The following is a 288,358-nucleotide window of genomic DNA, read 5'->3' as shown; positions in this document are numbered from 1 at the left end:
ATTTCGCACCTCTGAATACTACCGCATGGTTGACTAGAAAGAAATCATTAATTAAATAAATATTTGTTAATAAATAAACGAATTTTTGAGAATTTTTAAGGATTATTGATCACATAGGTTAAGAACTCCTGTCATTGAAAATAATCCTAACAGAAATAATTTATATTTTGGATATATTTTTTTAATATCCAAATGGATATGCATAATGAGTTTATTATCGAGTGGTAGTGAACTCTCCCGATTATTAACTATCTCTGTCAACATTATACTTACCTAAAGTATCTATTGTATCATATAATTACATTAAAAATTCATCACGAAATTAAATATTCAATTCTGTAGTCTAAATTTATATGTTTATAATATTACATATTATAAAAATTTAATTTAAACGTATATTCATTTAATTTTTACTTTATAAGTATAGTATAAGTAAGTATCTTGACTATGATTATGCAAAATATATTGATTTGTTATTTATTATAATTTATATATTTCACTTTTTTTTAAAAATTTGTATATTCACATAATTATTAACATCAATTTATAATGATATAGTTACAATGTACAAATTAGTACAAAGTTATTATTAATAATTACCTTGTGTTAAAAATTTACCCCGTTTAATATACCTATATTTAAATAAAAACACAATTAATGCCAAAATTCTAAAACAACATAACTTTCACATACCATTTCAAGAAAATTATTGGTATGATTAATGGTAATCGTTATAAACATATTAACTACCCGTGACGTAGGTACATTTTTTATAAGATAATATATTCCAAAGTTGCATATTATTATTTATATTTCTAGGTAACATTGTAAATAATAATAATAGTAGTTGTTGTAGCTCGATAAACAGTTATTGGATTTAAATAAAATGTTACTTGTTATATAATGACTGAATAACATAATATCACGTGTACCCGATAGTATAGTCGCTGGATCATGTCGTGTACATACTGAATGGTGTGATAATGCTTATTATTCGCCACGTGACTGGAGTAATAATTAGGAGACGAACATATTAAATTAACAGAAATAGTTAAATATAGAGTATATATTTAGGTATATTGTATTGTTTTTAATGCGTTACACAGTTTCATAATCGAGTAGAATCCTTTCACACACACACACATAACAAAAGCATATTGGAGGTGTAAAGTCAACACACAGATTAGATGCATATAAGGTTGTGAAACGTGAGTGGTTATAGGTCCTCACGTTGTAAAAGGTACCTACGTGCGTTTTAAATGTTAATATATTGAATTGACGGAACACTATAATATTATATACCTATAGTCTATACGTTACAAGTTACAACCAATGTCTTTGGGTCGATTTCCCGATATCGCATAATATTGCAGTGACATTATTAGTGGCTTATGTTATATTAGGCTTTGCATCCGAATCATTTATTCGGGTTTCGGGTGCTAGGTGTGTTCGGGTGTTCAAACACCGGAATAATAAATTTAAACAAACGTTTGGATGTTATTAACCGTTATTATTCGGGTTAATGATGGCTAATACGGGTGTTTAAAAGTCTAGAAAAACCACAACTTTTTATTAAAGGCCGACCCTCTGCCCCCCCCCCCCAAAAAAAAAAAAAAAAACATTCTTAAGTCCAAAATAAAATTTTTTTGAATGATTTATGTTATTTTTAATATAACATAACACGAATACACAACATGTTTTGTTTTAGACCTAACTCGGTTTAATTATTGAATTTTAGTTTCAAGAAAATATTTATTAAATTTACCTATAATTTATTGTAAAATTATTCCTGTAAATATTATTATTAATGTTAATAATCATCTACAAAACTGAACTAACCACAAGAAATACATATGAAATGATATTATATCACATGAAGATTGTAAAAACATAATTATTCATGTTTCGGGTTACCAACATTTTTATTCGGGTTCGGGTTAATTCGGGTGTTAAGTCCTGGATTTATTGCTAAGTATCTTTTTTTATCATAATTGTAAACAAAGGTGTTGTCTGAAGATATATATAAAAATAAATATTGATAATACCGGTAAAGTCGCTCTTCAAAGTCTTTTTTAATTGAGTAAATCAGTGTAGAAATAGATGTATTAAATTTGAGTTAAATAAAAAATAACTCTATACGAAGTACGATTTTGACCGGAGACAGTGTTAGCTTCTATTTCTAAGATCATAATATAATTTATTTATACCTATTAATTACTGGTAATTTATATTAGATTCTCAGCGAAGCGATGAATGTATTGATTTTACAATTATATGTGTCTAATTTTGTTTATAATTACTTTTTGAGGGAGTAAAAATATTTTAATTTTCAACTTTGGTGGGTGGTTTCTGGTAAAAAAAAAATCTAATAAATATATTATCAACATAACTATTTTAATAGATATTTTAAGTTTAAATTTTAATGAAATTAATTATTTAAACTACGCTATAAATAACGATGTTCATTATTTTGATTTAATTTTAAAACATTATTATTGGGAACTTATTTCATTTCAACATATATTATAAACTTAAATTTACACAATGATATTTTCAAAATTTGTAAGTTCATTTTTGAGAAGTTATCTATTTATACCATGAACCTACTAAAATTTTTACAGTATTTATGGTAAGGTTTTATTAACTCAAACGTTAAGACTGTCTCTGCATAGAATCTTATTTATGTACAGTGATATACGATTGAATTCAAATTTAATAAAATCATTACAGTGATCCACTAACGCCTAATGTACAGTGTTACCTAATTTTTTTTTATATTTGTAATACGGTACACTGATAAAATTATCGAATATTAAATAAATATTATTATTATTAAATTAAAATAATGCTAATTAATAATTATAGTATACATCAACCTTGTGTACCTTTGGTGTTAATAGAATCATGGTAGATTTCTTTAGGAGAATTAAAATATTTTAAAATTTGTATTGTTTTAAAAAAAATAATAATATATAATAATAATAATAATGACGAGTCACTATAAAAAATAATCAATATTTTTTAAATTAGAGTAAAATGAAAAAAATTACTATGGGAAAAATCATTTAAACTTCCAATTCCGTCAAAATTTTAACTTTCAAAAAAATCATGGCTATGTATTTTCAATATTTTTAAATTATATTAAGAATGATTTATAAGAAACTTTGAAATACATTTTCAAGTATTCTGACTGAGAAACACAAATTTTCCTTATATCAACGAACATCTCAAAAAGATAACTAAAAAAATCGATATAAAAAAGCTACAAAACAGCTAAAATGTTTTGAAAATTATGATATTTCTATAAGTTTATTTAACATAAATATTTGATGAAAATTGCAAGTATTTAAATTGATTTATTTTAGAATAGTATAAAAAATAAAATCGGTTTTAAGCTAATGCTGTATAAGCCATAAATAAATTAGTTTTCTATTTAGTTTTTTCTAATTATTTTTATTGGAGATTTTCTATTTTTGACTACCAAAGTTTCAATTACGTTAAATTTATTAACAAGAACTTACTTAAATATTTAAGATTGAAATATTTTTTTTTTACTAAAATTTGATTATAGATAATATTTACATAGCAATGAAAAAAAAGAACATTGTAAAACTATAAATCAATGCTCCAATTGTTTTAATTCTGGTACATATTACTGTACTTATATTAATTCTTAATTTAAAATTATTATTCTGTGTTATATTTTCCTACTTATTGAACTATGAAACACATTATTTTTAATTTAAAAATAAACGGTATTCAGGTTTACTTGTCACTTACTTTAATAATAGGTTAATTTAGATAATAAAAAAAGCATTATTTATTATCTATATTACATAAATCTAAATCCATAAAACCAAAATTGTGGTCAAAGATTAATTTTATAGAGAATTTAGGCCATGCTATTGATTAGAAATTGGAGAAAAGTTCGTGGATCTTTTATTGAGCTATTGGGTATTAAAGGTATAAATGTATTATTTTTTTAGGATTGTATTAATTTAAATACCACTTTAAACTTAAAATATAAATATAATTTAAAAAATATAACTTTATGTATGTTTAGTATTATATTTGTTATCACAAATAATACTTATCAACGTTTCTTGTTATTGTTAATTATTTGTTTCATATTGTTAAATTATTTTAAATAATAATAATAACAAAAGTCATTCCGAACATAAAATCCAATTTTCAATTTAAGTTCTAAACTAATAGTTAATATGAATTCCTATGATGTAAAAATTATTCAATATATTTTGAGATATACGAAATACGACATACGTATTGCAGTTTTGTTTTGTAACTGCCTATATTTTTACTTTAATATTTACTAATTTAAAAATTAATTCAATTAATGTTATTCAATTTTTGTGGTTTATATACACATTAATATTATATTCAAAATACAACTAAATTATGTAGTTAGCAGTAAAAAAATCTAGAGATAATAAAGAATAACAACATTAATTTTAAATTATTAAATTGTCATTTAATAGAATCTAAATGGCTAACTTTTAATATTACAAACAAATATTTTAGCATTATTTTCAATTGCACGTGATAGATAACTTATATTTTATTTTGGTTATTGATTAAATTTAATTTGTTTGAATTATACGCGTACATATAAAAACATATTATTTTGATTAACAATTGGTACACACTAGAATACTAGATAGAATTAACATTAAAAAGTAGTTCAACGAGAAATTAGAGATTGCTGGCACGCTGAGAGGTGTTTCTTTAAATTTAATATCAATAACTTAAAGTTATACCAAAAGAGGTGAACTTCTAAGACTATTTTTAGCGGAACTTTGTTTATAAAAAATATATTATTCGTCTTATAGGTGTAGATACTGTGTACTGCAGTGGTGACGAGGTTTATTTAAAGTTGTGTTGCAAAATTATAATTTTTATGTAAACTCCGTCATTGATTTTTTCCTTCACAAAATTATTAGTTCTATTAATTAAATTAGGCAGATTTATAAAAAGCAAACTAAAAATGTAGATCTTTGGATTTTATGGTTAAGGTATAGATTTTTACATGCATGATGTTGTCTATTGTCAACAATTTTTTTTTTTTTTGTAAATCATGTACTCATTATTTAAATAATTTAAAATAATTTTCCAGCTTTTCATGACAGAAATAAGATCAGGGTGGCAAACTTCACGTGTAGCCCTCCTTTTGAAATTTTGACTTCAATCTTATTTTTTTTTATAACAGACTGGATAAGGGATAAAGATTTGTAAGATTTTAGGGACATTTTAAAGCCTATACCTCAAAATTGAGTGGGTACGCGACAGAAACTGGAACCGTACCAAAAAGAACAGATTTTGGAACCGGAATCTCATCGAAACCCTAATTTAAATTAATTTAAAAACCGGAACCGTTACTTTTTTGTAAAGGTTTTTTACGATTAATTTCGGTTTTGTAATATATTAAGTAGTATAGTATAGATATATTATGTGGTAATAATAAATAAAAAGTAGGTGATATTTTAAAATTTAAAATACCAAATACTTATATAATAAGTGTTAATACAATATAACAATTAAAGTAGATATAAAATTACTAGATTATAGAATACTAGATATAAAAATTAAAAAAAAAGCAAAAAGGGTTATTTAAAACGGGGTTATGTGCATTAATTGATAGTGTTAAGTAATTATTTTACTTATTTTGTATTTTCCTTTGTCCTAAACAATTGGTAGGATATCTGGTTGAAAATTGGTATTAAACTGTCATAATTAATGCCAATTGACATTACTAATATTTTATAATATTTTTTAAAAAATTGTAACACAACCAAATTTTTTTACAAAAATATAAAACCAAAACAGGAAATGTATTTTTCATTTTTCATGAACCAAAAAGAAACCGAAACCAAAATTTAAAAATCGAAAATAGACCAGAAATGAAAAATTAGTTTTTTTAAAAACCGTAAAGAAACCAAAACCGAAATTTTAGTTCTTTTAGGAACCTAACCGAAACCGGAACCGTAAAAATCATTAAGGTTCCAGTCCCTGGTAGGCGAGAGACATAGTTGCGTGAACTCTCCTCACCGATATTATTTCTTTTGCACTAAACTAAAAAATGATTTGCAAAATGTTGGTACTATTTTTAAATAACTGGTAATATACGATGAGAAGGGCTGAATGAAGTTATTGTTTTTAATCTTATTATTATTATTTTTTATTTAGAAGATCATTTGCCAAGTGAGTAGATATTTTATTTTCAAATCGGTCGTATAAAGGACCCAATTTTACGGCCGTTAAATTTTGGTGCAATAAACCATTTATATAAGTATGATGTATTAATATATACAAATGTACCTCATAAACATCGAAACGCAATCCGAATATTTATTTAGTTTTGATAACCACTTAAATAGTATTTCCTACCTATTATGTACGGGCCGCAATTGGAATAGGTAAAAAGGTAAAAAGTTTACTTTGGGCCGCAATCGGGATAGGTGAAAAGGTAAAAAGTTTACTTTAGGCCGCAATCGGGTGACGTCCTTTACTTCAAGTGACAAATACTATGGCATTTATATTAAAAATGTATTTACTATTAAGGTGGGAGTCTCAAGTCAGGGGTGTATTTAAGGGGGATATGCGGCCTGTGCCCCCCCCCATTCACCGTAATAATTCATTGAGATGAAAATATGAGATATTTTATAACTTTACGACCCACGTACGCTAATTTGAACTTTTTTTAAATTTGATTGTAATGAACGCAAATTTGATTTATTATGGTGTACGTTTTGAGACAAAGTTAGGAAACAACACAGCGGGAGTGGTGTTAAGTAACGGGCAAAAAGAAAAATGTCAATCTTAGCTATTTTTTGATTATTTTGTTTTATAGGTAGTTAAGAAATAAGTCTGCATACATTTTTTAATTTTTATCAGATACAAAAATAAAAATGATTTTCTCCATTTTCAAAAATTAGTGGTTATTGATTTATTTGTTCATCAACATATTATATATTTTTGTATCAATGAACTATTATTTTATAGTTACTATACTATTATAACATAGTGGAAAATTAAACGCTTATTCTATATATATATATATATTATAATATATATATATATTATAATATATACACGTTTGAGATTTGTTAAAAACATATTTTGCATATCAAACGATATTAATTTCCTTATTTCTATAACATCCGTTAGTGTTATTGGTTTTATTTTAAATCAAAAATTATCGCTCATAATGAAAAATAGTTTATTACAAGTTGCAGTAAATAATATTCACTAAAAAAATTACAGATTTACACACAGACATTAAAATATTGGTTGAAGAAATTTGTACATAATTTGTAGTTGAATGTGTTGAGTAAAATAAATCAAAAGATTAACAGCAGTTTATTGGATTTATTTTAAAATGTATATTTTCAGTAATTCAGGACAATCAATTATATTATTTAGTAAAATAGTAATTAATATAAAAATTACAATTTGATTTGCGTGAATTGCTGTTTTAATGACTATATATATAATTATAACATTAATAAATTTAATAATTTAACACATTTAATAATGTGCTCTACAAACAAAACATTAATATTATCTATAAAAATATATTACCATTATTTTGAATTTTTTTTAAATCTTGAATTTGTGTTAATATACAGGGTGATTCATTTATCATAAAACACTCAATATTTCAAAAAGCATTCATGTTTTTGAGAACATTTTTTATATAGTTTCAAGTTGCTAAAAAGGTTACGTTTTTATTAAAAAATTATATTTTTAAATAATTTTTATCCTTATATATTTTTAAGGTTTTTACTTTTTTGAATGACAACATAGTTTAATTTCATATTCCAAAGTAGGTTAGGTTAAGTACTAACATTTCACGGGGTAACCCCGTACCACTCCACTCCGCTTGTCTAAACTTTAAATACGTATAACTCATAATCTACACACCCTAAATTCGATTTTTATGTATCAAAATACTCAGAAAATTATTCTACTTTGGTATATGAAATTAAAACTGTGTTGTTATTCAAAAAAGTAAAAACCTTAAAAATATATATGGCTAAAAAGTATGTAAAAATATAATTTTTTAATAAAAACGTAATCTTTTTAACAACTTGAAACTATGTAAAAAAATGTTTTCAAAAACATAAATAGTTTTTTGAAATAATGAGTGTTTTATGATAAATGAATCGCGCTAGATTCCAGACATTAAGAGGACATAATCAAAATGTAAACAGATTAACGAGATATATATAATATAATATTTTTAATACAGATTCATTTCTACAATGTCGACATATGTATTAAAAAAAAAACCTTTTCAGACGCTTTATTTATAATAATAAGTAGATGGTGATTGAAAGATAATTTGGAGTCAAATTTCATCCCAAGATCGTGTACTGTAGAAACTCTTTATATCCTGCAAGAATAAATTAAATTGTCTTTGCAGTCTTTTTAAGAAAAAGTGATTTAGCAATATAGGTTTTATACATTTTGAAAATTAGTGTACTGAGTGTATTAAGTATAGTACTTATAACTGCGTTCACGACGATAATAGTTGACAATTAATATTCCGAATAGTTAACCTGTATAGACACGAAGGTTTTTTTTTACTGGACCATTTTACGGCCAATTTTTATTTTTATTTTTTACAATAATAAATTCCAGAGAAAAGTAGAGAATAAGGTTTTTTACTTAGTGTTTAAATTATTAAATATTATTGAGTATTACGGTTAATACATATAATACAATAATACGTTATTTTTCAAACCTCAGCGGACGCATTGTCACCTGATGGGTCGGCGACTCTGAGAAAGCGTATTAGACGTCGTTGACGGCTTTTGGTCGAAAAATTGTAATCATTACATAAGATAACGATTTCGAGTTATTGAGAAACATCTGTAATAATAACGGTGTACATTCAAATAGGTAACATAAATAATTATATAATAATATTATGACGTGTACAACAGTGAGCCATAACAATACAGCTACAGGTTACACTGCCAAACCGTCAATAGGACGGTGTTTGTTATTAACATCTGAACGGTAAAGGCTGCAATACAACATTACATTATATTATCGCACCTAAATAATCATACACAGCACAAACGGTTGTTGTTGAAAGGTCCGATCGGAAATCGGTGCCGTTTTTTGGCGGGGTGGATTGGAGATAAGAGTCCGTCGCGGTCCGTAACAGCGGTGGTGGTGGCGGCGGCGGCGGCGGAAGCTATGGTGGTGGTATCGTCGTTATCTGTGGTTCTGACCGATGACGACGACTATATCTACAACGACACGTTCAGTCGACGCTTCGTAGCACAACGCAACGCCTGCAAGTTCACAACGACTGTTGAGACTCGCCAAAAAAAAAAAAAAAATCTGACGACCGTCCGCCATGGTTCGGTTAATCAGTGTTCGATGCATAATAGTTGCACATCTGTGATTGATTTATTTTTTTGTTCATTGATCTCGTTTAAATAATATTATACAATTCTGTAAAACGCAACACTTTTCCGTCAAACAAAATAAACTAGATTCACTTGTTTGTTTTTTTTCGATTTCGAATCCAAAACTCACAAGCGCATCACGAGAGAGTTATCCAAATCAACGTTGTTATTTTAATTATTATCGAGCATTCTGATGAAAACAGAAACGCTACTGTAACCCACGGATATAATATAATATACTACGCTATATTAGGTATATTATTATTACTGCTGTCGTTTGAACTTGCGCGTCCAAAAATCATTCAAACTGTATTGCAATCAGAAGCACCACACGCCGACCGAAGAAACGGAGACCATACCGCAGTAAGTATTTTTTTTAAATATATATTTTTTTTTTTTTATCGAAGTCGTTCATTAAAACGCAATGTTATGATATGTTACTCGTTATTGCGCGCGTTTCGTTTTCGGGAGGACTCGTCGCAAACGGCAGCGAGCAGGTAATCCCACCGTTTCGTTGGCACGAGATTATTTCAGTAAGGGAAAAATGATTTAATTTTAGAAATCGATTCCACGGATTCATGCATAATATCGATTTTAATCTTCAGCGCGTCTGTAGATTAGGTCATTCGGCCGTGTGTATAGAGGTACCCGACGATTATCATACCCACCCGAATGCGTAGTTTTATCGCATCGTTCGGTTCGCGCGGGCGACGAATCGTAATATTGTAATAATGACATCAATTTAATGTAATTAAATTATATGTATATTTTTATCGTAATTATTATAGTTATTGTCATATCTCGTAGTGTGTGTGTGTGCCCTTCTCGCCGAGACCGCCGAAATACCTCACGTAGGCGACTGTTCGATAAACGCGCGTCATCTTTCGACCTTATAATATATACATACTGTCTGGCACTGGTCCGAGTTTATTTTCGGCCGTGATCTTTTGGCGAAGGGCAAAATTATAGGGGGACTTTTTACTCTGTTTTCCCCCCCGACTTGCAGACGATATAATTTTTGTAGTGTGAGTGGGAGCTATAATATGAGAGAATCTCGTTTTTGATGCTTTTGGCACATTAAACTTGTGTGTACGTGATTTCGTGACTGGCCAATATTAATAATTCGAGCGTTTTTTTTTTTTTTTTTTTATCTTTGCGTTTCGAGTCTCGGAAACAACGAGAGATAACGGGCCTCGTGCCGTCGAAGTAAAAAACCGCCTCTGCCCTGATGTACATATAGGGACGCATAATTGTGCAGATATGTATTTTCGTTGTTTTAAATGTTCGTGGTCGGTTTTCAACAGGTCATCTGGTTAGTGGTCATCTGGTATCGGTTATAGTGATAGAGTAGAATGAACGCGCACCATCGGAGATCCATGATACGTGTCAGGTACCGGGTGTCGGTTCCGGACGTGACGGTTCTCCACAAAAGGAAGCAGACTCCACTCTTAAGCATTAGACAGCTATATATCATTGCAATTAAAAAAAAATTATAATACCACACATTTTCCAGTTATCTAGTTTTATCTAGAAAGCATCATCTTCACCTGGTAATCATATCACTATTGATTGTTTTACTTAAAATATTGCAAGTACCTACTATATAATATAATATTATTATACCTATGTCATGTCCATTGCATGCCCATTTTAACGGATATATCGTTTGCTTTTTGACACAAACATCTTGTGATATTTCAACTTGTGTCACTTGTGATGGCTCATACCTATATTGATGCAAATAATATTTTATTCCCGAATATAAATCTTTTGGTTTTTGATTTTTATAAATGATTTTTTATAACTTACGAAAACACATTAAAAATAAACAAATTTAAATAGATACATAATATTATTTGAGCAAATATCTTTTCACTTACGATATAAATATATAGATTCTTAGCTGCAGGCCCTTATTGAAATATAATAAATGCGTCATAATTTAAAGCATCTTTTATTTAATATTTTTTTAACAAAATAAAAATAACATGTTTAAAATATGTTTTAAATGTGTATAATCAAGTTGATTACCTACATATGTTGGCACGAAAAAAAAACGTGTATCTATTGTAATCATGCATATGACTTATTATTTATAATATGTTGCATCAATAAGCCATCAGCTTTACAAAGCTAGCGTAGGTCGTGCATTTTCAAGACGGAGGTTTATGTGCCTTTATCTGGACACCCTTTAACCCAAAATAATGAATATTCTATACATAGATTAAAATGTTATAATAATAATGATAAATAATAATTAAATGTGTTCACAATGTATGAACACAAGTTTCTTATACTATTAGATAAAAATATTTTATACATAATACATTCAAAAGGTACTTAAAAAAAACCATATTTTAAAATCATATTTTTTAGCGACTTAAAATGTCTTGTTCTATGTAGGAAATTGTTTTTTTTTTTTTTAGTAACAATAATATAATTGTGTTATTATAGTTGTAAAATATTTAAATAATATTTTTATTGTATCTATTCTAGTTAACTTTTTATAAATATCGTGACAGGAGAGTATAATTATTAATTATTATTATATATTACATATTGTACTTAGCAGATAGATAGGTACTTATTTGGTAAAAATCTTCAAAATTTGATACGTTTTCCTGAAAAAATTAAACCAATTGAATATAAGTAAGTTAAATATATATCCATATAAAGTTATCTATAATTTAAGTGGTTATCAGCGTGTTTTATTATATCAGCCACACAAATGAACTTGCTTCGTATTGATAATAGTTTCTTATTTTTGACCTTTGAGTCGTTCGAAGAACATTCACTCGGATGTATGCACAAGATATATTATGTGTTATCATTAAGTTATTACCTGCTAGAAAAAGGCAATATGTATATAAATAACATTAGTATTATTTTTAGATTAACTCAACAAATTAAACACAATACTGATAACTTTTTGCGCAATAATTATTTTTTATTGGTGCTAATTAAAATTAAGTATAAATGTAAATAGTGCATGGCCTATGTTGGATTGATGGAACAGAAGTGAATAACATTTTTGTATTTTATACATAATTTATTTTGCTTATTAGTCATGTATTTACGATAAATTAAAGGCAAAACATTTCATGTGGATGTTTGGTATGGCAATGAGTGGTAGTTTAATGAGCTACTTCCTTTCATATATTTTTATTTTTTGAAATATTTCACTGAAAAATAAGATTTTTGTTTGCTATTAGAAATGCTTTAAGATGCTATTCAAACTTGTGGTGTCTCTATCATAGTCGATTATTTTTGAGCTTTTGTATCCGTCGTCGGGTTGAAAAGTTGCACGAGATGTTTGAACGTGCGGCTTTCGCATGCTCCAATTAGGGTAACTTTTTTTCGGGCTTACAGTATTGTTGAACGTCATTGTGTCGATGTAATCAATATTGTTGTTATCGCTAATTATTGGTGTTGCTAACATTACTGTATTTGTGAAAATATTATTGATTATTTATTTTTTTTTTTAATTTTCTGTTTGCTAGAATTGCCAGGACTCTATAGGTGTAACAAATTAACATTTTAGCGGTCGTAAATTGCAGCAGCGCCTGCCCGCCACCGATGCGTGGCCTCTATGTACTTTAAGGTCTCCGCACACGATATAGAACATATATTACTATATATGAGTATAGAGGGTGTTTGGTCGTGTGTCACTTGTGCTCACATGTTCGATATGTGGTACCTTCGACTGATATGTCACTGTGTATCTTAATACATGTAAAAATAATTGTATTACGCCTGTCGTAATAAATTAAAATATATTATTGTTTACGATATTATGATGACATATTATAGTTTACATTATTTACCCGTGTTTTCTGTGTATTATAAGATCGTCAATAAAATGTGTTCGCCGCTGTTGTTTTTGTTCGCTTATAGGTACCAAAGTCCACGTAGATCGCCCTCAGCCATCAACACAACAGCCACCAACATGTTAACCGAGTGTTGTGACGTCATAGTGGCGCACAGCCCGCCGATCTACAGCGGGCCGCCACAGGATCAACTATCTGTGCTCTACCAGAACTTCCGGTTGGTCGTGAACCAGAAGCAACAGTCACCGTTGGCGGTTCGCCGATCGTCTTTTTCACCAACTCGGTCGGACGACAGACAGTCGCTGGTCATCAACTTGCCGAGCTCCAGCAAACCTCACAGACCGTGTCTTGTCATCAGGGCCGATTCGGAGAGCAGCATAGGATCGTCGTCGTCGAGTTCGTCATCTGACGAGAACGAACCGTCCAGTCCGATCCGGAGAAAGAAGAAAGTCGTATTCGCCGACGACCGAGGTCTGTCTTTGACTCAAGTAAGTGACATTCATCCGTAGTTTTATAACATTATAGTTGAGTCGTGACACGTGAAACGTATATAATATAGTACTTTTACAATTTTTCCCCAAATAAATAAACTTAAGTATATAAACTGGATACATTTTGAAAGTGACTTTTCTTGTATTACTCGACGAGCCAATAGTTATATATAATTTCATCATTATTATAAACTTAATAATACAACATTACGATTGCTTTGTATATTGTAATAAATTATTAAGTTGTAACTTGTAGGTTATCACCTATCGATATATTTCGGATGTTGCGTGTCGTCGAATACGATGACCCGAAACTCGTGTGGTAGAGTAATCAGTACGATATATATAATCATGTACGAGACGTGATTTTCTTTAAATAGCGTAATCGTCTTGTCGTTTCATCAAACATAATAATTTATACTCTACAAAACAGTCGACGGTTATCAGCTAATAATGTATAATATTCTCATTATTTTAACAGTTCGAGGTGATTAGGGTATTGAATAATGTTTAATAGACATAAATTATTACCTCGGTAAGCTGAACAGGTACCTACCGTACTACGACTGTTATGTAATTTTATCTCAATTGCTTGATAGGTTTGTAACTTATAACGTGTGACTCAGCGGAAGTTACTCGTTAAGTTAACGTTGTTCCTCTATATGTAATATATGGGATAGTAATTCCACGAAACAACGTTTTTTTCAATATTTTAATAACACAACGTGAAACTGGAAAAATATTCATTATATTGATTTGAGAATTCCCTAGTTCAATATTTATTAAGTTTACAAACAAGTTCTTATTTTTCGGTAATTTTAGCAAATTTAGTGTGTGTTGCTCAAAATTTTCAACAAACGTTATCTGTTAAAATCATAATGTTTACACGAAAATACCGCAAACACTCACCCATACACGACCTTAACTTAGCTTAATAATAATAATAAAAAAACGATAGACATTAAAAATCACTGAAGACTAACGCATGCCTATGATGTTATTTGATCAGGTGCGATTGATGAACGAACCATCGAACCAGCCGCCGAAACTGATGACCGCCAAACCGTATTTTCAGAGCTTAACGCAGTCGGCCGCATCGTCCTCGTCGTTCCTTCAAGCGGACGCCGCGACCAAACTGACGGGAGCGGCTGCGGACAATTTGCCGCCGCAGTGGAACCTGAGGTTCTCGCAGCCGGCTTCTAGCTATGTGGACTTCCGGAAGCGGTTGGACACGGACAACGTGTCACTGGAGAACGTGATCGTGCGGTCGCCGGACCGGCGGATAGTGGGCACGGTCAAGGTGCGCAACCTGTCCTACGACAAGAAAGTGTTCATCCGGTCCACGCAGGACCGGTGGGCCGAGCACTTGGACACGCCGTGCACGTACGTGCAGAACAACGCCATGCTGGGCGCGGCCACCAGCGGTCCCGCGCCGAGCGTCGCGGCCATCTACGACACGTTCTCGTTCCAGTTGCCGCTGCCCGTGCACGCCGCGTCCATGGAGTTCGCCGTGTGCTACAAGAGTCCCGAGTTCGAGTGTTGGGACAACAACGACGGCCTCAACTATTGCGTGTCCGTGGGCGGCCAGTCCAACGGCGGCCCGCTGCCGCCACAACAGCAGCTGCTCCAGTCCGCGCTGTCGCCCGTCCTGGTCTCCGACTTCGACCTCCACCCGAAGCAGCCCGTCCACTATTTCGGCGCCCAGTCCAGGCAGAACTCGTGGTCCGCGTGGCGCGACCAGAAAACCGACGCTTCCGCGTACTGGTGAACGTTCCATCCGCCGCCCGTCAGCCAAAGTCCGCCAGTCTAAAATGTGAGTTCACGTTATTATTATTATTATTATTATCGTCGTCATCGACAATATATCCGTAGTAGATATCACCTTATCATCCCGCGCCGATTAGCTTATAGTTACGCGGTCCGATTTTGTCTGTCAACTTAAACCCGCTCGCATATCCCCCCCACACCCCCACCCAGCAGTATTTCGTACACCAGTGGTCTTCAACCTTTTTGGACTCGCGACTCGTATAAGCTTTGTAAAAAAGCAAAAATTGATTAATGTTTTGCAGCAGTACAATTAAAACAATTTTAAACTGTCTTTTCATTTATTCATTTTCTAAGTTTAATAATTAAAAATATATTTTTTTATCTTATACAATTTTATGAATTTAATTTTTATTTTAAAAAGAAGACTTTTCGGACCCAATTTTAAAGCTTACGCTACCCACCAAGTTGAAGACCTCTGTCGCACACGACGGGTTACGAACAGGTTAATACCTATATAATATTTCGTTTTTTCGTTAAGTTTTTGTCTTACGAGATTTTTATAATACTATTGTAGTGTTAAAAAATCGCTCTGTATAATATTTATGCATAGATGTGATATTATTATCATTTTGGGTTCTCGATAGCGTAGTTTATATACGCACCCAACTACGGACATGAGTTTTCAGCACACTTACCTATTCGTTCGAAAAACACATAATAATATAACAACACGTAGTATAACAGTCTTAATACCGAACATTAATTTTTATTTATAGTCCCGTGGTAAAATAAATAATCATAAAAATGGCGCTTGATTATACCTATAACGAACTAATGTGTAATATTATTATAATACGAAAGGAAATATATATAGGCAATAACAGCGATATCGGAAACGAGAGTGTGTGTGTGTGTGGATGATTTATATTCCGATTGTGCGTGCAATTTAGTGTACGTATATTTAGTGTTTACGACGCTGTAATTACTCGCTAGTATAAGTGTTTTGACATCTGCACTGCTTTGGTATTTCAAATCTGGGCCAACTTGGAAGGAACCATATTTTTAATAACTATTTCACTCGTTTTTGTTTTTTTTGTTTTTGGCGTCATAATTCACATGCGTGTATACATGTAATGACGAAAGAAAAATTAAAAGTCGATTAAAAATAAACTGTTTAACATACATTTTACATGTTCATATTATATGTGACTATGTATAACAAAGTTATAAAGTAACAAAGTTCATGGTTATGAGCCATTTGATAGTATTTGACTTAGGTATTATATTTACCAATAATAAAACGCGTAGGTATTTCTCAACGTTTCGACGAATTTAGTTCATTTTTTTTCTGAAGGTTTTAATAAATTGCGATTATAATTTTGGTAATATTCAGAATAAAAATAATTATATTAATCATCATTAAACGAGCCAAAAAGAGTTAATTATATTTTGTTTCAATCGATTAATTTACTAGGTAATAGCTTATTTTATGAAAAAAAGTTAAAACCTATTCGATTTCTAATATATTATTATATTATCGGATGCACATACATTATTGTAACTTAAACATTTGATTGAATTATCGGAATAAACTGTTTGTGTCATCTCAAAATAAATAATTATAGCTACAATTATTGTATGGCAATTTTATCATTATACCGTGTGAAGTGATCATATTCATATAATAAAGTTAATAGCGTTCATTTAAATATCACATGTGTGTTATAATTGGTTCATAAGACATCAACATATTGAGTCCATTTTACTGTAATAACAACAATTTTTTAATTAACTTTGCGAACCATTGGGATGAATAAACGTACATAAATAGGTATTAGTAACCGATTTAAAAATATTTGCGAGAAAAAATTATGTAGCGAAACGTTGGTAAATTAGTAATATCAATCGCACTCGTGTAAGCTGCTAATCGGGTCTCAAAGTTCAAGGTACATATTATTATGATTATTATATTAAATATAATAACATATAAATAATATATATATATATTTTCACGTATACCATTTATCAAGGTTAGCGTATAGATGAATACATTTTGTTGGGATATTCATTTTTTAGCTTTCGTGTTCTTATCAATGCACCATAGCCAATGCACTTTCCGGTAGCACGATTCTCGAAGTTCGAACTAACCTTGGCTGTCTATTTTTGTCCCGTCCCGTCCACTCGTCTGCGTGTAGGTCAAGCTAAGCGAACCATTTCATTAGCGCCCACCGACCCGTGTGACATTTTTTTAAATATAACACAGTGCATGAATTATATGTTTTTGTATTTCTGTTTGCAGATTATGGGATTTTTTTTTTAATTTCGAAAAAAAAGCTGCAACTTTGACAAAGTTAAGCAGTGAGAACTGTACGTTGCTCATCCAAAATATCATTATTAGTCGACGTGCATGACCGCGTGTAAATAACAGATTAATGTTAAGTAAAACGAAATGTATACGTTTGTTTTTATACAATTTTTGAATTTTTATATAGGTACCTCTATTTATTGTTTTAGATTAAGCATATTTGAAAAAATTTTATTCATCATCACATTTTATTTAAATAGAATATTATATCAACGAACTGACAATTTTTTTTTTATTTAATAAAAAAAAAATAAATAAACAGTTATAGTTATAAATCAAATACTGTAATCTAGTGAAATCGTTGATTTGATGTTTTAACTTATTTCCTGTTTTAATGTATCGAAGTATAAAAAGAAAAAATGTTAATCTTAAAACTAATTTATTCTTATTCTTATTATTATTATTATTATACACTTATTATATAAACATTTTTTACGTTTTATGAATTTTACTTGTGTTGAATATCATTGTATTTTTTTGTTTTTAATAGAAAGTGATATTGTGTAAATTAAAGACTAAATGGCCATCTCATAAGACTGATCTGTACATATATATTATAATATTCGTATTTTACTTTTCTTGTTGTCGCGGAAGACCCGAAAACTTCTGTTTATTATTTTCATTTTGTACAATTATTTGTTATTTATTTTTATTACTACTATTTTTACTTTTATTTATTATTACCCACTATTATTGTGTTCTCTCCAATCATTTACCAACCCCCATTTTAAGTTTATAATAATCCTAGTGTTGTCCGTTTTCGCGGAACTACCCTTCTTCAAGTACACTGTAATATTTTTTTTGAGATGGCCAAAACCAATATTTTAATTTAAATAATTGAATTGCTACAAAAAAAAAACTCGCGTTTATTTTTATTTCATAAAAAATTGTTTAAATCTCACCCTTACCACTATTCTGCCCCAGCTCCTTCTACAACTCACGTAATAAATATACAACTCGTTATATATTTGTCCACACACACTTATATATTTATAGCGTTTAGTTTTTACTATTATTATTATTATTATTATTATTTTTTTTTTACAATATTTATGTTTAAACTAACATTTGTTGTACAGATACAGCGCATTGTATCAATGTAGGTAACCTATACCTAATAATAACGGTTCATAACGCAGCAGTGCATAGTATATATTATCATAGCTTTTATACGCGTAAGTCTTGTTTATTGTTATTACTCATACGAACCGCATAATCATTACCTATTACTATTCCCTTAAAACAAGATCATGATGTTTAGTCGTTTCGATCGCTTGTAAATATCGCCTCATCGAAGTTGAAATAAAAAAACGAAAATATAATTAGAAACTAAATCTAGTCATTAGCTTATAATGCTCGATTAAAAACGCGTTCCCCCGTATATATGCGAACTAAGACATTCTGTAAAACGCATTGCTGCTTTATGTTACCGTTTTAGACCGAAATATTGTTTATGTAATTGCAAATACGTACTTTTTTTTTTTATATATAAAACAATATATAATTTGTGAAAAATCATATTGGTTTAGTCTTTATTGAATTTAATTTTACATCAATATTGTTTAGTTAAAATATTATGTATAGTATATTATATTAATAACCATTGTTAAATATATCATAATCATATCCATATAGTATAATATTATTTATTGTTTAGTGATGTATAGTTGAACTCATTAGTTGGATGTTTCCATAAGTAGTCGCTCGAGAACTGTGTAAATAGCATATTATTGTAATATCAGATAGTAATAAATAACTAACATTATAATGGTATAATGTTGTATATTATTGTAAAAAAAATCACAACCATTAATTTTTAACTATTGTGATTTGTATATAAAGTATAATCATCATCATTGTAAGATTATCTCTATATTATTATTATTATTATTATTATTGTTATTAAATATTTATTTTATTTTAGTTTAATTATTATATAATAAGATATATCAATCAATCGATACGCTAATCGATTTTTAAACGCCGATTAATGTACAATATCCATTTTTATGTATTGTGCAAAGTGAATTGTAAAAATAAACACTGTTATTTTGGATATAATATATTTTTGTGTAATAGTATAGAATTTGACCTATGTTAAATACCTGCGGCGGTCTCCTAATAACATCACCCGCTCCATCATCATTGCATTCAATATCAGTAATAATTATTATCATCACTGAGTTCAGAGTTGTAGTCGTCGGACCGAACGTGCTTCGTGTGTTGTAGTTTTGTTTCGCTGCACGTCAGTGGTGTATAGTGTATACACATCAATAATAATATAGTGTCCATCATGCTATTGATTGCAATTAATTGGACTTCAATAATTGCCATTGCGATTAATCGTTTTTCGTTTTGGCGGATCGACAAAACTAATACAGATATACGCCCACGCGCGATTCTGTATATATAATTAGGTATGCAACGTGTAATAATACATAATATTATGCTTTCTGGGTCGACGACGGTCGTATAATATGCACATCGTTTATGTTTACTTATTGCAATGGTATTTAACGGTATAGGTATGCGTATTATACGTATAGTCTTATTCGTTTCACCATACGTTTAAGTACCCGTGAGTCCGCGTGACGCTAACCGATTTTCCAAAATATATGATATTATACTGTCGTAGTCAGACCGACATTTATGACCGTATACGGTTGCTGTATCTATCTATACAAAATACATACATGAATGCATAATTATTGACCACCTAATGATTTATTCGCTACTCGTTCGGAATTATACATCATGCCAGTATAATTGTTAAAGCTATTAGGCACCTATTTAATATTTTTCATTTTTTTTATTGTATTAATTTTGGGCCCCGGAGTTTTGTGTGTGTGTGTGTGTGGGGGGGGGGGTTAAGTCTCTAACTTTAACCTTTAACCACTTTAACCTGCGACCTATGAAGAGCTAAAAGAGCTTTATTTTTCGTCTTCTGTTTTTATAAGGTATCATAAGCACTGACAATTATTATGAAATATTCTAGTTCTATTAAGTAATTTTAGAAATCGACCGACAACAAACTTTGTACAAACATATTTTTAGTATCGTATAAAAGTAATATAAAACCATAAAAACGTGAAACTATACGTATTGTAAATTATAGCTGTATATTATAGGTGCAGCCAGATGGAATCGTGATAATGTTTCTATGATTCATTAATCTAGTTGCCAAGCTGTTTTAAATCAAATATTAATGTTAGTAGGCAGTCTTGTAAAAGATATTTTTTAAAAGCATTCAAGTATAAATACAGATTCTTATATTGAAAAGTATTTAAGATATGTATTTAAATACACGGTAAAAAAAAATGATTTAAGTATTATTGTATGAATACAGATAATCCAAATAAGTATTTATAGATACTTTAAAATACATTAAAATTACATTTGAAATTTAAAAATAACAGTTTTTGGTATCTTATTAATCAACAAAAATATGTTAATTATTTACAAATAAAAATAAAACTTTCACCAATTTCATATTATTTTATATTTTTATATAAAATATGGATTATATTTTCTAACTTAAATTTCAATTTTTTTTAACATAATTTCATTGACAATACAAAATATGTGAATTAAAAAAAAAAAATATTAATAAAAATTACTATTTGATTTTAAATATAAACAGATACTTTGAGAAAATAACTGAAATACTTATAATGTTAATACTTTTACTCAAATACTTATTATAGTACGTAGGGAATGCTGTCACTTATATCTTGGTAATTATAGCGGGACGGGAAATATCCACAAAGCGATACTGCACGTTTCCCTGATATTTTCATATTGTTGTAGTGGATGATGAAAGTCTAAAATGACGGGCACAAGAATTATTTTCACATTTTCATTCACGTCGTCCCGTCCCGAGATCTGCCCTATTTCGAGGTTAATTATTATTTAACGTATAATTTTACTAATTCTAATTAATTGATTACAACAATTTTTTTTCCCCAATTTATGTTATTTTTTTTAATTTCATAATAATTACATTTCAAGACTTTTTTCTACCTATTCTGATTGAAGGATGTACTCAAAGTTCACTAATTAAGAACAAGTTTGGATATGATAAGTTTATATTACAATGAAGAATTAATACTGCTTCTGTGCTTTAGATTTTAGTAATAGTAAATTATTAAAGTCTTTGACAGTAATTGAATGGTAACTCAATAGTTTTTTATTAGAATAGGTACTTAAAAATAATTGATACGACTTCTGTAGGTATTTTCATGATTTGTTTTTTTCGCGATAGATGCTAAAAGATTGGTTTGGCTAAAGAAATATTTGTGTACTGTTATCATGTTATATTAGTTACTTCATAATTTATATTTTTTTTCTGATTAAAATCGGGCTGATTTCCAAACACTTGTAAGTTGGTTTTCATCGAAGTGTTATGTTTAACTGTTCTTGATAAAAGTATACTATATCTGCTTTTACAGAATTAGATTTATCGCTTAACTTTATATTTAATGGGGGACCTTTAAGATTTATATCCAGAGTTATAATGTGTGAGGTTATTTGTAAAGTATTATTTAGTGTACTCCGTAATTCAGCGATTTTATGTATGCATTAATGTATTATGTCAATTAATTTAATTAATAAGTTTTGTATATCATAAAGATCGGATTTAATTGCATTAATAATATACAAAAATTGAATGTTAAAATTGTATGATTGTATCAAAAAATACTTAAAAATTGCTATAAAAAAATAATATTAAATAATAAAAAACTAGATAAATATTACTTTTTTGAATTAAAATTGACAATTAAATACATTTACAAATTAATTAATTAAAATTAAATCTTCTATCACTTAAAATATGTTTTTCTTTGAAAAACTACGTTCTATGTCTACACTATTGGTGCATGTTTAACACAGTTCAATAATATAGACGTTATAATTCACAAACAATTAACATCTGCTTTACCTAGCATGACTCCATAGTGAGATTTAATAATTTTATACCCTTCATTTTTTGTAATTACATACATACATTTATCTTTAATTTTATCTTTAGTGTGGTTTTATGAATGCTAAACCACATTTGACTGAATTATTTTGTACAATCTGTTTCAGCTTTACTTTATAAAGTTTATTTTATTTTAGGCATGCTTTTTACGTAGGTATTTAAAAACGTACGGTGACACGTACAATTCGTAGTAGATAATACAAATAATACCGCCACAGATGCACCGGTGTCGCCGCTGACTGGCTTATATAACTGCGATAGTGTAACTGTAACAGAATATTCGAGGCCGGGGAAGGAAAGCTCTCGAACATTCTAGTAAACTAAAACTATCGATATCGGATAACACCGACGATAAAAAAATAATCTATATATATCGAACAATAATGGATAAAAATAAAATTCTTAATAATGGTTTTATAGTACAACCACAGGTTATCTGCTCGTAAAGAAAGTTGGGTATGTCATAGAGCGTTTTTATAATATAATAAAATTAGCCAAATTAGATATTTTGTTAATTTAAACACACGCAATTGTAAAATATTGTATCATACAATTAAATAAATAGACAGAATACATTAGATATACATCGACTAAATATTTGATCAGATTTGATTTATCTTAACTAAAAAAAAAAAGTTGCAATTAAATCCGGTCTTAACCTAATAATGCGTATGACTTATCTATACATATTTATACTGTGGTCATCGGGTGGATTTTACTAATCAATATGAATTAATGGATAAATCATGATTGACAATTAAAATACTTAGTATATAGAGCGGCAGATGGTAAGATAAAATACGCGCGGGCTGTAGCACATAAATTTACCATACCTCTTTTAAAATTTAGGACTATTGATCACGTAAGAATTTTGTTTGTTATTTGTTTGACGTTTATGTGGGCAATGTTCAGATTGTTTCTCCGGTCACATGCACGATATTTCGATTAACTAAATTCAAGCGTGGTTCGCTCTTTGGCAACTTAAATAGGTTAAATAGTAAATTAAAAATAACCTCCGAGTCCCGATAGGAATCTATCGATATAACTTTTATCGAGAACGGTCAAGTAGTTCAAAAGTTAGACGATCATAAAAAAATGGGCGGAAGAATTAAATATATACGAAGAAGATAATATTATACGTACTTGTATATGCACATATAAATATTGCCATAATATCAGCATAATATAATCAACGTTGTTTTTTAATAACTACAACATTATTCTCTTTATATACTTATAAAATGGATTAATTTTAAACTCTTTTTTTGTTAGGTCAAATGTTAATTGTTAACATCACTTCCTCGATTGGCAGCAGAAGTGGGCGCATACTCTACAACAATCTACATAATATTATAATTATAATTCAGGTAGGTAGATGGGTACAAATAATCCTGTGTATGACATCGAACACATTTATTTAAGTAGGTATTGGCCGTATGGCGTGTACACGAGATCTCGTACAGTCCTTTGATATTAATTATCATTTCCTGAATAAAATTTAGCAGTTGCGCAGTTTTGTGATTCAATTTTTATCGCTCAAATATGTTGCAATGGACCATACATGTTCCATCGTACCTTCTTTATTATTGTCTTCGTTTATATTTCGCGATAGAAGTAGTTTGGTATATCATCTTATCGATAGATTCTTTATTTTTTTGTGTAGATTTTATCAATAGATTAGTGTTGTTTTAGAATCGGGTTTCTAACCACTATTTTTTGGATACTAAATATTTCCGCCCGTCCGTCTACGACGGTAGTTAGTAGTTACACCAGTACACAGTTACAATTATTATTTTTGATATTAACATATTTATTTATTGCCCTCAATTACTTACACAGTTAGGTAGACGGAATATCTATTACGTTTAATACGTTTAGAAATCGATAATTAAGCGCATTCGTAAAGTGAGCTTTCCTAACTTTTTTTTTAATTTAATGATTCGATGTACTTTTATGATATAAAAATAATCGGGAAAATTTTTATTAGATTAACAGAAATAAATAATAAAATGTCTGATATTAATATTGTACGGTCGATTTTAATGTACTTACTCCGTGGTAATATTATATTATTATACAACTGCCTAATAAAATAAAATCGAAATACTTTTCCATCCAAAACTATAAAATGTTTAAGTACATACTTCATAAAATATTGAATGTTACGCTAATATTATAGAATAGATTACTTATAATAATATAAAAAAAACATAATGTGCCTACCTAATATGAAAAAAAAATATGTCAAGCGCAATAAACACGAAGAAAGTATTTTTCGTAATGTTATGAAATGTGTCGATGATCATTATAGTTATGATCGCAAATTGGCTAAAATGAGTAGGTACCGATTATACGTATACATGATATATCACAGGGTTCGTAACAATATATTATAAATATATATACAGGATGATTCTTTTATCAAACAATACTCATTATTTCAAAAAGTATTAATGTTTTTGAAAATATTTTTTACATAGTTTCAAGTTGTTAAAAAAACAACGTTTTTATTAAAAATTTATATTTTTTATCTTTATAATTTTTTAAGTTTTTTACTTTTTTGAATGACAACATAGTGTTTTAATTTCATATTCCAAAGCAGAATAATTTTCTGAGTATTTTGATACATAAAATTCGAATTTAGGGTGAGTAGTTTATGCGTTATACTTATTTAAAGTTTAAACAAGCGGAGTTGTGGACAAACATTTTGCGGGGTAACCCCGTACCACTCCACTCCGCGCAACTAAACTTTAAATACGTATAACTCATAAACTACTCGCCCAAAATTCGATTTTTATGTATCAAAATACTAAAAAAATGATTCTACTTTGGAATATGAAATTAAAAATCTATGTTGTCATTCAAAAAAGTAAAATACTTAAAAAATTATAAGGATAAAAAATATTTAAAAACGTTGTTTTTTTAACAATTTGAAACTATGTAAAAAAATATTCTGTATAATCTGTATATTTAATGAGCCGTTTATTATAGGTACCTACCTACTCGAGTTAATTTTAACTAAGTACATTAAACATTTTATTTTTGAAAACTTTTAAATAATATTGTTACGTTACCATATTTAAATTGTAATTGTATCACCTTGGTTTTTTTTCTGTTTGTGGATAACTATACATTATTATTATGTTATTGTCAAATAGGTATTATAATATAATATTCTTCAGCCATCTCTGAAAAATGGACCAACTCGAACTAGTCGGAGAATCAGCCATTATGAATCTAGAAATGCAACTAATGAACTTAATATTTTTGGTTGGGGTGTTCCTCACGCTGGTCATATTCATTGGATTTTACGTTTTTTTTTACGATCAGTTGGATTCGATTCAACGTTTGGATGAAAATGTTACGCAACCCGCGGCAGCTAATAGAATTTCCAATGACCCTTGCGGCCGCCGTCGTTGGTTCCAGCCGTTCTGCTATTTTAACAATTCAAACGATCCGACGACCGAGTGGATGGGAGATTGGGTTTCTGTAAGTAGTTCAGTTTCAGACTATGAGATGAGCCACGAAAGTTCAGATTGAGACGGTACACGAAGGTCGCCGGTACAGAGTGCACGCACCGCGCAGCGACCGATCAACGGGGCGACAACCTTGGTGTTACACCGTCGATTATCCCAGCGACGTCACAAAGGCCGAAGCCGGGACTGGTGAACACCCGTTCACCATCGAATAACTGGTGTTTACAGCCTCGTCGGACGCGGTGCCGCTGTTATGTGACAACTCCGATGTCTATGGGTCTGTAATAACGTAAAAAGTAGACATATGATAAAGATGTGAGATTGATTCTTATTTCAAATATGTGCTATACATATGTGATTTAGTAATTTATTAATATCATCTCCTTACGTTATTACATATGTATTATATATCTGCACCTTACCCGGTTTACTGGAACATCCGAGTACATGTATGTTGCATGAATATATACGGTATAATGACGTAATGAAGTGACACAGGTAGAATTAGATCATTAGACGTATATAGCCAAATAAAAAACAACACCGAGTCATTTATGTATAATAAGTACGGGTTTAATTGTCGCACGACGGGGACGGACTCTCGAGATGTTCGTGAAAACACGGGAGACGATTTGGTCAAGCCAGCCCGAGACGTGGGCGGCCCCGCCAAAGGCCTCCGCGTTTCCAAAGATCTGGATTTATCCTTGGTCGCAGAGACCCCCCTCATTCGGCCATCCCTTGTCTCTGTCGGCGTACGAGAAAAGTCGCACGCTCTGCGCTTTATTGTCACAGACACGTATGGTGTTTCCGTGTGACCTCGTAATATAAATCGTCCCCCCTTGATCGCCGATAAAAGATTTTATTGAGGTTTACCGTTATCCACGTGCGGCAACTCGACCGTTACTGATTTATTATTTAACTCTTTCTAAACATCTTTCTTACATTTATATAATATGAGCGCATATCGTTACAGGCCTCAGCTCGTGCCTGTGCCGAGTGTTACGCGCACTTCAGTAGTCGCCAGTCGGCGTTTTCCGTACGGTTGCAGTGACCTCGCTGGTCGTATCCGTCGGGTCGCCCGTAGTCGTTGGTCGTCGCTGAATACTGTTGCTGGATTGCTCGGTGTCTGTCGATTACTGTGATACGTGTTGCCGATCCACACGTAGTACGTATATTATGTTATTCAACAATTACTGTGACGCGTTGGCCCTGAAAAGGGCCGTTTTCGTGGGTGCGTGCTCCGTTACAATGGAGTCATCTGGTAGTTGCATTGGACCCTTCAATTCAAATATAAAAGATAGTATTATACAGTCAGATTCAAACAGTATTGTTATTTATTATGTAAGATTAAATATTATATATTCGTGTGTTTATTTTGACTTGCTTACTTCTTTCTTGAAGTAATTAGAACAGCCACCATCCCGCATCTGGAAGTTCAACTTATGAACTTGGTATTTCTGGTTGGAGTCTTCCTCACGCTGGTCATATACACTGGATTTTACGCTTTCATACACAAACAGTAGGATTGCTTTCGACGTTTAGACCAAAAAAAAAATGACTGAACTCGCGGCAAAGCTTACTAGGCTGCTTAGGTTGCTGCTTTGAGCATCACAATCTAATCCCAATTTGCTTAAGACCGCCGAAAGATGAATTATCCTTATTGATAGAAATAGCGATATAATTATAATTTTATAAATAAAACAAAATAAAAATCATATGTACTTAATTCAAAAATTTTAAATTTAAAACATCTCTTATTACCATAAGGCCATATATAGGTGTTGACTACAGTTTTTATCCTTAAGCAAGGGCTGATCTCAAAATTGATACAAAAAAAATTGGATTCAATATGTCTAAAACTAGTAGAATTGATATTTTTTTATAATTTTCTCACTATCTATAGGGGGCTAAACATTTCTCTATAGAAACGTTACGTAGTCCCAATTAATTTTTTTTTGTTTTATACTAACTATAAGTTTTTTTTTAATTATACCAATTATGTTACCTGAAGATGATATAATCTGAAACCAGAAGTATCAATTTTATGCGTAGTTAAATTCACGGTTACACATGAAATTGAAATTCATATATTTTTTTCACGTGCATTTTTTTATTAATATATTTGTTACATTTTGAATTTTATTTTTAATACATTGAGATGCATTTAGTATATTCAAATGGTTTCAAGTTTCAGAAATAAATTATTTATTTTGAACCCGAAGCATTTGATTCACTCGTCCTACCTTTTTACGTTAATTATACTACTTATTATGAAATATTTATTTTTAGAATAGTAGTAGGTATAGATATTTTTAGTTTTTTGGCAATTAGTAACATATATATTTTTATAATATTATAATATTTTATTTTAATGCGTTTAATAAATGTGTGTTTTAAATCCATGATATTTATAAATTCAATTTAAATACACGTGAACAATAATCACGTGATCGCGTGATCACGTGAATCATAAATCACGTACAAATCTGAGAGCTCTATCCGAAACCATTACCTTTTGTATTAACAAAACATGTTGACTGTTTGTAAATTTTTAATCTCATAATTTAGATTATGCTATTTTTTATATATCATATATAATATTATTATTTTTTATTTAAATACACCTAACAAACGTCAATTTAATTTGTACCTATATGATTATAATTTATAGTATATATTAGTTACTATACATTGCATACTTTATACAAGATATAACCGAATAATGTTTTTGGACACCAAACATTGCATGCAGTCATATAGATCGTTTATATTGTTGACGGTTTTGTGTAGCAATGGGAAGATCTTTCTCGTCAAAACTAATTTCATCATTTATTTAAACACACAGAAAGAGATCTCATTAAAAACCGCCCCTGATATTATGCAGACTTTTAGGCTTGAGATATCACAGAGATACACCGTACAAGACTTACTGTCTCATATTGTATTCAACTTTTACTATTAGTCATTACTACACCCAAGCAATGAGTATAATCGTATTATGCATATTATACAAAGATGGTATACATCTCGTGTACCTAATATATATTTTAATTAGTAAAACGTCATGATATTATTATCTATTGTCGATCTCGTTTTAAGCCCACAATGACTATTATTAAAACAGTACCAATTGTGTGTTGTACATTACCTTACGTATGTCAGTATATAAGTACATAGGTGTATTCGTCTGAAATTCGGTGCTTAAAAATATAATAATACGTTGCATAAAAAATATATAGATACTGTCTACGATACATTTACGTAGGTAAATTTGTTTTACATTAGGGTCCGTACACTAAATACTCGATCAGAAATCGGGATGATGGTGGAATTGTGTTTTTAAAAATATTTTTTTCGTTAGGCGTGATGTGTATAAATATGTTGTCTTCAATATTATACTAGGTAGTAGGTACCCATTGGTTAATGGTCATTTGTGTTCATTTTTTACCTGTCGTGATATGCATAAAAAGAGTGATTATCTAATGTTAATTTGATGAGTTGTCGGTGGCGATGTGCTTATTATTATTATATAGATTAGACTTGAACGGGTGTAACGTGTTATTGTATTATGTATTTGTTTATAAATAGTTTAGGATTCACGTGAGCGTTCGCGTTATATTATACACGTAGCTGATTTCACGACTGGATAAAAAAAATTGTCCGTCAGAGGATTGTAATATTTTTAAATTCGATTAGATCTGATGACGAGTTTTTGATTCGTCATCCTTATCTCTTGCCATTAATGTAATTAATAATTATTATTTTTATTTTTCATATACAACAACTTAATTACATTTACTTACAATATATTTAATAATAGCTTACATTTTAATTGTATATACTATTTACAAAAAAAAAATGCATTATCATTTCTCATACAATGCTGTTACCGTACTTTATGCTTATATGTACTTGAATATTTAATCATAATAATGCAAAGGTTAGTTATAACGAAATATAAAGATTTGTTTGGTGGTTGAATTTAATAATTTAATTTAAAATGTATTTGACGTACATTAAACCCAACCGCCCAATTTGAGATTTTCGAAAAAATTCTATGTTAAGATATTTATTATGTTATTTGTATGAGTTTGGACGACTATTTCTAGGATTTGTGTAATCACGTGTATAGGATAAGTGTCATTAAAAACGAGATAGTTTGTACTCAGCCATCAAAATTGCAGGGTTTCTATTTTATAGTGTAGTCTAATATGTAGTTCCATATTCTGTATGTAGTCTTTTAATTTAACTTGGATTGATAAATTAATTTTTTTGGGCTATGGTTTACGTGCAACTAATCCTTCGAGTTTCCAAATGATGATTGAAAAATTCAAAATTAGGTAATTCACGAATCACGCTTATAAAAATTTGAAGTTTTTGATAATTAATTCAAACTATGTTATAAGTTATAACTCTAATAATTCAAAAAAAAAAAAAAAAAATAGTTTTTGTCATTCATTTAATTCGGGAAAAGGACGATTATCAACGGTTTATGGGTACTGACCATGGGCGGATAGGCCCACAGGGAAATCGGGATTTTCCTGGTAGGCCCTCGACTATGTTTAATGTTGAGGCCCCTCCCTGACTTCAGTCCCATGATATACTATTTTATACAAATTACAAATATAACCTTTAGGCACTGTTAAATGTAACTACTATTTTAGTGTGTGTCTACTTTTTACAACTTTGTTCATAAAAAGTTTTATGATAGAAATTTTAACTACATACAAAGAATTTGACAATGAGTCAATGATCAATCACATTCTAAATCACCTGAAAATCAATTGAATGAACTCAATAGTGGAACAATTATTGTAGAAAATAAACACCATACTATAAACAGTAAGATATAAAACATTTTTACCTGCACAAATTAATGTATAATACTTGGAAAATTTTTAACTTTCAAAAGCATCTAAAAATCGGGTGCATATATTTAATGATGATTCAATATTTGAATCTCAAATAATAATTCATCAAAGTAGTAAACATCGTTTAATTAGATTTTCGCTAAATTAAATAACAGTTATCCAATCTTCCTATTTTATTTTCTTAGATATTTTAACCACAGACAAAGAAAATTATAGTGATGATTCACATTTTAAATGAGATGAAAATCAATTTAATGAACTCAATAGTGGTAAAATTTTTTATACACAATAGCTTAATGATAATAATTAATATTGTAACAAATGTTATTAAGTTTCTTATTTTTTTTTTAGCATTATTTGAAAACTATTTTAAAAAACCAACACTGTTAAATTTTTCAAAATTTTGGTCATTCCATCATATTTAACCGAAGATTAATGTTCCTTTTGCACCAACAAAAGCTTTTAATCGAAATGATGGTGGGAATCGTAAATGGATATCTTATAGTTTCAAACATAAAGCTTCATTTTGTTGTATTTGTATCTATTATAGTGATGGAATTGGTCCATTTTCCGAAGGGTTTATCAATTGGAAACATGTTTATAATCGTATAAGTGAGCATGAAAATTAAAAAAAAAAAACGAAAGAATAAAATGTTATTTGGACTACCTTAATGCTTAGGTAAAACATTGTACATTATAAATTCTGTAATATAATATTTTAATAGATTATTTGAAATTTATTTTCCAACAGAAGTAAAAAAGGATTGTTTGCTTAAAAAAAATACCTCCATATATATTTTTTTTCATTATGTATACTATATGAGGCCCTTACAAATATTTCCCGGTAGGCCAAAACTTGCCCATCCGCCCATGGGTACTGTTTCAAAAAATGATAACGAAAAAAGTTCTTCTGAGTTTTTTTTATAACTTATACGTAAGTACAACTGAAATATTATACAACACACCGTATAGGTGAGAAGTACTAATAATAAATAACAAGTAAATACAAACAACGGATGTGGTAGCTAAACGATAACCGATATGTAGGTGTGAGTGTTGTGAGTTTGTGACACGACGTCGTCCACAAATAAATTCCGTCTGACTTCGACCTCGAGTAGATTTAGCTATTTGACGTAGTATCATTGTTAAAACGAAGGAAAAAGACCGTGTTGCGGATCGTTTACGGTCTGGGCTGCCATCTGGAACTTCGCGCATTTTTGGACCGTTTCCAAGTGTGTTGTGGAGATGGCGCCTATTGTTGTGCAGTCGTACACGAGTGGTAAGTTAAAACATTGATTCATAACACATTAAAATAAATATAAAATACAATACTTAACAGACACGTTCTTCGTTTGTCGTAGTTATGAATATTTACTGTACTATTTTTTGAATAATATTATAGTTTTTTATGATAACGTAATACCGCGAATCTTAAAACAACAGATTTCCGCATATATCGTTATATCGCTTTATTTCGATATGAAGAATAATGAACGTCTTTCACGTTTAATTAACTGTCTGTATTGTATTATAAATAGATGCACGTTTTACCTACGTAGAATAGCATTTATATGATGATGTATTAATTAACACATTATTAATTATTTTCTTTATTTAATAATATAATATTCCGATATCGATGTACTCGTCTAATTAATGATTCTAAGTAGAATTCGTTAAAAAAAAAAAAATTGACTTTGTAGTGATATTTTAAATATAATTTAGCACATGAAGCTTTGATTTTGCAGTGGTGGGGTAAAGTGTTATACTATTATGTGGTAGTGCATGGTAACGTTGTCTACCTCTGGTAGGTACTATGAGAAGGTTTTGATGTTAATGATATTAGACAAGACACTTAGTTAAACTGAATAAAATTCAACGTTTATTGAAATGAAATATGAATTTGATATAATTTATTTTACTTTACCGATGAGCTGGTCAATACACGGAAGAGCAATCGATGAAACAATACTAATTTGGCACATGTGTGTGTACCAGTCTGAAGGGTTATTGTTGAAGATTTTGTTAATTAATCAAAATAGTTATACCTACAACATACATGATGGCTGTATAGTAGGACATAATGCGAGAATGAACGTGAGATGACACACGCGTCTATAGGATGATATACGGCTATACGAGTATATAATAATAAATATGAATTTGTAATGGCGTAGGTGTTTTACACCATCACAATACGTATCTTAAAATTAAATTTTATAATCATTAAACAATAATCATAGGTACATACATTCTTAAACAAAATAAATTAAAAACTTAAAATTATAGTTCAACTAATAACCAGTATGGTAAAATTGAGTTTTATTTATTATTTGATTAGATTTAAAATTCACATCATATAGAATATTTTTTTTTAAGATGAAAAGGTATCACGATAAAATTAGACAGACCGCAGACCTGAATAATTCAGAAAATGTTTTCCCGAAATTATTTTTATGTACCTAATAAGCTCTATTTCCACGTTTATAATAATATTATGTTTAAAATTAATTTTTAGATAATATATTTAATATGAAAAATTATTTATACAGCGACATTATTATTGGCTAAACTAAAAGGCCTTTATAATTGTGGTTAAAAACTGTGAAAGTCTTTTAAATCGTTTTTTTTTTGTGTAGACGAATTTTCGCTACACGATTTTGTTGAATTCCCATATTGCATTGTCTGCACAACCTCCCCATCTACGTAGTATTATACGTACATTATATACATTTTATACGGTTATGCGTAGAGTGAATAACGATGTACAATTAATTAATTAGACGTAATCAAATACGGACGGTTCAGAAACGTCTGCACCGACCACAGCAGTGCCTTCTGTAGTTCTGCGCGTTTATAATCGCTTAAATTTTAATCAAGACGGTCTTGGGGCCAATTTTTCTTTAAGTATTTTACGAGGAAGTGAAGAGTGCGAGCGTTTGGAATAATAGCAACGATATAGATTAAATAATCTCAGTGCAAGTGGATTTCTATTTCGAGCTGAGGAGTATCTTAATATACGCGCGTGTAATATTTATTTAGTGGTATTAAGACATTTCTTCGAGAGCTATTATTCGCAAAATAATGAATATTCATAAAAATGTTTATTGATTACTCGAAATCATTAGTTGATCAAAAGCAAAGTTGGTTAAACGGATATATATGGAGGGTTCCATCGCTGGATGACTTCCGCTTTCCACACTATGTGCTTCTTGTGTTATTTTATGCTAAAAATGATATATGTTTTTGGCTTGTTTTGGCCACATTTAGTGATTGCATTCAATAGATAATAATTTAAAACTGTTCACTTATCTCTCGATTAGTATAAAGGAAATGTAGTGTATAATATATCACCATCGTGATACGAGTATATACTAAGATATTGATCTAACCGCTGTTTTTTTAAAAGCATTTTAATTATAACGATATAAATTTAAATACACTTGTATATATATATATATATTTTAAGTAAATGACTTGATGTGTAATTATAACTTAGTGGCGGCTCGTGGCAAGGGACACTCGAACACGTGCTCGTCATAAAATATTGAAAATATAACAACACAATTATTTATTAAAACATAGCATTCTGTCTAGTCACAAGTGGATACAACGACAATTTTAATATCGAAAAAAAAAAACTGTTATCGGATATGTACTGAGTTGCGATTAAAAGATCGATAAATCGTTTACCTAATACGATCGTTTATTCGCTTAGGTGTACAATAATATAGTGATTTGACCAGCATAGCGTGGCGGGCACAAGTTTGCTGTGTCCTAATTAACTGCGATAATTGTATACGATTGTCCGCATACTTGTAAGCATGAATTATTATGGTAATGCGGAGAATAAACTAAAACAATTAAATTATGACCGAGTTATATGTATATTTTTTTTTGCGTTCTTATCGTCGTCGTAGTCCGAATAATAGTACTCATTACACAACAAAGTTGTTTAATCATTACAATTATTATGATGATGAGGGTAAACTACATTGCTCCGTCTACAACTGTGTACCACACGTTCCGCGACATAATTATTACAAAAAAAAACAATAATTAGGTATACTATATTAATTTAAAATGCATACTTTTATATGTTCATTATTGATGTCTATAATTTTGACAACAATTTCAATTAATATACAAATATTTTTTTTTTTGATTTAAAATAATTTAATCTTATTGAAATAAATAAAAAGCTTATTTAAAAGTAGGTAAATAAAATATCTTTATTATCAATGAAAAGTACTTTGACAAAAATGTATTGGTGAATTAATTATTTATGTTTTTGACCAAATGTCCTACATATGTGTCTGTATATCTGTAATAAAAATGCAAGCAACTAATTGGTTATTCGAACACAATATTATATAATTCTTATAATATATCATTTTAATTACTTTTGATGAATCTGTCTCTAATCTGTTACACTTTTATATTGTATTTTTTAGGTATCCAAAATTGTGAATAAAAAATTAAAGCAAATAATAGCTACATACCTTTATTTTTCCAAATATGTTGAATAATACATTTTCGTCATTTTTAATTTTTTTTTAATGAAATATCTTTATTTACTTCCTTTTTTGTATTACACAGTTTTCATTTTCCAAAAGCTGGTATTAAAATATTATTTAAAGACTAGATTTCTTAATTTTATAGTATATTTGTATATTAAACTTTTATTTAACTTATTGTATTTTGAGATATATATTCAATTATAATATAATTAATGTAAACTATGTAATGTATACTATACTATACTATACAAACTTTATTGTTAAAGAGATGTTCAATGTCTCTACTTTGTTGCTATAGTTTATGTAAATATGTATATTTAAATTTAATCTATGAATTAGTAGAATAATATTTTCAATCATAAATTTTGGTTTAAATGTGATTTATTAAAATAATAAATTAATAACCATATAACTTATGGATATTTGCCTTTGCAGTATTGAAGGTATGAGTATTTTTAGCTATTTTAATCTTAGGCTCAATGCTACGTACAGTCTGATGTGTTGAAAAATACGATTATTGATTATTAAAAGTAATTTAAAAATTAAAATTTGTTAAAATATTGTTTTATTGTATAATATTAAACATGCATATCCAAAATACTCTGCTGTACATTAGGTGGTTTGTGGGCAACTGTAATCGGTGTGTTAAATTTGAATCGAATGATTTATCATTTTATACGAAAAATGAGTCCGAGCGAGCGCAGACGATCTATCAACTTATATACAACTATCAGTATATTTTATGATATGTTTTTTACAGTATGAACATGGGTTTATAGTATACAACTTATACTGTAAAAGGATAATATTTAAAAACGAATCGAAATATTTTGTAAATGCCATTGCGTATTTTAATGTGTATTGTATACGTACATTTTCAAGTCCCCACGAATAATGATTTTGATTTAAAACAAAATAATTAACATCGTTAAAATACGCAATTCTGTCTAAATTTCGATTAAAAATATAAATAAAAAATAATTGTGTTTGTATAATTTTAAACTGCTATAAGAACAACTTATGTTATATCTTTTGTTAAATTATCAAGTATATGTTAAAAAAGCAAGTATTTTTTAATCGACATTTAAAAAAAAAAATTGTTGAAAATTGGATTTGCGTACAAATTCGCATTTTTCCTCAAATTGTTTTGTTTTTCTCAATTGTAAAAGCAGTACTATGCATTTTTAGTTTTACTTCCATTTAAATAAAAATAGATACAATTTTATATTTTAAACCCCCCTCAATGTTAAAAATCGAAACATTTAATTAATTACTCGTCGTATACACATAGGTATATACACTAAAAACGCATATTATTTTTTTAAATCTATGTATTTATCGCTTCGCGCCGCTCAGAATCTTAAATGTAGCAAAGTAATTAAATTTTATCATAGGTACATATTATGATGTACCAATATAAAGAGATTTTATCATAAATTCTAGTAGGTACTATAAATAGAAGGTATTTATAAATATAAATGGTCTTCACCTTATGGTACGAGAGAGACTGTTTTATCATTACTTGCTTAATAAAGTTTAAACGAATAATTAATAAATTTAATATATTCACTCATTATATATACAGACCAAATTCTTTTTTTTTTTTAGTAAAACTAAAATTATTAAAAAGTCTAATTTTTATTAGTGCTTTTATTCATATTATTATATTATATTGATTTTCTATTTTTAGAATTTGGATGGTTGTATTAAACATATTAAGTACAGATTTCTATAAAATCTATGACCTAAGAAGAATAGTAACACAAAACATTTTTAAATGTTATATATACCAAGTAATAATTATTATAAGAATATGTTAAGTTATTTTTTTACCACATAGACATATTCGAGAAGGCATATCAAAACTAATATTATTATATTCTTGACTAAACGAAAATTATATTTTCACAGTAAATTGTAATATTATTTTAGTAATTAATATTATTCATATTATAATAGTACCAGAGTTGGAACAATAATAAGTTTAAAAAAATAGTGTTTTATCATATTTAGAGTATTTGAATCATTAAAAAACGTAGTTACAAAAACAAACATGGATAAAAAAAAACAACTTAGGTAATACTATAACTACGAGTATAGTATATTTATGTCTTAAAAAGAAAAATAAATAACATTTTCATTTTAAACACTATTACGACTAAAATATGTGACAATGGTTAACGTATATTGCAAGAATAACAATAAAATAATAAAGCTTTTGCACATTACAGAATATAATATATAGTCGCTGTCCTGTATAGTAGATAAATGGTAGGATCAATGTATTTTACATTTTATGGCATTTAATAGGGAAGGAGAATCTTACAAATTTAATATTATAATTCTAAATTTATTTTTTATATTAGTAGAAGTAATTTATTTTATTATTAATATATAAATTTAAAATTTAAAATTTTATACAGCAAATAAAATAAAATAATTATTTATTTTTAAAAATATATGTGATGTTGAGTATTTTTAAGTTCTCATGGTATTTTTGATTAATTTTTATTACAACAAAATAACTAAAATTATTATGTTTTTAATACATCTTATTTCGTAAAACAAAACTTTAAAATACTATAAAAAAATATTATTCATAATTATTATGGATGTTTGAGATTTTTAGGTTTTTAAAGAACAACTTATGGAAAACTTTTATTTAATTTTCGAGTCTGAGCTAATTAATTTGAATATATAAACATTTTTACAACAAAGTATTTTACAAAATTTTGTTATATCACAATCCGAGTCCAAAACAGTTAGGAAAAATATAATATGTATTTTGTGGTTTTGAAATTGTTTTAAATCAACTCATAAAGTATTCGGTTGTAAATCATCAACGATCAAAAACGATCGAACATGAAATTTGTATTTAAATTCATAGAAAAAAAAAAAAAAACAAAACAAACTAAAACGTCTTGAAAACTGCTTTATGTCTATAACAAAATAATGATAGTTTAAGTAATAGTTAGAGAAAATAATTTATCACACTGTAACAGTATTGTGTATACTGTATGTTACGCGAAAAGCCCTGCTACAACGGTGCGATTGAAAGTTGGTCGGAGGAAACTAACATGGGAAAATAGCTGCGATATGTGATAACGAAATTGACCCGAGAAAATATTTCGCGTGTTATCCCACACCGCGAACGCCGTGAACGTTAATTATACGGTTTACGGTCAGACCGAGTGCGTTTAAAGTCTCATCGCGGATTTTTTTTTTGTACATTTTCAAGCGGGCCCGTCTACGATTAATTCGGTGAGATTTTGAAAAAAAAAAAAAACCGTAGTCCTCCGTGTGCCGACAACCGTGGTAATTCGTGCGGAATTTGGATACAACAGCCTTAGAATCACGAATTCACGAAAACAGATAATGTAGAAAGCTACATCGCTCGCACAACGCGTGAACGCCGGACAACCGTCGCTGTGACTATTTTTATTTTTTACCAACGCCTTTATTGTTTCCTTAGAATGTTCGACGCTCATCGATCGCCACTATACTATAGTATACACGGTAACACATCGATAAGACGGAACTTCGGAAAAACGGAAACCCCGGTAATACGGAACATTTCTTCGGTGCTTTCTTTCAAATTTCATTTGTTTGAACCCCGTAAAAACGGAAACCCGAGCGATTCCGTCCTGTCGAGGTCTTACTGTAGAATATAATATATTATAGTCTATCACGGGTATATTCTTGTGATTTTTCTCCGGATAAGTCATATCGCGATTAATCATTTTACACGGTGAAAATGTCGATTTGGCGCCCGTAATTATTGCGCTTGATATTCTCATTATTAGTATTATATACGTTATTCACTGCAGCGCGTAAAATTAACTTTGCTCGTAAATCGAAACGTTCGATGTTTATTTGATACGTTTTTCGGTCAACCTTCGTTACGTTCATAATGATATACGTATAATCACTGCTAATTTATCTCTAGGGTTCGGATATGTTTTAAGTTCTAAACGAGTCGCGGCGGTGGCCGATCTATACCGGCTGTGTGAAAATGTTTAGGCTGTAGGAAATTATGGAAATTAAAAGCCACCATTTTCCGGCGCCCCGGATTAATACCTTAATCGAAACCTTCAAAATACATATTACTATGATAGTCTGCACTACTCAAATGTTTTGAATAGTACTATCAATAAAAAATGATAACGTGTGTTTGGTCTTAGGCAGTCGGTACTTCGGTAGGTGTATCGATTTTAATTTGTTCTAAAGTGCAATGTGGTCTTAACATCTTATGCTGAATATTAAAAACAATAATGATGTTTACACATGTTTATAATGTAATATATCGTATAAACGTGTAATCGCTGTGGATGACACAACTAACCAAATGACCACCCTTTTATCTTTCATATTAATATGTTATTATAGTAAGTTGTTATACTTCCCAAGATTGATCGTTATATGTAAAGCTTTACGACAATATAAAAAATATATATACGGATATAATACAGTAACATTTTATTTTATCAATCTTTTATATTTTTCGTGAAAATTTTATTCGAAGTGTTTTATTCACTTAGGTATTGATAAGTGAAAATCACTACACGATAAGCATTGTGTATTACGTAATCGTAGAAAAAGGTTTTAACGACCTTATTTGTTGTATATATATATAGTTCAGATCCTTCGTATAAATGCGTTGTTACGTAAACAAGAAACCGAGAGTATTCTACATGTTATATCAAAGGATATGTATACAGATTTAATCCCGATACAATTCATTTTTCGTTATCGCACACCGTATAAATGCTTGAGGATTTTGAGTATTTCCATATGAAATGAAAAATTCACAGTTTTTGAAGAAATCGAATTTTACGAAGTATTTGACAATAGCATTTTAGATACATATTGTCTTACGGTAACATGTCTTACAGCAAGTTTAAAAATAAAATAAAATTTATTAATTTAATGTTATGATTTTAACTTTTATTTTTTACTATTTTTTTTTCATGGACAATTAAAAATGAATTAAATCAAACACCTATAAAATATATGATTTCCTATAAACTTTTATAAGGAAACCGTTCCCGGCAATGTGCATACATTTATGTATTATGTGTTACAATAATTTATTGTAAAAGAAAAATATTATTATTATTACTATAAAACACCTGAAGTTAAAAAAAAGTCGATGGTCGTAACCCGAAGCTTATCACATACATACTCGTGTTACACTTTACATTAGACGGAACATTATTTTAATTTTAGAGCTCACTACATTATGTACAATATATAACGTATATTATATTGTATACTGTATATATACCGGGTTAATGACTGAATAATTATGAGGTAGATTAATTTTTATGACTTGAACTTTCGTATTTTTGGGAACTCTGTGTCATTATAATATTTCAAGCATAAAAATATTACTTTATTATGGCCAGATACATGATATATTTTTTAATAGTACCTATGCAAAAACGAAAAAATTGTTATGTCATTGAGAATTTTATTCTATTTTTGATTTTGAGACTCACTTCTCTCTAAAAATGTAAAGTAATATTGTATATTGTAATTTTCCTAGTAAAATAGATTAGTAAATATTATTTCACTTATATTTTTATATGATTACCGACTAATTAAATTATGTGAAAAAACATATATTTAGATTGAATACTAATTAAGCTCTTAATGTTGCAATAACATGTACAGTATATTAATATATTTCTATAAAATAACATACAATATAATATTTATAGTTTGGACTTCTTTTTATAAAACATTTATTTAAGCATTTTTTTCTGTATTAAGCAAAATATATTTATTTTTATATTTATGTTCGATTAAATAAGTTTATTTCTAACCTAATAATATGTATATTATATTTTATAATAGTATAATCAATTAAAATAGTGTTCATTTAGTTACACTAGGTGAATCAATCGAACATAATTATAGTTTTAGTCATCTGTTGAGTACGTGATAAATATTTGAGAGATAGTGCACCGTATAAGTCAAGGATAAAGAAATAAGGGTGACCGATGATAACATTATGAAAAATAAATGTGGACGTTTTAAATACAGGTTTTTGTTGAAAAAAATTGAATTTTATTTAATATTTTAAATGTATCAATTTATTTAAGCCCATTCAATTTTAAGAATATTATTAGATTCTTCTTTCATTGAACCGTCACAGATGTAAATGTTGTCTGAATTAATATTCATATAATTATTGTTACAGCGAGGATTCTATTTTTTGCTGTTATTTATTATTGTATAATTCATAAGATAAGGTTTAAAAACCACATTAAACATGAAAATGTAAACTATCTATTAACTAAATAAGTACATTTTCGAAATACATAATAAGAATAATAATGATAATTGCTTAATAAAAATAACGTCTAATTAAAGATGTTATATTGGCACAGGTCAAGAAAACAAAACCGATTAAAAGTGTTTGCAATTAAAAATAATTACGGAGTAGGTAAAATAATCCTGATTTATTTTTGCTATCACGAGTATAATTATAAAACAGTGCGATGCTATAAAAGCATTATAGTTTTATATTAAATATTATTTATATTTGCATATGGGTACAACACGTGTTACACATATTATAACATGTGAATATATGATATTACGATAAATAAAACGTTTTTAAATTTTTAATAATATAAAAAAAAAAGTACTAATTCAGGAAGTATCATAATTAAATAATAAGCTGAATAATGAATATACATTTATAGCATATTGCACAACAGGATTTTTTTTTAAGACGACACCAGCATAGTAAACACAAGTCCAATAAGATTTGTCACAAATATTGTTGGAAAACGATTTCATAAATATTTTTATTGACTATGAATGACATACAAGTTTAAGATTGACGGTGTGAGGAGATTACGATAATATTGTAACTATCTATATAATATATTTTTTATTTTTTATGATAAAAACAATGACTGTTTGTATCAATAAATCACAAACTTGTTTGACGACGGGACATAATCTATGATACGCAAGATGTGTAATCGGTAATTTTTTTAAATTAATGTTTTTATTATTACTGTAATAATTTGAAGGACCTAATATATTTTAACTTCAAGTACTTTTTGATTAATTCTCATCTCCTCCCACGTGGACTTAAAAAATACAATTATTTTGTTTACGTGTTTCGTAAAAATCTCAGACGATTTCATTAAACGATAGTATACTTAGAAGAATATGAGTGTTATGAATTTTCAACTTCGAAATTCCTTGCAAATTTTCGCGATTTTGACATATTTCATTAACATTTGAACACTAAATGGTTATAAACGAAAATTGTGACTTACGTGACGACAGACACAATTATTAGTTCATTTTAACCAAGTGCACATTAAACATTTTATTTTTGAAAACTTTTAAATAATATCATCACGCTACCGTATTTAAACTGCAATTGTATCGCCTTCGCAAATCTGCTATTAGCGACGATGCGGAGAAAGAGAACGCGAATAGTGCGCTGATACTCGTACTCTCCAGAGAACTTTTCACCCGAACGAGACAACAAACGCGGACATGTCCGCAGCCCCACCCACTGAACTTTTCGCAATTTTTTCCCCCGCGTAATTAGTACGCCATTCCTATGGATTCCGATGACGCGCACGTACAATAAACGCGTGACAATGTGTACATATTCATCCGGCCGTTTCTCAGTTTCGTCAGTCGTGTTATGGTTGTATGGCCGATTTAGCTGTCGTTAGCTGACTCGGGCATAACACTAACAACGTTATATCTCGCTGTTTTTCGGAAGAGGTTTTCCGGTGTTTTAATTTTGGAGCGAATTCAGTAACTCGTCCGACTATATTGCGTCGTCGTACCTCTAACGCGGACGAGAACCGGTGAGAATGCAAATTTACCGCACTGTTATGAGCACTCCGAAGACCGCGGCGAATACGCAACGCAATACATAATATCATTACAACGATATTATGCGGGCGGGACGCGTAAGTCCTCTTGCAATAGTCACTGTTCGCATCGCATTATCATACGGTACAGTAATAAACGTTATATTGTCGAGAAAAACATAATAAATGACGTACAAAAAAAAAACCGATTCCGATGAAAATATAACCGCCGCGTGCGACAACAACAACAATAATAATAATAATAATAATAATCGACGTGTTATTGTTTCTATGATGATTGTTATTGTTATTAATAAACACGGATGGAAGACGAGAACGCCTGTCAGGTGTTAATAATATTGTTGTTGTTATTGTTGTACGCTCGAAATTTCCGGCGTTCCGTCGTATGGATGTGTCGCGAGGTCTGCTGATAATGGCGAAGACGGAAGACGGGTGGAAACCGACTACGGTTTACCGGTCGACGTATCGAAATCCGCGGCCGGCCGAGCGCGGTGGCCGCGGTCGGCCGCCGCCGTCGTCGGCCGACGCTCGGTTCGACCGGATGTTGGCCGGCCGGAACGCGATCGCGAACAGTGTGCCGCCGGAGATCGCGATCGCGTTGAGCGCGGACGCCGCGACCAGTACGTACGGCCGCGACTATTCGCTGCCGTCGCGCGCGTCCGCGGCGTCCGAGTGGTCGTCGCGGCGGCGTCGGCGGCGGCCGGAATCGACGGGCCCCGCCGAGGCCGCGAGCACGGCGGCGCGGCGGGCGGGTTGCGAACGGGCCACCGCCGCGCGGCGCACCGACGTCGCGTACTCGGGGCCCGCGCCCCCCGAACCGTACGTGGCGCCCCGCACCGAGTACTGGTGGACGCACGGACAGCTGGCGGGCCGCGCGATCGCCGACGGAGCCGTGCCCAAGCGGATCAAACGCTGTCAGCGGATAAACCCCACGCGTATATTTTGAAAACGACACTGCGCGGTGCACGTGCGGTATTATGACATACATTATCGTGTATTATGCGCTGCTAAATATTATAAGAGTGGCTACGCGTATTTTCATTAATGTCTTTATATTATTATTATTATTATTATTATTTTTATTATCATCGTCGTCGTCGTCGACGGACATGTTTCATCATTTTTACGATGCGCCTACGCCAGCCGCAGCATATTATTATGACGAACACGCAGTGACGCCCAAACTGTGTACATATCATATTATTATGTTTATTTTATTCGTCGCGACGAGTCAAGGTCTCGGATTCGACGCAAATCGTTAAATGAAAACGTAATGTAATTATTCTTCCACTCAGACCACAAGTGAATACGGTAATATTGATAAAACTGCAATGATCCGTATTATTGACGATATTCGACGACAACAAATCGCGAACATTTCACACATTTCTGAATAAAATCTACAGTAGATAACCCTAATTAATATAATGCAGTTTAAGACATTTTATATGAAAATTATTCAAAAATTAGCGAATAAGACTTATAAAAGTTTATTTAGAGGAAAAACAAAATCAAGTTTATGTAATAATTACAATCAGAACGGTATGAAATGAATTCATATAATAAATCTATAAGAATTACTTTTTATTAAATTCCCCGCCAAAGAAAGAGAGCTCTGCTACAAGATCTGAAAAAACAACATTTAAGATGAGACGTGAATAAATTGATGTTTCTTTTAAAAACAATGAATAGGAACTTAACTTAATGTTTGCCTTGCTTGGTAAAAAAAAAGTATTACCGTGAAAAGCCTAATAGTAAAAAAAAAAAAAAAAAAAAAAAAAAAAAACAAAAATATATAGTTAGGGAAGAAAACAATTAAGACGTTATTATAGTTGTCTTAAAAAATAATAATAGCGCAGGGGTTGCCCTTAACAGTGAATTATGTTCTGTAATTTGTTCGTTTATGTATAATATACATACTTATAATCGTATATTTTAAGTGAAATTATAATGTAATTATTATTATTGTTTTCCAGGCGCTTTAATTAGAATGCAATCAGCTAGTGTTCATAAAAAGTGTATATAATATTTCAATAACATATTATATACAGTCAGCATCATAAGCGCGTTCAAGATAAACATTTGGCTTGCTAAGTTAAATTGGATTTTAAATTTTATAACTTCGAATGTACATATTACGTAGGTTGTACAATTATATTACGACAACCACTTTCGAGTGGGCTTTTAAATATTTTAGATATGCGTCCTTTAATCTACCTAATTAGTGCCTATGGTCATCATAATAAATTCAACAATCTTCGTCAATCAAAAAACCTTGTTTGACTGTAAAAAAACAATAACATCAAACATAATATTATACAATATCATTTTTTTTTGTTTCCGTGTTTTATTGGTTTGATTACAAATTATTGTTGACCACTTATTGGAGTTATTTTAGCAAAGGATTGCCACAAAATTAAAAAAAGTGGAATGTAATATGAAATAAAATGTCTTTTTTAGAACGCTAAATTATAATGTTCAAATTTAAGAACAATTCTGTCTATGTTAAATAATAAAAAAAAACTTTCGAAAAGATTTTATACGTTTCAGTAGGTATATATTTTGGATGATTTATAGCAAATTTTATCACACGAATACACGATTAATTATACTAATAAATCATAATAATGTTACTGTACCAATGATATCCAATTTGGCTTTGAAATTTGAACTGTACAAATACGATGAAGTGTGTTAGTTTTACAAATGTCAACACTATCATTACAATAATGTTAGTATGTTTTTTTTTTTATTTATTGAAATGTGTGATTTTTGAGATTTAGACTTATCATTTCGATACAAGGTTTCAAGTTAATCAAATAATATTTACTATAACGGAATCACATTTTAAAAATATTTATAAATTCAATCCCTATAATGTTTATTTTAGTTTGTTTAGTATTGATTACAAAACAGTATTTTTCTAAACGTATACATTTATTTCCATATACATTACCAAAATCACTGACTTGATGATACACCGCGTACTTGCATTTATTATTATAAAATTACGATGAAACATTACAATAGACGTTTTTTTCTCGTTCGTCCATTGCACGAGCACACGTAGCAGTATCAAACAATATATTATACCTACTATATATACATACATATAATATGACTTTGCGTCCACTTTACATAAAAAAAAAAACACGCGTTTTGTAAAAAAAAATTCAATACCTACATGATCAAATATTGAAATATGCATAATAATATATAATATATAGGTTAAGCGATTTTTCCATTGTGTATTTGAATCCACCCTATTGTTTAAGTGTTGAGGTTTCGTATTACCGCATCAAGAGAAACGCAATTATAATACACAATGGAATACATAGATAACTGTATTTTTTTCGTCTCTTTTAAATTTAAATATATGCACACGCCTATATATATGTGTACAGTATAACGTATTTAATATATTATAGCCAAACATCTCGTCTAAATGCAATGGTGTGTACCAATAGAGTGTATGTTATTTTAACACAAATTCAAGTAAATTGTAAATTTACAACGTGCCTAGTGCTTGAGTGAATATTGGTTTGTAGTAATGTGAAATGAAAACAAAATGGTTTTTTTTTTTTTTTTTTACTGTTAATTATATTGTTTATTTGATTAAAACAACATGCGCGATCAAATATATTCTCTTTTAATATTTATTATTTATGTTTAAACACGTCGCATAGATTATGTTGCGCGTATGTATAATAAAATATAGTTATTACTATTCACAAGCTTATCTATCTTATTATACAGTATGTCCCGCGGGAATTTAATGACTAAAATTTGTAGGTTAGGTACAGTTTATTTTACTATTCCATAGTTTTAAGTTAGAATATCATCATGGGAAACTCTGTACATATTATTTTCGTGTTAAATTTGTTTAAATCAAAAAAGTTTTGAAATTATCGTTTGTAACGTATTGTGACTTAATTTTCTAAAGCATTATTTAATTTTTTTTAACTATCAAAATTAACTTTGTCGATTCACTCTAAACCCTTTTTGACATTTAACTCGTTTAGACAATCATCAAAAAAACATAATACCTACCTAACCTGACCACGTTCGTATGACATATTATACATAAATATTAAAAATTAATTATTGAATATAAAATAATTTATAAGCACAGCTGTAATTTGATATTTATTTGAGCGATTGTTTGATTTCATTGTAATTTATAATAGGTAATAATATATTACGATTAATGACAAATTATAATACTAAATATTTGTTTTGATATTTATTTTGCTACTTACCGGCATACGGTTTCTTTGTAGATTGTCTTAGTGATTATTCATTTGAAATTATGAAGTCTGTATTACAAAATAATATAATTATTATTTACTCTGTATTTGGCATTTGGCACTCGTACGTTAATTTGTATGCAATTTTAAATTTATCGTTTAATCTTCTGTAATTTAATGGGAAATGCACTAGAAGTCCATTGCGGTGGTGAATATTTGCAAGGACGTGAACAACATAATATATTATTATTACATTGTAGAGCCTGACCCTCTAAATGTCTCTAATAACTGCCGAATTAATATCATACATACGATATTATAGCGTTAAAATAAAATTCCTGTACGTTGATTGCAAATACACATCGAATGCAATAGTGTAAAATAAATATGTCCGTAACAGCATATCTATATACTGTTTAGTATTTTCCTCATGCATTTTTAATTTGTTTAACTCAAACCAAGCCATTTATTCCAATTTATTTTCCATTGTGTTTTATTATAAAGGTAGACATTTAATATCATGTATATATATTTTGGTTTTATTTCTAACGTTAAAAAAAATGTGACTATTTCTTTTGCGGAGTTAAGGTTTAAAGCATACAAACTCGTTTCTAGATGTAAATAAAAGTTATTTATGTGGAAACCTTAATATTTCCAAAAACATACAATGTATGTACATTGTACATTATACATGCATAATAACAATATAAAGCTACCGGATATTATAAAAAGTTATATGAAATTAATTAATAACAAGAATAAAAAAAAAATATATCGTTTTTTTGCATCACATGCTTATAATGCTTGATAATATTTCAATAATAATTTTTATTAAAATAAAATGTAATAATAATAATAATAATAATAATAATACTTTTTAATTCCACAAGCTTCCCCCAAATGAAAAGTAATGAGCAAGCAACGCGTATTAAGCAATGATTATAATGGTGTTGAAGGGAGGTAATAATCATTTCGACCAGTCATTGGGCAACCCTAAAAAAATAAATAAAGATAAGTATGTATGACATAATCAAAATTTATTGTTATCTAAATTTTTAATAATGATTTTATCCTTGTTTACATTTCGTTCGTAATTTATTGATGCTGTGGTTTATTAGTTTTATGTATTAATATATATATGTTTATTTAATAATAATAATAATAATAATAATGAAAAAATAATGTTTCGTTGGAGATGGAATGTTCGCAAGTGCATGCTCATAATTATACGTTTTTTTATATATTTATATATACTGGTTCAACATTATTATTATTTTTAGAAATGATTATTTAGCTCTTAATGAATTCCTTATCACACCTACCTCCCTATATCCTTATAATATATATAATATAAAATCTATCACAAATTACATTGAAAAAATCTGTCTACATTTTTCTGTTCGACTCGTTAAGATGAAGTCCTGTCCAAGACTCTGACACACCAGAAGTTAATTAACATACATTAACGATTTAAACGCGCTGTACATATATCTACACATTAAACTCGAACCTTTCTCCTTTACTAATTATTGTTCTCAATATAATATAATCTTTAAGAGATCGCTTAATTAATTACCGTGAAGATGGTTTTACATTTAACGTACTCGGCGTTTTAAGTAAGATAGTAAAAAACTAGTGAGTTGTTAAATTAGTTTATACGAAGTAGTTTTACATTGTTTTTGAATCTCATGCACGTGTTCTGAGAATTTATCTTTATTAAACATCTAAGTAGTAGGTATACCGTATACTTTTGTCGGTTTTCACTACTGTACCTACCTACCCATATATATACACATATATTTCGTCACCATTATGAAGGTAATTTATTCAATTTTAGTTAATACACCGCATATGACATGTACCTACTGGTAATAGAAGTTTATACGTTTTCATATATACAACATAAAAAACAGATATTTTTATTTGAAAAATTACAATTTGTACAAAAAATACAGTACTATATAAGAAATTTATGGTTGTTCAAATCGAAGAGAAAAATTGGTAAAATAATGCCATCATTAACAATATAGAAATTATATTTTACGAGTTTTAATATCACGATCGTTTGCATATATAACGGGCGTATAATATTTTAATATTAAGACACTCTTATTCGAAAAAAAATACCGAAACGAAGAATAGTATAAATCATGGTTTTTCCTTTTTCCTTCTCGTTCAAACGCAATATGAGTTATATCGGCTAACGAGTCGCGCGTATAGGTATAGCTAGGTACTCGCGAAAACACAAATCATAGATTTCCATCTCGTGTTTACTGCGCGGACACTATGATATAATATAAATCGCGGCGACCGACCCTTGGCCGACGCCGACCGCTTATTATACGTTCTGTCCATCGAGTAATGGCACGTTCACGTGAGTGTGTGGCAATGCGCGGGATGTGTATACGACGGGATCGTAAAAGCAAATAACCGACCGACGGCGGTAACACGACACCCTTTGGGCTTGACCTCACCGCCGCACGCCTTTGCAGCGGCCCAACGAACTCTTAGCGATCACTACGAAACAAGCCCTCGCCGGTGTACACGGCATATTATTTCCGATATATTCGGTCAATTTATTTTTATTATACTCCGAGGATGGCGGCGACCGACCGACTCAGGAAAAGCCAAGGAACCGGGTCAATTTGCGTGGGCCGGACGCCGGCGACGGGGCTTTATCAAAATCGAAAATAATATCGTTATTGCCGAACCGCGATTTCTCGAGGATAGGAAATAACTTAACATTAATAGTGATGTATATACTTCGGACTCGTCCGGTATTGCTGCTGTAGTAGCCGTCGGTCTCGTTGCGTGTGTATATAATTTGCAAATCCCCGGACGTTGTAGCCCGCGAGACCAGAGTATTATAATAATCTCATGTATCTCATGTTTTCTGTTTCCGATTTCATTTTTTTTTCTATACGCGTGCTGCTTTGAACAGCGCTCGAAAAAGTCCGTTTTAAATCTGCTTTAACGCCTATATATCGCGTCGAATAATTTTATCGTTATTATTATTATTATTACCTACGCGTTATCATTATTTCGATAGTCAACAAACTCTAATTATACAATATGCAACGTGTGCAACGTGCAGTTAATGTGATATGATCATTTGCAATTAAATATTGCATTATAAAGTTATTCATTAGGAAACGGTCACGTATGCGTGCGATATATACTGTACGCAGTGTCTCTTCTGTCATGTTATACCTACGTGAGTCACATTTTTAATGTAATCCTTTGCTTATATCGAACCGTGTGATTTTTTTTATTCTGAATATATTTTTATGATTTCTAGGCACATGACTATATTATTATAATTGCCTTTTAATAAAGTGGTTCAACAAGTTTTTGTCACGACTTCCAAATTTAAAAATGAGCTATTGCCATAATAATTATTACGTTACGAACAATAAAAAATAAAACCCATTAAAATATTAGAAGCCAAGCGAAAAATATTAGTATTCATATTATTATTACAAATAATGCGTACCTTATATAAGTTATATTATGGTGTATCGTTATGCACGAGTATTCGACAACCGATGGTTCTGAGTTTCTGATAAATTATAAAATTATTTTTTTATATTTGTGTACAAATCGTAATGAAAAATATAATAAAATACAAATAATTGATGTGGTGTATATAATATGGTATTGTGATTATTATTATACTAATATTGAAATGTAGTTTTAAGTTTTTTTTTAATTTCATGTATGATGGATGTTAATTAAGTTAATACGATTAAGCAAATAAATAAATGATTTTTATTGTTTGTTCAGACATTAATATTATGTGCGAGAAATAATAATATACCAACACTTATCTGAGTGTTTCTAAAGGAATAGCAATAAAAATAATGAAAACTAGATGGAAATTAAACTCATATTATCACCTTCATTATAGCTATTGTAAGTATACCGTATATATTATAGTCTTGACATTCATATAATAATTATTAAATTATATTATGAACATTATTATAATATTATAAGCAATTCATTTCTTCCCCGTATATTAAATATTCATTAAATAAAAATATAAAAGTACACGTATACTTTATCTACTTACTGACATATACGTATAGTTTATTATGTATATTATATACATGTGTACGAAGGTATATTATAACCTGATATGTGCATATTAATTTAGTGGTTTGCACAAATGAATACAATTTAGCGAAAATATTTTTAAAAAAAAATGTATATTATGTAAATTTTGGCGCACGCAAAAAATGAATAATAAATATTTTATATACAACTTAATGACACATGCTAAAAATATACGACATACTTCTCAAATTTTTGATATAATACGAGTATTTAATGTTGTATAGGTATATTTATACAAATGTAAGTATGAATTTTATGTATTTTTCATATTTTTAAAATAATAAATGTCAATTAATAAATCTGTTATTTTACGTATATACGAGTAATATCCGGAATACGACAAATTTTTATTAAAATGTAATATTTATTAATTTTTGTTTTATTTAATTATTATAAGTATTCAAGAATATTATAACTATTTATTTAAATATTGTATTTTAATTTAACCGATAGTATTTCTCTGTTTAATTAAATAAAATCAATAATAATTAATAGTTATTACGTGTTTAATACTTATAAAAAACTAGTTTTTAATATTTGAACTCATCAACATAATAGATTTAATTTAATATAATAATACCTAACATAAAATACGTGGTTTAACGTTATTTTCTTTTACGAATACAGGTCTGACAACATGAAAAGAGAATAAAACGAATTATAATAATTATAATCCACGCCAATACACGAATTAAAAATATTTTTAAATATGATTATTGATCTGATAATACAAATTCGTTAATGATATTCTATACTTAAAAAGTAAAAAGCAATTTGTGTATGTAGGACTTAGAAACATACAAAAAGACATCAAAGTATTAATACATGTAAAATGTAAATATATAATATATTCAAAGTTAAAAGTAGAGTTTTGACATTTTTAAAATTCTTTATACAGAGTAATGTTTTTAGTTTATTTGAATGGAATACATTTACTAATATATTTGATGCATTTAATTTAGTTTCACACAAGCAGGTTTCGTATTAATTAAAAATAAATATCAGTCTACCATCATAATATACTATAGGTATACAAAAAGTACACACACACAGATACATTTAAAGAGTGGATTTGATTCAAAATGTTAAGTGATGTCTATAAAAAAAAAATATTTAGTCAAATTTTCCATCAAAAATCTTACGTTATAGATGCTATAATTGTATTGATTATTTGTGGACAATTAATATTAACTCTAATTTTAATTAATAACACTCCCACCTAAATTTGAATTCATAATAATAATAATAATATAGATCATGCCTCATCGTTTCAATAATATTTTCTATTATGCGAAGGTTGATGCAGTAGAAAGTCTCTTGAGCGTAAACATATATAAATATTCCAGCGGGTTGTTTAATAACAACAGCTCCTTGACAATAGACACACACACACGCTGTACTATTGTTCCTGTTAATTTATCGGTGTGACTGTCGCGGTGAAATATTCAGACGGAAGGGCCCAAGCGCGTTCTCCCGTGGGTCGTCGGCGCGTACGGTCATCATCGATTAATTAAGCAGCGCTCATTTCAGAAATGTCCTGTGGGACGTTTCACGATCCAAAACTAAAAGAGTCCTTCCTAAATAACTAAACACATACCGGAAAGTAGTATATTATTCATCGGATTCGTTAATATTGAACGCTAAGATCCATGTATGTAATGTAAATTTCGACGTTGCATTACTCGCACTATTATCGTTATAATATTATATACACTGTTTGTCAACACTTTCGCGTCATCGTGTAAAAGACTCGAGTCGATTTATAATAATAATATATTATATTATGTATTATAGATGTATAATTAAAGTGATGGGTATACTACGACTAGTAAAGTTAATACACGGAACGTGTCGTGCGCATTGAACAATATTTTGTTGTGTTTTAACGATTTCACATACATTTTACATGATAAGTCTTTTGATATAAGCTTGAAATATTAGAATTTGATTTTTGAAGAACTTACTCCATACAAAGCTTTTAATTATTTTATAATCTCTTGGAACTATTTTATTTTTTAATAATATTGATGTTTAAATTATAACGAATAATATACAGCTCATATGAGTATTATATCATGGTTACTACCTATAAAGTTAAAAAAAAATTGTTTAATCTAAGGATAATCGGGAAGGATAATTCACAATTTACAAAATGGTTAACTACCCTACATAATCCATCTTGAGTCCACATACTATACATAAATGAATCATAATGTTTTATGTTCAAAGTATTAACTTTATTTCAGAGCTATTGAGAGCAATTAATATTTACATTTTAAACTATATTATGATAAACATATTTTTTTTATAATCGATAAAAGTAAATCATATTATATTCCTATAACTATTAAATATAATTAGTTTATAATCTATTATACCTATGTAAAATATGTTATAAGAACTTAATATGAAAAAAAAAGTTAAAATGTATAGTTGGTGATAATTTCTAGCGATTTGTTGTCAGTTTGTCACACATTACAAAGATTGGTACTAAGTAGATGGTTTTTAATTATAAATAGATGGAAAAATTATTTTTTATTAATCGACTTAATCAAAAATCGGGGTCCGTAAATTGTGTCACATTTTGATTAGGAATCTATTGCGAAAAATCGGAAATACCTACGTTGGGTATGATCCTGAGACTAAGCGATTACAGATATTATCTTGATCGATCTATTTATGTGATTTCAAACTATAACGATTATTAATTAAATAATTTATTTGGCTTCATAAAATTATTAAAATTATACCTTTTTTAAACAAAATTCCCGTTTAAATCTTAAATAATAATAATAACTACGCATGGTTATAAACTATATTAAAATAATAATGTTATCTCAAAGCCTAAGATTTATATTTATTTATAGTTCTTAAATTATAATAATCTCATAGGTACTAACTATATAAAATAATGAACTCGTGATAATTATTTTTATCAATGTAGTTTTTATTAGCTGTGTTATTGTTATACTTTGTTGAGAAATAATGAATGTTTTATTTAAATGATTGCAGTCTGTATCTAGTTTCCGGTAAATACATGATTAAAAAAAAAAAAAAAAATGAAGTATTATTTACAAACTAACCAAAACTACACGTTGTATTTACTAACAAAATAACTCTAAAAAACAATTGCACTGTAAATGCAATACATAAACCTATATTATCTTAATTTCACTTAACATCAAAAAAAAAAAATTGTCATATTTTCTGTGTTGTTTGCTAAGAATATATTTTATTAACAACGTTTACAAAGTTATTGTATGTACGTTACGCCTGCACGTTGTGCAACATACAATTTAATTTTTGGGTTCTTGTCGACCCTCTATTTAATCTTCTTTACCTTATGACGGGAATACCGGAAGGGTGTAGTAATAAGACCCCCGTACAAGATGAAAGCAGTACATAATAATTTAATCGTGGTATAAGTTACAACTTGTTCAAAACAATGTTTAATGTGTGTATTTTCTAATTAGTTACTCGGTTACGCATACACACCCGCTTGATTGATTTTAGATCAACGCGTACGACGTTTGCATGAACCTAATAATATTTTACGGTCCTTTTTTCGTTTATTAAGATATAGAGAATAATCGGAAGATTTTGTACCAACACCAATTATGCACAGTGTACGAAAAATATATTACTTATTACCCCCTATTGTTACGCCCGAAGATATTATACTTATAGTATAGTAATAACTTTAAGATTTTGATAGATTGGAGAACTAATAATAATTATTACTACCGAACTATTTTAATATCAATTGTATGATGAAATTGTTGGTTTAGAAAACCATTTAAAGCTTTTATGCCAAGTAACTATCAAATATTATATTTAAAAAATTAAAATAAACATAGTTTATTGAATTTATTCTATACATACATAATCTCTAAATGTAATTTCTATACCTTATTATTATCATACAGTTAAACAACATACACTGAATTTGTAGCTCAATGATTAATCTATTATTTTCAATTTATATAAGTATAATTTAAAATTAAAATTAAAAAGTACCTATGGATGTAATGGTAATTTTTTGTAATTTTTTGTAGTTTATTTGTTAATTATCCAATTATTACTAATTACTAATTAGTAAATCTATTAAAATAATAGTTTGACTGAGGTAATTAACTAATTTGTATGATAACTGATAAATAATAAATTATTCATATTGATGAATAATATGATAGCGATAGCATGTTACCATTTACTTATCATGTAATAAATCAATACTTTGAATGTTATACATTTATAACACTCGCACTTGTATTTATTAAAATAATTGTTATATTTTGTTTATAAAATGTTAAATTTTGTTCTTGGAAAAAGTAATTAATAAGTATTACCATCCATTTAAAACTACAATATTTTGGCAAATTGCATTATTACATATATCATATATACATACATATATCATATGAATAGGTTTGTCAGCGTTTAAAACTATTAAAATGGCAATTTTTAAGAATTGATATAGTTCATTATTATCAGAATTATTTTTATAATAAATTATGTTTAAAGTAAGAATTAGTAAGTCATTATAATTTGTTAATAATAATTTCCATGTGCAATATCCTTGTTTTACAATACATCGTTGGTTTTTACTTTAAAATTTGAATATTGCATTTGAAGTTGTGATGACGTATAGTGTTAGACATTTTTTTTTATATATACTTCTAGTGTTATAAACGTATATGCGATAAACCCATTACGTAAAAAATGAGTTATTTCGATTGTTTTTTTTTTATATTTTGACAACAAAGAAATACAATTACCTATTTTTTATATAATATATTAATTTTTTATCAGCATAATGGTATTTAAATAATCAAAAAAATATTAATTATAAAAAATTGATCATAAATACAGTATACTTTCATAAACCTAAAATATTATAAAAGTTAATAGTCAGACAGGATAATATAAATACCGGGTGTTCAGCGCTCATCTTACTTCAATTCCTCCCGGCACAAGATAAGAGTGTATAATAAAATAAATTCATACAATAAAATGTACATTATATGTATTATTATTTATTAGTATATTAAAAAAAAATATATATTGACATCAATTACAACTACACAGTGCACAAGCTATTCAGCCTTTAAAAATGTTCGTAACTTTTGTGTTATTAATATTACATTTCTTATTTCTAAAGTTTCAAAATTAAACTTTTGGTACTTGTTTATTACCTAAAAATGTGTCCACAAAAATAATAATAATAAAAATAAAAAAAATACTAAACACCGCACTGCTACATTTTATGCTTGGTTATATAATATATATCTAAAAAAAATGAACATAATAAACTTCTACATCGCTTATAGTAAAATGTAATCACGGAGAAATAATAAAAGTGGTAAATTGCTCAAGGGGGCAAAAATCTGGTTTTACATCGATACTTTATTTTACCGAAAGAGTGCACAATTTAAAAAAGTTCCTTCCGATGGTTCAATGATACTTTTCAAGTCAGTTTTTAATTTTTGAAAAGTTTTCAAAAAAACGAATAACAATAAAATACGATAAAACAATGTAGACATATGCTAAAAAAAAAATCCTGAACAATTATTAAAATAAATATACAATATACATGGATATAACGTTTAAATGTATGTAATGATTTATTATTGTTTTCATGTTTAAGGCGTTCACTCATATGACCCACCCAACGCCTGTATCACACTTCTGTTTTTTTATTTTATTATAATAACCAACAACTATATGTTAAAATAACGTTTTAAATTGATATTTAAAAAAAAATATAAACCCACATCAAATCATTGAATAAATCATAATAAGTTTTTACTTTTAAAATTATAATTTCGTAATAAAACGCTAAGATCAAAGAATAAAATAATAATTATTAAAACATTTAAAATAAATGTATTTTCAAAGTAAAATATTTTTTTAATAATGACGCTGCCAAAAATACCATAGCAGTTATTCATATCATTTATTTTGCTTTGAGAAATTATTTCAAAGTCTAACAACACTTAACTACCTTATATAATATATATTGTACCAAAAATTGCTTATTTTTATTAATACAAATTTAATATTTACCAAATAAAACTTTTTGAAAATATTTATCTATATCGTATAGCAAATTTTAGATTCCTACTTATGTGTAAATACATAGTATACAGTGTATATTATGGTGTATTAAAAATGTTCATTATACCTATATAGTATGTTTCATATAAATGTATTTTGTCGGAAATAGTAAATCAATAATTGGGCGTGAAAATGTCTATTATAAATTATAATACACCAGGTTGTTGTTTTGATCCAAGCTCGAAACCCAAAGACTGCCGACGTGCGTCTGTTTTGCATTTCAAACGCACCCTCGACCTCCCGCCCTTCTGCGGTGCCAGAGAGTGTTGTTAGTTATCTCGTATTCATCAAACCCGTATAAATATTCTGTAGAATTGGGCCACCCCGTTGAAGATGCGTGGGTGTTCGATGGGGTGTGGACTGTGGACGATAGAGAGAGAAAGAGAGAGAGAGAGAGAGAGAGAGAGAGAGTTAGATGGACGGACGCGGATTTAATCCTTGTGGATCGTGAACTGGCATAATCACAGAAAACGTGTGACTAATGTGCGACTTTAAACATCTGCTCTGAGTTTCTCACAATTCGACTAAAACGACAATTTTCAGTAGGTACGCGTAAGTGCATTACAATAATATCTTGTCGATAACATTACACATAATAGTTCAGCACAAAATTCAAGTCTACAATCTGGTTATTTTAATATTTTTTTTATAGTTTTTAAAATACTGTAACAGTTATTGTTTTTCCGTTTAATATTAGGACCACACAGCACACGCTTTACCTACTTCTCTCTTCTTAATGTTATTTACTTCTTTTTATTTTTTTATTTTTTTTTCAGACGATAACTCGGACAACGTATATTTTATTTATACACCTCTGTATAAAAAATTATAGGCTTTTTTTACGGATTACGCAACGCAATAAAGTGACCCTTCGCACTTCGTGACCGATTCATTGAGCCTCTGGCTTAATCTATCCAACATCAGGCCACCTGGTTACCGTTGTTCTTATACTATTAGTTTCTGAAACTTGTAATACTTTTACCAACCCTTGTAAGTTCGTCACGTACAATTTTTTTTCCTTGATCGTTATATTGTTAATACAATATGTATACCGCTAAAAACGAACAAATATTTGAATATATCGAACGCTGTTGCTAATAATAATTTACCTTCCTGATCATTATATTATTATTTGACTAAAAGCGTATTAGGCATTTAATATAATATATTTATATACCTGTATTATTATTTTTTATGAAGCGGAATTTTTTGACTAATAGTATAATTTGATTTTTGAACGTCACGGTACATTTCACAGTACATGTACATATTATTAAGTTTCTGGTCATAAAAATGTAATAAAAAAAAAAAATACATTTTTATGACTTAAAAAAATACAAATGGGTGTACGTATTATAATACTGTATAGAAACATTTACCTAACCTTAATAATTTGGCCTGAATACCTATATCTTATAAATAATATATACAGGGTGTCCTGCGAGGATTTACCCATTGCGATATCTCCTGAAATAATGGAGATATCATAATTCTGGTTTTTTAATAAGATTCACAGAAACAAGAGCTAAAAATATTTAATATTTTAATTTATTTTTATGTTTTGGTAAAAAAGGTAAAAAATGTATTTTTTGATTTAATTATTTAAAAAAAAATTGAAGATACCCATTTTGTAGAGTATTTTTTTCTGAAAATATTGACGTTTTAACATTTTAATTTCATCAATTTCCTGATTTTTAATATTTTTTTTAGTTTTAAAAAAAACTGCGAATTATTTAATAGGATATTGCCATAGTGGTATCGTGGGTCACATGTTTGATACAATGATATCACTATGGCACTATTCTATTAAATAATTCGCAGTTTTTTTTTGAAACTAAAAAAAATATTAAAAATCAGCAAATTGATGAAATTAAAATATTAAAACGTCAATATTTTCAAAAAAAAATACTCTACAAAATGGGTATCTTCAATTTTTTTTAAATAATTAAATAAAAAAATACTTTTTTTATCTTTTTTACCAAAACATAAAAATAAATTAAAATATGAAATATTTTTAGCTCCTGTTCCTATGATTCTTATTAAAAAACCAGAATTGTGATATCTCCATTATTTCAGGAAATATCGCAATGGGTAAATCCTCGTGGGACACCCTGTATATATATTTATATAATACATTTATATTTTAATAACTATTTTTATACTTAAATAAATTAATGCATATTAAAACACTAATCAATTATTCACTTCTTGATGCTACTTAAAATTAAGTATAATTTATTTATGTTTATGTTTCGAATTATATCAAATTAATTTTTTTAGTGTAATTAGTACATTATGCCACAACGACAACAACTAATTATTCATTGTTTATGCAGCATAAAACTGGTCTAACGGGTACTTGCACTTTATATAGATATTTATTGAAAATATATTAAAATTTAATATACAGATGTCAGAAAATAAAAATTGTTTTTATTTATTCGCTACCAAAAATAATTAAGTGTTCAGTGGGAATTTTCGATCGAGAAAACGAAACTTTTTGCGATACGTCAAGAGCCTGATGATTGATTTGACGGTTTACTTTTTAACGACCCCCTGTATAATAGGTGTGCTTCATAGAATTGACCCCCCTCCCCCGAAAAAATTCCACCAGGAGTTTCAAACAAAAACATGCGATCCATAAATAACTGAATGTGCTGATTGACGAGGTCCACACCGTCACCCATCTCCCACTCACGTTTCCACTGCAACATTTTAATGAATGGACTCCGGAGCGAAAAAAAAAATTAAAAACTTTTTCCATATTTTGATCTAACCCGGTGCAATCAGTAGCGTATATATTATAACATTATTGTGGTGCGCTATATCACGCGTGTTGTGTATATACTATATACCTACGTTCAATACCACTTGGTCCGTTCTGTATATATATATAATATATATGTTCACCCTTATTATTGTTTACCGATCACAGATGATTAATGGGAACCGTTTGCAATTAATACCCAAGCCGGCAAGCATCACTTGTGCAGCATACCGCGCGTCTCGAGCGATCACGAATTACTGGGTAGTCCGAATAGGTTAGGTATTACGCTCTACACAGTGTACATATATTATTATTATTGTTTGCCCTTGATGTCCTACTATTTATCTAAACAATGTTGGCACAAGTCAACCCCGAAAAGCTATTTTCGGAGTCAAACATTCTCAACAAATGAAGTATGCGTGTTTAGAATATATGATTAGCAAGAACATACTTATTACTATTTACCGATTAAAAAAAAAAAAAAAAAAAATAACTAAATGTTTATTTTATTACAGACAGAACTAAAAGGAAAAGGGAGCTTGGTATTAAACCCCTGACATAATTTTTAGTCACACCATTACAACTACTTATTTTGATTTAAATCAAAATTCAAAATTTCGTTTTTGAAAAAGAAAACTTTTAAATTTGTATTGCCAACAGCTTGGAAAAAAACTAGAAACTTTAATATCAATTCAATAAAAACATTATTAAAATTATGTTCACAAAATAAAAATAATTTAAATGTAAGCATTTGTATATTATATATATATATATATATTTTAATAATTACCTATATAATATATTTAATAATAGTATTATAGTATTAATATTAGTATAAATGTAATATAGACCCGTATTTATTTTTTTTATCATTGTCAACGAATACATTATTAATTTAATAATAAAAATATTATATATATATATTCAGCGTACCTAATTTAATTTATACAAAACATTAGTATGGTCGCCGGACATTGTTTAATGTATCTTCGCACTATAATATGTACACATTTTAATAAATCATAGCAGAGAAAATATTATTAGAAAGGTGACTGGGTTTAAAATAAATATATTTCATTATGTTTGAAAAGAATACAGATGGATTTTGTGAAATAAATATAGTTAGGTTATGTTACACTATTTATTATACACAATAACGTGCCCTTGATTACAACGCGTTAACAATTTAGGACGCATTGTAGTCAGAATACTATGAGCATGTTTCGTCTGCTGTATTATAAAATAATTTACAAAAGGAAATACATTTTGACTAATGCACTCGATTAATCATACAAAATCATATCACTTGTGCATACGGTTTCGTGTGATAAATAAACAAATGTTTGTTGTTGTATTGAATTATAGTAAAAATATATTATAATATAATATAAATCTTATTATACAATATTTCAGAAACAAGTGTGATGTTAAATAAATGTTGGTCAAAATATATTCGACATTTGTAATGTCACATTTTTCGCCCAAGTTAATGCATTAAAAATGTAAAGGTATTATAATTTATAAATAAAAAAAATCATAAACTGATAGTAATTTATAGACAAAAACATACCATGGTTTTATTAAACATTTCTTTATGTTGATACAATATACGCATATACAGTATAAATTAACAATAAATTGAAAAGCATTATAATATAACTGTATTATAGTTTCGTTTAAATGTGTGTGATTTCATTGTAGGTTAGGTTATGTTTAACTTTTACTACTTTTAGACTAATAAGTTGATCACTGTTCGGATATATATTTTTAATCGTGCCGATTTTTCATTGCCTATCTATATTTTACACAAGGATTGTCATGGATTTGAATCGTATTTTTCATAGGCTCTCAACTCGATGGTGGTAAAGCTGAACTTTCTGCGTTAATAACAATAGATAACCCCCTTCGTCTAATGCTACCGTTTAGATAGTTGTGCGTATCGCTGATAACAGCCGGACGTTGATTAATAAGGTCAAAGGCACCACTGCACGGTTGTCAGTCAAACCGGACAGATTTCCTCCACTACATTGCCGTCTCCACGTTCTGTGTTGAACAAAAGATCTCCTTTGCCCTGATGCCTTTACCGTAACGAAAGTAGACAAGCAATTTAAAAGACAAACGGTCGTTTGGCCCGTGTCCACGGAGGGTCGACAGAGAGAGAAAGAGATTGGTAGTGAGAGAGATAGAAAGAAAATGAGAGAGAAAAAGTATCGGGTTAAAAGCTTTTTCCCTATCCGGGCATCCGATTTCTCGCGGACGAACGGTTAATTTAAAACTTTCAATACACTTTTATGTTTTGGGCTAACTCACGTGTGTATCGGTGATTTAAATGAAAATGCAACAACACAGTTACCTATATCGGTTAAATTGTATATGTTATGTGTGTTCGCGACGAAGAAATGTTTACTAAATCGAAGATAAGTAGAAAAAAGCGATTCGATCAACGAATGGTAATAAATAGCTAGATATACAATTGACTTTAAATACTTGGAATAAACTCCACGCCCTATGGGTTTGTTTTCAGTTTTGGCACAGTTTCCAATCACTTAATTCAATTTATACTGAAACTGAATACCAAGTTTAAATCATTTAGACGAGAAACAACAATCGATAAGTATTGTTTAAAATGTATATTTGTACTGATAAATTATATGTTTGTACTTAATTAAATAGGTAGTTTGATTAGATATTCTAGTAATGATAAAAAGCTAATGAGAAATTTGCATGTTAAAAGCTACACTCAATAATTACAAGTAATATATTATTATTATACCATAGAACAATACAAATTAGCAATTAAATACTAAAATAAACTATTTTTATATTTTTATTACAAATAATTTGCTAAGTACAGTATCTAATTGTATTATTCATAATATATATATATATAAAAAAATTTAATAATATAGTATTAACAAATTATAATAAATATAATTAGTTCTGTGATTCAAATATATTTTATTAAAATAAAATTAATTAATGGAAACGATATGATTTGTCAAGTTACTAAAAATATTTAGAATATTAATATGCTTTTAAAATAAAAGCGGGTGTAGGTATTAAAATATATAGTAAGTATTTTAGGTACAGAATGGGGCTTTTTCCTTAAATAGAATAAAAAATCTTATTAATTTGTAAATATGAATTTTAAGTATAGGTATTTAGAAATTTCAAAAATAAGATTTTAAACAACTTAATTATTGAAAAAAAAAAATGATTATGCTTGGTTAATCACTTTATACAATATATTTAGCATTATCGTTGAAATAATTACAGTTTTATTTGTATAATAGAATTAATAATACACCTTTATAATAAATAAAAAAAAATGATATTTATAATACTTACCTAAAATAAATTTCTTATATCTGGGGTATTTTTTTTTTTATTTATTACAAACTAGACCTCTTAAATGATTTAGTTATAAGACACATAGTCATTAGTTACCATAGAAAAATATATTAAGATATAAAATGTTAATAAAGTACTTATTTTATAATTTGTTTTAATTAAGTGATAAAAAAAAATTGTATTTCCTATTATTTCTTGAAATATTTTATGGTTTACAATAAAATAATCACCATAAGTATACACGGAGCAGTAACCAAATAGGTACTATTTATGCATTTTATGTCAATATGGTATTCACTATCTAACATAAAATATATTATATTGCAATTTGCAGTTCTTATGGATTCCGCTTAAAGATGTATACTTAATAATTGTGAGTTAAATACTAATAAAATGTGTAGCTTTATATTTTATAAGACTTGAATAATAACTTTCATTTCTTGGTTAAAAATGTAAATCAAAAGGCTGGTCAGAAACGCGAAGGTTTATATAATAATTTTGAAAATAATACAGTGACTTATACTTTTATAGCTGTTCCATAATTGGAAATTCAGCTAATATTTTTTTCATATTTATTGGAAGACATAAAATTATCATAACCGATTACAACAGGATTTGCAGTAGACACACTAACGATGAAATATATCTGAAACTTCTAGTCTTTATCAATGCAGAATTTTTAATATAATATTTAGGTATATTGTATAAAAAATAAAATAAAATATACTTAAAAGGCATAAATATTGACTTATATTATGGTTTATATTGAACTATTTGAATTCATTTCCTTCTGGCCACTTTGAGCCTACAAATATATCACAATAAATATATTTAATTTCGTAGTATTACATATTATATTGAATAATGTGCTTTTATGAAACTAAAATAATTATACGCATAACTATTATAAATAAAATATTCATTTATTTTCTATAGCTAATATAAAATCAGACAATTTAAAACAGCTCTGATTCCGATATAAATATATTATATTTTTATATTAAACTATACATTTAATTATGGAGTTAAAAAAAATATACATATGTTTAAAAGATTGTGTAATACACAAAGACCGAGTAATGTTAGATTAATGAAAATTGTTTATTGTTTTGCAATTGTAGTATTTTTTATTTTTAATATTTTGTTATATTTATTACTGTTTGCGATATCAACACAAGATAATTTAATTGTTTAAACGCAATTAAGTAATGCGAACGAAATAAAAAATATGTTTCAAGTAATCAAGTGAACAATAATAACTACCGAAACACGAACTCAACAACGACGACGACACTCAGAATATCCATTTTCTAAAAATTCGGAGGGAAGATAAACACAAAGCGACCGGGGAAAAGAGAATAAATAAACGATAAAAAAAAGAAAAAAAAAGGTGCCTGAAATCCCTTACAGTGAAGTATCCGTGTTTCGTTCTATTTTTTCTCTTATTGTTATTTACATTTTCCAAAGGTCTATCGCGCGCACCCGAATCGAGGATTTTAATTTTAGACACGAATGTTTGCCGAAGACGATGGACTCGGCGACCCCGGAGGGCAACCGCCCCGTATTCGGTACCACGTGGATAGGAATATTGTTGGGGTGGGGGTGGAAGGAAAATGAAGGACACAAAAGAAAGCGAACTCGGGTGGTCCTCCTCGCCACACTGTGCACCAGGCCCGACAACCCGCCACCGGGTGCAGCGGCGTACAATATTTACTTTTGAGCGGCGTGTGTGCCGAGCAAGAACGAAACGCACCCGAACGCGATACCATCGCGTTTAAACGATTTGCGTCGAGCATGGACGATAATTCAAAAAGTAAAGCGTTATAAATTAAAATAATAATAACAGTAGATATCTATACACGAGATTTTGGAATCCTTCTGACTAACGTTGGTTATTATCATCGCAAGGCTTCAGAATATTCAGACACTATAAATCGTCGGTCTAAAATCATTATACGTTTACTTAAGAAAACTCAAGTTTTTAATTTTCCATAATAATCTTAATTTCCTAATACCAAATTCAGTATTTTACTCTTAAAATTAAATAGTAAACATATCAATTATAGAATCCACACGAACCTATTGTTATTATTTCCTATTATACCTAATATCCTGATACTTATTATCATTTTAAAAATTTAAACTACTACTGCGAGATTTGAAAATATTTAAAATAAATGTTGACTTAAAAATAAAAATAGTAAAATTATATTATTATTGCAAAATGTATTCGTCGTGTAAGTATATTTAATATATTATATTATATGTCACGCGTATAGGAATAACTTAAACGTCCATTATACTAAAATATTATATTATATAAAACATATGGTAAAAAAACGATTGGGAGTATTGGTTTGAAAATAAAAAAATAAATACTCTACAACTATTGCATAATACAATACCTATAATATAATATACCGGTCGATCGGCAGACGTTATATATTTATAGGCAATATATGTGTTGGTGCGTTGAGCACAGTTGTACACGTTTAATTCAGAGAACCGACGCCGAGAAAACCTTATTTCGACACCCCGCGGGCTATCGTCATCGGTGGCGAAGGCGGCTCGCGGCATTTCTCTTAGTTTCTCGTTTCTCACCCTCTGCGCGAGAGGAGACGCATCTGCCACCGCTGCACCAATAAACGGCCCGCTAATTTCCGCATTTAACGTCACGCCGCGTACGCAGAGTGTTTGCTCGCACGCCGCATGGACCGTACAAAAACCCGCGCCCGCAGCCTCGTACAGAGGATATAAATATGTTTTCGGCATATCGTCATCACACAGCATAGATACAATAATATTTGGATAGACGACCATGGTGACAAATGGGCGTAGCTAACTGAAGATATAGCCGTTTAGACGTCAACAAATATTAAAAATTAAGAAAAAAATGTAAAAAATTCAAAAATATTATAATTAAAATGTTATACAGAGTGATTCACTAAGTATGTTCACTTTAATTTTTTCATCTAACAATGTATTTATTCAAATTCTAATTTTTAGAACGTTTAAATTGTTTAAAATATTTTTAAGGATCATATTATCAAATTCTTGAGATTTTTTACTGGAGTGTCTTGTGGCGAAGCAAATTTCTGTTTTTCAAATTAAAATTTGACCTATAATTTAAACTAATATTTGATTAGTATACATAGAAATTTTTAGAAAAATATGTGAATAAATTCTAACATTTCAAAAATGAAAAATATAAGAATACAAAATATATTAATTTGCACAAATTATATTTAAAAATTCTTAAAAATTTGCGGAAAATGTATTATTAAAAAAAGTTTATATTTTTGAGATAATCAGTGTTCACTGTTGAAGAATCATTTGATATAATATATCATTTATTATCATACCATACAAATATATAATATACATACGATTGTTTGAATGTGTCAGTTTTAGACGGATATTAGCTATTATCACCCGTCCGCGCGTACAAAAAATATTATGTCATCGCTGTCCAACGATTACCAAACGCCAAAAGGTAACTATAAATGTGTATAATACAATAATTAACGAACGACCATAGTGCTATATTATATATTTTTATATTTATATTATTATTATATGATATTAGCTGTTCGCTCGAAATATTATCGAGCGCTTTGTAAGGCACTTTCATGATGTAGACAACCATCAAGCAATTACTGTTCCAATATTTGAATTTGACGTATTTAATGTCTGGTGAACGCATTTGTGGATACTTTTTGTTACTCTGTTGCGATCGCGCTGCATTTAAAACTTGTATATACGTCCAGTGTTTAAATTACAAAAATAATATTTGACCAACTGACTGACCGATTTTAGTAGAATGTACAAGGTACCACAAAAACAAACATAAACACTTATTTAATATTTATGTATTTTAATAGTGGCATTATGATTTTAGGGTTTGAACAAGTAAGTATATTGATTTAACAATAATTAATCGATCGACCCCATTTACACAGGTGGGAAAAGGAATAGCTAAAATGATGCGATGGGCATCAGTTTATGCCCATTACAATTCCAATGTTTTGAAATCAAATTGTTTTTATTTATTTAATTTTAGTTTACATTTTAAATTATTAAATTTAAATTTAAGTTTAATCATTATAATATCATTATAATTATGTAGCATGTTTTTTTTTTGTCTACGATTATAATATAATGGAGTTGTATTTGCGTGTTAGATGCGTAGAACAAGAACGACAAGAATAATAAGAATAATTTAATGAACACAATTCAATTACAATATTACAATGCAATATAGTGTATACCTATCAATTTCAATAAATATCAATAAATAAAAACACGACGTACAGACAATATACCCATCGACAGCTTTAAATTTACATGATAGAAGTTTATTTTTATTGGTTCTACATAGACTTATTATTAAGTATCTTCTAAAGTATAAACGAATTATGTTTTGTATAATATTTAATGATATATTTTTAAAGTTTTTAAGATATTGGATAGTTATACAGCTTAGTTATTGCGAATAACATATTTTAAAATTACAAATGGAACAATTACTTATAGGTTTTGCAATTATTCAAGATTCAACGATACAGTTATTACCAAATATATTTATTATATTTATTTTATATCAATAAAAAGTTGAATTTAACTATAATACTTTCTTATTAACTATTTATTACTATTCTGTGTATTATTTATTAATATATAAAATACGTAGGTATATAAAATATTCTTAATTTCGTGTCCTTTGTCACTATTGTTTTAAAACTTAAATTATAAATAAATATAGATAATTACTAATTAGGTGCGATAGAACGAATATAAAAAATGAACAAAAAGACTAAGTTATAACTACAATTTTTTATTAATTTTTAGTTATTACTTGTTGTTACATATTATTATTTGGTGAAATTTGCTGGAACATTTCACATTTTATTTTTTAAACAAAAATACCGACCGATTCACTTATAGTAATTATCTTTATTTATTTATATATTTAAATAATGTATAGTTTTTTTTTTTTTTTTAGAATAGTTAGCAATAAATAATTAATAAGAAAATATAGTTACATTTTTAAAATAATACAAAATGTTTCATTGTTATTATTTGCCTGACTTAAAATAATAATTTAAATTAATGTCTAGGCGAATAGTGAAATTGCGTAAAAATTTAATTCTTTGAATATTTGTCTAAGCATTTAGTAAAATTCCTGATTTGACTAGCTTAAGATACACACATATATATGTATATGTACATATATATGAATTATTTAAAAACTACTAATGCTATACAAAGGACTACTTTATTTTTTAAATTATAAAAATACAATATATAATTCAACAGTTTTTATAATTATAAAATATTAATAAGAAATTTAAATTTTTATTAACAAAATATGGTTCTTAAACTATTTAATTACGCATTGATCATTATTCATTACATTCATTACAGTCATTACACATACCGAGCGTATAACGGGTAAATCGATTAACATTTTATTTAGTCATTACCCATCTTAATATTGTGATAAAATAAATAATAATAATATAAAATAAAAATTATTAGAAAATAGTAAGTACTAAGTAATGATTAAATAAAGTATCTAAATATGACATTTATCAGTGTTTTGTAAGTATAGTATACTATATATAATAGTATAATTATGTATATATTATTTACAATTGATCATTGTACCTGTATGACTATTTTGATTTGTTACAAAACTGACAATGATTTTCTAGACCATTAAATTTATTAAAATATAAATCATTTACTTGTAAGTATTTATAAATATTTTGAATCACCAACTAGAGAGTACCTCGTCACGTTTTATTGTACAACTTAAATGATAAATGTTTCTTAAAATTATTAGTGCTCATAGTGATACAATATTGATGCAATACAGACATACTGTACTTTTTAACACGATATACCTACATATTGTATTCATGTATTAAAGTAATAAATTACATTAATTTAAATCCTACTATACGTCAGCCATTTCCAACATTGAATGATGTTGTTTTAATCAGTGCTACAACTATTGTCTCTGGTGACTGGTACAAGTGTTCCAATATGTGACTCAAATATATAACATGGCATGTAAACGTTTCGAATTATATCGTACATTTTAAAATATATATATAAAAAAAAAACAATTATTTCATTTTGATGTTCTAATAACATTATATAATTTAAAAATGAATACTACCAGAAAATAATTCCTGGAACATAAATATTGTTAAAAGTCAATACTCGTATTAACGTTTCCTGAGTACAAAGGGGTCCATAAAAAAAAAAATAATAATAAAATCAGATTGTATACGAATTTGTAGTAGAGAAATCGTCACTACTAGCTGATACCATGTTTTTCCGTCTTAGTCGAAGCAAATACAAATTTTAGATACACTCATTAAATTACGATTTGCTTCGCAGCCCGTTGCCTCCTCAGTGTTGTAACTCACCGAGTTTCTATATTATACAAACCTAAAAATTCAAGTGATATAAATCCATAATATATTATGTTATTGTAAGTGGTCCCTGTATTATATTAAAGTTTTATTCAATTAACCTATATAATGTATATATTAAATAAATATATATATATATATGAAAAATTAATGTTTCTTTTATTGTCTGCTGTAAATTAACTATTGGATTGTGTTCAATAAAAATTATATTAAAAGATTCCTCGATATTCTGATAAAAGAGTTTATATTTTTTGTAGCTTAATATTTCAATATATATGGGTTAGAATTGGGGCATACATTGTTTATAAATATTTTTTTTTTGTATAAAGGGTTTCCATTGGTTATAAATTATAAAATATTTATTATAAGTGGATCTAATTTTCTGTATTGTTGTATTACTTACATTTTGTTATTTAAGATAATAACTATTCTATATCTTTTACAAAATAAACCATATACATTATACACACAAAAAAATAATATGACAATATTTTGTTGAAAAAATTTCAATCACAAGTTAAAAAGTGTTTTCAAACAAAAAAACAATAAATTATTACTGATATTTTTGTCAAAAAATTAATAATTTAAATATACGTAATAATATTACTTATGTGAATTTTTAAATAAAAGTAAAAATTGTTCTTATTTAATTTTAACTCTTATAATATTATAAGATTTAAATATAGCTGTTTAATAATATAATTATTGAATTTTTGTTTCAATTTGAAATAAGTGGAATTCGCTTATCCGCGTATACCACGCCATCCTATTGCACGGATAATTGAGAGTACATTGTAGTATTTTATACAACAGTAAAAATGTATGGTTCCGGTTTTTATACTAAGAAAATTATGAGCTAGAAAAATATTACTTATTATTATCCATCGCACTGCAACTGATAAATTTCTCATTTCTATTTAATTTATCCCTAGGTAATTCAACAAGTAAATTATACAAATTACGAAAGAAATATTAAACAGCATCTGCTAATATAGTAGGTACAATACAGTAGATCCTGAACGATATTACAACAGTACAATCTTCGAATGTGGCCGACCGTTAGACTTTATAGCCACGCGTCACATATACTGCACCAGACCATCATCGACGCACGTTCCTTTATTCACTTCTTACCACTTTCCGTATTAATTCTTAACATATATTTAATTATAAGCCTGAGTTTTATTTATAGATGACTGGATGACTACTTTATCATGTTAATTAAAAAAATAAGTATGTACATTTTTTGTTTTATATCATTAAATTGTAAAAGAAATTCATAATATATAAACATACTGTTTTTAACATACAATATACTTTTTGTAGTAAATATTATATATATTTTATATAATAAATAAAGAAAAAAAAGTTTACTTATTGCACGGCCGCTCAAACAACTTTAATACTACGGTGTTGTACAATAGCTAAATTTAGTTAGATAAATTAACCACCATTTATTTTGACATCTGAGATAGAAATTATAGTCATCTAAATTTGGTTTATAATACTGTTGCATGATCATTTAAATTATTTGACATTTATTAATAATTATTAGCAATTTAAATTAAAATAATATAGTATGTAACTAAATTACGTTTTAATAATTAAGTGTAAAAATAAACTATATATTATATTTAATGTTTGTACTATCTATCCATATATAAATAATTTTTGATTTCATAATATATTTTATATATTCTATATTTATAATAATAAAAAGATATCTGATCACAGCACTGTTTGATTAGCTTAGATTTTGTAAGTTTAAATTGTATTATAACCAAACTGAATAGTTATGAACATTCAGAACATTTATGTGACCAACGTGTGTTTCACCTTGATGAGTCAACCCCGACAAATCTTTGGAAACGAGTGACGTGTTTCGATAGAATGTTAGACCGAAAGTGATGAAGATTCACCATCGTGCGTACATAACTTGAGATCTATTTTCACACCATTTTTGACCCTGTGTACATTTTTTGCTATAAACAAGTATTTGTGAAAAACAAATGTTTTAAATTCGTTATTACAGTGTAAAATGCTCGTTTCGCCGACACGTCGTCACTCTGCGCAACACTTGACGCACTCGCGAACAGAAATGCGAAAATGGTTTAATCGAGAATTAAACGGCGCATGACTGTTGTCGGGAAAACTGTTGGTGGCCACTGATTTCCTCGCTTATATCTGACAGATGGAAAATATCTCGAAAATCCACTCACAAGTATCTACAGTAAACCAAATGATGGACAGCGGTCGCCTGGTGTAACAAACGATAATTGAATCTACCGTGGTATAAACTCATTGAACGTGGTCTTAATAGGTTAGATTAGGTTATCCAATATAACGACTGGATTACCGCGGTAATTTTTATCGTCTCTCAGAAACACTATTGTCACTGTCATTCTTCTATAGGAAGTCGTTGTGTCGTCGATCAAACCGTCTTCACTCCGTCCCTCGCTAGTACGCACATCAATTTAGTCGTGGTGTTCAATGCGATGCAATTCCAGCGGAACGATTCTTGAACTTTATAGCGTGTCTCGTCATTTCCGGTCAGACGAAACGTATCACATTTTTCTCCAGGATTATACGGTCCAAGGGCACGTCAAGGTAAGAAACACACCATGTCACCTACATAATTATTATTTACTGACTCCTTGTAAAAATACTTGTTATACTGCTTGTTTAAAAGCTCCAACATAATTGGCATAATGGCGTGAATGCAAAAATTGTTATTCATCAAAATTACAGTTTTCTGTTTTTATTATTTTATCTCTTTTCAATAATCGGGCATAGTGTTACACAATAAGGTACGAACAGCTTTCTGAGGGGCCTCAAAATCAAATTCTTCATGGACACTATCCTTTGTATATCAGCAACGGTATTAAAAGATACATTTTTTTATTTTGATTTCGTAGGATTCACGTCTATTGAAATCAATTTCAGATTAAGTAAACAATGAATTTTTTTTAAATTAAAACTGTTAAATGTTACATATTTTATTTTGTTTAAATATTGCTAGATTTGAAGAAAATCGTAATTTTTTTTTAGTAAATTGTTTTTTCTATAATATTTTAAGCTATTATTTATTAGATCACCCAAATACATAATTTTTTTCGTCTTGATATGTAATTACAAAACATTATAGTAAATATTGAATATAAAGTATATCAATAAGCTGCTATCTGTGATAATGTATTCCCTAAATATTATTAATATAGGTACTTTTGTATAAACAACGCGCATTTTTTAAAAATTACAATATTATATTATTATTATTATTATTTATATTTTATACAACATTAAAATACAATAATTTAATGTCGGGATCATCATATTTAAAATAGTTAATCAGTGCCGACATTAATAGCTTGCAGTGCTGTTGTACCCAATTTCTATAATTTAATATATTATAATAATAATAAATAGTAATAACAATACTAAAAATGTATAATATATATTATATAGTTTCTGAAAAAATTCAAAGTTAAACAATGAATTCTCAGAATATTATGAACCGTGCACGCCTACTCGTTCTCAGTATTAGAGAAGTATGTTTTGTTCATAAAACTGTATGTTTGTGTAGTCGGTCTCCTTATAACCCTATTATAAGCTATGGTATTATAATTTAATCTTTTGAATAATATTATACTGCAATTTTTAATTTTTTGTATTAAAAAAAAAAAAATAATCACACTGCAGCAGTTGACTTTGATCAATACAAGAAAAATTCGTTTTAGTATAAAAAAAATTAAAATAATGAATTTAAAAACTGAAATGTTTTTAACACATCATACGTTTATCGAAATAGATGTGTTTGAGTTTCACTTCTGATTATTTGCTGTAAAACGAGTTTTAATGTAGGTAAATATAATATATAGTTCACAAATATAATATATTTTATATTATTTTACATAGCATATACTATAAAGAATCGTCTATGAATACAATTGTGAAAACAGCGATTAGATTTTGTATTCTGTATTGTTGTAGGTTATATAGTATACAGTATACACTATAGCAATCACTTGGTAAATCACTTAATTATGTAATCTACAAAAAAATGGATCACCATTACCCGATAAATCAACTTTCATATGTCTCCAGTAGAAGTGATCCGTATTGTTCCTCAACATTAGTCTTGTTATTCGTTCATGTCGACCATAGATATTTATTCCGAATCTGGTATAAAAAGAATATTACCCATGATTAAACATCCATTTAGGTGTGACTGATGAATATAAGTGGCCTAAGACTGAATGCTTACATAAGAATAATTAAAACATCCACTTGTTTATAATTTCATAAATATAATTTGCATTTGTTAATTATTACACAAAAATACGATTCCTAGAAATTAATTGTTTTACTAATAGGTTGAAATATACATATGAGTATACGTATAATATGATGCGTCAATATAATGAAATTGAATAATAGACTGTAAAAAATTAAACACTATAGACTAGTCTACTAAATTAAATACATTTGACTTTGTAACTGCTTTGTTTGGTAAAGTTATCACTATTAAATTTCAATAATATATTTTGGAGGTCGAATAAAGTCGAATAAAAATCTAAATTATTTATTTTTGTTAACATGACTCGATTACAAATAATAAAATAGCACGTTTCTTAGCTTTAATTCAGTTCATCGTGCTTCTTGAGATTTTAATTTAAGCGTCGTTTTCATCAGAGCTTAAGTTAAATAAATAAATGTACTTCTACTCTTTATTTGTGTTACTTGATTTAAAATGCTCTCAAATTGGCTTAATATACTTTGATTGTGATATACCTAACCTTTTAAATACGTAATTTATTTATTCAATATATATTAATATTATTTATACCTCATAATAATTAAAAATTATTTAAATATTTAAATTCATTCAACTTGATTTTTTTTAGAACTTTTATGTAATATTCTATTCTATTATTCGTTCCAGAACATTATGTTAAACAATATTATAAATAAAAAACTTAGACATTACGCGCATATTATCCCAATAATAAAAGTAAATAGTATCTATAGTTACATTAAATATTTACTTAATTACTAATTATTATATGTACTTTATATAAATTACTATTAACTTACTAAACTAATTATTAATTAGTAATGTATAGAATACCTATAACAATAGTACTTAATTATACTTATATATCCACAATATATGTATTACATATGCAGATATGCTACTCGTATATGTATACAACTAAACATTTGAATTGGTTTTTCCGATTTTATTTTATTCCGAAATTATTTAATAAAAGAATTATTTAATGTGAGCTTACGAAAATTCAATCCCAACTTTTACATTGAAAATAATTAGCTAAACGTAATAAGTTATTACTAATAACATAATGTAATCCAATGTCTATTACTAAAAACGAGTATAAGATTAATGTAATTCGTAAATACATTTAACTTTATTTGTTTGAATAATTTAAACACTCCTTTGTCTGTTGAAAAAATGTATAAACATGCCTTAACTTAACATTGTAACTAGATATAGATACTTATATTTTATTCAATTATATACATAAATTATTGTGATTTGTGGTTAACCATAACTTAGGATGATTCTTAAATCACTTACAACCGTTACAGTCTTTTACATTTTTCAGTAAAATATTTTCTCGTAAAGTATTTCTCCATTTGTTATTGGAATTTTTCAAACTTGATTTTATATATAAAAAAAGAATAATAAACAACAAGTTTGAAATAACTCTATCTTTGTAATTTGATATATAATAAACTTAATAAAAGATTTCACGATATCCTAGTAGCACGTGAGTCAAATTTCAAAAAAAAACCTTTGAAAATTAGATTTATTGAATAAACGTTTTGCTACTGCCTACTTGTATATATTATAATACAATTTAAAAAAAATAACATTATTACTCAATTCATTTTGTAAGTACATTATTGAAATGCATACCTACCTATTTACATACTTGTATAATGTAAACTCACCTGCCATAAACTTTTGTTGCATAACATAATATCTATAATTAGGTAACTAACTATACTTAAATTCACATTAAAAAAAATTTAAGAATGACTATTAGTTGGTTTTTGGTTTGGTGTACTGATAATAACCCGAGCATTGAACATTTAATTTATTTTCATAAGATTTTGTAAAGTGTTTTTTTTTATTATTTTTATTAAAAAATAGCAATTTGAAACCTAAAAAAAGAAATACGTATTTCTGTACATCGTTATTAAAATTATCACAGGTTTTAATTAATAAAACATAAAGTTTCTCTAAGCTTATTTATTTTTTAATTTGTTTATATTTTTATCTTGTCAGTAGTAGAACGAACGGAACTATAATAAAAAGGAATTTATAAACATGTTATGTGTCAAAAAAAAATATTACTATCGAGACAGTCTAACGAGTTAGGGGTACCAAAAAGCAGAAGTTGTTTAATATAATTTGTAGACATAATATAATATATTTAAATATACGTGTATACTTTTTAATGAGGCTTCTGGGGAGATGTACCTACTGGTGATAATAAAGAGAAACAGCTGTAGTATAACATTTGTTGGTCGGGTTTACGTAATATATCTATTTCGACTATTTCCAACCGAATTTCTATTATTCTATTTAGTCGTATAGAGTAGGTAATATTATAATTTTTTACAAACAAAAAAGGTTTTTTTAGGTATACCGTATAATTTTTTTATGAAATAAAAATAGAGAAATATGAGCACATATTGTAAATATGCTGATATATTTGTGTATAAATATGGAAATGGTACTACAGAATGTTTTTTATCCCGTATAGAGTCTCAAATGGAACAAACAAAACTATATACATTGAACATCTCTAGATCGAACCTCTGAATTCATACTTTTAACTTTTCTACTGACTGTTATTTTGTTTCTTTTGTATAGTTCAATATGTTATTCATGCAAAAATCCTGCCAAACATACGTGCCAGTTTCGATTTTTTTTTTTTATTTACAAATTCTGATTTACGTATAGAATTATTGTTTTCGTGACGTTTAAAGTTTCCCAAATCAATTTTATATTATATACAAAACAATTTATAATAAATTAGTCAATTATATACCTATAGAGTTAATACCATAATATTATATTGATCGGTGCAAAATATTCACACACACACACACACACACACACACATCTGTAGTTCAATTTAAAATATATAAAGACTATTGAAACAGCAACAAAACAATGATATAAAAGTGATTTCGATACGGGATTACAAAGTATTATATGATATGATATAAACAGTACAATAAATTAGAACTCATATTTCTCAGTTACTTTAAATTAACTCTCGTTTGTTGTTTTTATATTATAATTAAGTATATACATTGATATTATTTTGCACGATGGATCATAATATTTAATGGTACATATTGGAATTAACACGGAGTCAATATTAAACATAATTTTATGTATAAATTAAAATATCTATGCGTTATGCCATTGTTATAAGATTATTATATTAATAGTATACATTAAATATGCCACCAACGTTCGCTTTCGGTATTGTGTCATCGGTAAAATTATCTTTCTAATGCAAATTTATTGCACGAGTATCTACTTAATATTATACACCTTCGTACGAATTTATTTAATTTATTTAAATAATTTACGTCGACAACGAGATCGACGCTATGGATATTGAGAAACAAAATATACTTATATATTAGTTGAATTTTAGAATTGACTTACTTATTCATACATAAGCATATTGTAATTGAATAAACCGAAATGTTGATCTATGGACAAGAACTGTAAGCACATTTCATAAAAATAATACCGTTTGTTATCGGCTGCACGTATCTCAAGTGTAGAGAACTCGAAAAGAGGTATTTATATTATATTATAATTTATTTTTTCATATCTGATTAAATTCAAACCAGAATGCAAGCCGATTACGGAAAATAAAACGAGGGGACGCATGGCGGACATGGCGTTAAAAAGTACCTTAATACTTATCTATCCACTATAGTAGGAAAATAAGTATTTTTCTAGTTGAAGCAAAGTCTTGCTCAAATGATCCGTAACGGTGCAGAAGACGACAGTGGGCCACAGTGACAAAATTAAAAGAAAGAAAAAACGAAAACAAAAAACGTGTTTGGCAGGATCAAGGAAATCGAGTATACTCCTTTATTACGTTTGAGCAACGTCGGCGGTTGTGACCATGCACCGTCAGAGGTCGTTGTGTGCCAGACGTGTCGACCCCATCCGTTCGTCGACGGTCCAGTTCACCACGCGAGACGTGCCGTGTATAACGCGTATCGCACCCTCGTACGTCATCGTTTTTCGATCGCGATCTATTATAAACATAATATACACACACGCATACGGTCCTATTCATAATAATAATATAAGTACGCTCGGTGAGTGCGAAGATAACGATGCGGTTAATCACCACGCGATCAGGACCTTCGAGGCCAGTGTGATTGGACGTGGTTGTTACTATAACAATAATAATACATTTTTTTTTTTTTACTTGGTTTCGGTTTTTTCTTGACTTGAGTTAATACGAATTTGTGGACATGAAGGTGTTCGGTATCTTGTGTTTGTTGATCATGGCCCTGGACCCCGGGGTCTGGGGCGACGATCTTAATGATCTGGCTGATAATGCCAGATGCCCTTGGCTGTGTTCCTGTGATCAGACTACTGCCGATTGTTCCAGGAAAGGGCTGGATGAAGTTCCCAAGAATTTACCCTCCGATATCGAAAGACTGTAAGTGCTATAACTTCTATAGCAATAGTAGTAATAGTATAATTTAACAGATAAGTGTTATTGTGATAGGCATTAATTAGGCTAAATGGTAACACTTATTTATTTGGTAGAATTAAAAATTTGATCAGAACGAATTGTAAGTATGTCTTTATCATATAAGTAAACATTGTTAAAAATAATATCAATAGTGTACCATATTCAAAAGTGATTCGAATTAAATCTGAATATCATCCCTAAAGGACTATTGTAGCTCTGGTCATGACAGATATGTGACAAACCTTTTTGTTTGAAAACAACCGTTGATCTCGCTACCCCTTTATAAGACCTAGATAGAACTGGTTTTTATTTTAATAAAAACTAGCCACATCAATCATACATTCATTGTCGACCCCTTTTTAAAATTATTTCTGTGGTTGGTCTTATTGATGAAAGCAAAAATAGAGCTGCAATAATTCATTATTTAGTATATAACATAATTGTATTTAAAAATATTAATAGAAATAACTTGTTGGTTAAAAAAACCCATAGGTCATAATTGTAATAGTTGTGATTGAATTATAATTTTATATAAAAAATGAGGAGTAAAAAATTAGATAGGATCATCGTTATATCCTTTATTTTATGTATTTAATAGTTATAGCTACATTCGATGACCTACTGGAATGACATGGCTTTTTTCTTAACATGTAATTTTATTTTCTTATTTTTTTTTTCACGATCATCGTGTTCTTTTAAAAGACAAATAAGATTGACGCAAATTCTACACTTAAACTCATGGACAAAATACCCAGTCATCACAATCATAACACCTACATATATTATTTATATTAAATACAATTATATTTCAAAGTCTTTAGGTTCTAATTCTACATTATATATATTTATATACAAACTACACAAACAAAATATGAATAAATTCAAATTCCGTTCATAATTTCGTTGAGAATTTTCTGTAGGTAATAGAAAATTAATTATCGAAATCAAAATTCGTTGATCCGTTATCATTAGTTAACAGAACATCAGTTAGTTGAAGTGAAAAGAGAAAACAGTTAGAAAAATAACTATAACTGTGTAAATTATTACGTTTAATAGAAAAATACTTTTCTCTTAAAAATATTATTAAAATGATCCAATACAATAAAAGGAGTGCGCAGTGAAGCAATTAAAAAAAATTAAATATATTACCAATTGTGAAATTGTTCATAATTTTGATCTTTAATGTCAATGAATTAACTTATCTTAACCGCTTAGTATATAATAAAATAAAACAGTTTTTTAGATTTTATTTAGAATATTACGACCCACAGATCATTTTCGATTACTAAAATAGACATTATAATTCGTATAACGTGATTATAATTATTAAAAACATATCTTATTGTGTGTATTATAGAGGTGAACTAAAATGGCTTCAAGGTTTTGTACAAGTTGAATGCAATGTATGCATTAAATTGAATGGACTATTAAATATTAAAACTTAAAAATGGTTCTTTCGAGTAACTAGTGTGAAAACTTTTTGACTGGACAAGAGCCAATGTCCGTGTGTTATGATTGATATGACAAGAAACCCCTCTGTTGGCACACGAATAGAAAACCATTTTTTAAATACACATAGCAGCCCTGTAACGAACACTGTGGAGATTTGTTTTTTACGATATAATATTCGTCATCGTATATACATATAATATAATATATCACCAGAATAGAACGGTTAAAAGTCCTATTAAAATAAAACGGCCGTCGTGAGTGGATTCGGCCGTTAGCAGACGACTTACAGCTGGCGGTTAAAAACAAATGTGTATCGCCCCTTGGAATGTCAGTTTTTTATTTTTATTATTATTTTGGAAAACGGTAAATTTTTATACCCTTTTGGTCGTGACCACTTCTTATCTAGACATGATGTCGTCACGTCCTCAGTGCGTGTGTATCTCATCGTAACATCTTTAGTCAAGACAAAATTTATGAGTATTCATATATATATTATATATAGTTACCACGACATGAAGCTTGTATATTATTTCTCAATACCAACTTTTTTTCCTTTTATTTATGAACTGCGGTTCATAAATAGCAATAAGAAACCGTAAACAAGTTGTTTTGAAAGTAAATAGAAAATATTTGTATTTTATCATTATTATTTGTTTGTGAAAAACGGTAAGTATAGGTTTTATAGTTAGAATGGCTGGTCATTGATTCCCATATTTTAGGTATGATCGAATATAGACGAAATCAGTTTTGTTAAAATTCCATTTTCCATGGAGGGTGAAGCATATAGAAATCTATAGAGTGCATTGGACCAAAATGCGTATTTTATAAAAAAAAAAAAAAATGTTTTTGTAGAAGCTCACTATTAATTTACCTGCATGATTGTAATATTTTTAAATTAAATTCAAATATTAAACAAAAAATGCATCAATATATAATATAGCTTTTAGTGATTATTTATTTTACTACGTTATTATAAAATAATATAGGCGTCTTTGATTTTAAATTGTCAACATAATAAATACGATAATTTTCTTTAATTATTTTATGAACATAATATTTAGTAGGCAATTATGTATAATAATGTAATATGTTGAACAAACTATATTATATTTTTTTATAATTATATCATAGCACCGGCAATGTATGTAACTACTTATACTAATAATTGTATAGTATAATATTCATATTATGAAATTTATTATAACTATAAGAGGAAGTATGACATTTAATTTATATTATTTTTAATTTATTCGATGCAGACTAATGTACGATATTATAAATTGCATAAATATTTCCGTAGTAATAATTGTAATTTAATTATAAAAATGCATAATACATTCAATTGTAATTATTTCGTTGTAAATAATTGATACTACTTGTAATATGCATTTTATGAAATACAATTAAAAACTCTTTAGATAACATGTCAGATAAAATGTTTATGGTGATTTTTAAACATCTTGTTTAACACTAGTGGTCAATCACACGCATCATTTTAGCTGGACTTTAGACCGCAAAATCCATTTACCTACCTCTGAGTTTTTTCTCTAACATAAATTATACCATATTATTATGTATTATTACTATTATTGCTAATTATTTCAATATCTTCGTATATACAAAATATTTATATAGATTTCAACGCACACTACACCCCACTCTCGTTTGTCATTTATTTATTCAAATTAACATGCTCACACACCGAGGGTAATTGTAACGATATGTAGTTACCTTTGATAAAATCGTAACGTACTCCCAAATGTATATATAATATTTATGCACAGATTGCATTTGGGATAACGAATATGATTTCAGCGGCAATTTACATCACAAACAAGACTAGGTTTCATATCAAGTTTTAAGCGTAAAAAACATAAAGACACACGTTACATTAAAGTTATACCTTGAAATTTTTTTCATAATTATTTTTTAGTTTATATTTAATTATGTCATCGGTTTTCAACAAGTAAACCATATTAATTATTATTTTTTACTTAAAATTGTGTATACAGTATACACTAATGTATGTATTGTTTTTCAATTGATTTACAATAATATTGCAAACTAATCTTAAATTTACCAATATTTTTATTCTCAAGTATGGAACTGCATGTTGAAAACTATGGATAATAATTATTAATAACATAGAAAATTGTTTTATTATGAAGAAAAAAGTTAAGATAAAACTAATTTAATATTATAAAAATATATTATGTAAATAGTTCTATTATTTTTCTGTTATAGTTATAAAAAGATTTTTAGTACAAATAACCGTTTGCTTATAGTGAAAAATGTTTTAGCTAATGAAAAACCGATCGATTATAATTCATTGTGCTTGTAATTGAAAATAATATAATTTTTATTATTTTAAAATATAAAAATAAATTTTATTTATACCATCAATAAAAGTCAAACCGAAATATTTTAACTGTGGAATTTTTTTTCAATTGAACAGATATAATAATAATCATAATAAAATATGCCATGGCATAAAGAATAACATATGAACCCATACATTATGTTGCTGTATTTATTCTGAAACACTTAATCACGCGTTTATGGTAATCACGACGTTGTTGCCCTGTGCATTCAAGGGGCTTTCAGGTATATTACAAAATATGTCGGGGGATAATTTGAACGAAGCTCGATGTCTGAGGATGCATTAATATATGGTCGGGCGCGGATGGTCCACCGAATTGTGTTTATTGTGCGTGGCGCGTTTTACGGTCCGTACGTGATGATGCGGACATTGAAACGCTTAGGGTAATCTGGGTGTCCGTGATACGATGAATGTAAAAAAAAACACACACACACACACACACACACACACACACACCCACTGGCGACGGCCAGCTAAGACCCAGCTTAAGCTTCTGTGTAATTATTATTATCAAAAAGGGCGATAAAATAGTATATTATACATACATATATAACATATAGGTCTGTGAATTAAATTTAATCGCACAACTCGGGACATCGTTTATTATATAAGCGTATGACAAAACATTAATTTTTGAGATTAGTTACTGATTAATGTAGACTAAGAATAATTTCGAAATATGTCGTGTATTATCGATAAAGTATTTAACAAAGTTCGATGAACGAATAATGTTGCTTCAAAGAGGAAGGAAATGACATTTTAATGTATCATATTAGTATCGTATATACTACTTCGTTTAAACATAAATCAATAAGCTATTTTAGCGATTAAGTTTGATAAAACAACGTACACAATATTCACTCCTCTTTTTATATTTATTTTTATTAGTTCACGTTTATACGTTCATTTTTGTTATTTATATGACAAATATGTATCATCATTGAATTGAATATGCAAATCATGACATTTTTCCGTGTACCTACCTACTTTTTTTATTTTATTTTTAATTACCAAAAATAAAATAGCATAATTTTTATTCTATAATTTTCAATAAATTATTTGGCTTCCTCAAGGCCTTAATAATTGGGGAATTGATTTGGGTGGTGAAATTGTAACAAAATTATTTATCTCGAATAAATGACTATTTATATTTTTCATATTTTGACATCAACCACAATCACATACATTATAACATATTATATAAGGAAAATATTTATAGAATCTAATTTTAATACAACTATAACAAGTTTTAACTGATATATCTGTCAAAAAAATATGTCGAATCTGGTTTAAGAAGTATGTACTTAATATTCCCCTTTATTTGTTTGACCATACGCCTGTTTGACCAAACTTTTTACCCTCATAGACAACTGTCACACCATTTAAAATTTTAGCACCCTTAAAATATAAAAAATAAATTTTGAAAAAATAAGTACTTGGGAAAAGGTAGCCGTGTTAGAAACAAAGGGTAACCCGCGCTCTTTGAATCAGGCATTGCTCTCATTGTTTTCCGATCCCCCACGCGACCTTTGTGTAGGTTACATATTTTCCCAACTGAAAAATATAAATGGCATACAAATGGAAATGCAAAAGAGGGCCATATTATATTCCCAGCGGTCATGATGTGCAGCTTGTACGTTTTATGCGAGTTTCACACACGCGCGCGTACATGCATATATATACATATATATACACAATTTGTTCAGTCGAATCTCCCAAATCAATTTAGCTGTATGAGATAATTTTAGTAGTATCTTCTAGGGAGATACATTATGTATACAGTGCATTATGTCGAGTACCACTCGATCACCGAGTAAGTTGTTAATATATACTATACAATACACCGACTACATCCAAATATCAATTTTCACAATAAGTTCTTGTTACTGTCTTTAGAAATCTAATTAGTTTATGGTATATACAAGTTGTATAGTTTTTGTTCATTACAACATACAAAAAAATAGAATACAGTTTAAGAGAAAAATAAATATTTTAAAGATGATTTACATTCGAAAGGGTAAGGGTATGTTTACGGTCGGTCGGGTAATAATGTGAAGCGAATTTCAATCCCTAATCCATCTCCATTTCAATGGCAAACAATATGGGAAGGTTCGTGACAATCGGAGTGTACAGCTTTCGCTGGGTGGTCTGTATATTCTATTTGGAATTTCTTTCGATCACATTGGATATTTTTTCAATATTGCAGAAACACGTATATTTTTATTTAAATTTTGTTTATAACCCAGTGATAAAAATACTGTCTAGAGAGATGTCGATACGTGGGATTTCGACCCCCTTCTGTGTCCGGAATTGTAGACCACCTCCACACACATACACATACATACATACATACATGTATAATATTAGTACTTTTGAATTGTTATATTCACCATATTAGTACGAGTATATAGATAGATACTTATGTTTTATATCTACGGACAACAATACTAAATCGGTTTATATTTAATATTAAATAAAAAAAAAATGTTCGTAGATAGTCAAAGAACATAATATACGGGATATAATACAATAATAATAATAATATAGTTATGGCCATTCCAAAAAAATCATTTTAAAATATTGGAAACCACAATAATTTTAAAAATAAGTTCGTATAATAATATTATATATATAAAAAACTATAACTATATTTTCGTATATTACGTTTTCAAATATACTTATTATTATACTATTTTATTTTATTAGATTGTCAAGTTAAATATTTCTATAGTTTTGCTTACACAAATTATACATTTGTATATTAATTACTAATTATCAAACGCGTATTCCAAATCTCAAAGATTTTGAATCAGATTTTTACATATTAATGTAGTATGTAAATATTGAGGTTATAGGTAATACTTTATTTTTAGCCATTAATATAGTACACCATATTATATTGCAAATTTTTTAAAAGTAAATTATTAATGTAAATGTGTAAAGTATATTTTTATAAGTGCACATTTTAAATGCTAAATATTTAATAAAATAACTAACAACTATTTTAATTTATAGTTGGTAATATAATATTGTTTTATTTATAAAAACTAAATAGTGCTATTTTAATTATTATGCAATTCTCAAAATGTTAAAGATTTGTTTAGTTTTACGTATTATCTATATTGCTATTCAACACACTTATTATCGTAGATTGACAGTAGCCATGCACATTAAAATATTATGTATAACATAATATTAGTTAAATACCTAATTATTGTAAATTTGTAAACCAGGGATGGAAACTATCTTAGTTATAATATTGTGTCCTGTGTCTTGGGATGTTTTTAGGAGTATTTGTAGTATCTTGTATCCAAAGTCTGAATACTATTTTAAGTAGTTTTAATTTGTGTACTTTCTATACATAAGTAATATATTTATGAGTAAAAATAATGGATACGTTCAGTTGTAATATAATTTATCATATTTTATATTAAATATTTAAATATTGACATTTTGCCTCCGTAAACAAACAATCCGTGTGCACATGAAATCTCGAAAGCTATTCAATATAACATTGTAATAGACAACTGTCAAACAATAAGCCATTCAATATACATTAAATTACGTGGACTATGGAAGAGTTTTATTGTTTTCACGGTGACATGGTATGTGTATTGGGTATACTTTTTATTGACCAAACCCACTCATCAGCGTGTAAATCGCGCTCCGGGGGCCCATGTGCAGCCCTTGTCAGTGTTCTTCCGGCCTCCGTGACATTAACGACGTCTGTGTAATGCGCGGATTAATCATTAAAATTCTGTTTTTATTTGATGAAAAAAAAATTCTGAATGTACACATAACACAATAATATTATATGTTCCACCTATAGATAGTCGGTACCTATATATAATATTGATGTTCTATCCTGTCAGGTTGAGGTCGGAACTGCTTTAACCACTTGTGGAGAACATGCTCACGGGTATAATATAATATTATGTAGGTGTGTGTGCGTGCGTGCGTGTGTATAAAAAGTCCATTAACACAAATATTTTGATAACCACCTGTCAGGTGCACACGCGAGAGACGTTCTTGTCAACGGACCAAACATGAGTGTTTTCTTCTCGACAGACTCACGGGGTAGGGGGATGGATGATTGATGATACAATCAGACGGTGTTTGTACAGTAGAAGACCAACACGAGAATGTAGTAATTAATTTTCGGCCCTATGAATAGATTTCGTTAACCGGCGACGTGTATGTTGCTCGCTATATACTGTTTTGTATCTCTTGTTTTCGGATGTATAGTTTTGCACCCAGGCGATGTCGTATCATAAGCAGCGCGCGTTTTTTTTCATATGCAGTAAGCGCGAACGTTATATTATGTTTGTAATTTTATTCGCTTGTTATAATGTTTACTTTATGAATATCTAAACATCTTCTCCCCTAAATTTTACGTAAATTGCACATTGTCACGAACAATATGTCACAATTACACTCACAGACCTAACAGATCTCATTCTTTTGGTTTATTTTTGTTTCTCTTGTTACTTTTGTGGGATATTTTTTGTATTGAACCCACGCAACGAGTTTACTATTAGAATTATACTAGATAAATGTATTTTTGATGTTATTAGTTTATTTCTTTCATAAATATTATATTAATAAAAATAAAAAACATATACAACGGTAATGACTTACACCTTATTATTGCATGCACTGAAAATAAAAATTCCTTAGCAGGGGACTAACTTAAATATTAAAAATAAAAATACATAATATATAATAGTTGGAGGTCAAGTATAAAACTAGCTATAAACGATAAGATATTTAAAATTAAAACTATGATTTCCATAACAAAATAATTCAAATAGGAAGTTCTTTTAAAGAAATAGATACTGCTCATACTGATATTCTTTAATAATTCTATTTTACAACTACTTAAAGGATGTCGACGATCGCATTATTTTTATATTTACTATTTTAAGCAAGTTGATATATTATTCAAAAGTTGAACATTAGTATTAATTATTATCTAATATTTAATTTAAAGTGAATCTTTGGTTACGATGATTTAATTACTATTTATTTGTTATTTTAAATATGTTGGTATTAAATACGTAATAATAATATTACAAGTATAACAATTATTACACTTTTCAAAATGTATTCATTGTATAATCTAAGCTATTTGGTCTATGTTAAAGAAATTTAGTAAACGAGGCCACTGGCATCACTCACGATTTAAAAGCCTTTGTAGTATTTCTTCGTTGACTGCCTGTATTTGGATTTTAAAACGAACGACATAATATACACGCTCACCAGGCTTATTGACGTTCCAGATGAGGAAGTTATTCATTCACGGCTCTGCACGTTCATTTTTTTTTAAGTGGTCCGATTATGAATGACACCAGCCATAATGGGCGCATTTATTACCGTTTACACACATATAAACGGCAGATATTAATATTATGTCATTTGATAAATGGATTACTTAATAATAATATGTTTGTTATGAAAAATAAAATATATCATTATACTTGAATTTTTCATAACATTCATATAAAATAGTTTTATGTAAATCAGAATAAAACAAAATAAAATATAAAAACCACGTAGAATAATGTTTATTTGTCATATAATTTTAAATCTGTCCAAATTTGAATGAGTTAATTCTGAATTTCACCCCAGTATATTTAACAGAGTTAAATTGTGTATATATTATATAACAATAGTCAATACTATAATATGAAACTTTTATTATTATAAGATTTTTGGATCCTCATATATATATATATATATATGCATTATAATTGTAAAATAAACTGTGTGTCTAATAATCAAGTGTCTCTTGATGCAAATTATTTGTATGCATTTAAGAATACTGATTATTACTGCCTTAGTAAAATAAAATAATATTTTTTTTTTTATAAAATACTATATTAAAAATGTATCAATAAACTATGACTTTGTCTATTAAATATTCTGAACAGCTGCTAGAAATAAAATATGTTATACTCGAGAGCATATAGAATTATTTTAACTGTTGGTGACCCAATGAAAAGGATGTGTCAGATATCACACAGCCACGGGCTTATCGAATATCGGATTAAATAATATCGTGCATACACTGATGTTTGCCTTGTGTAACTACAATATAATAATAACATAATCGGATTATTATATACATCGACAAGACATTCAAACGGCCATAGGGATTATGGACCTAGGTTTTGATCAATACACCGGCGTAGGAAAAATCGGTGTACGTTTATAGAAATGAAATCAGTAGGTACCTATACATTTTTCCACCGCTGCACAATATGCAAATGAGAATTCAATTCTTCTTCATCAAACTCAAATCTGCTGTTATGTACGGACCGAAAACCATAAAATATTAAATATTTACGACATTTAATGAACCGTACCCAACAGGTAGGACGCTCCTATAGGTTATGAAAAATATCTACATAGTTACAAATATATTTTTTAAGAACTTTCTTTCTGTAGGAAAAAAGGGGTCGTTAATCAATTATAATGAATTCTGCTCAATTATTGTTGCTGATTTCCAATTAATATTCAACGTGCACATTGACTGATGATGTAGACTCTGGGTTCATGGATTCTGATAAAGTTTAGAAATATTCATTACAAAAAAAAGGTTTTTAATTAAATGTGCTTGTTTTACATTTGAAAGTTATCATAATGTATGTATTTGTGGTTACATTTTACACACTTTTGAATTATAAAAAATTGATTTTTTAAACTTAATAAATATGATATGGTAGTGTCTTAAATATTATTTTTTTAAAGAGGTATAAATTAAAAGTAAAATAAAAACTTAATTAACTAGACTTATGTTATTGAATCTTTTCTATTCTTTTCTCAGCCTTTTTTGTATTTTATGTATCTTCAAAAATGTTGCTATCACATGTAAAATTCTTGAAACAATTTATTGAACTTTGTAATAATAGTTTGTATTTGACATAAACATAATAAACATTAAACAAACAACAATAACTTGTTAAAATAGTCCTTCAAACTTTATAGACATAAGTAAACGAACTTTCTATACAGTGATATTAATAAAAAAAATATATTCTAAAACATCTAGCAGAAGACATTTTATTTAGTATTATTATTATTATCATTTTATTTTCTGAATAAACAAAAGTTTTTTTTTTGAATTTATGGAAATTGTTTAGATTTTATTGACATTATACAAAACAATTTTTGTAATAAACTGTACATAAAATAATATGTAATACTGGTAGCTAGACTTAGAGCTATAAAAATAGTCATAGCTTTAAACAGTTTTAATAAAAGAATTGAAAAATACATTTAGGAAAGAAAAAAACTGATAAATGTAGCATACATTATATGTATGAAAATGATATTATTCATTACATTAATATAAGTGTACACCTAATCTTATAAGTCGTAGTATTAAATGTATTATATTGTACTATATTAAATACGCAAATCAAATACAAGTTTTAGTTATCTAAGTTTATTCCTATATAATTTACTGTTCATTAACTGAGAATTGTATAGAAACAGGAAAATTATTTTTTACTTGCTTGTCAATTAATTACAAATTCCACTCACATTCTTTTATTTCATATAGCAATTTACGTCAGTATGAAGTTAAACAAATTAACTTAAATTAATATATTGTGCTGTAAAAATAATCGGTTTCATAATATTTTGAATATCAATTTAAATATGATTAAATATTTTGTCATCATTTATACACACACACACACACACACACACATATATATATATATATTATATTTAATGGAATTTATTACATATGGAAATTTATTGGTATGTTAATATTACTTAACATTTTGCTTACTTAAATACTAAAATTGTAAACGGATAATTAATATTTTGATAAAAAATGGCGTTTACATGTTCGATGTTAAGTAATATTATATTATACAGTTGTAGGCTTTGTAAATCTTTTATCAAATTATCATATTAATTTTTCGAAGAACTAACCTATATATTATTGTTTTTTGAAAGAGAAAAATGGCTATAGCATTGAAGAATTGTATAAAAAAAAATGCATTAGTGGGCACTTAAAAATTATAATATACCTAGTATAACATTATATATTTTATCATACTTTTATTGTTTATTTGTTTTTAAAATAAAATATACCCTCTGTTAGTATTTATGTGTACTCCTTATAAATTTTAATATTGAGCATTTTATTCAATTTAAAAAAAAATCTAAGTTTATATTTAATTTTAAATGTATAGTTTTGTAAATTATTTTTAATATAGCTACATATAACTCATTGTTATTTTCTTTTAAGTTGAATTCTATACACTGCTATAGAGGTCTTTGCATTACATTTCATGGATTTATAAACGTCTTATTATTCACCGAGTTAAAAGTGTAGCATATACTAAATATTCATTAAAATTAAAATAAATGTCTTTATCCCTAAAGTATTCTTAATAACCTTATACACCTTCAATATATTTTAGTATATGTGTCATATTTTAACTAATGGGACTTAATGGAATATGAAGTTTAAAAAAATATTCGCTATGAAGTTTTTGTTATATTAGAATAATATAATAAAATTTGTTACATAGAATAATATTTTTAACACACTAATTAAAATAAACTGAAATATATTAATAACTCATTTGTATAATTATAATGATTGTAACTTATATATTTACCCAATTATTATAGGGATGGATTGGTACTTATAATGATATAAATGATGCAATTATGAATTTTTACGTTTTACGTATTTGTGTCATTGAAATTTAGAAATAATTCAGTAATAATATTATTTTGTAGTATTTATTGTATACCTATATTTATGAATGATTTAATAAATCGCTTTTAATTAATAATGTTAAATAACTACTTACAATTATCATTAATTTTTTTATTAATACAACAGAAAATAATTAGTGATAATTAATAAATTAATGATCAATCATTTTTGTCTTCATTATTTCATTTTCTAAATGGAATTTCTATAGACAATTTTTAGTAATTTAAATTGTTCTTAAGAATTTTATTATAACCTACTATAGAGTAAAAAAGTCGATGAGAAAACACTGTTTCGTTTCTTGTTTGATCATGGTTACATTTCTGCTACGAAACGTATGTCAAAGACCTGTAATAATTCAGAAATAGTAAGAAAAATTTTCTTTTTCTCAAAGAGCTGATAAAAGATCAAAGTTTGCGAGAAATTATATTTCTTTTTGCTCGTTACCCAAGCAAATAGGACGAAATAAAAACGAGTAAAGAAAATAATAAACACGTTACTTGTGCATATAATATCGCACCCGCTTTTACTAACTTTTTATTTCTTAAAAAATGTTTTTTTTTCTGTTTATCAGATGGTAGAATGTATTTCGATCGGAGAAAATTGTACATTTTTCTTCTATTTTCATTTTCAATTTGTATTTTGTAGATATCATGAATTTTAAAAAAATTGAAAAATTCTTTTTTTATTTTAATTTAATCAAAATTCCAATAATACTTATTGAATAAGAATTCTCCGGAGAAAAAAATCAGGGATCGAGGGCAGTAAAATATCCGAATTTATAGGGGAGAAGATCGAAAACAGAATAGACGGTTCTTATTACACCTCATATGATATTGACCTTATGCAGTTCGACATCTTGACATATTTTTTCACTTCATTCATTCATTTAGTATAATATTACGGGACATAGTTTTTAAATAAAATACCACTTTCCACATCGTTACACTACAATATTTCAAGTAATTTTTTTAGTGTCTGATTTAATATTTTTCCTCTATATCTTTGATTTAATCAGGATAGCTCTGTAAGTCCCGTCAGATTATTTGTTTTTCATCCGCCACCTGTCTAAGTAATTGCTAAGAGATGCCGACGATAATAAACTGAACAGGCAATAACAACGAATACCGACTTGAAATCATCGACGCAGTGAGTGTGTGTGTATATTTTACTACCGTAAATAGTGCGTCTCCAGGTATAGAGTAAGGGTATGAAGACATATCGGTGAATACGTACACATGCTCAATGAAGAATCCAGATTGGCGTTCAGACATAAGAGGCATAATATGATATAATTAAACGAGTTTAATTAATCATATTATAGTTAGTTAAATTAATTTTAAAGCAATAATTAAAAGCATATATAATATGTTTTAAATTATAATATTGTAGGTACTTATACAAATATTAATATTCATAGTTCAAATTTCAATTGCAAAATAAAACATAATAATAATCTATTAAATTATATTAAGACGATTAGATTTTTAATTAATAATGAAAAACACATTATTATATTATGCATTATAACCAATAAAATTGTAATACATACCCATTTGAACATATTACATTTTTAACTTATATTATAAAATATAAATTGGTTTAATAGATTAATAACACGGTTAAAATATTTTTCTCAGTGAACTTGCTTTATACTTTCATTTTTATTTTTAAGAGATTATATATTTTTATTAATGTTTTTATTGATTTATAATATACATATTTTAATAACAGTTGATTGAAAAAATGGCCATAATTGGTATATTCTTAATCAATTCACATTATCTAAGATTAATAGAACAAGCAATTTATTTCGATACTAAACCACCTTTCTAAAATTAAATCTGATTAATAAATTTAAAATATAATATGTAATTATTTTAATATTCATATTAAAAAAAAATACATAGACTGTGTAAAAATATTCAACTCAAACTATATAATACCATATCATTTACTATACCAATCATTTACAAAAATCCAAGAATGATTACACGAAAAAAATAAATATTTGCGGATTAATCAAGCAGGGTTTTGAAAGTCAATAAACCATATTATATATAATGTATATATTTATGTATTATATATAATTATACTTAATAGACATTATGTATAATGTACTTAATCCGTTTAGTTAACTGTAGACATCGTTATTTGTTACAAATATGAAGTAATATATTGGTAGTGTACATCAATTACTAAGAAACATTATTTAATTTAAAAATAAGAATTCATATACTTTACTACATTCATATCCTAATAGTATCAAACTCTTAAATTGTATCAGCTCTCTGGCGCCTTACCACTAGTAAGTGATACAAACACGAACGTATTATATATTTGTTCGTGACCCATCGACTTTGCCACCACTTTGTCATGCCAAATAGTACAAAGAGCGCTTTTTTCTTTGTATTGTCCAAACCTCAACAATGGGTACCCTTCAATCGATTGGTCACAAAAAAAAAAATATTCTTTTGTTTCCATTTCGATTCACATATCATAATTTATGTAATAATTTGCCCGCCAAGCCAACGAAAGCGATTAATTCATATCGGTAATGCCAATGGGCTTTTTATTCGCACTGTGGGAATATTGAGGTCATAAGTGATCAGCCGTTGAATTAATTCTATGTTCAGAAACGTTAAATTTGATTTGGACAAAAAGCTCCCAAATGCTTTTTATTCTTTTTTTTAAATCGTAAAAAAAAATCATTGCGCCTGTTTGTGGCGCCAATCCCTTTAAGCCCAAATGTCCCATTATTTCTAACCCTCTTCCAATAGCCGCGACAAAAACAGAACTCTTATAATATATATATATAACTATGTACCGTAAAAAAGGCTTAACTTATATTTAAATTACGAGTCTTGTATACGCGTCCACTTAAAATTCTCTCACGCGTTATGTAGTTATTGCTTTTTTTCTTCGAATATCGATTACAGCATGACTATTCATAAATTTAGTCGATGAAGTGGGGTACGAAAAATTAATTATATTGTATTTTCGAATCAGAAATATTTCGTTAACGGACTCTGCAGGACCACCGCCTTTTGAAAATTAATTATTATTGTAGACGGTTGTAGACAACGTTTACACCGAAAGCAGAACTCGTCGAAATGCATTACCACGACCGTTCATATCATCTATAATAAGTGACATTGATCACCTTACTATTAATATATTACACATACAGCTCTATGTGTAGAGGAATGTTAACTTTACGAGTAACGTTTTCCCGTGACTAATATTATAGACTCTCGCTATAAAATCGTTTAATTTATCTAATCTATGTTATCCATAGAATATTTTATTTTGTTTTATATAGTCGGAATGGAAACACTTTGGTAACATGACTAAATACAAAAAAAAAACAGGTCTGTTTGGTAATGAATCGAGGTATTAAAATGCCAAAAATGTACTAGAAGTCTCGTGCGTAATAGTTTATATTATTAAATACATAAAACGTATAATATAGATACATGTACACCTATATTATATTATATATACGTGCGTGTGTATTCTCTAATATTTTTTCCGATAATACTCGTTGACTCAAAGATTATCAGTTATTTCCTACAGCCCACGTTCATTCATCTCATCGTATATTTTTTGATTGGGGTCTTAGTAGGTACTAGGTATCATTAAATTATAATATAAGCGCATATAGTAAGATATGTCAAATGCAATTATTGTAAATTATTATTTGTTCATAAGTATACACACCACACATAATATTATACCCTGTTCAGGTTAAGAGTAGTAGAAATAATACCCATACCAATAATACTGAAGTGACTATAAGTGATCAACAAAATATGCGAAAAATATTATTATATCTAAGATCAAAAATAAAAAACAAAATATGTTTCTCCAGTGTCGATATACTGGACATATTAAAATACAATCAAAGTTGAATGACGTTTATTTTTTTTATTCCCTTGAGTTGAATATATATCGTGAATACAAACATCGCTTTTTAACATCGATTTGAAGTACTTTACGTATGCAATAACGCACTATATTATAATATTATCATATTGAGTGGGGTTTCATCACCAGGTATCGATTTATTGAAATCCTATCCCACACATTTAATGTTTCTTATTATAATACACAGTTCGTGCGCAAATACATTCGGATGTTTAAATCTTTTTTATGTAACACTTGGTCATCAACCGGTCATCGACAAGTAGTCTGAAAAGTAGAACCGTGTAGGATTTTATTTTTTACACACCGATAGATTTAAATATAATTTCATACACTCTACTCTCAGACGAATGAGTGTTATACGTGTTTATTAATTGTGTTTTATATTAAAAAAGGATAAAATAAAAATCATTGTCTCACTTGGGCAACCTGACAAAGTTCACCGACAACGGTATAAAGGTAGATCGAAAGGGCGTCGATACACGGGACACTTGAAAGTATGCGTCTAATTAAAGTCAGCGACACAGTGAAGCTTTCAAACGCCCTCGTGATGCGGAATTAATTGCGATTCGCTTTGCCACGGTTTAAGGGACTATCGAGGGGTTACTTCGTGTGTACTGAAATATCCAAAGCACGCTACTTTTGTGAATGTCGAGATGAAACTTAGATTCCAATATATCCGATGTGGTTAAATAAGGTTTTAGAGTATATTCGTTTATTTTAAAATACTAAATTAATAAATAAAATAAAAACATCGTTTAATTAAGACTACCAAAATAAAATTATTAAAAAATGTGTTGAATTAGTTTGAATTAGCATAAGAAAAAAATATTTATAGAATTATTTACATACAATGTTAGATATACCGTATATGTCATATGTATCTATCTATATTCTCTGTAAATTATTTTTCTCTTAATAACCTTTTAAATATAAAATATCAATATCGAAAATATTTATTTACACTAAAGTAGTTCAAAATTACAGAGGAAACTTTATAATTGAATATCAATAAAACAAAAACATATTTGACAAAATTAATTAAGTTATAATTTTTTTTTTTTTATTAATTTCCATCTGTATTTTATGTATTTTTTTAATATTTTAACAAACATATATTTTATTTTGTATTCAGTTAAAAATAGTTATCAATACTAAAAATCCAATATCGTTAGGTATACGTTCAAAGAATTTTCGATATTTATTACATTCAATAAGATTTTAAACAATAAAAGAAGTATAAACTAAATATATGTATGTGTAAATTATAAAAAAAATATATACTCAGTGTCCTGATTGAATAATATTAATGTTCAGATGAAATGTCTTAGTCTAACTAAAGGGTAGACATATTTGAGAAGAGAGTCAAATTTGAGGGTGTAATATACTGTACTCAATTCTTCAGATCCTTCTCCCCGTAATCTTCTGGGAAACACACTTGAATCTACTTTTACAAGTGCTTTTGGCTGGTCTCTCACATAATCATCAACACTCTCACTGGCGGGGGTGTGTCGTGTCTTCGTCCCAAAGCATTGTGTGCTATCATATTAGTAGCACGACCCGCCTCATCTCACCCCAACAACAATGTGCATTCGTTTGCCCTCATTCGTACTGAATACAGACTAGGGGAAGTCGTAAAGGAAAACCGTGATTGCTTTCCAATGGTCCCTTGGTGCTCTAGTGCCGAAATAGGATTCACCAAGTCTATTGTTAAAACAGCAACAAAAGATATCGATTTGTGTAAAAAGTAAAACAGATTATTTTTTTACATACAATTTGAAAACAACGCAAATAAATTTTCAAAGAATTTTTTTTATCATTTTAATAACATATACATTTTATATTTTAATACAACAATATAAATATACAACATAGGTGCACCACTGTACCTGTATTAAGTACCAGAGAATTATTTTTATTTTTTTCCCAGATTTAATATTGTTAATTCGACTGCCTTTGAAAGCTTCCAATGAATTATACTGAATAATCATAAAAAAAAATAGCGTGTGTAATAATAAAAAAAAACATGAAATAAAATTATTCGTTCCAGTTATATATAAAATATTAAACGAAGTCCACAGTTTCCAACTCGAGTATGTCCCCACTAGTGCATTTAATGAAATTGAAAACACGCATTCCTAGACCGATATATTTCATGTTGCTATTGAATATTACAATAATAACGGTAATTTATCGTTGGGTCGCCCCATTGTAGAATAGGCGAACAGGCGACTTTCTATATTATACACGACCATTCTTGGGACAATAGGGGCTAGTTGTCGTCTAGTTCATATTATACACAATATTTTCTCCAATCGTCAATAATATGATTTTATGCTCAACCTATATTATAATAACACGAGCAGTGCGCTGTTTGATGATTTATCATCCACCATGGGACTACCCGTCCATGTTATGAATTTAATTACATTTTTTTTTAAATATACCCTCCGAATTACTATCTGCAATTCGTTATTATTATCAATTAACCGTAAGCCATCGTAAACGTTCGTTTATATGCATAAGAGAACATATTCGGGGGACACTAAGGTATAATATATTTTTTTTCATATAAACGTCGGTCGTCAGTATTGTAGTTTCTACCTAAATGATATTGTATTGGTTGACATAAATAAATAATAAATCTGTCGAAAAACTTTTTAAAAAAATAGACAGGTTCATTTATTTTATCTGAATGTCCACAGACGCTGATTTAATATGTTTGTTCTGACCTGCAGCATTTGGATCCAACGATATAGCTTACATGGTACATGTCGTGATAAATATTATTATCAAGCAATAATTATTATAAATACGTAAAATATTTCAAAGAATTTATTTGTGCATATTTTATTTTAAACATGAATAATATAATATCCTTTATTATTTTCACGTGCATAATATTACAATAAAATTAAACGTTCGGATAGAAAACATGTCTAAATCAAAAACCGTGAAAATAAAATGTTCATAACAATGATGATTGTTAGGTAGGTATAATAGTCGCCTGCTTATTATAATTTATGCATATTTTTCTTTAGAAGCACTAAATTAAAAATCCCTATCGATTTTTAAAATAGTTTTTTTCATTTTAATATGGTAAGAAATTCCTACTGTGAACCTATACAGAAGGATAATCACTGGAGTAGAACATACAGGGCTCTACAAATTAAAAATATAAATATTAAATACGTTAGCATTATTAGTACGATTATATGTGTAACAACTTTTTGTTGTTATTTTAATTTTCACTATTCATCAAATAATTAATAACACACAACTATATAATGTGTACCTATATATATTAGTTTTACAGTCAATTCGAATCGATACTTATAAATATGCGATAGTAGGTTTTAATGAGTTTTACAATATAAACAATGTACATATAAACTTGTATTGTTATTTTAAGAATATAAAAATTCACTTAATAAATCATGAGTTATTATGAAACAATAATAATTAAAGTTTGTTCCGTTAACTTGATCGATATTTTAACATTATTAAAATTTGTATACCTTGTTAATTTTTAAATATTTTCGACGTCCAATTTATTGTATTAGTAGGTATTGGTAGTAAGAATTGCGTAATATATTAAACACGAGTTATAAATAATTATAATTAACATTACATCGTATAATCGTATCATGTTGGTTATTTGTAATTAATTTTAATTGCCTAATTTTTTTTTTAAAAGCGATTACTACATCAATAATGTTACCGATAGTTTCTATTAATTAGTTTGTCAACACCACTTAAAAAAAAAACAACAAACAGAAATACGGGCTTAAAAATCATCACCGCGGTATAGTCACGAGTCTCACTAAAAAAGATCCACGATTGTTGACATAGAAGAAAAAACAAGGGTAAAAATGTGGCCGATTATCGGAAGCCATACGACCACACACGATCGGATAAAAAGAAAAAGTATAAGAAATACGCGCGTGTATATATTAAATATATATATATATGTGTGTGTGTGTGTTTGATTTAATTTCCATTATTATTATACAACTGCCTCTGAAAGACAAGTCGGAATAATTACACGGTGGCCGCCTGAAGGATTCGTGTTTTTTTCTCCGGCGACTTTGTTCCACTTCATTTAAATCATGCCTGTATTAGCGTCCCTCATAAACATTTAAGGACCAGTCGGCAAAAAAAAAGAAGAAAAGAATAAAAAAAAATGAAAATAAAACGATTTGGGTGTCCGGGATATCTCGACATTTTTATTCATTGTAAAACAGCCTGATGATTAAAACATAATATTATATATTATATACACCATATATGTATAGCGCATAAATATAACATATATTATTTAATATGTATTCCTCTGTAAAATAACAACCAATTGTATTTTTTCTGTTTCAGGTGAGTACTGATTTATCGAAAATACCCGATATATCTATGTGTATGCATACGGATGTACGTAGGTACAGGTTTTTCTGTGAAAACGAAACCGTTTTTCCGAAAAGGGTGATATAATATAGATATGCAACATATACATTAATACACCGTTATAATATAATAACAATAACAGCTTTCCCACTCCCCATTTTCCTGGTTGAACGTACGTGAAGGAAATTCGTGAGTATACCGAGTAGATCTTAAATTCACTAACAACGAAATTACGTATGCAACATTAAACGAAATTACGGACGAATACGTTTTTATTACGTATTTCTCGAACGTTAGTATATTATACTTATTCCAGACGAGTTTTTTTTTTTTGCTCAATAAAATTTCAAAATGTCATATAAGTAGGTAATTAATTTTTGACGAACATACATTCGAAAATTACGACTCAATTATTATTTTTAGTACGCAAATGAATCTTTAACAAGATATCAAGATAATTATCGACCCAACGTAACACACACTTATATAATTAGCATAGAATTTAATTATAATAATCCTAATTTTAAAAATTGCACATATTATAGCGTATATTCATGCCAGAAGATTATTATTAATATTATTTACGATGTATTAGTCAATTATTAATTAGTTGTGTTTGAAGTTAATTCTATTAACTTATTGTTCATAGCATTTAAATGTATTACTATTAATTTATTTATTCTATTTAAATTGAATAGTATATTTATATATATTTGGCATTTTATCATCCAATAATGATTATTTAAAAGTGAATTACGCGTATTTACTTTATTTTAAGATTATCCCTAAACTTTTTTATTCTAAGGTCAAATAAAAAATCAAAACTTTAATGGACTAAATATATTATATATTAATTTAAAATTATTATTTATACTAAAATGGAACGTTTATTGCGACATGCTATTCAGAGAAGTGTAAAGAAAACATTTAAATGTATTGTACTTCTTATTAGATATATTTTCCTATTTATAGATACTTACAATAATTTACTATAAAGTTTAAAATTAAATGGATAACTATAATATTTAAGTGCATTGCATTTCATAAAAAACAAGATAATATAAATAGTAAATTTTTAGATTAAAAGGTCCGCTTAAGTTAAGATTTTGCTTTACGTGCATAGGTATTATATGGAGTAGTTAGTGAATAACAATATCAGTTTAACAATTTATATCTACATGTCATATTTAAACTCTTAATAGTTTTATCAAAAATATAAATCAAATATTGTCATTATTTTATCTTCAAATATTTTCATATCTATCTATGTTTATTTATACTTTATAGGTAAGCATTTTAACCATGTAAGATTTTTTTGATTCGTCATAATGAGTATTGGTATAAATTAACCATATTCAATAAGCATAATCTGACTATTTTTAACCGTAATATAGCCGTTAACTATTTAGACTATACGTGTATTATAATAACGATATTCGTCATATTTTTGATTCTAAACTGGATACCAATAAAGTATATATATATACCTATATATTATTATTACTATTTATTTATTTGCTTTAATCAACTCGTATGCGCGTACTGTTAGTTACGTATTATAATATTATTTACACTGTACAAAGATGATCGAACAACGAATCACCCCAACGATTAAGATGTAACCTGTAATAAAAACGCCCCATAACATGCCGGCATAACCGTTATTTGTAAACACCCGAACAATTATGTCAGAAAATAACGTAAAAATATTTTAAATTATATTGTAAGCGCGATAAACATTGTGTAGGTCGATGGATCACCTACCGACGGTGCTCCAGGGCTGTGTCTATATAGAAGCCTATTATTATGATTGTTATCTGTTAACTTTCGATGTGCTCGAAATCAACGAGTTTGGAAACAATTGAGAAGGATAAGAATAAAGACTTAAAAGGTATCTATTAGCAGAATTTCTTTACTTGGGTTTGAAAAATGCCTCTAGGTTAATAATTGTGTAATCGTGTACATGTAATCATTGTGGTGCTTACTATAAATGTTACTGAAATACATCCCGAAAAAAATGTTGATTTAATTTCAACAAAAATATCGTTTTTGAGTGTAATCGTTTATTATGACATAATAATCTTCATACACGATGAAAACATTATCGCAGCAAAAGTGTGTTCGCTAATAATAATCACTAGATTAACACTCATTTACATGGATATCTAATTATATGTACAGAGCCGAGCCGAGGGGGCATGCGCCTCAGGCGCATGGTTTACAGGGGCGCCAAAAAAATTGAAATGCATAATGATAAATAAAAAAGGGGGGCGAATATTTTTAATTTTGCCCTGGGTGCCAAATCTTAACAGCACGGCTCTGAATATGTACAATGTACATTGTACATAGGTGATGGATATGTTATACGTCATCGCGTTACGTTATTTTAAATCTTTGAACGACACTCGACAAGTCTCTCAATATTAAATTAATCATTCCGTTATAATTCGTGCTAATAATCGACAATGCTCTTTTATATAGGTATACATTTCGATACGTGCTCGTTAAACGTCTCGCCACCATCAACCACTACTGCTGGTGCATACATACACACGTGGCTCTAATTTAGCGTTTGATTAACGACGTTTCAAAGAGTGTGCTTGCGCAAGTCTTCTCGTTCAAAACATAAAGGCACTGCTTGCGTATAAATCATTCTGCCACCGGAGACGGTATCAATGAGTTTCTTAGGGACGTCTAAATTAGATCGTGCCGTAACGCCGGACACTTCATTAGTAAATTCGGAAAATTAATATGGGTCCATAGATTACCATTAGTGCGCAGTGGCCAACGTGTCCTTCTCATTAGTGGCACACGTGTAATATTACTCCTGGAGCATCGGTTTCGGCGTGTGTGAAGTTATCTTAGGTACCTATATTATATTGTTTTACACGTTTTATTTTTTTATGACTACGCAGTGATCTCAAAAAAAACTTTCTAAAGTATCATTTTAAAAGAAAATAACATCTAGAAATAATAATAAAAATATCATAATATTTTTAGTAATTAATAAAATAATGGCTATTATTTTTCATATAAAACAGAGTTTTATTATGATTCATAAGAATTTTCGTTATTATTAAATTTTTATTAAAATACAGTTATTGCAGAACCTACATTTTTTTTAATAAATCAATTACAAGCAGTATCTATATTTTTAAATTTATATGTATATAATATAAGAACATCAGATTGTTACAACAGCTCTTTCTACAATTTATACATAGTTTTAACGTTTAAATTATCTTTCGCTGAATTAAAAATACATTAATTAGGAACACATAATTTATTGCATTTATCTCCAAGTTTTCAATCGATTTGGTAAGACACTTTTAGTGTAGGATTGGGGAAGAATTGTTTGGCGTCATTTGTATTTAATCCACGATTTGTTCTCGAAAACCCTGCTTTTAAATAGAATTTATTTGAATGTCACTGGGGCTCGTAAGATAAGCCTACAATTAACCTCAGCGTCTTAAACGCGTAGGCGTCTATCGTCTATAAGATTTCGTCATAATTCTACCTTTCGTTGTTCATTTTAAAATAGAAAAAGATGAAGGAAGAAAAAACTCAATGTCATTAGGTCTAAATAATGTTTGACTTTTACTATATACGAAACAGTTTCCTAATGGAGTTGCAAGAGTAACGAATATATTACACAGTCCATACAACTGCAACAGCGTGTCTTGGTTTTTTTTATCTCCACTTACGTGTTTTTTTTTTATTCTTTTGAAACAATATGGTATTTTTTAATTGAATTGAAATGAGACGTATCAATCATTTGAAAAATCTTTACACTAGTTAGATTCTTCATATAGGTAATCAATTAGGTTTTAATTTTTTTTCCGTTATATGTTTATCAACCAATGAGTATAATATAAAATATAAATCATTTTACCATCGTCTAATACCAACATATTCACTAGAGCTATATTTGTATTCTAATAGTTTAACATAAATTGTTTCTATTAAGAAAAAAACTATTTATACTATTTATTAACTATTTTATTGGATTTTTAAGTGTATTATATTATTATACTACAAATCGACAAAAAAACTTTCCAAATCTCTTCAATAATTTTGATTTTTGTCAATATATGAAAATTAAATGTACTTAATAAATTTATTTTATTAAATTATTAATTATCATATAACCACATGGGTTACTATTTTAATTATATTCTGTAAATAAAAAAAAGGTTTTCAAATATTCAAGATAAACGCGAGTGTAATATGTATACCTAAATGTATATATTTTACATTATACATAACACACATTAGTATATTTACGATTTTTATATCGCGTTAAACCTGTTATTGGGTAAATAGTTAATAAATCGTCTATTCTCACATGTAGAAAACGTGCCGTCATCATGTTGTTACGTGACTTAGCATGAACAAATTTAAAATTCACAAATTGATAAGTATAAATTATAAAAGAAAAAAACATTATTTATTTCCAGTTAAAATTCTCAAGGGAAATCACATGTTAGAAGTTTGTTTGTTAGTAAACTTTTATTTTATTTTAAAAAGTAATAGTTTACTCGAAAACACATAATTTTTAACCACTTTGGATATTAGGATTCTAAAGTTGAAAGTCCAGAAAGTCTCAAATATAGTATCATAATTTCAAACGGTCACTAACTTCTAAGTGTTCCGTATAAGCATAAATCTTTCGTTATTTTGACACGCTGACGAATAGCGACCATGCTATTAGGTATACGATGAAAAACTTTAACTCCCTTTGCTTATCAAACTCGACAGGCGGCGGAGGTAGTAAAATAAAGCTTTTCTTTGACGCATATGCGAATTTACTTTAAAAAACAACTTTTTTCCTCGTTAAAAAAGTACCTTTGAAATAAAAATAAAACTGAATGTATAAAAGAACATTGTATGTCGTGCAAACACCTGAGGGTATATTCGCCCAAACGCTACTCACCTCCTCTTCATTCGAGTTTTACGCGTTTTTAATGTTGACTGGGACACGAGAGTTAACACAGTTTTACTTTTAAGTTACTCCGACTAACCCTTACCAGGAACACGTCTAATAGCTATTTCCCTGCTAATAATACACCCTTAGGTCATAGGTTATATATTTATATACGTGCACGCTGATAAAGTCATTTTTATATTAATGGTTCATATTTTGATAGATTAGAATGATTAGATAAATAAAATATTTGTCATCAACATTTACTTGATTGTTTTATGTTATAATATTAAGTATTTATAGTTTAATAAACTTCATAAAATATTTATTATATTTTATATACGATAATAACAATATATATATATATGTATATATATTGAGTATAATTTAATAGTTTTACTATTTTTATTTTACTTTAGACCACCAAATTATAGTAATACATAGGTGTGCCTATATTTACTTAATACACTGTTATGCTGACTTTATGTATTACACAATGTAGAATGTATATAGCAATGGAAATTATACATAAAAAATTTAACCAAAATAAACTGTAACGCAAATGTATTTAAAAAAATTGTTTAGATATTATGAACTATTTGTACACAGAAAGGCAGTTTACACAACTAAAAACCTATAATAAGTAGCTATTAAGAGGTTAAACACATAATAATATATCGGAGATTGTCTAAAAGTTTTAAAAGTCAAAAAAAAATTAGAGAATTTTTGAAGTTAATTTGTCTTATTATAACCAACGGATTAGAGTCAAATTCATTTATAGTAAGAATAATAAAATATTAGTTAAAAAATAAAATATTAATAAACATATTTTATCAAAATAATAATACTTTCATAATTCCAAGTCTATGAAATATTATGAATCAAAATCGTTCATTAATAAACATTTAATTTATTCATTCGTTGTATTTATATAATCTACGTACATACTGTAAAAGAAATTCATTCAATTATTTATGTTACTGTTATAGCGTTACTAAACCATTTGGACCAAATTTCTAACATTATATTAAACAAAAAAAAAATGCATTATTTCTTGCTACCCCCGCAGATGTTAGATTGTAGATGTATCCCAAATGTCTAACATACAATTACATCGATTTTTTTTTTTTAATTTGGGTCAGCGTGTGGGCATTATAATAATGCATTTAGTATCTTGCGTGGGATTAAATAGTGTTCAACATCCAAGATGATGAGATAATACAAGAATAAAAAAAAAAATGTTAGCACAATTAAAAAAAAAAAAATTATAAGTTTAAATGTCCAATAAATATACATTAGGTGTTAATTTAAAATTTCTTAACGGGTTTGTGGCTTTAGACTACGAGGAAAAATATTTTAACGTTATATATTATAAAATATAGAACAATCATTATCTACGTATTGTTTTATGAATAACCGTATTTCGATTTTATTTTAACAAGCAGTTAAATTTATATATTATATACCTAATATTTAAAATTAAGATCTTGATTTTAATTGCGTATATTATGAACAATTAATTAATTATAACGTTGTGGTCATAAATAAAATATATTTGAAAACCAGTTACTGAACTATAGACCATTTATGATAGTGGAAATAAAGGGATAATCAAATTGTCCTGCAGGATGCTAATAAGACAACATTATTATTAGGTATACATTATCGGCTAAAAATATCTTAACAGGGTTCCTGCATATTATCTGATCCAAAGTCATGGTTATAAGAAGTTATTAACGATCGGACCGCATTTCTTTTGTTTTTCTACCTCCATACAGTTCAAACTTAAACCTGTTGAATCGTTTTATTAAAACATAACATGAGACAGATATTAAAAATTTAAATATTTGTTTAGGGGTATACCATAAACAAGCGTGATCTTTATACACCCCTGCTGATTTGTTTGAAACCAAAATGCATTTCGATTTACTATTTATTAATGTTATAATTATAATATGTATGTTCACTGTTGGGTATATATTTAAGTGAGTTGAATTTATTGATCGTTTTGTTTTGTATTCTGATAATAAAACTGATTACCACAACTGCTTGGAAATATATTAATACCTATGTTGAGTAAAACGATTTTGATGACTGATATAAGAACAAACATTACTATTATTAACGTAACAAATCTATAACCGCTTATGATAATATGTTATGTAAACATAAAAATGTATGTCTAATTTATTATATATATATATATGCGTGTGTGTGTGTGTGTGTGTGTGTGTGTGTATTTTTAATTCTATCATGGTTCATTTTACTTAAATTATTGAAGTTAAATAGCACATATTTTTACTTAAGTAGGTATATATTTTATTTAATACAACATTATAACAACAATAAAGAAAATAATGAGAATAAACATATAATATTAACTATTACAATAAATTACTATAAATTTTAATTATAAATACCATCAGTACAGTATATAGATGTAATAAATATTTATAAACGCTAAAAAATATTTTAATTCAAATTTTAAGATTATTAAAAGTGTTGTACAGCAGACTCATGGTTGTTGAAGGTATTGTAATGGTATTGTTTTATTTTTTTTTAATTTTATTGCATACCCTTCTCGGCTCTTCGCTTAAAACAGGTTATGATTTTTTCAAAACTCGGTACCAATCTTTATTACGTAGGTACCATACATACTGTAGGTACATATATATTATTATGCGTAAAGTATGTTTAAAGAACATTCCTTTCCATTTCTGTTTTCTAGTCATAAACGACCATAATTATTGCGTTATGCTAATAGAATTGCTTAATATTAGAGGGAGCGTCGACCCCCAATAAATCTATCATTTGTCACTACACCGATATGCGTTATCGTTTTAGATCATACGCGTATTGTTTAGTATTCGTATAAATATATATATATAGTGTATACTATATATTTACGCTTTTAGTCATATACTTTAATCGCATTGGATGTTACAATATTTGAACGTAATTTTATATAGTACGCCACGCTTGTCGAATGTTGATGATATAGTTTTGAGCGCTGTTCGTATAAAATGATATATGTATTTATGTAAAACAAACATGTACATAATATAATATAATGCATGTTATCGTATATGTATATTATGAATTATTTCTTAATAAGACTTTATGGGAAACCTTTTATTTATATATATATTTTTTTTTATATATATATATTACATTTTTGATAACTCTATATTTTTCAGTAATTGCTTACAAAGCATTTTACCGCGTGTAAACACGATGTTTTTTTCTCTTGTACGATGGAACACAATATTTCTTTTTTTCCGTTCCCTAATGTTACGGATCATTAAAACCGCCCCGCCGTGGCGCCGTCGTTTATCGATACCCGTTAGTAAGTGATTTTTTTTTCACCCCCACTAGAACTTTGTTCACTATCTTCGTCACATTGGAATTCGCTTCATACCATTGAAATGCGTTTCTTTGGCACGCATTGCCGTCGTCGTTACACTGATAAAAAGTTTCAATAGCCTTTAACCCAAATATCGGAATTATATGTAGGTACCTATTATAATAATATATTGAACAAACGAATAATTTTTTTGAACACAATCGTCAAAAAGTGTTTTAAAATCGATAGTTTTGAGAACAAACACAGAAAATAATCAACTATATAAAATTTTTTGACATAGATCTCCAAATGATGACAAATAATATTATCATATTCGACGGTATTAGTGAAAAATATTTTATTTTATTGACTTGAAAAATAAATGTTGTGGTTAAAAGTATAAATAAAATAAAGTGGTTAAAAGTATAAATAAATAAAGTAGTTCGATCAACTAGTACACATATGTGAGTGAAATTCGTTGTTTGCGTAATTGCGTGCATTGTTAAATTTGGCGTCTCTTTAGAACGGTCTTAAAGTGAAATTGAAAAATTCTACCTCATTTCTTCGGATATTTGTTGATAGTTATTTTCGTGATTTATCTCAACCCTCGTGTGTAGGAAATTCATAAAACTCGTATATTGTACAACAAACATTGATATCAACATCTAAAACTACAGCCAAAAATAAAAGCTCGATAAAAACCTTTGGGTACGGACAAGCTGGGGAGGTAGTAAAAACTACGCAAGGTAATAAAGCGAGCGCGTGGAGACGAGTGGTGTAGACAGGACACCGCAAATTTGTGGCCGGCTGTTAAAATCCAACAAAATGCGGTTTTCCAAACTTAAGTAGACAATTATTATTTTATAGCCTTTTGACGTTTCAACATTTCCAAGATTTACACGTACATACATTACATCATTACTATGACGTTTTATAATTAAAACTTATGTTTTATATGTTTAAACATAGCAGGGTGTATAATATAATTTAAACTGTAAATTATTTTCAAACCATAAAAAACCCGTCAGTTTATGATATTAAATTAAAGGAATGTGACTTTTAATTAAATTTCAGCCGATTTTATTAAGTATGATTTTGTGTTCTAAATTTAATAATCAAAATTGACTACATATTTCCACATCAACTTCAAATATGTATTCAATTAATGAATTTCATATTACATATAAAATTAGTAGTTTATTATTTTAGTTTTTACCGTTTTAATCTAGCCTTATCTAAACCAATATTGTTTTAAATATCGTTTAAATAATTACATCTAATCTTCATAAAATTTTGTCTCATATTGTAGAGTAAAAATATTATTTTAAATCCACATACAAAAAACGAGAATGCTCGCGGTTAGCGTGGGCACGTGTTGATTTATCATATTATAATAATAGTAGTTACGATAGTTTCATACTCGTATAATATTATCACGTTATGAATTATAGTACAGTACAAAATATAATACTTCAAGTCTTCAAATCGTTAGCGGTTAATATTACGTTGATATTATTTATAAAATGGATGACGATAATATTATTTTGGGAAATTTATGGCTGAATAGTTTTTCCAGTGTTAACAAAAATTTTGGGTGTTTCAAAATGAAAAATAAGTATACGAAGTTACCAAAACTTTGATTACTATAAACTTTCTATGTAATTGGGAAAAATGATGGGACTAGAGTACCAAGTAATTTGATTTGGATCTTTGTTTTGGCGCCTGCCATACAGACGCCTAGTTTTGTAAAAAAGAAAACACATAAGTATTTTCTATTTCAATAATAACTATTTAATGATATTTACGAATGTTGAATAATGAGTGTTTCATCACTTGAATTGTTGAGCTTCTTTTTTAAATTGAAAACATTAAATTCATCCCCCAACGCCAGACATCATTCTCATATTTAGTTCTTCATAATATATTTTTATTAGTGTCTTTAATTAAATTTGTTAATATTTTGAAATGGAATGTACTAACAAATATTTTATTATCCATAATACCTATTTTATACCTTTTTGAATATCGTTTAATTTATTTTAAAATATTTAACCATACGAGTGCGTACTGTGATTCAGTTAAGTCATTACACATTATTATTTTCCTACACTATCTATAATTTTTAAATTTTCACTAACACTTATCTAATATTTATTTTATAATTAAACAACAAATATATTTTATAGATTTTTTTTATATTTGTAATATAATACAGAACACGTCACGCTAACTTAGAGTGAGATAATAATTCAAGTTTACTCCGTCGGGAAAATCTGGGTCATGTCAACATTAATATAAAATTAATGAATTTGTTGACGAATGAACTATAATATAGTATGTGTATGTATGTATGTATATATATATATATATGTATAAATATATATATGGGGTTGATTACACATTTTATGTGGCTTTTTGGATATTTGAGCTATAACGCTTCGGTGTGGTATTTGCGAACGCCGCAGTTTTGACTACGTTCGTCGGCCACTTTTGTCGAGTGCGACTCGTGCGTTATCAACATCACAAGCGACTTTGAAAGCACGAAGGAACAGTGTTTCACATAAAACCTAGTCTCGACACAAACCGTCTGTAGATAAGTCTGATAGATAAATACCAAGTGGCAGAGTCTTTCTTTCGTTTTCAATATGACATTAGTGGGGAGAAGACTACAGACGAGACTACAAATTCACAGTAATCGTGCTGAAGTCACGATTCAATCGCAATCCTGGGCGAGAAAATTGGGTCTACATTACCGTGTCTGAACAGTTTTACTCATATTCATATCTTTTATATTCTACACTTCGTCCTGACGTGAAACCGTTGATTGGCGTTATACAATTGGCTGTCAATATTCACAATGGTTTGTCAGTAGACATAAGTATACATAACTCGAGGATTCTTAAACTTTCAGATTCATTTTAAATTCAAAATTATAAGTTTAATACCTTTTACAATAGGTTATTAGTACTTATTTGTAAGCTTAAGTTATATATACACTCATGAAATTATACTATAGCCATCGTGTGGTATTGATAAATTTGCCTATGCTTATAATAATGTGCTTAGAGGTATTCGAGATAATATATCACAAATCAAAAACCCCTGTAAAAAATGTTTAGAATTGCAATAAAATTATAGATACATAATTAATAGTCACACTATTAAATTATCTATATAAATTTAAATGAAAATAGTAAAATTATATCTTTTAAAATTGCAACAATACATAAAAAGAAAATTGCGATTCACAAATCACAATCATTCTAATTATAGTCTGTTAACTTTTTGTATGTCAATATATTTTATGTTGGTTTTCGTTAAACACAAATAGTGTAAACATATATATATATTGTCAATTTTTTAGTAAAGGATTTTCACCAACAGCAGGACGCCTTGAAAGAAACAATTATTGTTTCGATCGAGGTTGCGTGTTTGTGTCGCATCAATCGAGCCCTTCGTGTTTTCAGTCGATAAATCTAGTGGTTATTTTTCCCATAAGGAAAACATATATAAAGCATTTAGACCGCGTTCACATACACACTACCACCACGGGAACTAATAATAATGCAGTAATAATGATTTTATGACCGTTCTAACGATTATAACAATTTGCGCCTTGAAATGTGGAAGAAAGACGACGTTAAGTGTATTACTAATTTTTGTTTTAAAGAAATGTTCATTTGAAAAATCCTATCTGATGACTACCGTCAAGTTAGTATTACCGCTTCTACTTACTACCCACATTATTAATAATATCAAATTTAATTGATCAACAACAAGATCTTAATAAATTTAAAAAAAAATTAAAAATAGATGCATGTAGCGTATGTCGTATGTGTGTTATAACTTATAGGTTGGTGTTATTGTATGGTAAATAAATAATTTTAAATTGTCTGGATATAAAATGAATTACTTTTACTACGACGTACTACGATAATTTTTTTCAATATCAAACGTTTCATTCAATATTTATAAATTATAATAAAAGAGTAATATCTCGTAATATAGTATTTATTATTACATATCAATTGCTAATATATTGTCACGTACATTTACAATAAAAATTATTAAAATGTTAACAAAATTCCGACGTTTTAATAAAATAAAAATAAAAAGTTTTCTTGATTTTAACCGTCAACTTGGTAGTTTTCAATGGTTACACGAATATAATCACAAGGGACACAATCTTACATAGTTACGACCAAACTTTAAAAGTATACCTTAATTGATTATTATATTTAATCATATTTATGCAGAGTATAAAAATAATCTATAATATCATGTTATTAGACATTTGTATGTTAATTTAAGAACTATTTACACAAAATCATTATTTTTACATACGTTTTATTTCAATTAACGCAGTTTTTTCGCGTTTTTCTAGATTTTCACATATTTTTTCCAATATTTCTATACAGCCAGCATTTCGTATAAACAATAATAATAACCGTTCTAAACGGTGTATCGGTTTTAATATCATTATTGTTTACGTATACAATAACTTAATACAATTAAACCATAATGGCTTTTTTCTTTTTTTTATTGTAATTTATAAGTGGTATAATAATAATTGTTATTAGAATAAGTCACTGTGAATATGGTATGACTTCATACTCGTAAATTCAATTTTATATTTAATTTTATGGGCGTTAATCAAAATAAAACTTAGTTACAAAAGTCATGTTAGGTTTGTGGACTAGTTGATATATGTTAGTTCTTAGTAGGTGTGCTTACACAAGATGGGGTGATTTTTCTACTACGGTGGTCCGGGATTTTAATTGACCGTGTACGTCCGGAAGCGACGACGACGACGACGGTGTAATTTTGAAAAAGCGCGGGTGAATTCAATTATCCATCTATAAAGACAATTGTATATTATACGTATGTAGTATATTCCAGTATCTATATAACGTATATATTGTGTACAATCAAATTAAACTCTCAGTTCGTCCTTGAATAGCTGTTGCGGTGGCGTAGGTCGTAGTACTCCGTTCGAGTAGATAGGTACACTGTATCAAGAAGGTAAAGAAAAAGAAGAAGACAAGTCTAATGCTAATTAAACCAATGCCCGCTGGTCCGGTATTAATAACGAGAGACAAAACATAAACGGTTCGATCGTTCGCAACGGACGACCCTCGAGGCCTCGCGCATATCTACCTATACATAATATAATAATAATAATAATTGTAATATAACCTCCCATTGAGCTCTGGGTCAGCAGCGCCGCAGTCCATTCCCGATTTGTATTGTTCGAGAGCCACGAGAGTCCCAGGAGCAATTTATGTACAATTAACGTGAGGAGGACACTTTCCTGGACGGAACGCGGCGTAGTGGTGCACATAGTAACTTCCCGACGCTGCCGCTACCATAGCTTCTGGCTGATATAATATATATATTTTTTTCTAAGTAATAAACTATTGTTTAATTTACACGCGATATTATAGTAAGTACCTGCTCAACAGACGGAAGTTTCGTAAAATTAAGTCGTTCGCTAATTGTTTATAGCTTAAATATTTTGAGCATAATTTTCATTTTTATTCAAATTCCATTTTTCATACTAAATTTAATAATAAGTTTTCCAGAATGAATTAAAAAAAAAAAACGAATTTCATAAACTATATTTATAATATATTATAATAATAAGTATAATGAAACGGGTTTGTAAACAATTTTAAAGGAAAAAAAATTAACTGAGAATATAACAATAATCTACAATAATATACTCAATAGTACACCTATGTAAGTAAAATGCTTTAATTTAATAACTTTGTAAAATACTTCATACTTCTATTTCACTTGATGAATATCTATACTATATTTATATTCAAATATACATTGGTTATTGCCTATGCATTAATATTATCAAATACTGAATTATTAAATTGATGAAAAATAATTCGTAAAATTCATGTTTTTTATATATATCATAATAATATTATAATATTATAAACTAAATATTTACTCATATCTATATTGCTACTATATATTTTAATGTTTATAAAGGAATACGATGTTGTTTCGATCCATACATATGATGCAACTTTATGTTTACATTTAATTATTGTTTTTCTTTTGTGTTTTATAACGCACCTAACCTAACATTTTGCGGCTCAACACAGGTAGGTAGGTATATGTTTATCATCATATAATTTATGTTTAAAATGAGTTTTGATTGAATATACGTTTGATTTGGAATATTTGTTTATCCATATTAAAATAAATGAATTTAATATTGAAGTTTTTTATAACATGCTTATTGGACAAATCAGGAATATAATTAATATTTATATTAATTAATCGATTCATTTCGTATAAGTTGAATTGACAATTTTATCAATTGCAAAAAAAAAATGTTATTCGGATGGTTTACGGTTTTAATAATATTATAATGATGAGCTTAGTATTTATTGCAACATTCACGATGTTGATAAGTATGTAATATCAAGTAATATTTGTACACTTCACCCCTGCACTTTTTGCTATATATGTAGGTATAAACTGGTACCTATACTAACCACGATGTAGAAACATTCGTTTTATCGACAAAAAGCTGCAACGGTGGTTACTTACCGTGTGTATATGTGTATATACACGTGGTGTATAGGGGATGAAGTGGTGTGGTAACTGGTTAGTTATAGCGGGGATAGAGGATGAATGCGCGCACGATAAATATCATAATATTATATATCTGTGCAAAAGGGAGCGACGGCATTTAATTAAAAGGCCGATTGGCCACTGTAAACACCCGAGCAACGTGGTAATCGTTCCGGCCTATTGAACCAGAATGATTATGTGTACGGATTTTCGGTTTTCAAAACAGACGATATCACCGAGTTGACTCTGCTGCGCTGTTGGTTCGCCGTAAATAATAATAATAATATAAATACTTGTGTATATTTATATATACATAACTTGTATGATATAAAGTAAATCCGTTTCATGCGTCAACGGTTACCACCGAAGACGTCTTGCCGACGAAGAACAGACTGTCAGTGATCGATCCGACAAGGTGTACCGTTTGCCGTCCAACGCGACCCGTCAAACGAAACGTGACTGTACGTAAATGACGTCCGGTCGCGAACCCGATAGTATTAACAATTTACCTATAACAATTTGATTTTATTTTTGTTCATAGCCAAAACAAAAACCAAAAGCATTCAAAAATTAGCTATTCACATGATTTTTTTTTTCTTTTTGGGTAAAAGTTAAACACTAATGCAAGAATAACTATATACAGTAAAGAATTTAAATTGAATCGATGGTTTTTATTACACGTCTTTGTATATTTCTGTAAATCATTAGTATTAATTTAGTTTTTTAAAAATAAACTTTTAAGTCGTAAATATAAAAGATGAAAAAAAAAATCTGGTTGCTAGTTTTAAATTGTTGCCATAAATTAATTTTCGATTTATAATTATTAAAAATATTCATACTATGACTCACATACTAGGATTTTAGTAAATATGTATACTTTTAGTTTAAGAATTTTAATTGAAAATTTTCCCAAAACCATTACATATATTTTCAAATAAGTAATACCAATAGTCTATCATGCTCCAACTGTAGAGTTTACGGGTACTTAAAACTTCGATTGTTTCCAACTGTATAATCGAGTAAAAAAATATATACATTATATTACTGTTATTACTGTGGCATTATATTCAAATCCATCTTCAGTATACCTACTATTTAACATCCATGTGCATTATATTATACAAGCGATTATCCTTAGTCATATCGGTGATCCATATATTACGACCGCCCTCTTTGACAGACAGAATAGATTTCCATTTTATTTCTCTTATTTTTCACGGTTTAACAGTAAGATATTATAAACACATTTTATGGAACATAAATTATAACTGACAAACACCAATAGACATTATGGCTTAAAAGTAATGTAAGATATAAGATAGAACAAAAGAGGATTTTTTTAAGACGTATTGGTGTGTTACATTTATTTAAATAACAAAAATCAAATGTTATTTGTATGGTTATTTTTTTTTAATTTAGTATAGATTAGATATTAGATATTTTTACTATACATATTTTATTTTTTTCATAAATCCGATGATAAAAAAACAATATTATTAGAGAAATATTTGAAAACATAAAAAATGTGTATACTGTGTTCCCACTGTGATAAAGAAAGTATTTGTTTTTAGATTTTGTACCTATGAATACAACTATGTGTAAAATGTTAATATACTATAATATTAAATATTAATCATCGTATATAATAATAATTATCGTGTACAAAAGAAAAGCCGTTGGATCAATTGTAGGCGTACACCAATACACCCCAACTAATTACACAATACAATGTGGACCATTTAACACCTCCTTCAATTTATCGTGGCTTGTTAAAAGGTTATGTTATCGCCATAACATTTCGGCTTGTTCTTTAAGAGCTGGTCACGACGAGTTGTATACCAATTAATTTCTCTGTACGAAAAATAAAAACACCCTCAAAGATCGTATCGACCGAATATATCGTGTCTACGTTATTATAGGGTACATACGTACTATAGCTATATAATAATATAATAATCGACCGTAGTCACGCTGTTTACCGGGGCACATCCCCAACTGCGATATAATATACCTAAATCGTCTAAGAAGAATGCGCCGCGACCAGAGAAAAAGTATTTAAAAGGTAGTAAAACGATGTGAACTGAAATTTTACCTATCTTCAACAGTCGTTCGAAACATCTGTTATTGTTTTAACGAGTGAAATGCTGTTCAAACATTAACGATGTTATCTCCAAAATATATTATGATAACATATCGGTACATAATAATACATCACCCTAGGTGTAATATACAAATCGATACGGTACAATAAGTGTTGAAATATTTTTTTAAAACGCTATAAAATATTGCATGATAACGGCGATGAGTGTACGAGATTATTATAAAATTAAAATCGTATAGGTTACAATAAACCTTCACTATAACGCACGCATAGATACGCTGTACACGAAGCGTACGAAACATGTTATATAACTTATAATATTATAATAAATTAAAAATAAAAATCATCATTATAATTTATCTTTTCGGTTTAAAAATGAATTATGCGTTTGTATAATATAAATATTGCTATTAACATGTATTTTAAATTGAAATCCCTAAAATATATTATAGCGTTACGTTAATATATTTTAAACAAATGTATATTGATAAATGTATACCTACGGTAATAATAATTATTATATATGAATGTCATAATATTTTTCAACGTTCCCATGACGTCTAATAAAACCGTTTATTCGTGTTACATTTAATATTAATATCATCAGGAACAGGCGGCAAGTCAAAATGATACAATGGTATTATTTACGAATGAAACTTCTTATTCATAGAATTATAAAAAAAGTTTTTATTGAACATTTTTACAGTTTTTATATTTACTTTAAAACTTTTTTAAGTATAAATCCGATTTTAATATTATCATCAAATATAATAGCATAATATTAAAACAGTCGTTTAGGTTTATGATTAGAGGTGGTTATAAAACTATAATTTTAATAAAACTAGAAATAAAAAATTTCGTGTTTTAATGTGTTTTCTTATTTTTGATGTATGATAATAGTATTATTATTTTAAGTAGTATTGTTATGTTTGATCATAATTAAACATGCGACGACCACATAAATTATTGAAATGTCAATGTATTGTTGATTATTGTGGCATAAACCAATTTGTTTAGGCATAGGCGCATAGCTATATATTATAATATTATAATATATGAGTATTTACTCTTAAAAAAGGACGTGCTGTGTATATACACACAATACAGCCAAGGCGATATGGTTTGGTCGCGGTAATAAGTTTGTCGCAAAACGTGCGAATTACAGGAGCTGGGCCGAAATTCAACGCGTTATCTCTATAGCGTGGGTTTGTATTGGGTACAATCCCGCCTCTTCGGTAGGAAATTCGAAACCTGGGCGTCGTCGCTTTTGTTGTTATATTATTAAACCTGAAGATTATTATAAAATATGATTAAACGAGGGGATGTTTCGGTTATTTGATAAATAACGAGCTGCCGCCCGCTGAGGTGAGAGTATAAATTAAATAGCATGTGTGCGAGGTAAAAAAAAAAATACCTTTTTTTAAATTAGTTATAATTTGTTAAATAAGGGACCTGTCCAGAACTGCGATATTGATATTATTATGATTTTTTTATGATCTTTTTAGGGGAAATATAATTTTATACTCAATAAGAACCCCTGTGTCTGCTGTTTGTTAGGATCGGAGACAATCGATTCCGATACAATAAATGTTTTTACACATTTCTTTATCAGATGCCGTTAAAGTGACTGCGGAGGGATAAAACTAACGTGCGTTAAACTTGAACTACTGCAATTTAAATGTAATCTGATCTAGGTATCAGATTAGTAGAAATCAGCAGGGGTGCTTTGGGGGCCCCGTCATCTAAATAGTTTTTCAAGACCCCTTAAAAACAGATAAAAATGAACGTGATATTATTTTCCTCTATAAATATTTTCCAAAACGTCCATAAAAAATTACTATGCATAACAACATTGTCTTAGTAAATATTTAATCAAAAAAAAAAATGTTTATTTTTCTCTAAATGTTTTGTAAACTAACTATCATTATTTTGAAAATAAATTATAAAAAGTTAAGGTTTTTCTGTTGCATAGTCGGCTAATTTCAAGAATTTCAATAAATTATTGCGATTAAATAGACACAATAAGACAATGTTGAATAAAGGGGAAAGAAAATTTAAACTTAAACTGCTCATCAGATAAAATCATGCATATTTTTTAAATTTCTATAAAAACATCTTTATGAATTATGATAGATATATCATAATCAATTTTAAACCTTAGGTGTTTACATTGAAAATAGAATAAAGTATAAAAAACAATACATAAAAACTAGTACATTTAGGTATCTACAACAGTTCCAACGACGACACATAAATATTAACGTAATAGAAAAAAGAACTATAGCCTATAATGTACTAAACGGTTTTATATATTTTTTCTTCAGTACATTATAAATACCTATATATATATTTATATATTGTATTGTATAATATGTATGTGTCCTGGCAATGACAATACGATATAAATTATTTTGATTGAGGTCGACGAAGCCACGAGAGCCTTACACATAGCAGCACCCTAAAGACAAGGAGTCCCGAGCCACCGCACTATACAACAATATAATGGGCCGTAATAAACTCGACGCCGCCGGGACAGGACGAGCTGTGTTAAAATATCGCGCGTTTTCGGACGTCTTTTATAAATAATATACGCCCGGCAGGCCGGGCCATTTGGCAACGGAACAGACGAAACAGACAAATCAAAATTTCACCATTTCCCCTTCGTCCCAATTGTCCATTAATCAACACGTAAACAGTTCGCGGCCTCTCTTTCTTTTCCTTATTTTTTTTTTTATTATTAACGACGACAAGTTGTTTTCTTTACCGCCATAGGACTCAATTGCGGGTTATTTTTCACTCTTCCTTTGAACTCTATAGTTGAAACATTCATGAGACCACAGCTCTCACATACACAAACGCATTTAATTAGGTAATATATTGTTGATGACTGTATATTACAGTTCGCTGTAACACATAATAAAATATATTATGTACTGCGTCTGTTATTTCAATACACGTTTTTAGTGCGCAGGACATAAAATATATCAAACTTATTGCTCGTCGAATTTATTATTAAGTATGATATTTTCGATTAAAAGTAGTCCAATAACGAATTGCAACAACTATATTACTATAATAATAATTATATAGGTAGGAACTAAGTATTTTATACCCGTTTAAGCCTGTGATAATAATATTGTGAATGGTCCCTATTAAAATTTTGAGAAATCCTCATAAAGCCGCATAAAAAACAATGACACCCGTAAATTATATAAATATGAAAATAGATAATTTTTTTTTTAACAGTGAACTACGGCGCGAATAAACGGTTTTGAATAATCTATTCTGTTGGCACGTTATACACTATAATCACAGTAGGCTCGAGGTCTGTATATTAAAGCATAATATATAAGTTCCAGATGGTGAACATACTACGCGACGCATGCTACGATACGAATAGTCGTTTATATGGTAATCGCGGATGGGTTAATTGGCCGTCATAATGATCCGGCTTATCGAAACTATCCTGCCTACGCGTAAATTTGTGGAAAATCACGGTTATTAACGAAAGGTTAAATGATCGAGAAAAAAATGATAAGTGCATTGAAATGCATTACACGATAACGCAACAAGAATGAAATAACTTTTATAAAAATATATAGTAAAAAGCGTAGGTTTTATTTAATTGAACTGATAAAAATCATTATTTTTTTAAATTTCAAACATCATAATAATAATTTGTAGATAACTACACGAAATATATATTTTTTTTTCAAAATTATTAATTGTTTCAAATCTATTATAGGAAACAAAGATTATTTTTTTACTACGTTAGATAACAAAAACACAATAGGTCAATTGTTATATTAGATTGAATTGTGAGAACGCCTTATAGGTAGTATTATGTAAAATAACTTTGTTTTATTCAAATTTGCAAATAAGTACAGTGATGTTTGAATATAATGTTAAATTTTATGATCGTTTAAGAATGACAAAATAATGTTACGTGTAAGGGTTTTATATTAAAGGATTTTCCTGACAAAGCATTTTTCTAAAACACCCTCAGGCCCATATATTCCTCGTAAACTCATTATTATGGCCATTACTGTCTTACGTCTGGATAAATGCCAACAAAACCGAACTCAATATGCTATAAATATTCGAAAAAAATCTTTTTTTTTCGAATACGGCATAGAACTTGTGTGAAATAAAAGACACACAAACTGACAGAAATTTCATAACACTTACAATTAATTTAAAAGACGTTAGGTTATATTTTTTAACGTTTATCAGATCATACATTATTTTTATAGCCACTCGGAGTTGCATATTAAAAATACTTGACAAACTATATTATATTACTATTAAATAGAAAATAACAGAGTAATTCGACATTAATTACATATCATAATATTTAAAACGAGAAACATTTCAAAACGAAATTTTTTGGGTAAAAGTCAACTAAGTAAAAAAAATCTAAAAGAGGAAAGGTTTTTTTTCTTTATTTTTCATTTTTGTAGAAAAGCTATTGTTTTTGCTAGACACATAGACACGTCATATTTTTTCTATGAATTATTTGAATGTAATAAAACACTCGTGGTTTTTTTACTACTAGAAAGTGTAAGATTCAAATTTTACGCCAAGACCCGTCTGTTGGCGAGCCAAAGACGAAGAAAAATACCGCATAAATTTCGTTCATCCGTGCGGAAAGTCTGCTCTTGTATTATGAGAGGGGGAAAAGAAAAATACTATTCGGATCGTTAAATGTACTGGACTAAAAAGTTTTTTGCCCGAAGCGCGTATATACTACACAACGAGATATTATGTAAATTATTCAGACATTTTTCAAAAAAGTTAAATGTTGTCATGTCTGTGGGAAAATATCTCGTGTCCAAATACCAAACGGTGTTTTATCTTTCACCTCCGCTTGTTTTCCGGTGTCTTTTATATACTTTTACAGTAGTTACTTGCTAAAATACTGATGCAGATCGGGTAGCGTGAAGAAAACTATACTGTGATTTCCGCATCAACGTTTTCTCTTAATGATCACCATCAGTCGTGTATAGTGCCCAAGTATTAAACTCACCCACTGTATGATAAAGAAGTGTACGGCTACAATATAAAACCATTTACCAAGTATACTCACCCTCTTTTTCGTCTTCAGTAATGCAGTTTTTCTAAAACTAATTTTTGGAATTTATTTCTGCAAATAATAGTTTTTTAAACTATATTTTCAGATTTTTAAACTACTTAAGGAGTATCTCCTATGGAGATATAAGATTGTATTTTTAATTTATAATCCTCCTCTTATATCATAAAACTATTAACGGACAATTTTTCTGAAAATGTAGGAATATCATAATCAAAATTCGAACTATATTAGTTTTTTTAGTTATTCAATTTTGTGTACAAAAATTCTATGATAACGAATTAGGAAGATATGGGGGCTATAATGGTTTTTTGAATATTTTAGACATTAATTTTAATCTATCAATAATTATAATTCGCAAGATTGTCCAAATGTACTATATTAAACATTATATTTATTTTATATTTTTATGAGTCAATAAGGACTTTTATCCTTAATATAAACATTTTAATTACTGAGAAACTGTTCGTTTAAATTTTGATTTAATACAAAAAAGTATCCTCTAAAATTTAGAGACTAAATAATTAGGACTCTCCTTATGTATTTAGTACAACTTTAATAATTTGAAAATTTAGTTTTTAAGTATATTTTTTAAAATGTCATATATCAGAATTTGATTATAAATTCATCATCAATGAAAATAATAGGTGTTAGCATGGTTGGTGAATAACTCTATACATTATTGATGTATTAAATTTCACACAGTGGCGTATCTTGTGCTCAACCAGAAGGCTATTCTTTTTATTTTTCTATACAGCTCGGATACGAAGGGCTTCACCAGTCACCATCCATGCCCCACATCGACCGACTTCTTGAATTATATTTACTTTATTTTATTCAAATTCGACAACTGTATTATTATAGATACAAATATAAAATATTATAAAGGCATAAAAAGAACCAAGGACCAACACCGGAGGTGATCCACCCCTCGAATATATGCCACTGGTTTCGTGGTAATACACTAGAACGTGTTATACAAATAACAACAAAAAAAAAAAATGTAAATCGGCTGGTGTTTACTGGGAAAGGGAACGCTGAGTATCGATTTTCGTACGTATATCGGTACCGTTGTAATCGAACCGTCAACCTAAGATCGTTAAATATTCAATTTCGGCAAAACAATGTGTGAATATTTTTGTGTGTCTGTGTGTATATTTTATCGCAAGAACCGTTTAACCGAACATTTACGATGGTATTTGTTTCAAAAACAATTTCCACGCTTACATTTTAGGAGGACATGGCTAATAATGGCCATGTGATTTACATTGCCTGCCACCTCTGCATAATCGTCCCATCTATAAATAATATCGAGACATACGCGTGTCACAACTAACCGGAGGGCTGATTAGAATGGCGTTTGGTCAGTAAATCAACTGTTTCCCATCACGTCTTCTGATCATATATGAGTCCACAACGTGCCATGTACGGGTTTCATCTGTCAGTGTTTTTTTTTTCGTATTCCAGTCTACAGTCTGCAAGACAATAAATTGTGAAACAAAACGCAACAGGGTGTTTGGAATACATAGGCGCGTTGGGTACCTTCTAATAATATAATATTTCTCTGCGTTTCGGCCAAGTCGCTAAAATAATTTACACAAACTTCTACGTTTAATTATTGTAATTTTAAATTCAAGAACTCTAAGCCATGCAGTGTGCTTACAGATTTTAACTGAGTCAGTTGCAAAACACGGCGCTAAACATAAAACACAATACAAGAACTTATACTAAATACTAATTATTATTGAGTGGTAGGAATGCGCACATTAATGCCGAACAAAATTGCGTTTTTCTATATTTCTGTAATTGCAATTAGCTCGATCACTTTGAACTCAAATTTAAGTGTTTCTTATAACATCGAGAATCTGTAAATTGTTTTTTGCTACTGAAAAAAAACCGTTTGATACTCATCGTACGTTCAGTAGCACTTTATACAGTCACTGTCAAATAATTGAATTAACGCGTTGTCGTAGTCGCTCCGCGCCACTCCTGTCCGTCGCCGCCGTCATCGTCGGCGTATTCTATACACCCATAATATATATTTATATTATTGTACAAGTCCGGTATTGATATTGGAATAAAAATGTTATTATAATATTATTATTATTGTGAACTATTCAAACGGTTCACAGTCGTTTCCGAAAACCTTTCCCATGTATCGCCGTCGGACCACGTACCCGTCGCAGACCTTAAGCCCCGATTTATGATCGTGACAACAATGCGCACACGTCACAGCAATACGTTTTTGATATTATTCGTTTCATTATTATAATCATATATCCCGTGTAATTGACCGTAACGGACGTTGAAATGGTAGTCCGCTAATGGGTTACACGCGCGCGCGCACACATCCATAGGGCGGGCCACGCTCCGTAATCCGTGGCAAATCGAACGATTTGTACCTCTGAAAAACCGGATTCTCTTTTTCTACACGCACTGTCAAACCGGATTTATTGGCCTTTAATATATTACAAAGATTGATGTATGCTCGCCGACCGTAATAATATTATAATACTTCCCGTCTACGCGTGGTATATCGTATTATGATGTATTTTATCAATTAGCATTATTATGATTTTTTTTTTTACCTATAACGCATATTTGTATATTATATCGCCGAGTCCTATACGTTATTAAATGGATATTTTACAAGGTGTATCGCCGGTCGACGGTTTCCATTTCAATACTTAAACGACTACATTATACAAGATATTTTACATTGTCAGACTAAATTAATCACTCGGATAGTACCGGCTGTACAATACATGTCCGGTTATCTCTTATTTGTATACGAAAACTAAAATATATTTCCGTCGTTTTTCGTATTCGAAGTATAATAATGGGTTATTTCGAAATACGGGAAGAGCGTATGGAAAAACTACGTGGTCTTTGATCGCGAGGAAGTCACAATAATATGTGTGCAATCATCGACATGTTAGTATTACGTAATAACAAATCGCGGGTTTTCAATCCCAGACAGAATTTACGTTCGGTGAAAAAAATACAAATCACTCGATTTGTCCACCCACACGCGCATGCACATGTTATAATATTCACTTGGGGCATTTATAACAGACAAAAACAACTGAACGATTGTGGGACAATGCCGATGTTTTTAACACCCTGTTCAAACACGGTTGTCAATGCCCTCCACATTGTACCTTTTATCGGGTTGACAATTACCCGTCAGCTGCCACGGCCCTTTTATTGTATTCCGGGTGTGCCACCCTCTCTCACCTAAGAACAATGCGATCGTGAAAACAATTGGCGCCGTTATTTTATCGATATATGCCCACTAATAATCGGTGGCTGACGGGCTCAACGAGAATGGGGAACGGTTTGTATGGTGTATTTCTATATATATAATATATATATACACTTAAGACAGTATAGTTATCGATAGTATATTCTACTCCACCTCTTATCCCATTTCTTTAACGTGATAAATTCGTTCTCCTATACGTGTATAACGTATGTGTGTGTGTGTGTGTGTGCGAACGAAAGAATTCTCCAAGATTCACTCTGTGTTTTTTGTTCCGGACCATTTAACATTTCTTATTCTTTTTTTTTTTTTCATCTTCACTTTGGTTGGCCCAACAACGATTATCTTCGCGGTACATTTAAACTTCGGATATACTTAACGCGTTCTCCAAAATTCTTTGCTTCCCTTGTTTTTTTCGAAATTGAGCGAAAATATCTCACTCGGTTTACCTCACCAGCGCAGTATTATTGCCGGATGGATTTAGAGTATAAACTTTCCGATATGAGTGAATTTCAGTCGGATATCCGTGTCTCGGCAGATGTCACCGGCAACAGATCGACGTATAGGTCCGTGGCAGTCAGCAGCAGTGCAGAAACGGCATTGACAATTGATACGGAAATTTTCCTGCAGATGTGACACGGAAACGCAAACACAACTTTCACATTGGACTTTCAAATGAGGGACTTCCACTCTTCACAACCGAAAAGGTGTCAATCTGTTATATATACCTATACTCGTAGATATATAAACGTATATACACACCAAGCGGTATTTTCCACCCCTTTACTTTACAAATATTATGGATATGGCCTTTGTGTAAAATTCCAAGTATGCTAGTTACGCATAAATAAATTTTACCCCGTTTGATTGATAAAAGTTTTTCTATTTTTTACTTGATTATATTTAATTGCGTATTTTTGTTATTTATCGAATCAATTTTCAATCGTAGTTGCTATTAATTATTTTCTACTGAACAAACCATTATAATATACAGTAATATTTTAAATGTTTTATCGAAAAAATACATTTCATAACTGAGAAATTATCGCATTTAAAATTCTGTTGTTATGACTTAACTTATTGTTAAATTTCAATCACGTCGAGTTAAATTTGATTACACGTAATATTCAATTTTTGATCAATTAGTACACGTTCCGTACCATTATTATAGTATACTAATGTTTACTATCAAAAAAATTATAATAAAATAAATAGGAACTTTAATTTAGCAAAATTAATAAATTGTATTTTCTGTCAACACAATTATTTAGATTAATTGATTTAAATATTATGACAATAAAAGTAATAGATGCAATAATAATAATAGTAAATTATGGTTCAAGACAATTACTACATACTTCACTATTTTAAAAATATGCTCACTTAATACCTACTGTTATTTTAAATAATGAAAAATCGAACATTGTTTTATGAATGTGGATTACTATAGAATGTAGATGATTAAATCGATTAAATTGGTTTGAGATCGCAATAGGCATTATTAAATCTAAGTGAAAAACAGCATTGAATAAGTTTAACTACAACGGTCTGAACACCAGGAGCACATTTTGAGTATCAGCAAATTACCCTATTCTATTATCCCCTTTGTTACGTTTCAAATAATTATACCACTCAGGTCCCATAAGGACGAGTGAAAGTACCGTTTATAATTTCTTTTAAGATAAAAAAAATGTTTTAGCTAAATAAACGAGTTCTTCATTGTAAAGTTGGCCTTTAAACGGCTAATGACTCGTGACCTTTAAAAGAAAAAAAATGCTAACATATCACATTAAACTTCTTTAGATAAGTAAAAAATAAATATTTATTACATAGTCTATCTTGGTGTTTATTTTAGCTTTTATGACCTAAGTATTACCACTTTTATAAAGTTTAACCTGGGATATACTGCTGTTGTTAGTGTTAAGACTATGATGGCAGCCATTTTATTTGTTTGACAAACAGTAATTGAGTTCAAAATAAACAATTAAAATCGTATGAAAAACTTTGTTAATAATACTATTGTATACAGTTTATGATTCCGACATTCTTTTTTCGTTAAAATCCAAACAACAAACATCATATTATATGAAAAATAACAAAATAATTGGTAACATTCATAGTATGACGTATAGTAAATAGACGATATGTAGCAGAATAAACATATAGTTGAAAGTTGAACTAATGATCAATAATTCAGTATAATGAATGTTTGCGCACGTTTAAAAACGATAAGTTATTCTTAGTTAATATTTAAAATTTTAAACAATATCGACTTATACTAAATATACAATTATAATATCATATTAAAAATATAATATTTAAATTACAATAATTAATTTGTGTAAATAAATATATTAAGTATAGGTAATAATAAGTGTTATCTATTAATATTTTTTTGAAAAATTAATCAAACAAAAAAATACATATTTTATTTACTTTTTATTTAATACAAAGGAAAAATACCTATCTTAGAGAAAAGCATTTTAATAGACGAAAATAAAATATAATTATTTACTGGGTGTGTGAATTGTGACAAAAACTTTTCGTGAGCATCAGTATTATGAATACTGTAAATGCAAATGCATATTGGTGTTTCAGTAGGTAGAGGTACTCGTAATGACCGTTTTCGGTGTTCGGTCGCGTCAGTGTCGCTGGGTGACATGTGTTCAGGTCAGGTGGCGGTTTGCATAAATTCACAGCTATGTGTGACAGGTTGACGCGCCTGTTCCAACCACACGAAATAATCCTTTTAATTATGGCCCGTGCAATTTATGTTTTTACCTTTTTTTTTATCAGTCTACAGCTTGGACACAAATGATTATACTGAAAATAAAAAAAAGCTTTTCTAGTGAATACGAAATAATAATAAAATATAAAGAAGGGAACATATTATTATTACTAATGTTTTTACTACCCTATGGGTTTCAAAACTCGTTGGTTTTGATTGTATTGTTTTTAATTACATTTTATCGTATTAAACTACATTTTAAGACTTAAACAAAATTCTGGTAGCTATAAAATAATAAATTATTTTCTCTAAAGTTGTATAATAGTTGTGCTTACAGTTTTGTTATGAAATTACTGTAATTTATTTACAAATATACAAATCGCAAATTCACATAAATTATTGTACCTAAATTGTTATATTATTTGATGTTATTATAAATTATTATATATTCAAAAATTATTTATCGATAAATATTATTCATGAATTTATGTTTGAACATGTTATTAGTAAGCTATAATATAAGTAATATATTTTTTATTATTATATTATTACAGTAGCTAGAGATTTTAAAATATTCTTTTTATATACAAAAACTAGTAGTGTAATTTTAATATAACGCGATCTTTACATTATTTTAGTTTCATATTATAAATGTACATTCAAACAAACATTAATTATCCATAAATATTCAATGAATTAATATCGAAGTCATAACCAATATTAATTTATACGGTATCTTACATCTTTGTTTAAAACAATTTCAACGCTTTTTTTATTTTGACTAGGTTCTCATAAAAGATTATTAAAATACTTGAAAACAAATAATGGCACACTATTTTCCAAAAATATACCAATAAAGAAACTGTTAAAATTGTATCACCAAGTATATGAACGTGACTAGTGTCGCAACCCTCTTCGAAAAGTACGAACCCAATAAATGTCCACTTAAATTCGTCACAAAACTAGTCAGAAATCTGGGTCATAGTGATTGTGTTGAACAATTTAGTGGGTACTTGTTAAAAGTAAGTAATTGGAGACCGTGCGTCCATCGAGGAAGGGTAGTGACAACGCAGTCCGGCCGAAAAATGGCCCCTAAAGTTCGCTTGTCAGAATGCCCACGCTGCTAGTGGTTGGCAGGTCGTTACGAACACGTCAACAGGGGCTGAATGACGAACTTTCTTCCTAAACGATGTAAATTATGTAAACCTGGGATCTATAGTTCTGTCACGTTCACCAGACATCATCCAACTGGTTTTTATTATTATTATGAATGTAAATGACTTCAACCCAGACATAAGGAATGTCCCAGATAAAAACAATGGTGTCCTAATTTACATTTTAGTATTTTTGAGAGATGGCATCTTGTTCTTACAAATCCATTTTATACCGACTATCAGACACAGAGTAACGTCGGTTGAATATTGTGAAAATCAACACATTTTTTAATATTGTTTCATTTCCGTTGTAGTTTGTACAACGGTCATAAATAATTTTTCATTAACTTGTTAACTGGTTCCGAAAGGATAACGTGTTATGGGATTATTGAATATAAGTAAATATGTATTGCGTTTTGGTTCACTAAAGAAAGAGAAGCCAATAGTCGTGGGCAGAACTGACAGTATATTTTAATGAATATTCGAAGTTACCGGTTTCCTAAAAACAACTGTAATTTGTTAAGCAAAGATACAAGATAACGTCATTATTATTTCAGGATACTGTTGTCGTTTTCTATTTATATTAGAAACATAATGTATGAACACTATATTGTATCAATGAAAATATTTCAAGTATTATACAGAACTTTATTGATATGGTTAAAATAACACTTTACCTGCTGAAAAACTGTAGTTAAAAATTATATCAAATATAACCATTACTTGCAATTAAATATAATTTATCTTCAAAATCTGAAGAAACTCATGTCTCGATTATAACTATTATATTTATTTATCATTATTAGCATATTACCAGTTATACTACTCTGTACATTTTTAAAATCCGTGTATTAATCGAACGCATTAAATATTTAACTTCAATAAAATACTATTTAAATAATACATTTCTTATACTCGTTTACACTAAAATAAATCAATAGTTATAAACTTATAAAGATCAAATTTAATTAATAAAGTATTTTGTTTTGTTATTTATAATGTCAAATTATAAAAGTTAACAGGAAATTTCTCTCAAAACAATATAATATAATATTTAACAATGAATATTAATAACAATTGAAATAAAAAGCAAAATATTTCATCGAAATTGAAGTGTTGAAAATATTATTATCTCACTTGTTCAGTATTAAATAAATATAACGACTTAGAATTGACCGATCAAAGCGGAAATTCGTAAAGTAAAAAGGGAAGTAAAACAAGTATTTTTTTCCCATCAAGAAACACGAATTTCTTACGTTTCTCTGTTGTACGTAGAAGAACACGACCCTATAGTACGCCTTTGATGTCAAGTTCGAATCCCATTTCCGTTCGATTCCTTTAGAAGAAGCAATTCCGGCTGGGGGAAAGCTCTTCCGGCCCGTATCTTTTGTATATACACCGTTAGTATTGTGTTTTGTATACTTATACCCGTGCTACGTATGTTTTATTGCATTGCTATAAACTAGTCTGCTTTCTATAATATAACTCCAAAGAACTAAGCGTATTCCTTGGAAATAATCATTGCGAATTACCGATACACGCATTTTCCACATATACCTAAACATTTATGTTTTAGGGTGGGAAAAAAAACTTGATATAAATTTTAACGTCATTTTAAACCAAAAATATTCATTATAACCGTATTCATTGAGGGCGATTTTAATAAATTTAATATCAACGTGATTCTATATTATAATAACCATAAAATATAGTTTAAAAATATTGTTGATTTGAAAACCTTATAATTTACCATGATTCGTATTCAATTTACAATTATATATTTCACAGTATAGATACCTATGATTATAATTTATATAACAATATCAGTTTTTCATAAAATTTAAACATAAGCTAACATTGTCATCACTTACTTTTTTGCAATACAAGTTACGACGGTTAAGAAGTAAAATTAAATTCAGCAATGTTAATTTTATTTATACGAATAACTAATAGACTTATAATAATAGGTACCTTCCTACTCTTAAATTATTTAATTTAAAATAACAGAAGTTCTCGGATAAAATAAAGACAAAACAATTATATTAGAAAGTTACTTGCAAATCTACTTTATTTTTTTACATAAACAAATGTGACGGACCGAGAAAAGTTTTTGACAGTTGTTAAATGTAAGATAAATAATAATTTATTGTTTCTGTACACAAATGAAATGTAAGTTCCGATAATAAAATAAGTTGTCATTTTATATGAGTTTTTGTAAATGATTAATTTCTGTATTCAATTTAATTTATGACGTCCATTGGATTTATCTTGAAATTATTAACTTAGACAAAGTTAATAAATTCAAAGTTATTGTGCTTTATTATAATATTACCGTCGTCTAACGCTTCATTGTAGCTCGCTACAACAGTATTGTTAGTAAAATGTATGATAAATATACATACGCGTCTTGATGATAATCTGAATTACTTTGATTTCAAATAACGTGGAAATGTTGTAGCGGTAATTTTTTAATGCATTGATTCGCTAAACAACGTACAAATCCACGGCTTGAAAAAAATTCCGATCCACGCATAGAACAATATAATAATATAATTTCCATTTCGGTGTTTGCAATTGTATAGTTTTTTTCTTTACACTTCTGGCACTGGACTAATTGAGTTTCGTGAACTTAAAAGGAAAGAAAATCTCATTTTCCAGGCCACAAGTCCCAGAGTCTCAGCATTAATGAGAATACGCAAATTACTGTGTGCGTATCGTCTCCTTATTAACTTCCTAGTAGCGGTGGGTAGCTCACCGGTACCCCGTCCCCGCGCACTATACAAGAAGAAAACAATAATATAATGTCTCGGATGTACGCACGCGCGCAATACTTGTATGTATGTATGTATGTATGTGTGTCTGTATGTCTGTGTGTATGAGCGTTTATTAAGGGTTCCGTTTACTGGAAGGCTAGCTAAATTTTGCCGAGGAAACAAACACAAAAGCACCATTTCCTTTTGCGCCATCCGAGTAAAACAAATTACGTAACAAAAACCAACAGTCTGACGGCGGCGGCGGGGAATGTGAAATACAAACCCTTAATGTTGTTTTAAGGGTAGACGCTGAGGCTCGTTATCTTACAAGGTAAATCACTTCGGCGGCGCACGCCAAAAACAATAAAAGATCCCGACCGAACGGAGGGAAGTCGCCAAAAGGAAGCGGCGAAGGCCTCGGTATGTGTAATCGGTTTTAACTGTATGTATGAAAGCTCTGCGCGCTGTGGCGCTCGTCTCCGCAATACAATTATCGCCGGCTATTGATTTGTTCGAAAGGTTTATCTTAATATTTGTGTTGCGCACTTGACGATTAAGGATTACGCCGTGTGCACTATATTATAGTTTATAGATGGTTTATTTTGAACGTATTGAATGTTGTGCGTATATATGGTTCGCGCAATTAATACGACAGTAACATGATTTACAAATCGCGGTATTATGTTTTTAAACGCAACATACATAAATAAATATATAATATTTTCATTTTGTATAAATTATTATATCATAATAATTCAAAAACCAATATGCATTGCAATATTCGTGTTTCGGCATAATATTATGTCACAATAATTATAATCAAATCCTAAATAATCTACTAATTTACTTTATGTTTTCCAGTAAATTCGTTTGTATATTATGTGAACTTCCAGTAATAATAATAAATCATGTCGGTGATTGGTCACTTTAAATGTATATCGATCGGTGTACATTAAACGCTATAGGAATTGTTAATTAAGTCCTAACCATATACGCGTGAGTCCGGTCAATTGTCTGAAATCGTGCCTTTATTGTTCCTATAGAACATTGTAAATTATGATTAATATTTGATAAGTCAATCACTATAACATACCATATACACGTGTGTATACATTTATTTTGAAATTTAATCAGAACAAACTTATATTAGAATATGCAGAACTGATGATAATAATAATAGTTATTATTATTATAAAATATTTCGGACCGTTTATCCAAATGCTAATCATAATAAACTGAATATATTTATCCGCATAATATTTAGTGGGCGACTTGGCATGGATCCAGTCAAATCTTTTTTTTTTTGGTCTAATCTTTTCAATGATAATAAAAAAAAACATTTTTCTCTCTAAGAACCGTACATATATCAAGAACTTATAATTTTTTTTATTGATAAAGACAACATAATGACACAAGATGACTCCTCCACAAAAATCTAAATAATTTTAGTCTAAAAATATAAAATGTTGTTCTATTTTAGTATTTCTTTTACGATCTTGAAACATTAAATTATTATCGATAAATGAGATTGGGAGTTATTATCAATCGAGTTCATCTATTAAAAACGTCGGTCCATTTGCAACTTGTGTATTGCCGAAAACTATTTAAAACTTTAAAGCATTTCAAACGTTATACATTTGGAATATTACCAAATTTAAACGAGACTTTATGTATAATAATATATGCAATGTACTTTATTCTATAACGAAAACAACGATTAAGTACCGACAGATAACTTTAATAAATATTAGTACGCTTCAAACAGATGATAAAATTGAAATGTTTTTTTTTTATTATTATCAATAATTTATCACAACAGACAGCGAAACAAAGTTAGTTAAACAGGAGTTGTATACTAACTGTTCACGTGTCCCCATCATATAATAATTAATATTTATTTTTGTAATTGTTTATGATCAAAGATATTTATTTTTATTTTATTTTTATCACACGTGTTTATGGATTCTATATAGTTTTACTATTTTACGCAATACTTTTTAGTTTTTTTTTTATTATGATCGACATTAAATATAATTTTCCAAACCCTCGCACATGGTATTAGATTATATTCTCAAATTACTTCCCCCTAATTCTTTTAAGCGTAAATGTACAGTACTCTTGAACGGTCTGTGTATTTTTGTTAAACTTTTGTGATTAAAAATGCATTTATTTGTTTTTATTTTCAATAGCCAAAGCAATCAAATCACAATTACTCTAAAATTGAACACAATTTTATTATTAAATTACAATAGTTTACATTCTGTAAATAGACGGTACTTGAAAGAACGCTTTAATTGGAATCGTTCAAGCATTTTTTTACTCGCAAATAATTATTATAAATGTTATACTTACTAATTTTACATCAAAATACAATATTTATATACGAATAATATGTATATAATTTTTACATTACGTTTATATGCATTTCAATTTTAAAATCAGTTAATTTAAAACAGAGAAGCTTATAATTAACCTGTACAATAACATAACTATACATTATAGTTATAACTACTTCATTATTTCAATACAAATGTATATAAATATTTTTTTTTTATTAAACCACCATATACGTGTTGATTTTAAGTGAACATCTAAACGCATTCAACCAGCAAAGCTCATTATTATATTTCTGTAAAGTGTTGACGGCGTGATATTTCGGTGGTTTATTGAAAATCCCAAAAACTCGATTTTAAAACGACTTGATCGCCTCCGCCATACAATAATAATATGATCTATAAATCTCTGGCGTTTTGCTATAAAGGGTTATCGGGAAACATTGTCTCGTTTTTAAACACCCCGCCAAGACGGAATGTAAAATTCCACGGAAAACTTTTACATGATCCACGAAAGGGCTAAATGCTAATGGAAACGGAGACCGGCTGCGCGTTCATTTATTAATTGGCCCTTTCCGCGCTCAGCCGATGACACAAACTTTTGGTGCGCATATATAATATACGATATAATATTATATACGTACACGGAAACACGCAGACATTATAATATCGCCGTCTCCGAAATATTATTACATAAATTCAAACGCGCGCCGTTGCGGCAGAAGCGGCGGCAGGGCAGCGGTGAACATCTGTCCGGGCACGCGCGGGACCCTTTTTTGACTGGCAACTATTTTTGACAGCACGCTAACAAGCCTCTTCCTTTGTCGGCTACCGTTTCCCTGCACCTTTCCACACGGCAAAATAATCGACGGAAATTTAATTATCCGGCAGCCCTAATTTCCAAAACATTTTTCGATCGCCCCTGCCCACCTCGCACCCCCTCATATGGCTAACCCCATACATTGCTGCATGATGTGTACACAAAAGCCTTTCGGCGAGTACACCGCACATACCCCTGTTTCCAACGATTATATACATATATATATATATAAATGCAAACCAGGTCATAACATTATGATCACGACACCCCAAGTATGTGTTTTCATATTGCTTTTAAACGACTTGTCCTACAATGATTACAATCCACCATATCGATTCGAATAAAACAATAATAAAATCATAAAAACGGAAAAAGGAATTAAAATTATTATTATTATATTATTATTATAATATAATATTATGTTGACATCGGTTTCTCCTGTTTACGTCAATTATTGTTGTTCACGGTAGAAGACAACTGTACCTATGTATTATAATAAATAACACATACTATTATAACATATTGTTCTATTAATTTACATAGTACATTTTCAACATAACACTAAAAAGTTGTATTATTTTATTCTCAAAATATATATCCATTGTAAGTCGCATAATTTATATTAATTTAAAGTTTTTGCGATAAAACTAAAAATTAGATTTAACTAAGTGCAAAACTTAGTTTAGCAGAATTAAATTTTCCGTTAATTAATCAACATTTATTATATGGACTTGGATTTTTCTTTTTACTAAAAATTAGAACGTTCACTAATATCGTAGTGTTATTATAGCTTACTATACTTAAAAAAACATTTCATTCAATTTAATAAACCAAGACCGACTAAATAACTTAGCTCGGAAATTCTAAATCTTTTCACTAAGATTCCAGTATATACTGAGACAATTATATTTGTAATCTCCACTGCAGCACAATGAATGGGCGACAATTTGAATTTGTCCTTGCTAAGGAACGCCTAATTACCGTATTTGACAGACGATAATTTAAACAATTGTCTTTTCTCTGACATTCCGTAGGAGGGGTATGTATATATGTAATATTATACACAGATACCTCGAAAAGTTAAGTCTCTTGTCACTGAAGATTTATAAGCCGACTGACCGTAGACGGCGGCTATCATCGTTCAACACTAGTGGCTTGACAGTGAATATTTTATTATTTCCCAATTTATCTATAGTTATCCTTTTAAAATTAATCATGACCAGTCAGTTGGGTTTTTATTTTATCTTGACAATTGATTGTAGCATGTATTTTATTTTGTTGTCTTCCATTAATATGCGGTTTTCTTACAAGTATTGAACGACCCCGATAGGCATCCGGGGTATATCATTTGTGATCCTTAACTAAACTAAAGTCTGCGTGTTCTTGAAACACCCTAAAATGATGTATTACATCGTGTCCGATTGATAAACGACACCCTGTGTGTGGTTATACTTGGAAAATATCTTAAGTGACATGTAAGTCACTCGATCGAAAAATGTGTTCAATCAACATCGAATAATATTTAAATATAATTATAAATCTCTAACACGATCAAAACCATTACACTAATTAATTTAAATTGTTTTAAAACATTCTAAGACTATTTCAATTCAAATATTCTTGCGTGATATGATAAAAATTATTATTTTAGTTTTGTCTTTTAAAATTGTATTACATTAAAATATATACAGTTACCTAGAATATTATAGCAAGTGCTTTACCATTATGAAAAAAAAGGAAATAAAAATAAAACTTTTTATTTTCAATTTCAATTTGGTCATTTCTTAATACCTTTCCAAAAAAATAAAAAATTATAATAATATTACACAAATATTCTACAAGTTATAAAAAAAAATAAATTATTTTCCAAGTAAATGTAATTTAAACCTCTATTGTATATACATATTTATATTATCCACGTGGATTGGACTTGTCAGAATTGTTCAATCTTCATTGTTTTAGTTTACAGAAGAGCTCCAATCGTTACTGTAGTTCGCAAAATGTGAATGACGGTTGTTCAGTTATTATAATAATTAATTTAAAAAATTCATTAGTTATTAATAAAATTGTTTATACGAGGAACGGGATTAATACAACAATGATTATATTGTACGTATACATAAAATAGGTTTAAATCAATAATAAATTGACAAGTGATCAATTGATTTATTTTCTCGACTTTTCACACTACCTGAATGTGTGTTTGGTAAAAATGCCTATTCGTATTATTAGAAGTCAGTATTGGTGCTGACGGTTTTCTTTATGTTTCGCAATTTTTTTGTACGTCGAAAACAGACAAATCGATTGGTAATTCTTTTCGTTTAACCGACGGACAAGAGCGGAAACAATATACAGCACTATATTGTTCGTCGCAGACTTGAGACTAACAAATTACCCTTTCTTTGTTTTTTTATTTCCTCCGTGTATAACGTACGTGGTATTTGTATTTTTTTCAAACTTGGCTTTCAAAAAAAAAAAAGACATCGTTTCCTAAATGCAATTACATTGCCTTTTCGAGTGTAACCGACCACACTAAGGTGTTTAAACAATATAGTTCAAATATTAACATGTGATTTACAATGACTGTTTTATAAAATAAATGAGCAAAACACTCGATATTTATATAAGCGACAAATTAATTTAGTTTTTGAATGCATTTTTAAGTATAGATTTCTAATTGTGTCTTTAACCACTACTAATAATACTAACAATACATTTTGCCTGATCACATATAATTTATCATTTTAATATTAATACAATGTGTATTATACTCGTTCGCTAATCGCAATTATTAAATCGTTTTAATACAATTTATATTTTAACCAAGGAAAAGTAAATATATGTTTAGCAATTATCAATTATGTTCGTTCTACAAACGAATAAATGTTACCAAACGTCTACCTATAACAAAATCTTGATAATTTTTGTCTGATTTAAACTGCGCTTTGAAACATTTGTGCAGTAACATTATTTATTTGGATTAAATCAACTGTTCTATACCACGAATATCTGTATGTGCTAAAATTATATTGGTACGGTTTAACATTTTTTTTTTTTTTACAATATTTGTTTTTCAAGTTATTCATTGATGTACATTTTCGTGTAAGGTGTATTTGTTATTTTAATTTACGCAAGGTGAAAATATAAGAGTTCCTTACATTATGTAGTTAACTGAATTCGTGATGAATATATTTTATTTGAGTGAAATATATTATAACCAACCGAGTTGGAATAATGTATTATTTAAAAGAAATCTCTCAGTAAAAAATTAATTTAAAAATAGTAGTTAAATTTCATTCAGATAATATATAAATATTTTCAACACTAAATCCATTTGTATTCACGTATTGTTAAAAATGTTTTGGTATAAAAGAGTAATATAATTTTATATTACACCAAAATATATATATTTTTTTTTTTTTTGAAAATACAGTTGAGTATCTACCTACATTTTTATAATTTTTAAGCCGATAAGTTTTCCACTTGGCCATTTTCAAAATCATGTTTAGTTATAATACGGCAGCCTTATATAAATGGTAGAACGGACATGAATAAAAAAAAATGATTTACGATAAAGAGTATATGAAATGGTATATTTTACATGCATTTTACCGTTGGATAGCTCTCGTCAAACGGTAACTATTCGAGTGGAAACCCAGCAAACAAGTTAAGCCGCTTTGTTGGAGCACTTTTTGTCGAAGAGATTACAATCGTGGAAGAAGAAGCAAGGTAGTCGTTGCCGACATTTCGTGCTCGTTTCTGTGTTCAATAAAGAACCTAAATCAAGCCTATATGTATCGTTTAATGGGAGTCGGAACAAAAAAATATAAAAATCGATTTCCATGCTCACGCTACCGGGAAAATGCATTTTTGTTTCCGGCTTTTGCGTGTGTCGCACACACGCCGATCACAGTATTATATTATCGACCACGAACGTTTAAACCATATTTTTATGGTGATTCGAACGGTTTTAGTAAACTGCATATTATTGCAGGTTCGCGGTGTGTGCGTATGCGCGCGCGGAATGCGCCGATAGTGCACTGATTTTATCTCAGGACACAGGTCTCGCCATCTCAGCGGGATTCGTGTTTTAACGCGTAAAATTAATAACGTTTACAACCAATCCCGTGGTTTTTATCGCAGCCAGTCCCGTTGTAATGATTTCATTTTTCGGCGTTCCGCCGTCCGTCTCTGATTTATGGACGATAAACGCGTCGGATTTTATTATAGTCACATTGTATGGCACCGCCGTCACAGACTTTGTGTACATAACAATATTATACAATATAATATTATATTATATTATGACCTAATGTCGACTGTAATCATAATGACTGCGGTTCTGGAGGGGATCTAAGCATTTCGCTTGTCAGTTGTCACCCGTTTTACAAACTCGAAAATTATGGCGTCGCATATTAAGTTCTGACGATTACAGTGTTGTATGACGTGTAAAAAGTACGAACTAATTAATCTGTTAAAAAACGTTATAGCAATGCGTATACGATTTTCACACTCCAACAACTATATAATATATATATCATATACTTTCTAAAACATTTTAATAGTTTGTATGTAAACGTAATGGATATTATACTTCAATGTTCATTGTGAATAATGGGACCGGTGAAGTTTCCTTATTGTTAGTTTAATTTTAAATAATAAACTAATAAATGTATTTATTTTTATTTACAGAGACCTGCAAGGAAACAACATTACGGTCATATCGTCTACCGACTTTGCCAACCTGACTAATTTACGAGTCTTGTAAGTACTTTTGTTTTTACCTCGTGTTTATATAAATATGTATCTTTAAAAGTCAACTTGATTTATGTTTTTTTTTGTTTCCCTCTTACGTCCAGTTTGTTGGTTTTGTCTGGCGACCTGTGAAAATTTAATAGAGCTCCCACTGTGTATGTAGTGGGTCGAGTATATAAATATAGGATGGTTTTCCGGGATTTTTTAAATATATTATATGCTTTATGTTTCGAGCGGACAGGGGATAAAAAAAAGCGAGTGAATAAAAATGAAAATTGTTTTTAAAATCATAACTTAAAGTGATTTTTGGCAGTGACTTAGTATTTGAACAACTTGAAATTATTCATCGATATTTGTAGCGTAAAAGGATAAAAAAACAAACAGTAGAAATAAAGAAATAAACTCGGTTTCTCATTATTCGTGTTAATAAGGACGGAAACTTATTTTTTCCACTCCCATGAACTTCACCCTTAGACTTTTATTATTTATTCTAAGTATAAAAATATACACCGTTGCAAGTGCGCCGTGTAGCATCTTGTGAACATAATCTACTGGTTGCTCTGTATGTACCTATCTTATTAAAAATATACAAAATCCAATTTTACAACTCCTTTTTTAATATCTAATTGTGATACACTCTATATTATTGTAAGACTGCCATTAAATTGTTAGTAGTTTCGTCCAATTTTTAAAAAAAAAATGTTTACTCAAATGTTCAAATTAAAAAATGCAATATTAAGCGCGTGCAGATATTTAATAAATAGTCAATAAAGGCAAACGTGTGTACTGTGCATGTCTAGTGCCTTATACATAACTTTTATATTGTATGAAACTATGAAAGGATCAGTGGGAAAAATCTTACATAAAATAAGTACAAAAATAGACGTTTTAAGGTAAATTTTCTAATGAAAAAAAGCAATATTATATTAGTGTATAAAAATATAATTTTAGATGACTCAATTCCTCAAATTCAAAGGCTATGTTACAAACATTTGTTTATGTAGTTAAATAGATGACAATTTATATGAATTTTGAGTTAACATGACAAATATATACTATAACAACAAATAATATAACGCTTATATAATTAATATACACGTATGACATTGTGACAGCAATCATATTTTCCTAACGATGTTCGTGTTTAATGTGTCTACTATTGTAATAATAACTAATTTATATTATAGTTGTCACAATCAAAACTATTATCTATTGCGTTTAACTATTATCATTAAACAGATTCGACTTTAGAGTAAAAATTCGTAGTTGTACTAAACCAAATTTTTATTTTGCCTCTATACATATTATAATGAAATTAGGAGTAATAAATGTGTTTACGAATTTATTTATTAACAACAATATTATATTTCTAAGTTTTTCTAAAAAAATATAATTTCATAAAACGTATTTATTTAAAAAAAATTTGGGGTTTGTCTGATCCTTCCTCCCCAACTTCATCTTTTGAATACATTTATGTGTATATCGTTTGAAGATTTATATTGAATTTCATTGTACAGATCAAAATAACAAAAAGTTTAAGATAAGATAATCTCGCCTGGGTAATAGGTCTCATCAGTCTCTAAACGGACCCTTTCACTTTATACCTATATTTTTGTTATTATTATCCCTAATTTGTATACAATTATCTAATTGTACGTAAAATATAATATCAAGTTTCGTATAAATATAGCATATGTGTGTCATTTTATTTTCAGCACAGCTTGATATACAACAAAACATTCCCTCCGTGGCTTTTCCACCCTAGACAATTCACATAATACTGAACGATTCTATCTCACCCCCGATGGGATTAAATGGATTACATTTTCGAATTTTTTTTCATTAAATTTTAAATTTAACACCATTATTGTTCATGCAAAGTAGACGAATATTTTCGATTTAAATAACTGCCAAGTGACCAAGCCCGATCAATGTATTATGCAACCTAATTATTTTACATATTATTATTTTATTCCGATACTTTTACGTAATCTATTTATTAATATTATAACTGATAATTATAAAAAAATATCCATGGTAAATAATTTCGAAGTATTAATACCCGTCCAGTTGCAAAATATCCAACATATCATAATCAGTGATAAAAAAGTATACACGAGAAAGGCAAATAACCAATTCTAAATTCATAAATTCTATTATACAGCTATCAGTTATGCATCTATATGACTGATTAATAAAGTGTTAAATTTATTTATGATTGAAAAAAAATAAAATTGTATTAATTACGCGCAGGTCTAATTAATTTGATTGGTTACGATAATAACTGCACTGCTACTCCGGTGTCGTTCGTTACATTTCTTTTAAATTATATTAAACCTCTAAAAGAGATGCTGTAATAACGTGTACAAAGTATCTTTTGAACCATTGAAACTTATATTGTTGTGTATTCGAGGCGTGTTCTTATCTCGAAAATAAGGGTGTAAGTTTTTGAACTGCAAGTCGGACAAAAAGTAATTTTAATAAATGGCAATATTTCTTCGATACTGCTGTCAAACAGCAAGTTGAGAATCATTCTTTCATGCAGTGGGATTTGTAACCAATTAAATTCGTTTTCTATATATTGTTTACTTTAGTCTTAAAAACGCAATCAAATCATTCGTATTTTTTCTTCCTATATATACATGCACCCCTCAAAAGATCCATTTTATAAGAAACTTTATAATTGAAAAATGTTTCTCTTTAATTGTTTTTTTTTCAAGGCAATTGTCGGACAATCAAATTCATACGATTGAGAAAGGATCTTTCAAGCATCTCGGTCGATTGGAACGATTGTAAGTATATTACCATCACTTGTAAATAGATATTTATTTTATACATTTATAGTTTTTCTTGTCATTAATCATGTCTGAAAATAATAATATTTTTTTCGAACACATTACACAATGGTCGTTAATTAAACAGAATGACCTATTACATAACATATATATAAGTATATTGTTAAGAATATTAAAATAGTAAATGTATAAATTATATATTATTATAATTATAATTATTATTATTATAATGTCGTCAAGTTGAGTAAGACTGAAATTAAAATGTCAAAAGCTACCGCTTGTGTTAAATGTTTATGCATACGTAATCCAACGCATGACTAGAAATGTGTGGTAGACATCTCGACGTTTTGACAAATGAAGAACGTATAATAAAAAAAAAAAACACATGCTTATATCAAGTCAACTACCCATGCGGTTATAAAACATTAAAAATAATTTTCATAATATAGTGCTCGTTTATAGAGTTAGTATAGTTTAGATAAAATTTTGGCAACATTTCCATGACATAAAAAGTATATTGTTTGTACGTAAATACATAGATGCGCTAATAAGCTCTAAAATACACGATATAATTCATTTCAAATTAACTATACACAAATAATAGTTTTATTGTTACTATCATTATTGATGGGTCCAATAAAAACTACAGTATACGTAGCATTATCGTATTGTGCTGGGGTTGTAAAAAATATACGTATAATATGTCTCGAGGAAAACACAATTGATTCCGTCACCGTTGTAGTGCACCGCCGTTGTTGTGGCGCCGATGTGTGGCTATCAGTGAGGTCGATCGATAATAAAAATAAAAATAATAAACCACCTCAAAAATTGAAATGTGAATAAAAAATTATTCACTCGACCACGAACACCGCTCGGTGTCACGCGGTTGATGGGAATACGGTGTGTGTAGAAGGTTTACTATAACAGTGTCTTCGCTTTAGCCTACGTAATTGCGCTTGCTGCAGATCGACTGGTAATAATAGTAGATAATAGATAGATATAGTATTCAAAATAAACCGTTTATAATGACACCAATTGTAATAACATACTGGGGTTAATTATTTAAACTTGTTATAACTGGGAATGTTAATTTGTATCGATTGTTACAACATTTTTATAATAATTATACGATGTAATGACGTTTATTTTGGACGAATTTAAACAAATAGAATACCTTTAATAACCACGCGATATACAGTCCATGTTATCGATGGTTTATAACAATAATACATTTTAAAATAATGCAAAATAATAAACAACCCATATTTAATTATATGGCTAACAAAAATAAACGTCATAAAAGTAAAAACGAAAATATTACACAATTTTTATTTAAAAAAAAAAACATGTCACGAACAAAATTGACAGATTTTTTAAATTTATTATTGATACACCTTTTAATAATAGGTTTTCTACATAGTTAAAATGATATGTTTTGTGATTTAAATAACCTAATAATAAAAATTATACTGTTTTGCAATAATTTTTCTTAAATTTCGGTTGTTATCACTATCGGTTATTATGACGTATATTTCCTGGTCCCTTGAACATCATTATAAACGATTTCTGCTGTAATATTATATTATATCGACACCGCTGTCGCGAAGGGTGCGGACGGATTTCAACAACTGCTGTGCAATTTGTCATGAATGGACCCCGTTGATTATTTACGTCGCAATTTCCGATTCCTATTCACCGGCGGGATTCCCGGGATTTTCTGGTATCTAGCGACTACCAATGATATCATATATACACGGCCAGTATATAATATTATATACCATCCACCCGGCAAGCCCTTATCCTCGCTTATACCGCATACTAAAACCACCGACGCCTAATTAACTTATAATGCCACACGAATATAATATACGTATATTATCGTCCAAAATATACACATCAGTATTCCAAACAACCCCGTGTGTATACAGTGCATGCAGGGAAAACCTGCCCACAACCAGTACACACACACAACACACAGTGTACAGGGCGATTCACCGAGCATTCTCATCCCAATTTTTGTTCATTCAACTGTGAAATTCATCAAATTCTATTCTTTGGAATTTTTATATATTTAAAGACCATATTTTCAAATTCTTATTCTTAGTTTTTTATTACTTAATATGTGTTCTGTGATGATACAACATTTTGTACTTCAAACGAGAACGGCTTTAGTCTATAAATAATTTATGGGATAACTTTTTCAAAATATTGATGTATCTAATTCAGAATTCTAACTAATAGTTCCTCAGTTATCAAAATGTTTATACTAAAATTAATATCTATGAAGTCTTTAAAAATGATTTTACAAAAATAAAAACTAAATGTAATATCAAATCTACGTAGTATTTATTATATTTAGATCATTTTTAAAAATTATAAATATTGATAGATTAATAAAAATTAATACAATTTTCAAATTACTATAGCCTCCATCAAACAAACTCGCATTATCATGAGCCTTCATATTATCATTATTAGTTCACAAACTATTAAATAACTAAAAAAACTAGTAGTTTAAATCTTGATTTTGATATTCCAAAACTTTCAGAACAATTATCTGTTAAGTGATTTTAAGCTTAAAAGTTTATATCTCCTCGGGATACTTCTCCTTAACAAGTAAAAAAATCAAGTGAATTTAAATATATGGTCTTACACTATTATAGTACATTTAAAATACCTAAAATAAGATTTTGAATAATTGTATTATTGCAAAATGAAAATGGGGTGTGCATGCTTAGTGAACCACTACTCTGTTTACTTACATACTAACTGTACAGAGTACTGCTGTCAATCTTCAAGTTTTTCATACGAATATATATATAATATTTATTTATTATAGCTAGATACCGACTAGCTAGCCAGTATAGGAATTATTATAAGTAGGAGAAGGATTTTAATGCAATTGTATCGTTTTTTTTCTATTAATACTTTTAAACTGTTGTTAGTAATTTCTACGAATCGTAATAGTTTCAAACTAATAATAAAATTTTTTTTTACATATTTTAACAAAAATTGATATTTATTGCATATTGAATTAAAATAAACTATGTACTGAACTAAATAATGTACAGTTTTTAAAAACGAAAAAATGTGTAAAATTATATTTTATGAAAAAATTTTAATAATATATTTTGTCGACTACCAATCTATTGTTGTTTGGTAAACTAATATCAATTATATCATTTTTAAACAGGAATTAAACTTTCTTGTTTTTAAAATGATTTGTTTTGCATAAAGTAACTTATTAAGATGTTAAATTTGTTTGTATAGGTACATAATAAATTAAAAATGATCAAATATGTCATCTAATTGTGTACAATTATTTTTATTACTTGTTTTTAAATTCTTTTTCGCACATTTGTTACATATTTTCATTTTTTTTTTCTAAATATAATTTCTAGCCCTCTAATTATAACACTAGGTTTTCAAGGAAAAATATTTTAATTAAATGATTTTTTTATATCTTAGCTCAGACACTACTAACGATTTTTATTTAATTTGAAAAATAATGTATTTTCGTGGGAATTTGTTATACATACATATCGTATAGGTATGTTAACAATACAATTTGTATTATAGTGTGAACATTTAGAAGCGTGAGATATAGGACTAGTAAAGTGGCTAGGAATTCCAGTGAATCACTCTGTATATATACGTTAAACAATTTTAATATGACGTATATAGTATTATGTGTACAAATATACATAATATATATTATACGGCCCTTCGATTTCTGTAAACATTATTGCTACCACGTGGTAATGCGTTAAACATCAATGTGGTCCACGAATCTATAGATGCACTAAATCTAAAAATACGTTTAAAAATCTTCAATATTACTTTTTGACGTAAATACGTATATTTCTCTGAAATTAACATTTTTATTTTTTTATATTCGTAGATACAATTTAGCAGTTACACATTTGTAATCGCCAATCAAATTAAAGTTAAAACAATCTTTTTACTTTCATATTAAGTATTTATAGCCATTTTTCTTTATGTTTCAATATTGTTGACTAAATTTTTCATTTATCGTTTAAAAATCACGATCATATACACATAATATTATTATTTAAATGTTGCATTTTTTTACTCATAAATCATTTTTGTTCACGAAGAATCAAACCGACTTTCGTGATATTAAAAAGTAGGTACACTCGAAACCTACTATACAGCGGAACAATGGTCTGGGTTTTTTGTCTTTATCTTTTTTTACGCATTTGTTTATTGAAATAATCTTAGTTTAAATTAACTTAAAATTATTCAAGGTTAACAAATTGAATATTATAACCTATATTTAAGAATAATATCAACTGTAATCGAGTAAATATGTATAGTTAAATATTTTATATGTTTAAGTCAATAATAAAAATGTATTAATTATTCAAACTTATTCAAAGTTTTACCAACATCTTCGAGTTTTATCGATAAAATATAAACTTTAAATTGTTTTCAAAGCTTTATCACGCATATTAGCATATTAGTAATGCAAATTCCTGAAAATAATTATTTAATTTATACGAGATTCTAGTAGTGTATTATTAATTCATTTTATAAATAAAAAATAATTTATGTTCATTTTGATAATAATTTATAATACAGCCAACTAAATCACATTTAAATTAAATGTTTCGCTGGCATTTTAAGTATATAATAGTATTCTTCCAGACCGTTTGTTTATTACATTTCATGTGTCCACCACTTTATTTAGCATCTCTTAAAAAATATAAAGCTTCACAAAAATTGAAACCTATGCCAAAAAACTTTTAAAAACATTTCATACTAATAATGCCAAATGTATACTTTAATATATGAATGAAGCTTTAACTCCCAATGTCACGTTTTTTTTTTTTTTTGAAAATCTAAATATTTTTTGTTTAAGATTTTTTAAAAAATGAACTGAAACTAACAACTTGGCACCACCTAGTAAAAAGATGTATTAATGCTCTGCTCTGAGAGTTAAAATTTATGGCCCAGTTTTTCAATTAACTTTTACACGGATATTGTTGTCAGAAGCAATCTTTTATCGTAAAAATACTGAGAAAAATACGACATCTGAGAGTACTTAAATGCTCTAATATTTCGTTAAACTTTTATTTAGTTCTATTTGTTATTAAATATATTTAAAAAAATATCAATTAGTAAAAGTATTATTGATCTGTTATATTAATATATTAATAGACAAAAATAAACGATACAAAAAAAATAGTTGAATCTATTCATCAATTTTACTATTTTAGACATACCAGTAAATAAAATACTAAATAACTACGATGAATAACATTTCATGATCAAATCTCACATAATAATAATATGTCTCACAATCCTTATACCCGATAATAATACAAATTTTACTTCCGGCGTCCATGCCTATGCTGCTGTGAAAGATGTTTTCACACTGTAAGCTGTTGGCTAATTTATGTACGACCCAGGCACATTAATATCACAGGTGAGATTGCTGCCAAAGGTCACCAAAGGCTGAGGATAATTGCGTTTTGAGCCCTTTCATCCAACCGTGCCATACGAGCTTTCATTAAAGTCCCGTCACGGCCGTCCATTATGGGAAGCCTATCGTGGCCAGGACACTTTTACCACCCACGGGCAAATTATTATTAATATACTCCGAAATTCCCGTTTAATGAAAAGGATAGTCAACGAATAGACCCGACCCCTGTGCCTGTAGGATAATATAATAGTTATTGGAAATATTTCTCGACCACACTATATAGGTACTTATATATATATAATACACTCAGCTTGCGATCATCGCTCCACATATACCATAAAATATATATATTTTATATAGCCGCATTAAATGTGAGGGAGTATAATAAAGTAAATCAGGATTTTTATCACCAGCAAAACGCTTCCCCTTTTTGTTTTTTTCTCGAATTAATTTCCAGAGGCTTTAGACCCGAAATCGCCCACCGGTTACCGGAGAACCGAAAACAACCGGAACTACCCTCTGACGAATAAAAAAAAATTAAAATAAATGCAAAGTTTAAATTAAAACAAATGAACGCTATTTTTTTAGGATTTATCACAGATCCTGCGTATATACGTGCGTACACACTATTAATTTTCATTCAATAACACTTGTCGAAATTCTCGTGGTTTTTGGTATAAAATTGAAATTAATTTCTTTTTCTCGGCCGTATAAAAATGACGTGGATCACTGAAATATTATAAAACAGCATTAGGTGCTGCAGTACATAATGTATACACCTATACACCATTGAAATGTTATCAAGTCGATTTTATATAATGATATATTATTATAATAATAACACAAGATTTCGGTATTTTACGTGAACGTTGCCTGCCGCGCCGTTGACATTTAAAGTTTAAGCGATAATATAACGTGGCTGTCGTTTGCAAAAGTCTTTTGTGCGACGAACGCGGGCGTAAACTTTATTGTTGGTTGACGGATTATCAACGGACGTAAAGCGTGTACCACAGACGCCATGCCAGCCTGCCACCGTAGTGAAAAAGCTAATATAATACTAACTGCCGCGTGTACGAGTATAACGTACAATAATATAATATTATTATTATTATGCGAAGAAGGAAAATTCGGAGTCGCAGCGTGACAGAGAGCGAAGGAGAGGTGTTTATAGGGACTTAGACCATGGCCGATAATCGACAGCGCCGTCACTACTGTGCAATAAGTGTGTATATATAGTGCTTTATTTGCAAAGACTCGTCAATTAAGATATGAGGAAGTGGGAAATTTATGGAGCGCGTGCCGTTAAAGTCGAAAAATTAATTTTATGTTTTTACCTTTTTAAATGTATAGAATTTTAAAACTAGAATATATTAGATAAAAAAAATGGTAAATTATTAATTTATGTTGTTTATTTGTCATTATCGAAAGCCATACCTATTAAGGAGGGGGTTTTGTGGCTACATCTTTCAAATTTTTTTATAAGTTCCTACCATGCAAATTTCAAAAAAAAATATAAAAATACATACAAATCTAAGTTCCTACCTAAGTATGGATATTTAAAAGAATTATTACGAAGCGACACATTGAGAAAAAATTAAATATACCACACGAGTCAATATATATTGTACTCGAAAGTTACACCACTAGATTCAAAACCATAACCTAACCTAACCTAACTAGATCCAAAACCATAAAGCACCACCACATTTTTATGAACCCATTCCCGCAGCAGGCTTTTAAATATTATAATTTTGATTATGTTTACCGGACACTGACCGGATGCGTCGAACACAGGTCGAAACACTTCCCTGCTACCACCTGAAAATATGGGTTGTTAGTCACATCTATTATACGTCGGTTATTCGCCACGCTGTCATCTTATCCCGGAACGGCGGTACGCGTTTTTCTACGGACAAATTTACACCACGTGTGTGCCTGCTGCAACAGTGACATTGAGTAGTCCTAAATAGGTAATCCAGACAATAAATTATGCGTACAACTAATTATGTACTGTATACCAAAATAATGCCTGTACCGACAATTAGTGACAAATGTAATGTTGTTATGTAAATCGTGTTCGGTGCGACGTTATTGTCACAAGGTGTTCGCGTTTAGTGCTCGTGAAAATTGTATTATTATTATTATTATTATTATTGTATTTGAACTGTATTCCGCGAGGGGATGCGATCGTGCTGTAGCAATAATAATAATATATCGTTGTCCGGCTATAATATAATATACGCACTACTTTACACCGTGAACTATTACCGTTCTTATCGGAAATGCCGAGGCCGTTATGCGATTATGGAAACGAAATGTCCATTATTATAATATGAAGGTCCTAGTAATTTTTATTTGTTCGCCACATCGCCGGAATCATTACGCATAAAATATCGTAAATCATTTTTACGTGCAGTACCTACCTAAACACTAACCTTTAACATTTCACATATATAAAATAATACTACATGTATAATAACTAACATATTATTGTTGTATTTCGTTTAATACCATTAGAGGTATTTGCTCTAAATAGGCACCAATAAAGGTATTTTTGAAAATAAAATAATCATCACGTTTATTACTATTGGCACTTCAAAACGTATTAAACCGGTGCAGTGGATTGTCTTTTGTACGAATTTCAATCCAATCTTATTGTTATGAAGTAGATTTTTTTTTCGTAGAATTTTAATTGAATGTTTCAGTTTTAATGTATAATTAATACCTACCCATTATGAAGTTTAATATGCTTTTAATATTAAATTAAAAGTAGCGCTAAATACCAAAACAACCGTTTATAAAAAATATTCTAAGACTGAGGTCATATATTATATAGAAGATTTACAAAAATACTAAAAAGAAAAAAACGATATTTAAAAGGGTGTTGAACGACTGCCAAAATAAATGAGAAACAAAACACCCGGTTAACGTATGGTAAAACGTTTTAAAAAAAAATATCTGTCATTTAGAATATCATGCATTTTTTGTTTAATAAAATAGAAAGAAACAAACGTTACATATATAATAGGTTGTCTGTGATTGGTTATTTTAGACCCAAACTTTTTTTGGTTACATCAACACAAACTATTTAAACAAGCATTTCCCTAACGCGATAAATTTTATCTACTCAATATCTATGGAATGTCGGTAGACTTCCTAAAAAGAAATATTATATTATTTATTTTAAAATAAAAAAATCTTTTGATTTGATGATATGCTATATTGTTGCTTTTTTGTGTGGTTGTTTTTTACGTTTGTGCAATTAAACAATTTCGATCTGATATCATTGTTAATGTGCGTGCTATTTTTTTTTTATATTTTCGGTGGCTATTGTAACGCATATCGCGATATATTTCTCTCTCTCTCTCTGGACCGCAATTAATAATACAAAAAAAAATACGTTCTTTTTTTCCCCAAACCCATGACAGGACCGTCCACCAGATAACGGTAAAATATATGCTCTAGTAAAAAATCGTCTTTCGAGAGCTATTTTAAGTGCAAAAGTTCGCTTTGAACACGAAGCAAATGCAGGGAAGGGGGAGAAAGGAATTAGTTTTAATTAAAACGCCCAGTGAAAAGAAAAACGATTTTCCACCAGGTAATTAATTTTTAATCAGTTCGGAAAAACTTTTATATTTTAATAGCTTTTCTAACTGTTTTGTAACCGGACGAGGTGGTTAAATTTAGCTCGTACAGAGGTATCACTAATAGATTCAATGCAGAATAATGCAATAATTAAATGAAAAAAACATAACATTTACGTTGCTTTTACTATATTATATACCAGATACCTACTTCAAAGAAATACGATACGGCGTATAAAACCATAGTAAATCGATATAATATTATTATTATAATATATATATATCATGATGATAATATAATATTATAATATTATATACACCCATTTTTGATTATATTACACGAATCTTATGTTTCGTACAATTCTAATATAATCAATTCCCACGTGTTCATTAAAATCGATTGGAAGGACGTAAGATGAACACATGAACAGATAAATGAAATATTTTTTCCTACTTTATATTATATGATTAATGAAATATTTTATTTTGGTCGGTTCCCCGGTAATTTGATAAAATAGAGATTGCCGACGCCTAGTATTTTGTTCAGTCTTATATATACAGCTGTACTCCGTTGCTGCACTGTATAATAATATCCATTAACAACTAATGAAATCCATTAATTTATTTATTATACACATAAATTCTTTCGGATAAAAATATTATACGTCGTTCTAACGATTCTAGTAATTTTAAATTTTATATTTATTACGATCAAAAATACGCTATTACTTTACTAAGTACAGCTGAAAATGTGGAGCGCCGCGTAGAATAATAATAATAAAATTAAAAAAAAAAGATGTAAAATATAATATATGAAATTTAAAATTTGCTCACAATTGAATTTTAAGTAAATAGTTGAAATATACTAAAACAGATATCCTCTCCGATGAAGATTATATATTGTATACATTTACCTATAATACATACCATATGAAACTATGCGTGTTTGTATATTTCGTTTAGTTTGTTTATTTTATTTTATTTTTTGAAAAATGAATACACAAAGTAGAAGAGAATGGTATTTGAAATTGAAGATATGATAAACCTGCTATATGCTATAAATCATTTTCACGAGACATCGGGTCCATTTGTCTTAAGAACCGATGATTTTTCAGCGTGAAATGTCGAGGGAAATTTAAACTAATTCCACATTTTCTTTTCTCTATCTCTCTCTCCTCCCTTCTCTCTCTCTCCTTCTTTTATTTTGTTATTTTTATTTTACGCGAGAGCGATAAATTTCTGTTCAGAACTACAGTCGCTTTCAATATTGCATACCCTAACTAAAGAGATCTGTCGGATTTACGTTGATGTAGTTATGTTAGACCAAAAACTTTACTGATAACGTCTGTTTCAAAGTTTTACCGGTATCGAAGTTTCCTGCCAAGGTTTCTGGTTTGCAAACAGTTTTCGGAAAAGCTTATTATTTCTCATTTTGGGAACTTAAAGGATCCGTCGAAGTGTACAATACCCTAACTTAATCCCCCCTCTAGCAGCTGACCGCTCAAAGATATGCACTAATTGCTAATCAACCATGGTGGTCCTGAGACACTTCGTAAATCCAAAAGAATCTTTTTTTAATAAGAACAAAAACTACAATAATAACATCTCATATCTGTCGGTATAATTAATTGTAAAAGATTTTTTATATATATATATATACACTATGTATTGGTCGTTCGTTTTTATTGACCTCTAGCAAATTGAATGTTTGGCCAGGTGTTGTCGCAATGCGGGTTAGCACAATAATATATAGAGCTGTGCCACCACAGATAATCCTCTTAGTGTCTCTTATTATTGCCACCCTCTCTTAGGTTTTATGGATGAAGAAGCCATAAAAACCGCGGGTAATTGGCTATTTGACCGCAGATGTTCTACTGTTGATTATACCCAATGTGCACTACGAGTCTGAATTGCGTTTCATAGAATGGATAGAGTCAAAAACAATTACAACACTTGTTTACACGACATTTGGTGTGATACCAAACAGATATTGGAAATCTGCGAAACACCCTGTCATGAATAATTATTTATTGCTGATGCCATTTAGCATCATTTGTTCGACCAAAGAAATTTACCCGAACTGTTGTCACAATATACACAATCGTCTAATGCAAGATTAATGATTTCACTCCCAGTTAAAATGTACATGCCAAACTTAATAAAGTCTCGATATACGCCTCTGTTTTTCTATCTATGTTTATTTTTTATGTATAATGAAATGGATACGGTTTAAAACTCATACCCTCGCATTCACGAAAGGTTTCATCAAATAAAAATGACTAAGTATATCCAATTATTAATAATGTATGTAAAAATATAAATTTATATATTTCTAGAAAAAATGTAATAATTTATTACGAAATAATTCTGCTTTTAAATGCAATTACATTATACCATTATAGTCAATTAGTTATTAATTATTAATAATTTCAATAAATGCAAATAATATTCTATTTTTATTCTGAATTATAGGTGAATAAAAATTGATTTATTATGTAAAGTAATATTATATTTTAGTTAACCATTTAATACTTGCTGCTTGTGCGAAATCTGGTCGTAAATAGCGATACATTTTAATGTGTCATAAACTCATAACTTTTATAACCAATTCACTTAGTAATATAGTTTTTAGTATAATTATACAATTCCGAACAAAATATATATAGTTTTAAGTCGATGAATGTAGGCACTAAAAAAAAAATTAATAATAATAATAATGACAAATAAAATATATTTGTTGAGACGCTTTAGTCGATAAACAAAAAAACAAAAGACCATTTGTTTTACTCTGCAAGTAACTGTCTGCGATGAGAGGACCCGACCCCACTCGAGAAACACGCTGTAAAAAAGAACCTATTCGGTTAGTGTTGCCATCGGATAGAAAGTATTGCTCCTATAATCTGTAAAGAAACGGTTATATAGTCGTGAATAATTCCGAGTTCGGCGCTTAAGTAATACCCCTGTATATTATCTGGGAACCCTTAACCCAAAGACCGATTTCATTGCATCGCGAACACGGGTAATCACTTCTCTATAAACCTACTCCCCCACGCATACATATATAGAAACAAAGAAACGCTTTCAATTGGATTAAAACAAGTTTAATGTACCATGTCCTTAAGGACGTAGTCGGCTATCGTCAACCGAATTCGTCTTTGAACGATGACTCATTTAGGTTAGTTAATATCCTATTTTTCAACTTTGTTAATCAACAATTTGTTTAACATTTTTTTATCATTTACGTCATTTAAAATGTAACGAAATAAATTTATCTTTGTCTAAAGCTGTAAAAAAATGTACACAATTATTATAAGAATATTGCTATACTCTATTACTATAAAAACAGAATTACAAAATAAAACGTAATTTTATTAAAACAATATTGTGTACAATCAATGAATAAATTAAATTTATAATTTGTCAATTTTATGAAAGTTAAGTACAAGTATAATATATATATATATTATGTACTATAAATAAAATTAATCAAATAATAATAATTCATCAGCATAGAATATTTTTATACTCATAAAATATACCTGTATGATAAATTCTAAATTTCTAAGTTTTACTGTTTTAAACTCACAAATTCAACTCGATATTACAGTATAAAATACCAAAATAAATAGATATATAATATGAATTCTGGTTTAAATTAAATTCCATTCTCGTAACATTTAATATTTTGAAAATTTTTACATCAATTTTAAATGATTAATTACATGCTATATTATTATTTTTCTTATACCACTGTCATCTATTCGCTCATAATTAATTTGTAAGTAAATACCTATACATGGTAATATCCATTTAATATATTATTTACTGTTTGATTTAAACTAATAAAAATAAAATCATAATACTATACACATTAAAAAGTATTAAAAACGTAATTTAACCATTTCAATTAACTTTTAAATACTCTCTCGGTCCTATTCAATTGCTTATATTTAAACGACTTTGACGAAAAAGTATTTTCAATTTATTAAAAATAACTTTCCAACCGAATGAAATGCATAATTCATAAAGTCCTTTGGTGCGTTTTTGTTTGAACAATCTTGAAACAAGTTAAGTTGTCAAGTTTAAAAAATAAAATAGCACGCAAGTACCTCTATACCTATACCCATAATACATTAATACGTATACCTACACTAATGGATATAAATTATACCACAGTTCGACCCTGTTGAGCACTCGCAAAAATAAAACTAAACCAATTTAACTACTATGTGAATGCGCGAGCGGTGTATTTTTTTTTTTTTAATTACAAGAAAGTCAAATAATATGATGAAAAAAAAAAATAATAATCATAAAAAAGGCGTGTTGAAACACGCGTGCATAACTTTGCGAGGCAACAAAGAGGGACCACATTACACATAGTTGTCTTGGTCGGTGAGTACTAACGCCGACTAAAAGCGGCGGCGTCGGCGGTAAACAATTTATGCGACCAGTCCGCCGCGGCTTCATATACGACTCTCGACAACGGACATATATTATCTTATTCGTTTAGATTTGCACCGACTCGTTGAATTCTCATTGTCGACCTTGAGATCGTATCTGAAAAACTTGCATAAAAATTCAAACGTACTCCACGGCCGTGATAATAAGTCACTGATCGAAAAGTCATACTGGTCGTCGTTGTCGTTGTCTCCATCACCGTCTAGACCTCGGATAACAGATAAATGATAATGGGTTTGGAATATATATATAGGGTTTATGGACTGATTTAAAAATTTCAGTACTCAATATTAATATCTATCAACTTTTAAAGTTTATAAAAATACTAAAAATGGTCTACGTATAGTAAATATTATATAAATTTGAAGTTTTTGTAAAACAGAGCTTGGAAACTAAATTATAATCCTATTTTTGAAAAGGAATCCTTTTTTTGATTTTCTTAGAAATTTATATCGAATCCGAAACCAATATTTTGTGCTAAAGAATTTTTCTGGTTTTTTTCAGTTTCAATATTATTTCTTTTTATTTATGTAATAATAATTGGTTCATTGAATATGTTTATAAATGTATAAATGTATATTTCTATAGCCTATACAAATTCTAAAAATCGATAAAATATAGGACGTTATCAATATTGTAAAATACAAATTGTTATCTACTTATCCGTGTGTTTCCCTATAGTCATATTATATATTTTTGAATGATGATATCTAGTAATCATCAATGACTAATAAAATGATTAGTAAAACTGTTATAAATACGCATCTATAAAATTGTTTATCAGATTGTGACATGGACTAATAAATATATACACTTATTTATTTATGTATAATATCTTTTATAATTTATGAATTGTTAAACATTTTATACGATTTCGTAATTTTAATTTATATAAAAATAAAAAGCAATCTGATAAGTACTAAATTTAAGTTTCAAAAAGATAATACAAAAAAAATCTCAATATATTATACAATAGTTGGTATACATTTCAGTAGTTTAAGTTTTAAACTTTTACAACTTACAAAAGAGATCAATGACTCACGGCTGCAGTATAAGTTAATCAGGGAACTTAAGGGCTGTATAAAATGGATTGTAATGAGCAATGAGTACCTAATAACGATTTATATTAAAGGCATTTTCAATCACAGAAAATGATGTACCCGTCACTATAAATTTAAGTAGTAAAAAATATCTTAAAAGTTTAAAAATAATAAATGGTCTTTAATAAGTACTAGTCCGTATATTTTAATAAGGTACTTTCCTGTTATACGAAACTACGGCTACTTTCGCGACAACCTCCCAAGACTACCTCCGTTATATAAGACTACCGCGGTTGTTTTGTGAAACACCACAGTCCTGTTATCTAAGACTACCAAAATTTGCACACTTTCCTATAACCACAGACTACCTTAGTTTTATTTAATTTTTATATTCGTATAATGCACCTGCATATTTAATTCTTTGATATTTTTTTAATCAGTAGGTATTGTTGGGATTGCTATATTTTAATTATATATATAAATAAAAGATTTAAATACCCAGTAATCATTTGTAATGTATTTTATAAAACACACGCTACATATGTGGCGTACGGTCACTAAAAACGATAAAATAATAATTATTATATAAAAATAATAGTGGTAAAAAATGGTAAATCCACAAATAAAATAATAAATAATGATGGCCACATTTACGAATTATATATAAAAAAAAAATGTAATAATATTAGTGTCATATAATAATTTTAGATGTTTTTACATCAAAAAACTTTTGTATCATAAATTGTTCTCTATTTTGAAAATCTATGTGTTAAAATGGCTGTAACATAAATTTTGAATCACTCTGTATATAAATATATATATATAATAATATAATAGATAATATAACAATTGTGAATTGCTACGCTAGAACGCAGCGTGTGGATATCGTACAGCTAATTGTGGTAGTCGCGGTAAAGGAGGTGGTCTTGGGCGGTAGTCACGAAAATAGCCGTAGTCTCGTATAACAGGAAAGTACCTTTAATAATTCCAAAAAAATCATAATTTGAATGAATTCATTGTTGAGGGAAAATATGGTCATGAGCGGTTGGTGGGTCGCCCTAAACACGACGACATAGACTCGGCGGCGGAAAGCCGACGGACCACAGACGCGTGTTCAAATTTTCGGTGGAAAAAAAAAATTAGATTGCCCGCGCGGCCGTGCGCAGTATAATAATAAACTCGTCGGGGTCAATGATGTTTTATTAGTATTCTGCGCGGGGAGGGGAAAATAACCACTAAAATCTGACGGGTCGGTGATTAATAGAGAGGTGCTGTATACACTGTGTATATGTATACGCATCACGGCCGCTGCGGCCGTCGACCGTTGTTTTTGCAAAAGTGCCGGACCGCCGGACGACCCACCCCACCGTACACCGCCAACCCACGACCCGCGAGCGCCCTGCTGTGGATGAGTTTGCATAGTGTGCGTTTTATGTCGCCATCGTCGGTGCAGCTTTTATAATAATACGATCGCCACACGCAACACACTATACGGTACACAAAATATTATAATATTTAATAATAATAATATTATAATGTGCGCGCAGTGATATGATTTTGGCAATTGGTCAACGTCAACAGCGTGCGGCCGATACACTGCTATAATATTTATTATTTGTACGTGCACATTAACTGGCGACGGCGAAACCGTTTCCATGTGGCGATGATGTATTAATATTATTATTATTATGTACGATGACTACGGTGGACAATAATTATAATAGAATTCGGGACCGAGTGCCCGCGTGACATCGCATTATTATTGTGTCTGAAAAGCGGACGACCGTCGCATCACCCACACGACAATTTCTTTTTTTCGCTCGTCCAAACCATATTTTTTATAGAACCGCCATAAAGTTTCGGTGAATTATATAATATTCTTGAATAAGGGTATTCGTACGTCATATGATATTATTGTGTATAAGTCGATTTTCGTTTCCGACCGGCTAATCTACCTACTCCTCCGTTGTTTTCCCCCAAAATCTATAAATTTCCATTGCTATATAATATTGATCTCTTCTCATACGACATGCACCGCAATATTATTATTAAACATTAGTGTATCCGTGTGCGAAATTATTATAATAATAAATAAATACGATTAAGTAAATCGTAATGATTTCGTACGCGGATACCGTAGTCGCGATACTTGCTGTAGACTAGTCCGATAAAGTTCAAATTTTAATATAAAACCGCCTCCCCGCGTTATAATAAAGTATTTGATATTATTCGTTGGTCGGCGACGGTGTAAGTATTGAGACACGATTAACATTTCACGGAACCGTTTTAATAATATTATCATTGGTCGTGATGCGAGTTATCGCGGCCCTCCGCAGCCGTATCGGACCGATATGTGCGCGTTTTTCAACAAAAACCAAAAAAATTTCAAACACGACGGCGTCGCCGTAAACGGCCGCCGATACAACAATAATTTCTTTGGTGATAAAACTGTCAGGCGGCATACCATACCCGATATGATGTCATGATACGGCTTCGGCGCTGAACGTCAATTTCAAACGACGCAGCGCCGCGCCATAAGCGGTCGACAGATCATACTATTATTATAGACATTATAGTGTTGTTATTTTGCGGGCCACGAGAGAGTAACGACGCTTGTGTACCTTTATGCGATACATAAACTTATACCGCTTACCGCATATCGTACCGCACGCATATCATGTCCGCTTACGCTTCGCACGACCCCGCTTAATCAACTTTGACAACCGTCGGCCTGGATTTCACAAACATATATATACATTTTATATTATATATATATATATATACTATACAGAGTGATTCGCCGAGCACGTTCACTCCCTTTCTTCCCTCGATATTGCAGTCGTTCAAAATCTGATTTTCAGAATTCTCATCAAATGGATGATGTATAAGACCATGTTTTCAAATTCTCAAAGTTCTTTGTACTGCTCGTTGAGTCTTTAATAGAAATACAAACTTCTGTTTTTCAAACGAAAACCCCCTTTTTTACTACTTATCGATTTTTTAAAAGGACGACTTTTTTGAAAATGTTGACGTGTCTAATTCAAAATTCGAACGAATAGTTTTTCAGTTAAACAACCAATATGTTTATACTAAGGATAATAATCCTTAAAAATGGTGTTACAAAAATATAAAATAGGTACATTTAAAATAATATCTAGTATTTATTATACTATTGGACTATTTTTATAAATTCTAAATATTGATGAATACTAATATAAATAACTAAAAAGTTTAAATAACCATAGTTCAATTGTGAACATAATATTATTTTTATAGTGCAAAAAGTTAAACAATTCAAAAACTACACGTTTTAATTTTGATTTTGGTACATCAACATTTTCAATAAAAAATATTCGCTAAATAATTTACATTAGAAAAGGAGTTATTGTTTAAGTTCTTATCGCTACAAGACACTCTTTAAGTGTTACAAAAATATCTAAAAAAATTGAAGAATACTCTTTAAATATATTTAAACATTTCAAAAATCAAAATTTAAACAAATTCATTATTAAATAAAAAATGTGGTTAAACGTACTTGGTGAATCATTTTATATACATATACGTAAACAAGGCACGCCACAGTGATATACGACCATTCGATACTACGTACAACAAATAAAAATGAAAATGAAGGCTTAATTATTATACATATATTCGAGCTACCTATGGATAATTAACATAGATCAGTATGGCGATGAAACTATTTTTCGAGATAGGTATACTAAATTTAAAATCTACTATGACAGTCGATATCAATTGACTCCCGACCCTTTCATAAAAAGGAACTGTCACCCCAACTCCTCCAAAAAAAAAAAAATAACCATAAAAAAATAATATAAATGTAGGTATACCATCACGATCCATGAAATTCGTCTTGAATTAGTAATGGTTTTGACAGCACTGTACCGTGACTAAAAAAATATGCAAACAATTTTTTTTTCTTTCTCTTATCAAACATTAACTAACCAAGCGTATATATTAGTACTTGAATTTTTTTTATTGTTAGGTATAGGTCTTAAAACTTTTATAAGATTTACTGTTAATAATATTGCCATATAATATACAAAACACTCGAGACCGGATAACCATGATCTGTCAGTCTGTCTGAAAAAATCTAGGTCGCCGCAAACGACGCCAACTTTCTTCACCACATCCAGCGTGGCTTTTGATTTTCGGTTAAACTGTTTTCACTTCGTCGTCCATGAAATTTCTTTGTTTTGCATTTTGTAAATTTAACAACTTAGTTTTGATAAAAATAAAGTTGTTAAAGTTATAAGCGCTTGTATAAATATAAGTTATAACTGTAAGTTAAATAAGTTATGCTTGTATTTATTCTGTATTTTTCTATTTAAAAGTACTTGAAATTTCATTAATATTATTATCTATTTGTAATATTTTATGGGCTATATAGTCATATAAAAAATTGAAAGGCATTTTAGTTGACTAATTTTTTTTTTTTTTTAAATGGAAACTATATTCCAAATACAATCTAAACCACAGCCTATTTGCGTTTATATATCTATAGGGAACATAATATGGTCTACAAGATATTTTTAAACCAGAGCCTCAAAATTGTTATTGTTGCACTGATGATTTACTCTTACCGCGGCGTTTAACCTCTCCTCCATTTCACTATATCTGTCTCTGTGCTGGTGCATTATCATAATCGGGATAAAAAATATCGTAATAATAATAATAATAATAATAATGTGAACGTAAAAGACTCGGGGGCCCCGATATGATAAAACCACCGACGGTGATAGATTCTTTTACCCAACCGGGGCGGGTACATTATTCATGCGCGCCGGTGACGCGAGATTATAATCAGAAAATAAAATGTCGTGTTATTATTATTTCGCGCGCGCCGTAGGTATACATGCTATAATGTATATATGCACGTAAACGCATATTATTATAATAACGTGTTGTTGGTTTTTTTGTTTTCAGACGATTAAACGGCAACGAGCTCACCGAAGTGCCCGATTTGGTGTTCTACAACAACCCACAGCTTTCTAGACTGTAAGTATTTCGTCATTTTTACGAAGTTATAGCGTAAACAGCCGTACCTATAATACCAAACATGTATATTATATGAATACCGAGTGGAGGAGCTACAGGGTTCATAAAATAAAATCAACCGAGTACGACCGTATACACTTTTTTTTTATATCTGACATGTATATTTCGACGTCGGCAAACATATAATTTTAAGTTCACGGCGACTTCACGCATTCACATAATATAATATAATATAATATAACAATATACGAGTACCTATATACGCACTATATTTCCATATACGAACTGAATGAATAAGTACATTTTATTATTATTATTATACATTCTTCGTGCGTACAAAGTATGTTTTGACTTGGTTGGTGTGCGTAACAAAGAAATCGATAAGAAGTGATGTTATGGCCCAATATAATTCAGTCACATGCAGGCCACATATCAATAAAAATAAATAACTACACAAAATTTTTAAATTTTCGGGACGTCCAGCTCGGAAAAGTTTTTCCGTTTGTATTTATATACATGCACAGACAAGCCTGCGACGGCAGCAGTCTCCGAAATATTCAGTCTCAGTGGCACCGATGTCAAATTATTCGCAAAAGGGGTCGATATTGACGTACGGGAAATTCCTCGGCGACCGCTGATTATTCACGGGCCCCGGACTCCGTTATTGATATTCCATCCGTGAAATTGGATTATGCGTGTTTCCCCTCCGCCGGCCTTTGTTCGCTGATTAATTACCCGCGGGCAGGGATTCATCTTCTTCAACCCCCCTCCCGCCAGTGTCCGTCCTTGTAATCATCCTCATCTTTATCCTCCGCCTGCCTCTCCTGCTCTTTTTTGGTTTACGCTTAATATCAACGCAGTCCGCCGAGGCACTGTCCCCCAACCCTGCACTCAATGTGTAAAGATCATAATCTGTCGATTTAAATGCAATCGGGTTCTTTTGATGCATATAGAAACAAAATGCTCTTTTTGTCCGACAGTATTAAATATGAATGATTCACATCAAAAGCATGTGGTATAAATAAATAAAAAAAAAAAAAAAATTTTAAAACATTCATCGGATGAAACTCGTTAAAAAGCGCATAACATATAAAAACAAATTGTTTAATGTTCTGTTTTATTAAACAATTATAAATCAAATATAAATAACTCGTACGATGAGTTTTTTTTTTATGTACACTAAAGCACAAAACAACATAGGCACGTACATTAATACACACACTTTTAGTTAGTCGTGAGCACTTTTATGTTTTTTTATACTCGTTTTATGCGTTCTATCGATACTTTTTGACACATAGTTTGTAAACTGATTTCCTCGTTTTAACTTTATGAAATAATAATTTTTTACAAACAACAACAACAACAAAAATTATGAAACTGTTTTGGATACTTTTTAGGACTACCTATAATGATTAAACGTGTCAAATTAAATTTTACGCCTACGTTTAATATATTTTTTTTTATTACTGTTATTTGATAATAAATAAAAAATAAGTACTAACATTATGGCTTTGTCTGAAAATATACGGCAGATAAAATCGATCTGAAATAACAACTTAATTCATTGTGTACTCCGGTTCGCTGTGTTTATTATAGTTTTGATTCTGAATGTTGATGACATGTTAATTTAATCGAACGGTAAACAATCGACATGCCACATGCCCATAATTATACTGGAGCGCCAAAATAAGAAAACTTTATCACTAACACGACGCCTGTCACGTCAAAAGCGCCACAGGTTATTTCGAAACGCAAAAGTTTGCTCTTACAATACTGCGTTCAAATTTCGCAGTTATCAACAACTATAAACGAACATTGTATTTGTGTGTGCGTGCATGTGTATATATGTCTTTCTATTTCTCGTTCCCTCTCTCGGGATCAATTCGATCGAGAAGAGCGTCTAAGAAACGTGTCCGCTTCCCTCACGGCGTTCAAACGGTGGCAGCACATAAAAAGAAGTGTTGACACTAACTTATTCTCCCCTCGATTTGGTACAAAGTACTTGGCAACTCCGGGAACACCCCGGGCAAGCCCCGAATAAACCCAATTTTCTACTGAATCTCACAAATCGCCCGGTTCGAATTCCGCGACTAGCATATTATATATCTCCATATACCTAAACTAATTACGCGTACATTATGGTAATGCGACAATGAGGGCACTTCAACGCGGAAAAAACCTGTTTCTGTCTGTGGAATTGAATTTAATAATCGTTGAAGACGCGTCGTGTGAAGATCGTATTTCCAAACGGAAGTTTCGATTTTTTTATATGTCTACACTCTACACACTATTATAAGTGCATAGGACCATTATAATAATATATGTACTATATTAAACTGTATTACAAAACAAATACAGTACAGTAATAATTGCACACTACTAAACTTGCTCACAATTAAGCGGATATTAACAATAATAATGTCGGGTCTATGCCGTTGGAAGCTATTTTGGAGCCATTATAGTATTGACTGGGACTTACTAAATGAATCTGACGATAAAAATCCATGGGTTGTGTTTGCACAATAGCACAATTATTGGTATACAGTATAGCCCGTTTTGAATGAACCAGGTATACACAATAGACATTGGCATACCAGTTTTCTGAAGCGATTCAAATGGTCTCAGTGTTTTCCAAACATTTATTTTATAATGATTTTATTGTATTCATTGGCTAAATTACATTATCTTTTTTCTAGTTTCTTTGACTCAGTAGTATTTTATTCGATATAGTATAACATAATTTATTCTTTATTATTTAGTGAATAATAAATTCAATAATACATTCATTTATTTAAAAAAAAAAATCGCATAAGGATTACAGTTCAATTACATAATAAATACTAAATAATAATACATTTATATATTTTGATATTTATTCTTGAGTCTCCTAGCTGTACTTAATCAAATTTTCCCGAAAAAATGATTGTATATAGTTCATATACGTTATGTTTATTATTTTTTTCGAAGTATTATTTTAACTTGCACTTAAAATTAAAATCATTTAACTTTTTTTTTTTATTAAAATTAAAACAAAAATAGAATAAACTTTTCCATCAGTATGTATATAAATTAGATTTTAACAAATATTCCAATATTATTTTAAAACAATAAAAAATAATGTCTAACTAACTTTATGTAACAGTTTTTTTATTAAAAAAAAATATAAATATTTCTCAAATGATTTATTTACCGTCAAATAATTAATGTGAACCAAATTTAAATTACTTGTACATAAAATTGAAGACAAAATTATGACAAATATAATATATATTAAGTAATTATTAATAAAACAGAAAAATTTAATGTATTCAAAATAATGTAAATTCTTTGTTAAAATACAATACGATTACTCGACTTTTTTTTTTTTAAATGATAACCAACAAGAGTAATGTATTTTATATGACTTTTGGTTTTATATTAAGAGTATTTATTTCAGTGTCATGGATCAGTACAACGAAACGAATCGTTATTGGTTAATAATATAAAATGACGTATTTACTTCCATCCTGCATATAATATAGTATACGAAAGGGACCGTATTTTGGTGGCATTCGTTTATCATCTCATAAAGAATTTAATACGTTTTAAATTGACGACTGTGTGGTGTTAAAATACTAATTCGTCAACCGATTAGTTATAGCCATACATATACTTTGATATTATTCAGTGTGATGGCTTACAAATTACGAACAAGACACGTGGCTTTATAAATAATATATATCATACGTGGGCATATGCATATGGTAACAGGCAGCTGGACAGAATGCGCAAAATATTCAATTGAGGGGAAAAAATAGAAGAGAATTTAAAGGTCGTAACCGATGTGCGTCTAGACCCTAAAGCGAGAGAAGCTGTGAATGCGAAATACGCACAGTGCAATCAAAACGAAATTTTCGTCTGCCGCCCGACGACGACGATAAGGACGAGAAAAAAAGGGTTTTTATTTTACGTGACCGGATTAAAACCTATTTGCGTGGACAATGGCCCGTCATTCTTATCACGTAACGCCTTTTGTAAATGGCGTCTTAAATGGACCCACAGACGGATTAATTTCCTACGAAAACCGCAGTGTGTCTGGGGAAATAATTTCGTTGAGTAAAGGAGTTTTCAGCTTAACAAACATATATATGTGTGTGTGTATGTGTGTATTATATTACATGCACGACATATTATGTGTTTGGAGCTTAAGCTGCTCTTCAAATCGCTATGTTCAGTCTGTTCAACACTAAAAACATTGGTGGAACAATTTTTCTAATTAATTTCTAGCTGCAGACATATTATACCAAACAATTAAAAGCTTAACGTACAAACGAAGAAAATCTTACATAGTACCGCAAAGACAAAAATATATGAAAGTATTTAGAAAAATAATAATAATTTTTTATTTAGTTATTATTACTTGAAGTGACAAATAAATTTATATAATATATTGTTTTTATACACAAATGGTTTTTATCAAAAATATAAAATATATTTTTACGGCGAAGAAACGTGAAAATACCAGACGTTAGAGATAATGTTTCTCTTTTGATAATTAAAATTTCTCATTTCCTCGACTAAAATATTTAAAATTTACATAAATATAATGTATTTTACATTGATTTTAATTAAAATTATCCAGCTTGTCAACCTTTCTTAACAAAATAAACGAAAAGTCATGTCAAGTCAAAAGTGCAAAATAAAACAATTGTATAAATCACTTGAACACCGCGTACAAAGTAAAAACTCCGTCTTAGTACGTTGTGTTCAATTAATTAAATTTTTTATCCTGTAGATTGACGTGTACGAATAATAATAAAGACCGATTATGAAAGAAATTCATCGGAAGCTGTTAATTAGCAGATAACCAGTTCATAAGTTTGATAAAGGGTTCATTTTTCATTATTTAAACGAGCTATGTGGTGTAAGGGTTAATTAATGTTTTGAATTAAACAAAATTCCTACAAAGGAAGACCATTCCATTAGAGATGTTGTCAACGAAAGGGGAGAGAAGTCGCTGTCGAGTCTGTCATCGGCAATACTGCAAGTCGACACGAAATCCAGTCTATTCACCGTCTTATCAAACCCATCAAAAGCCAAAGGTCTGCACGTAAAAATACGATGTTGAGAAAATTTATCAACCGAACATTTTACATTAATATACCAACTTCATAATAATTTATAGTAAACATAAATTAAATTATGAATATATTTTTCGTCGGAACATACAAATTCGCTCTATTGTGTATTATCGATTCAAAATAGTGAAGGTTTTTAATGAGATGGTATTGGAATCACGAAATATTTTTGGGGATGTGCGTGGGAAAACGTTAAACGGGTTACCAGGTGGTGCACGAGGGGGATTTCGGATGTGCGAATAAAAAATCGAAATATAAAACATTAATGGATCGAAAGCTTTTTGTTCCTGCAGCACACGACCGATGTGTATAGGGGGAAATTGTCTCTTACCCGACAATGTACCAAGAGTATTGAATAAATAGAATAAAATAAACGAATGTCGTGTCATAGAAGCTTAATAATTGAGGCAATAAGTTTTTATAATTGACTACAAATTGATATTTTTTTTTTTTTTATGCTAATATTATAATAACTACAATAAGCGACCCAAGTATACGATCAGATTCTAAATTTATTACCAATACCTATTATTATAAAATAATATATTTATGACATAACAAAAACTAATAGTTATATCGATTAAAAAATATATATATAATATACATAACGACTAGCGATTTGTTCTAAGACCGTAAGAAAAATATCATTCTTATATATTACTTATTATTTTTATCGTAAACTTATAAATAATAAATATGTCATGTATATATAATATCTATTGAATAAAATACTGTCTAGTTATTTGTATAGTTACATATTTCAATATAATAAAGGTTGGAACTTTTAAATGTTATTTTTATGTAAAAAAATGTTAAAATAAATATAAAATACACGGTCTAAATATATTTGGTATTAAATTAGGTTTTCTCAATTTTTGTTCAAAATCTTTTTAAGAAACGGTTTTAAATTTTCAAGTACGACATAATTTACATATCATATCCAGTTTATATGAAATAACTGTGAAATAAACTTGAGAAACATTCGTTCGTATCCCATATCGTACCCGAAAATGTGTTTTACGCAACGCCTTACTGTGAAAGTAATCGCTTCCACGCCCTCTTTGAGATTCTATAAGCTATATATAATATACTAACACTATTCTACAATATTTCGGTGTTTAATACATAAACATTGATTATACTATTTAGAAAAAAGACATATTTATGTATACGATGTGTCGATACACGTTGTTATTTTATTACCGCGTCAATGGAAGTATTGATTTCGTTTCAATTTTCATATAATACATGTATGCAAGTCGAATTACCGTTCCAATAACACGATGCATTATGACTTATCTAGTTCGTATTTGCGCCGTTTAACGTCTATCACCCGTTCATCCCTAAGTTGTATGCGTTTTTATGTACTATAGTTGTATCATTTTTTTTTTTTGTTTTTATTTTTATTGCGTACCTCATAAGAGCGCCGAGTTCTAAGCCCGCACCTCTACAGTTTCCGTTGCCGATTTATATTACCCGGGAACCCTATCCTCCACGTCTCCGTGCCGCTCTTTTGGGGTGTGAATGATTGCCTCAGAGTACACACAATCAAGAAACTGTTGATTCCAGTGTCGAACCCCTCCGGGGGATCAGATATGTATAATGTACTCTCGTCTTGATTATGCTCGTCGGGTGCTTTCCAATTTCCCAATGAGTCATACGGGCGAAAGTGTTTCCGGAAAATTGATACACACACGAACCCCAACGCGCCCGGAGGGTGAGAAGGAGAGGGACCTTGTGTGGTGGTCCACGGGTGGGGATACAGAACCAATAATAATAGTGCTGGGCAATGGTCCGGAATTTCCATACCAAAGTACTATAATATGTATATACATACCGTCGGGGTGTGACGGATAGGATTGTCGTCATCTGCACCGTGCGTGTAACACCAGGAACCACCCCGAATGCTGGGGAGTTTAAACAGTTATGTTCATCTGATAAAAAGGTATTTTGATAATTTATGTTGCGAGTAAAATGCGACGACAAGCTCGATGAAACACATACATAATAATATGCATGTATTATTTATATTTCGCACATATATTATATTAAACAGTTGAAAATGTATTTTATAGTATATTATAATATACCAAACGTAACAGATGCCCTTAAATCTTGAAATTTAAAATTAATAATGATAAATATTTTAAAAATAAAATAGGTATATTTATCCATCTCTCTATTAAATTTAAAATTATTATCTTTATCGAGATGTTTAAATTTTTTTTCTTTTCTAGTATCGTTAACTTACGTTTTCGTCGTACTTTACAGGGCTCAGTTTTTGCTGTAAGTTTTTTTTGCTCGTCAGAGAACTTAGGTTAACCTCCACCCATAACGTTAAAGTACTGTGTGATCTATATATTCAAATATTTTAAATACAAATTTATAGATGATTTTACATTGTTATTATATTATATTGTTTATAACATGTGAAATATATAAATATACAAAACTTTTTCATACAATAAAGATACATTATACATAAATCACTTTTAATATCTGTAGTACCAATTATAATAATATTAATATAACAAACTGTACTACGCGGTATAAAATCAAACGAAACGTATTAAACAATTCAACCGCGTTTTTAGATTTGGAATTCTGTAATATTCCATCCGTTTATGACGTGACGCGACGTATTTAAACATTGTGCCGGTATTTCGTTGACGTGTTTTTACATTTATAATACTACTATGAACTATTATATTCCAATCGAGAACATTGTCAATAATGTCTGACCCGTTGATTGGCTATATAATTATATAAAACAACGCATTTTTAAATTGGTCGAGGAATTCGAAAGACGTACGTATACGCGCATTTAATTGGCACCTACAACGGCGATCGGTCTATAACAAACACGCATATTATCGTACATGTTATTTTACGACGTCATGCCGTGTATACCTACTCGCCGTCGCGTCGTGCAGGCTATACGTATTATAAGGATAAGGGCATGCGCGGACGTCGAAAAAAAAGTCGTCCGTCGTCGGACGGCAAACGACGTACTTACGTGCATACATATATGATGATGTTATTCACGGGGCGGATAAGAATAAGGTGTGATGTGTGTGTGGCCCGGCCGGATACGATATAATGTATAGCATATTATACAGAGTGATTAACCAATCACGTTCAACCCCATTTTTCTCTAATTATACATGTTATTCGATATATTTTGATTTTTGAAATTTTTAAATATACCCGAAGATTATTTTGTCAGTCTTACAGACTACAGTACTTAAGGAGTGCTCTGTAGGGATACTAATTATTTATGTTTTTCAAACGACAACCTGCCTTTTCAATTATAAATTATTTAGTGGATAATTCATCTGAAATCGTTAACGTATCAAAACTACGATTATATACAAGTAATTATTTTACTTGTACACTATAAGAATAATATGTCTATGATAATGGGTTTGGAATATGTAAATGCTACGGATATTTTACATTTTTGTAAGACCATTTTTAAGGACTGTCGTTCTTAAGGAAAATGTAAATACCTAGTGGATCACCCTGTATATGTTCAACGTTCTATCGCCGCACTACGATTTACGTTACAATATTATTTTATTCTACTGATCGTCCCCGCGATCTAAGCTAATGACGGCTCCATTAGCGGCGAGTCGTATACTCGGATTTACGACAATACCGATATCATAGTAGTTATTACGCATCGTCTTTGTCTCGGACGTTGGATATCCTGTCGTCTGAGCGCCCGAAACATACCGCACACAGAGCCGTTTCAGTGTACAGTTCTATTTTATTTTTTTATTCTACAATTAGTAAATCGCTGTAAAACAAAACGAAAAAAATAAATATTATACGATTCTATCTCACAACCGTGTATGCCTCTATATCTATCCATCTCTTTTTCTCTCATTCTATCTCTCTCTCCCTCGTTTCTTCTCGGTCCCGACCGTCGTTGTGTTTTTCTATACATCGAGAAGACGTAACCGCAGAGGCGACCCATTAGAGGGGTAGAAACAGTGTACGTAGTGAGCACCGTGGCGACCCTTGGCGCCTGCATAATGGAATCCCAACGCGGACGAATAATAATATTTTCCTTTTGTGCGGCGCCTTTATTTTTTTTTTTCTCTACACGTGTTTTATATCGCCGACAAAATCTAGACGTAGAATCGCTACACACGCATATACGCACAACACACACACACACACACACACACACACACACACACACGCACACACACACACACACACACACACACACACACACACACACACACACACATCCAGACGCGCAGAAACACGCAAGACCTTTCTCGTCGTATAGATTATTATATTTCTTTTCACACTCTCCACCCCGTTCTCCTGCGCCAAAATTGTCCCGGAGACCCAATGTGCTACAAGTGACGGACGTAATGCGATACACGCGCAGATAAAACACACACACGCGCACAAAAATGTATATAATATTATGTGTAGATATTTATGGGCGCCCGAGCACGTTCTATTATGTTTCGTTCGTGTGTGTGTTTGTTCGCTTTCTTGCTTTTTTTTTTTTTTTGATGTTGTACCTTTTATTTACACACGCTCCGTTTTGGTGGACAAGTCGTATTCGTCAGACTGTTGATTACATACGGTTTACCCGAAACACGAATAACGTACGAATTTCGAATTTAATTGACATAGTACATCATATAATAATGTTAGTATTTTAATAATACATTTTGTAAAAACAACAGGTGATAATTATATGGACACTTAATATAAATTAAGTTGTAGCACCCCCTATGTGCCTACTATTTTAGCCAAAGCAATTTTATTCGTCCGATGGACACGATAACAAGTTTGACCTAATTCAACAATTCGACACTATATATGATGTCATATACCATAAAAAAAATGCAATTGAGATTTCGTCGAAAACACCAATTTTTAGTAATTTACTACTATCTCTGCAATCACTGCTACTGTAAACTAGTCTATAATAAACATACGCTATTATTTTTAATTATTAAATAAAACCGGCGCTCAAACATACAATTAAGTTTTGTTGTATTATGTAATAATGTTTGTGTAATTTTATCGTTATTTTACTATGAATATTAACATAAACTTTCAAAACTCTAAAACACAAACTTACTGTTATCATCGACGAGATTGTACGATAGTTCAGTAAAAAATGTTTATTATTATAATTATATGTATAGAATGCAATTTGTATTTTTATGAAAGCACGCGTTCAAATATTTGAACGTGAATACTTATACCTATCTAACGACGATATTTGTAATTACTAAAAAAGATTTTTGCACGTATTACAAATATTTCTAAGACATTTTTGCAGAAACGGAAGTTTCGTAAATCGCAATAATTCGAAAAATTCATTTTTATTTAAACAAAATTCAAAATTAAATCGTAAGAATACAATACCAACACACAATGCGAATGAATGGAAATTTCAAGTATCCTTCTTTAAGATTATTATTTTAAAATATTAATAACGATTTACCTGGTTGTCGGAAGCAGCGTGTGATTGGGGGAGCGTATGCTATGGGTTACCAAGCAACGCACACGCATATTCAGTCGATGATAAATTATGAAACAAAAATTAACATTGTAACGATATTGACAATAGGTCAAACCCAACGTGTGCGTCGCTCACCGCCACCGCTGCCAAACGAGAAAGGGTGAGCGAAAGTCTGTGTATTTAATATTGCAGTTCTGTGACATTGTAAGGGGATTGCCCATGGTTAAGAGGGTGGTGGAGACGTTTGTGGCGCATTGTTCTTCTGGGTTCTTTAAATAAACATATTATTATTAAATACAGGGTGAGTCGCCGGCCGCCGAGGGCGTTTTTCCGGGTAGCCCGAAATGTTTTTATTTTCCGTAGAAAATATTCTTACAATCTTACTATTAACTGTGCAATATATAGACAAACAGGATGTAAACATAGCTACAATGCTATATAATAATACTTACAACAACAGTGACATAGAAAACAATATGACGAGAATCTATCCTAAATATAGTATAAAATATATGTGTTTGAATTCTACCAAAACTTTATTTTTTTTTAATTTTCATATTGTGTGGTTCTTATATAAATCATAGAAGTTAATAGTCAAAGATATATTTGCACGAATACAAGTTTAGAATAGAATTTTAGTGCAGTAAAAAGATTTTTTCCCGGACGCGTATTTGTCAATTAGCATAATAAAGGTAATTAAAAATAATTAGAGTATTTCAAACTTATTTCAAACAAACATTCTTTATTATAAATGAGATAATATTAAATAATTATTATTATTAATTAATATCCAATGGATTTAATGATTCATTTTTATATTCATTTTTCAATTGTATATTGATAATCAAATATTAATTATGTGTTTTTTATAAAATACCTATGCTATCCTAAATATCTTATCGGCATAATATACTGATTATTATTGTTAAATTTCACATTATAAAAATAAAATACTGATAATATATAATTGATAACAAGGCTCCGCAAACGATGTTAATCGTGGCTTCACACGCGTAATCTCCGCCACCGGAATAGCATTAGTTGTTTCGTGTTTTATAGTGGTAGTTTTCGAAGATATGACCAATGGATACGAAGAAAACTTGATTGCAAAGATTGAACAAGCGGTGTATGGTGATCCCAAAATACGCAGGTAGTAGGCGCCTACATATTATCCGGCAACGACCTTTCGTGGTTAAAGACAAAATAAAATAACGCGATCAACCGTTCAGTGTGTGTTTCACGGTTGGCTGTGCGAAGATTACACAGCTCTGCGCGGTGCAGAAAACATAACGGCCCACCCTGTATAACGCACGTATAATATTACAATATATATACGGTGGCGTCGGCATGCGAGTTTAATAGTATAGTGTACACGGAGTAGTGACTCAGTGGTAAACCCTTCTACCAATCGGTTGTTGGCGGGGGTGGATGGTAAAAAAAACATCTCCTCACCCCAAAAACAAAACGCAGATACCGACGGTATGCATCGCCGCGCGACATGATGCATACTGTAAGTACGAGGGCGGCCAGCGTAGGCGACTATGATTACACGGATCACCCGGATTTAATTTATAGTCTGGCTTTACAATTATTGCTACTACGGGGGAGCGTGCCCAAAGCTCGGGTGACGTCATTTTTATGTACGTGAACAGTAGTTACGCATATGGTTTTTGGGGAGAGGGAGAACGGGAAGAAAAAAAAAATACTTTAAGTGTCGTTTTGGGAAATCTATCATTGTAAGTTAGGGAAAGTATACGAGAAAAAAGAAAAAAATTACCTAAATTACATTTAGGACATGATGTGCAAAAACTGCGGCCATTCGTGTACAATGAACCGATCGAAATCGATTTCGTTGAATCATCTTGACCAACACACGTCACACGTGCACCGTGCGTGCATACGAGTAAATACATAAGTACACTTGTATGTGTATTAATTCGTTTTTCATCAGATTATGCTTATATTGCTTATAATATTATTGTATAACATAGCAATATATTTGTTTAAATTTTTAGAATACACTTTGAAAAACAAATGCATCAATTAGGTAATAAACAATTACAATTTAGTTAATAAATGAGTAATAAATTTCAAATTAAATTACATTTGGTTCGGATGAAATGACCTAAAAATGTTTTTATATTAATAGTATCGTGAGTTCGTGTAATTGATTTTATTTTTAATTGAAACTTTAACTTTTACAATTTGTTTAATGTAAATAATTATTAATTTTTAGTTAGTGCTATAAATAGTAATTAATTTCACTAATGTTTATTTTAATATAATTTAAAGTTTCATTGTATTGATTATATAATGAAACTTTAAAAATGTATATTTTAAAATATTTTCAGTCAGTTAAAAAAAAAAATCCGTTGTAATAAATAATTTTAACTTTTAAAACTTTTTTAAGTACACAAATATTAAGAAGATAATATGTTTAATACACAGGAATTCCAAAGTCTAGACTCTCTCTCTACCTCTTGTATCGGATAAAATAATTTATCAAATATATTTATTTGATCTATAATTTAATACAGAGAAAGTTATCGACTAATATATTTAGTATTACTAGAATATTTTTAGACAATTTGATATTATGTTAACAAAATAGTAAGCACAACTACAAAGAACATTTTGCAACGTTCGGCACATCAAACGATGTATGCACTCCACTCGAAAAAGTCCTGATTACGCTATTGGCTTAATTTGAAATACCTACGTATATAAATAGTACAATCCGAAATAAATACGCAACGATTTTAATATAAATTTAATTTAATCCAATAATACACCTTTAGAAACGTTAATTATTGAAGTTTGTTTAAAATTTAAATAATATTTCAACAGATTTATTTCACCATTTTCTCACAAATATTTTTTATCTAAATCATCTATATCTACACTTTCTATAAATAATGGATGTTTGTGCACTTATAAACTAAATATAATATAATTTGATGATGGAAACAACTGGGTAATGTATAGTATCTAATAATAATGGATTCAAGCTGTAAAACCATGTGTATTATATATTATGCAGTTGTATTAAATTGTTTTTATTATGATTATACAGCAGTAATTATTATGTAATTATGATTTTTATCTTGTAGAGAACATTGAAATTCGTGTTCTCTCTGGAAGTGATAAAACCATGTTTCAACTTGGACAAACACGATGACATCCCTTAGCGTGAAAATTGCTTTCATTAAAAACCACTATTACCGCACCACTGCAGCTATAGAGGTACCCCATACTCTTACCCGCATACACGTGCATGAAAAATTATGTAGTTAAAAACGTACACGATGACTTTGGGAAGGGTATACGACGACGATGGCGAAGTCGGTGGCGGCGGTGGTATCACGAGCGTGACCCTTGAAGCGACTTCTCGTGCATTAATTCTTATGTAGATCCATTAGCGTCACACAATGAGTGAATCACGTGTTGCGCACGAACAACGTTTTACGCGTACATAATATAATATGTACACGGAGAGGCGCGCACGTTCGGTGTTACAAATTGGTCAACGGGTTATACAATATGTGGTTAAAAAAAAAAATAATAACCGACGAGAGCGTGAGTGATACAGTGTGAGGGATGGTGGGCGGGCGGGGGGGGAAGAAATAAAGAAATTGTTTAAAAAAATAAATAATAAACAATAAGATAATAAAAATATAATAACGGTCAGGACGTACGCCGGTATAGCATGGGGGTAGTCGCAAGCGGGTAGGACGGAATTATGAAAAATTACTTGGGCGCGTAATATGTGCGAGCCGTAGCATCAGCCCTCTTCGTCTGAAGTGGATAATATTATTATGTAGTGTGCACTCGTCGAATAGATAGACAGACGCCATTGTTATTATCATTTCCAAACGAGCTGACAACATAATAATCGCGCGGGACCAGTCGCGTCCGCATGCGAGTGTATGCCTATACGTGCCGCAGGTATTGTGTGTGTGTGTGTATTCGTGATATGATTATAATAGTGAGTTTGAGCCTAAGGGTAAACGCAGGTGGAGGAAATGTTTTTTCCCCTTTTTACTTCGGCTCAAGACCGCACAACACACGAGATTTACTCACACAATCGTACATTGGTATATATTTTATTATTTATACATACACATATCATACTAGTTGTATAAGCCGTTCTGACGAATTTTTCAGTTCTTTTATACGTCACGCGAGCTTGTGTGTATGAGTGTGTGTGTGTGTCTTAGGTAAACATGCTAAAGAGAGAACAACGACGCGCATTTATTTCGAATCGTATTATATCATATACGTATATGTCTTACGTTGCGCCGCTAAGTATATTGAAACGAATATAGGTATATATATATTGTGTATAATATTACATATTATTATAAAATATAATATAATATGTTAACCCGTGCAGCGCCTTTTCGAACCATTTCTTATTCAGACGCTTTTTATCAGTTTTGTAGACGAATAATAAAAATATGTTATTACAATATACATCCGTGTATCAACCTATATATGAACGCATATTATATTACATTAAACTATAATATCAGTACATTATGTTATATTATACAGTACACCTATGAACTACACTGTTTCGAAAGTTTCTTTAAAAGCAGTAATCAGTTTCTCCTTACTTCTGACATGAATAGATTAACTACATAGTTATAGTTTCTTCTCATTACTATAAAATTACTCTATTTCTTTTTCTGCGATTTCGAAAAAATTAAATTTTTTTGTACTAGAAATGTCATACTTCGTACCATGAGTAGACCTATGTTAACTACTGTATTGTATCTATAACTCCATAAGCTATAGAATGTAAAGTCACAAGTCTTATTTCGTTTTCAACAAATAATTTAAAACAATGATTACTCTGAAGTAACTAAAAAATATTAAATTTCTTATACTAAATCAATAACATTACACGTTATAACCGTTTCATATTGTAAATATTTTATTTGTGGTGATGATTTAAACAAAAATAAAAGCGTCTATTAGTCGTAACCATTATTGGCTTATTATTTTTTAATCTTTTGGTATAATTCAATGAAAAACATTAACGTAAATCCACAATATGTTATATTACTTTCCACAGGAAAAAATATTGATGTCAATATGCTTGGGAAAATCGACATAAATCAAAGGAATCACTGCTGAGAATAAAGGCTACATAAATATATAATATGCATGAGTATTCGCGCCGCATTGTGCGGTTGTAGTATACAGTGGGTACGAAGTCCCGTGCTGCACTCATAGAAAACGAATTCAAATCCGCTGAGCTGTTGCCGCGTAATTTTATACAGACACCTTTACATAAAATATGTATTACAAATACCCCAATGGTTTTTCTAAAAACACCCCGGCCACCGTGTAGGCGATTGTTAAGAGGATTTACCCTCGTACGCGTTTACATGTATACCTACATACGTGCGCGTTTAATTCTCGGACGTCCGGGATTTCAGCTCAGAACGGATTTTCGATTTCACTTGAAAGGGTTTCCATAATATACGTCTGCACGGAAAATTCGTCGCACTACCTGCACTTAATAAATACAAATATTATGTTATTATTATCTACATTCGTGCGACCGAAAACGGTGGCGAGTGCCACACACGCGGTGACGCGGTTATGCGATGAGTTTTCGAGTCGCTCGTGACATAATATTTTACTATACAATATTATGTATTACTATAATAACTAGTTAATTTTTAACTAGTGCACCGCGCAGCCACCTCATCCGCCATTAATATAATCCGTTTACCAAAACTATTAAAATATCATTTGATCCGCTCGTACACGTACATAGAATATAGCGTTTTGGCGTGTCCAATTTATAATAATTAATCATAATATATAATATATATATATGTACATAGTTATCGATGTGCAGCAACGGTGTATATTATATACAAAAACAGTGCGTAGTTTAGTAATTCGTATTAAATATCTCGCGACAGATCCGATTAAAACCGTATAATAACACTATAAACAGTCCAGCTGTACACAAAATAATGATAATACGTAACGTTAAAATATATTATAATACGTATAAATCATGTTCCGTTTGATTTATGAACAACGCCTATGCAGTGTACAGTACACTGGAAGCCGCCACTCTATACGTCATATAAACGGCGGTCTAATGATCATCATCGGTACCCGGCACACAATTATATGTCGTTTCACACAAAAACGTCCAGCCGATTCTATATTAAATGTACAAATTGCAGGCTTACAACAACACGAGAACACTCGAAGTATTATATCATTAAACACCGGACTTCGTATTTAGGTTAAGTGCTAAACTACAGTAGGTTCCGCTTAATGTGAGTACCGCGGCTTAATGCGGCCAGCCGCTAATATGGTCAAAATGGTCTAGTACCGATTCCGATGCATGTAAACAAAATAAAAAAAATACCGCCTTATGTGAGCACTCTATTCGGTTAATGAGAATAATTTTTTTTTTATTAGTATTTAGTTTTATTTAATATAACGTATTTAAATTTTAAAGACCACATGGAGTTTTGATGTCAACGTTTTCGTATATACGTACGTAACAAGATTAGGAGGTACTTATGTTTATCAAAATTTATAAAAATTATTTAGCCTTAGTGATGATGGTTACATTAACCACTCTCCCTTTGAAATCAAATATTTTTTTATTAATTTCAATTTTTTATGGGCAAATATATCTGGTCCCAATGAGTCCACATTAAACAAAATCTACTGCACAGTCTAAAATCAAAAACAATATCGACCGTTTTTACCGTTTTTACCAAAAACGAAAATGATTCACGTTACCACCAAAAAAAAGTTTGGAAACAAATGATTAGTTAGGTTAGGTTAGGCAATTGATTTGGTTATTTATTCGTAACATGAGACAGTGTTTTGAAATTTGCAAGTAATCACTAAAATCGTATAATGATTTACAACGGTAATCGTTAAAAATAATTGTTATATCTCGATAAGACTATAAATAAGTTAATTAGAAGTTGTTTTTGTTTATTCATCAAGTGTAATTCGTCTAACAATAAATATTAGCTGTTAAAATTAAATTGATCTTGGTTTAATATTATGGTATTAAAAAAATAATAAATAGAATATTCTATTAAATATATCAAGTTTGTGATTTTTCTAAAACTATAATTTTATTTTATTAATCGACATTTAACTTATTATTAGAACTCTTCCATTGCGACATAAAAAAGCTAGGCATAAATCAAGAAACTAGTTTTTGGCGGGAAAAAGCTATGCCCCCAACTATCAGTATAATATAATCAAAGTAATGTATTCCCAACAGAGACTGTTGCAGTTACATATGTACATACTCCTCGAAACTATTATTTGTGTACCGTGTATCTATAAAAAATGTTTTCCCGTGTCATATACACTAAACGCATTGAGGATGTCTATTGTATAGTATTATGTACAATGTATCCGCCGTTGTGAAATATAATATTATATTAGCGATACCGTTAAATTTCGTATTTTCGTCATTACTATGAAGTACCGTTTTAAAATGAAAAATACATAAAAAATATCACATAATAAAGCACTATAATAATATATGATTTGTGCGTACGTTGTTTGATTTTCAATGTTATGAATACGATATTTAACGGACTAAATATAAAAAGCCATAAATATCAACTTTAACGGTATACCTATATCTATACCACGAAATAATATGTAATCTATTCGTTCTATACATTAATCCTTCGTCGGGATAGAGTGGTGTAAATTTTGTACGTTACAAATATTTTGATAAAAATGTTATACTTTTTCGATGAATGCAAATATCACCATTTTTTTTTTTTTATATATCCTTGCCCGTGTATACACAACGGCCAACGGTTCTTACCGCATGTAAAGTGTACCAGGCAGCGTAGTTAGACCCTAACGTATTTTGTAAGACTTTAATATTACATCGCTTAAATGGGAAAAAAAACAAAAACAGTACGTACGTACTTGTCTTATCCATATTAAATTATAAAACATAACGTTGATTGTGCCAAGAATTGACCATTACCCCGGCAGTTTCGAATGATTCACCGCGTCATAATATAATAATAATAATAAAAGTTTTCCCATAATCGCACATGCGACCGCACACACACGCACCGCGTGCAGTACATACACGCACACATACACATAAATTAATATCGTCATTTCTTCATAATATAGTATACGCATCGTTTTTCGCCCCTTTTGGGTTCGCGAAAAGAAAACGGTACGACTCGATTGTTGGTCGGCGTCCCCTTTTTTTTTCCCCCGCCGAAAATGATTATTATTGCCCGCAAAGCTGTCACCGTCGGCGGCGGCGGTAGTCTCGCTCACTCTCTCTCTCTTTCGCCACACACACACTCCACAGTATCTGTCCCCCCGCATAAGTGCGTCGTACACTTTTTCTCTCTCCCTCGTAATATTCTTCGATTAATAATAATACGAAGGTGCATGAATCACCTAGTTCGATCAGTCATCGTCGCTGTTGCTGTACTGCGATGACGGCGACGACGACGACGACGACGACGACGACGGACTACAAAAGAATATCAACATATATATATATATACACGTAGGGTCCCGGCGCGGCGTGCTCCGCTCTCGCGTAGGGTTGTCGCGAAATGGAGATTACAAACGCGACGGGGGTGGGCGGCGGTGGCAGTGACGAAGGCCGTCTGAAAGTTTCATAATAATATTCTAACGCCGATATTACCACCGGAATCCCGTGTATATTATCATATAGATTACATCTCTATATTATAATAGTGTATGTATGTATGTATGGGTTTGGTATATTGGTGTCCCGAGAGGATCGGCGACGGAGATTTATTTTTTGCTTTTTTTTTTTTTCGAAATGATATTAAAAAAATAAAAAAGACGGAGTAGAATATAATATTATGACGTATGCCGTAATAATATCATTATATAAATATATAGTGTACCGATGTATTTTCTCTTACTTGTCTCGCAATCTGAAGACGATCCGCGTGGGTCAGCACGTCGAACTTATATACATAGTTATATATATATATATTATATAAATCGATAAGTACGTATTTCGCGTCAATGATTTTTAAATTACATATATTATTCTATCCATAGGATAGTAATATCCGCCTCCGTGGCATTTCCGTAGTACGTCTCGTGTGCTTGGGTGGGTGTACCTAAGTCGAAATGTAATTAATAAACCGGCACCGTCGAAGAATACAATCGACGAGCGCCCGCTCGTCACGAAGCAATTAAAATTTCCGGTTTCGCGCAACTCCTTATTTTTACGTTTCATATAACTACATCCCGTCTTAATCGTACGGTTTTCGAAATGCCTCTTTTATTTTCATTCTGTTTTTGACAACCGAAAGTTTTGTACTTTAAAAACACTAGTGTGTCGTGCAAGTAAGCATATAGTGTTATAATGTAGTTCCAACACAGCTATAGTATGATAACCCTACGATGTGGCTGGCTATATGTATATATTATACGGTTTGAAAAAACTTATCGTTTTGTGATATATTCCACGGTATTGAATTTGCGAACGTATCAACAGGTTCGTTTATAGTTTTTACGAAAACTGAAAAGTATATATGTACTTACGTCACCCATAAAATGTATTGTTGAGATTTAACAGACATCTGCACTACAAGGCAATATCTCCAAGATCTGATTTTCTCGGCTCGTCTGGATGTGTGACGTTTTTTCATAGAACCGTTGACGTGCACGTTTCAGTATTTATCATCACGGTCGACACCGTTTTAATGACGGTTCGTATTATATATTCGTATTCGCTGAAGTACGGATTTTCATTTAAAGTATATATCGCTGTTTGTGGGGTGAGGGGATAGGGTATTATTAATATTTCAACTGGAATAAATCAAATTCACGAATGTTGTTGGAATTCAATTATTTAGTTATATTTCAGTCTTGCATAACGGTTTTGATGTAAAGACATTCGGAACAATTGCGGTAACATAAACCATAAATATTAAATTTAATTAATAAAACAAATTTATTTGTATGTATTGTTACGTCGTGTTGTATACCACTCTCATTGTGCGGTTACATTATGGGTTTTCATTTTTCATAATTTTACACCCTCCGGAACCGCTTTCATCCAGGTTTGAATAATGTTCGTTTTATTACTCCTGTAAAACGAAAAAAAAAATATATATATATATATATACCCAGCTCTTCGAAAATCCTGAGACTTTAGTGATGTAAAGTTAATTACCGGTAAACCTCGGGAACGGAGCAGAGCGGGAACAGTCCCCGGAGATGCCCTTCGGCGACAACTAATGGAACGAACGAAAAACCTAATCAATTTAACGGGAAAATGGAGACTTTTCCTTTTTTTCCTTTTCGAACCCGAGACACAAGTAAAAATACAATTCACAGTGAATAAAAATAAAAAAACATGATATAGTCAATTTTTACACCACTCTTTTATTCTATTTGAAATAAACATCAAAATCCATTAGACGCTACAACAATAAACGACGCTGCTGATATAAATACGACTGTTGCCGCGGTGTATTTTTTAAAAAAATGTTAAAACTTGATAAAAAAAAATATATATTAAAAAAAAAAATGAACAAGCGTTTCGCGCACGAATATGTATAATAAAATGTCTATATTAGTATATTTCATTCCATTACTCGTATCTTTTATGAAAAAGCGAGATGCCTACTTCATCCTTTAAATACAGCGCGTTTATATTTTAATACTTCGAAATGACTCGTATATTATAATAAACCGTATACATATATTATGTTGCGTGTAATACTTATGACGGTGTTTTTATGTTTACAGTGATCTGAGCCATAATCGTTTGCTGTTCGTCGGGAAGAGCATGTTGAAGGGTGCTCAGGCTTTAAGAACTTTGTAAGTATTTAAACAAAACAAACAAAATATTAAATAAAAAAAAAATTGCAACGATCCCCAACAGGTATAATATTGAAACTTATTGACTTTACGCGGGAGCTTAATTTCAATTTATGAGTTAAATTTTTCCCCTTTTAAAAAAACTTTCTGTCGTCGACTTCATTCTTTCGCATTGTGAAATCGTTTTCGTTCGTCGAAGCGGTGTATTTCTTTCATATTTTTTAATCGACCACAATGAAAATGTCTGCAAAGAATAAAAAAGAAAATTCAAATGTCCCACCGCCGACCCATCTCACTATATCGTCGCGACGAAGGGACAAAACTTTCCGATACATTATTCTTCGTTATTTCCTACCCACGGTGTCCTGTCTCGTTCGCACTGTTCGGTTTCAATAACGTCGCGAATAATGGTATTATTTTTCACGGTTGACGATTAATTGTGAAAGAAACAGAAAAAAAAAAGTTCATTATATAATATCGCCCATTTGTTCGTTCACAGGCTAATGGACAACAACCGTCTCCTGTGCATTGACGAACATGCCATCAAAGGACTCAAAGACCTGGAAATACTGTAAGCATTAAAACGCTCACTGTGGAATTAGAAAATATATATGTATATATGTACATCAACTATTAATATATACTTATGTGTGTATGTGTGTGTACACTTTAATTTCCACAGAACTCTAAACAACAATAACCTAACCACGCTCCCGTCGGGACTGTTTTCCGACCTTTACCGCCTGCGAAACATTCGATTGTCCGAAAACAAGTTTCAATGTGACTGTAAGCTGGAATGGCTGTACCAGCAATGGTTACCTAGAATTCCTAGACTCGGATCATCAACTCAGTGCCACGGGCCATCAAACATGGCTGGTCTGCCACTGTCTGATATGCATAAACACCACATGCAGTGCGGTAATTATACATGATAATAATATGTTGTATTATAGTATACAAGACGAAAAACGTTTTAATTGTTATACGACATAATCTAGACGATTTGATATTTTTTTACGATTTATCAGACGCGCAAGTATATAAGCTTTAAAGTCGGTTATATGCTGCACCGTTAGACATGATTTAAAAATATTTTGACGATAATCAATTTTAATCTATATAACCGTGGATATTTTATAACTTTAAATCCGTGTATTTAATACTGATAATATTGTTTGATTTCCATTAAAATACACGAAATAAATATTTTAAAATAATTTTCCATTTAGAATATTTTATTCACTGGATATTAGATGTTTTATGTAATTTCCGCCGTTGATATTATAAAACTGGATATTTTATCTCCTAGATCCAACGAGAAAGTGGTATGAATAACATTTTAACTTTAAGTAAAATTTTTTTCCAGTGGAAATATAAATATTTTTTAATTTAAAAACTATACTAAAAATAACTATAAAAATAATTATTTTTCTATGTATACACGGAAGTAAATTAAATACTTGAAAATTATTATTATGACTACAGTTTTCAAACAAAATGAAAATTAATTACTATAACTTAAACTATATTGTAATTTTTAATTATAATAAAGTACAAACATTTTTTGCGATTGTTTGAACAAATAAAAAATAGCTTTTAAACACGATACACGGATTTTATTCGTATTGCTTACTTCTCTCAGGGTACTTTTAAATTCAAAATTAAATCGCAATTAAATGTGTAAATTCGATAATTTTTTTACTTCTTTTCACATATTATAATATTGTTAAATCATTATTCACATAAAAACCTGATATTTTTATATCCAAGAAATTTAACAAATAATTTATCGTATTCATTAGATCTATACTGCACATTAGGACCACGCGTAATGATTAAAGTTTTATTATGCACCGCGCCATATAGAGTAATGCAGTCAAACTCATAAACATATCATTATACGTATTCAGTTGATTAAGTATACCTTTATAAAAGCTAATATACATGTATATATAATATGTATATACAGTGGCTAACAATAATTATATAATAGTAGGTATCTAGTCTACAGGGTCTCATTAGACTTATAAGGCTATTGTGACACTTTGGCTAATATACAGCATAATTTACGATTATATTTTAACTCCTCTCAGACGGCGATTTCGACGGAGAGACGGTGGAATGTGGTCCTGGCTTCGAAGACCAAAAGTCCTCGTGCCCGCATCCGTGTTCGTGTGAAGAGGGGGGTATCGTGAATTGCAGGGAGAAGTCGTTGACCAAGGTGCCAACAAAATTGCCGGAGGACATCGTAGAACTGTAAGTACAACTATAATAGTAGCCCACCCCACCAAACCAGTGCTCTTATCTAAAATATGTATTATAAATAAATGTGGACAGCGCGCGTGGGTAAAAAATAATATGTCACAATGCTTACTGCTCGGGAAACGAATAAAAATCGGATTTCTGTATTAACACTAATTACTTTTTCATCCTTCACAGATGAATAAAGATAAGTAAAAGTACAAAAATCGTATAGTTTGATAATGAAAACTACGCAATACATACATTTTGTATCTATGAGATAGCGTACTAATCAATAAATTGACAAATTGATTTACCTATCAACTTTTACCCACGCACCAAGCGTACATCATATTCCTATAAAATATAATATATTGTATGCGTTTAATGGTAATATAAATTATCGTGTTTATTTACCATGGCTTATCACTTTTCACAGGAGACTAGAACAAAATCAAATCACCGAAATCCTCCCCAAAGCGTTCGTTAAATACAAGCGTCTGCGAAGAATGTAAGTACAAATACAACTGTAATAATTGTTTAACGCAATAATAATATATATATATATATAGTATACCTACTACGTGTACGATGATTTTAAAACACACGACATAATCGAATAATGGTAGTTTTGACGTGTACACGTTTAACTAAATAATAATGAAATCGTTTTTAATAAAATAATATATAGGTAATATACAACTGACATATTATATTTTAGCATTTCTATTTGCTGAATGTCTGTTAACAACCGGTTAATATGAATTTAAATTTAGTCGTTGATGAAATATGTTATTTTTCAATCCGTAAATATACTGTATCTATAATTTATTCATTACAAGTGTAATTGGTCTTGACATAACTGCGTGCTTCATTTCACTAAATTTAATGTTTTTTAACTGTACGTTTTTTCGTTCTTTGTACGCCAATTATATTGTAACGTAACCATTATTTAGTATTATTTGCCATATATTTTAATGGAAGAAGTGTTTTTTTCTTTTCAATAAAACATATAACTATTTACTTTACTTATTAATATGTATTTACATGTTACAGTGACCTCAGCAAAAACCAGATAACAAAAATATCAGTGGACGCCTTTCAGGGTCTGAAGTCGTTAACATCTTTGTAAGTACACACTGTTATGCATATGATTAACTATGTGAAACGCTTTTTTCTCCTTGTAGATCATAAAATAATTTTACGATTTAGCTCCCAAGAAAATGTCTTTTAGCAATGTTTAAGGTTTTTCAGTTACACATTAGTCATTCGCGCTGGAAGTATAGCGTGCATAAAACATCATGTATACGTGGGTCTATAACTGGTTTTGCTTTCGACCTATCACGCGTAATTGTTGGTTGCAAAAAAACCATCCGCAATTTTTCTGAAAAAAAAAAACGCTATCCGTTTTATTACCTTTTTTTGTTCTGTATCGATACACGCCTAAAGTTATTTTTCCCGGTGCAAATAGGGTTTAAAAAAATACATTTTGAATGGTTTCCAAATGCGCCACGAGCTTTTTTATGTACGCCAAAGGGTCGGAGCGCTCTTGTTTAGGCGGTCGTAAATTCGCTAAAAGCCATTATTAATGACAATAACAGGCGGCGTGTAAGTTTGCCTTAGGCTTTTATCTTCAGACTTATTTATTAACTCGTTGGTTGGCGGAAAAAAATGTAAACGTTTATCACATGTAGCACTCAGATAGATGGCTAAAAATATCATAATAATTTTGTTTTCCGCACGACTGCAATGTTCTCCAAATGTTTTCCAGAATTCGTAACGAAAGTTCTAATTATATTTCGAAAACCGTCAAGTATAAATGTATAGTCCACCTGTAGGGCGAGTGCATTGAAAATAATAACGTTTGAAATTCGAATATACGGGCGCGTATTACACATTATTATTACTATTATACCGGTATTCCGATATACATAATACGTGACAGCAATATACGTATGCTATAATAATATTATATATAGTATAGTTGTATTAAAGATATTAACCGAATTCGACATATAAAAAATAAAAGGAAAAACGTATACTTTACAACTTCCCTGCAAGCTATAACTTTTTAAACCTTTATATTTTTATTCTCTGCAGTATATAAGCTGTATATTACACTACCCCGGCCGATATTCTATGAACCACAGTACCTATATATATTATTTTTATTGTCCTGAAATCGAATTTTTAGTCATAAAATTTGTACGAACGAAAAATACACGTAATTTTATCAGGATGAAGCGACCCAATAATTCGAAAAAATTGAATTTATTATGTATTTTACTCCTTTTTCAGAATGCTGTACGGCAACAAAATAAAAGACTTGCCCGGTGGCGTGTTCCACGGCCTCACTTCGTTGCAACTGTTGTAAGTGTAAATATAAGAAGAAAAAAAATGATACAATACATAATCCAAAAACTATATTATTATATGTTCGTGTTGTTATTCTGTTTTTCTCAAGGCTTTTGAACGCAAACGAAATATCGTGTATACGAAGAGACGCTTTCAGAGATTTACACAGCGTCAATTTGCTGTGAGTAAAACCGTAGACGGTTTTGTTTATTAATTTTTTTTTTTGCTCCTTTTACGGCCTGTGTGTAATGAAAAAAAGAACCCAAGTCAGGTATATGGCGGACCCAAATTGAATAAAATTGAAATGTAAAGATACACATAGGGTTTTACGAATACCTGTATATACAATATGTACGTATATGAGATCGGATTACCTGTGAAAACAATCGCTTTCGGATTTCCCGAGCCAAGTTTGAATATTCATGAATATTTCCTTGCGTTCTCATCGCTTTTTCTCTTCATCCGTCTCATCATTCGATATTCAATATGGCTTTCGTTTAAATCCGACACTTGTTTTAAATTAAAAATCAGCCCGCGGACGCTATCCTATAATTTATACCTATACTTGCTGTATTTTTTTTTAAATATATACTGGATAAATGACCATGAATGTGCAAGAATGGTCACCTCACTTTTTTTGTCAATAATGCAATAGTTCAAAATCTGATTTATGAAATTTTTAAATATACTCGAAGACCATATTTTCAAATTCTCAAGATTTTATTCACAGAGTACTTAAATAATGTATTGTGGAATAAATATTATTTAGCAAATTATTTTTCTAAAAATTGTAACGTTTTAAAAACAAAATTCGAATGAATATGAGTTATTTTACCTTTTTTACTCATCATATTAGTAGATCCATGATAATGGGTTTGAATTATTATTAGAATAGTCAATTGTCAATTTCGCACACGTACTGAAAATCGAATGGCCTTTTTTTCGTTCCCAAATCTGTAGATGAATATCAAATATTTACAATTGAAATATTGAAAATTATTTACAGCTCACTGTACGATAACAACATAAAATCTTTAGCAAATGGAACGTTCGACTACATGAGGAGTATCCAAACTCTGTAAGTATATAGTATATATTTATACATTGTTTATGTTTAGTTAATTACCTATTGTTATTATTTCGATTCTATTATCGGTTTACCTTCCCATGCGTTAAACCACAATAATATTACGAGTATTTACAGCTTTTCGTTTATTATTTACAATAAATTAACTTCAAAGTGTAATAATTAATAGGTATACATAAAGTTTTTAAGGTAATGCCCAAATTCACATTTTCAATTCTAATAACTTGATGTCAAATGCATTCCTACCGTTTTCCAACGTTTTAAAGATCAATATTTCGTATAAAATATATATACATAAATAAGTAATAACTGATATTTAATATAAAATATATATCACTCTATGTAGAAAATTAATTCTCAGTAATATGAAATGTAATTATGCTTCCATATTTAATATAAAATAATTTAAATTCACCTTTATTTGAAAATATTAATATCTACTGTCAAGACATATCCATAATCCTACTAAAATGTTAAAACATCCATCTTCGTTAAAAAAAAAAAAAAAAATGATCAAATATTTCTGAATTCTAAATGACGCAAAAAATATTATTCTTGTACCAAGGTTTAAAATGCCATTATAGGTACGTACACGAAAAGCTTTCATGAATAAATTTGATTTTCATTAAATTAATTAATGTTAAAACTCTAGACCTACTGAATAATAAAAAAAAAAAAAAACAGACGCACTCTGTGAAGACATCTAAGACTCTCGTCCCCGATACAGTAAAAAGTAACAATCAAAATACCTCGGGTTGTTATTTTTATGTGGCAGTCTTATGCTAATCTCTCTTGGCACCGTGGAAAAAATTAACAGTTGACATTTTGCGGCCTTGATCCAAATTTATGCGGTCAAATTTATTTTGGCTTTTCTCGCTCGGAAACTCAAAATAAACGACTAGCTTAAAACAAAATTAATTCAAAAATGGCCGACCCCGCATTTCCATATACTTCGTGGAAATATTCGCAAGACGAAAAAGTCCATAATATTCAATATGAACTTAAGACAAAATTTCGTATAGACTATAGAGTGTATAATAGATTTGAAGACTTGATTGTATGTATCCAAAGGAGATTATTCTTTCTACCGGATATTATTTTTCGTCGGCCCGTTTCCTGTTCATAACGAAATGCAGTCGGAATGAATACATATTATAGTTGTGGTATATTATTAGCATTGAAAAACTTTTGTACGAAAACTTCTTGAAAAATGTCTTTTTCTTTAGTTATAAATAAAAACATCGTGAATTCTACCAGATGTGTCTTCCATTATTATTTCTAGACGCAACCCACCATCGCCATTGTTTAGTATTGTTTACTTTGCACTATTTGTCTTAATAGCCATCAAAACAATCATACTTCAAGGGGCCATTAGCCAAAAGGATATACGAAAATTATTATCTCTTCAAATAAATAAAGTGAAAAATAAAATATATAAGATTTGATTGTTTATTATTTATTTATTTCAGTCATTTGGGCAGAAATCCATTTAGCTGCGACTGCAACTTACGTTGGTTATCAGAGTATTTGCATAAAAATCCAATAGAAACCTCTGCCGCTCGGTGTGAGTCACCGAAAAAGTTACAAAAACGAAGAATAGATGGCTTGAGCAATGACAAATTCAAATGTAAGTTATCATTTTCGTATATAAGTAGTAAAGAATTATTATCACGAGATTGTCATCTGAATCATAATAATAATAATCTAAAACTTGTTATTTCTCTTACGGATATTAAAATCGATTTTTTTTTTATAAAGCACAAATAAAATTACTGTACACAAACACCTTACTAATACCATAAAAATGTTCTAGGAAAATAAAAAAGGTATAAAACGATTTTCGGTTCAAGAATAATGAAGGTATATTGAGAACGCATAAATATTAACTATTTGAAAACGTATCCATGTTTATATTAAACGTGTATACAATATATTTCAAAACGTAATACTTATACGTACATAACTTATTAATATTAGAGCGTAATAAATTGCATTTTATAACGATATTTATAAATCTTAGGTCTTAAATTTTTAATATTAAAATTATGCAATATATATAGAACAATAGTAAAACAACGAGTACCTATTATGTAATAAATTACTAAAATTATCTTAAAAGTTATTATAAAGGTAATTTTGTTATTAAAAAAAAAAATAAACATTATTTAGAATTAAAAAATATAAAAGAAAAATATGAATTTAATTCTAAAGATTATAATTTAAAAAGTATAGTACAGGTAAGAAAATAAAATATTAAAAATGTTACAAAAACTAATGCATAATATTTGTTGATGTTTAATAAATTGTTTTTTGAATATTGAGGTCACGGAATTAATATTATAAAACTCCCGTGTTACTATAATTTAGTTATAAAACGAATTTAAATTAATGTATTAAAATCTTTATTACAATATAATGTCGGTGGTATATAAACTTGATTTATTATAATATAAGACTAATTTAAAATGTTTAAATTTTATACCAATTACAAAATGTGAATTAACCTATTGTTTTCAGATATTATTATTATTGTTATGCATTTATTCTGCCAAACTTATATACAAATATCTGCTATGATTTCGTTGACAGGTCTAGATGACATGAAATCTAAAATCACAGATTGTTTCTCGGATGTCCCATGTCCATCGAACTGTTCCTGTGACGGTACAGTAGTCGATTGTTCCGGAAGATCGTTAACTGAAATACCAAAAGACATACCAATTTACACCACCGAATTGTAAGTCAATAACAGTTCGTTAAAATATTAATTTAGCTTTGACAATCATTAATTATTTTATTCTATAAACAAAGACTTATGAATGACAACGAAATCGGAAAAATCAAGTCTGATGGTTTGTTTGGTCGGTTGCCTCATTTACAAAAACTAGAAATGAAAAGAAATATCATTAGTAGCGTTGAAGCGAACGCTTTTGAAGGCGCCATCAAATTATATGAACTGTAAGATTGTCGTTTATAATTAAAAATCTTTTTTTTTTCAAGTCATTGTCATTAACGTTACGTTTTTATAGGAACTTATCTGAAAACAAGATTCGACAAGTACACAATAAAATGTTCATTGGTCTTCACAATTTAAAAATTTTGTAAGTTGAAAGCATTTTTAGTAAAAAAAAAAAGTACAAATTGTTTTATGTTTTTATTTTTTTTTATGTCTTAGAACTTTGCTAAACAACGAGATTACATGTGTTATGCCTGGATCTTTCGATTACCTACCTGCCCTACGCACTCTGTAAGTTATAACCTACTTTGTTTATACTTTTATTAATTTTATTTCAATAATGAACGCATTATGTGTAAATGTTTTCAGAAACTTACAAATGAACCCTTTCAATTGCAATTGTCATCTAGCTTGGTTTGCCGAATGGCTGAAAAAACACGGACTAATTGCCGGAAGTCCCCGATGCGCTGGCCCCGCTCGAGTAATGGACGTCCCTATTCACGATTTACCTTCATACGAATTCAAATGCTCCGGTAATTATTATGAAATGTGTATTCATTGAGCGAATTACGTGTTAGTCTCGGTAGACCGGTTGAAGGTAAAAAATGCACAGTGCCTACCTAATCGTTCATTTTCGAATTTACGTCTACGTGGATGATTATAATTTATAACCATTAGTGCGGTGTTGCGTGTGCTGCCTCTGTACACTGTTTTCTGTAAATTATCGAAGTCGGACTGAGCAAATTGACCGTGAAATCGTTTTCACAAAATCTTAAAGTCGACCATATACCGAGTGCTTTCTTCCAGAAACTTGGAGTGAAAAGACAAATAATTCATTAAGTTTACGACGATCGTTATTAAATTGCAGGTGACAACGATCAGGGTTGTCTTGGTGACAACTATTGTCCTCCAAAGTGCACATGCATTGGAACCGTAGTCCGCTGTACAAGGGCGAAGTTAGTCGAAATACCAAAAAATATTCCAGTTGAAACCTCGGAGTTGTAAGAACTATTTTTAGTCGACTATAATACGCATACATCGACGGATGAGTTATCACTGTACTATTTTTAATTTCAGATATTTGGATGTAAATGAAATTACTTCGATAAAAGTAGATAGACTAAACCATCTCAAATCGCTTACAAGATTGTAAGTAAAACGTTATGCTAAATATTTATTACGTAATAACCATTAATATTATTTTTATTTAGGGATTTAAGTAATAACCATTTAATAGTTTTATCAAACAACACGTTTTCACAACTATCCAAATTATCCACTCTGTAAGTAACAAAAAAAAATAATAAATAATAATTAACAAATAACAAATAATAATTTTTAAAGTAACGTGTATATTATAACGTTCATATCAATTTTCAGACTGTTAGGATACAATAAGTTACAATGCCTGGAAAAAAATTCACTGGCTGGCCTTAAATCGTTGAGAATCATGTAAGTATCAACATCAAAATCTTGCAAATAAAATTGTAGTTTTTTTTTAAATCAAATATTATATTTTTTTAGTTCATTACATGGAAATAATATCTCATTGATACCGGATGGCACATTTTCAGGCCTAGACTCGATTACTCATTTGTAAGTACAACCTTTAATATTCAACCTCTAAATATTATTATAAAGTAGCACAGATACATAAAAGCTATATTTTATATTTCTGTGGTATATACATATAGTATAACTGTTTATTAAAATAAAAAATAAAAAATGAATTACCTTTAATATGTTTTTAATCTCTTACAATAAAGTATAATATAAATCATTGATATTTTTAATATATTTTATATTAAACAAATTTTAAAATAAAATACATTTTTATCAAACTTTATTTCTTAAAGAAAATAACATATTATATTATATTTTTTTCTTGTAAAAAAAACATGCTAGGTAATTAATTAAATTAACAGCCCTAGTGATGAATTTGTTTGTAATTTTGCAGAGGTATCGGCTCCAATCCGCTGTACTGCGATTGCGGTTTACAGTGGTTAGCTGAATGGATTAAAAAAGATTTCATCGAGTCAGGTATAGCCAAATGTGCAGAACCTAGTTCCATGAAGGACAAACTTCTTCTATCAACGCCGGTTTCGAGTTTCGTTTGTAAAGGTCAGTACAGAGAGCTCTTAGTTTTATGTGAAATTACTAGGTAATTAATAAAATGTATTTTTCGATTTAACAGAACCGATTGGCAAAGACATCTTGTCCAAGTGCAATACGTGCTTCACCAACCCTTGTTCAAACGAAGGCTTCTGCGAACCTTTACCCGAAAGACAGTACAAGTGCAGATGCAATCCCGGATATCACGGTAAACATTGTGAAAACATGATTGACGCATGTTACGGTAATCCCTGCAGGAACTCGGGAACTTGCAAGCTGCTAGAAGAAGGCAGATTCAGGTAATGCAAAACTTTATGCTAAGTATTTCTATCTTTTTTAGTATTATTCTCAGCTAATATTTTGTAGTGTAACCATTGTCCATAATCAACTTTTAATCATTTTTTATTTTTTATGAACATTTCAATACTTAAAAATAATTGTTATTAATTAATAAAATATTTTATTCGATAATCAATAATAATTATGTTATAAATCTTCGTTTTATAAAATAAAAATTTTTCGAAAATAATTAATATTTTGAATGGTCTATCAGGTATTCAAGTTTCAACTAATATATGTTCACCAGTGGCGTATTTACAACTTATTTTAATTTTATTTTTGTGGCGGGGATTAAAAGTTTATTATATATATATTTATATGTATAAATATACTCAAATTATAAAATGAAATCAAACTTTCTGTTCGTATTTGCTAAATAATCAATCCTGTGGGGTTAGGTTATCACCACCCCCCTCCCCGTAAAGACGCCACTAGTATACACTGTAAAATTTATCACTTTATTATATAATACATATTATAATACACATAGTTAAATTAACCGTACTTTTTTTAATAGTTGCCAATGCGCATCAGGTTTCACTGGAGACCGTTGTGAAACAAATATCGACGACTGTTTAACCAACAAATGCGAAAACAATTCTACTTGCGTTGACTTGATTCAAGCGTATGAGTGTCGTTGTCAACCCGGATATACAGGTACGAATAATTTTTATATTTTCTTATTAAATTTTTATTTCAATCTCTTTGTGTTTACTTAATGTTTTTAATATTATATTACACGGTAGGTGATTATTGTCAAACAAAAATACAATTCTGTTCCAAAGACTTCAACCCGTGTCACAACGGAGCTAAGTGCGTCGATCACATTACACATTACGCTTGCGAATGTTCACTCGGGTTTTCGGGTGACAATTGCACAATAAACAACGACGACTGCCAAAACCACATGTGCCAGGTAAGACGAGACAACTATATTATTATTTATTGTTGTCATTTTATTTTCTGCAATAAAATTGAATTACGATTTTCTTTTCTTGTCTCCAGAACGGTGGTCTGTGTGTGGACGGAATTAACGACTATACGTGTAAATGTGTTGGAGAATATACCGGCAAGTTCTGCGACATTTCTCCGAGCGTCGCACTCATGTACCCACAGACTTCACCCTGTCAGCATCACGAATGCAAAAATGGAATATGTTATCAACCGAACGGTTCTACGAACGACTACTTATGTAAATGTGCTCCAGGGTACTCAGGTACTTGTCCACGCTGCTTCATCGTTGTTTATATAATATTACGGCACATTATCTCAAATCTTTTTATTTGCAGGCAAACGTTGCGAATATCTGACCAGCTTAAGTTTTGTACATAATACTTCGTTCGTTGAATTAGAACCTTTGAGGACCAAACCCGAGGCCAACGTGACTGTTGTGTTTACGACAACGCAAGAAAATGGAATTTTGTTGTACGACGGCCATTCCGAACACTTGGCCGTTGAATTATTCAACGGACGTATAAGAGTCAGTTACGACGTGGGAAACTATCCCGTTTCAACCATGTATAGGTTAGTATTTCACTCAAAATTCTCTATGTTTTTCAGCTAACTTAAAACCGTTCATGTTTCTAGTTTTGAAATGGTTGCGGACGGCAAGCAACACATGGTCGAGCTGTTGTCGATCAGAAAAAATTTCACACTGAGAGTCGACGGAGGCGTGGCCAGATCGATAATCAACGAGGGATCCAGAGATTACTTGAGACTCACCTCGCCGTTGTACATAGGTGGCACACCCCCAGATCCTGGTGCCGAAGCGTTTAATCATTTTCATCTAAGAAATTTGACCAGTTTCAACGGTGAGTAATTTTCAGACACGATTTTGCAACGTGGCGTAAACGCACACTACAGCGCATATCATCATAACAAAATATATTCGTTTCAGGTTGCATGAAAGAGCTTTGGGTAAACCACAAACTGGTAGACTTTATGAACGCAGCGCGTCAACAAAAAGTGACGCCCGGCTGTTCGCTGCTCCAGGACGAAGAACAGATGGTTGAAGAAGAGGGAGTGAAGTCGACAGGTATTGCCGAACAAGAGCAAAGCTCGACCATAATTGACGAGGAGCAGATGGAACCACAAGAAGGTCCGATTGAAGAAGACGAGGACGACGAGGACGACGAAGATGAGGACGAAGACGAAGACCCATGCTACAACAACCAGTGCCATAAGGGCAGCAAGTGCGAGCCCAAAGGGATGAAAGAATACACTTGCAAGTGCCAACCCGGTTGGTCGGGCAAGTACTGTACGCAAGGTAAGTGCCGTAACATCGACTTTGTCTTGATTAGTACACTAACGCCCGAACTCCATCGTCGGCGCTGTGGGTATTTATCAGGGATTTAAATAATTATTTATGATTATTTTCCAACGCGTAATTGTTTTTGTACTGCAATGTACAAATTGCAATGTCAATATTCTACTTGCGCGATTTTGAATTTGGGAGACTTGACAGAGACACTTGGGTGGACCTTATCCTCTTCGTCCCATCCCTCCACCCTCCCCCCCATTGACCTATATACACTTTATACGTTTAATAACGGTACGTTGTCGGGTGGTTTTGCAGGTCCCACGTGCAAAAAGGTACAGGTGCGAGAGTACTACACTGAGAACAACTGCCGGTCGAGGAAACCGCTGAAGATGGCCAAGTGCGAGGGCGGCTGCGGGACGAGCTGCTGCCGGGCGCGGAAGACCAAGAAGCGGAAGGTCCGGTTGATATGCAACGATGGTACGCGGTACACCAAAGACATCGAGATCATACGCAAGTGCGCGTGCGCCAAAAAATGCTATTGACTACCAGGCCCCTCCACAGCACCGCCGCCAACGCCGCAGCCGCCCACGCCGCGCACCGTCGTCGTGCTGCCCCACGTCTCCCGAGGGGCGGCCGTCGTCGACGCGAACCGCCGGCCGCGCCGCACCAGACACCACCAGCAGCCGACACAACGTCCACAGCATCGCGCGTGGACCGAAGACGCGTTCGCGTACGTGACCGCGTACGCCGCCGTCTCCGTCACCGTCGAACTGTTGATCGTCGTCATCTGGTCGGTCAGCGTTTGTATATATCTTCTTCTGCCGTAACCAACCCTGCACCTTAGTATTATTATTATTATTATTATTATTATTATTATCGTCATCGTCGTCGCCGCCGCCGTCATTGCTATATTATATTATTATTATCATAAAATTATAAAAAAATATTGTACCGTTGACCATAATAATATACACTACGTAACATTGTCATTAAACCTAAACACGTCATACAAACTACAGGCTACAGCCGCCGCGTTGTCGCCGACCCCGTGACTTTTTTCATCGTCTTAACTGTTTTTCTTTTCTTTTTAATTACTACTTTTATTATTATTATTATTTTAAGTAATTACCTACTAATTATTATTTAACATATTTTATATACGTATAAACATAATATTATAATACTATTATTATTATTACTTTTTTTTTTACGTAATTTATTAACGATGTATTATGATTGTATACTTAAAATGAACCGCCGTCTCTTAATCGTTTCGACAACGAGAATATCATAATTACAATAATATCTATGATATCACATACTATCAGGGACGTACCCAAGGAGAGGGTTTCGGGTCTGAATCCCTCCCGTTGATTGACAGAATTTAAAATTCTTAAGGTGCAAACTAATGATTGAATACTACTTGTTACATGTTAAGAAAATTCGGACCCCCCCCCTTTGAAAAATTTCTGAATACGCCCCTGTATACTACCTATATATTAATATATTATTTATATGATACAGTATTTTTTTTTTCGGTACGACGATCTCCGTGAATATTTTTTATGCACTGTAGAAGGTACGTGTGTGATGCTCATCCGTGCTTGCACTATAGATAATATTATAGTCGATTTTGTATAGTCGCTTTATGTACCTAATATGATAATATAAAGTGAATGATGCCATTCGACGTCAAAAGTCAAAACACACCCATACTCACTCTCTTTTTATTTAGCGGAACTCTCTACCACGGTATGCCCACCCTACAGCTGTGTCCATATTATATTTTATGTTGTATTATATATTATATTATTGTGTAGTCGAAATTTAGTAGTGTTTATATAGTCGTTAATAATAATAATCGAAAAATAATAATATTATTATGTCTTAAGAATCCTGTTTCTCAGTGTAAATATTTTTTATAGAACGTATGTATTCATAATATGTATTCTTTGGTGCATTGGTTAAAGCAAGAAGAAATTTATATACAATAATAATATCGCATATATATATATATAGCGCGTGTGAACGTTTCCGGAGCAGAAAAGCACATTCTTTTTTATGTTATGTGCGGAGGGGCCTTTTTCAATGTTTTTCCATTTTATTTTTATACATCATCTTTTTGTATAGTGTACAAGTGTAGAGTTCGTTAAAAAATATATATAAATATATATATATTAAATAAAAAGTTTTAAAATTAAAAAAAAAAATTATTTATATACCTATAAATGGAATGACCGTTATTGTGTTTTATCGCATTTGGTTCTGTTTTGTGTAACAATATTGATATAATACTTTTTCCCTTTATGTACGAAAAATATTAATATATAATGATATATATACCTATTATATAAATATTTTATGTAAATATACTGGTGTTAATTGTTTTTTTTTTCGATCAAATCTGTATCGACTGTATCGACTGTATCGAACAATATGTAAGAAAACGAAATTGTGTTTACTGTTTAGTATATTGTATAACTGTGTTAGTAAATAGTTGATGCCTATAAAAGTATAAAATTCAAATTCACGGCCCGCGTCGCGTAGTAAATTGTCAAAATTACATAACGAATAAAAAATATGAGCGCACATAACTTATTAGACGATTAAATTTCGGAAAATAACCAATACCTAATTATGACGTTTAAATTTGTTCTGATTTCCATCGCGTAATATTTTATATATTTTCACTAAAATTGTCACATGCAGCCGCTGAGAAAAAAAATTAATTTAATTTATCTTTACTATGTATACCTATCGTCTACAATTTTCGGTTCCCAATTATCTGAACGAACTAGACGTATTATAACCACCTATTTATTTATCATAAGACTTGAATACTTTATTTTTTTATGTAAAACTTTTAAGTTAATTTTATTTGGTACAATAATTTTTATTTTGTGTTTCGAATAAGTTATATTTTTTAAACAGAGTGGTTTATTGACGATTTCCCGAGTTATAGAGTTATGTGTAAATATTAAATATATATATTAATTAGATAAAAATATAATTATATTAATATCAATAATTGTATAAATATAAACTGCACGTCATGGAAATCAAAAGTTAGATAACCCCACCATTATTAGCGTTATTAGCCATTTTTCACTTTCCACATTTTCGACAAATTCCAAAATAATATTCTAGGAACCTATATTTAAAAAAAAAACCTTGACGATTACTACAACTACTACTTGTTACTAATTCTACTATTACTACTACAGTACTACTACTACTACTACTACTACTACTACTACTACTACCACTACTACAACCACTACCAATACCAATACTAGCTATTATACTATAGTACTATTTATGATAGTTGCTTTATAGAGTAATATAATATAATGCTACGTTATAAATGTAAGCTCCAAATAATATAAACACTATTGTATTTTACATTTATTTTATTGATGTTTTTAAATTAATATAAAAATAAAACATGTTTCAAAAATCCAAATGAAAAAAATAAAAAAATGTATATAATATACCTATAACTTGTGTACATGTTATAATTTTTATTTATTTTCAAACGTATAACTTTATACAATATAGGTGCCCACCAGCTATAATGCCTATATGCGTTATCATGACAGTAAGTTATCATACACTACGCATGAATAAGAGTAAACCATAGGGGTCATTGGAAGTTATTGAGTTATGAGTTAATGGTTAATGACTTGTGGCTGTTACGAGTTTGTGATGTTGAAGAAATTACGAAAAAAAAACGTTGACACGTTAATAAATGCAAGCTGTAAATCACAATGTATATAAATTAAATATTGTATACGCCACTTTACGTATAGTCAGAATTGTGTTATTGCGGCTAGTGAGTATACTGATTAGGTACCTACATAATAGAAAGATAGGCGTTAACAACAAGGATAATATATTGGCTGAATTGTTTTGTTTACAGTAGGTTATAAGCACGCCTTAAAGCTTCTCGGTATGTTTGAAAATTAATACCTTGTACGTGTATAATGAAGATAACATTTTTATTTCCTTGATTCCGAGGTTTCAAACACTAACACACGCGATGACAAGTACAGATGTGTTGCGTGAACTTCTATCGTCGTTAACGACATTTTTATTTAAATTGTAAAAATAAAAAGGCATAGAAAAAAAGTGATCAATGCACCGTAAACAGAACCTGGAAATAGTGGAAATAGAACAAAATCAATAGAACACTCAAAACGAGATACGCCCAGTCTTGTGGTGCACCGGAACTTTATTTTAATAGAAAAAGAATACCTACTTATACTTATACATAATATATACTATCGTCTATCTGTATAAAATGAATACTGAGAAAATATAATTATTACAATGTGACTCGAGACGAGTCGAGTAAATGATGTCCATTGAGTAATGATACTACAGCCACTAATCATTATTTACTTCAAAGCGGAACTAAAACTAGGTATAATAGTATTCAAATACAACAAGGAGACGGATCAGCCTGTATATCTTAGAATAGTTTATAAAATACTCTTACTAATTACTATATTTTTATTACTTTATTTAATTCGGTAGGTATTGGTTTGATAATGTGCCCACGGTATAGACAATTTATTTTGAGCAAACAAATTTCTTAAAAAAATTTTTTTTTGGGGGGGACAAATGCACCGTCTTTTTTTTAGCTTGTAATACTTATAAGTATGATGGATGAGGGCTGAGCAAATAGAATACACGGCGAGGTCCATATAAATACTTACTGAATATATCTCTAAAATCCAATAATATAAATTAAATACTTATAATTCATGATAAAATAAACTCTAGAGGTATACATTTTTTTACCCAAATTTAAAAAATATATATAGACAACTTTATAAAGTGTTTTATTATTATTGATTTATTGTCTATTGGCTATAATTTTATTCCATTATATAGGTAAGCTGTTCAATACATAGTACGATACAGTGTATTTATATATTATAATATAGGTAATATAAATACAAAGGGATACAGTTTGAATGAAAAAACTGTGCTGAAACCTCGTACTATTTTAGTTTTTTTAGAGTATTATCGTTATCAATTATGCTACATGAAACTTCACCATTCACCCACAATCGAACAATCAAATATTTTACAACTTCAATAATTTTATCAACAAAACTCGAACTAACTCTCCACTAAAAGAATTTTAAGAGTGCTAATTTAATAATAATTTGAGGCGCTATTATCATAAATTCATAACTGGTTCTAACCCTTCTCCTCAAAAAAAAATTGCCTTCCTATTGAAAAATGCTGTATTTTTTTGTTCTGTCTAGTAAAAACCAAAGTGGTATAATCGTTGAAAAACCGTGCATTAAAACAGATCGATATTTACTAGTTACAGTCAAAATCAAAAATTACGTATACTAGTTGCGGTCAACCAACTAAAAGGTTACTTACTAATTGCGGTCACTGTTTGCGCTTTTATAACTCAATAGTGGGATAAAAGTACAAAAATAAATAAAAATGCCTGAAATATATTGTATTTTTATATTTCAAAAACAACAGTAATCGACTTCAGTTGAAGTTTAGTATTATAAATTTATAATTATCATATCGTCTTTTATGAAACAAACCTCGGCGACGGTTGATAATCATTCGAGATTACTATACAGTATATTATATAGTATAAACTTACATAAAATGGTATTTAATAGCTCTAAAGTCAACTCCAATATAAAAGCATGGAACTTTCAAATATAAAAAACAAAAACAATATCCAGATTAGACTAATTAAAAACCGCAAGCTTCAAATTTAAATTTAAATTTTTTAGTTATACTCATTATAATATTATATTAATTAATACTAATATGTATATAATTTCAATTCTAAATTTTTCAACTCATTTTGTAATCACCGTAAAAGCTCAGTCTTCGCTGTGATCGCAACTTAGAAATTACCTACAATTGCAGTGACCGCAACTGTTATATGTACTTAAACTTAACTCAAAAATCATCCATGATCGCAACTAGTATGCAGCCGAGCAGATAGCTGTTTAGTACAAAGGCATTCGCACGGAGTGAGCAGGGTATGCAGCTACACTCTGCCAAGCTATATGAAATATATATATATATATTACGGGTAACTATTTTTAATTTATTTACTAATATTATTTTTAATCATACCTAGGTTAAATTTATATAACAAAACAGGTAATCTCTCTACTGACTACTGTACAGTACTACAGTAGGTGTCGAGTGGGAAGTATAGATTTCGACTTCGTCAATGGTCACTCTAAGTCTAGTAAATAATACTTATTTTATTTTGTATTCAGATAAGCGGTTGAAAAGGTATTGAAAATACGTATTTGAATGATTTTCAAAAAATTTATTCAAAATCATTTTCTAAATATCTACTTAAAAATGTTTCGAACACTGAAAGTATTATTTACCTTATAATATCTTTTCCCTAATACACAATTTTTTATAGATTAAATAAAATTAATTATTAGTCCTCCATTAATTATTATTTCTTAATACTCTTTATTATATTTTACATTTCCATAGATATACAATATACACAGACACGCTTTATTATTGTTATACGCATTTACGGTATATTATTTTGCTAATATACTAATATATAATTAAAAACTATTATCGGATTTGTCGTATTCATATTTATATTTAATGGCTATATTATTTACACGAACACGATTTACAAAAAAAAAAAAATATAAAAAATAAAAATACTAAAAAAATATATTCAAAATACGTATTTTAATGTATTTTTCATAATTGTAGGTAATTAGAATTTAGAATACTATAAAAAATCTGAAAATTCTAGTATTGACCTACTGAAGTACAAACTAAAACCAATTTGCTACCAGAAAACTCATTCGAAGTCGACGATTGTGAAGCATTTTTTCTAAAAAAAATAAGGACAACCTTGCACATTACTACTGCAAAATCGATTCATTCGTCATTTTGCTCAGGATCTAAAACATTGAGTATTGCATAATATTATATTAGATTTTAAGCTAATAAAGAGTAGTAAATTATCCCCACTAAAATAATTTTGTGTTGCCCGCAAAAAAGTCCCGCGCACGCCCATGTAGATGTGAATATGTAATATTGTAAAATATCGTCAATTAATGGACGATAGGTATATTATGTCTAGTTGCATAATATTATCTGCAGTAACTTACTCGTAAGTACCGACACGGCAAACAAGTTTGTAATGGCCATAACATACGAAATCCGAAGAAATGCCATTTTCCATCGTAGGTGCAGTGTAAACTGTAAATCGATTTTTTCGATAACCGTCGTTTCAACGCAAATATAATTATCACAAACCGATTTCACGTAGTGTGTAAAAACTGAAACATCAGCCACCTTACTATAGTCCGCAGTCGGTTGGCTAACCAAACCATAGAAAACAAAAACCGTATACAGCAGTGCTATCTGGAGGCGACAAAGTTTGTCAACATTTGACGTCAGCGATTTTGTGGACATTCGCGTTAGTCGACTGCTGTTACTATCGTCCGGATCAATTTATTTATAATTATTATAAACAAGGCTGTGAATTTAATGTACTTAAAAACTATTAAATGTGCATGCGAACACAGGAAAAAAATTCGGTGGAGGTTTTTAAAAAAATTTACATAAATATCGTACTATTTATTTGTAGATCGGGTAATTTATTTTTTGTTCCTGATATTTCAGAGGGGGTTTAACCCTTAACATATTAATTGAATATGAAAATTAAAAAATGAACAGTTACTACCTACGCACACATTAACACGATTCGTATGTACATACATATAGAAATTGTCTACATTGAACTTCTTAAAAAAAATCGGTATCTAATCTACTCGAGAAAAATGTATACCTGATATATTATTAATAATAATATATTGATATTTACAAATTTTGTTGGGGTGATAATTATTTTTTTTAGAATTTTTCTATGTGTGTACTGCGGGTCATGATGTAAATGTATGTAAGTAATCATTTTTTAATTTTCATAATCAATTATTATATTTATTGAAAATTTTGAAAAATTGTTTTTTTTGTTAGTTATTTTTTACCAGTTACCTTCAACTGGATACAAATGATAAACACCTATATAATAAGATCAGCGTATGTGTAACTGTCAAACTACAGCTTATATGTCAATAAATTGTCATCTACTATCTACACATAAAAATTGTCAATCCAATTTAATTTATAAACAATAGGATGACTTTTTTTTCCGTTTGTCATTAAGTTGTGACAATAGGATCGACTATTGATGTTTAATGTGTACATTATATAATTATAATGTACATTATTATATGTACTTGATCATGATAATATACACAAATAGTCTTTAATAATAATTCAACGAGATCTTATTACCCTTATTCTGACAAAATAAATAAATTAGACATTTTTTTATGAAACTCATTATTCAGTCTGTATATACTTAAAATTAAAACATAAATATAATATGACTTATAAATATTTAAATAACACAGCTATTATAGAAACAGTAGATTACTAAAATAATATAGTATATAATTTATAGAAAAACAAAGTACATTTATAAAACTTATCTATTTAATAATATGACATTCAACCAAAATAAATTTCAGAAATATAAAGTATAAACTTAATATTAAACATAATTTTCTAAGAAAAAATAGTTGAATGTATTTACTGGAATTGAAAAATCTGTTTTAAATCATCCAATGTTATTTTGGATGTAATTGCACTGGTACCCTCAAATAAATTATTAGCGATCTGTAATTTCTTAATCTGAATGTCGAGTATTCTTTTTTCAATCGTATTAGAACATATAAATTTATATATGTTCACCGTTTTTTTTTTGGCCTACTCTGTATACTCTGTCACTAGCCTGTGCTTCCATTTGAGGGTTCCAATGAACATCCATAAGGAACAAATGATTTGCCACCATGAGATTAAGACCAACACCTCCAGCTTTCAGTGACAGCAATAAAATCTTAAAAGTAAGAAAACAAACACTAATAGAGCAGCATTTTATTGGCAAAAAATAATTTATAAACCAATTAATTATACATCATTATCTTTTTAAAAAAACTCTAAATGAATACATTCATAATAACATTTAAATTATTTTCAACATATCAAAATTTAAAAATTAAATAGGTATTTTTTACCTGTGGTCCTCCATCCAGGTTATTAAATTCCCGAATGATTTTATTCCTTTTTACGATAGGAATTGCTCCAGAAAACATTTCTGTTTTATAATGACCCAAATTTTTCCTTATTAAATATAAAAAGCTCGGCCATTCCGAAACAATTATGGCCTTATCAGTTCCACCGATTAATATATTTTTTTTTACCAAATCACAAATAACTTTTATCTATGAAAATAATTTAATTATTAGATAATAGTATATATAAGTCATACAACAATTTCTGCTGATCATATTTATATAATAATATTTTATTAAGTATAATGATAATGATAACATTCTGAACATGTACTTTGGTAGAAATCCAAGTTTTTTTGAAAATGTTATTGTCACTGTTTAACTCAGGATTTTTCTTAGCAGGTTCTTCGTTAAGTGTAAGGTGACTCATAAGTCTTGATAAGTCAATAATGTTTGGACAGTCCACTATTTCGGTGATTTCATTATAAAATGAATCACTAATAGTTGAATCACCTTCACTAACTTCATTAAAATCTTCTAGGATACTCTCTACATCTTCATTAATATTCCCTTCGTTTATAGGCTAAAAGCAATAAAGCAAGACGGATATTTAATAAATTTATTTTCAAATTTTTAATTATTAATACCACTCACTCCTTTAATTAAAGTTGGATGGCAGCAAATTTGTCTCAATCTTAAAAGTAATACCAATATATGATGTGTTTGTATTTCCTCAATATTTTTAAACTTTTTGAACATAAGTAACTCGGGGTGATCTTTGAAAATTTTGTCTTAATCTTGACTTTGTTCTGTAAATACATAATCAATTTAATATTACAAATATTCAAATATATTAAGTTTACATATTGTGAAGAACATCACAAAAATAAATAAATGAAATAAAATAATATTTAAAATAAACATTTGTAGCACTAAAATAAAAAGAAACAATAAATTAGATAATTTTAAAAAAATTATATAAATTACCTTGAAAATATTGAACTTTACTTTGTACTTTGATATTAGAGTCAAATACTTTTTCTTTTGCTGCTTTATCGTATAAATATGTAGCAAAAAGATTACTAGAAAAATTAATAACTTAATGACTATTATTAATCCATAAAATTAAAACTGATTATTTATTACCTTGAAAATTGAAGTACTTTTTCGTAAGCATTTCGTTCTTCTTTTGATAATTCAATTTCAATTTCATGAACATTTTTAATAGGTATTTTGAATGTTGTGTATTTGGAAAGTTCTCGTTTTGTTCGACGAAGCATTAATGTTTTAACGAGCAGGAATAATCTATGTTTCCCAGCATCATCATTATTGCAAACCCACCTCTTCCAGACCTTCAAAATTTAAAAAATTAATATTGTTATAATCAATTCCCGAATTCATATAAAAATAATATACAATAACTTAACTTTGACAACATTAGTTGGATAATCAAAATAAGTTTTCAATCGGAGGGTACTACTTTACTGTATTAGGGATCGAGTGGGTTATTGTAATACATATGTTAAATTTGAATTCAATGAGATATATCTTTGAATACAAAAAATAATTCTGAGCAAAGACCGTCTATCAGCTTGTAATCATTAAGAATATTTCATGTTGTGGTTTTTTATATTACTTATTAGAGAAAATTTGCCAAAAGCACAAAACAGATTTGAAAAGACCATTGTGTGTGTAAAATATAATATACATAAAAGACATAAAAGTTTTATCCCTCCCTCAAATAATGTTTTTGAACTATAACAAAATAATGAATATTATTATTCATAGCTAAAATGTTTAATTTTGAGAAAATCTGAAATTATAATGCAATATAATGTGTTTTTTTTAGATTTTTTGGTTTCAGTAAAATCTACTTATAATTAACTTTGTATTCAGTTTTTTGGCCTTAGCTATAAAAATTGCATATTTGATAAATTTTCAACTGCAAAAAAATTTGAAAAACACTCAGATTTTTTTTTTAAAGTACAAACTATACTCTGTTCATAGGACTGACAAAAACTCGTTTTCTCCCAACTACGATACCTAAAGGCCATACTTAAAACCTGCTGCTTTAGAACTAAAATTAGACAATGTATAGTTTAAGTTTTGAACAGGTGATTTATTATAAAATGCTTGCATTCATGTCATTCACATGTGCGAAGTGATCCTAGAATCTTGGCAAACAGTATATAAATATAATCTGATGACTTCTCGTATAAACACAAAAAAATCATCATTATGTGTAAAATCAATACATTCATCACTCCTCACTCAGAATATCTAAAATAATAACTATTTTATTTAATTTTTAGTCTATGCAAAGACTCGGAATATAACTAATATTCACATAAAAAGTATCAAAATTAAATTACAATGTGCATAATGTACATAGAAATTGTTTAAAAATAGGTAGTTTTTATTATTGTTATTTATTTATAAAAATAATTTAAACATTGTAATTTTAAAAGAACATGTTTTTATACTTACATTCCAATCATCAAATGGATGACAACGAATGAATTTTAGAAGAGTAAAGAAATCAGCTTCTTTATTATGAATAGGTGTTCCTGTTATAGCCCACCGACACATAGATTTTGTCTTACAAACAGCATAAGACGTTTGTGTCTTTTTATTTCTTATTTGATGAGCCTCGTCCAATATGATTCGCTTCCATTTAATAAAGAATAATGGACTCTGAAATTATTAAGATTATTATCATACATCAATTTTTTATAGTTCTTACAAAATGTTTACTAACAGAAACATTTTTTTTTTTTGTAGTCCCACATTATTATATTATATGATGTCATTACAACATCATATCTAGCTAATGCTATAGCAACTATATTTCTATTTATGCTATTAAACTGGGCAACTTTTAACAATCCTGGTTTCAATTTGGTCTTAAATTCATTTTCCCATTGACTCAATAAGGATGCCGGACAAACAATCAAAGTCCCACCAATTATAACTACAAAAATATAGTAAACAATATAAAAAATAACATAATTTTTCTTTAAATAAATAAATATCTAAAATATTTTATAATATATTCATTCAATAAAATTTTACCATCAGTGCTTCTGTTGTCAATAGACACCATTGATAATAAACTGTCTTGTTTTTCTTTCAAAACCAATGATATCATGGTGAGCGTTTTACCTAAACCCATGTCATCCGCTATAACATAAAATAACCAATTTAATATAATATTATAAATAAATCATAACCAATACTTTTCATATATATTATTACCTAGTATTCCGCCGCATGGCTCTTGACTTTCTCTCCAACTTAGCCAAGCAATAGCATGTTTTTGATGTGGCATGAGAGACACAACTAACCCTTCTGGGTCTTGCATCAATATACCAGATGATGGACATGTATCTAAAGACTTATGTAAAACCTCTAAAACATCTAATGTCATTGTTTGTTGAGTTAAATATATGTTCAAAGCTGAAATTTCAAAATTATTACATTAGTAACTATATATTAATTTAATATTATAGCAATAAGTAAAAATATTGCCTTTTTCACTCATAGCATGGATATTTATATCTGCTGTTGCTTTTTTTGCCAATGCACTTCGAGAATTAGTAGATTTATCTAAAGACTGAGATATATAAGGTGAGATGACTGATTCGTTTATATCCAATTTTTCATCAAATTTATTAAATAATTTTTCATTCTTAATAATTTCTTCTAAATATTTTTTTTTGTTAACCTCACCTAAGAATAAACAATTTTAATTAATGATTCAAATTTAAATTTTACATTTTATCAGTTAGTTCAATAGGTAATACATACTAATTAAATTACTTTTATCCATATCAAAACTACTGAATTGAACTGTATTTATTTTAGCTATCTCCTCACAATTGAATTTAGATATTGTTTCGGATTCATTATTTTTAAAGGATTTTTGAGACTTTTTTATAGTTGACTTATGCATAGAAATTAACTTATTTTTATTGTTTTGATTATGTTTTTCATTTGAATCTTCTAAATGTTGTTCCTCATTAAAATTACCTGCAAATAATTAATTTGTATTTATTATTGGTAAACTGTTTTATAAATACAGTAAAAATTGTTTAAGAGACTCTTTGTGGGACCAACTCCTCAAAAGAGCTTCTTAAAAAAAATCCTAGGTGATCAAAATATTTGGCTTATTTAGTGAATTCCTAATTTATTAGCATTTTTTTTTTTTTGTTTGTTTGTTTTCTCCATATACTCTCATTGTATTTTTTTTTTTTTAAATCAATAGTACTTTATGTTTTATATAACTATAACTGGCCATAATCATGACAAAAAATATGCTAACAACAAACTGTATAACATTAAATTAATACATTAATACATTTTTATTGGTTGAAATGTCATAAATATGATAAACTAAAATAATACAAGTAAATAAGTAAAATTTCTATTTTTATAATTAAACAATTATTATGATAATTTATTAATAACTGATCAAAAGAGCATCTTAAATGATAAGATAAGAGAAGTACAGATCATTTTAAAACAGGGTGTTTTTACATTAAATATAAAAAAATATTTAGGGAGTCAAAAAACAACATCTTCAGCGAGAAATTGCCTTAAACAAGAGCAACTTAAGTGCATTCTACAGTACAATTTGATCATACTAAAGTATTAGTAATTAGTATTAAAGCAATTGACCTAGATCTGCATACAAATTAGATTGAATCGTATTAATATTATCTGTTGAATCATTAAAACTAGGTATTGTATTGCTAGCAGTAATTTTTACATTTGAATCGTTTAAAATGTCCAACTTACTATCTGATGCTGGATTCATTGTACAACATTGAATATCATTTTTAAAGATAGAAACTTCAGGTTTATCATGTAAAATTTGTTTCTTAGCCATACTTGTACTTAAAATCTATAAAATAAATCTATTTCTGTTTTACACATTTTAAACTTGTTATGATATAATTTTATTACCTGACCATACTGATGATCATGACTAGGTGAATAAATAAATGGAACTGGAGTTTCCACAACATTACTCAAATTATTACAACTCTCAGAGGAAGAACTTAAATCTTGAATTTTTGAATCATTATCATATAAAGTTTGTTCATTATTAATATTATTGGTTGCATTCAATCTGTCTTGATTTTTAACAAAAATGCTAGAAATTGTATCAAATAACACAATTAATTAATTATTAGTAATAAAAAAAAAAAAAAATAATAAGGTACCTATAAACTTCTAAACATATATTTTACTATAAAACATAGCTTATTTTACTAAGTCAAACTATAAAAAGAAAGGCGAGTAGATGCATAACTTGCTCTACTGTTTGGTATGTGTTAAATCTGAATTCAAGAAGATGTCGCATCCGCATGTGTTGTCTCCGTTTTACAGACGTACGACATAATAAATTTTCGTTTACCAGTTTCAATAATGTTCTTTTAGTTTTAATATTAGATTGAATTTACCCATTATTAAACTTTTAGGTATGAACATTATCTGTGTTCTCTTGTTGGTTTTTTTATGATATTTTAATTTTTAAGTGAATTATGTGAATTTTCAAATATTTTTCATATTCATAACTCACCTAAAAATTATAATATCATAAATAACCAATGAGAGAACACAGATAATGTTCTTACCTTAAAGTTTGATATAGGTCAATTCACTCTAATATCAAAACTAAAAACACGCTATTGAAATAGGTGAACAAAAATGTACTATGTCATACGTGTGCAAGACGGAGACAACACATGTAGCTGAGACCCTCTTAAAAATTAATTACTATTTACAAAAAAACAATTCTAAACGAAAACAGTCTGTCAGTCTATATTACTAAGTACTATACCATGTTATATAATGATTACTAATTTTTGAGTCAATACTACATTACTATAAGATAATGTAAATAGGAGGTTCATGGTATAAATCAGTTATATATCTTAAAATTAATCTATATATTTTAAACATTATACATTAAACACTATATATTTTTTGGCATCATCGTAGTCTACAGACTACAGAGAAATTCATTATATACAATTTTCATAATTATAAGATATATTTAATTAAATTTTCAAGGTTTTAAAATTAATGTTTTGAATTGAAAAACAAATTTATTTACTTATTTAGATAATTTAAACAATTTTTTTTAAATATTGACTAAAATATGTATTTTTGATTACTGTAAAGAACCTTGTATTAAATATTCAATCCACTTTAATCGAAAACCAAAATTCCATCGTTCATGAATCAAAAACCAATCAAAAATTTCTAATTATAAATAGCATAAAAGAAGCCAAAATATTTTAATAATTCTATTATGATTCAAGACAAGTAATACAAAGTAAATAAAAAAATATGAAATAGACAATAAAATAAATATAAATAAAAATGCCTAAAAAAAAAAACTGAAATTAACATAACTAGCAACTAGTACAAAATATAAATATTTGATAAACATTAAAAGTCTCTAAGGTTATTAATTTACTACAATAAAACAAGTAATTTTTGGTAATAATTTCCATTTTTTCTCTGATGATTTTGAAAAGGATTGGGAATTTTTACTTTACTTCCCTAGAGTACCGATAAGATACAATTTTCTATTAGAAACCACTACAGTTGTCACTCATTAATTTAAACCTCCATAAATCAAACTAAACGGTTGGTTAATAAATGTGTACCTATGCACACCAATATCAAAATAAAACTAATACATTCATCAAACTGATGCTCAAAAACTAAAAATGCATGTAATTAAATTCCCATTTTTAATTTCTATTTTTTTTTTATTTCATAGCTAATCAGTAACATTTTTTTATTTTGGAGTTTTACAAAATTATAATACTATACCCAAGCCCAGATTATGGGGGGCCCATGGATTTCAAACAATAGTGAGCCCCACTGGCAAATAGTATGTTTTTTTTTTTATTAAATCAGAAATATTTAGATACAATAATTATAATATATTTTGTATATTAAAAGAAACACGTACAAATATTTATGCAAATAACATTTATATTTTTGTATTAAAAAGGTAGGAAATAAATTTATAAATATAATTTTTTATTTGTCTGAAATATTTTTATTTGTGGGTCACCAATATTTTGAATATGGTGATGAGCCCCTAAAATTGTTTGGCTCCAGACCCAAAATTATCTTAATCGGTGCTTGACTATCTCTATCCACCCGCCAAGGTAACTCAATTTAACACAAGCTCAAGAGTATAGTGGGCTATTTGTTATATACAATCTTCCTTGCAGGCACTCTATATTGTATCAGATTTTTTTATCTTGAGGTTTGAGGTGAAGCGTATTGAGAATATAACAGTAACATATTATTATACTAATTATAGTTTACTTCATTTTAGCCTTAATGGCTTATTCCATTAATCATTAAAATATATACAAAAACTATATTTATAAAGTATATTACCAATTATCAATTGAAGTATCTTTTTCAAAAGACAACAATATATTATCTTCTTCATCAGAATTTTCAATGCTGCTAATATCGCAATCATAGAAATATTTAACATTATCTTCATAGTCTTTTGTAGAACTAGAACTTAATAAGAAAAAAAAAATGATAACAATTAGTAAATTAGAAGTTCACATATAATAACAATTCTTTAATTTGAGTAATGAGTATTATATAATAATCCTTTTTAATTATAATTCAGGTTCCAAAACATTTTTACTCAAATAGATAATAATAATTATACAGATACATTAAAAATAAAAGTATCTAGTAATAGTATTTTTTTAAATTTTTTTTTAGCATTACTTTGATGGAATGTGTTAATTTTAGATCAATATAGATGTGTATGTTTACACATTTATCATAGATTTTAAGCTATAATAATACAAATGGTAGACAATAGTCACTCGGTAATTCAAAATTCAAGGGACGGAGTTAAAAATTCAATTTATAGAGGTTTTTGATTTAACAGACGTTTGATTAATTGAGAGGAAATAATAAATAATTTAAATTTAAGAGAGGAGAAATATTTTACTACATAAATGGATATATTTTATTTATTATTTATCACAATCTAATTTATTAAATTATTTATTTTATTATACATGCATTCATTTACAAGCTCTAATATTTAACAGGACTTATGTTGAGACTGACTACATTTTAATCGGTTTCAACAACTGTTTACCCATTGCAGAGGTATATTTTGGTAACATACGATTAAAGTAAAAATTAAGAAAATTAAACTATATTATATTTTATACCAATAGGTAATCAATTTTTTTTAATAGTATTATCTGTAGTTGTTGATTTAAGGACAATATTTCATAAATTATATAATTTCTATCAATAAATTGAATTAAATTTTCTTCAAATTAGACACATTCAAGAACTAATTGATTAATTTAAGAGTACAGAAGAATTAATATAATTGTTAGGCATACTTCATAGTAATATACTTCTATTAGTTATAACAAAAATATTTTATAAATTTAAAAATTTCAAATTTCAACAAATTACTAAAATATTTATAATACATAAGTAGGTGGGACATAAATAAAATAAAAATAATAAATTACCTTACAAAATTATTTGTATTTTTAGATACATCATTTATTTTTAAGCATAGAGATTTGTATTGAGGAACAACTTTTGTATTGCTGATATTATTTTCTAAATTATTCAGAGATGGGGAAATAGATTTTTCATGTTCTTCACATTCTATTCCATATTTTTTTAAATCTTTGCTAGATGGCATGAATAATAGAGATTCATTTGAGTTTTCAGAATCATTATTGGAATATTCAAAACCTCTTTTTACCTGAATGGTAAAACATAATATTATTAATTGCACATGACATATAATGCAAGGAAATTATACTTACATCAATAGAATTGAATGACAAACTTCTGCAATACAGAATAAAAATAAAATAAATATACAATATACCTACAAGATTCCAACATATACTAAAAATATATTACAAATATATTTTTAAATCTTTTATTTTTCATTAACATTACGATTAAGTTTTATTTTCATTTGTATTTATTTATTTGGTTATATTAAATAAATTGGAATTACTTTTATAGTAAAGATTTTAACTTTTACCATAATAATTGTAGTTATTATTAATATGTGTAATCACTTATAAACATCCAGTGGCAGACTGGATGCTGGGATGTATTGGATTCATCCCGGACCCCATAATCAATAGTATTTTATTAGTATACATCAGTGGTGTAGTGGAGGGTACACGGCGTGTACCCTTAACGAAAATTGTGGTATGCATGTACACGGAGCATGAATAAGATGTATAAATACGTTACCCAGCAAATAATATGTAAATTTATTAAATTTTGATATTTATATATCATACTGTATTAGGTATTATTGTATATTATATTATAGACAACTGATAAATAAACAAAATAGTGGGTACTAGTTCAATATGCTATCTACCCCGAGTATTTTGTCTATCATAATTTTTATGTTGGTCGATGGGTTAGCATGCTATTTATAAACGAAAATGTTGGTTTTGTTTATCAAAAATGTGATAGTTACTGGTAGATAACATGAACGAGTACTGATTAGGGGGGGGGGGGCATAGCCACCACATTTTTTTTACAATGATTCAGGCGTGTACCCATAAGAATTTTTAGGGCTACATCACTGGTATACATTTTAGTATTTGAGTTAATGTAATCAATTTAGATTAATATACAATATAATTAAGTCATAATTATTAAATAAACAAAATTGTAAATTACTCAAGGCATATAAAATAGATTATACTATTAATAGTCTATTATACTGTATATTACATGTTATTAGTCTTTTATATCAAATTGGATAGGTTCATATTTTTTTTTAACAAAAATAACTAATTAATTGATAAATAATGAATGATATTTACTTAATTTTTAAATTTAATCCCAGATGAATCAATTTTATGGAACTTATAATTTAAGTGTTAAAATAATTGTTCTCACCTTTCACATCGTTCATCAATTTTATTATTATTAAATATTGTTTCATTATTTTCATAATTAGTAGACATACTCAATTTGACTTCTTGATCTGATCTAATGGAATTTTAAACTCACAAATTTACTTATCTATAATTAATTAAATCTCTAATAAATTAACTATTCTTAGTATTCTTACCTTTTCCCATGTTCTCTTGTTACCTCCAAAAAATCATTTTCATTCAGAAATGGTGTAGAAACACTAGAAAACACTAACATATGACATAAAATATAAAGGTATTAATATAATATACAAAATAATGAAAATGAATTCAATACTTTTTGTAAAAATAATCATCACAAGTTTCTGACACAGTTACTTTATCTGAACAATTTTTATCCACTTCTAAATCATTTTTCTCTTGTTAAGCATCTTTGAAAGCCTTTCATCTTCATTTTGAATGGATCTTTTTAAAATACTAAAATAGTTTAACACTTCAATTTGTTAATGTCCAAAAAAATCCAATTATTTGTTCTTACTGTATATTCTTATTTTCAGCATTAATTTTAGATGTACCATACCCATTTTCTAACATAGTTTCATCATCTACATAATATTTGTTGTAATAATCGTGATCACAACTAAAGGATGAACAAAACAAAATTTTAAAATACACTATCAGCAAATTAAATTTTAGTATATTATCATACATCGTTGATTGAGAATCATCTTGACAATTTACATCAATCAAATCTACTATGTTTGACGGATCAATATTATGTTTTTCTTGAATGTTCAAAGTTTGAGAACTACTTTCAACAGAAATTCATAGTTAATACAATGTTGCTAAGGTTAATATTGGCTATTATATTACAAATAAGGCCTATTTTACATGGGCGCGTACCATACGCGATGTATAGTATGCGCGCGTTTTTGGTTACATTGTTTAAATACATACGTGCCACTCCGACAATGACGTGTATGAACTCTATCAATGTACGGGCATAATAGGGTCTTACCTTTTACATATATTTTTTCGATCATCATCATCATATTTAATTACCTCATTCAATTTATATTCTTGGATAATCAACTTTTCAATACCACTAAAAAGGTGCAAAATTTTTTTACTTAATATTCAAACCAACTAATTTATAGTAAAAAAAGTATCAAATTACATTTGTTTATTGTTATCTATAGACAATTGAGTTAATTCTTCATAACTAGTTTCTATTTCAGAATTTATGTTCTCAAATAATCTAAGAAACAATCAAGTCTCTTAAATTATACATTTATTTCAGTGTTGCAATACTTTGTATGTTTTATAAGAGTCTAAAAAATATATATAATTTTTTGTTACCTTTTACACTCCATTTCCTCATTAATTATAATTGTATAATCATCATCCGATATTATGATTTCATCATCATTCTCACATTTAGTTAAATCAATAAAATTATCTTGATCTATTTCTATAGGATCACTTCTAACGGAGCAATAAAAAAAAAGATTAATATGAACATGAATATTTTATTATTATATTACCTAAAATGAAAATTAACTTCATAAGTTTGTGGCAATTCACCACTATTCACTTCAATTTCAGTGTTAAAAAATTCTTCACATTGGTATATGCTACTTTCAGAACAATTATTTCTTAATAATAAGCTATTTATAATATGTATTATAGAATCAATTTTAAATATAAACATGTTACATTGTTTATGACTTTAAAAATCTATGAATTTGTTCTCACCTTTGATCTTCAAAAAAAATACTATTTTTCTTATCATCCAGTACTGTTTCATTTGATACAATTGACATATTCAATTGTACTGCACAGTCTGGAATATTTTTTAAATCAGTACTAAAAAATAAAAAGTATGATTATATTATTTTGGTATATAATTAGGATATTATTACATTTTAGTAGCGTTGTTTTCAATTAATAATGATATAGTTGTTTTATGCACCACTGTTAAATATTACACCTCATTAATAAACTAATAATTATAACATTAATAAAAAAATGTATTACAAATAATTATTGTGTTCATAAATCGCAGACACAGTCTTTGGTAACTCATATTCTTGATTGGAGTTTGAAATTAAGCTTATTTTTTCTTGACATGTTAAACTTTCATTAATACATACATCATCAACTGGTTCTAATATATTTTCAAAATCGTTAATATTCTTGGTTACACTACAAAAATTAAAAATATTAATATATTTGATATACTATATACTATATTCTTTTAGGGATATGAAAATGTATAAATAATGTAACTCAACTATGTACTAACGTAATGTTAGTATTATACAGGGTGATTCTTTTATCAAACAACAAAAATTATTTCAATAGTATTAATGTTTTTAAAAATATTTTTTATCATAGTTTTTCAAATTTTGTGCGGAAGAATCCCCCACCCATGCCATCTTAAGAGAAAGTGGTACAGAGATTTATTAAATTAATGATTAACAGTTAACAAATCAATTATAATTTAATTAAAAAAAAAACTAATATTGGGTTCTATCACTGAATGGCCTCCTTCCAATCCATAGATTGTAAATATTCTTTTAATAAAAAAATAAATATTTTTATATATATTTATTTTTTTTAAATTTTTATTCTAAAGCAAAATATTAATCATAGTATTTCGATGCATAAATATCTAATTTTAGATTAGTAGTTTATGAGTTACAATAAGGAGTAAGAATTTGTAGCATTTGCATTTTTTTATGATATTTGTGAATAATTGTATCAGTTTTTTAACTTTTTATTAATTAATTAAATGCATATTCGATATTTTTAGAACATTATGTATGTATTTATTAATTTAATGTAAAATCACAGATATATGTCACGTTTTTGTTTCTAGTGAAATGTAATCACTTTATCGTAAATATTTCAGAAAATTAAAAATTGTCAAAGTGTTGACCGAGTGGAGAGTACTGGGAGTAATAGTTATAGTAATTTTATAGGATTTTTTGGAACGATATATATACATTAACTTATCAACTATATTTGAGTATTACCAAAAGGCCCGTATTTTCAACAAACCACTATAGCACTACTCAGGTAGTTTTAAAAATGTTATGTTCACAAGTAAATATTACTAAAAAGTGAAAGAAAAATATATATAACTGAAAATTATACATATGTAAAGGATATGCTGAGGATGTCGGCGTAGTATGAGTTTTTTAATATATATAAAAAATGTACAGTTTTAAAAAACTCATAACTCGCTTTAAAAATTAAAATATAATAAAACTATTACGAGATACCCTAAATAATATTCTAACTTTAAATTTGAAAGAGGTAATTTTACTCTATTTTAAGAAATTAATATGGTTATAACTTAGTCATTATTGTGAATGTAAAATTTGTCATGTTGTGCGTGGCTTAGAGAAAGAAAACAAATAGTGTGCTGACATCCTCTAAGTATAAAAATTAAATATATATTAATTTTAAATTTATATAATTAACGGGTACCTAAAATGTAATAAACCGGTTCTAATTTATTGTTTTAAGGGAATTGGAAGTGATATCCAAATTGATTTGAACTAAAAAATTTATTTTTATTCAAAAATTCTGTCAATCTAATTTTTACACATTTTTTGAGAAATTTAGAGGTCACAATTACAATGTAATGAATTACACGAGTACCCGTGTTTTTACTATGACAGTGTTAAAGCCCATGAATAAAAATACCCGTGTAGCCATGTATCAAAATACTAAATACCTGTGAGCTTGAACTTGAATACTCATATATTATTATTTGAATAATGAAAAGTAAATATAATAAATAATATTTTATTGTTATTTTATTAAAAAAAAAAAAGTAAATTTAAATGACGTTAAATTATTTGAGACAATATTTAGACAAATTGATATGAACATTATATTATTATAAATATTTATATTTTAAGTATATCTGAATTCTAAATTATAATATACATAGATATACACTGATATTAATATACGGGCTTTAATATATTTTATACCCACGTACCCGGGCACTGTATAACCGTGTATTCTACAACCTGTTCACAACCATGTTTTCTAGTTTAAATATTGTCAACATTAACGTTAGTGGTCTAAAATGAATACGATTTTTAATGATAGAGTTTTTATGGTAGTGGTATAAAAATTGATTTTTTGTAACTAATTGAAAATTTTCCGTCAGATAAAGATTTATTGAATATAATAGATATGTTAGCAATTTCATATTTATCTAAGATTTTGTTATCATATTTATTAAGAATTTAATTAACTGTTGTTTTTTATTTGTTTTTGTGTTATGTTTCTTTAATACATTCCCATATTTTTTTAAATTTGTACCACTTTTATTAATTTTTATTACAGTAATACAAATTGTTGATAAGTTTTATTAATTTATTCAATATATTCTGTACAAAATATAATGTTTTTTCAGTGTAACGTTAAATGGTTATTTAAGGATTTTGTTATTAATTTTTTCCCTAAATAACAAGACTAGATGAAATCCAAGGTTTTATTAGTATTAATGTTAAATTGGATTTAATTTGAAAATAAGTTGGTAATTCCTTCACTTTATCATTAAAGAAATGAACTGACTGCGTAAAATTTTTTACTTTCAAAAAGTGAACTCCTATATCTTATAACTAATTCTTATATCTTTACTCTTTCTTCTTGTAATAAACTTTTATATTGTATTTAATAATTGTCAAAACTATAATTGTCACAAAGTTTAAATAAAAAAAAAACTATATTAAGATACTTTGAAAAATTTCTGCTTCAGAATATGAATTATAAAAATTTGTGTTGTCAATCAAAAAATAAAAAATTAATATAAACAACTTTTTTTTCAACTAGAAATAATGTAAAAATAATTTTCAAAAATATTAATAGATTTTGAAATGAGATTTTATAAAATCAATATACACAACATAATAATAAATAAAAATAGATAAATAAATAACTTACTCTTCGATTGTTTGGACTTTGCTGTGAATGTTGTCTTCGTCATCAAAATTATATGATAACTCTAACAATACTTTTACCTCATCATCGGAAAGACTTTTAGTATTTCTAAAAAAATTTGTAATTCACATTTAGATCCAAACATCAAATAATTGATAGCAAAATCACAAATTACCTTTTAAAAAATCAACATCTTTTTGATAACTTCTATGTTTGTACTTCATTTTTTACTGACATGACTTGGTCGAGTTAATTTTGTTGATAAACCTTTAAAATTAATTTTACGATGATAATAATCTTGATTACATTTTATTTTTTAATGTTTAGTTGCTCTTTGCTCATTTTTTTTTTTTTTAACATTATGAACTTTTTAGGTTGATATAAATGAATTTCATTATTATACTTATAACAACTTTAAGGATTAGAAAATGAATATTATATTTTTGAAGTATGAACGAGGATTGGACTTTACAGAAGTAAAATTAACTAAAATATACTTAGCAAAGAAAATAGTAGAAAAATAAAAAATGTTTTTTTTTTAAATATTAATTATAATTAATTATTTTTTTAGATATTGTTAACATACAAAAATAACAGAAATAGCAGCAAAACAAGACAAATACTACTAAGAATCTTTAACTATGCACATAAGATTTTATACTTGAATTCTTGTTGTATAAAAAAATGGATATATAGGTTTTAACCCTGTTATTTGTAAATGCATTCAATAATAATTAACATTGTATAGAATCTAAGCCCTGTTTATGAATTTAAAAAAATAAAAATGTTCGCAAGAGATAGTTTTTAAATTAATAATATGTTATAATTTATAATTACCCAATACTGTTTTCATTCAAGTTAAAGGAGTCTGTACTCATTTCAATATCATATTTAATTTTTTTGTTGGGTGGCTGATACATAAACTCCTCATCATAGTTAACATCATTCCTAGTTATATTAAAAATCAATATTTTTATAACATAATTCATGACATATACAATTATTTATTAGAGTTTTGAAATTTTAAACCAAAATTAATTTCTAGTTTACTCTTAAAGAGTTTTTATGGTAGTGGTATAAAAATTGATTTTTTGTAACTAATTGAAAATTTTCCGTCAGATAAAGATTTATTGAATATAATAGATATGTCTGAAGTTCTACAAATGAAATAATATTCAAAAAATTTCAAATAAATTTAATATAGTTAGGAAACAATATTAATATGAATAAATAAAACTAACCGGCAAACAGAATTTGATTGATGAATTTGATTCTTGCAAAGTGTTACACCCTATTTGTAGGTGTTTCAATTATGTGATCCATTATTTATATGATTAAAGTAAACAAAAAAATATTTTTAGTAAAAATGTTATATATTTTAATTTATGTAAATTAAGTTCATTTTTTTGCAAATTTTATTTAAGGCTGTGATAATAGTATAATAAATAATTCAGTTAAATATTCAAAATGTGTTAAATATTTCATAAATTTGTCATGAATTTGTATATTATATGTAACTTGGAGCATTTTTTAAATTATTGTCATTGCATTTTAATAAATAAAAATAAATACTTTCTTATTTTAATCATCAAAAACTGCAATGCAAATAAATATTATTGAAAACGAAAACATGATAAATAATATCCTGAATTTTTGTAGAATATGAGTAAGGCAATGAGTGCATTAATGTATTTATTAGTTTATATTTTTTTTGTCTATATATTTCAAAAATAAATGTTCCTACTGTATAAAAAAGTAAGACTACTTACATTGCATTCATCTTCAGATTCAGATATTGATAATTCTCTCTTTTTTTCAGTATTTAACTTAGTATCAATTACCTGAGAATAAGCCTCATATTAGATATAATATAATACCATTTTAATTTAATCACAAAATCAATTTAAATGTAGTACATACTTCATATTTTGAACAGGAAGGTATAACAATTTCATTAGGAATTTTTTTCTGCCATTTAAATTAAATACTATTGTTGATATTTATAAATATGTGTGTATAACATTATATCAGTACAAATATAATTTATAGATTTAAGAAACTTGAGACCTAAAAAACAAAATAATACAAAATTTTAACTTCTAAAATTATAATATTTATAGGTAAATTGTCAATGATATTAGATAATATATATGTAAGATAACAGTGTTTGCTCACATTTTCTTTCAATACCGTACATATTCAAATTAATTAAAAATTTTTTAATTTTTATATATACCCGTCAATACCCATGCCAAACCCACGGAGAACATCTTATAATAAAACACCTCCTTCTACACTTTCGAAGCCACATATAAACTTAAAAAAACCTATGAATCCCTCTCACTCAAAAACAATTTGATATAAACGTTCAAATTTAGCTCATATATTGAGACTTGCGAGATACATAAGTGCTCCAAATTTCATAAATACACCTCAAACCGTTATTTAGATATTAACGTCCAAAAATCGTCATTTTTATCACTGACTGATCTATAGATCAAAATATTCTAACCCAGTTCCAGATGACCTAGAAAGTTCAATTTGACAACCAGATAGGTAGTTGGTGAATACAAAGTAATAATAAATCAGAAACTAGTAAATTATTATGATTTTATTAGATTCTGAACGAAGTGAGGAATGTATTGATTTTACAATGATATATGTTTTTTTTTTTGTGTCCGTCATCACGATTTGGAATAGAAATAATGCTTTGATTTTTTGACTTCAGCCCCTCTTTAAGAAGGAAAATTTATCTAGTTGGTATTTTGGGGTCAAAAGTAAAAAATTTCCTGTAGTTTTCAAAAGCATAAAGAACCCTAAAAAGTAATGAAAAAACGAGAAATTTATGAAAATCAGATTTCGACAAAATCGATTTTTTTATTTTGCTATAACTCAAAAACGAATCATTGTAAATACTTACAATGATAATAATAATAATAATAATAATAATAATAATAATAATAATAATAATATTATAATATATAATTGTAATACTTACTCACATTTATAATATTAGTGTTATCTATTTACGATTAATTTTTCAAAATATTTAGAATTTTTTTAAACTATTTAAAAACCATTGAAATTTTCGATTTTTCTAATTTTTTTTTTTTTTGAAATGACTGTAAAAAAAATTGGCTATCCAAAAAATCTTTAAAATTTAATACAAGGTTTATTATAAATTGTACTTATGGTAGTAAAAAAAATCAAAAATCGTTAGTTAACATTTTTGTTGATAAGCATTTAAAGTTCAAATGTTTAAAAAATATGTTAAAAGTTAAAAATGCGAATACAAGGTTCTCCATAAGTTTTTCTACAAATAACTAAAAAAAAAAAAACGCCAGCATCAATATAGAAATAATTTTATGAGCGTATGAAATTTAAATTTTTATAAAATGCGTAAAATTATGATATACTACAATTTAAATATAGGTAATAATATAATATATCCTACTAATTATCCTAGATTGAAAAATCATCTACGTTTAGAATCCTTTTTCGTCTACAATGATATTTGTCATTTCATTCAAATTTAACACATCCATTATAGTTACCAACTCTCGATCTCTACTTCGCAACAGAGCAATACCCACTTGCCCACCTTTTTATGTTATGTATGAATATTATATCTAGTAAATTAGTTTTTAACTTTATTTTAAAAAGGGGGGTTTTGGGTGTTCAAACACCCCCCAAAATTAAATAAAACAATTGTATTATTTAATACATACAAATAAATTATTCATAATATTATAATATTAATATAGATTTAGACAAAAACACCCTCCGAAAATATTTCCTACCTACGCTCATCATGTCCGCACTAATCGATTATTCGCACCCCCTTCGTTCCAAATTAGTGCGGATAATCGACAATCTACTGTATTATGAAATATGAAGATCTAACGATCAAAAATTATTATTTTGGCAATAATGTAAAAATGTCTATTATTTATGGTTATTATTAGTTAGTGATAACAGTATAACACTCAAATAAAGGTATTGATAATATATGGAAAATGGATTTATATTGTATATTTGTATATCCTATTTCTGTATCTATATTTTTTTAATCTAAATGTTTATAATTATTATTATTATATTATTCAATAGTGTATCGTAACTCATATTAATAATATAATTAATATAATTTACGGAGCATGAATGTATTAATTCTATTTTATTTTTTTTATAGATGAAAACACGATAATAAATTGTCAATAAAATGCTTCAATTTTTAAAATAGAGGTGATTGTGGATACTAAGAAGGATATTATTTACATCTATATTTACATTTTATAGTTTATACTCTAGAGAGGTCAAATTAAAAAAATTGATAATCGGAAAAACAAATAAACAATTGAAGAAAAACGGGTAATTTTAACTAAATCCAATTTTTGACAATATATTTAGATTTTTTTTTTTAATGTTACTCAAAAACAAATAACAATAGGTACTTGAATTTTTACTAAAAGCCGGATTAACATAGGTGCAAAAGCAGCTTTTGCTCTAGGATGGCAAATATTAGGGGGTGTCATAAACTTTTGTAATACAAATATTAAATATTTTGCACATGTTTTTTTCAATGTTAAATCAAGTAATATTATATTTTAAAATGTAAAATTTTAAGGTATGACATTGAATAATGTATCTAATAATATTAACAAAATGGACTAACGCATAGTATAACCATGTTTATAGTGATAATCACATTTGAAAAATGAAACATTTTTAGTAATTATTAAAAAATTAATTTTTGAATTAAATAGGATAATAGAATGTTACACTAAACTGAATATCGATAAATTTGAATTTTATTAAATTGAAAACGAATCATTAGATAACACTCGAAAAAAAGTAACAACCTAGTTGAATTTTATAATATAGATTTACAAAGTGACTTGAGAGAAGAATTAATACAATTTAAAAGTATAATGGCAAATATTTCAGTTGAAAATAATATATCATTTATTGCATGGCATAAAACTTTAATAGCATCATCATTAGAAACATCATTATTTTCCTAACATAGAATTTATTTTAAGTATTATCTACATTCAAATGCTAGCGGTGACGTTCGTCTTCGGTTTTGAAAAGAATAAAAATTATTTTAAATCATCTTTGACCAAAAGAAAATGTCAGATTTGGCAATACTGTATTACTGTGCATAATAGTCTGAAATAGTTGGAGAAATTAAGTAGAACGAAATTGTTAATAAATTTGCTACAGTCAAATCGAGGAAAAAACATATTTATTAAACATTGGTATTGGGTTTTTTCTTTAAATTATATTGTACTTATTTTAATAATCATTATAATGAGTGTGTAGATGTATTAATTATAGATTTTAATAATTAGGCGTTTTAAACTTGTAGTAGTTATTTACATAATAATATAATGTACCAATTGTATTTTTATTAAATTGTATAAGGTATAGCAGATTCATATAAACATATAATATTACACGAAGTAAATATTATATTGTTTTAACGACTTCTTGATAAGAAGTATCTATCAATATATATTGCTCCAGGACGGCTCTGATCCTTCATTCGGCTCTGGATTCTTGTCTCTATTTTTAAGCTACCTATTTATAGGCACGAGCAATTTTCAATTTATAATTAGTTTTTTTTTATACATGTAAATTTGATTAAAAATGTAATACAAAGCGCATCATAAATTATTAATTTTGATTGATTATTTTAAAAAATATCTAAAATCTGTAATCAGAATATTTTTATTTAAGCGTTTTAAGTTAGAATTTTGACAAGATTCATTATAATCGCGAATTATTTTTTAGTTAGAAATTTAAGTGAAAAAAATTGTTACAGAAAGCCAAATCAATTTTTTATAAGCATTTAAGTTTTGAATATTTATGAAATTCGATATTCAACCGTAAATAATTATTACCTAAATATTTATAGATATAGATATCCTAATGTCTTTTATTTGTACTAAGTAAAAAGAAAAAAAATTATTTCTCATTATTGATATTTTATTATATTTCAGAAAAAAATTAATAATTTTATGTTATTAATACATTTATATATTAATTTTAATATTAAAAATAAAAATTTTTATTACGTATGCATTTGACAAAATTTGTCAAAATCACAAACACTTGCAAATTATTTTGTAGGTGAAAATGCATAAAAACTTTTCTTTTGTATCAAAGTTTTAAAAATGTACAACATTTTAAATAAATAGTTTAATATAGCGAAACCATAAAATCTAAAAACCGTGTAATGACTAATGAGTATTGAGCAATGACAATTATTTTTTATGGATAATGCAAGTTTCAATTTGAACGAAATTACTTATTCAAATGATAATAACAATATATTAATTATTTTGTTATAATTTAAAAACTATATTCGTGGCAACTTAACTTTTATATTTGTGAATTTTATTAAACGCTATGATATTTTTGATTTATTTTAAAATTATTATTTATTTATTTGTACTATAAATCTATTTTTATTGTTTTGCGGTATTTACAAAAAGATATGAATTCTGTGTTATATAAGTTGAAATAATATTAATGTATTAATATATAATATATACTATAATAATACTATAATAATTAAATACTAATAATATACTCGATATTATACTAATATTACTTTAACAGCTATATCAAAAAAAAAAAAAAAAAAACATGTCACTTGGTGATATAGGTTGACCATTTCCACATTCCGCTTAGAATCTATATATCACACCTTATATCATTGGATTCAAACAGCCCTATATTAAAATAGTGACCCATACGATACCTAATGTACAGCAGAGCGAAACCCCTTACTTACCTTTCTATTTTTAATTTTATTTGATGTTCATTATTCAATATTCATTACATTAATGAACATTTTTATCAAAGCATTTACTCGTTTAATATTTTTAATATTTAGTAATTTCAATATTGTAAATATAATGTACTTGGTAAGTATTTTATTTAAACATTAAATCGCTTTTAATTTTTAGTATTAAACTATTAACTCTACGATAGGCGTGCGGCTCACTATTATGCGCCACAGATTTTAAATTATTAATAACAGCGTGATGGTTATCATGATTGGAAATATTCTATTTTAAAAAAAAAATTGGAGTAAATAATTTAAAACAGTAACGCGCAGTATAATATTAATTTCGCTTTTTTGACATTCTGTATCAGAAGATTTAAATACAAAAAAATTATATAAGTATCATCAGTCAATTTTAATGTGTAATAAACAATATACATATTATAATAATTTTCGTAATAATTGATTAATAAATATTATAAAAATTAATTTTATTTATAATCTAGTACATGCTTCATAAAATTACAGTTTTATTTATCATCCATAGGAAAACCATCTTAGGTTTAATAAAGAGCTATTCTGTGGAGCTACCATCATGCTTTCATTAAAATTATTTAGATTTAAAATCACAAAATAAAAATTTTAAAAGAGAAGCTGTATACACCACGATTTTTTCTGCGCCGATTATCTTAATTATATATTCATTTAATAATCAAATAATTAGTAATATTATTAAAATATGGTTTTGATAAAATTCAATTTCGAAATTGTAATTAAAAATATTGTAACTACCTATATATGTATATTACATTAAGAAGTATAGTGTCATATTACAGAAAATAAATATTATTTAGATAAAAAAAAAAATTAGCTTACAATTCAAGATAAATAACACAGCTGAATTTGTACATGTATATAATTGTCTAATAATACATTTATTTTATTAAATAATATTAGAATTTTACATTTTGAGTGAGACTATTAATCAATATAAAAGATATTTATTTTTTTATTTAAAATAAATTATTTGAAATTATAATTACTAAAAAAAAAATAATTATGTACCTATTTAAAATAATATATTATCGGTCTCACTGCAATATAAAATAAAACAAAAAAATCAATAGGTAATAATTGTTTTATAAATATATTTGTCATACAAACTACAAATAGTTAGGGATTAGCAACAATGTTACGACAATTACAATTATGTCAAAATATAATATTATATTCTGTCTACATACCTATCAACAATTCATCACGAGGACAGGACGATATAAAGTAGGTAAATATATTTCAAAACTGCAGCAATATACAAATTTAACTTCAAATCATAAGTTACGAATAACGATACTCAACGAACACTTTACCACACTAACTAGTGACTGGTAACTAACTATACCGTCACAAACTCACAAAACAGTAAAACACAATGACTGAATGACTGTATGAAACCTGATTACTGTCTACGCAATATTATGACTGTTCATGAGATATTAAACTATACTGTTTACTGAAATAATAAAAATGTTCAACATACCAATACAATATAAACCAATAACGTTTTTCTGATTAAAGTACAAAATCCAATTGATTACAATAGGTATATTCCAGAACCGCTGTGAACTATTTATAAATTTATACTTTGGCGTTTTCAAGAAATATTCCCAACATCGGTGATATTATATATCCGGCTTTAAATAGAATACAATTATGATGACTGTTTGGTCATGGCCTCATGGGCAGTAGGTGGAATTGGTAAATAACTAACAAGTCGTAAATAGTAAATATACGTCTTTTAAAACTTGTCTTAAAGATTATGTAAGGGTATAGTAAATCGAAAATAAATCAAATGTTTATACTAAGGCTCTATAATGTAATATAATATAATATTTAGCTCTCTAGTTTGTACCCCTATGTAAATGTGATTTATTATCATTCTTACTATAATAACACTGATGAATTTTATTCATTAATATTAGGTTCTCGTAAATCGTAATTGAATCCTGTTTTTAAATGTCTGTATATACTATATAGCAATAGTAAATAGTCGATATTGTAAGTGCCTACTTTGAAATTTATTTCTAATATGAATCCATAATTTATAAGGAATATAGTTTAATTATTGCAGAGATAATGGTAACCACTTGGAAAGAGACCTCGGGAATCGGGAAATGCAGATCGATGAATTCGAAGAAATCGTTGAAAACCTGAGTGATATGGCCATATGGATATAGACACGCGTGGATAGTCATAGTACTACACGATAAGAATAAGTGGCGCAATGTTGTATTGGTGGTAAAAATTCTTAGATTTGTAAAAGCCACAAGAAGATAATTTGTATGATCGGTTTACAAAATGCAATGTATATAAAGTGGATAATATAAACAAATATAATAATATAATGTATTAATCTTAAGGCGATGTATATTGCAAATAGAATAGAATATAAAAAACTTTTACTATTTTATTTTTATAACACAATCATATTAACAAAAAGACAACCTTATGCCGTTAGTAAACTAGCTGGTAAGAAATGTGTTATTTTATGATTTGGTTAATCATGTAGTTTAAGTTTTTAAATATTTAAGGTCATCAAACTAGTGCTGAATCATGGGGTAATGGTACTGGTCGTGCTGTTGCTCGTATTCTCGTGTTCGTGTGTGGTGGTACTCATCGCAGCGGTCAAGGAGCTTTCGGTAACATGTGTCGTGGTGGACGAATGTTTGCTCCTACACGTGTATGGCGCCGTTGGCATAGAAAAATTAATGTTACACAAAAGCGATATGCTACAGTATCAGCTATTGCTGCTTCTGGAGTACCTGCTCTTGTGATGTCAAAAGGTAATTATATTTTATTATAAATTACAATTTCAATGTTAATATGCACATAAAATGTCCACATATAAACTTAGTATTCATCAGTTTTCTATGTTTTTTTTTTTAATGTGTGCTAAATTAAATAATTTCATCAGCGTACTCAGATAAAAAATAATTGTTTTTTGAGTTCCAATGAATTTAAACAAATTTCATGAAAAAAAAAATACATAATACAATATTATGTACACTAAATGATGACATTGCTTAGAGCACTGGGTTATGATATCCTGTGATTACTTACACGTTGACAAAGTCTGATAATTAATATATATAAATATTTATACATGAGTTAGTAGTATTTAGTTTTCTATACAGATGCTATAAATAATAAATAAACTTTGTTTATAATACATACTAATTTTTAATAGGCATTGCTTATATTATTTAATTCAAAATGATGACACTCTTTACAGAGCATTGGGTTATGATTTCAATGATTACTTTTACGTTGACACTGTCTGATTAAGGTGTAGGCAATTACTTTCTATTTGCTATTCAAGTGGAAAAATTTCATTTTAAGAATTATTAATTTTGTTTATCAATTAATATACTTGCACATTGTATAGTTCAATACTTATTATGTATTTGTACAAAATCATTTGATCGTTTGTGCATATATTAATGTTGTGCTTTCTAGGCGTTGCCTCACTTAATATTTATATTAGTGGTGGCGGCAAGAGTATCAAACAAGTCTCAGTCATATTAATACTAGTTTAAAATTTATATTTATTTAAATGTATATAATTAATTTGCACATAGTATAGTCAAATATTTATGTATTTGTACAAAATTCTTTGATCGTTTAGTGCATATATGAATTTTGTGCTTTCTAGGCGTTGCCTCACTTAATCATTTTAGTGGTGGCGGCAAGAGTATCAAACATTTATTAATTAAATTAAAAAAAAAAACAATTGTTTGTTACTTGATATTAAATTAATCCTACAATTTTAATTTATTTAAGGTCATTTGGTACAAGAAGTACCTGAATTTCCATTAGTTGTTTCTGATAAGATCCAAGAATACACTAAAACCAAGCAAGCTACAATTTTCTTACATCGTATTAAAGCATGGAAAGATATCCAAAAGGTTAAATCTTAAACTTATAATTCTAATATTTTTTCATTATACAATTTATTAAATTAATTTTAATTGTGGTGTCTTATTCTACTTTTAGGTGATCAAGTCACGCCGTTTACGTGCAGGTAAAGGAAAAATGCGTAATCGTCGTCATGTTCAACGTAGAGGTCCATTGATTGTTTACAGCAAAGATCAAGTAAGATATCAATTCTCTATTATTTATTTACTCTTATTTAGAAAAAATAATGCACATTATATTATAAAGTTACTCAATTTTAGTTATGATAACTGAACATTTATTGTGCTAAAAAAAATGGTCTGATCTTTCCTAGTCGGCTTTTGCTTGTATTGGGGACAAACTTTCCAAACAACCTCTAATACTCTATAAAATACAAATAACTCCTATAATATTATACTGGAAACATATTTACAAATCAAAGCAAGTTCTTGTGCACATAAAAATGTCCAACATACAATCTGATAAAATCATTGAAATGTTACCGTAAGTGTGCTAAATAAAATTTTTATTTCAAGGCGTACCCTGGAATTTTACTGCATAACTCTTTTGGGTTCCATTGAGATTAAACATAATTATAAACATTAAAATTAATAAAAATCTATCATTGCACAATTTCACACTTTAATTATTAATATCTGATTCTTATGAGTGGTCTTATTGTGCAAAATTAAAATTTGATTATTTCACAGTCGCTGCTATAATTGATTATTTATTTGCTGCATACTCCAAAATAATAACAAAGTTAATATAACTTATTTTATTAGTTTCTTTACATATTTTAAATGTAAAGTATTATAGGTTATTACTTTCTGTACTTACTGAATTGAGATTGTTTTTAGTATAATAAAAGCACATAAAAATGTCCAACATACAATCTGATAAAATCATTGAAATGTTACCGTAAGTGTGCTAAATAAAATTTTTATTTCAAGGCGTACCCTGGAATTTTACTGCATAACTCTTTTGGGTTCCATTGAGATTAAACATAATTATAAACATTAAAATTAATAAAAATCTATCATTGCACAATTTCACACTTTAATTATTAATATCTGATACTTATGAGTGGTCTTATTGTGCAAAATTAAAATTTGATTATTTCACAGTCGCTGCTATAATTAATTATTTATTTGCTGCATACTCCAAAATAATTATAAAAAAATATGGTTAATAATTTAAGCACAATTACACACTTTTTTCATTTTATTATAATGTTTACGAGTGGTTTTTTTGTGCAAAAGTAAAACTGATTGTCTCACAGTCGCCACTGTATTTAACATATATTGATGGCATACCCAAGACATATCACAATCTTTTGTTATAATGGTTCAATTTGAGGTTAGCTTATTTTAATATTCATTAAAATTATAACTTAAAATATATTATTAGTAGACCAACAACATATATCATGCCTATCTAAGCACTAATGTGTTGCCTTATATTATGAATGTAATAATAATTTTAAAAAAAATCATACAGTTGATTATCAATATTTTGTTTGCTTCTAAAATTAAATGGTTGTTGCATTTGGTAAAAAGATAGACAGAAATTTTTCAATATTAAGCCATCATATTACAAATAATTTTCTATGGTTTTGTTTTCCCAAATTGTTAGCTTGTACTTTTTTTTTGTCTAAAAATAACTTCTCTTTTACTAGTTTGCCATTCTAATAATTCTATTTATATATTTTATTAGTTTTAATATTAATTATAAGAAATGTTGATTTATGTTTTAGGGTTTAAGAAAAGCTTTCCGTAATATCCCAGGTGTAGATTTGATCAACATCAGGAAATTAAACTTGTTGCACTTGGCCCCTGGTGGTCATGTTGGACGTTTTATCATCTGGACACAATCTGCTTTCCAAAAATTGGACAGTCTTTATGGTACATGGGACAAAAAAGCAACTCTGAAGAGTGGCTATAACTTGCCTTTCCCCAAAATGTCAAATACTGATCTGACAAGGATTCTGAAATCTGATGAACTCAAGAAGTACTTGCCAGCTCAAAGGTAAATATTAATTGATATTTTTTATATAATTTCTATTGTAAATAACTTTAATGGTCATAATTGCCATGTTTAAACTATAAAATTATGCAGTTAAGTAGTTAAATGGTATCTATTAGTATATTGGATATGATGAGGAAATCTTGGTCCGTGTTGTTGATATTATATGATAATATTTCCAGTTAATTACTTTTTTCTGATCCAATATATTTGTAAATTTAAAGACTAATGAATCAATTTTAATTTAAGACAAAATTATGATGAGAAAAATGCTTGGTCCGTGTTCTTGATATGATATGATAATATCCAGGTTTTTTAAAACTACTGATTAACTTTGTTACTTTAAATTTAAGACATATTTATGATGAGAAAAATGCTTGGTCCGTGTTCTTGATATGATATGATAATATCCAGGTTTTTTAAAACTACTGATTAACTTAACTTTGTTACTTTAAATTTAAGACATATTTATGATGAGGAAAATGCTTGGTCCGTGTTCTTGATATGATATGATAATATCCAGGTTTTTTTAAAACTACTGATTTTTATGAATAATTACTAGAAATTACCTTTTTTAAATCTTGAATTTAGTTATTATTATTTCTTTTTATAATTAACATTTACTCATATTTATTGTGATACCTATTATCACAAATATTAAAAGTTACTCTTGTATGACTTGATTTTCTATAAATTAAAAATATATTTCATCTTATAATTTCTGGAACTATAGAAATTATATTACATTTACATAATATTAATTGTTTCAAATTTTTCACTGTAAAATTGGATTGCTGTCGTTAAAACATTTAAAATGTCATGTTGAAGTTGGAAATATAACAATATACAGGTCACATATGCTTGTTTAATTGAATGTAGAACCTTTATTATTGTGATCACGTTAATATTTGAATTTAACACTACATACTTATTGTAAACTTATTTAAAATTCGCCTTAAAAATCCAATTAATTAGTAATTATAATGATGCATAATACTACTAATAACAAGTATTAAAATTGGATATGATGTAAATTTTAATATTGAAAATTCAGTGATTTAAAAAATTATGCTTTGTTTTAATTTCTGATCCAATAAATGTAAATTTTAAACAATAAATCCAAATTATGTATATTAGTTGGATATGACGATTATTTGTTATTGATAAAACATTTATGATTACTATAATAATTTGCTTTGTTTTAATTCCTGATCCGATACATTTATAAAACAATAAATATACGTTATAAAATCAATTTTACTAAGTTCTTATTAAATTGATAAAAATAAGAAGATAATATTCATGAGTTCAATTTATTTATTTTTATTTAATTGTATACTAACAGTTGGAAATGACGAAAATATTTTTTTGTTGATAATGATGATACTTAAAAAATATGCTTTGTTTTAATTCCTGATCCAACTACCTACTTAAATTTTATTAGTTTCTATGTATTTTAGATTTTAAATAAATATACTTAATATAAATTTTTTATTTTTAGGACTGGATCAGTTCGTCGCACTCGTAAATTGAACCCATTGAGGCACGTACGTACCATGCTTAGATTGAATCCTTACATCGCGGTTCAAAAACGAGTTGCAAGTAATGAAAACAAATTAAGAACACTGGCTCGTGAAACTTACTTAGCCAAGAAGGAAGGTGTAAGTAAAACATGTGTATTACATTTAACTCAATATAGATGTACAGATAATAAATTTTATCATGTTTTCAGAGACCAACTACTGAGAAGGGTGAAAAGTTATTGAAACGTTTTATCAATGAAAAGAAAATGTTGCGTGCTGCCAAAATCAAGGCCAAGAAGGTTATTGCTATTAAGGGTCTACGTGATATTCATGAGAAGAAATTGGAAGCGTATAGAAAGCGACTTGCTGCACGTGGTGGTGCTCCACCTACCAAGAAGTGCAAGAAACAATTACCCAAGCCAAAACCTAAGGCTGAGGTTAAAAAACCTGCACCTGCTACCAAGGCTGCACCAAAGGCAAAATCGACTGGTAAAGCTAAGGCATGATTGGACTAATAAACAAAATTATTATAAAAGCTGTTTTTTTTTTCTACATACAATACTTTCCTTTTCCTGAAATTGATTAATAACTCAATTTTTTTCTATCAACATGTTATATAACTAAATATTTCTGGTTCCACTTAGTTAATTAGATAACTCATTTTGAGTATAAAGTATTTTTTCTATGTTACAGCTATGTAGCTATCCTTGACCAAGTATACTGGTCTACCAAATTATAAACAAAATAAAACTAAATTCATCAGAATAATGAAGAAGTGAACTTTGAACTAAATGAAGGAATTAGCGATCTGAATGGTTTTTTTTTCATACAATATCAATGTTCTTGTTTGTTACTTTATTAGTTACACAATCATTATTTCTTTATTTAAATAAATATTAGGAGGACACTACCTAACCTGTATATGTTTGCTCTATCTTACATACACCATAACATGGATTTTGTTCAGCAGAATCAATTTTATTTTGCTAGTTTAAATATTAGAGTATATATACCTTTTATTAAACTTGGGTAAAATTCTCATTTTAAAGTGAGTTATTGTTTTGTAAAATATTAATAAAAATCTGAGAAACGCCTAGAAATAATATTACCTTTATGATTAATAAATTAGTTGTGGAATGTAAACTAATAATATGTAAAAGAAAAATATATCCTTTGTCAATCATCAATTGTACTACTATCGGGCCAATAAAATAATGACACTGATTCTGTGCTGAGCAAATATCAGGTAATTTAATACTAATATATTACTTTAAGTAATACTAAACTAACTAAAATACATCACCAATATCTGTGAGAAGATATTTATTTATTTGTACATTAGGTAAGATAAATTAAATGATGCCATTTGTCTATGGATTTATCCTATCCTATTCTAACTCTTAAATGTAAACTACATATTTTTAACACATTGTACTTTCTCCTATATGTAAATATAATATATTATTTTTGTACGCTAACAAATCCCTGTGTAATTCCCTAATCTTTAAAATGCAAAATTAAAACATTGGCTTTGAGATGGATTGCTTCTGGTGTATTACCCACATATACACACACAAACCATGCCTTTTACGTAATTAGAAAAAAAGATAATTAAATTTATCATAGATATTTCGTCATTATAACAAAATTAAAGTTGAACCTACTTGAATAGAAGTAAAAAATTTAAACCTATATATTATAGAGTATAATTATTTTATTTCCTATTTTCATTTATATTTATTTCAGTTGGTATAGTCGGGTACAATAAATTTGTTATATTTTCTTCAGTTTTTCTATATTTCAAAAATAGACGATAACCTCCCGTAGTCTTATTGACTTCTTGTCTCTTGAATAAGTACTTACTTAGTACTTACCTCAATATCAAACCATTAACTATAATTTTCATGATTTTAGATTGGATTAGGCTCTTTCGTCAAATATTGAAAACATGTTAACTGTTCATTCGCATCGCACTTAACTTAGTGAAAATTAAAACGTTAACTAATATAGTAATATGGTTACCCATTGTTGGGTTGCCGTGACAACCATATTAAACCTATCATTGACACAATATACAAACATTGCAGCCATTATAAAATTTACATTTTTATGATTAAAATCTAAAACTACTTCACAGTTTTATACAATACACAAATTATATTCTTCAATGGAAAGTTATAAAATCTTGGAACGGATCGGAGAAGGAACACATGGACAAGTGGTTCAAGCCATGGAACGGTCTACTGGTAAAATAGTCGCCATTAAGTGCGTACGTTCATCAGATAAAGCATCAAAGAACTTACTACGTGAAATCGAATCTCTGAAAGCGCTGGATTCAGATTACGTTTGTTGTATTAATATTAAAAACTAGTAAATGGTCGATTAGTATAGGTCATAGGTGGAGATTGGTGAAGCTGGGTTTAGTTCCTTAAATAATTTACTAATCCATTAGAAAATTTTGCGTTTTCATAGCCATTATAACTTAAAAAATTATTTGTTATTTTTAAATTGAATTCTACTTGTTTAATCATTATTAACCAGACATTAATAATATTATGTATTATTGTTTATTTTTTCAACTAATAATAAGAGATCAACAATTTTTAAATATTAACATATTACTATAGGATTGAAGACATACAAGGTGATATAAATAAATAAAGCTAAGGTATGTAATGTAGGTAATAAACCTATTTGTTTGTTCTCCTCCCATTAAAGTCAGTTCTAATTAATCTCCATTTACGTGACGTATAGCGATATGCTTTAGATGAAGCAATAAAAATAGGCACCTGACTGTTTGCCATTTTTCCAGGTCGTAAAGCTATTGGATCATTTCTGTCACAGTTTCAGTTTCTATTTGGTACTAGAGTTCGTGGCGTCCGGCTTGCCAGAGATGTTGTACGATGATAACTTAATGCTTGACGATTCCCATTTGAAGACATACGCTCGTATGCTCCTCGCCGGTGTAGTCCACATGCACACCGCCAACATCGTGCACAGGGTAATAGGGGAAATTGAGAAAGGTCACCGAATCAGACAAATATTTTCCAGAATTTTTAATTACATACGTCATGTATTTTTTGTAACAATATTAAAAATTATTTTGATTAGAGGTAAAAATTCCCAATTTGAAAAAATTCTAAATCTATAACCCTGAATTCTGATATATTAGAAGCGGAAGAGGGGTGATAAATGTGCGAGACTGAAAGTATTTTATATAGGTAATCAGGTAACAGTTAATACCTTAATTTTAGAAAGGTTTTAAAGAAATACCTTCAACAAAATGCTAACAAACGTCATGAATTGAGTAAAATTAACATGATTGGATGTTGTAAATAAACAAAATATTTTCATAACATCAATTTAATTGATTGAATAGGTACTGCCTACAGCCTACTTTAGGTTCAATAATGATGTGTGTATATATTATTTCGAAGTGATTTTATTTAACATTTTATACTTTAATAGTTAAAATCCTATTTAGGTATTGTTTTAAAAACTATATCAACATTTTTTTTAATGAAATATTTAAAAACTTAAGTTTCAATATTTTGCACAGGTCTTAGTTCCTTAAGTTTTAAACTGAATGACATACCATAAAATGTAACCTATTTTTAGTCATTCACCAGATAGGTACGTATAGCCGATAGCCCGTATAAGTACTACCCCTCCTATTTTTTAAATTTATTATTGTAATTCTTTTTGGTTCCAAAATAAAACCTTGCAAGATTATTATTTATGACTTAATTATAACTACTTTAGAATTATTATGCCTAATTCATTTTCATAGTTAAATGATAAATAATAGTCGGTTCTTTTTCCTGGATTTCACGCACAGTTTTTGTTTTGTGCACGTGTCGTGCCCTGTTCTATACGCAATTAGTTTTATGACCTCATCGTTTGTTTTTATTAGGATCTGAAACCAGCAAATTTACTGATAAGTTCCGAAGGCGTATTAAAAATAGCAGATTTCAGCTTGAGTCGTCTGCTACTGACAACCTCGGCTGCCGATAACGATGTCGATGAACAACACAGTGGATGTAACCGATGTTACACAAGCCAAGTAGCGACACGCCGATACCGTGCTCCTGAACTCTTGTTCGGCTCTGTCCACTACGATCAGTCAATTGATATGTGGTCGGTTGGTTGCATTTTAGCAGAAATGCAATTGAAAACCCCTTTATTTGCGGTTAGATGATTCGCTTTATTAAACATTTCAAACTGCAGTGCCGCAATAATTACTTGTCTTCGGTCGGTAGTCTGTAGTCTGTACAAACTACCGGAGTTATTGTGAATCAAATGCCTTAAAATTCTTCCAAGATATGCATTTTTTTTTTTTTAATTTACACGGTATAATAATATGATGTTTATAAAAATTTTATTTTTAACTTGTGTACTTCAGATTAATTTTTTAAACACTTAACTCTTCACAGTTCACCTCTATTTACAAAATATAAAATATTATTAAAATTTTAGGGAGATTCTGACATGGAGCAAATTGCAATCGTTGTACATAATTTAGGGACTCCAACTGACGAAACTTGGCCAAACAGGAATGAAATGCCAGATTACAATAAATTGAAGTTTACTAAGTGTGATCCAGTGCCAACAAATATACTGTTGCCTGATATTGATGAATTGTTAGTCGATCTAGTGGGAAAATTAATTTTATACAATGCAGATAAAAGATTGAATGCATATGAGGTACTTAACAGTTATTCTTTATATTACGACTGTTATAGTAAAACCGTTATAATTTAAACTATACACGGAATTTGTGAACATAAAAAAATGACTATATCATTAAATACCATTATATTATGACAAATAAATAAATTAAATACTTTTATAATGTTTTAAATAATTTTCCAGGCATTACTTCATCCTTATTTTTTTAACGAACCATTGCAATGCTTAGAACATCTAATGCCAAAACCACCAAAGGATCATAGACAAAAACTTATGCAAAAACCGATCGAAGTAATTGAAAGTTTGGAAAAAAATTTTAGTTGTTTATACAAAATACTTGATGAAACGGTGTAAATTTGTAATTATATTATATTGTTTTGGAATATTAAATCAATAATTCATGATAATTCACAAAGGTACTTTTCAATCATTTTATATTCATACATAATTAATAACTAAAAATAAAAGATTGTTTCAGAGTAGTTATTTTATTATTCATTACACATTAGAAAAATATAAATGCAAATTACATATTAAAGTATAGAAAGAAATTAGAAAACTATAAAATAATAAAATGGTTAATAATAATAACACTTCTGAAAAAATAAATAAATAAAATATATTTTTCATTGATTGAAATCTATAATATTGGCAAAACCATAAACCTAATTGTTATTTAATAATAATAGGACACCATTTATCAGTGAGTGCAATTTTTTCATTTTTGGATATACTTCATTAAAAAAATATATCTATTGGTTAATTAATAACTCTAAAATAAATAGTCAAATAGATATATATATAATATATTTTAACTTGTAGTACCAGATTAAATGGGAGTAACATTCCAGATTTTTGTATTGCAGTCTTGTCCGACCGACACTATAGTTTCATCATCCAACCACAGAACACGTGTAATCTGACTTTGTGGATGAGCATCTATAAAAAAAATAAAAAAATAAAATATATATATATATATAATCTAATTTAACAACATAACAACTTAATTTAAACTAAAAACTCTGATATTAACTTTTTATTATTGTATGTTTATTTGGTGAAGTAACACTCCAAACGATGATGGTGGTGTCCAAACTTCCACTAGCTACTTGTTTTGAATTTGGTGACCAAGCGACACTGTTAACACGTGCATTGTGGAAACCCCAATCTTGTTTATGCGCCAGCTAAAATAAAAATAAAACCAGGATACAAAATTAATGAAAGACAATTAAAAAACAATATTATATTATATTTCTTACCGACTATCCCATTGTAAAGTAAATAATATGATAAAAATAAATAATATAACAGTTGTTTCAGAATTTAAATATTCATACTATTTAAGTTAACTTACATTGAATTCGGGTACTTTGTATAAAATGACTTTTCTGTTTGCATCACTTGCTACCAAGTACTCTCCATCGGGTGAAAAAGAACAGTCTGTAATTGGTCCCAAATGATCACACTCCGCGACAAATTCCAAATTGTAAGTGGAATCATTAATCTTATACACGTGTACCTAGGATTACTTATCGATTAAACCATGACAGCCATTGAGTGTAATATATGTGATTTGAAGTTGTTATGTATACTTACTTTATTATCTAAAGCTCCTCCAACCGCAACAAAACCAGCATCTGGACTAACAGCTACTGATGAAGGTTCATAGTCCACGGGCAAATTGAATACTTTTTTTTCATTTTTTAATACTATTATCTATCATATAAAATGTTCATATTAGAAATACTATTATTTTGCTCGTTAAATATGTTCTGTATAACCTCTTTAATCGTAGCCGTGACAATCACACTACTGTTGAAGTCCATTCCCCTTGGTTGAGCATTTAGTTTGACTTGCAAGTCTGTGTACGAATTGGATTTAATGTCAACTTGTCTAAGACTATCATCAATTCCACATGTATATAAATAGTCATTATCCAGTTTCATTCCATTGATTTGATTTCCATGACCTACGCCTTTTACTCTGTCATTTTCACCTAATTGTATTTAATAGTAATCAAAAATTATTATATTTTTCTGAACTGGAAGAAACAACAAAGTATAACTTTTCAACCATATTTTGTATCTAACATTTTAACGTGGTATATAATACTCAATAGTTACCGTTTGCAGCATTCCAATTTGTAATATTTCCATCGTGGGAACCAGTATAAATAGTACTACGATCTGGACTCAGTGCCAATACTGTAATTGGTTTATTATGACCCTAAACATGATAAGAATATTTATTATATTCACTAAAGATTTTTTAACTTCATAAATATGTTCTTTCATAATATTTAATTCATTTAAAATACTAGTTTTATTTTTACTTTTATTTATTCGAATGAAAATATTTCCATTAAAAAAAAATATATATATTAGTAAAATTATTATACTATATGACCAGGATTGGCCTGGGCCCTTGCCGTTTTATAATTCCTGGGCCTTTGTACTGTGTGTCTGTGTTACTTACCAATAATACAGTATAAAATTATTGGGCCCCAGAAAATAATTCCTGCCTGGGCCCTTGGGTACCCAGGCCGACCCTGTATATGACTATAAATGACATTCAATAAATAAGTAAAATAGTTAATATGTAATATTACTAATATTCTTGAATGTTATTAATCTTAGATGAGTATTTAAGAAAAAAAATATATAAACTTTTAGAACATAGTATAATATAGGTAAATATATTATTTTAAGTATAATTTCAATTTACTAAAAAAAATATTCAATATCCTGAAATTTTTTTTTTGGTGATAACAATACATTTAAATAATTATAAATGGCAACTATAATTACCTTAATAACTCGTAAGGGTTTCTCGGGATTGTTGACATCTAGGTAAGTAATAAAGCCATTAAGAGAGACTGTTAATAAATAATTTCCTTGCCACAAACAAGAAACCTATAAAAATACATAAAAATTATTATCTTAATAAATTATCTAATAAACCAATTACAAACCTGTTGATCTTCTACTTGATTTCCTATCACAAATTCACTCACAACAGATTTTGTTTCTACATCCCACAGCTTACAAGTTTTATCGCCAGAAGACGTTAATAGACGTGTACTATCAGCACTCCAAGCAACCTAATATTTTTTTTAATATTAAATTAAAAAATTATTGTTAAATACATATGTTTTAAGTTTTGATATTTACTCCATAAACTCCTCCTTTATGTGCTGGATTACCAATTTCAGCAACAAGATCAGCATTAGTACCTTCATACAAGAACACTTTACCGTCAAAACCTGCTGATGCGAAAAAATTACCATTGGGTGAAAAACGTACTGCCTGAACAAATCTCGAGTGTTCCTGTAATATAAAAAGTTAAGAGTTAAATAGGCTAATTTTATTCCAATAAAAATAAAATAAATATAATTAAGTAAAGATAAAATTTACTTGTTTGGTCATCTTAAACTTAAATGGCGGGCCTTCAAAAACACCAATTGTGTTGTCTTCACTACCAGTCACTATTCTAAATGGACGACTAGGACGGAAATCACACGAATTAATTGGTTTGGACTGACCCGTTATTTCACCGACTGAAGTACCAGTTTCTGACATAAATACATGACCAAATCTATAAAAATATAATGCAATATATTTAAACAAATACTACACAAAAATCCATCAAAGCATAAAAAGTTAAGCGATTCAATGCACCTCTCTCGGCCTTCACCAACAACAACCATCCGTTGATTGTCTGGAGACCAAGAAATGTCTTTAATCGGTCCTCCAAAAGGATGGAACTCATTTTTTAATATGTGTTCTTTATTCACAGTATCCCAAATCCTTACTTTTCCTGATTGATCTGTAATTATTTTATTATATTGGTAGAATATTTTATTTGTTTAATTTTATTTGATCTCATACCGCCTGATGCAATGTAAAATCCACTAGGGGAATACTTAGCAACATTTACAGCACAGGAGTGTTCAGTGTAAACATCTGATATCGCAGGATTCTTGACAAAAAATAAACAAAATAAAAATTAATCAACTGTTTATTGACAATGAACAAAATAAAAAGCCTCACCTCAATGTCACGTATAATCACACTGTTACCGTTTGTGTAAAGGAAATTTTTTCCCTTAGGATCGCCGCCCAACACAATTGGCTGTCCTCTTTGAGTGCGTGGTAGTGTTGAGTAAATATACTCTATAATCAAATAGCAAAAATTACTTTTTGATCAAAACTCATTACTAAAAATCTATCTATTACGATTATGACTCACTGTTAGAATAGGACATAGTGTATAATGATACTGTAGTAGGTAAAAATAAAGCACTAATAAATAATAAATCACTAAATGATGAGTTGTTACCGATTTCGGATGTAACGGATTAATTACGTGAAAATGAGAACACGCATTAATAATAATAATATTAAACTATAATAATAAAATGAGACGGTGGGACTGTTTGTTGTTTGTAAGATATTTTAATGTGTAAAATGTAAATGTGTAACTATTTTATTCTCGCAGACTACAGAAACCTGATACGTTTGAAGCTGATGATAAGCATGGTATTATTATAAAGATAACTGTACCGAGTCGACCAGGATTACCATATAAGGAATAGCAAATCATTTATTTTGTGTAATTTTAAGATGATGATAAATTATTATTGTATGTCACGCAACGTATTTATTGTGACCATAACTCAACGATTTCAAAGGACATTTTTTATGTGGGATCTGTCGTCGTTCAGTAGAGAAAGTTGCACTCATAAGGTTCATTTCAATTAATCTCTGGTGCACAGATGTGTTGTAGCTCGCTTATTTATTCCTTTCTTATCACGAGATATTTCCACAACTTACACACAAGTTAACCGTTCTTATCATCTGTAGTGTTCGCCGACTGGTCCGGGTGTAGGGCGTCTGTAGGTCGCTAAAAATAATCGTTATACAATAGTGAAAAGATATTAATAATTAATTCAAAATTGTGTATTATAATAGTATAAAATGGGTATGGACACTTTGAACAAAGTTTCCTCCCTCAATACTTTAATTGCTTAATCAATTCTATGGTACATAGATAATGTATAATATTAAATATTAATTGGCGCCAACCACGATTTAGAATTTTATTATAAAAATGTATTATCTTAAATAGTAGTTTCAACTGCTAAATACCAATTAGTAGTTAGTACAGCATTGAGATTTAGTAGTTTAGTACATAATATAATTAGATGATTAATCTCATTCACTATTTCACTAGTAAAATTTGCTATGTAGTAAAATATATTATAATTATAAGTAGACAATACCTAGTGGTTATTGAATATTGTTTATATACTATTAATATTATTGTAGACTGTAGTGGAATACTGGAATCATGGTCTGTTGTGTTTTCAGGCTACAACCGTAATTATGTAAACAATAAGTTTTTTAAATATTTAATGGATATTATTAGGCCGACACTACACTTAAAATTTAAATGTTTTTCAGAAGATTATCTTAGATATGTTGACACCTGTTTTACATTTATTATTTACTCTCTTAAAATTGCATAACATCATATTCATGTTGAATTGACCTTTTGCCAAATTTATATACAATTGTTGATGTTTTGTCATAACATTTCGATATTTTAGTTTTCAAACGTGTAAGTTTATAGCTTTAACATTTTAAAATACTCATGATAGATTTCAAAAACTCACTCAACAAACACAGTCAATATTGAAGTAAATCAAGGTTGTGGATAACTGTAGTTATTACACACTAGTAAGGGGTTCTCTTAACAAAAAGAAAATTTGTAACATAAAAGTAATAATAGTATATCAGATATTTTATTAAGTAGATGTATATAATTGCTAAATGTTACAAATATATTGCTTATTTTAATAACTTATACAATAAGTACTATTATTGGAACATTTAGTTGAATAGTGATGTTTAAAGCTTATCATTATACAGATCAAAAGATTTAGATATATCTATTGAGTTTATAAGTGAGAACAATAGTAAACAATCAGATCTTAAATATTCATAAATATGTGTATAGAAATAGTTATAATAATTATTGACATTTTTTTTCTAAACTATAACATGATAATTTGATTCTAATAATTAATTGTAATAATCATACTATAACTTATGGCTTACACTTTTTTTTCATCGAACTTAAGTTAAGAATTTAATATATTTTATTGGAAGCACTTGATACTTATAAATTAGTTATTACATTTGATTTTAATAAACACATAGGTAAAGCAGAAAAATAAATATTAAAATTAACACATATGAAAAAAAACATGAGATATTAATCGGACAATAATTATGCAAACAAATATGTCAGTAAAAATAGAATATTATATAATGCTGTCATATATATATTTTTACTATCCAGTATAATCAAAAATTCTAGCATACCAAATATCAGTATCCTGTAATTTTTTTTAGTGATTATGTGGACCCTAAATGTTTAACAATACTGATTTTTTTTAAAAACTATTTTAGAATATATAAGTAAATCTAATGAGTATATTTTTAAAGATACTATCAATAAAATATGAGATTGTAATTTTAAAGTCCTTTATTGGAGTACACAATAGCTGGAGGATTTTTGCAGTTGCTCACTATGTCACAGTATGCAGCATTCTCAAATTTCTCCAATGTACTTAATTTAATGGAACTAAAATAAGACATAATGTTTAAACATAAATTGCATAAATTACTTTGAATCACTTACCTGAACTGAGGAAATAGGGCACACGCAGTTGGCACCATACCAATCAAACTGAAAATAAAAATTTTAAATTCCATCAAATTTGCTTGTTTCAACTTATATAATTATTAGAAAAAGTTTATGAATGAAAAGTTTATAAAGATCGTTTAATGTTAAAATACAATACTTACAAACAACCAACAGCAAGTGTTTGAAATGGAGCATGAATCCATGTATTACGCTTGAACCATGTACTTTTATTTTCAAGTTTTTCCATAATGACAGGCAGCAATACTACAAATAATGTTAAGATACACTTAAATACACAATCCAATACACAATCCACAAATTTAATAAAAATTATAATTATTTTTTCAATTACCCATTCCAGGTGCACACATAACAATTCTTGATACTATTACTTGAGATATTCCTTTAGCAGCAGCTAACTAAAATTAAACAATAATTTCAAATTGTATTTTGATAATAAATAAAAATAATAATATTTTGGGGTATAATAAGTTACCTTTGAACAGCCAACTTTATTTTTATCGGCATCATAAACATCTACACCTTTTAACAATTCAGTCTGGCGCATCAATGGTATGTTCACACAATTTGCAGCTGCAACCGCAGCAAATGGAACATATCTCTAAAATATTGATCAAATTAGGAAAATTACAATACCTTGACAAATCATTAATAGCTTACTTGAAAAAAAGGTGAAGCATTGTTGGTTAAGTATTGTTTGAATTTTATGGATGTCACACAAGCAGCTATTGTTGCTGAACCGTAAGCAGTAGCCATTTGAGTTTGACTCAGGGGAGAGTTGGCATTTCGATTGGTATAGTTGACCAAAGCATTGAACGACTGATTAATCCATTGCCAAAACACTACAGCTGGTACAGTCCTTGTAAAGTAACAAAGTAAAATAATTAATTACTGTATATTATACGATTTTAATTATAGCATACTTATAAAAAGACAACATTGCTCCAGTAATAGCCATACCCCCGGGGACTTGGAAGCTCATTCTACCAAATACATTTTGTTTTTGTCCAGTATCTGGGTGAAATGAACTTTCATAGATCTGTTTGGCGGCTAACAATTGTTCAGTAGTTGTCCCAGGTGGAAGTGTACCATTTCTGTAAAAATTTGAAACATTTTTGAATTCAATTAAGTTGTAAATTGTCTGATAATTCATATATTATATTAATCCTAGTATTATTTATTATTTCTTACAGATAGGATGAACGTAGAGATTTGGCTTTTTCAAGCTCTTCATCAGTTTTCAAACATAGCATAGGATTTGTTACCCAAAAGTAATAATTCCATCGTCCAACATAAGTAGATTGATCCCAAGGACATTTCTCCATTTCGAATGGTGTGTTCATTGTAAAATGTAAATATTTCCTTGATTAAATATCACTGAACACTCTAAAAAAAAAAAAAAAAATAGCAATATTCTTCATTTCTTATTCGGATGGGGCAAAAACTTATAAATTATTATCAATTTGCAACTAAACTATACCTAACCAACCAAACCAAAAAGCAGACTATCAAAGTCAACAACTGTTTACTGTTGTCTAAAAACTTTTAAAATAAAACTGTGTAGGTCGATAGGACGTGTATTTTAACATATTCGCAAATGAGTATACAGACTATAATTAACGTCGATTGTGTATCAGACTACCAAAACAAACAACAATTGTATGTTCCGTTATTAATGACTAGTAAACGGTGCTATACACATAGCATTTGGTTAAAAATGAATTTTTAAAATATTATTCGAATTAACATCGCGGAATGTAATTTAAAAGTAGGACAAATGGACAATGAATAACTCGACCAATAGGAATCCTAAACCAATTACATAAATGATAAAATAGTCATTACAGATGCGATTTCGATAAAAGAAAACGTGGCTTTAGTTTTTTTTTATAGGTGACACTTTGACAGCTGCCGTCATCCGGTCATCGCACGTCGTACGTTATTACTATTATTACTATTATTAGTTTTTTACCTTTGACAAATATTAGTTATGCCAGTTCAGTTCCCCTGTATACGGTTTATAGAATCGCACGTCTCTCGTATTTATAATATATTTTTTTTTTTATGGATCATTCACAAGTAGAGTAAATAGAGTAGACAGTAAGTCGTGACGGCGACAGTTGTGTAGATGTATCGTAAGGACGCGCCGCGCCGTCTATATCAATAAATACACAAACAGGCGCGATGTATTATTGTATTCAAACTGTAGTCGGGCTACTCTATGCGGTGTTATTCGAAGCCGAACGATAACGTCATGACGTTCTATGCCGATAAAAAATATATTGATAAAACTAAAAATGTAAAAATATGATAATTTTAAATTAATTTCGTTTCGTGGAGGAATAAATGCTATGAACCGAGCACTCGGCCATTAGATCCATTCGCGTTGAGATCCAATCACGATTTCTAGGCAGTAAATATTTTTATCGTAGATCCAGCACACGCACGATTTTTGATTTCTAAGTCGTGATCTAACGCCAAAAAAGTGAAAGCGAGCACGTTATTATCACGAAGATGAATTAGATGAAACAATAACCGTTCTCTGTTCACAAGGCGACAAGATTGTTATTAATTATATGCTATGTCATCAATTGGAGAATACCTATAGTCTATTCTACAATCAATAGACAATAGTTATGTTAATCTGTTGGACACTGCCGACACTGCCTAGTTGTTAGCGTACGGTACGACTGGTACGTGCTTGCCACTTGGTAGTTGCCAGTAGGTAGCCATCCGATTATTATTTGTAGCCCTTATAAAGTGAATATTGTTGTTATATTTTATGGTAGATTTAAGAACGAAATCCTTATTTATTTTTTATTTATTTAAGCGTATTAGGGACCAACAACATACTTTTTCATCACTCATTGTCACACTGCCTTTCCATGTCTTCCGCATTCGAATCCAACTACCATCCTAAAGTCTTTCTCCACTGTCCTATCGCCGTTCTCTAGATGGAATTATTTCCTTCGATCTCCATAAATGACCAGCTTGTCTTACGTCCTGCTGTTTAATTCATAATTATTATTATACTGAATTTCCGATTCTTCATTTATCCATAGGTATTTAAAAAAAATGTCTTCCATTTCATGTATTATTGAAATGATATTCTATAAAACATTAATTTACGAGGTATTATGCGTGAATAACGTAGCTCACAGGGCAATCATTTTTAGCAAATTAAAATATAATATGATAAATTTAAAATAATATACAATTTAGAAAATAGATAATTCTATATTTTGAATGGAGAATTGTTTTCTTACTTCTAACTTGTAAAGGATTAGCACACTTACAATAGGTACTTACATAGTTATATACCTATTTTGAAATAATAAGTTAATAAGCTATGGAAACGTCTTTTAAGCTTATAGAGTAGACTATTCTATAATCAATGCTCATAAATATCACTCATATAGTCATGTATAAATATATAATAATATAAATAAAGATTTATATTATAAATATTTTAAGTATCATGATGTACACGTGTTCAGGCACGTATATAGGGGGGTTTTGGGGATTCAACGCACATCATTAAAAGGGGGATATACACATATACTATTTAGGTATTAGAATTAGGTACCTATATAGTATCTATATCCACTTATAGGTGTAAGTGCGTAACTAGAATATTATAGGTAGTTACGGAGTACGGACAGGTTAGAGTCCTAGATATCTAAAGTTCAAAATAAGCAATAGAGGCAATAGCAAAACTCTCCATAATCCCTTTTCCCACAATCATGAACGTTACTTGGGTACCTATATGATGAATTGATGAATATAGCCAAATCACCGAATCTGTCCTAGTCGTTTTTGTTCATAATCGACCTGCTTATATGGTATGACTTAAAATTTGATTATCTTCATAACCCTGCTCTTACATAAAGTAAATGGTACATTACAATAAGTATTATTATTATTATATTATTATATACATATCTAATTATTATTTATTTTAAACATTCAACACGTAAGTTTCTTTTTATGCAAGGATTCAAACCAGAAGGGACTAAAAACTAAAACGTATAGAAGGGTTAAAAACGTCTAAGAGGGGTGACTAGCACCAAGTAACACCCCTATTTACGTCTATGTATCTACCTTGAATCTGAATGCTTAATTTATTTGAAATTCTAGTTGTGAAACAGACATTAATACATTTTTAAATTCAATGAAGATACGAACAGTGAACACTTGTATTTTAAGTAGAACCTAATACCTATACAGGTGATTTAGCTAATAGGTACCATCTGGAACACTCAAAAATCAAGATACATAAGGAAAAAAATATTACTTTAGTTAGTAATTCATTATACTTACTTCAGAAGTACATCAGTAGTTTGCGTAGTTTTTAAACTCATTTGTGGGCACTGAGCTGTGCCACACTGGCAGTGTCCAGTTGGTAACTGAAGATCTATGCAGCGAATTCAACGTTACGTTAATTTATTATTTTTTATGCAATTATTATAAGTGTTTCATTGTGTAAATATATTACATTGATACTTAAAAATAATTGCTATACTGTCAACATTTTTAGATTAGTATTTATTCATAATACTGCATACATTATCTATTTTATACTATATATTTTTTAATTGAAATATTTAATTATATTAATAAAATAACTGTCAACTGATTTTTATAAATATGATGAGTCAATAAAATAGAAAACATGAGCTTATTATTACATTATTTATTTATTTATTATATTCAAGTTAAACAGTATAATAATATATTACATTCAAATTAAATATTTATCACTGTTCAATGGCCGCAAACACATCGTGGTTTACTAATTTATTTTTTACAAATGCAAAATAATTGACAATTATCATTGTAGAAAAGAGATTAAATGTCATCATCATATTATATTATACATAGGTATTTACTCATACATTCGTATATAACACGTGCTTGATAATTAGTTGTTAAATTAATAGATTAGATATATACATATACGACATGAGATATAATAGTTCATAGGAGCAATTTCAATATAAAAACTGAGGGTACTTAAGCTCTACATTTTCCAGGCATAGCGTTGAATAGCTACTGTTTGTAATATTATAAAAAAAGTATTTGAGGGTGCTACTTTTAAAATTGGGGGTGCTAATACCTCCTAAGCGCCCCCTATTTGTGCCTATGATATAGTTATGTATAGAGATAATAGATATTGATTTTTTTTTTATAAAAACTTTTATATATTATAATTTGAACAGTTAAAACTTCAGGATACGATTTGAAACATATTTTATAATATGTAGTTAAATGGTTGATTATGATTGCAACATTATATTACATATACATAATTTATAAATTATGTGACTTTCAATACCTACTACCTACTCAATAGTATTCTGAGTACTCACTACATAATTATTTTTCTCTCTCATAAGTCACACTAAAGATTAAATAATATATATTAAAACAAAAAAAAATTATAATAATATTTAAAATGTACCCGGTCGGATGGTACTGCTGAGTGCCTGCCCATAAATGTTAATCTCATGTCACTAACCATTATAAGATATCAAATTTGCTTATTGTACTAATTTTGTATAAACTGTAAATTATTTTAAATAAACGAAAAACAAAAAAATAAAAATATTCACATTAAATATTTTCCTATTTCGATCTTAAATTTTCCTACAATAATGTTCTTTCTTCCAATAATATTAATATAATAAATGTTATCCTTTATTTTATCCTTCAGATTCGTAAATTGGTTTAAACATTTAACTGTATGACGTATATGAACTTAACATCACGTGATCTTTTTACTTCTCTTATATAATCATTATTAGTTGTATCCATTTTTATTATCATTATTTTTTTCTTTTTTTTCCTTTTGTGTTTCGTCTCTTCAAAAAATGGTTAAGGAACAATAATTTCTGTTAAAATCTTATTAAATTAAAAAAATTATCAATAGATGACTACTGTGAATTATTTAAGGATATTGTTATTGTAATTACATACTAAGAAATTAAAATACTATTACTGTATGACATTCGGTCAATTTCATTTTTCATTAGAGGTGTATACAAATAATTTATATACCTACCTATGTAATTATTTGCATTGAAATTCATACCCTATGATAGTTAATGTATGAAAAATAGTAATAGGTGAGACTAGTCACTTAAATCATTAAATGTTGTGCATATTTAAAAGTATATGCTATAACGATTAACGTTTTACTATAGTCTGTCGGTAATCAAATAGATAAATCGCTGGCATTCGGCTGGATATAAAATGGGTACCTAAAGATTTTTTGGCTAATCTCGGGGCGTATCCATTTGACATCTTACGAACGATTTATTTTTGACCACTGTCCCACTATTTCTTTTTAGGGCATGTGGAGTGGTCTGGTAGTTGAATAATTGACTAAGAGCTTTTAGAGCATAACAGTGTATCAGTAATTTAATTCCAATTCATATTTAACTTCAATTTTGATTTTCAAATGTATCATCATGCACTAGCTAGTATAGCTTAGCTAGCTATACTAGCTAGTGTTACTATAAGTGCTACTTATTACAATACAGTACAGTAAATAGTTATTAGTTAGTAGTTAATAGTTATTACTTATTATAGAGTATAGGTAAGTACTAGTAACAAGTGGTACTCTAGAAGATAGATGTTCTATAGTAAGCATTTTCTAATTTTTTTATATGGTCTGTTTAAGACTATTTATTTAAAAATGCATAGGTATATTTCAAATATGATGCATATATCAGTAATAATAATAAACACTATAATAATATTCCTTACTTCCTTAGATGGAAAACTGCGTTCATGATCAGTTTCGAGAAATTTTTTTAAAATTTAAATTCTATAAGCCGCATGTAGGCGAGCAGACTTTAAGGTAGAATTATTTTTAATTCATCAACACATTTATGATTGTATTTAACGCATAAACTTTATACGCATTTAATAAAATAATATGTAATTCAATTATATACCTATTTTAAAAAAAGTACTAAAATTTATAAATATTAAATATTTATAAATTTACCTATATTATACATTATAAATTATAATATACAACGTGTCCAGCGGCGAAGTTATCTCATATGGTGCAGTATGAAATTATATACTAGGTGATCTTGCACCGGCGTTGCAGTGATAGATTAAATGCCCGAGGATGATTTACCCTTTTTTAAACTCTATTAAATATAAATTGCACATAATTCTAAGGTAAAAAATATTTAATTATTTGTTTTACAGAGTATATTATGTATACTAAGTTTAAAAAATAATTTGACCAAGAAATAACACCATTCTTTGGATAGCTGTATAAGTGTTTAACGAGTTTCTTACTGTATTTTGCTATATCATAATACTATACTGTGAAACTATTTAAAAGAAAAAGATATTTGTAAAAACTGTAAATATACTTCAACCCAATTTAAATTATAACTAATGACCATAGTTGCCAAGTTTATACGATCAATAAAAAAAAAAAAATTATATTATTCTGAACTAGTGAAATAATTATATATATGTACAATATACGATATACCATGTCCTATATCCATCTATATTCTATACTTGACTACGAACTTTTTACTATAATATAATAACACGTTGTTTTGAGGTATAAACAATAAATAGCTTAATAGTAATGTATAGTTGTAGATTAGACTGATGAAGTGATGATTGTAGGTTATTGGGAATTAGGGAAATAGAGAATATTATAATATGTATTATTATAGTTGCTGGGCTCACAGGCGCAATTTGAGTTTTAAATTTGGGGGCTATTATAATTTGCATGTATGTATTGTGAGTATGCTCCCTGAGATATATTAAGATAGAAGGGGATATATACAAACCATTTTGGGATGCTATGATTGATTTGGGGAGGGGATTAGCGGCTTAGTCCCCTCAAATTGTGTTTATAACAACGCGTTAATAATTAATACTACATTATATTATTGATGGATTTAAAATCAAAATTGTTAAATAAGATTTAAATTATAATTTATCGTAATGTACAGATTGTTTGTATCTTTATATCTAATAGGTGCAAGCGTTGTGTACTTCAATAGATCATATAATTCAAGGATCTCTTATTGGAGTGTCGGACTGTTGAATTGTATATGCTTGATTGTTATAATTTCAAATTTGCGCGCGCAAAATACAAATATATCGAAACCAAATGTTGAAATAAGGTTTTTCGATTATGATATGTACTATAAAGGCAGCTCATTTACATAATACCTTTCGAGGGTACTGGTTTCGTGAACATAATGATGATAAGCTCATTGTCTACTGAAAATTTAGAAACGTTGAATTCTCCAAGTAACCGAATGGGGGACATCATCTTGCTGATGGTATAAATGTATAATCAAACGATTATACCATTATATTTGTTGTTCATATAATACATCATACATCGTGCCATATTGGATAGTTATAATATTAGTTCATCCAATAATATTATTATAACAACGAAAGTTCCTACTAAAGAACCTACGTTCATTGGGATACGAATAGTTTATTCGTCTGGGAGACATACGACGTCTAGGTAGGACTGCATCATCGCTACCCTAATTAAACAGCATTGTTCCGAGCAACTGATTCAGTCGTTAAGTTATTGCGACGACGGTGCAAGGCGAGGCACGAACCGGCAACCACGTCTGTTAAATATTCCCATAGAACGTATATTCCTAAAGCGCGTCGATGCAGGTTATCCACACTGAGTGTGTGAAATATGAACGATTTCGAAAGCGTGCGACATTTTACATCACTGCCTCGGCGCCCGCGAAAACGTCAAACGGTCTGTCGCAAACTCGCAAAACGTTTCGAGACGTCGACACAATGATAAAATAACATTTATCAGTTATTTTATCATGGTCGTCGATACGAAGTCTCAGCACGTGCGACTATAGACTTACTATAGACCGCTATTTCAATAAAACGCGAACGGTTGTCGAGTGGTCGACCATTTTGTGTTCGCATGACCCTGTCATATCGTTGGCGGACCAGATGGGGTGGGAAAAATGAAAATAAAAACGGCAAATTTAACCGCGTGATAACGTGATACTGCTTAAGATTTTTAATTTTATTATCTACGAAGACTGCCGTCGCTGTTATCAAGCGATTTTCGGTGGCGGCGGCTACGAAATTTTTAGCAGAAAAATTTCAGAATCAGGTGAATTTCTCTGTCAGTACCGAATTATTGGCCCCGAACCCCGGTAGGAGTCGGGACCGCGGCATACGAGAACCACGACGGACGAACCCGAGGTCGCGGCTGGGCCTGATTAACAACAATAACGCGACTGGTGTACGGAGGTTGGCGACGGCACCGACATGATGTTGGCATCGGTTTTGGCGCGCGCGTATAATCACGGCGGCGATTATTGTTGTATTTTTCTTCTTTTTTTTTTTTTACCGTTTATATACACTATACACTGGGCCCGCACTTATACGTCCCGCCACCGTCGTTGGTACCGGACGGACGCGGTTATGTTTTGTTGTTTCGTTTGTACGATCTTTCGCGTTGATTTTCTCTCGTCGTCGTACATGTTCCACGATTTACGGGCGTCCGTCACGAGGTCGAATCGTCGCTCGTCGTACCTATACTTACGGTAGTGGCGTATAACGACCCGGAGCACCGCTACTTTGACCGTTGTCTTAGATACAACCCTTGCGGCAGGTAGAAAACAGTCGACGCCGATACGAGAGACGAGACGTCGTCGCGCGCGCGGACCGGGACGACGGACCACCGAGGTACCGAGCAGCAGCAGCTGGCCTTCCGGTCGTCGCGCGGGTCCACCGCCGCTACCGCCCCGTCCGCATCAGCGGCAGTTGCATCCGAAGCCGAACGGTCGACCGACGGTTGTGTTTCACCGCCGACCGCGACTTTTATTATAGTTAACCGCCGCCGTCGTCGTCATGCCACTGCTCCACAGAAAACCGTTCGCCAAGAACCCCGTGCCCAGGGGCCTGAGGGACACTGACGAGGTGTTCTACTGCGAGCTGACCAAAGAGATTTTCCTCAGTTACGAGTGAGTCTAGCTGTGTTTACCAAGGTTTACAGGGTTCTGCTCGTTGACCGTGTTCTGTTGTGTACCACCGTTGTTTCGTTCGCGCGTTTCACATGGCGTCCCGCGCCCGATCGATTCTCGCGCGGCGCCCACGTTTAGCGACCGACGAGTCCGCCCGCGTCCGTTTTTCTTGTACGTTTCCGTTTGATACGTCGTTTTCACTTATGGCTTTTGATAACTTCTAACCCACGTCAATTGGATAGTTAATGGATTATTACTTTCACCGCGCTTTTTCCCGCGATCTTGTTTCTATGAGTATTTTTTTTTCTTATTCGAGGTTAAAATATTACTCCGATTTTTGCGTTCGAGAGGCAAGTGGGATGAAACATTCTTCGTCGTTTTTGCCGATAATCAATTTTCGAATATGCGTTTTTCAGCACACATTTCAATCGACCTTTCCTTCCTGTTACCTAACTATACTATCTATTATTTTCTAGAATACTCATGATTAATGTTTCTTTCTGATTTTCAGAATTATACCTTTTATTATTGTATTAAATTTAGTAAGGGCATTATTATCTCATGTATATACATATATTAAATCTAAACTATTAAAAACTAATTATTCTCATTAAAGAAAATGTTTAATGTATAGCTATTACATAATACCAGTTTCATAATTTAATTTGAAAAATGGCTTAACTCCTATGAATATAATTTTTAAATTCTTGAAATTTTGAAATTGTTTAGTTAGTTATTTTTCTGGTTAAAATTTAAAATTATTTCAGAATTCTTAGTACTGACTACCTAAATTATTAGTAAGATTATTTATGGTTTTTATGAATGAAATAAAATGTATTAACTTTTTTTTTTTATTTGTATCAGGCATTATGTAGAAAGAATTATTTTATGTAATTCATTGGTTTGGTCATGTGAGCTAACTGGAAAAAAAAATATGACTTATAAAGAAGCCTTGGACTGTGAATTAGACTCAAAAAAAATGCTGAATGACTTTCCAAATGAGGTAAAATAAGTCTTGAATTTCATAGATTGTTTCAGTTTTTTTTTTAATTTTTTAACAATCTTAGTGACTATATTTTAATTTTCAGCTTCAAAAACCCATTTTGTATTTATTATCATTGACAAAATGTTCTTCTTTAAAAGAGCTCATTGAACAAATATTTAATTATGTAAGATATAGATATTTTGTATCAGAAATAGTAGATGTTGCTTTAGAACAAGACCAATGGTAAGCATTGTTTAAAACAGTATACAGTACATTATATAATGTATTTATTTCAAATAATAAAAAACATTATTTTGTTAAAATTTGTTTATGCTTTAAAGGTTAAAATGTAGAGTCTTAGCTGTGCATGCACCTTCTGACCAAAAAATTGCTGAAAGAAATCATCATACACCAAAGTAATTATTTGCGCTTTTGATCACATTATTAGAACTTACATTTAAACAAGTATATTTTTATTTCTACAGAAAATCAAATGATAGTAATTCAAGTACAGCTCTTGCATTTTATAGTTATGATGTAGAATTAATCAGTTCTAAAAAAAAACAAAATCCAAATAATGAACCTATATACAGAGTAGATGGTGTTCAAATTCGAAGATCAAAAGCCTGTTTTACAAGAGATCGATGTAGATTTTTTATAACTCATAATGTTGAGTTTAAAAATGGCTTAATTTCATTAAAGGTAAATTTAAACGTATTTAATAAATTTAAAAATAACAATATTTCTGGTTAAGTAATTAAAAAAAAATAAAATTTAGAGAAAATAAGTATTATAAGAACATGTTATCATATTCATACAAAAATTCTGATACTTAATTTAAATTAGTATATTCTTTTCTTTTTATTTAGATTAATCATATTTTTATATTCTAACTTTTTTATTTTTACAAATACATTTTAGAATTACACAATCTTTTGGATATTAACCTCATTGTTATCAACTGTGTAGTTTTATTAAATAATGTTGTGAAATTAATATTATTTTAGGAGAATGTAGCAAGTAGTATTGCCAACTTAAAATTTGAAGACATATTCAGTGGAGAATCTCCTCAATTTTCCGAAACAAAAAAGAACAAAGTATTAGCTAAAAATGGATTAACTAAAAAATCTAATAAGTTAATGAATGGAGGAGAACCGTCTAAAAAGGATGAAAAATCAATTCAGGAAACAATTGAAAAATTAAAAGAAGAAAAATTAAAAATTAAAGAAAAGAGAAAGGAAGAAAAAGAAAAATTATCTAAATTTATGAAAGAATGGAATAAGAAAAAAGAAGATCTTGAATTGGAAGATTTGAAAGTAAGTACAGCTTTTAATTTCAACAATTTGCATTTTAAAAAATTGGTTCAGTTTTCTAAACTATTTAGAAATATAACTTAAAAGTTAAGTTTGCATTATAATATTACACATTTTATATTGTATTTTGTTAGTTATGATAATTATTTTGTTAAAATATTTATATACATATTTGGATAGAAATCGTCAAATATAATCTAAATAATTATTGATGTAACATTTAGGTTCTTAGCGTAGTATGAGAATTGGTTTTACAGTAATTAATACTTTCTCATTTTCATACAATGTAGGCAGTTACAAGTTATTTATGTGGCCTATCAATTTTAGGAATTGTACATAAGTTAAATAATTAAATTTTAAAATACTGAAAAAGTATAAGTAAACACAAAAATAATCTTTATCACTATTAACTTTAAAAATCAAATTTTATCTTGGGTTTTTGAAAACAATGATTAATATTGTGTTTAAATATATCACCAAGTCTGTATAATTTTTTATTTTTTTCTCTATAATGTAATATTTATGTCTTATTTCTGCTATATCTATTTTAATACAATATGTTGTATTTTTATTCTTATATTCTGCTAATTAAATGTGAAATATTGTACCTAACACCAATATGAAATTTTTTAGGAATTACCCAATGTCAATCCAGTTAATTTGCGAATTCCCAATGAACATTTTGGCGACTTCATTATGATCTATGAGTTTTTCCATAATTTTTGGTCTCAACTTGATGCAGGCAGTTATTTTCCTCAAGGAATGAGTATAGAATTATTAGAAAGATGCTTAGTTGAAGAAGAAATAACAGGTATAGAAACAAGAATTTTGAATTTTATAATTTGATTATTATAGTTAATATATAAAAATTATTAATTTTGATTTCTTAGGTCCATTAAATACTTTGGTTCAGGTATTATTAACAACAATATTTGACCTTGAAGAAGACGAAGAAGCTGATATGAAAGATAGTCATATTTCAGGTTTAGTTATTACTTTTTTATTTTTATACTTATTTTTAAATTATATAATATTTTATATATTAAAAAAATTAGGATGTGAGCCAGTTTACAATATTAGTGATGATAAAACAAAAACTGCAGTAAAATTAGCTACCAACGTTAAGAATTGGTCAATACAACATTTGGGCCAACAGTTAAATAAAATAACGTTACAACCTACTGTAATCTCGGAAGTTTTGAGAATTCATATTCTGTCATCTGGTGGAAAATCTTCTGACAGAATGACTAAGTGGATGTAAGTTATTCATCAATAATAAACTTCATTAAACTAATTATGTTTTGTTTTTTGAAGATACCATGAAAGAGGTAACTATTGTCCAACAGATGATCCTGGACTTAATATTAGATTAGAACATCCAGAAGTATTGGCTGCTCTTAGTCATCATCATATTTCATGCTTGTCAATATGTAAGTTTTTAGAATAAAAAGAATATGTTGTGGATTATAATGTTTTATGTATGTATTTAGCTGACAAAATAATGCTAATTAATTGCTTGATGAATCAAATATTAACATTTTCATCATACCGAATACAACTCCTGAATACTGTTGTCAAAATGAAAAATGATAGACTGGAAGTAAGAAGTGCATTAGCCGCAGAAAAGAAAAAAACTCAAGAAATAGTTCAAAAGTGAATTTTCAATTAATTATTTCAAATAATTTTAGGTTATATTTGTAATGTTTATTATATTTTTTTTTTAGAAAAAAAGAATTGAAACTATTAAATGGTGAAGCTCAGAACATAGAAACTTCTGACCAAAAGGCTATTAACAGTAGATTAAATGAATGGAACAAAAAACTTTCTGATCTTACCGATTTAGGCATGACCGCTCAAATATTGCCTCTCGGAACTGATCGAGCATTTAGGAAGTATTGGATGTTTGCATCGATGCCTGGACTTTTTATTGAAGATGATGAACCTTATCCTGGAACTTGTTTACCCAAGTATTAATTTTTTTAAATTTTTCATTTAGCAAATACAATATAACAATGTAGCTTAAATATGGTCTTTACTTTAATATTAAATATCTGATTGTTTGTTGCAGTGGTACTCCTATTAGTAACATCAATGAGAGCGATCCTGTGTCTTATGTCAAAAAACTGTTTGAAATGAATGAAAAAGAAAATGTTAGTGAATCAAGAGCCACTTTGTCCAATACACCATCAAAAAAAAGACTTCTTGATGAAAGTAACAATACGTCATTTATGACTAATGGAAGCTATGTGGATCAAAAAAGGTCACTTTTGCGTTGTTTTGGTCCTGACAGTCAATGTCCAGTGCACGATAACATTGAACATAGGCTTGCTTGGGGTTATTATAACACTCCTGATGAATTAGATGGTTTAATTAATAATTTGAACTCAAGAGGATTAAGAGAAGGTGAACTTAAGAAAGTGTTGATACAAGAAAAACCACGTATACTTTCAAGTATGGAAAAGTGTACGAATTGTCTTTTAAATCCATCATTGGTAAGTCATTTTATTTAATTTTTTTTTATTTAAAGTCATTTTATTCATCCTATTGAAATATTTTATACATCAAGTTTTGTTTAATTTTAAGTAAATAATTAGAAAGTTGATTCTTTTAGAAATACCTAGAACTTTGATAGTGTGGATGAATTTATACCAAGTTTAAATATTTTTTAATATTTTTAGATGGTCGAGGATGATAAAAAAATTCAAAAACGTTTGAAAACTGATTTTTCTGAATTCAAAAAACTTAACGTTAAATTTCTTCGTTTAGATTCTGATGTTGATACATCAATGGAATTAACTTTAAGAGAGTACATTTTATACTTAGAACGAAGGTTAAATACTTCAGCACTAGGTAGCATTGGGTTAAAGGTATGTTTTAATTTATTATAGAGTTAGTATATCGATGTCAAATCTTATATAAACTATTTATTATAGTTTTCAAATAGAGATCAATGGAGAGAAAATATTGCTAATGGAATTTATAAAGTCCCTGGTTTATTATCATGGGGCAATAGGAGTAAAGGGGTAAGTTTATTATTAACATAAAATATAATTGTTTTAATAATTAATAAGATGTTGTATATGTATTCCGTTTATTATTTATCTGTAAATAAGTGTTTGTATTAAATTTTTTTTTAGAATGATGATAACTCTGAAAAAGCTAGTTCGCCAGAACTTACTCGTAAGTATTTAACTAGCAGTAACTTTTGTTACTTAAATACATAACAAAACATTGATATTTTAGATTACCAAGATCCAGTTACATATATCACAGATGTTAAAGTTGATAAAAAAATATTTGAGTTGGCTTCCGTTATCCTTAAAATAGAACAGTCTATTGAGCCTAAATTTCTCAGAAGACCATTAGGTAATTTTCTAATAATATTTATATTACTAATTGTGTTCATGAAATATATTTTATGATATATATTGTAATTAAATATAGTTATTTTGATATATACATTTCTTTATGGTTTTTTTAAATTTGTGATAAAAGTAATTCATTTTTAATGTTTTTATTGCTTTAGGTTACGATAAAAAAGAAAAAATGAGTTCAGCCATAAATCCTTTGATGGATAAGTGGGAAATGTCGCTGATGAATTCTTTAAATTTTTCACAATTATTTTTACATTTAATTACATTAGGTAATTATAATTATCAATATATTAAAATAATTTGAATGTGAATTAAGTTACATTAAATTTATTATTGACAATATAATTTTTTTTTTTTAGAGAAAAGTATTGAATGGTCAAAATCAATTATGAAAGTCAATTGCGTGTTATGTCGAAGCAATAAGGATGAAGATGTCATGTTGTTGTGTGATAATTGTAATAAAGGACATCATATTTACTGTTTGAAACCAAAACTTAAGGTATGTCTTACAAATTTGTTTTTTTTATTCATTTATATAAAATATGATATACTTATTATGTTTATAGAAAATTCCCCAAGGTGATTGGTTCTGCCAAAAATGCGTGCCCATAGTAAAACATGAAGTTGAAGATGATGAACCCGAAGAAAAAGTGTTAGTTATTATTATTATATTGTCACCTGTATACATAATTATTTAAATAATATTAAACAAGATTAAGTATTATTTTAATGATTATGCATAAGACATTCTATTTTGTATATTTGATAATGAATAATTTATTTCATGTATGGTTTTTATGTATTTACAGGAAATTTGATATTTGTCACATTTGTAAGGAAGAAGGAACAGTGATAACTTGTGATGATTGTTTAAAAAATTACCATTTAGCTTGTCTTAATCCGCCAAAACGTGCACCACCTAAACGAAATTGGACATGCTTCAGCTGTCGACAAACATCTTGTAAAGGTACTAATTTCATTAATATTTTAAATTATTATCTCTAGTTAATATTATTATTAATTATCCTTTTAAACTATTTTTTATGCATATAGAAACATATTTATAATGTGTTATTATGTATAACATACATTTTACATAATTCAATAGTGTTTTATTGAGAGGGTGTAACCTACATAATTAAAAAATTTTAAGTAGAACGTACATCTGCATACATTTTTCTAAATAAAGTTTGTAAAATTATCATTTTATAAAACTGAAAGAATAACAATTAAGCAAATTAATATTAATTTTACATACTCACCTTAAATAATTATGTAATTTATATTAAAAACACTACATTTGTATGTTACACCCTTATTGCAATATGTATTATACACAAACTGTTATGGTTAAAACAATTTTTAGCGGTGTAAGCCCTTTATATATATTTATTTTTTAAGAGCTCTTTTTACAAAATATATTATTTATGAAAGAATGCCCTTTTTACATAACCATTTTGGCATTTGTTTGCATTCAAATTGAGTTCCAATACTAAAAAAACATATTAATTGAATCCTGGGAGAAAAAACTGACTATCACAATTTAGTTATTCTTATAATAGGTGTTAACGGATTCGATAAAAACAATATTTTCCTTCTCATTTATATCTTTACTTCAATATATTAAAGAACACAGCTTTGGACTGTTTAACACTTTGTGATAAAATCAATGTAATAATGTTTCAAAATACCCCTATTTTTTTTGTGTGATATTTATAAGTATTTATATCAAGTGGGACTCGATTAGTATATATCTGATAAGCTGGGACTCAATTAGTATATATTTAACAAGCTAGGACTCAATTAATATTTATTTGTTAAGTTGGGACTCAATTAGTATATATCTGACAAGCTGGGACTCAATTAGTATACAGTTTGTCCCAAAAGTGTCCCGTATCACCCTTAATATGTCCATAGAAAATCAATATATTTAAATGCGTTTTTTTTTACAGTATTAAGTATGCAAATTCTGATTTATTGGCATAAAATTGTCAAAAAAAATTGTTATGCATTTAAGAATTTTAAATTTTTAAGATAGCCATTTTGTTGAACACATTTTTTAAAACAGTTCAAAAAAATAAAGTATTAAAATTCAATAAAAATTGAGCAAGTTAAAGCATGTTATGTTTTTAAATAATTGTAATAAAAAAATCAATTGTTTCACATTTTAATAATAAAATATTTATTTCAGCATGACAATACTTTTACAGACCTAATTAAAGTTTTGATTGGAATCGAAATAAAAGTAGCTGTGTCTTATCATTTGCTGAACAGCGAAACTGGTTAGGTTTACTCATCTTTAAATGCTTATAAACAAAAATTGTGACTAACGCTTTTTGATTATTTTTTACTACGATAAGTACAACTTGTAATAAACCTTCTATTAAATTTTGAAGATTTTTTAGAATGCCAAATTTTTTTATTAATTGAAAAAGAAAATCAAAAATTTCAATTGTCTTTAAATAACTTTAAAAAGTTAAAATATTTAAAATTAATTGTAAATAGATTATGCGTGAAAATTCCCGTTTTTCCGTTATATTTTTAGTGTTTTTCATGATGCTTTTGAAAACTACTAAAATTTTTTTAATTTTGACTCCCCCTTCCCAAAGTACCAACTAGATTCGTTTTCCTTTTTAAAAAGGGGCTGAAGTAAAAAAATCAAAGCACTATTACTATTCCAAAATGTGATGACAAACACAAAAAAAAAAAAAATAAATAAATAAAAACATACATCATTGTAAAATCAATACATTCATATTCATCACTGCGCTCAGAATTTAATAAAACATTTTTATAATTTTATAATTTAAATAAATAACAAAGACATATCAAATCTGGTTATCAATCATCAGTATTGCAAAAGGAAAAATTACTTGTCATTTTTTTTTTTTTGTTCTTATTTTGTGTATAAATGTACCCAGCCTGCTGAAAAATGCATGTTGTGTAGAGTATTTGTTTTCTTGGAATCAATATTCCAAGGGGGGTACTATAGCACCCTAGTACCCTTCTCTGGTCAGTATGCAAGATCAGAAAAAAATAAATAAATCATAATAAAATCATAAAAAATAAAACTACATTCTTAAAACTATAAATATTTGAAATTACAAAAACGTGGAACTTGGGGGTGCTTCAGCACCCCTAACACCCCTGTAGTTTTGCCACTACTTGTCTATGACTTACGTTGTTTCGGAAGTAACATTTCACCATGTCAATGTACTCATGTACTGAGAATGTATGAGTCATTTTAAATATTAAACAAAATAAGTAAGAAATAAAAAGTTATAGCTAAAGACACAGTACGTACTGTACATATGACATTAATAGCAGTAATAGCTATAAAGAAAGAACACAAAATAATAATTTGAATTATAATTTACAATATTGCGATATGCGTAAGTATTATTATTATAAATAGCATTAATTATAACAATAAGATTATGTCCAATTTCGTAACTTTAGGTTCACTTCATGATAATTAAGATACTTAAAAATAGGTAACCAGTTTCGCTAACTTAAACCATAAAACACAGCTATTTTTATTTCTGTTCAAATCAAAACTGTAGTTAGGTCTGTAAAAGTATTGTCATACTGAAATAAATATTTTATTATTAAAATATGAAACAATTGATTTTTTTATTACAATTATTTAAAAACATAACATGCTCTAACTTGCTCAATTTTTATTGAATTTTAATACTTTTTTTTTTGAACTGTTTTAAAAAATGTGTTCAACAAAATGGCTATCTTAAAAATTTAGAATTCTTAAATGCATAAAAAAATTTTTGACAATTTTTGAATTTTAAAAAAAAAAAATTGAATTTTATGCCATTCAATCAGAATTTGCATACTTAGTACTGTAAAAAAAAAAAAACGCGTTTAAATATATTGATTTTCTACTATGGAGATATTAAGGGTGAACGGGACACTTTTGGGACATACTGTATATTTAACAAGCTAGGACTCAATTAGTATATATCTAACAAGATGGGACTCAATTAGTATACATCTGATAAGCTGGGACTCAATTAGTACATACTTAACAAGCTAGGACTCGATTAGTATATATCTGATAAGGTGGGACTCAATTGGTATATACCATTATAAGTCTGGACTCAATTTACCACATTTTCAAAATTAATTTTTTTTCTGTGGTGGGACTGAATTCAAATTCATCATTCTATTTTATTATATCATCAATAAAACTTATTCCTTATTTAATGAATACCATTTTTACATATCATACTTCTATTGTTTTCTAATGTTGATACCAAAAAATTGATTTTCGATTTTAGTGGGTTACGCCATTTCAACAAAACACCGTCCTGTTTAATATAGATTAGTATATTACAATATTTGGACAATAATAATATTTGAAGAATTAAAAAAAAAAAATAAATATTTATACAATAATACTTTACATCTAATATAAATTGTCATTGTTCTTTTAATAGTTTTGAGTACATGCTTTTTACAAATAAAAGTTCTTACTATTATTTAATAATTTATGTGAATGTTGATATATAATTATAATTAATAAATTTCACAAATATTTAATCATCACATTTAATAAAATACTAAGATAAACAATTTTATTTAAAAAAAATAGTTATATTTCTTATATTGATATTTTGTGATGTACAAATTGTCAACTGATATTAGTCTCAAGGGGAATGAAGTAATTGAGTATGAGGCACCAGTGCCAATACAAAAATATACAATATTGCTGATTCATAATCACATGTCGTTCTCTTTATAAACAGGCTACTTGCCTAGATAAAATGATTGTAATGTTTCTTAGCATGTAATAATTTTATACTGTGTCTCTTAAAATTCTTCTATCAAGCATTTAAGTTAAACCAGAATTAAATAAAATAAAATAAAAATAAATAAAATGTTCATAAATGTTTTTGAAAATATTTCTTTACATAAATTTAAATTGTTCTAAAACAATAGTTTGTTAAAAACTATATTTTTTAAACAACTATTTGAATTTTATTTCAAAGCATACAATTTTTTTTATAATACTTTGATGTATTTAAAAGATTAAGTTTTGGACGAATAGTTGTGTGTTAAAATTTTAAACTAACTAATTGTCCAAAATTTGATTATTATAGATTGAAATATTCTAGATAATCTGTTTTGGAGTATGTAATTTAAAACATATGTTGTTATTCAAGTGTAAAAATTTAAAATTAATAATATAAAACATAGTAAAAAATATATTTTTTTTCCAAAAATGTTAGTGTTTTTAGAAATAGTGTCTTATGTTTGGATTATCCCATTTAATTAAAAAATATTAAATTGTTTAAAATGTATAAAATTACTATTAGTATTGAAGCCCAAAGAGTAAACCAAATGTTTTATTTATAGATTAATGTTATATAATTGTAATTCGTTTTGGTGATAAAATAACCTATTAGTTCCTGGTCCTATTTCAATCTGTTAAATATTATTTACAGATGAATTGGAACAGGTTGAGGTGGAAAGGTATAGCAGGCGTAAGAGTTCGCAGGCTGCCACTGCCAAAATATCTGAATTTGCTCGACAACTGTTACATGCATCAGCCAGATGTTATGGTCTGTCTCTGATGTCATATATTCTAATTTTCTGTGTTTATTAAAAATATAATAATGATAACTATCCATTGCAGATCCAGGACGTATTCTAAAAATACTCGTTCTAATACATATTATATTATGTCTAAAATTATTAATTAATGATATTATTCATAAGGTTTGAAAATTAAATTATAAATTAAATACTAAATACTTTCATAGTATTAAAATTTAAAATATTTATTTAAACAAGACATGTAAAATATAGACTTTACAATTCTAATTAAATTTATCAATTTTGTTACACCTGGATCTGTATTATATTATACAATTTTAATAAATTTATTGCATGTAAACATTTTTTATTCAAATATTTTAAATGGCTTGATATTATTTAAATCTGTTTATACTTGATGGTTCGTTTTGTAGGTAAATAGTTGTTGTCTATAATAGTGTGTTTTTATTAATATTATGCTTGGTTGAAAAAACTTTTTTGTATTACACATATAATATTTATATGAAAGATGAATATATTTACTATGTAAGATATAGCATGGTGATTTAGATATTAGTTGGTAAATTTATATTCTTATTGACATTATTTTGGTTATTCTTGGCTTTCATTTCCTTCGGAACATGTTGATACAGTATAATGTTTATTAATTACTATGAATTTTGCATGTATGACTTATATAAAATACATAAATAATAAATGTCAATAAAATTATTTTTTAGGGGAAGAAGAAAATATTACTGAAGAGAAGAGTCGAAGAAGAGGTAGACATACCGAACAAACAACTTTAACTACATCTGAAGATCTGCCCTTAGACAATGCTCTTCTTCAATTACTTTTAAATCAAGTCATGCATCATCCAGATGCATGGCCATTTTTAAGGCCTGTTACTAAGTCTCAGTGTCCTGATTACCATACAATAATAAAAACTCCCATGGATTTGGGCACTGTAAAGTATAAACTTAATATGCTATCATATAGAACAAATGCAGATTTGTTAAGCGATATGGAGTTGATTTTTGAAAATTGTTTTTACTACAATTCAGAAAATTCTGAAGTCTTCAAGTTAGCAATTAATTCTATATAATTATATTTGGATAGTTAATAAAAGTAATTTTTTATATTTTATTAGGTGCGGTGAACAAGTATACAATTATTACAAAAAATTATGTCAAGAATGCAATTTGAAGGATTTCAGTGAAGATGGTGTATTTGACGGCCCTCCGCTAAAGAAATCAAAACACAGCTTATAAATTTAATATTTGATTAAATGTTAGAATTTGAAGTATTATTGATTATTTTTACATAATCAATAATTTACTGATCATGTCACTTACTGATTATGTTACGGTGGTCCTGTTAAATTATTCATTACATCTTTCCCTTAGATTTTCTAAATATAATTGAATAGTTTATTTACCAGCAGTCTGATTCAACTATGAGTCATTTTTAAATTGGTTTAATAGTTCTTGAGAACTTTATATATATATATTAGTTAGAATAACTATAGTTTAAATTAAATTAAATTAAATTAGATATAATTATTTTTTCTACTTGGCAATGATGCTTTTATCCCAACACGCAAATGACGAAAAGTGTATTGTGATCCATTCTATTATTACTAATAATAGATTATATTTGCTGTATATTGAAGCTAACATTCATTTAGACTATGAAACTGTTTTTAAGATCATTGTTGTATTTCCTTATTATATATTGTGATTTTTAAAAAAAAATATTTTTATTCAATCAATTGCATTATACTTTGACATATTGTAAGTGTATGACATGTGAACAGTACATCATAATTCTATTTTATTTTCAGTTGTATGAATAGTGTTTATGTAGAATAATAATATTAATTTTAGTAGATATTTTGAACTCTGTTCAAATTTCAGTACAGTCTATCAATATTTTTTTTTTTTTATTATTATTTATCATGTATATTGATCCTTGGCTCAAACCATTTATTTTGTTCTCTGTAATACTGTAATATAATATAATGAGTTTCTTATAAGACATAGTACTACGTGCTATGTTTTGTTAATATTTATAATTAAAATAAAAAAAAAAAAACAAATTTCAATGTAACTATGCGTTTATGAATTAGATAAACGCAGTCTATTTTTATTTTCTATATTATTTAAAGTATTTTAATTTTAATTTGTGTAACACAATTCCTATTTTCGTATTTTTTACTTATTATTAGTATATTCATTTCTTTTTTTTTTTAAGTTAAATATTAGTATACATTAAATTTTTTTAAGAAAAGAAGTTGTTTTATTTTGTTATTTTAAATTATATTTTACTATTTCAGCAACTTCCACAAATATATTAAGTTGGTCATGGTATAAATAATTTAAAATACCTTTGGTTTGTATATTGTATAAACATGTGTAATTTGTGCTGAAATTAGTGATGAGGACTAGGTGCAGATAAAATTTTAATGTATTAACATAGTTTTATGTCTAAGTCTTGGGGTCCCTCATGAAATGATGCTTCTTTAGGGGTGCAACAATACCCCCGCTACTTACAGTACTATGTTATAGTGTTGGCCAACGATATCGATAATTCGATACGATATCGATATCGTGGGTATTTTTTCAATGATTTCGATATCGATATCTAAAAATAATTATCGAAAATATCGCAATATCGGTGTGATTAAACACTAAACTGAGTATATAATAAATTATTATATCTGATAGATATAATAAAGATAAAAACGTAGATTATGATACGAGGCGATATTAATATGTCCCAAAGAAATAACCACCACACCAAACAATTTAATCTAAATTCAGTATCGGTTGTTAACTCGCGGTGAGACGTCGTAATTATTTTCGTAATTATTACGTTCGTTATTAATTTTATTATTTATACAAATAAAATGAGTGAAAACTTTAAATTAGTACCGTTGTCTGGTGCTAGAAGTGATATATGGCAACATTTTGGTTTTAAAGTTAATGAAAATAATATATAATTGTTAATTAATAATTAATTTACACTCATAATATAATATTAAAACAATATGTATTCTATACTTTTAATATACTTTCAATACACTCATAATATAATATGCATTCTATACTTTTAATGTTTTAAATTTTTAATATGCTTCGATATCGATATCGGTATTTTTCCGATATCGCAATACGATATCGGGGGGAAAAATACGATATCGATATTGAAAATTATATCGTTGGCCAACACTACTATGTTATATATTATTGGTTTTGGCATGAAATATTGAAACTGAATATCATTGAATCTGATCTTAAATAATTTTAATTTTATTTTTCTCATACATTATTTTAATTAATTGATTTTTAATGCTTAATTTATTTTTATATTATAATGTTCTGAATCAATTGGTTGATTATATAAAAAAAAAAATGACATTAGTTAGAAATCTGTTGATTTTGAACTATATTAACAAAATGTCTGGAGTTGTTAATTAATATATTTTGTGTTTTTTGTCAGGATTGGAATGGATTTTTTTTTGTTTTGATACAGATTAAAAAAATATGACATGATTTATTAATTTTTATATGGTGGAAAAAAGTAATGGTGCATTGTTAAAAACTAAAAACTCGTTTTCTCTCGCCAAAGCTCTTAAAATGGCCTAGCAGCTCAGGTGTGTGTTAAATGTAAATCTTAAAGTTCTATACGTATGAAATGGGCAATAAATATAAAGAGTGCTATCAAAATCTATTAGGCACATCGCATATAATCTGATGGTCACATAGCGTTCTAATCATTAATTATTATTGTCAATAAGAACTTATAAATTAGACAATTCTTTATAATATCTGATGACTATAATACTTTATGTTCTATCTTAAAATGGTTAAATTTAGCAAAACTTAAAGGCATAAAAATTATAAACTTGGTTCTTAAAAAAAAAATAAAATAACTAATATATTGTAGTTTAATAATAAAAATCCTTTGGTCACATTATGATATTTAAGTAATAAGTAATGTTTCCAATATTTTAGATCTAAAACTAAAAATGAAAAATTGTCATTTTTTAATAATAGTTATAAGATAACTATTGTATAATTCCTTAGTGTTTTTATAACACCAATTACCAAATAAATATAAAGAATCATATTAGTGTATATCTTACATTTTCGGTTAATTTTTGTTTCAAATTAATATCGTTATTTTATGCAGTAGTAAATCTTTTGTTAAAATTTAATATAACATTACAAAAAAATCCATTCATCGTACGGTGTTTTATCTTTACATATAATATAATATACAGCCAATCGAATAACATATTGAAGATTTTTGTTTAGGAATAGTTTTATTTAAATGAATCACATTAATGATTAACACTTTTGTATTAGCTTATTCTTTTAGGCCTTTGCCCACGTTAGTTTTCGCTTTCTGAATTGTTAGTATGTTTGGTCTATTTCAATAATTATTGTAAGATAATATTTTTAAATTTATGCGGGAAATCAGAAATATTGGTATACTGTCATATTATCATATACCAAGTGCTTATCATGGTCTTAAGGCGCTATCAATATTATAGCCAATCAGGGGACAGGACGTGAAAATATAAAATTTCACGTCGGGTAGTGGGTACTCCAACAATGTGTAAATCCTAATTACATTGTACATAGGACAGCCACTGCGACTGCGTTTCATATTTCCCGTCGCCCTTCGACTGTTGCCCGATCTCAGAGGTCAATACATTTTTCTGTTGCCTGCAAGAAAAATAAATCCACGGTGAGTAAAATGGTTTGAATTTACGTTGTATTATTAACCTGTGATTTTCGTGGTAAGGCGATAAATGTCGATCACGACGTATAATTGAATTACGGACGGACGGCGTATACATCTCGCCAGCGCACATTTCAATCGTTTTATCGTCAGTATTTGTATCCATCGAATAATATCATCGTTGTGCAACGACTTGTACCTTAGCATCTTTACTCGAGTATCATTACGTACTTTATCTCCAATAAAATGTGCGTTACCAGCATTATCGAGTCTAGGCATTTTCATCGTTATTGCTTATGAACCTAGATCTAAGATTCTAACCTAATTCCATTCTCAAATAATAACTATTGACCATTGGTAGTTTCAATATGTACTACTTGGTGGTTGATACCCATCTCAATTCAAAATTAATGACATGTCAGTATTGTCTAAGAAGCCAACCTTGCCCACTCTGTTGTTATACAATTACATTTTTAATTACCAAAATTGTTAATTTTTCTTGTTTCTGAATAAAAATAATACTGTCTCACAAAATGAAAAGTGATTGATGATATTGGGGTTTCTCAGAGCTTTTGAATTGCCTTTTTTAGTCATAAGGGCATGGGCGGACCAAAACCAGTTATTGTCAGGTCCGCTTCCTGGTTTATTTACAGCTATCTGTAGGTTAGGGGGCTTGGAGCTTTAGTAGTTAGATTTACTGATTTAAATATTTGGGTTATCAACAGGGTTATTTAATTTTAATTTTTATCAATAACTTTTAGATGGCCGATGAAAAGTTAAGCCGCAAGATGGTTTTCCCATACACATTCACAGCTAAAGTTGTCCAGTTTCCATTCAAACTACATTTTAACAACCATTGGATGTTCCCATGGTTCATTGGAGCAGCTGTACTGGTTTCGCCTGTATTTTACCTCATTCAAAAAGCTGGTAATTATATATTTTATAATATACCTAACCAGTATTACCTATCAGTAATACAAATATCTGAGTCAAATCATATTTTTTTAGCTAACTGTGAAGCTAATGTAAAGATTTGGGCCGAGAAAAGGAGGAAGGAAGAAGAACACCACAAACACAAGTGGGATTAAGCAAGATTCCATGAAGCTGTGTAGAAATAAAAATAAAACAACTTTCATTCAAAATTTAAATGTTATTTCTAATAGTTATACTGCAAGTTTTTTTAAACATATTTAAAATAATTATAATGTAATATATATCATAGTTCAGGTGATACATTTTCCTTGACTTTAGTCCATTTTTCACTAACTTTCCATAACCATTCAACTGTCTTTTGATCGCGTGCTCGAAATGGTAATGGTATTACTTTGAAATTACTAAAAGAAATATATAATAATTGAACTTATTATATAGATATTTGGTACAATTTAAAAATGATATAAATAAGTATTCTAATAACAATAGTTGTATTTTAGTTATGAAAATTTAAAATTTTAAGCAGCAAGGTTAAATTACCTGATGAATTGACCACTAACGTTTTCAAGTTCTGGTTCTAAAGCTGCATGAACTAAAGTCTGGGATCCTTTGGCTGCTGACTTTAAAAACAGCCATGCCATTGGTTTTATAAAAAATCTAGTAACACTATTATAATAAGGTAAATGTCTTGAAATATCTGTTGTAGAGATACCGGGATAGACGGCATTCACTGTAACTCCAGTATCTATAAATTAAATAAAAATATTAGCTTCAATCATAATAATAAGTTAAAATGTTTACAATTAAAAACCTCATTTGCACATGTTAGAATGAAATACTATATTAAAAACATTTAGTTTTAATGCACAAACCTTTTAAGATTTCAGCTAATTTAGATGTAAACATAAGATTTGCAAGTTTACTTTGATTATATGCCTCTTCTTCACTATATGACAATTCAGAATTTAAATCTTCTTTGTTAATTTTACTAGTTCCGTGTTTCAGCGTTGTCACATTGACAACTCGACTAGGAGCACTTTTTTTCAAACAATCTAAAAGAAGATTGGTTAACAAAAAATGGCCCATATGATTGACACCCAAATGAGTTTCAATTCCTTCTTTGGTCAAGGATTTACTGCACATCATAACTCCAGCATTATTGATCAAAACATCCAATCTATTAAATTCTAATTTAAAAGTTATAATTTAATGATTTTACAGCTTTGACAAATATTAAAATGAAAATTCAAACCTTTCTGAAATTTGGTTGCAAATTGTCTGATAGATTCTTGTGATGATAAATCACATTGCCGACAGTAAAGACGTTTGTTCCTAGACATAAGTGCTAGTTCAATTCGACTCTGTTCTAAGGACATTAAACAATATAAAAAAAATATACATAATTTAGTACTTATTATTTAGAATGTTAAAGCACTGGTTTAAGTTAGAAAAACATATTATTCAAAGCCGATATGTAATGTTAGCATTAACCTTTTCACATTTTTCCAAATCTCGACATGCCATTACGACCGTGGCATTTTTAATGGCCAACAATCTTGCGGCTTCTTTACCTAGGCCAGTATTTGCACCTGTAATTATGATCACTTTGTTGGCTGCTGACGTCTTAATTTTGTAATCTTTTCCAGAAAACCAATCCCTAAAACAATATTAAAAGAACAACAATGGCCTAATAAAATAATTGGTAGATAGCTATATAGATACCACAAAAAAAGTAATATAATGACATACTTGATTAAATAAGCACCACCGCACACTGTACCGAAGACACTGACGTAGACCAAAGGTTTAGGTATTTTGATCATATTGCGTTGGATGTTAGGTTCAACAAAGTAAAACTGGAATTTGAGATAAATACCGACGATTTTCTCATATGATAGAAATTATAGAATAAAACACGTATAAATACTAAAACTTAATTTGTATTTCGCATTTTGCTATCTCAGACTTGAAACAAATACTATAAATTTACAGTATTTACTTGAAACTTGAACGTGACTTTATCAGCAGCTACGGTCTGCGGCGTTTTATCACTTTTTTGTGGCGGCGTGTCGAATTTGTGATAAGAAAAAAGAATCAGTTCTTCAATGAATTTGAAGATCATTGTGACCAACACAATAGTGCAACTAAGCTCACGCCTTAGATCATATTATTATACATCTAAGGCTCACGTAGTGGTTTTAAAAACTTCACGACTATTTTTTGAAAGTGAAAATCAAAATCTAGCGGATCAGACAACATAGAAAGTAAAAAAAAAAAGTAAAAATAAGATTTACAAATTGACATTTATTGTTCAATACTAAAAAAAGAATTCATACCTACGTTTTACAATGACAATTGTGTCGATTTTTATAAATATAATAAAATAACACGCAGAAAAATCCTAACATTTTATATTTTTATAAAGTAACTTGGAATATATCACAGGCCATCTGTCCAGTTAAAAATGGTACGCGGGCCGTCAGTTCCCCGTTCCCCATCCCTTCTATATGTTTAGGTACATGAAAATATGTAGTTAGTAGTAGTTTCCTGTTACTGGCTACTGTGAATTTCTTTATACATTATGCTCATACTATTGGCGTAGAATGGGAACCAGTTAAGAGCCTAAAAGGGATTAAAGTCTTCTAGGAATTTTGTTTGCCCCCCCCCCCCCGTGTAGAAATTTACTATTTTAAACGTCCATAGATATGAAAACTGAAACATTTTTCTATTATTTATTTTTTAGTAATATTAATAAAAACAATATACACTGAATATTTTATTTGGTAATTCAAATTTTAAATTATGCAATTATTTAAACATTACACCATGTAATCTATTATATCAATAACAACAATAATATTTTGTATTTATGTTATAATTATAATATATTACCTATATAATTTTATATAATAAAATGTATAAATTTTAATGTGATCGCTGACCGTCGAAGTTTTTGCAGGGAATAAACCTAATACTTATTGAGCCTTTAATACGCACTAGGTGAATTATTTGCGCACCGACGCGATTATAATTCGCTGCGAATATTTATTTAAAATTAAACAGCCTGTATTAGATTAGATCATTCACACTAAATAAAGCGAGTGGATTAAATCCACCATTGTCCATAATAGTCCTCTTTATATTTTATTCCTTAAAATCTTTTTTTAATCAATTTTTAGAATATATGCTGTGTACTCGAATAATTTCAATAGATTAAAAATACAATTTTAAGAGAGTAGTTAATTAATAACCTAAAGTATAATAAATATCTCTTAAAAAGTAAATACATTAAATACAATATTCATTTGTAAATATAATCGATAGGGAATTTAAAAATCTTAAAGTACTTATATTATTGCTCATATTTTTAATTCCTGGTAGTATACATTTATATTAAATATTCCTATTTTGGTATTTTTTAATTATTAGTTAATATGAATTTAGTTTTTACAAAATCGTTAAACGATTATATAATGTTGCGATCAAAATTCGCGAGCTTATTTAAATGTATGTCACTATACAATTATTATTATTGTAATAAAAACCTAACCTAACCTAACCTTTGAACCTGTAGGGTCTTCATAAACTGCAGACGATTTTTCTGTTTAATGGATTTAAAGAATTTAGAAAATGAATTTAGTGTTAAATAGTGAATAAAAATTTCTTTTTAATAGGTACATCAAATGTACAATAAAAAATATGTATTTTCAATAGTATCTTTCTAATAAATTGTCAATTTTTAATTTTAATTTAGTAAAATGCCAATATATTTTAAAATGATAAGTACCAAGTAGATAAATAATATATTTATAATATTATTTTTGTTCAACAGATTCAATTTTTTGCTGTTAGCTTTAATATTAGAGTCAGTTTACCTATTATATATTATCAAACTTAAAGGTAATAATATTATCTCATAGCTTTTTATTGATATCATTTTTAAGCGAGTTACAAGCATTTTAAAGTTTTAATATTTTACATAACTTGGTGACCAACTCGGTTGGTGATAATATAAATTGCTGTCGAAATTGTCTATGGGTAAAACTTGGAATTCTTTGAGTAATAAAATCTTGCATTCTAATAGAGGTTACTCTAGTACCCTGTAAACGTTTGATAAATTCATAGTCAATCTCATCATCTGAACTGTCAATGTCAATCTATTCTAATAAATTAAAATGGTTTCCGTTAGTCAAAATTGTATCATAATCTTCGAACAACTATATATATACTTTATAAGTATTAACTCATGGATCATTCGTATTTGTAATGACGTATGGACTCTAGATGATGGTTTGTACTTAGTATATTGTACATGAGATAGGTAACTGGTGTTTTTTCCAACCAGGTACTTTTTGTATGATTTTTTTTTTCCCAAAGACTCATCGCATTGGTAATATTAATATTAATAAATCATTAGACTATTTTATGGTTATTATTATAAGACGAGGGATTGTAAATTCTGCCGATTTTTAGATAGTCGATTTTAGGGTTGAATATAAATTCCAATGTTAATTTTATTTTATTTTAAAAATCAATATTAACTCTACTGATGGTAAACGTCACTGACTACAACTATTTTTAGTATAATAGCTAGCAATTGCAAATTTAACTGCTAATTTCGTTTAATTCACATTTAGCTCAATACTTTTGAAACGCAAATTCAAATATACATCACTTCAAAAGTTAAAAAGTTTAAAACAGTTGTATAGAGCGTATAGAGGTTTTACAAATTTCAACATTCATTTAAAATTAAATAGCGCTAATAAATTTTTAATAACCTAAAAAAAATACGCCAACAATACTTAAAAACCATTATTTTGTTATTCATGAAAAAAATAAAATACTTCGACGATACAATCCATCAAAGCTGCATCTCATCTAAATTTTAATAGTACCTATGATGTTATGTCAACGTATTGTATTTATTCATTTAATTTTAACTTACCTAAATTTTTAATTAACTATAGATCATTATTAATCGTTGTATACAATTTTAGCGTAGAAAAGATATAAGTTATACAATACCATATTTTAACACCTACTATACAGAGTGTTTACAATTTAATGTAAATATACCTACGCATAAATGGTGGCACAGATTCGCTATGCGTCTTACCTATTATAAAAATACAAGCCGGAAACAACCAAATGCAAACATGTTTTACGCGTCAGTCATAACACCTTTTTATTATAATAATAAACTACTAGTTAAACATTTCATAGCCAAAACACATTAAAATATCCACATAAATCGGTTTCTTTAATTAAATTTGTCGGTTAACTCAAAAAAAAAATAAATAAAAAAATAATGATTTTTTTATTTTTTATTTTTTCGACAGCTTTTTTCCAGCGCATTACAATACACAATATATATATATATATGTTTGCACATCCTTCATCCTAAGCGTGTAACAGAGGTTTATCTTATGAAAACTCGTCATTGTACATTAAAACAACGTGCAGTACGGATGTTTATGAAAAATAGGGTTCAGTTCATCTACTGAATATTGGTATTCACAGTATGATTCAAAGCTTCAAGCTGTGCTTTTTCTGCTCTCAATCGCTGCAGTTGCGTCGCTTAACGTCGGTGCAGTGCTATACGACCACGTCGATATTATATGTACATTACGCCATGGACTGAACGATATGTTGACGTTACAGTCGGATGTGTTAATCGAGAATCGAATCCCCAAAAACGTAGGTAGTCGACGGAAATGCATTCCTCAACTACATCAAGTCGATATCGATCGTCAGTGATGACCAGACCCGAAGAATCGCCACATCGTTAGATAATTTAATACGATCATAATACGGCGAAGGCGTGCGTTTGCTGTTTCTCTCCGAACACGCAGCCGTACGTCATCCAGACGAGCACCAACGACACAAGAATCACAGCTAGCGGAACGTTAGTTAGAACGCCGTCGCCCCGCGTTTCGGTCGGCCACCCACAGCCGCGGTGCCACCGCTGGCTGCCTTGGCCGCGGCCTGGACGACGCGAGACGCACCCGCCAGCACGGGATACCACCGCCGGCGGTTCGCCAAGAGCGGCGCCACCTGTTTCGTCCAGCCAGCGGTTAACGTCCGCTCGGAACTGGTCCGGCGCCGACGACGTGCAGCCGGTAATACCGGACGAGCAGCGGACGGCGGTCGTCCTCGTCGGCGGTGGTCGTGGTCGACCGTCGTCCTGTGTCCACGGGCGTCATCCGACCACGTCCGTCCGTGTCCAAAATCAACCTGGGCGAAAATACGTACGTTCGTTGTGTAACGGCATGTGAAAACCGGACCACGACGAGTAGACATCGATCCGAGACCCGTCCAAACGGACTATACCAGTGGTTCCCATTTGGTATGATGTCACGGACCCCTACCAAAAACATAAATTGGTCCGGGAACCCCTTATTTCTAAATATTTTAATTACTTATTTTTCAATTTTGTTTAATTATGAAAATTATAAACATTTATAATAAATTTATTGTTGACCTTTTTCGCGATAATCGAGTTCAATAGAGATAGTTCAAAACTTTTCAAAACACCTAAAATTTCAAACCGACCACAACGAATTTAATAATTCTACTAAAATAAAATAAAAATATCACTTCAGTACAACACACGATTTAAGATATATCTACACAACCACGGACCCCTTAACATCAACACGAGGACCCCTGGGGGTCCGCGGACCACCAATTGGGAACCACTGGACTATACTGTCACCAGTTATACTCCAGTACCGCGGTGTATTCAACTGGTGAGCGGCGATGAGGATTGGGGGGGGGGGCGAAACAGACCATTTATTTCAGGGGCAATTTTTTTATTTTTACTTCTAAGACCGATGTCCTGGATAGATTTTCTAAATTCGTAACGTATATTTACCGAAAAAAAAAAAACAATCACCGCACAAGTAGGTAGCAATTTATTTTAATGCGTAATTCCTCATCCCCGGCCCCTACCAAGGTTCCGACACTGATGGCTATGCGCGTACCTACCGAATAGATATCGTATACATCTAGAAATATCGATATAGGCTAAACGAGACTGAAAAAAAAAACAAATACGATGGATGGCATTTACTCATATAATTTAGGATATCATGACCATTATAATTGATGTGCGTATATCACTCACTTGATTTTCCGTAACAACGCGTGCAGCTCATTGGTGACCTTATAGCTTTCGCGCCCTTTATAATACTCTTGGTTTACACGCGGTAGCATCACCCCGCGCATGTATCCCCCAATCGCATCGGCCACCGAAACCGTGGCGATTCTTCTGGTCTGGTCATTGGCGATTGTCTCCGATGTTTTGACGATCGACTTTGTGTAGCCGATGAATGTATTTCCGTCGATTACGTTTTTAGGGATTAAATTTTCATTCAGCATCCGACTGTGCAACATCAACATATCTCTTTCAGTCCACTGCGTATCGTACATATTATCGACGTGGTTGTATAACGCTGCATAACAATTATAAAATATGTTTATTTGTTTTGAATATTGTTAGGGACATTTGTATTTTTTTATAAACCTGTATTACAGAAAGCACAATATATAGTATTACATTACACATAATTAACACGGAAAAAAAAAAATCAAAACTTTTATTCATGTATAAACTCCAAATTTAGTGGATCCGACCTATGAATATTTATTTTTTTAAATATTTTCATAGTTAAAATAAATAATAAATTAAAAATATATAGTTATGAACCTTTTATTTTGATAATGCTCGCGGTATGCTAAAAGTCAGGGGAATAGCACTATTGCTATTTAATTATATTATACTGTAATAATAAATTATTTATACAGTAGATTGGAACTTATTATTTCAAAACACATTAAATAAACTGTATAATAGTAATTATAGTATTATTTTTCATACATTTTGTTGATTGTTATTGTTATTTAATAATTGGTTATTAATTGATTATAAATATATATCGACGTATCGTGTGTTATGGTGCGAAAATGCAAGTGTCGATTAAATATGGTGTAAATAGCTAGCTTATTAAAATTAGTCTAAATGAAATTTTGAAAATGTCAATATTCTCATAGCTATAGCCCTATTAGGTTATAATGTATTGGCTTTCGCTCCTCTAGACTTTAATCGTCTCTTACCGGATAGGTAATATACTATTAGAAAATACATACGTATGATTAAAGACTAAAGCAGAATCCCAGAGTAGATTAAACTAATTTATCTATTCTGCGGTAGAATAATATTATGAATGTAACGGTACCCATTAAAGATAAACACGCGCATAATAAATACTTATTTTAAACAAGTTATTTAACTTCAGTAGACTTGTTCTAAAATCGTTAATAATACTTATCATATTTTTAAATTTTATTTTATTTCCTCGTAGGTAACTGATAATTTCGATTTTAATAATCTGACAATCTTGTTATGAGTAAGTTAAAAATAAATTCATACTAGTAACCATATCGAAAAATATCAAAATATGAGTAGGTATTATGTATAATTTCGTACTATAGACAACATAAACAAATACCGTATAGGATACAGACCATTTATTTTGTTGTTGCTTGCTCGTCTCGGTGCATATAATAAGAATATTGTAAAACCGCATTATTATAACTATATAATATAATAATAAAAATAATAATATTACAAATAATATCATCTATCTAATTGTTAACCAAATCGACAATTTTAACTATTCGCCAGTGTTCCAGTTACTATACAGACGGACGGACACAACGGGAACATTCGATATCCTAAACCTATATGTTCAGAAATCTAAAACTAAAATTCTCATAAAGGAAAGAAATCGGGCGTTTTACCGTGATTCATTTTTAACGTTAATTATTCATCCGAAGTCCATCCAATGTTGTGTCTGTTTCGCTTCGGGACGCTAAACTTTTTGCACAACCAATTTCACGTATTTTTATTTTTTAATACATAATATGTAGTATAATACAGGTAGGTTTATATCAGTAGAAGCGGTCGCCGTTCATCCTACTTTACATCATTTCTTTATATGATGCCCGAAACACGAAGGTATTTTCTCGTTATTCATCGTTCAAGTGGCGTGGAAAGCTGCATTAAAATCACACTCGTCTATCATCGTGATACTGTATATACATTATACATACATTTGGTTTATTTTGCAGTGGTTATGGCTGACACACATTTACAGATATCTATCTCGGCCCGAGCGTATTTATACAACATTTATGGAAATCAAGAGGAGTGGGCTACCGGGCTAAGTGATAATCCCTCTCAAAAGTTTTTAAAGTTCCTCCTCTCCTAAAAACGAAAAATCAAAAATAATTATAATATTTTTTTCATTTTAAATATTGTCCAAAAATCTAAAACGTCTATTATTAAGAAAACTGATGGAAAAGTACAACATATGTAATATATCGAATATTTTCTTAGTAATATTAGTAAACATTTTGACTGAAGAAAATTCTTTATTTTCCTTCAAGTGTTGCGTGAACGGCAATTGACTGTTTTATTTTAAAAAATTGTTATAAAATTCTGATAGCTTATTCCTGTTGTATAATTGGTTTGAATTTGGAAATTCAATAAATCGTTGTAGATATACCTACAAAACACAATTCGGAGAGAAGATGACTGAAAATTTGAACTAAAACCATATTATTAAGAAAAAAATCGGGAGACAATGTATCACATTTTTAAACCTTAGAATTTAGATATTGACAATAGAATACAATTTTTATAAAATAAGTTCGAAATTATTTGCGAATTTTTGAGATTAGAATAGGTTACGTTTACTTTTTTGAGTCTAAGTAGATATTTAATGTGATTTTAATCTTTATACAAATTAAACAGCAAGCTTTCCTGTAGTTGATATAGTTGATTGTTAAATATAATATTATAACAGAGGTAAATTAAATAATGCAATTTTTTTACTTTTCTCTTTTTATTTTATGGCGTATATTTATTGTATCATTTTCGTTACCATTGCTTTCTTTGTACTAGTAGTATAAATCATAATAATGCGTTATCCTTTCTGTACGACATTATGTTATAAGTACTATAAGTTTAAATACTTTTCTTACACAGTGAATACAAAAACAACGATGACTAATTTACTTACTTATTATACTTTCTTGAGATTTATCAATTAACACTATGTTATGATTTCTTAATAAAATAATAATTTTAATTTTTATAAAATGATGAATGTTTCAATGAACGGTGAAATGCCACAAAGCTATCACACCATATGTCTTAGTAATATATTAATATGAATACTCAACATTTACATTATCAAATTTTTTTAAGCTATACATTTTTAAGTTGGACCTTTTCAAAATCTGACTAAATATTGGTTAACCTAATTATGTAGTATTATGTCTAAAATTAAAAATAAAGCAAACAAATAAGAAAACAAGTGAATCTTTAGTTTGGTTCACTAAAACTTATTTAAACAAATTGCAGTTTATCCAACTATATAAGTAATAAAATAAAGTGTAAATATAAGCACTTTTACTAAATCGATCTTTCGTTTTTTAATAATTAATCTATGTTAAAAAACAAATTTATAGCAATATGTTTTGAAAATAATTCAGCAAGATAAAGAAAAATAGTTATTACTACAATTGTTGATATCATTATTAGTATGATAATTTTATCGATATTATACATGTAGTGATTATAGATAATATAGTATTTATATGGTGCCATAACGATACAAAAAAAATTAAATAAATAACCATTGCGTTATTTTTTTTGTTGATAATAATATTATATTGTTATTTATAAGGTATAACTCGACAGCTTTGCGTATCCGGCGCAATGTCTAGGCAATTTGGCTACATTGCTGTGTGGATTAACAACATTATTATAATAGTCTAAATTTTATTATAACTATAGAAAACTTGTTGAAAGCCAAGTTCCTGTAAATAGTTATCACTTTTAATAGGTAGTTTGGTAGTCATTAATAGCCTAGTGTTTTTTTGAAGCGAAAAGTATTAAGTTCGAAGCTGTGTATATGAGTGTTTATAGTTATCAGTTATCTCTAATGAAAATTGATGCCTAGCTGGGAAACCTATTTGCAACATTGAATCGTATATGGCACCAGTGTATTTCAATTTAAATATAATTTGGTTCTTGTGCAACTACTTTAAACTAAGAAGACAGGGGTCTTCTCTAGACAGTTACCTGTCTAGTGTGAGATACCATCAGTGGTTAAATTTCAATCGGCAATGGTGTGCATTATTGTAATCACAGTATTACTCAGTCGACAGTCACTATCATACATTTTTTTTAAATAATTTTTTATACGTTAAGTATTTCGGAAAATAATGATATTAAAAGAATTATCAATAACTTTGATTCACTTAATTGTTTTAATCAAAGAAATATTGGAATAAAAAATACATATTTTTGTATTTATCCTAAAAACAAATAGATATTTTTTTCTGTTTCGTTAGATTTTAATTAAGTTTATACAAATACCTATATAGGATTGTAGTAAAAGATGATTTAAAAAAATCTATTATTAAGCTCTATAGAAAATTACATTTCTGTATAGAAATATCATTAACAAATCATATATTGTATGGCAGAATATAATTGAATACAGACACCCGCACCTCCTCGGAATTCATTCCATAAAAATGTAAGATACAGTTATGACAATATGGTACAATATTATGATCGGCTTATAAATATTTTGGAATAATAAAACAAATGTATATATATATATAACATTATTGATAAAGTATAATATTGTATACAAGATTGCGTAATTTATGGAAACGTATTATCTTGCCATTCAAACAGGTGTACGATGAGAGTACTGATCGTTAAATTATAAAAAAAAAAAAACATAAATAGCCACTACAATACTACAAATTATTATTATGCTTCAAAGTTAAGTCCAATTCTAACGTTATCTTGGTGAATAAATTAACATAAGTTAAAAGCACAACTCTAAAATTCGTTTTTACCTTGGAATGCGAATTAAAAATTAAAAACTTGTATTTTAAATGGTGTTTTCTTATGTTTATTGTACTCGTATATATATATAGGTACTTTATATGTTACGAGCACGACGGCAGGTCGTGTAGCCCTTGTGCGGTTATTTTTATTTTTATTTCGCGTTACACGCAATCTGTTCGTGTGACGTCTAAGATTATCTGTATGTTTTACATACAATTTATGAACGTTGGTCGTATTAAATCCAATTTGAATATAATTAATTCTAATCAGGAAAAATGTTTTATTCTTTTGGAATTATATTATAATGCCTTTGAAATACTACAAAGAATTAACGATAGACTAATTATCTTGTACTTATCGATAATGATTTTATTCACATTGTTGTTGAAATTTATCGATGATATTATATTATAACTCAATGGATATATATATATAACCCAAAACTATTGTTATTAATGTGTTATGAATTTGCCTATTATTATAGTGCCTTCAAATTTCGTTTAATGTTGTTTTGAATTTTATGTTGTACCAAGTTCGCTTTAAATCCATAAACGTTGCAGATATAAGATATAGCCGATATAGGTTGTGTAAGATTGTTTTGAACCATCCTTAATCTCGCTCAGAGCGACCCCAATATGAATCACGGGACCTGGTGAATCAATATCTATTAAAACTGAAGGTATTTGCGATGACTGCACAAATTAATTTAAGTCCGCGCGCATTGTAGTTTTGGGCGTTATTTATTGTGTAATAAACATTTTAATTGTAGTAATAATTCATTCTTCTTTAATTATAATTAAAACAATTCTCGCAATAAGAGTTTGAATTTAAATGATAAATCCCGTTTTGTACGGTCGTTAACCGATTGCGAGCGTGTGATATGACCGATTTTAACTAGTTATATACTATTATAATGCTGGTCGGAAGTGTCGTAAATGTAACAATGCAACCGTGTCATACATTTTGACAACGAAGGTTGTAATTTTTAGCGTATCTAATATACTTACCACGCTGAACTCGTATGTGCTGCGTCGAAATTTCTTCAAAAAAGTTTTTATTAAAAAATTGTAAGAAAGAAAACAACACATAAGTAGGTTATACGAATCGCTTTCAAAGTACTTCTCGAGGTGATTTGTAAAGTATTCAACATTGTAAGACATAATTTCTCAAACTTATTTGTGTCGTAATTCAGTTAAAACATTTAATTATTAAAAACAGTCGAGTTGCTCTGTTGTAGGTGTCGAGTGTACCTCGTAAGTCGTAATTTAGTAGGTATAACTGTAACGGGAGTGTTTAATTTGAATTCAATGATATATTAAAAATATAATATTATCGTCGTATAGGTAAAACGATTCTGAACGCAGCGCTCTTTGAGGCTATATATTTTTAAAGATAATTTATGTTTTGTATTGTTTTTTTAGTGATATGGTAGATTGCACATATTATAGTTAAAAATAAAATTTTGCTCATGTGTCGTAAATGGTTGACAACGGTGTATTGTAGGGCACAAATTGTTTAAATTTTGCTTACAGCCTAGTTACAGGTAAAGTATTATTACAAAAATGGATTTAATATCTAGCATTGCATACCAATGATGTAAAACTGCTATTGGAGAGCATGTATTCTTATCTAAATGTTATGATAGTTTAAAATAAGATATAAAAATAAATACGCGAGTAAATAAAAATAAATAATCTTACTATTTTTTTTTAAAACCATTCAGTACGTCTTATGATAATATGAATAAATATTTCGGATAGCAAATTAATATAATTTTTAATTTATTTATATATAATATATACATAATAATAATAATTTAAATTTATTTGTTTATTTTATTTTTTCTCCTTTTCTCCAATTGATTATTGTAAAACCAATTTTTAGCTTATATATTAAAAATAAAAAGAACCTGTAAAGCTGATAATATCATTAAAGATTAGATCTAGAGATTTTAAATCGACCTGTATGTATGGTATTCTAGGTTTCTTTTAATAATAAATGAATGAATGATATATATATATATATTTTGTTCCGGTGTTGTAAAGTTGAATTTTAGTATTAATTGAGTTAGTTGTAAAGATATGAATTATAGCAAAGATGCATATTTATATATTTTAAGATATATATTATAGCATAATGCTTGTTTTTTGTATAGCTTTTCAATATCAAGTACTCTTTATAGTTTCAATAATTTATTTGGATTACTTGGCATTGGATTATTTTTGTTTATTTATTTTTTGCTGCAGTTGATAAGTTAAATTTTAATGCAGTGTTACAGTGTTACAATTACTCCGAGTGATTATATCATACTGAATTAATGACTGCGAGTCATTGAAAAATAAGTTATTCTAATGAGATGTTTATTGAGTATTTATTTTGTTGTAAAAAAGTATGTTAGTATTGCTTAATTTTACTATGAAGTTAGT

General features: G+C 28.7%; 10 protein-coding genes and 1 pseudogene across 17 annotated transcripts; 6 read left to right on the top strand and 5 right to left on the bottom strand.

The window, feature by feature from the left end:
* The first annotated feature begins 9,300 nt into the window (after nt 1-9,300).
* Nucleotides 9,301-17,846, top strand: LOC113550724 (protein phosphatase 1 regulatory subunit 3B-like). Of its 3 annotated transcripts, none has more exons than XM_026952768.1 (5): nt 9,301-9,800; nt 10,742-10,987; nt 13,332-13,752; nt 14,765-15,568; nt 17,822-17,846. In XM_026952768.1, exons 3-4 carry the CDS (start codon nt 13,384-13,386, stop codon nt 15,521-15,523), a joined length of 1,128 nt encoding a protein of 375 aa, XP_026808569.1. In that variant the 5' UTR covers nt 9,301-9,800; nt 10,742-10,987; nt 13,332-13,383; the 3' UTR covers nt 15,524-15,568; nt 17,822-17,846. The 3 variants fall into 3 exon arrangements, with proteins under 3 accessions (XP_026808569.1, XP_026808568.1, XP_026808570.1); XM_026952767.1 differs by having other exon boundaries at nt 12,938-13,752; XM_026952769.1 differs by lacking the exon at nt 10,742-10,987.
* Nucleotides 17,847-78,909: 61,063 nt separating this feature from the next.
* LOC113549630 (protein slit) lies at nt 78,910-200,781 on the top strand. The gene is made up of 33 exons (XM_026951024.1): nt 78,910-79,382; nt 140,106-140,177; nt 142,889-142,960; nt 162,439-162,510; nt 183,916-183,987; nt 184,487-184,558; nt 184,670-184,905; nt 186,081-186,243; nt 186,668-186,739; nt 187,285-187,356; nt 188,527-188,598; nt 188,693-188,764; nt 189,590-189,661; nt 191,140-191,297; nt 192,260-192,407; nt 192,482-192,628; nt 192,700-192,771; nt 192,846-192,917; nt 192,996-193,159; nt 193,495-193,627; nt 193,704-193,775; nt 193,838-193,909; nt 194,007-194,078; nt 194,151-194,222; nt 194,584-194,747; nt 194,821-195,037; nt 195,595-195,734; nt 195,824-195,993; nt 196,083-196,293; nt 196,367-196,601; nt 196,665-196,888; nt 196,975-197,343; nt 197,653-200,781. The coding sequence occupies exons 1-33, from the start codon at nt 79,192-79,194 to the stop codon at nt 197,877-197,879; spliced, it is 4,449 nt and encodes a 1,482-aa protein (XP_026806825.1). The 5' UTR covers nt 78,910-79,191; the 3' UTR covers nt 197,880-200,781.
* A 5,090-nt stretch (nt 200,782-205,871) lies between these two features.
* Nucleotides 205,872-223,345, bottom strand: LOC113555867 (transcription termination factor 2-like). Its single transcript, XM_026960496.1, is given in 34 exon segments — nt 205,872-206,145; nt 206,147-206,281; nt 206,460-206,666; nt 206,791-207,039; nt 207,111-207,265; nt 207,444-207,538; nt 207,603-207,808; nt 208,944-209,148; nt 209,211-209,427; nt 209,529-209,636; nt 209,712-209,912; nt 209,985-210,185; nt 210,264-210,485; nt 211,254-211,359; nt 211,422-211,611; nt 213,888-214,019; nt 215,012-215,253; nt 215,318-215,342; nt 216,426-216,518; nt 216,601-216,663; nt 216,833-216,880; nt 216,942-217,043; nt 217,113-217,211; nt 217,422-217,508; nt 217,581-217,661; nt 217,763-217,888; nt 217,948-218,070; nt 218,159-218,269; nt 218,441-218,608; nt 221,372-221,476; nt 221,600-221,635; nt 222,206-222,316; nt 223,138-223,209; nt 223,289-223,345. Coding segments are annotated over 33 exon segments (4,431 nt in total). The 5' UTR covers nt 223,149-223,209; nt 223,289-223,345; the 3' UTR covers nt 205,872-205,974.
* Nucleotides 223,346-230,587: 7,242 nt separating this feature from the next.
* On the top strand, nt 230,588-236,201 carry LOC113555797 (60S ribosomal protein L4-like). The gene is made up of 7 exons (XM_026960375.1): nt 230,588-230,693; nt 230,756-231,007; nt 232,005-232,129; nt 232,218-232,316; nt 233,875-234,146; nt 235,645-235,804; nt 235,876-236,201. Exons 1-7 carry the CDS (start codon nt 230,588-230,590, stop codon nt 236,170-236,172), a joined length of 1,311 nt encoding a protein of 436 aa, XP_026816176.1. The 3' UTR covers nt 236,173-236,201.
* Nucleotides 236,202-236,747: 546 nt separating this feature from the next.
* LOC113550457 (cyclin-dependent kinase 20-like) lies at nt 236,748-240,758 on the top strand. 2 transcript variants are annotated; one of them, XM_026952288.1, is made up of 6 exons: nt 236,748-236,912; nt 237,804-238,010; nt 238,479-238,667; nt 239,580-239,855; nt 240,143-240,370; nt 240,539-240,758. In XM_026952288.1, the coding sequence occupies exons 2-6, from the start codon at nt 237,834-237,836 to the stop codon at nt 240,707-240,709; spliced, it is 1,041 nt and encodes a 346-aa protein (XP_026808089.1). In that variant the 5' UTR covers nt 236,748-236,912; nt 237,804-237,833; the 3' UTR covers nt 240,710-240,758. The 2 variants fall into 2 exon arrangements, with proteins under 2 accessions (XP_026808089.1, XP_026808088.1); XM_026952287.1 differs by lacking the exon at nt 236,748-236,912 and having other exon boundaries at nt 237,723-238,010.
* A 389-nt stretch (nt 240,759-241,147) lies between these two features.
* On the bottom strand, nt 241,148-244,864 carry LOC113550456 (actin-interacting protein 1). 2 transcript variants are annotated; one of them, XM_026952285.1, is made up of 15 exons: nt 244,603-244,864; nt 244,405-244,526; nt 244,243-244,333; nt 244,033-244,180; nt 243,769-243,949; nt 243,526-243,681; nt 243,327-243,455; nt 243,163-243,267; nt 242,479-242,581; nt 242,137-242,351; nt 241,952-242,071; nt 241,710-241,874; nt 241,615-241,617; nt 241,389-241,539; nt 241,148-241,294 (listed from the first exon to the last, which is right to left on the bottom strand). In XM_026952285.1, the coding sequence occupies exons 1-15, from the start codon at nt 244,616-244,618 to the stop codon at nt 241,185-241,187; spliced, it is 1,815 nt and encodes a 604-aa protein (XP_026808086.1). In that variant the 5' UTR covers nt 244,619-244,864; the 3' UTR covers nt 241,148-241,184. The 2 variants fall into 2 exon arrangements, with proteins under 2 accessions (XP_026808086.1, XP_026808087.1); XM_026952286.1 differs by lacking the exon at nt 241,615-241,617 and having other exon boundaries at nt 244,603-244,863.
* A 1,724-nt stretch (nt 244,865-246,588) lies between these two features.
* Nucleotides 246,589-251,451, bottom strand: LOC113547855 (sideroflexin-2). 3 transcript variants are annotated; one of them, XM_026948398.1, is made up of 9 exons: nt 251,407-251,451; nt 248,278-248,472; nt 248,010-248,180; nt 247,747-247,945; nt 247,562-247,687; nt 247,418-247,484; nt 247,227-247,329; nt 247,060-247,107; nt 246,589-247,002 (listed from the first exon to the last, which is right to left on the bottom strand). In XM_026948398.1, the coding sequence occupies exons 2-9, from the start codon at nt 248,427-248,429 to the stop codon at nt 246,894-246,896; spliced, it is 975 nt and encodes a 324-aa protein (XP_026804199.1). In that variant the 5' UTR covers nt 248,430-248,472; nt 251,407-251,451; the 3' UTR covers nt 246,589-246,893. The 3 variants fall into 3 exon arrangements, with proteins under 3 accessions (XP_026804199.1, XP_026804198.1, XP_026804197.1); XM_026948397.1 differs by lacking the exon at nt 251,407-251,451 and adding an exon at nt 248,567-248,889; XM_026948396.1 differs by lacking the exon at nt 251,407-251,451 and adding an exon at nt 249,059-249,327 and having other exon boundaries at nt 246,591-247,002.
* Nucleotides 251,452-256,495: 5,044 nt separating this feature from the next.
* On the top strand, nt 256,496-270,314 carry LOC113561280 (bromodomain adjacent to zinc finger domain protein 1A-like). 2 transcript variants are annotated; one of them, XM_026967605.1, is made up of 24 exons: nt 256,496-257,093; nt 257,958-258,096; nt 258,182-258,321; nt 258,420-258,494; nt 258,564-258,780; nt 259,086-259,394; nt 260,025-260,202; nt 260,282-260,374; nt 260,447-260,648; nt 260,706-260,821; nt 260,882-261,044; nt 261,116-261,358; nt 261,460-261,883; nt 262,070-262,258; nt 262,325-262,414; nt 262,529-262,571; nt 262,635-262,757; nt 262,918-263,034; nt 263,125-263,264; nt 263,332-263,417; nt 263,575-263,732; nt 268,225-268,341; nt 269,056-269,398; nt 269,466-270,314. In XM_026967605.1, exons 1-24 carry the CDS (start codon nt 256,981-256,983, stop codon nt 269,584-269,586), a joined length of 3,939 nt encoding a protein of 1,312 aa, XP_026823406.1. In that variant the 5' UTR covers nt 256,496-256,980; the 3' UTR covers nt 269,587-270,314. The 2 variants fall into 2 exon arrangements, with proteins under 2 accessions (XP_026823406.1, XP_026823407.1); XM_026967606.1 differs by lacking the exon at nt 268,225-268,341 and having other exon boundaries at nt 256,497-257,093; nt 269,466-270,312.
* A 2,600-nt stretch (nt 270,315-272,914) lies between these two features.
* LOC113556096 lies at nt 272,915-274,299 on the top strand. Its single transcript, XM_026960840.1, has 3 exons — nt 272,915-273,070; nt 273,826-273,991; nt 274,073-274,299. The coding sequence occupies exons 2-3, from the start codon at nt 273,826-273,828 to the stop codon at nt 274,150-274,152; spliced, it is 246 nt and encodes an 81-aa protein (XP_026816641.1). The 5' UTR covers nt 272,915-273,070; the 3' UTR covers nt 274,153-274,299.
* On the bottom strand, nt 274,195-276,024 carry LOC113556089 (retinol dehydrogenase 12-like). The gene is made up of 6 exons (XM_026960829.1): nt 275,747-276,024; nt 275,489-275,654; nt 275,250-275,358; nt 274,870-275,184; nt 274,538-274,742; nt 274,195-274,398 (listed from the first exon to the last, which is right to left on the bottom strand). The coding sequence occupies exons 1-6, from the start codon at nt 275,818-275,820 to the stop codon at nt 274,281-274,283; spliced, it is 987 nt and encodes a 328-aa protein (XP_026816630.1). The 5' UTR covers nt 275,821-276,024; the 3' UTR covers nt 274,195-274,280.
* A 3,883-nt stretch (nt 276,025-279,907) lies between these two features.
* On the bottom strand, nt 279,908-281,428 carry LOC113555711 (annotated as a pseudogene).
* Nucleotides 281,429-288,358: the final 6,930 nt, after the last annotated feature.

The sequence above is a fragment of the Rhopalosiphum maidis genome, chromosome 1 (genome assembly GCF_003676215.2).
Source record: "Rhopalosiphum maidis isolate BTI-1 chromosome 1, ASM367621v3, whole genome shotgun sequence".
NCBI lineage: Eukaryota > Metazoa > Arthropoda > Insecta > Hemiptera > Aphididae > Rhopalosiphum > Rhopalosiphum maidis.
The sequence above is the reverse complement of the archived record's forward strand: the minus strand, read 5'-3'. Positions and strand labels throughout refer to the sequence as shown.

Bases quoted from the DNA above. Each gene is read 5' to 3' on its own strand.
- LOC113550724 (XM_026952767.1), top strand. From the start codon at position 13,231: ATGATGACATATTATAGTTTACATTATTTACCCGTGTTTTCTGTGTAT. The intron at 13,753-14,764 runs GTAAGTGACATT...TTATTTGATCAG, and splicing joins GAGGTCTGTCTTTGACTCAA to GTGCGATTGATGAACGAACC.
- LOC113549630 (XM_026951024.1), top strand. From the start codon at position 79,192: ATGAAGGTGTTCGGTATCTTGTGTTTGTTGATCATGGCCCTGGACCCC. The intron at 184,906-186,080 runs GTAATTATACAT...AACTCCTCTCAG, and splicing joins TAAACACCACATGCAGTGCG to ACGGCGATTTCGACGGAGAG. The intron at 186,244-186,667 runs GTAAGTACAACT...CACTTTTCACAG, and splicing joins CCGGAGGACATCGTAGAACT to GAGACTAGAACAAAATCAAA.
- LOC113555797 (XM_026960375.1), top strand. From the start codon at position 230,588: ATGTATATTGCAAATAGAATAGAATATAAAAAACTTTTACTATTTTAT. The intron at 232,130-232,217 runs GTTAAATCTTAA...TTCTACTTTTAG, and splicing joins CATGGAAAGATATCCAAAAG to GTGATCAAGTCACGCCGTTT. The intron at 235,805-235,875 runs GTAAGTAAAACA...TCATGTTTTCAG, and splicing joins ACTTAGCCAAGAAGGAAGGT to AGACCAACTACTGAGAAGGG.
- LOC113550457 (XM_026952288.1), top strand. From the start codon at position 237,834: ATGGAAAGTTATAAAATCTTGGAACGGATCGGAGAAGGAACACATGGA. The intron at 239,856-240,142 runs GTTAGATGATTC...TTAAAATTTTAG, and splicing joins TGAAAACCCCTTTATTTGCG to GGAGATTCTGACATGGAGCA. The intron at 240,371-240,538 runs GTACTTAACAGT...ATAATTTTCCAG, and splicing joins AAAGATTGAATGCATATGAG to GCATTACTTCATCCTTATTT.
- LOC113550456 (XM_026952285.1), bottom strand. The intron at 243,456-243,525 runs GTAAATATCAAA...AAAAAATATTAG, and splicing joins ATAAAGGAGGAGTTTATGGA to GTTGCTTGGAGTGCTGATAG. The intron at 242,352-242,478 runs GTAACTATTGAG...AAATACAATTAG, and splicing joins AAATTGGAATGCTGCAAACG to GTGAAAATGACAGAGTAAAA.
- LOC113547855 (XM_026948398.1), bottom strand. From the start codon at position 248,429: ATGAACACACCATTCGAAATGGAGAAATGTCCTTGGGATCAATCTACT. The intron at 247,946-248,009 runs GTATGCTATAAT...TTACTTTACAAG, and splicing joins GCAATGTTGTCTTTTTATAA to GACTGTACCAGCTGTAGTGT. The intron at 247,688-247,746 runs GTAAGCTATTAA...TCAATATTTTAG, and splicing joins ATGCTTCACCTTTTTTTCAA to AGATATGTTCCATTTGCTGC.
- LOC113561280 (XM_026967605.1), top strand. From the start codon at position 256,981: ATGCCACTGCTCCACAGAAAACCGTTCGCCAAGAACCCCGTGCCCAGG. The intron at 258,495-258,563 runs GTAATTATTTGC...TTATTTCTACAG, and splicing joins AGAAATCATCATACACCAAA to AAAATCAAATGATAGTAATT. The intron at 263,035-263,124 runs GTAATTATAATT...TTTTTTTTTTAG, and splicing joins TTTACATTTAATTACATTAG to AGAAAAGTATTGAATGGTCA.
- LOC113556096 (XM_026960840.1), top strand. From the start codon at position 273,826: ATGGCCGATGAAAAGTTAAGCCGCAAGATGGTTTTCCCATACACATTC. The intron at 273,992-274,072 runs GTAATTATATAT...ATATTTTTTTAG, and splicing joins TTACCTCATTCAAAAAGCTG to CTAACTGTGAAGCTAATGTA.
- LOC113556089 (XM_026960829.1), bottom strand. From the start codon at position 275,820: ATGATCAAAATACCTAAACCTTTGGTCTACGTCAGTGTCTTCGGTACA. The intron at 275,655-275,746 runs GTATGTCATTAT...ATATTGTTTTAG, and splicing joins GGTGGTGCTTATTTAATCAA to GGATTGGTTTTCTGGAAAAG. The intron at 274,743-274,869 runs GTTTGTGCATTA...TTTAATTTATAG, and splicing joins ATTAGCTGAAATCTTAAAAG to ATACTGGAGTTACAGTGAAT.